This window comes from Pelmatolapia mariae, linkage group LG6, assembly GCF_036321145.2.
Source record: "Pelmatolapia mariae isolate MD_Pm_ZW linkage group LG6, Pm_UMD_F_2, whole genome shotgun sequence".
Taxonomy (NCBI): Eukaryota; Metazoa; Chordata; class Actinopteri; order Cichliformes; family Cichlidae; genus Pelmatolapia; species Pelmatolapia mariae.
This window is the reverse complement of record NC_086232.1, coordinates 31,784,016-32,072,373: the sequence shown is the minus strand read 5'-3', so window position 1 is coordinate 32,072,373 and position 288,358 is coordinate 31,784,016. Positions and strand designations below refer to the sequence as shown.

The window sequence follows — 288,358 nt, the reverse complement described above, 5'->3', positions numbered from 1 at the left end:
TGTAACACAAATATCTTATCAGCAAATTGTATGACAGTAACTCAATGCATTTGAGCATGTAAACATAGTCAAGAAGGCTTGCTGAAGTTCAAACTGAGTTCAAACAGAATTGGGAAGACAGGTAAAATCACTCTGGATGTGGCAGGTTTTTGGCTTAAGACAAGCTGGTCTGATTATTTCAGTAATGGCTGATCTACTGGGATTTTCACAGCCATTTACAGAGAATGCTCTGAAAAACTTCCTTGTTGATGGCTAGGGGACAGACAGACAGAAAGGCAACAGTAACTCAAATAAGTAAAAAATAACTTGTAACAGTAACAACCAAAGTATGCAGAAGAGCATCTCTGAAGGCACAACCTTCAAGCAGATGGGCTACAGCAGCAGAAGGCCATACGTGGTGCAACTGATGTAAGAATAGGAAATAGGCTACAGTTCACACTGACTCATTAAAAATAGACAAAACAAAATTGGAAAAATATTGCCTGGTCCATTGCATCTTGATGTCTGGTGTAGCATTTGGAAGGCAGAGTCAGCTTCTGATGGCTACTTTCAGCGATCAAATCTTAACAAAGCTCAAATGATCTCAAACTAGTTTCTTGAACAGTGACAGTGAGTTCACTGTGCTCAAATGGACTTCACAGTCACCAAACCTGAATCCAGAAGAGCACATTTGGGATGTGGTGGATTTTGTGGAATGGGAGATTCAGATGTGGTGTCGGTAAATCTACAGCAACCAGATCAACCATCATGTCAGTATGGACGTCTGAGATCTCTGGGGAATGTTTCCAGCACCTTGTTGAATCTATGACACAACGAAGGCAGTTGGGAAAAGGTTCCAACCCACTGGTAGTGATGTGTACCTGATGAAATGCTTGTTGAGTGTAAATGGCAACTATCATTCTAGCAGCTGCTAATAAATTGTTAAATACAGTTTGTAGTTTGTAGCCCAGATGCTGTACCAGTAAAAGCTGTACCGCTCATTCAGTAACAAAAATCTTGGTACTAAAAATCTTTTAGAAATACCTCACAACTGACCAATAAAGCATCAATAAACAATGTATTAATCACCATAATGATTATGTGTCTTTTTGTGAGCGTAAATGTGATGCTGCACTTTCATCATATAGTAAAAGTTATCCACGCCATTAAAGTACACTTAACATGGTAAAAGGAAAAATATGAAAGGGACTGGTTTTACAGTACTGAAAGTCCCCAAATATCAGAAATCACTTTGCATGTGTCCACAAACTCTGCCTATATGGCAAAATATTAGGGGAGCATTTTAAGAAACTCTAAGAGCCATGCTTTATTAATTTGAAAATAGCCATTTGGTAATCAGGTAGATGCAGAGCAGATGCATACTTTCTTCATATATATCATATTGGCCTTCTCCTTCTGTTTGTTTCCCTTGTCTATATCTACCTCTGTCTTTCTTTCTCTTCTCAGTTTGTATCTGTTTATCATTTCTAATATATATGTTGTTGTTGTTTTTTTCATTAATTACTAAAATGCATTTATTGTGTTTGCTTGTTTTGTCGTTTCATTTGAACTTTTTTGAAATGTTTTTATTTATGGAAAACTGTTAAAATTGAATTGAAAGTGAAATTTTGTCATTTCAGTACATTTTTACATCTGTTATTTGGTAAGAAATGTTTTTATGATAAATTATAACATTGAACTGATACTTTTCTGTTAAAGTCTGCATTGGAGTTCCTGATATATGATACTGTGTTGTGTAAGAGCAAGTGTTTCTAACTTGTATGTGGGCTCTGTATGTGTGGTGTGACTGTGTGAATGCCTTGAACCTGCACAGTGGAATTTCCTCCAATCACTCCACATTGTTCACACGAACAACGAGTCAAAGCAACAGGGCAGGACAGAAACACTCCACACCCTCAGGGGTGTCTCTGAGGAACCATAAGCACTTCCAGGTCAAAAGTCCAACAGAAACACACACATGGTAGCACACTCTAATTCACCAGGTAATTGTCCAGAAAGTTCACATTTCATTAAACAAGTGGGTCTTCATAGAGAGGGATGCCTTAAGTCTTTGTGTTTCTTATAAATGGCTCAGCAATGCCATATATTAACACTTTTTCTGAAGGCTCACAGCTGCTTGGTTGTCCACTCAAGGACATTCTGACCTCTTAATGACAATAAAATAAGTTGTCAGAGAGCATGAGAAGTCATTCATCTCTATTATCCTCTGTGGTTTCCTGCATCTGACAGTAACAGTGAAGCAGGACTGAGAAAACAGCAGAGCCGGAGAAACAGACACAGGGAGGGATGACACAAATGGAGAATTTACTTTCCTTTTCCTTGTTTTATAATTAAATTTTTAATGATTCATTCAAATGACTGACACTGATGTATAATATTCAGCATCAAAACCTTTTCATTATAACCTCTGCCTTGTAGCTGCTTGGTGACCTTCTCAGTGGGCTATACAGGTGGGCAGAGGTCGAGCTGCAGTGGGCTGAGCTGGTATATCTGTATTTATAAAGCACATATAAAGTAAACCTGAGCTGGGTAGATTTATGTTTGCATGCCCTGCATGTGTGTGTGTGTGTGTGTGTGTGTGTGTGTGTGTGTGTGTGCGCGTGTAGAAGAGAGGCAGTTGGTGTGGGAAAGACTCTTGAGGTGCTGCATTAGAGGAAACAACTGTGATGAGCATTGTGCTGTGCATTTGATTGTAGGCGAGGAAGTAGAAAAAATTAGTGTGTTTATACAGCACAGTACAGCACATGAGTCTGAGCCCTTGCAGTCGCATGACCCTCTGTGTGTGTGAGTGTTACCAAGAGGAAGTGATTACTGTATAACTTGGTCAGAGGGAAACCTCTGACTATTGTTCGGCCCTTCCTGGTCATTACAGAGGAAGACGAGACTCCATCACTGTCACTTTTTCTCTAGCTCGCTTTCTCTGTCAGTGACTTTCATCTCTTTCACTACTTTGATCTATTTATTTTCTCATTTTCCCTGTTTAGCTCTACTTTTTTCTTTTTCTTTTATTCTTCATGCTAAAAATAAACAACTGAATTAAAACCAACTGTTCGATAGACACGAACTAATTAATGATACATTTAAAATCTTATTTTTATTTAGCAGGGACTTTAATTTCGTCACAGTTTTTTTGATCAAATGCAAGCAGTTTGTCTGTTATGTTGTGCTGCCCTCTGCTGTCTAAGATTAATCCTACGCAAAAGCGTCTGCAGCCCCCAAAATTTCCAGTGCGAGGAATTTAGGCTGCTAGCGTTTAATTACTTCTCATAACTGTGTACACACACACACACACACACACACACACACACACGTATATATATATATATATATATATATATATATATATATATATTATTATTATTATTATTATTATTGTTATTATTATTATTATTATGCATGTATCATGTGTATTCCAGAGTGCATTATAGGAAAAAAATATTTAAAAATGGAAATCCCCAGCCTTTAATTTGAGCTATGATCCGTATAAAATTAAAATCTAGTAAAAGGCAGTCTGTAGTGGAATAACATTTATGCTTTTATTTTATTTTATTGTTTTTGCGAATATTTTAAAAAGAAGCAGCGATGCTGTGATATTGATATTGAGTCCATAGCATAAAAGCAAGTTCGTTCTATTCCTGCTATAGACTGAAAGTGACCTTGCGGGAGCCCTAAAGTTCGTTACTTGATTGAAACCTGCACAGCTGTGCTTGAATGAATCAGCACGGCTCCTCCAATAATCACATCTAACTTGATTCACCTGAGGCGGCTTTGACAAATATAATCACACGGCGGTTAGTTTTATTGAGTTTTTATTTCAGGAGCTTGGATTACCGTGCGCTCAAAGACCAACATGCCCACTAAAAACGTTACCGACGAACGGCTCTCCAAATTTAAAAATAAGGGGAAAGATCCAGCAGTAAGTTGACTATGATTTTTTTTTTTAGGTTCTATGTAATGGGTTATTTTATCTGAACTACACCATCTACTCCTGTAGAAACTTCGGGAGAAAAGGATCACGGAGTGCGTGGAGTTGCGCAAAGCTCACAAGAATGAAAATTTCTTGAAAAGAAGAAATTTAACGCTGTCGTCCCTCCCGGACGAGGAGGCCCTGTCTCCAGACTACATCCCCAACGAGTTGGTAAGTTTCCAGAAACCTTTAATAACTCTACTAAAACTAGCAGAGACTCTAACAACATACCTGTAATCTAGGTGACCCACTTATCCATTGAGGACATAATTAAAGACGTGAACAGCGACTGCAGGAAGTCCCAGACCCGAGGCTGTCAGGCAGCCCGGTGAGTGTTCAGGGATGATTATGATCTGTCTGATACTGTCTTCAAATGTAATCCTTGCTCTATGCCATCTCACAGATGATTACCATCTCAGTCTGTCTGTAAAGAAAAACATCAATTTCAGGGATCACATGGGACCTGTGGGGAAACCGTAATGGGCGTTTATACAATGTTAATGACACCCAAGAATTTATTGGGTACAAGTGGAACAAGTGAACTGAGCAAAGTAAAGCCTGTACCTTAATTTTTTTTTTTTTTTTTTAATCATCTCCTCAGGAAGCTGCTTTCTCAAGAGCGTAACCCTCCTCTGAAGGAGATTATAGATGCTGGTTTGCTGTCTAACTTTGTGTCCTTCCTGTCTATGGACGATGAGCCAACTCTGCAGTTTGAAGCAGCTTGGGCTCTAACAAACATTGCCTCCGGGACCTCTTGGCATACACAGCAGGTATTAAAGCTGTCTGATATTAATGTTATGTTGGACAGATTTCACAGTAATCTATCAACATGTTGGATATTGTCAATATCCAACATAGTATAGTGATATGTCACATGTCTGCTTTGGGTTAACCTTGTAACCTCCTCGAGCCATTTTCAGAGCAGACTAAATGTGTGTGTCTACCCTCAGGTGGTGGAACATGGGGCTGTACCAGCTTTCATCTCTTTGCTGTCCTCGCCAATGCTGCACATTAGTGAACAGGCTGTCTGGGCTCTTGGGAACATTGCAGGTTAAATCTTAAATGCAATGTATTGTCATGTCTGGATTTGCTCTAACAAAGGGGGTGTTGAAAATGGGAATCTGAGACGAGTTGCAAAAAGTGCCTCAGTTGCTGAGCAACTCTGAGGTCTTCCCACTAAACAAAGGAATATGGAAAATAAAATCCAGTCCTCTACGTCAGTTTCATTGTTGCTTATGCTTACAATGTAACTACTCCTCAGGTGATGGTGCAACTTATCGCGATGTCCTGATTGAGTGCAATGTCATCCCAGCCTTGTTGTCTCGAATCTCTCCAGACACACCGGTCAGTTTTATGCAAGCTTTGTTTGTGCTTGTCGTTTTTCTCTTTTTCTGATAACTTCTAAATATTCAATATTCTGGATTTGAGATTGTCCTGCACTTGGTAGAGTATAGGTTTAGCTTTGCACTTTAACCACACTGCCAAATCATGACTGGTTTAAATGCATTATGCTGAAAAATATACGATTTTAATTTGTCAAACTGAAGTTCCCACAAAGGAACTTGACTGCCTTTAACTGGTTCTAGTGTATAGTAATTCATGTTGATGACTTTCAATGCCAATGAGTGCATCAAATTGGTCAAATGTGATGTAGTAGTAATAATACTTCAACTAAAAGCCCCAACTAAAATGGAATTATCAGATAACTAGTAAAATGGTGAAAGAAACTTCAAGTCTAAACTGCACTGTAATTGACTCTAACTCCAGGTTGGCTATTTGCGTAACCTGACATGGACTCTGTCCAACCTGTGTCGAAACAAGAATCCATTTCCACCCTTGTCTGCAGTCCAGCAGGTAAGATCAGGAACTGTTGTATTGACACGTGGTCAGATTGCAAATCTTAATTCCAAATCCACCAGTTGATAAGCTACATCTTCCGCTTCTGTAGATGCTTCCTTCACTGGTCCAGCTGCTTCATCTAAGTGACAAGGACATCTTATCTGATGCATGCTGGGCAATCTCCTACCTTTCTGATGGTGACAATGACCGCATTGAAATTGTAGTGAAAACTGGTATTGTTCCTCGACTGGTGGAGCTCATGAGTCACCAGGAGCTTGGTGTCATGGTAGTATTCACACACACAAATTTAACTACTCTGAACTTAAGGGTCTGTCACTTGAGCATAAGTTAAAAATCTGACATGAGATATGAAGATTTAATACTTTCCCCTCCGTCATTACTCAGTGTTGCATTTGAATATGAATGATCACTTCATATAATTTTTTTTTCTTTTTTTTTTTTCTTTTTTTTTTTTTTTTTTTTTTTTTTTTTTTTTTTTTAAAATCTTTGACAACCAGACCCCAGCTCTCCGCTCCATTGGGAACATAGTGAGTGGCTCTGACCTACAGACCCAGACTGCAATTGATGCTGGAGTTCTAAATGTCTTACCCAAGTTAATGAGGCATCCAAAGGCCAGTATTCAGAAGGAGGCAGCATGGGCCTTGTCAAACATTGCTGCAGGTCCATGCAAGCAAATCCAACAGCTGATCACCTGTGGCCTGCTTCCTCCTCTAGTACATCTACTGAGAAATGTGAGTAGCCTTCAATCTGTAGTCGGAATTTAAAGTGTAAAACTGTTTGAGTACATCACCTTTGCGTTTACTGGGTTACTTGATCCAACGTAGTTTTAATGAGCCATTACTCTGTGGATAAAGGCCACAATGAAGTGTAGGAGTTTAATTCTTTTCCAAGTGAAGTTGTGATAAATGGGCTGAAATCAACACTGAAAGTTGGCTTGCAACTTAAACACTAGTGCTGTTCAGATTCTAAGCTAGCCTTCAGTATGTTGTTAGGTTCTGTTTTTTCTTTAATACAGAAAATTGTCCAATTTCACAAGTAACAATGGGCTTATCTGTTCAGCTGCCAAATATTTTGTGTGTTTGTTTTTTGTGGGGTTGTTTTTTTTTTTTTTTTTTTTTTTTTTTTTTTTTTTTTGTGTGTGTAATATTCTTCCTCGTCTCAGGGTGACTTCAAAACTCAGAGGGAAGCTGTTTGGGCTGTAACAAACTTGACTAGTGGGGCTACTGTGGAGCAGGTGGTCCAGTTGGTGCAGAGTGGTGCTCTGGAAGCAATCATCAACCTACTTCAGGTCAAAGATGCTAAAGTCATTCTGGTCATATTGGATGCCATAAACAACATCTTCATGGTGAGGGCAGAAGATGTCGCAGATTATGAAATGCATTAATTTGGGTAACTGAAAATTAAAATGCAGTGAGATTTGAGTCTAAATGATACTATGTTTGGGGTTTTGGCTGTAACTTTTCAGGCTGCAGAAAAGCTTGGTGAGATGGAGAAGCTTAGCCTGTTGATTGAAGAGCTGGGAGGACTGGACCACATTGAGATGCTGCAGAACCATGACAATGAAATGGTGTATCAGGCTGCACATAACATAATTGAGAAGTACTTTAGTGATGTAAGTCTTAGCTGTGTGGATGAACAGTTATAATGTAAGCCTTAAGCTTTGTAATCTGAAGTTGGGAACTTGTACTAATATTTTTTTTTTCTTTTTTTTTTCTTTTTTTTTTTTTGCATTTACAGATTTGAAAGCTGACTAAACTACTTTTTCTTCCCCTCTCTATCTAGAGTGACACTCATGGTGAGAAGGTTGATGCAACAGAGGATGAATTTGTTATTCAAAGCCCTGATGTCCAGAAAGCCTTTGAATTTTAAAACTATGCATGTTTTGAATTCATGTTGAAAATTTAAATAAAGGAATGATCTCAATGGTACTCAACAGTCATGGGTAACTTGGGCAAATCTCATTGCACCTGTGAACCACAGCAAACTAAAATGTTACAAAAGTTTTCCAACATTTAAAATGGTTAAATCCGCAACTTCTCAAGTGTAAACTTGAATAAGGGCTAGATGTCAACTGCGTTCCTGGAATTCGGGTTGCTAGTTTCACTTTACTACTTTCCTGCGCTGTAATTTCATTCTGTGTCACTCTGGGCAAATCATTAGCTTGCAGAAGACTGACAAAAAAATTGGCCCCGGTTAAAGGTGCTTTATTTCTGCCTCTCGAACATTTGTGGCAATCTCTACTTTATCCCGTCCCCACCTGCTTCATCTTTACTACCACCAGTGTCTAAACTGGCAGGATCATGTCCTGCTTCCTACAGTTGGTGGTGACTCTGAAGTTTATTAAAACTGAACATGAGTTGGCAATCCCTTCTTTATTGAAATTTAAACATTCAAGTCTGGCTGACTACACTTTGAACTGGTAATCCAAACAGACACACTAACGTGCGAACAGTATAGTGAAGCACACTTTCCACCCCTCACATGCACTGTTCTCCCTCTTCCATCTGGCAGACGATTTCGCAGCATCAAAACTGTAACGACCAGACACTGCAAGAGCTGCTTTTCCCCCAAGCAGTCAGAGCCCTCTACTCACTACCACCAAAGGACTGATATACACATACACTTTACAATACTGACCAAAGGATTCAAAAACTTCCACAAATCCACTACAAACTGGACCTGGGAACAACAGGCTTATTTGCATACTCAGTCACATAGTTACTGAACACCTAGATTATACTATATTTGCACATTTTGCATCTTGCACATGTCTTCGTGTCTTGTCTACAATATCCTGACAACTTCAACCTGGTATTCAATACCTACTGCACAATCCACTTTGTATTGTCTCTGTCCTGTCTTTGTTTATCATACAGTTAGAAAGGTACTAATAACTACAATACTATCCCTTAATTTTACTGAAATGTAGCATTTTATTTGTAAATCCTAGTTATCTCTTGGAGATATATTTTATATACTTAAATGCACCATGGGGGGCTTGGGGTGAAACAGCATTTTGGTATGCTGTATACTGTTGTATTGACAATAAAACTCTTGAATCTAATTTTCCCCTTTTCAGCCCAAGGAAAGTGCTAGGAGGAAGTAGAAGACTAAGACAAAAGCATGAATTGCCAAAGCCACCTATCCTCTTCACATACCACTGAAATGTAGTCGAGATGTGGCTGCACACTGATCACGAACTACAGCTTTGCTCTGTAGAATAGCATTACAGATGACCTAGCTAACAGAAGTGACCTGAAAATAAAGCATTTTCAGAACTTTACAACTAGAGAATTTTTAATTACATTGTTACAAAGAAATTTACACATTTCCTTAAAGCTAATACAAAATTACATTTATAAAAACCAAGATGTGAAAATTCACAATGGTCAGACCAGGCTGAAGTGTGTGCACTGGTGCATCTGTCCAGTGCTATTTGATAATGTCTTTATCAATTGAAAATTGATACTCTTGGCAGACTGGCACTGGACTGACTCCCAGAATGCCTTGAGCATAAAGCCACGATGAAAACAAAACTACAGCAGGTGATGTGAACTTATAGTCTTAGACATCTGGCAACAGCTGCAGACTTTTTTCATAACTGCCCTCCTAAGATATGACTTTTTCTAAGAAGGCAGCAGCTTTGGAAAATGTCCTATTTGTCACAAGGAAGACCTACAATTCAATATTTTATACAAAAAGTTTCAGTATCATGCTTTCCTTGACTTGCCAAATTTCAAATGATGCAGAACAATGAAAAGCAGTGTGCAAAGGTATGGCTAAAAATACAATTGAGTCAGCAATCAAGCTAAGATGTGCAACAGCCATTAAAAAATGAACTTACTGCTAATGTGTTGAATACAATGGTGATTTTGGCCCCTATTATGTGATCTAGGTGGAGCATTTTATTGCTATTTATTATAAATGGAAAAAGTACAATTAAGAATTTGGAAACTTGTGTTCCTGTCGAAGCACCAGACATCAGTCTTTAACAGTGTTTGTGGATGTGCGTCTCTACATTTTCTCATAGCTAAGCTCATGTCCACAAGTGAGGCACGTTTTCTTGTAGAGGTCTTCCTCTTCATCTACAACCTCTTCTGGTCCGTACTCGTGCTGGTGAGCGGTGGTGTTTTTGGTCCACATACTGCTCCTTACTGCTCTGCGTAGCTCTGACACACGCACAGAGACACACAGCTGATGTTTAACAGTGCTCAGTGTAACCCATTGGGGAGGGGAGAATTTTGGCTCAAAGCAAACACCAACCTTTGACCTTCTTGTTGAAGCGTTTTTGTTTCTGCACCTCTCTGTTCTCTTCTCTTGTTTCTCTGGCTTCTTCTAGAGCTTCCTCTGAACCCCACACCTCCATACATCTTTTCTCCACCTGTAATATACAAAAACCTTTTAGCAGGACCATGGACTGTACAGGTAAGATGGACACTGGCACCATGATGTCCCCCTTGGAAATGTAAAATTCTGCTTTAAAGTTGAAATTTAAGCATTTTGCTGCAGCCATCTTTGGTTTTGGGTTGAAGCTAATATGTGGAAAACCGAGGACTAGTCAGCCACACTGTAGCCAGTAAATTCTACTTTAAAAACTATTTTCTTCTAAACAACCCATTATAAACTATTAAATGTTTAAAAGTGATTAATAAGTTATTAAACCAAGTGGGAACTAAGTTTTTTTTCATAGATCTTTTTGTAACCAAAGGAATCGCCCCCTGCTGTCCATTAGAAAGACTGCAAGTTTAAATCACTTTTACCATCTTCTTCACTTTTAGATTATGTAAAAGAGACTTTTAAATAATCTACAAAACATACACCCTAATACATTTACTGAACATTTAGCAGTACTTTGGTTTACTCACACCTCAGCCTCTCATTTCATGGGTAATAGTCTTTTCACATTATTTATGTTATCACAAATCTAATGACTAACGATTTTTAACACACAGTGATTGATTTAACTGGTAAGCTTGTGTCATAAAACTTGTACATTGTAAACTTAAAAAAACCAAAACAATTATCTCCTTGTTTTTAGTGAAGATTTGCGAACCAATCACTTCACATTTTTTTATATGAATAAAGTTTCACATACATTAAGCTTTTTAAGATAAATATATTATATATATATATTTCTAAGTTCACAATGAGCAGTCTAGCCACACAACACTGAATGCTAAAGAACATTAGCATAACGTGAATATAGGTTAAAAAGTTGTATGAACTGCCCTTCACATATTTTCATACCTGCAGCTGGAGGTAGAGCTTCATATCTCCCCAACGTGGGTTATGGGGGTTTTTCTTCAGTATAAACCTGAGAGGAGGCTCCCTCTTGTCCAGGTCACAGTCCTTCAGTAGGTAGCGCTGCTTAGCCTCAGTCCTGGAGATCAGCTTGTGCTTTTCCTCATTGTCCCTGAAAAGGAAATAGGTTTAAAATAGATCTTTAGTTGTACAACTTTATTTAAAAAAAAGTTGACAGTTATACACAAAAAAGTTTGAGGTAACTAAATGACCAAAAGATTGCACTTTAAAGCCCCTAAATACATAGACTGTGATGGACACCAGCACAAAATGTTTAGGTATCTTAACGCTCAATATAAAATGCACAAGCAAATACAGTAAATGACAGCAAATCATCCTTTTTTTTTTTATTTCTTCATGGTGAAGCCTGAGTTTAGTTTTGTTTAAAAAAAAGGTTCAGTACATGTAACATGTAACATGAGGAGGTGTTAATTCATCCTCCAAATTCTTCCAGATCTCAGATCAACGAGCATCTGTGGTTGAGGTCTAGCGGAGTCCACGCCTTGACGGGCTGGGCTGTTTTGGCAACAAAAGGGAGACCAACACAATATTAGGCAGTGGCCATAATGCTATGCCTGATCACTGTATATTACTGGGACATTGGGTTATGAAATAATTTGTATTTTTTTACAAGATTAAGCTGGGTTGCACCACTGGAATTGTTACACTTCCAAATTACAGGTGAATGCACATGATCATCTGATATTACATTAAAATATAACAAAATATCACTGAATGAAAAGTGGGCTTCATGTCAGTAACCAGCAATGTAAACTGCAGGAAGTCCAGTAAATTAATGTTGAATTTGCATTACAGAAACTTGAAAGTTCAGCCCTTCATCCAAAGAGAGACGTTTATGTGCAAATTAAAAGAACAAGTCAAGGTAGCTTGACGGGTCACCAGTGTTTAAAGTTCTCTGTAGTAAAAAGATGAGCCAATAACAATAATTTTCACTGATTTAACCTTTGTTTTAGTTTTTAGTTTTTCGTAAGAGTGGTTTCTTTCTTATGGCGGGGAGCATGACTGTAAACAGCTGTTAAACACCGGAAATCAGTGAGGCTTGTAGGTGTTTATGGTTCAAAGTTTTAAACTATAAGTCGCCAAATAAATCTAATAAATATAAACGTATTAATTGTGCACATAAACTGCAGCAAACACATCAGGTGTGTGTGTAAGTGTGTACCTGCAGTTGTCGCACACAGACAGGTCAAAGCTGTTGCTCAGGTACGAGTCCATAAAGGGTTTCTGACATTCATCACACATCAGGTACTCTGGTTCAATCACCGGAGCTGAAAACACAACGCAGACCCACAGTGATCAAGAACAAAGGTAAATAATGTAAGTACGAGACGAGCACGTATTTGTCTAACTAAACACACACCTGGCTGATGCACCACTACCTTGATCTTCTGCTCTCCCTCTAAGTCTCCCTCCTCCTCGATAAAGAACCCAGCTCCGGAGTCGATGGTCTTGGAAACTTTGGCCGCTGTTGCACCCTCCACAGCGGACAAAGGACGACTCGCAAGACGGGCTTGTCGGAGCATCAACGCCCGCTGCCGGTTCCTCTCGATTTTAGCCCGCATCGCCGGGGAAAGCTCGAGTTTGGGACTCGAAGCACCACCATCCACTGTCTCGGCCTGTGACGGATCCATGGTGCTCTCTAAACACAGCGATCACGGCAGAGCAATGAATTAAATTACTCTGCAGAACTTGCCCCGGTCTCTCTCGCTCCATGCAAAGTCCAGCACTAGATTGTTGTTACAAAACTGACAGCTGTATGCTTCCGGCTTCTTTTTCTTTTGGGTCTTTTGGTGATTGTCAAACAGCTTCCGGGGGCAATACCGCCACCTTCTGTCTGACCCCGTGTGGACTAAAGCACACCGCTATCGGACTAATAGTAACTGAATTCAAAAACGTCCACATATCTATTTGATTACACTTTATAAAATAAAATATTGCATATTCATTTTGATTATTATGGCTTAGTGATCGTAAAACCAGAAATTCAATATTTCCAATTATTATTATTATTTTCTAAACTCAGTCAAAAAGAAAGGATACAATGTATCCTTAAAAAAAGCTCCCAATGAGCCAGAGTTTCTTAAAAATTTTCAGTTACTCTTTAGTAACAGCTATCCAGACTTTTTCTTCATTCAAAAGAATTGTCAGGCCTGAAACACAATTTAAACTATCTACAGCATACAGTATCTGAAAGTCATGTCTTGAAGAAACAACAGAGACCAGACCCAGGGCCTGACAGGTGCATATGGTCCTTCAGTAGTAACAGGTTTTATGGACCTGATGGTGGATATTAGGAAAGAAGAGCTAAGCAGAGCCTACAGTCATCTGTCAAACACAGGGGAGGCACTGTCATTGTTTGAGGTTACATTTTAGTCAGCGGTCTTGTCAAAATTGATGGATGTACAAACAGAAAAAGTATGGTAAGATTCTGATCCACTGTGTATTATCATCTGGAAAACATCTGATTTGGCTGCTCAGATTGGAAGATCAGATTATCTACTAATCAGAAGATTGGTGTTTTCATTACTAGCTGCTCCATTCTGCATGCCAAAGTATCTTTGTGGAAGATATTGAACCCCGAGTTGTTGTATGAATGGGTTTAAATGGGTCCATGAGTAATGTAAAGTAAAGTGTTTTGAATACTCGAGTAGAACAGTGCTACATAAGAACCAGACCATTTACTATTAACAATGATCCCAAAGACACTGGTAATGCAGCAAAAGCATTCCCAAATAGAAAAACACACATTGGAAGACTATCAGTCATGAATTGGCTTCCCCAGAGCTCAGACCTCAATATTAGTGAAGTTATGTGAGATCATCTTGGCAGAGAATGGAGCAAAACACCGCCAACATCAAAGAAGAGCTTTGTATTTGTAAACTTCTTAAAGATTACCACAAATTACAGCATCAGTGTAGCATGGCCTGGAGACAATCAGCTTGTGCCTCTGCTGAGTTATTATTAATTTATTATTAATTTATCCAACAGTTATAACCAGTCCTGTCATACTAATGTAAGAGTAAAGCATTTTTACTGGAAAGCATCATGGAAATGTGAATGTAATTTTTTTTTAAATTATTTGTAATTTCAAGAAGTATTAGTCAGAGGAATTATGGCTAATATGATATTTCACACCATTCAAAACTATTTTTCCTAAATAATCTTGCTTTCTTTTTTCTTTTTCTTTTTTTAAACGATCTCCAATATGAAAAGGAACCTGCACAAAAGTAAAACCCTAGCACCCTTAATGGCTTCTAAATATAGTATTTCAAATTATAAATCTTTCTTAATCCTGGTTTTGTGAGATTGTAACTTCATTAGCGCTGCACCAGAATGCCACTCATGCTATTACGACTTTCACTGACCTAATGCCCTTGAACCTTTACAGGGCAAAACTCATTAGCTTGTGTGTGTCCACACTCAACATTAGTTATATTCAGTTCAGTTATTCAGTTACTCCCTAACAAGCACATTTTAAATGTCATCATACTTATATCTGTATACAACTTCTGTAGTCCTAAAACAGTTCCACCCCAAAAACGATCATTCTTTTATAGGAATCAATAGCACACTCATTTACTCAGTTACTGACAAAGACACTTGATACATATATTGGAATTTGGCTGGGGTTATTTTGTAGCTTGTTAACTGGCAGACAGGTACTTCAGTTACTCACTACCTAAATTTATAGGTAGTGAGTAAATGTCCTCAGATATCCCCCAAGAACAACCTTTACTGCTGTCCTCAGCTGTCCATTTAATCTTGGTTGCATCTCACTGGTCTTTGCTGCGGGCCATGCCTGCTTTTGTAAGAGGCTTGTGTCTATGTAAAGCAGACCACATCCTGATGGATGACACTGCTAATCTGTGTTATGAGGAAGGTTGAGTGGTAAACTGACCTCCCTATTTGCGTGATTTAAATATGTCAATGCCACATTTTGTTAAGAATCTAGCAGGCAAAGTATTCCAAGATTCATATGATTTTCATTCACAAATTGCAAAAATACTGCAGTTAAATTAGGCTGACAAGGCTGTCGGGTGCATCTATTTCTTAATATTAACTAAAAAAGTTCACTGACATTGATTTTTTTTTAATTTATTTGATCATATAACATTTTATACAGAGATAAATTATATATGTTTTTACAGTATAATACATGTTTCAAGTAGAACATTATAACATTGTTGTTGAAACTGGTCAGAATGAATCTTTCTAAATACACTCATTCACATACATTCCTCACATTCTTATGATCCATCAAAGCACGAAAAATGTAGTAGTGATACTGCATAGACTGGCTAAATCTGAGCTGGAGTCTGAGAACATTGTGCTGAGTTTTATAAGCTGCTGTATGTTATGACTTTGACATACAAACGCTTACAATCACATTAGTCTTAATTAACGATTACAAAAAAGTAGTATACATAAAAATACACAATAAACACACATTTTGACGTTCGGAATAGTTGGTATCAGTTTTATGGAAATAAATTGTACACTTATTTAAAAAAAAATAAGAATAAAGTTAAAGTAAAATGAAAAGAAAAATCAGAAATATATATGTATACATATATGTACCTGAATAAAGCTGATATTTTTCATGACATCTTTTCAATATTAGCATACAGAATAAAAAAAAATCCAAGAATAATTTTAACAATGATGCGCTATATTGTTTCCATTATTTATTTATTTTTTACTTGTTTTAACTGCTAATGTTTGCACTTCCAGGAATTAACAGCAGAGGGAGGTGATAATGGTCTACAGCTCATTTAACTAGCAAGGACCCCAACCCAAATGACAAAGGTTTATTCAAATGAAGCAACAAGGTAGGCCAGAGACAACGGTTTGGGGAAGAATCGGCAGAGGCTGACTAGAGAAAAATGGAAGGGAGTGCAGAAATATATGTGTAGGCATTTATAGGTGTATGACCGAAAGGGCATTGTTTGCGGTGTGGACATGCTCCTGAAATTCAGATAAACTATTTTTCATTCCTTCAAGAGTTATAAATTATTGCCCAGATTAAAGTCTGCTTCAAATTCTCCTGAGAACCGAGGGAAAAATAATTTTTCCTTTAGAACTTTTTTTTTGGTGATTTATTTATTTTGAGTATTTAGGGGCAGGTTAGAAGAGATTTTAAGCCACCTGAGGTCTATGCTGTATAAGAGGACAGGCGGTTGGTAGCAACAGGTGGTGCAAAATGCTCAAGATGGACAATATGGATACTAACTTGCCTTTTTAGCAAGGCCCCATGTTACTAAATGGGCCACAGCAGTTGGATTTTGCTCATGAAACAACAACAATAGAGTAAAAATTTCGCACCATCAGAGAAAATGCCAAAGAAGTAAAAGCCTTTCTTCAGTTTAACATTTCTTTATTGTATTTTTCTGTAAGTATTTAAAATTACAACCTCCTTAAACATTTCCATTCAATCCCGAAGAAATTTTTTTAACATTGTACTGTGTTTTCTTACTACTACTAGGGATGTAAAATTCCATGCTTTTTACTCAGCGTTATGTCACTAACTGCACAATGGCTTACAACCTGTAAGTCTAACAGAAATAACACAAATCTGTGTTATCTTTTACAGTACATTAGTTGTTTTACATCAAAATAATACAGATGAAAAGCAGTGATATCGCTTATATTGAACACTCTTTTTTCAGGAACATATAAGTTGAAAAATAACCTTGAAGTTTAACAAGTAAAATAAAACAACCTCTCTTAATCTTTAGTCCAGCACTCTTTGTCCAAACTGCATCTCTGGGAATCAACCCTTCACTAAAGTCATGCAATGTAAAGGCAGCCAGAACCAAAGAAGTCATGTTCACAAGCTCGTTATAGATAGTTGGGATATACATATTTAGGCAGTACTGACAACCTTAGCCAGTTTTATCCATGTACAGCAACTATTTAGTATTTGATATGTGCTACAATAGATTTCAGTGGATGGGAAGCAATTCTGCCAAATATGACCCCAAATGTCAAAATGTGTTTAAAAACACATAACATTTCTCTGATGTAGCAAAGTACGTGGAGTATTGGACATCGCCCTCATAATGATCTTATATACTAAATATCTGCTTGTAAGAGTAATGATGTCTCATACTTGGTTTGTTTGAAAAAACCAACAAACCAAAAACAAACAGCTGAATTTCTTCTGAGATCTTCAGCTGACATTTCAATCTGGCTTTTCTTTCACAGACCATCAATTATTTTCAGCATGTTTCAGCCAACAACAGAAACTGCTTGCAGTCACGTCGGAGAAAGAGAATATTTCTTATTCGATGGCATGAAATCCATAAAAGAAGCACAGGTCTGTTTTCCACGGATAAAAGCCTGTGATGCACCAGCCTGAATTTGCAAGATTGATTTATGTCACGGCTTCTGCCTAGCTGACATCAACAACCGTGTGTGTGTGTGTGTGTGTCTGTGTGGGTGCAAACTTGTATGTCTGTGTGTGGACAGTGGCTATGCAGACCTCTACTATGTGCATATTAAGTGACAGTGTGTATATGTTTGTTTTATGTAATGGTCAATATGAGCTGTTATGCTTAATTTCTGCTGTTTGACCAGCAGTTGACCAGAGTCCCTCCCTCAGACTGTAACGGGGCAGACAATAATTCTGTCCTCCAGCATGACACTGACAACGAGGAAAACAAAGTACAGCAAAAACATAAGAAAGCCCAGACTCTTGCTCATTCTCCACTTGCAAGCGGCAATGGACATGATGACAAACAGCAGCATGAGGAAGAGAAGGACGATGGCGCAGAACAGGCCATTGCTGCTCACCTCCACTGGCTTTAAGTCATTGATAATGTTGAAAATGAGCCAGGGGAATGGCAGACTGGAGGGAGGACAGAGGCATAGAAAAACAACAGAGAAGAATTGTGTTTTCTTGGCACATTCTTATTTAAAAATAAATGGCTTGTGTGTTCTTGTTTATTGGCAGACTCACCCCACAGTGATGTCAAAGATGTTGGAGCCCACTGAGCTGGACACAGCCATGTCACCGAGACCCTTTCGAGCTACAATCACACTGGTGATCAAGTCAGGAATCGAAGTGCCAGCTGCTAAAATTGTCAAACCCATGATTTCTTCTGTGATCCAGAAAGTTTCTCCAACCTAAAATGAATAATAGGCCAAATCAAATCTTCAGTTCTTTTCAGCCACACAAAACCTAAATCTACTAATGTGACAGCATTCTGTCAAGGAAAACATAGGTTAAAGTTATGATAACTCTGTCATTCAGACGTATGCATGAAAGTGAAAGACAGTGCCCCTACACGTTCACAGTAATTGTGACGTGCAAAAACTACTGCAGTTTATATTTCGTCACTAAGTGTCACTAAGAGCAGGGTTTGTAAGTCTCTGTGTGTGTTGCACACTGTATCAGCTGCTCTTGTCCCTCACACAGAATTTCAGAAATTGAGAAATATCTTCTGTATCAGGAAAAATCACCAAGAAGAAACATTTTAAGTGTATTTCAGATGATAAATGTAGCTGATTAGACATGTCCAGTTCTAGCTTTGTGCAGTTTCATGCATTCAGGCTTGCGTATTACTGAAAATGATGCACAAAACATTACTTTCTTCAACCTAATAACACTTCTAAAAACAACACATATAGACATGAAGTCTATAAAGAAAAGGGTCCCTGGCTGAAAGAGTGATATATTGTCTTATTTCTTTGTATTAATCAGTTTATTTTTTATGGGTTGATTTTCATCTATCTATTAGTTTCTGGTTATCCAGTACAGGGCTGGACTGGTGCTGGAGCCTATCCCAGTTGTCACAGGGCAAGATACGTGGCCCTGGACCACCAGTCTGTTCCAGAGCTAACATAAAAAACAGCATCAGTCACACTCACATTCACAACTACGGCCAATACAGAATAACTAACTAACCTAACATACATGTCTTGGACTCTGGGAAAAACCTGGAGAACACTCACACAGACACAGGTAGAACATCCAACCTTATTTTTTTCATTAATAAATATTTCTGGATAATGCACATTCATCTGCATGCATTGAGTTAAATCTGCTATACAAACAACTAATAATATTTAAATATAATCTAATCCTATTTCAAAAAAATTATTATAATAATTTCATTAAAACAAACCTAAGAGAACAATTATATTTCGTGTATTTTAGAATATAAAAGGAATCAGTCCATGGATGCTGCTTTAAAAACTAAAAATGACATGAGGCTTTCAATATCTGAAAATTTACTCATTTACTCATTACCACTCACAATTTGAATACATGGGACAAGGTGAGAGCATAATGACCAATTCTTATTGCACTTTTTGCAATGCTTTTTCACGTGGCGTGCTGCACCTGTAGAAGCTAAATTAGCAGGTGCACTTTGTCAGTAACCTTGTGCTTTTGTCCTGTTGCTGCACTTGTGCTCTTAAAATAGGGTGCTACAGGTTGATCTGACTGTGGCTCAAGACAGATTAGCCAGGATTAGTTCCCACGGTCACACATTTAACACCCTGACAGCTGCACTCTGACGAGAAAGGCCTCAGATATAGTGTGTATAGACAACAGGGTTGTTGTATGCTGCAAACAATCATACTCTAACATTTGTTTGTGAGTGCGTTGTGTGGGAAATACCTGATGAGCCCACCACACCATCAGGTAGGAAAAGAACGCAATCCAAAGGATGGAGCCGAGGAAAGTGACCGGGAAGAACCTTTCTGAGGTCTAAAAAAATAAAATAAAGCAATGTAGCTTCTTAGTCCATCACTTCTTTTTCGTCTAACTTAACATGTAAAATCAAGCAGTAGAGAGCATTCAAAGCACAGCCCTATACTCCTAAACTAAAGCTGTGTGTAGTATTCAGTAGAGCTGTGGAGCTCTACTCTATTTTCAAATAGGGTTTCAGTTTGTATTTTTATATTTGGTTGTGTGTATATCTACCTCTCTCCTGACATCAGGCAGCGTGAGCCAGAGAGGGAGGATGATTGGCAGGATCAAGAGGTAGGTGATTTGTTTCCTGGGGGTGTCAGGCCATGCCAGGCTCAAAGGCTTGTCTTCATCTTCATCTTCCTCACCACCCTGAGGATTAGTTCATGACCTTACATTGTAATATTGTGCCTATGTTGTACATAAATATATTTGGACATATTTCTTTGGGTAAACATAACTGAGTTAAATTTCCTGTTTGTTTATAGGTCAAACATTTTGCTTTTGAAAAGGAGTGATGCTTCCATACCTCATCTCCTCCTGCAGCACCATTCATTGGTGGTGTAACTTCCACTGCAACATTTGTACTGTTTGTGATCTTTTTATCAGCTGGAGGTAGAAAGTAAGTAAAAAAAAGTAAGTGCATTTTATTTATATAGCACAGTTAAAAACTGTGCTTAAAAAAGCAATAAAAGGTGTGTTGAAACAAAAACAAAAAAAGAAAGAAACAAGAAAGATAGAGGGACAATACTGGCAATAAAAAAAGAGCAATAATATCATGGCAATACTCCAAAAGTTGAATCTGTTCATCTGGACGTAGCAATAATTTATCTTTATTAATTATAATATAGTTTAAAATAACAAATTAGAAATGTAGTCCAATAAATTAATCAAAGATCATATTTAATCTCCTCTACTGAGAAAAAGAAAAGATAATCTCTTTGTTTACTTTTTTTTACAAGTATAAAGCAGTTTGTGCATCTTTGTGCAAAAATTCTTGGATGATAACAGATCAGCTGTTCAACTAAAATGTATTGAATGAAATAAATCAGAGATTAATCCACAACCAGAAAAAACCCTCTAAATTACAGCCTGACACATAAATGTATTAATGCAATCATTGTCTATGAAATATAAAACTTCTATCATTTTAACCATTTCTTTAACATCAGTGAAGCAAGGGACAGTCCCGTGGATACTTACATTAATGAGGGAAAACATTAAAAAAAAAAGATTTAGTCTTCTCGTGAAATGAAAAGGTAGCATTTAGTTTTCTTTTTCAAAGCTTTATTGCCTGAACAATTCTTTCTTGTGTAGTCTGCCCATGATCTATTCCACTATTTCTTAAATTAACATACTGATAAATTTGTGTGCTGTTTCAATCATTCATCTATAAACGAATAAATAATTGCACAACTGATTTGTCACTTTATCGATGGGGGTTGACCAAAAGTACATTGACGTTTCAGTATTCACTGGTACACACCTACTCCGTTGGCAGTGGGACCATCTTCTTTACACTTCTTCTTGGCCATTTTGTGAAGGATTGAAGCCTTCTCTTTAAAATGACCTAAAACAAAAGAAACAGTCCTTAATGCAACATGTCTTAATGCAAGCTCAATCATCCAGTTATGGAAATCCCAAAAAGTTGATTCTGTTCATTTGGACGTAGCGTTTTCAGTGGGGGAGACGTTTCGTCACTCATCCAAGTGACTTCTTTAGTCTCAGCTGACTGCAGGTTTCCCCAACCTTATAAACAGTACATTTGCACAATGACTGAAACTAGCCCACTGAGTGAACAATGTAAATTGTCATGACCATTGATCAGTGGCTATGGTGTCATTATCGAGGCAGATGAAACAATGGTCTTGTATGATGTTACATCTCTCTTAACTTGTGTTGTTTGTAGTTCGTAAGAGATTTCAGGATGGCCCTAACCTCAGCATCAGGACCACTCTCAGCACAAACAGTGTGTTTGTTCTTGGAACTGTGTCTTCATTACGCATATTTCATATACAAGGGTCATTACTACAGGCAGAAATATGGGCATGCCGTGGGTTCCCCTTTTACACCCACTGTGGCCAACTTGTACATGGAAGAAGTGGAAAAGTATCGGTATCGGAGCTGAGACACATTTTTTCTAAACACAGCGCCTCTGTTGTTTTTAAACCCCAAAACAGGCTGCGCCAAAAATCGGTGTTCCCCAAGGATCTGGTCCCCTGTTTGTACTATAGTACTATAGCATAGCGCCAGGAGGATTCCCATGATTTAGACATTGGGGAAACCAAGCAACATCTGTTTCAGCCGATGGCACAACACAGAAGAGCCACCTCGTCAGGTCGGGACTCCTCAGTCTATTTACACATACAGGCCAGTGGACACTGTTTCAGTAAGGAGGACATACACATCCTGGACAGGGAGGAACGCTGGTTTGAGCAAGGGAGTCAAGGAGGCCAAGGGAAGGACCATCTCTGAATCAAGGAGAAGGCCTAAGGGTGCATCTTTATTGCGATGCTGTGATTGCAGCCATTCTGCAACTCTCTTAACTGTCTAGGCTCTTAAGCCTAATCCTAGATATAAACTTTTCATAGGATATCCTTTTGATCTTGGGCTAGGCTTAATCTGTTTCTTGGAAACCTGAAGTTATTAACTTTTATTTAATCTCAAGAAAAATCACATTTGAATTTGTTGTGGTGAAGGAATGTAATCTTTATGTCAGCACATTGTATGTGTCACATTCTGTGTTTATTTGAAACATTTCTAATTTGGGAGGATTATAATGTTTGTGAGGGTGTACGTGATTTGTATCTGCGCATGCTCACTCATACCCTCATTACTGAGGGGATCCAGTGTGTGTATCATGAGCTGGAAGATGCTGTTTCTCATCAGCGAGTTGTGTAGAGAAGCACAGCTGCCTTCCCTCTGCAGCCTGGGTTTAGCCTGTAAAACATAAAAGCACAAATACCAAATGTTTTTATGGATTCAAATTTAAATGCACACTTATTTTAGGCATCATTATTTCTCTCTGTGTCCACTCATGGGCTTATTATAGCCTTAAACCATTGTCAGGTAGTGCCGGTCACATCTTCAGTTCTTTAAATAAATAAAATTAGATTTGCAATGTTCCAAAGGGGAAAAAAAGATAATAAGACGTTAAGCTACTATTTAAAAATTAAATGAAAGCACAAGAAACACATTTTTAAATAAACCTTTTTGAAAGATTTGAAATATACAGTGTATACCGCTATGTATATATACATAGTATACCGCTTGTATATTTATACAAGCGGTATACTATGTTATGCATATAAAACAGTACAAATAAACTTACCGTAAGCTTGTTCTCGTCATCACTTGGGGCATTTACCTTTAGGAAAGAACACAGAGACAATAATATAATAAAAATATAATAATAGACATAATAATAGATTACTGTAATGGAGAATATAATAAACATATTAAATGTGTAGTCAGTATATTCAGTATATTTAATAAAATGCCACAAACACTTTTTGTATTTGGGGCACTGGATTGGATTGCATTTAAACAAATGTTAATTAAAATAAACATGGAAATGGTGATGGAATAGGGAAAGAATAGGACCTCAGCTTGAGTTATTCACAAAGCACTTTGGAAGGCATTTTTAGATCAAGTATATGTAAATTATTTCTAACAGCAGGGAGGGTAAAGACACCATTTATCAAGTAATTATGCAAAAATGAAAAGATTAAAAAATATATTTACTCAAGATTTATCATCACCTTCTTTCTCAGTATCCCAGCTATTTTAGATGTATAACTTCAGTGGAGATTACGTCACGCTGTTCATGTCCAGTATTTATTTAAACTTCCTCATGAAAGTAAACCATTGCACGTTTTAGGCACCTTTCCAACACGAAGACTACACACACAGGAGGATCTCACACTAATCTCAATCCCAGCCATGTTTTTAGATGGCATATACACCACAGCCATGTCACTATATAGCTACATACATACATACATGTCAAAGCTCCCTCAGTCCTAACTCACACTGTGCCACTGAGCTACACCCGTGGTGAAAGAAAACAAAAAAGCTGGATTTTACTGCAGAAAAACTAGCAAGGATAAAACAAAGAAAAGAAAACATGTACACAGACTAAAAGGACAAAGCATGAGTATCTTAACTATATATACAAACTACCAAACCATTTGGCTTTGGGGGGGAAAAAATCACAAATTGGATTCATATTAAAGGCTATAGAAGATTTTTTGCACCATTTCCAAGGTGAAAGGCAAATTAAAATAATATAAATTCTCAGTGTTAACTGTTCCAAAGTTGTCTCCCAAAATATTACTTCTGACAGGTTTGTATAAACATGATAATGCTGTATTTTCACTCACTTTGTTCCAAAGAAGAAAATCTTATTAAAGTTAAAATAGCTTCCAAAGAACCAAAGAACAATATAAACGAGAGGATATAGTTACTATCCTGAGTGCAATTATAGCTCCATTAGCAAAGCAACAGCCAAAAAAAAACCCCAAAAACGATTTAGACGAATATTAGATTAGCATAGATTTTCTGGTCCTTTTACCTATTTGTTGTGCGATTGTGCTTGTCTGTTTTTTATAATCATGACAGTGTGGTCCAGAAACCTGACTGGGTCACAACTGTGCAAGAGGAAGCCATGGTACCATAAAGTAGTGTAAATGATGCAAGTGACATCATAATAAAGTACGGTTTCAATACTGGATGTGGTCCAAGACCTCATTGGTGTCACTGCTGGTGTGATCCTATTGCTAAATGGTCTCCAGTTAATCTAAATGAGGCGTTTTAAAAACACAGAGTGAACATGCTAAACTTAACAACAGAAGGTTTTTTTTAACTCACACAAGTAGAAGAACTATTTTTTTCATAATCATCTCTCATCTGCTCTCTTGTCATGAGGGATTGCCACAGTGGGTAGCTCCACATGTTGGATTTCATCAAGTTTTTGTTTTTTTTGTTTTTTTTTGTTTTTAACAACAGGTAACCTTCCTGCCACAACACCAAAATGGAATTTATGTCTCCAGCTGAAACAAAACCAGCAACATTTCACTTGCCAAGCAAAAGCTTAAACCATTAAACCGGCACACTCTGGAGCCACAAAGTGATCTTATACTCGACAAGTATCTCATGAACAAAGTCGAGCACTAAAGTGGTCTCTGAGAAAGATACAAACACAGACAAAATACCACACCTGGCACGTTTTCATGACTGAGTCTCCAGAGATTGAGCAGATAATCCCTTTAATTAAAACACCTGCCGCTGCTAGGGTTGCTAAACCAAGACACGGGTAGTTAAGTATTGTTTTTTGAAGTCATCACTACCAAATTGCTTTGGTCCACCTGGTTGTTTGGTAATAACAGTTGTGTCTAATCTTGATAGAGATCAGTTTTCAATTTAAATCTAGTAAAACTATGCATCTTATCAGTCAGAGCGTTTTCTTCCTTTTTATATCGTTGTGAGTTCAAACATTGTATCATATTTCTCATTAGACTTATTAAACTCAGCTAAAGAACATAATTTTAGAAAGTTTTGGCCAATCTTTTAAAACCATTTGATGGTTGAAGATGGAAGATGTGAATACTTCACAGCATTCATCTTACCCTTGTAATAAAAAAATGATAAAATGAAATAATAATATGGATGATGATGATGATGATGATAATGGTAATAATAATGATGGTGATGATAGCGAGAAAAACATGGTCAAATGAAGGTCCAAACCTAAAGTTAAGGAAGCTTGCCTTTTGTTGTCACCTGTCTTTCTTGGCCTCGTGATTTCTGAGCACTGTAAGCAGAAGCCAGCTTGGCATTAGGTCATGTTAGCTAATGCTCACATGGCTCATAAGAGTGGCTGGATGACAGAAGACACTCGCAGCCTGCTGTAGAATCTGTTGAGCCTGAAGCTGTTCTTTGGTAATTCCTCTTTGAAAGAAACACTTTTTATTTCAATTTATATTCTGATTGAAGTTATTAATTAGATACTGCAATCTGACAAGTAACTATCATTTATAAAGTTTGGGGTTTTTTTTGCATTTTACGTAACATATTACAATTTTACCAAGCTCCTATTATGTGTCATGATAATAACAAAATCCCTATTGTGTTAGTAATAATACATTTAATAAAATTGTAAATAATGGAGTAATTTTTCTCTTTGCAGCACAGTTTCAGCCCACATGTTGTATTTTGAGATTTCTAAAAATATCTTGCCCAAAAAATGATTGTTGTCATTTTTTAAATTTCTATAAACATTGTGATAATATCACATTAATCATGAAATTCTTCTGCAAGTTGTTTACACGTAAACCTGCCCTGCACAACAACCATCCACCACAGCTTTTTAAAATTTAATGCCAGCAGACTCAAAAATGTATAACTAACCTGTATTTTCCAAGATATGATTTTCAGTAGTGACATTTCCTGTGACTACAGAGTGTTAAATAAAATTTTATGAATTACAGTAATTTTTGTTTTGGTATTTCTAATAATACATTTGTAAAATAGAGAACCAAAGAGAGTACCTAAGAGAGTACAAATGTATGTGTATATGTGTAAAGGTTTTGATTTTGGACTGCTGATATATAAAACAGATGTTAATAACATACTGGTTTCCATATTTGATGCATTTTCTACGGGTTTATTGGGAAATAATACACTCGCCTCCATCTCAGCTATGGTAGAGCTAGTTGAGGTGGAGCTCCTTGCACCAAGGGATGCTATGAGATTAGTTGAAAAACATGTTTTACACATTTTTCTTTTAGATGACTAACTTTGTGATATTTAGTGTTAAGCAGTTCCTTTGTGCTATGTAAAAAATCACCAGCTCAGCACAGGCCAGTTTCTGGATTAACAGCTATAACTTCAGTAAGTGCATATAGTCTTGTTTTTCTTTTCAGGGTCAGCTTTCCTTATGTTGGTATAGCTATTGTTTAGCTATTAAAGCTATAGCTATTAAAAGATTTACTAAACAATTTATTGTACTAAGCTGCTGTTCAAGTTTGGTGATCTCATCTTCTCCGAGCAGGAAACTATAGACACTGGAAGACAGCCAAGATGTAAAGTGCTGACCTCAGATCAGCACGTTTACACATGGATTTCCCATCATTCTACTGACCATCATGTCACTGATGCAAAATCAGATCACCTTTTCATAATTAACATAAAGTACAAATTACATAAAGTACATGTCTCTCTCTCTTCCTCTCTCTCGCTCTCTTCCTGACCATTTGAGCTGTGGGACTTAGCCAGGATTAATCAGCAGAGATCACCACTTTTAGACCGGCAATTTTCAAGCCCTCGTGTGAAGTCTTGCAGAAACCCTCACAGGTCAAAGTGCTGTTAAAGAACTTGCTTCCACTCTCATCTGGGAAATCATCCTCACTGCTTTAAAAATGATTGTAAATAAATAATAAAATATTCACAGCTGCACACTGACTCACTCTAAAAACCTGAAAAGCTCAGCTACAATTTCTATCATAAATAAATCAAATGAAATTTGCATTCTGGGTAACAAGCATTTAAAAAATGTACTTATGAACCACAGCAAAAGTATTAAAAATCTAGGACAACACGATGCAATTCTAAAATATCCTCCTTCTTTACTCATGCACTAATGGAAAGGTGTTTTCTGTTTAATCACACTGCCCTCTGCTGCCTTGTAGTAGATGAGAGAAATGTAATATGAACATTTCTTCAGTGCTCTGCAGACACTGTGTGAAAGTGTGCTTGAATGTATGTTTGCTGTCGTCACTGCAGGTAAGCAGTTGATAAGGGGATTAGAGAGAATTAGCATCTTTAGTCCCATCAGTAAGCAAACCAGCAAGTCTTCTCATCATCTCCTGCTACCCAAATGAAATGCATGCACTGTGCAAACCAACTTGAAAGAGTCCAAAGTACATACAAAATAAAAGCTTCACAACACTATGAGCATAACTGCAGGCAGAGAATGAACTGTGCAGGATTTTTTTCTCTCTGAGATCTGCTGATTCCTGCTCCTCCAGGTACCATCTGACTATTATTAGTGGCTCTAATGGGATTAGAGAGCATTAACCTGAGGGATTATTTAGGAGCTACCGACACATGAGACCAAGACAGCTTGACATCCAGTGCTGGACAGCAAAAGAAGAAAGCTGTTCTTGGGCTCAAGTGAGGCAGCTTGGGGAACAGCTGATTCCCAGAAGGGCACAGATGTCAAACAGAGCTTCTGATATTAAGTTTGATTAGCACACGTGTATGTAATCAAAGGTTTAAATAATTCAGTATGAACTAAAATATAACAACTCTACAATGGAAATTAATTCTTAAGAAATTGTGTTGAAAAAGCTTAAATATATTTATATCATATTTCATATGCCCTTTGCCATTAATGGCAAAAATGCTGAAATAAAACCACTTGGAGTAATATTTGGAGAACATTTTGTCTGGTTTAGACCTACAAGAAAATTTCATGGGAGGAACTTTAAAGCAAAATACAATCACATGAGAGGCCAAGAGCTAATATGCAATGTAAAATGTGAGTATTACTGAAGCAGCATGTATAGCAATGGATTGAATATGACCCTGATGGACTGATAGTGGATGATGGCAGACGAGGTTACAAACATATGATTAAGAAATCGCGGAGCAACAGATTCAACTCCAGCTGTACCCAAACAATAATAGGATAGATGGTGAGTCACTGAACAACTATTTCTGTTTCCATTTGTTTAAATGATTAACGATGTGAATAATGACGGAAACTGATGCTTAAATTAAAAAAACAGGGCCAAACATTACTCTATCATAGATAACAGCTCCCACCCACTTTTTTCTAAAGTAAGGACACAGCTGGGAGAGCTAAATGAGGGACAGGACTTAACAGAGCAGAGAAATGCACACGAAGGTTTGTACTAATAGTACTTTTCCTTCTCACATCATCGCTTCAGTTTTGGCATTTTAGACTATATGGAATACATGCAGGAATTAACAATAAAAGAGTCAAATTGATGGTTAAGTCATCACAAAAAAATCTTAGTGTGGCACTTTGGTGGCAATTTCTGCATGACATGCCTTTTCCTGTTATTATCTGAAATAAATTGTAAAGTGAGTGTATATGTTAAATCTGTTCAAGCAAAACTTTGTGGTTAAGTAGTTTGGACCACCAACTTGGCTGATGCAAGTCTTTGGCAAATGTTCAATAATACCTGTGATGATCTCGATAGATGGGAATACAGTAAAACCCTAATAAAAATACAAAATTTGAATGAAATTAAATGCATGACAGATTAATCTAATCTTTAACTTACTTAAGTTTTCAAACATAAAATATCTTAAGTCTTGTAATCCAGTTTAAATGGGGACATTGACTAGCTCTGTTACATCACTCCTGTTCTAAGAGCCCTGCTGGACTCTGGTCTGAACTCCATTACTAAAAGTATGATTAAAGATGAAGCCTGGTCTAAGTCAGCATGAACATGGTGTAATCTGGCTGTCTATCAAACATCATCTGAAGTACACAGGTGCACAAATGTTTATCCTTTGAAAGTGAAATTAAGGAGATTTACGACAGATGACAGAATGCAGTCTGTTTAGTACTCAGGTCTCTTTTAACACCCTCTCAAATTCTCAAACCATGAATACTATTATTCTAAGGCTCAGCAGTCTATGTAAGTTTTCCCTGTGATGTAATTTACTTGGGAAAAATTTAAAACAACAAAACAACAAGAGCAACAACAACAACAACAAAATAAACCATTTTGAAGCTTATACTTTGTACCACTCCTTTCCAAGTATGCAAATCAAGTGGTATAGAGTTGCTGGAGAAGATTCAGTGTCCTTTTTCTTTGTTTACCTATTTACAGTGCACCTTTGTTGGTTAATTTTATATACATGTTTTTTTGATTGATTGATTTCATGTAAATCAATCAATCTATCTATCAATCAATCAATCAGTTTCTTCATTTCAAATTAGGCATTTTTCTTTCTGAGAAACTCCCTAGTTTTAGTATCCAAGATGTAAGACTCATTCTTTTAATTTAAAGTCTTCATGGTTGTTTGACCCAGTAGATTGAAGGGTGGATGAAATCTTTTGTGAAATTTTTGGCATTTCTATTTTATTTATTTATTTATGTTTTACGTTTTGGAACTTAACCTTGGAAGAATATTTATAGTCTATACAAAGCTGTCGCTTGACAATGATCAAGGGTGTTGTTGAGTAGAAAACATCTGGGTAAGAGTAGGGAGGATAAATGGATGGATGGATGGATGGATGGATGGATGGATGGATGGATGGATGGATGGAGTCAGCTCACCTTCTGTGCATTCTCCAGCTCGTCCACCTGGTTGCTGCCCAAAATGCTTCTGATGATCAATTCGCATTTGGCATTGAACTTCATGAAAGTTACATAGAAGGTGTAGAATAGCAGCAGACTAACACTTTCTTCCAACACAATTTGATTATCCAAAAAGAAATAGATGAGCATGAGCAAGCCAACGATATAGAATGAGACATCTCTGAACAGAGGCCACCAGGTGAGATTCAGCACCTCTTTGGAGAACAAGGCGCACATCCCAATTACAAATAGGATGTTGAAGACAGCCGATCCCACAATGGTACCAATACCCACATTGCTGTGGGAGATGAAGACTCCTATAACAGATGTGAAGAGTTCTGGGGCAGACCCACCTGCAGCCATAAAGGTGGCTCCTGCTACATCATCAGAGATCTCCAGCTTCTCTGTGATGACCGTGAGTGCAGGAACAAAGAACTCATCACAGACAATGGCTAAAGCTATGAACATGTACAACATGCCAAACATATGAAGCGCTACGTAGCCCTGGCGCCTGTCCTCCACACTGAAATAGTCCGTTGGGTAGTCCCCATGATTCATCTCTATACTGGAGGATTTCATGGCCACCGGTGTATCCTCTGGTGCTGCTGAAAGGTTCTGGTACTGCAGAAGAGTTCTTTGGGGCATTGCTCCCTCTGCTGAGCGTTCAGCAGCTGAATCTACCTGAGTGGTCACTGATTTGGCCAGCATCAAGGCACTCCATGAACAGACTGTGCAGACAACCACCAGGCTGATAATAAAGCCCAAAATCCGTCCAGGCCGTAGCTTTCTCTTGACACCATGGTACAAGTGCATGGTACTCCTACTTTGAGGGCCCAGGCGAGGTGGAGAGCTGGAATATGCTATCGGGTCTTGATTTCTTATGGGTAGGATGAAATCCATTCTGTTTGGTGCAGGTTGTCAGAGTGGAAGCGTCTGGAATCCCCCAAAAGCTGGGTTGGTGGTGATATTGGCTATAAGGGTGGGGGTTTGACAGGCCACGGCGGTTTACCAATTGGTTTGCATGCTGCTGCCAGGTTTAAACACAACGGAAGCCCTTCAGTTTGATTCCAGGATCTATGCCATTTAAAGGTTTCCCCATATTACACACTGCAAGACAGAGAAAACAGAAGTTATAATACAAGTGTGCAAATGAAATATAGACATAAAAAGATATGCATAATAATTAACTATTTATCTATCAAATGGAAATCATATGAGCCATTTCCCTCCAATGACAATAATAATCAGCAATCTTAATGAGGATCCTTTTTTTCCTTTTATTTCTTTCCTTTTTTAAAAAAAAACAAACAAAAAAAAACATTTTCACTCCTGCTATCAGCTTTACTGTGGCCTCCTTGGCTCAAGTATGCCCATTCACCTACTTCTTTGCTATTTCTCAGAGAGAAACTTTGTTGGTTTAAGCCTACAACACCGAAATTATCTGGTTTTCATAATTAATGCTTACTGCTACTTGATACTTACTTTGCAGATAAAGGATTTTAGATTTTATAATGACTGTGTAGCAGTATATAATTTCAGTGCAACTTTACTCAAGTGTTTGATGAGTTGTTCCCTTCTGATTCTTTAGTCTTTCAAGCATTCTTGTTTCCTTTCAAGCATCCTGCAAGTATTGTTTTTGTAACAGTGTCACAAACTAAAACCCTTTGTTAAAAAGCAGCTTCAGAAATAGCTATTCTCAAATCTAGAGTAAATCATATTTTATTCAAACACATAAACCTTCAAATATGTTATTTTATTTTGGTAGAACTTAATTTTAAATAACAGTTAAAATCACATATAGCAACATTTTTTTCACTTGTAGTTTTTGTAATTTTGGTGTTGTAATTGGTCCTGAGAAGATGCAGTGAAAGCTTTTCTTTAACTGTAGCTAGAACATCAGTGAAATCGCATTAGAGAGCTTTTTAATCCCCCATAGGATATACTTAGATTAGCCTCACGTCTTGCACACAGGTACCAAAAGGTAGACACCAACAAAATGAACAGAATGAAAAATGAGACCTGATGAGATTATTTTGCACATTAGAGTTATTAAACACTTATTCTATTCTACAAAAGCAACAATAATCTCTGAAATCTTACAATTTTGTGCAGCCTCATTTTTATCATTTAAATGTTTTAAAACAGCAACAATTTGCTGTCAGATGAATACTAAATCTTTTAGGTTATTAGAGTGAAGACAAATTGCAGCTACACACCAAACACACACATTCATCTTTTAGGTTCTCATACCACTCTTGGATATCTCCAGTTCAGTGGAGAAAAGTACAGCAGTCAACAGCTTGTCAGATCCTGAATCGCTGAGTGAATATTCCTGTAAATTGACTCTTAAAACAAAATGATCCCAGGTGTTCAGTGCAGGTCTCAACAGTAAATCCTCAGTGAGATTTTCTTCTCTAAGCACAGAAAGCTTCAGGACAGCATGTCCTGAAGGAGCTCCTCCCTCCTATTCAGTGTTCCTCCCCCATTGACACTGGCCACCTCCTTTTACTTTCTCCTCCTTCCTTGTCCTCTCTGTCGCCAAGTCACTGTTAAAAAATGAGGATCACTATATCTATCAATCGTATCTGCTTCCTCTGGCCACCCTTCCTATCGCCCCACCTCTCCACATCACCTGCATAATTCCTTCCTAGCTCTACAAACAAGCGAACAGATAATGGATTGAGAACAATAAGCTTACAGCTTGATGAGGCTGAAATTATCAGATCACAGTCTTGTGTATAAAGCGCTTGAAAATGATCCTACTTACTCTGTTATGCAATACTCTGATGCATAGTTCACAATAGATGCTGCATGATATTTGTATGCGTTAGAGCTTTATAACCTATAAACAGGATGCCAAACTATTTAAAAAAAATGAAAGTTATAGGATGTCATTTTGCCAATTAGTTTTATTAATTTAAGTACATTTTTTCTTAGAGGGTTAGATACCTTATTAAGCTGCATAAAACGTATTTACATGTGAGAGAGTAGATTCTGAGGTATGTTTATACACTTTGAAAGTACAAAATAAGTCACTGTGATTTCTTACAAAGATGGACAAACCATAAATTTCACATTTCAAATTTGAAATATGATGCAGCTCTGCTTTTTCTTACCTAATCTCCCCTACTCCCACACCCAAAAAAAACTCAATTAACAGAGAAGAAACCTAAATAATTTAACATTTATTTTGTAGTTAGCAAAACCAAAAACAATTTAAGAAAAACATTTAACCTTATGTATAAATACCAAGTTTAAATAGATCAGAATGATTCATGAAACAAGATGCCTTTGGGTGCTTCTTCCCCCAAACTTTAGATTTTATGTTTTTGTAACAAACTTCAGCATATATCTTGTGTACAAATTAGACTGGTTTTCAAAATAAATTAATAAATTAATAAAAAAGGCTCTGATGTATACAAACATATATTTTCCTTTTAGTGGCGAATTCTTGGATTCTTGCTGGACAGTACAAAGCTGCAAAAGCTGTTCAGGAACTGCTTGAGGAACATAACAAAGAGTCCAAATTGATGACCTGACCTCTACACTCCCTAGAGCCCAATCCAATCAAGCATTTGGAAGATCCATCTGATGTAGTGGGATCCAAAGATGTCCCATTCTGCAATCCACTGCTAAGATTTAGCAGTCAAACAAAACTGACTTTTAACCCCTCCCCCTCTCAAAGAATTTACATTAGAGCTGTTTTGGCAGCACAAGAATCATCTGATATTAGGTAAGTCGTTTTGGTGTTGGGATTGATCAGTTATGCTAATGTCATAAATGACAAGTTGTTATGGAAGTGATATCACCATGCTGTCTTTTATTTACTGAATGTATGTAATGGGCTTTGAGTGCCGCACCCACTCTTAGGAAACAGTCCTACACTCTTAATGTCAGGTCAGGGTTAAGCCGAAGCAGCTACCTGAGGGCAAGATCAAATGATGCTGCCATTTCTGTTACATAGCATGTCTCTAAGATAGATGTATGAGGGAGAATAAGCATGGAATAGGCAAATGTATTGTATCAAAAAAACAGATTTAGCGTCGTTATAAAAAATCTCACTCAGAAAATTCTTCTAAAGACATGGTCAAAGGAGCTTGCAAAGAAAAGCGTCTGGACTTCTTTAAGTTGCTTGAAGACGTTTCACCTCTCATCCGAGAAGCTTCTTCTAAAGACATACTCATTTTGAATTGTGTAATCAGAATAACATATAGAATAAGAATAATCCGAATAATGTTGTTTCAGTTCCCTTACAAACCACAAACCCTGCTGGGATTAAATCCAATGGGACCTTTCTCACCTCCGATTGCTCTTATCCAATTAAATGTGAGTATACTTAATGGAGTGGACTGCTTATTTTCCTTTGTAAGCAAAATCTGCATCTTCATTTCTTTGTTTTCTCACCAAACCAAGACTATTTAAAATCTTAATTACCTTTTAATATCATGACTGAAACTTTTGTTAAATTTTCTTGAAAGGATAAGAAAGATATTATTTCTAATGTTTGTCCAGGTGGTTTGCATAATCTCTAAGACAATGTCACATAAAGGAAGGAAGGAAGGAAGGAAGGAAGGAAGGAAGGAAAAAAGAACTTACAAACTATAAAAACTTTGCATTCTCTCTGGTTATATATTTCCACATGGGAAAGCATAGTATTGCCATGTCCTGAAGAGACACTTGGTTTTGTGCAGACAAGTTTGACCTCTGTAGTGACTGTGTATCTATAGCTGAGAGATTAAGAGCTATGTAAAGTCCTAGCAAGGCTAAATGTGTTGCATAATCAGCCAAGCTAACCTAACCTTTGGGGTAGGCGAGGTACACCTAGTATATAATTTGAAATATAAATAATTACAATCACAATGAGCAATAACACAAGCTAGGGAATAACCCTTAAATAGATGTAGATTCCGTGCAAAGGTCTAGCCACATCTGGGTGACTGAATTTGATCAAACCTCAGCAAACATAAATATACCTGCAGAACTTTTGCATGAAAAAGAAGCTGCACAATTAACTGCATATATATTTTTTATATTAGGTTAAGAGCTGAAGTGGGTTTCCTTGGTAGGTCAATGAAAAGAAAGCAAAATGGATGTTCCTCTGTGAAGCTGGGATCAGCAGCAGCTTATTGGCTAAAAGCTCCTGTCTGAAATAGCAGCTAAGTTGGAAAGGGAGGGACATTTTCTCTGTGAGCAGGGACAGCCAGGTAATTGGTGAGATCTATATAATGAGTCTATGAATAGCTGAGTTCACTTACTCTCCAAAAAGTGACCTTTCAATAAGCTCACCCCTTCAGTCACCACACCTGCCAGGCACAAAAGCAATTTACAGTCATAAAAACTCCTAGATATAACACTCATTTAAAAAAGAAAATGTAATTTGTAAGTGCTCTGGATAATTTCTAGTTCGCTGTTAGTCTCTCTCAACTGTTAGTGGCAAATTTATCAGCTTTAGCTGTTAATAGAAATATAGAAATAATTTGACATAAGAATAATTGTTGAAAAACTGAAAGGTTTGAACACAAAATTTGAAAATGACCAGGAAATTCAAATGTATTTTATATTATATGTTGTATATTTATATATATCCAAAAATATGAACTAAAACAATAACAATAATAATAATTCACCAAATATTTATGATGCAGCCTACTGATGATTCAATCAGGAAAAAATGTTTAATTAAAGGGTTACAGTGACCAATTAAAATCAATTTGTATTGATTTGCAGTAATTCTTTTGTCTGACGGGACAAGTAGACCCATGCCAGCAAAATGTCTCACACCACATAACAGCGTAACCAGATCATCCACTGTAGAGTTTACATTTTCAGATTGCAGATAGAGACACTAATGTATAGCAAATTCATGAATGCATGTTTTGAGCAGATAATGATGCTCAGTTCAAACATTTCAATCGTTAGGATCACAGTAAAGTTTGCAGGACTGTCCCTGTTCTGTTCTTCTTTTGTGTCCCACAAAGAAGAACAGAACACATGAGTTTTATACTGGCCTCTGAGCAGGTCAGATACAGTCTTTGTACTTGTCATGAATAAGGCTTCTCACTGTAACGTAAACCCTATAATGCATATAGCTTATAACACTAAGCCTTGAGCTGAGCTGTTACTATTGAGCTTAGTTCCCTATAACAACTAAATGAATTTAAACCATGCAGATTGCGGTTTCTGGAGAAATGCAAAGCTAGAAATATCTCACATTTCTTTGCGGCTGTTAAGCTACAGTGTTCAATCAGAGAAGTAAATATTCAGTCAAATTTATTTAACGTGTCAAATGTGTCTAAATGATTTAACTGTGATGTGGAAAAAGTTCAACTAAAGCAAAGCTGCACACAGGCATAAAAATATTAAACCTTGACAACAGAAATAGTATGAAATATATTTGAATAACAAGTACAATATAAGAGTCTATTAGAGACTTACTTGAAAAAAACCTAATATATACTGCATGTTTTTTGGCATAATCACTTAGCATACAGAATGGGTAAATGTTCCTCTTACTGGAGTGAAACCAACATTTACCACAGGACTGCACCTGCTTCCTCTGCAGCTGACACTTTATTTTAAGATTGTGGAGCAAATGTTTCTCCTCGTATTTCTGTCGACAGCAGTTAGAGATGAATCTTATTTTGTCAACAGGGTATTTCCTCTCAACAGCAAACTGATAAAGTTCTGTTACACGTGAAGATTGTGATTTTAGTAGCTAGGAAGGATGTTAGAAGGGCAGACCAGAGTAGTGATTAGTTTGCATTAACTTCAGTTTAATTTCCAACCCACACCACAAAACCAGAACCTTATATATTTATGATATTGTCAGTGAAATCAGCAGCAAGTTGGTTCAGCTCTGGCTCAGGGGGCTCAATAGGACAAAGGTTTCTTATCTGATATATTTATGTTTCACATTTACTGAAATGGCAGTCACGCTGTGAATGGCGTTATGGGAGGATCCAGAGCAAACATCTCCATCTAGTGGAGAATGAAATTATTTTTTTACAGACCCAATGTAAAACCTTTTCTTTACAAAAAATACTCCATTAACATAAAAACATGTTTCACAGTGACTCACAGATCATGAAGCACTGATTTATGATTAATGATTAAGGTACTAGAGAGTAGTCCTGCTTTCAGGTTAAGGACCTCTACAGTCCTGTCCACCTCCCCTAGAGTAACTGTCTGTGTCCTGGTATCTCCTTGAGACTGAGCTGGTAGACACAGCAAACCTTCTGGCAATGGAACGCATTGATGCGGCATCCTGGAGAAGCTGAACAACTTGTGCAACCTATGTACGATCCAGGTATCGCCTCATGGTATCACAGTGACACTGACCCAAGCCAAACGCAAAGTTAAAAAAAAAGTAGTATATTTGTATTATGTTTGCATTCCCTATAACAACTAAATGAATTTAAACCATGCAGATTGCGGTTTCAGGAGAAATGCAAAGCTAGAAATATCTCACATTTCTTTGCTGCTGTTAAGCTACAGTGTTCAATCAGAGAAGTAAATATTCAGTCAAATTTATTTAATGTATCAAATGTGTCTAAATGATTTAACTGTGATGTGGAAAAAGTTCAACTAAAGCAAAGCTGCACACAGGCATAAAAATATTAAACCTTAACAACAGAAATAGTATGAAATATATTTAAATAACAAGTACAATATAAGAGCGTATTAGAGACTTACTTGAAAAAAACCTCATCTATAAGAATTCACTAAGCATTTTATTTGAAAATAGTATAATTATTCACCTCAGTATTTAAAAACCCAGGTTCTTATTTTTCCATTTCTAAATAATGTGTATTACCCAAGATGTGGAAATTATTATATCTTCATATATGACAACTATAGTAGTAGTAAATGATCCATGACATGAACATTCTCATCCATGAGAATTAGCTCATCTATGTAAAGAACAAAAAGCAAAACAACATCAGTGTTGAGGCAAGATTTTAATTTGAAAAATTTTCATTCTTCCATTACATTACAGACCTCAACAGATATCAAAATGTTGACTTTTACAGGTGTAAACAAACATTTTTAATCTGAAAAGCAGAAGTGCAGTGTGTTATAAATGCCGGAACTAAAATAAGGAATTTTCAATTCATGACCCCCCACCAAAAAAAATAAATAAAATAAATGAATCAATCAGTCAATTATAAGAGTGGGTAAAAGGGCAAATGCATGTGTAATGTGTAAGGTGTCTGATTTAGTTTTGCTTCTCTCTCCCCATTAGTCTCATTTTCCTCTTTCTGAAGAAACTATATAAATACAACTTCTTTCTGGCAAAAGTTGACAACCTCAGCTGGTCAATGAAGTTGTACACAAAGAGCAAATAGGCTCCGTGACCTCACTGCTATGGGATGAGATGACGGGGCCACAGCAGTGCATATTCAACATTTATATAATCACTCAAGTGTAGGCAAAAACGGTAGCACAAAGAACGCAAGGTTAGCGGTAACAACTCTTGTGCCATCTCTCAAAGTGATGGACTTAAACCGGATGCTGAGATCACAGTGTTTGCCAGAAAGTGCATTATGTGAGACCACTTGTAGAAAATGTAAAAACTCTTTGGCTAAAGAGAACTAAAGCAGGGGCCGTGATAACATTAAAACCATCTGATGAACTGTCCAATTATGTAACAAATTACTGATCACCCATGCCTTTCAGCAACACCAAGCAAAATAACCCTTACTCTCATCCACGTTTCAGATTAAGCACCTTCAGAACTAACCTTCAATGAATCAACTACACTTTCTCTAGTGACTTCAGTCTTCCCTGCCATTTTCAGTACTTTGCCTTCTTGGCATAACAATCGACGACCTCAGGCACGATGCTGTCGTCCTCTTCCACGTCATCTTTGACGGTCTTTCCGACCAACTGGAAAATGTCCTCAGCTACCACGCCCATGGGCTCTGCCACCTTCACCGTCAACATGTCCTCAGTCAGAACTGTTCCTTTGGGGATCTTTACTTTGGCTACCACTGACTTACCCAGCTGAAGGAACAGCAAACAAAGCAACATTATTAAAGGAAAAAGTTGGACATTTGCTTGAAAAGCTTGCTAAACAGTAAAGCTGAGTATTTTAAATGATTTTTTTTTTTTAGAGAAAGGCATTCTCACCTTGTCATGGCACGGCTTCTCACAGGGTAACATCCGCTTGATTCCGCTTCCCAGTGCCCTCTCCACCAGTCGGATGGAGCGAACCAGCTCAGCCAGTTCAGTGGGCTCAAGTGATGCTTCGTGGTCACTTCCTTTCCATGTCTTGTCCAAGGTTATGTGGCGCTCAACAATCTTTGCTCCCAGAGCCACAGCCGCCACTGTTATATTGACTCCAGACTCGTGGCCTGAATACCCAATGGGAATATCTGGAAATTCCTTCTGGTATTCCTGCAGCCAACAAATGGGTGACATACATGTTATTCTTAAAAGTTAGTCATTTTACAATTTGCAACATGTACTCATGTTCATGCGTTTTTTTGCCAAGATGCTACAGGCAGCTGCTATTGACATGATATAAAAATGCTGTTCTGCAGATCACCAGTCATTTTAAGTCCAGCTCTTAAAGACAAAATTTATTATTAAAATTAATGGCGATGATCAGTGCTACCCCTAAGCCTCCTGGAACAAAGAACAAGTTATAGAAGACATAAATTTAAGGTCTCAGTAGATCCTAATCAGGTGCATGTGAGCCTTAGTGATTTTATTCACCATATCAATTCAAAAGTAAATGGCTAACTAAGAACCAGGAATAAGAAATGCTAAAAACATAATAAATATAAACCACTGAGAATGCTGTCACTTTCTGTGGTATTATTGTGGTTAGATGTCATTTTCCATAATTCAACCCAATAATATGTTAACATACAAGTATTTATATGTTATATGTCGTGGAAATAACAACGAAAGCCGAGTTACTAGAGTAATTGGATGAGCTATTACATGTATCAGCAAACTCTGAGACACATTTTATCTGTCATAACAGGCCTGTTCATATGAAGGTGAAATATTTTTTTCATGAGATTTTGGCTTGGTGGTCATAAAATGAAAAGACATATTACTGGTATATTAGCTATGTTTTGTTTTTTTGTTTTTTTATATCAAAACATGCAGCATTGTCTGTTTTGTGTTTACAAGATTTTCAGTAAAGTTGACCTCTGCCCACGCTGCCCAACCATCCACCTGGCAGGGTGACAACAATACCCCAAGCCTTTCAGGCTGAGGGATAAAAAATAAGCTTCATAACCCGTAAAACTGGATCATTCTGGACTCTCTGGATTATTTTGCTGATACCCAAAGGAACACACTCTTCGAAATAATCCCCCATGCAGTTTGGATTAGAAGAGAGGAACATTGTACTGCATTCACCATAATCACTCTGAGGTTGACATCTTCAGCTTCCAGAGGATAGGCGCTGGTACACTGCAGGATGGCAAAGTTTTTGTTGTGCTCCTTGACCGTCTTGTAGACCCGACGCATCGTCTCCATGGACTGCATCCCGCTGGACACCACCATGGGGCGTCCTGGCAAATGAAAGACAGCAACACTATAAGAAACCTCATGTTACTGGCAGTAAGCTAAGCGCTACGACACCCCTCAGTATTCTTCTGGAGTTGTTGTACACTGCCTCGTCTTGTACAGTGTAGAGTTCATGTCATCCATATTTATGCAGAATGAAAACAGACACTGACTCTTCGAGGTCCAACTATATTTAAAGTTTAAATTACATTTTAAATATTAAATTGTAATTCTGCGTCACATTTTATAAAATTGTAAATGTATGCTTCCTTTAAGATACATCTTATATATTACATGGTGCATATATTGTGTTGTCTATCATTTTCTCTTTTTTCTTTTTAAGGTGTACTTGCTGTGCTTTTTCTTGATTTCTGTCATATAGTTATCTAATTAAAATGATGGATTGTCAAATTAAACAAAACCAAAGCTTTAAATAATGAGGTATGTATATGCACAGGTAATCTCTGAGCATAAAGTTCAGGTTTTAAACAACTTTAGCTGAACAATTTCACAGTTTTTTCCTAAAAGTCTACTGCTGTATAAGAGCAGCTATTCACAGTATCATAATCTTAGGTATACAGCTCTGGCTCTGATTACAGATGCCCCAATCAGGTGCTGCTCAAATCTTTTATTTGTAAGGGGGAGCCAATCAGAAGAAATCTGACTTAAAGGGACAGTGACCTTAAACAGAGAGGATGAATTAAGTGTTCACTAAGACTCAGCATAATTTAAATAAGGATTTTTAAAAATATATATTATGAAAAGGTACTCAATTAAAAAGATTTTAAATGTGGCACTGGAAACTAGCATAACATAACTGTCATCAAAGTAATATAAATCTCACTACAACTCAGTATTTGATTTATTTAATTATAACTTTTGAACACTGATGCCGATGATTCAGTTTCATACTTGAGCCATTTCTCCACACATGGCATTTCACTCTCACCTTTTTTGGCAGTTTTCACTAGATAGGGGAAGTTGTTGGTGTCTCCAGAACCCACTTTGAAGAAAGGCACATTAAGCTCATGAAGAAACTCCACTGCCATCTGAAGACAGAAAAGCTTATGGTTAAACTTCTCCGCTGAATAAAGTACCATAATATTATGAACAAAACTCTCTCTTACCTCATCCATTCCTGATGCAGTAAAGTAGATCCCCACCTCTTCTGCATATTTCTGCAGTTCCCTGTACTGATCGTGGCTGAACTCCAGATGGCCCTTGTGCTCACCGTAGGTTTTCCCCCAGGAGTGTTTGGAGGTGTATGGGCGGGCCAAGGCCTTCTTGTTGAACTTAAACTCTAATTCACTCTTCTGAAATTTGGCACAGTCTGCACCACAGTCCTGAGGAGGTGGGGAAAAGATTTTTGATTTTTTTTTAATTTATTTATTTTTTTGAATGGTACGAGTTTCTTGAGTTGCTCTCAAGTATCCTTTTAAGATCCTACAAGACACACTTGATAAATACCTGTAACTTGATAGTGTTCTGGAAAAAAATTGTAAGTGTTGTACAAAAAAGATGTGGACATGATAAAACCCGTTCATAACAGGTTTAATGGGCAGACTAACACAGCTAACGAATTTAAGACTCATTTTACCACAATTGAATACAATTCACATCTGCTTTGAATCAAATACAGCAGCAGGCACAAGAGGGCGCTATAAGACAAGCACAGAAACAGAAGCCAAACTCCATTCATAAATCTTGTGATTTAATATTCTGCAACTTATGCCAAAAAAAACGGTTTAAATGGCATAAACTGATTAAATGAAGAATTCAACTTTGTTTTCAGGATTTAATGTCTGAAACGAAAAGTTTATGATTTGCTTAGGTGATGCAGAGGAACGTGTCATATTGCTATCTTATGAATGAAGTTCAGGAAACAGACAATATGTCGTGTACTAGTGCGAGTGCGTGGGTGTGTTTGAGTGTCTGTGCGTAAATATACCTAAAAGACAAACCGATACGTGAGTGCTTTTTTTAAATTACCTTTGCCATTTTGATCATTTTCTTTGCGATCTCAATGTCTCCCTGGTGGTTCTGTCCAATCTCAGCTATGATGAAACACGGATGGTTCCCTCCGATCATACGACCGGGACACAGCTCAAACTCTAACGGCATTTTATCGATAGAAAAGAAAGCAAGTGCAACCAGAGAAAGTAATAAAGACAACTAAAAAGTGTCAATCCGGGTATACAACCGGAACGGTTAACGTCATGCACAATCAGGATGTAACACGACTTCCGCCTTTGTGGATCAACGTAGCAATGGTGGCCGGATTTTCTTTCAAAATAAAAGCATCAATTCTGTTGTGTGTTTATTTGCATCGACAAATTTATAACTATGGAAAATCATATTTATGGATATCTACATTTATATTTATGGATATAAACTTTCCATGAAAGTGGTTGAATAGACATTTTTCCAACCAAAGCTCAAAGCTACAAGCAAGGAATATATTTTTTTTAATTTAGCCAAGTGGCAGGGCTGTACTGGTAATCTGGTAATGAGACATACCGGGCATTTTCCCGGTGGGCCGACTCACTTTTAAGCCGATGGGCCGGCCTGAAGGGCCCGCTGCGCACCGGCCATACAAGCACTGGCAGCAGCCCACTCGTTCATTTTCATTAGTGAAACTGGATTACCCAATCAAATGTCCTAACGCTACCGGCCCCTCCCCTATGGCGTTATTTTTGTGCCACTATTCTGAGCGCACGTAAAAAAAAATTGCAGGTGCAAGTGTTGCATTTTGAGGAGAAATTTATTTTGAGCGAAGAAAAGCTAAATTTGAGTGAACAAAATTCATTGCTGCGTGCAAAAAATGTATTTCATTGTTTGCTATTATCCATACACACACACAATAGCAGCCCCTCTCGCTCAATTTTTGCATTTGCGCTTGCTCGCAGCGTGTTGCTTGCGCTCTCAACATTTCTGACCGTGCGCGCTCAACTCTTTCTGTACACCATTGTAGTTGTGCCACAAAACCAGCCAATCACAGACTTGGATGCAAAAAAAATCTGATTGGCTGTTTTGGTCTCCAATCAGCTCGAAATGACGAAATGCCATATCCCACTAGTGATGGGATTTCCGGCTCTTTTTAGAGAACAGGCTCTTTCAGCTCACCTCACTAAAAAGAGCCGGCTCTTTCGGCTCCAAACCGGCACTTCAGGTTGTTTTGTTGCTTTAATTAATTTATTATTAACAATAATATAAAATTATGCACAAAAGGAATTACTAATGTAAAAAAAAAAGTGGTTTTATTTATATATGTTTATATATAAATATATGCGGTGGCCCCTAGAGACAAAACACGTACAAACTCCAAAAAGCACGTACAAATTCCAAAGCAGTACAAACTCCAAAAAGCACGTACAAACTCCAAAACACATTTCTAGCATTAACTGAACTTCCAAAAAAGAGCTACCTAGATCACTTAAATTACACAATTGAAAGCATGTGTGTATTGTTTGTGTATTTATACACAAGCACTCATATATATTCAAATAATTAAAAAAAATGTTTATTTACCTGTTACTACCACACACCAAATCCGGTCATTGGTACTTGCTGGCTTGTGTAGCCACTAGGTAACAAAGCTCAACACTGCGCCTAGCATCCTGGAGCACTTCTGTTGTCTTTTGAGTTTTTACGTGTTTTGGAGTTTTTACGTGCTTCGGGGTTTGTACGTGCTATGGAGTTTTTACGTGTTTTGGGGTTTTTACGTGTTTTGGAGTTTGTACGTGCTTCAGAGTTCGTACGTGTTTTGAAGTTTGTACGTGCTTTGTCTGTAGGGGCCACCGTAAATATACTTTTATTTATTCACTCCACATAAAATGTAATAAATAAATCATATAATACAAAAACCAACTATTCACATTTCAACTTTTAACTATTTAAATTTTCAGCTTTTTCCTTTTACAAATTTAAAGTGAAACAACACAAAACACTGCAAACCACAACACAATTAAATATAAATTAAAATATGAAAACAAAAAGAACATGCATATTCTCTGTCATATGGGCCTGCATGAATAAACTTTCTGAATCCTTTATCATCCGCAACTGAAAATAGTTGTGGCTGATTACTATACCTTTCTAATGTGACGTTGTTGTCCCTGGCTCTCTTTCTCTCTCTCTCCCTCCCGCTCTGTTCCTGTGCTACTGCGAGTGTAACTACCGCCCCTCCCCCCTCTTCCCAGCGCAAAGCACAAGGCTGGTGTGCGGAGTGAAGCGGAAAAAAAGTGCGAGAGAGAGGGTGAGAGAAAGAAAAAAAAACCCACGGCTCGCGATAAGGAGCCGGCTGGCGTCGTTCACGTCAAAGATGCGGCTCTAAGCGCCATTTCGTTCACAACCGACAGATCACTATATCCCACAATCCATTTCGTCCAAAACTCAAACGAGGGAGTGGTGGAGGAACACAGAGTGGCGGAGTTTGAAATATTACTCTTTCTGGATCGCAAAATGAACTTTTAAGATATTTTCATGCGAGAATGGTGCTGTGTAAACTTCAAATATTTGCTTGATTCATCAAGACATCATATATTTGCATAAGTGCTCTAACGTTTTAAATAAATTCTAACAACAGCTGATCAAGCTTGAACGTGCTGCTGTTGTTTAGCGCAACATCCGTTGGTTTCCTGTTTCTGGCGCAAAGTGGGCGATAAACAAACAAGAGAGACGATCAGCTGATCATTGATTGGTTTCATGATTGAAGTAGCAACAGGAGAGGGAGGGAGAGAGAATGAGGGGAGAAGAGGCAGCTGTGCAACATAAAGACAGAATAACTTCAGCTTTGTCTTTTTTTCATTCTAGCTGAAGTACGGGACTAATCGCGTTCCTTTTCCTCTCAATACGGATGTATTGTAATTGGTCCAGCCCAGAGTTGATCATGACCAATTGGCTAATCCACCACCTTTCATTGTTTATACAAAAACTGAGCGAGAGGGGCTGCTATTGTGTGTGTGTATGGATAATAGCAAACACTGAAATACATTTTTTGCACACAGCAATGAATTTTGTTCACTCAAATTCAGCTTTTCTTCGCTCAAAATAAATTTCTCCTCAAAATGCAACGCGTGCACCTGCAAACTTTTTTTTTTACGTGCGCTCATAATAGTGGCACAAAAATAACGCCATAAAAGACTACCCCACTCCAGTCGAACTCCGTGTAGCTACTTGGCTTGTTGAAGCTACCCGGGTGTTAGCTGGTCTAAAAAGTTCCCTCATCTCACTTTCCACCGTGCTGTGGGTAACAGTGGGTGCAGTTGAGCCCGTCCCATCTCGATCAAGTGACGAGGACAACGATGTGACCGTTTCAGGAGATGATAAAATATTTCTTAACACCCCGATAGCTTGCTGAAGAACTCGAGTTTCTTCTCCCCCCTCCATGCTGTCAGACACTTGAAAGTGACCTGCGCGTGCTTCTCAGCCAATCACAGCGGTACAGACACCCAGCCTTCCGTTTCCATTAAACTCCTTCCGTTTCCACTATACTCTTTCATTCACATACATTATTCTCTTGCATACATATATTTTCTTCTGACATGTATGCATTCTCTTCTTACATACATATATTATTTGTGAGATTAAATGCATATTGAATGCATGTAAATGAGAGCAAAATGTAGGAATGTATAAATGAAAATGCATGTATGTTAGAGTGAAAATTTGTAAATATGTACATTAAAATACTGTATAAGAGAGCACAATATTGCAATGTGTGTGTTAAATATGTGTAAACATGAGAATAAAAATATCTAAATATAAAAATTAAAATAAAACTATGTGAGAGTGAAAGTATATGTATGTGAAAGAAGAATATATGTATGTGAGAGTGAAAATATATGTATGTGAGAGTGAAAGTATATGTGTGTGAAAGAAGAATGTATGTGTGTGAGAGTGAAAGAATGAATTTTGGCTTGTACGGCCCCTCATAAGAACTAGAAGTTAAGCAGGAGGAACCCTGAGATCAGGTGTAGTGGTAAAGTATGGCCAGAAGAGTTTTTTAGAAAAAAGTCACATACTATGTTAATTTGTTTTGTGAGCTCCAGTTGATTTTTCTTTGTCTACAGACTGTAATCAGTTGAGGATTTAGCCAACTCAATTTAACCAAATATAAATAGAATTTTAAAACTTTCCCAAATATATCTAGGGTCTGATTCCCAACTCCATAGATGCCATAACAGACATGGGTGTTACAAGACTGTCTAGCTTCATTAAGATTTCAGCTAAATCCACTAGACACTGTTCAAGTGCAGTTAGTCCCTGCATGCATGTTCTTGTTTCAATCTACAAAGTGTTTTTTTTTCCTTTTATAGTCATTAAAACATTATGTTATGCTGTATCATGTTATAGTTTACACTCAAAATAATGTAACGTTCTCAAGAACCAGACGTTTTGATCTCAGTTTGTCCGTTTATTCCGTAACACAGGCAAACGGGCCGTTAACTCAGGGGAGAGTGCCCTCGTACACAACCTCACTTCAAGCCTGTACACTCACACAACAACAGGCCCCCCTCCCCTTCCTGCACACATTAACTCCCTTTTTCCTGCAACACAACCAAACATGTATCTTAAAGCAATAACAACAGCGTGCAGAGATAACCAACCTGTCACTGTAAAAAAACATTTAACCATCGTTACACTGCCCCCCCAGCAATAAGTTCCTCGTCCCCGAGGGAACAACACAGTCTCTGAGGCGGGGGGGTAGTCTACGTTCCCTCCTTGACCTCCTGAGCCCCTGGGGGGTAGACGGAGCTTTGGGGCTTTGAGGAGAGGAGCCCGAGGGAGGGGAATGCAGCTCCGGCCAGGGGTCCCTCTGTGCAGGGTCATGGGGGCTCTGTAGACGTTCCTCGGGGAGGGACTGTCCTCTATAGGGGGCCATCCGGTCTCTGTGCAGCACCACTTTCCTCCCTCTAGGAGGCAACTGCACCCTGTAAACAACTTCCCCCACTCGTTCCACGACGCTGCAGGGCCCCACCCAGCTGCTATCCAGTTTAGGGCACCGTCCTTTCTTTCTCTTTGGACTGTAGACCCACACCAGCTCCCCAGCACGGAAGTGCCTCCCCTTAGTAGTGATGTCATAATTCCTCTTTTGGCGCAGGCCTGCCTTCGCCAGCTGCTCCCGGGCGTAGGAATGTGCAGAATCCAGCCGTTCCTGCAGCTTCCTTGCGTAGTCCCGGCCTGGTGGCGCCTCTGGCGCGTCTGGGGGCTTCCCAAAAGCCAGCTCGGCAGGAGTTCTCAGCTCTCTCCCTAACATGAGCAGGGCAAGCGTACATTGGGTGGAGTCTTGCACTGCCGACCTGTAGGCCATGAGGGTAAGGGGAAAATGGTAGTCCCAGTCCTGTTGGTGTTCTGAGGTAAGGATGGCTAACTGCTGGGCCAGCGTCCTGTTAAACCTTTCCACCAGTCCATCGCTTTGGGGGTGAAGTGGGGTGGTGCGGGTCTTCTTAACCCCAAGGCGTTCGCACATGGCAGCAAATACCTTGGACTCAAAGTTACGCCCCTGGTCACTGTGGAGGGTCTCTGCTGTTCCAAAGTGGCTGAACATCCCCTCTACTAATGCATCAGCGACAGTCTCAGCCTCCTGATCTGGGATCGCATATGCTTCCGGCCACTTGGTAAAATAGTCCATGGCCACAAGGACATAGCGGTTTCCTCTGTCTGTAAGAGGAAATGGGCCCATGACATCCACAGCTACTCGCTTCATTGGAGCTCCTGGCGGTTGCTGCTGAAGCTGAGCTCAGGACTGGTCCTGTGGCCCTTTGTGCGAGGAACATGCATCACAGCTGCGGCAAAAGTCTTCCACATCCCTCCGCTGCTGACCCCAGTAGTAGCCCTGGCGCAGGCAGCGTAGGGTATTGGAGACCCCAAAGTGGCCGGAGCCAGTGCTCCCATGGCAGGCTTCCAGCACAGCTGACCTCAGCGACCTTGGCACCACAACCTGTCACCTCTCCTCCCCTGTGGCGGGATCCTTCCAGGCACGCTCCAACACCCCCTCCTTCAGCCTGAGAGCATTAAACTTGGCCCACAGCCCCCTGGTACAGGTGGAAAACCCAGTGACCTCATCCCAAAGGGGTCGCTCCTCCCTCTCCAGCCACTGCAGGACTGGCATCAGGTCAGTGTCTTGTTCCTGTCGTGCCCTCCACTCCGCTGCATCCACCACCAGAAGAGCCCTTCAGGCGAGCTGTGTTACTCCGTCCATTGTTGTGAGTTCCTGCTCTGTCTCCTCTCGCTTCTCACAGTAACGGCAGCCAGCTGCAGCACATGGGCGGCGAGAGAGGGCGTCTGCGTTAGAATGGTGCGTCCCTGCTCTGTGCTCCACAGTGAAATTGAAGGCCTGGAGCTCCTCCAGCCAGCGAGCCACCTGTCCCTCTGGCTCCCTGAAAGACATCAGCCACTGGAGGGCGGCATGATCAGTTCTGATAACGAATGATGTGCCACACAGGTAGTACTTAAAGTGTCTTACCCCTGCCACCACGGCCAGCAGCTCTCGTCGAGTGACACAGTAGCGCCGCTCACTCCTGTTCAGGACCCAGCTGAAGTACGCCACCACCTTCTCACCGTCTGGCCCGACCTGCGACAACACAGCTCCCAGCCCCACATTACTTGCGTCAGTGTCCAGGACAAAAGGCAGGGCGGGGTCAGGGGGGGCAAGGACTGGGGACTCTGTCAGCGATCTGCAGAGGGTGTTGAATGCCTGCTGACAGTCCTGGGTCCGGATGAAGTCACAGTCCTTCTGCAGCAGGCGGAAGAGTGGTGCAGCTATAGAGGAAAAGCCCTTCACAAACCTCCTGTAATAAGACGCCAGTCCTAGGAAGCTTTTGAGCTGTTTCTGGTCCGCTGGTGTAGGCCACTCAGTAATGGTGTGAATTTTTTCCTCCAAAGTGCTGATGCCCTCATGACCAAGCTTGTGGCCCAGAAACTCCACCTCCCTCCTCATGAAGTGGCACTTGTCGGGGTGCAGCTTCAGGCCTGCAGCTGCCACCCTCCCCAACACTTGTCTCAGGGCATCCAGGGCAGCATCAAAGGAGCTCCCGTGTACTAGAAGGTCATCCAGGTAGACCAGGCACCGTTGCCGTGGGACACCAGCCAGCACACTGTCCATAAGCCTCTCGAAGGTAGCAGGAGCGTTGCAAAGACCAAAGCTCAGGACTTTGAACTGCCATAGTCCCCTGTTGGTGCAGAAGGCTGTCTTCGGTCTGGAGTCAGGGGACAGTGGCACCTGCCAGTAGCCACTCCGCAGGTCCAGGGTGGAGAACCAGGAGGAACCGTCTACTAAATCGAGAGACTCGTCAATCCTGGGAAGGGGGTAAGAGTCCTTTTTTGTCACTTTGTTGAGTGGTCTGTAGTCCACACAGAAACGCATCCTTGGGCTGTTTTTCTTAGGCACCATCACCACAGCGGAGGCCCACGGGCTATCAGATGGCTCTATGATGCCCGCTTTCATCATTTCACACAACTCTCTGTCAGCAGCCTCCTGATGAGCCAGGGGCAGGCGGCGGGGGCGCACTTTAATAGGCTGGGGATCCCCGGTCTCAATGACGTGCTCTACCAAGTGTGTCAAGCCAACATCACTTTCTTTCAGGACAAAAATGTCTCTAAACTCTTTTAGTACCTGCCATAGACTCTCTTGCTGCTGTGGAGTCAGCCCCTCACAGTTCTTTGACCAGATGCTCCTCATTGCTGAGAGCCTCTCCTCCTCCCCCGCTTGCAGAGCAGTAAGCGGGTATGCGGGGGTCTCCGAGGTAGAGGTGGACGCTGCAGCAGATGCCGGGCAGACCGGGGGAGGAATAAGCTGCACCCTCTTCCCATCAGGGAGTATTAGGAAGCCTTTGCCCAAGTCCAGTACCCCACCAATGGCTCGCAAAAAATCCAGCCCAAGGATGCAGGCGTCCTGCACGTCAGCCACCCAGGCAGCATAAGGGACACCGAGGTCTCCCACCTTAAACTGGAACACTCCCTCCCTCTAATTGGGGCCAGGTCACCGGTCACAGTCTTAAGTCGCACATTAGTGGGTTGCACAGCAGCTCCGGTTGGGACGACATTGGGTCGGACCAGCGTTGCATTGGACCCCGTGTCCAGAAGGGCCGTACAGGACACCCCCGCAATCATCACTGGAACATGGCAAAAGTCGCCAACCTGGGTCCAGCCCACAGCGATGACCGCACCGGGTGGAAATGGCGGTGGTGTGGGGATGTCGTTCTCCCTGGCCCGTGTACTCCCACCTACACGGGCCCGTGGGCGTTTCCTTGAACCGCTGCAAGCTTGGGGCACTGCCTGATGAGGTGTCCAACTTGTCCACATCTCCAGCAGCTCTGTGGTCAGCGGCGTGGGCCAGCCCGAGGGGAGGGCGACTGCAGAGCAGCCGTCTGAACCAAACTGCACAGGCCCGCTGGCATCTCCATCTGCTCCACAGGTGCTGACATAGCCCTCACCACATGTGCGTCCTCAGCGCCCCCAGAGGATCCTGCAAGCATCTCCCTCTCCAACGCTAGCTCCAGGGCTGCACTGAGTGTGGCCAGTCGAGCAAGCTGAGTTTGCATACGGAGCTCTTTAGGGCTCAGGGCCTGCAGGAACTGGTCCCGAGATAACTCCGCCTGCACTGATGGTGGCATGCTGTCATACGCCCTCCGGCAAAGACACTCAACTTCATGGGCCAAAATGCGAAGGGGCTCTCCTGGCAATCTGCGTCTGTTGTGGAACTCCGACCTCAGCAGCACCGGCTGGTTATACTCAAATCAAATCAAATCAAATCAAATCAAATCACTTTTATTGTCACATCACATGTGCAGGTACACTGGTACAGTACATGTGAGTGAAATTCTTGTGTGCGAGCTTCACAAGCAACAGAGTTGTGCAAAATACAATAATGTAAAACAAGCAAAATATAAAAATGGCTAATCTAAAAAGTAATAAATATATGTACAATATGTAAAGGTATATACATTATTTAGTATACACATTCAGTATGTTTTTCTACGTGTGTGTGTTTGAGTGTGTATATAGTATGTATATACATGTTTTACAAATGAAATAAAGTAAACAATAAAGTAAGATATATAAAATATACAGAGGTTGGTATGTGCAAAACAGTGGTATTTATATACAGTATGGAGTGCATAATGTTGAAGTTCCAGTAGTGAGGGTGAGGTGTCTATGAAGTGTTCAGCAGTCTGATGGCCTGATGGGAAAAGCTGTCTCTCAGTCTGCTGGTACGGGACCGGATGCTGCAGAACCTCCTTCCTGATGGAAGTAGTCTGAACAGTTTATGGCTGGGGTGACTGGAGTCCTTGATGATCCTCCCCGCTTTCCTCAGGCACCGCTTCCTGTAGATGTCTTGGAGGGAGGGAAGCTCACCTCCAATTATCCGTTCAGCACACCGCACTACTCTCTGGAGAGCTTTGCGGTTGTGAGCGGTGCTGTTGCCGTACCAGGTGGTGATGCATCCAGTGAGGATGCTCTCAATGGCACAGCGATAGAAGGTCCTGAGGATGCGGGGGCTCATGCCGAATCTTTTCAGTCTCCTGAGAAAGAAGAGGCGCTGCTGCGCCTTCTTCACTGTTTTGTTTATGTGTACTGACCACGTAAGATCCTCAGCCAGATGTACACCAAGGAAGCGGAAGCTGCTCACTCTCTCCACAGCGGCGCCGTTGATGGTGATGGGGGTGTGTACTCCTCTGCACCTCCGGAAGTCCACTATCAACTCCTTTGTCTTTGCGACGTTGAGGGTGAGATGGTTGTCTTGACACCAGTGGGTCAAGGCCGTCTCATCACCGTTGGTAATAAGACCCACCACTGTAGTGTCGTCCGCAAACTTCACAATGATGTTGGAGTTTCTAGTGGCCGTGCAGTCGTAGGTGTAGAGTGAGTACAGGAGAGGGCTCAGTACACACCCCTGTGGAGCACCAGTGTTCAGTGTGATGGGGGATGAGGTGGTGCTGCCCAGTCTGACCACTTGGCGTCTGTCAGACAGGAAGTTAAGGATCCAGCTGCCGAGGGAGCTGCTCAGTCCTAGATCCTGCAGTTTCCTGTCCAGCTTCGAGGGAACGATGGTGTTGAATGCTGAGCTGTAATCTACAAACAGCATTCTCACATACGTGTCTCTCTTCTCCAGGTGTGACAGGGCAGCATGGAGTGTCAGGGCTATGGCATCATCAGTGGACCTGTTGTGGCGGTATGCGAACTGTAGAGGGTCCAGTGAGTCGGGTAGTGCAGAGCAGATGAAGTCCCTGACCAGCTTCTCGAAGCATTTGCTCACGATGGGGGTCAGGGCTACGGGTCGCCAGTCGTTCAATGAGGAGATGGTGGAGGATTTGGGTACAGGGACGATGGTGGCCATTTTGAAGCAGGCTGGGACTACAGACAGAGAGAGGGAAAGGTTGAAGATGTGTGTAAACACTCCAGCCAGCTGAGCCGCGCATGACTTGAGGACGCGGCCGGGAATCCCGTCCGGACCAGTAGCTTTGCGTGCGTTCACCCTCCTGAAGCACTTCCGCACATCCTCCTCAGACACAGTGTGCACACTGACGTCATCCGCGGTGCGCACACTGTCCGGTCTCGTGGTGTTCGCTGTGTCGAATCTAGCGTAGAATACGTTTAGATCCTCACACAGAGAGGCCGTGGTCTGCGGTGTGCTGGTTTTCCCTCTAAAGTCTGTGATTGTGTTTAGTCCCTGCCACATACTCCGAGGGTTGTCAAACTGTTGCTCCACCTTGTCCCTGTACTCACGTTTGGCTGCTTTGATCGTCTTCCGGAGTTGGTAATGTGCGTGTTTGTAGTCCGATGTGTTCGCGGAGGCAAAAGCGGTGCTCCGTGCCGCCAGTGCTGTGCGAACATCTCTGTTAATCCAGGGTTTTTGATTTGGGAAGGATTTAACTGTTCTGGATGGGACGACATCTTCCACGCATTTTCTGATAAATCCGCAGACTGAGTCTGTGTACTCATCAATGTCTTTAGCAGCCACGTGAAACATACTAAATACTGCCCGAAACGTCTCTGAAGTGCCCCAACCAGAGCATTATAATCTCCCCTTTGCTCCTCGGTCAGCAGCAGCAGGCATGCAGCTGCATCCTCACACAGGCACAAAGCCAATTGGGGAACTTTATATTCCTCAGAGCAGCCAGCTGCAACAGCTAACAGCTCAAACTGTGCAATAAACACTTCCCATGGCGTCTTGCCGTTAAAATTAGGCGTTTTTATGTTTGCCGCAGCTTGCTGGGCGCCGTCATGTTTGTTTACATCACGTGACGGCGTGCTTCGGCGCCACCTGCAGCAGCCTCCTCATCAGCTACATTCGCGCCGCCTGCAGCAGCCTCCTCATTTGCTTCAGCGCCGCCTGCATCACCCACGCCGTCGCCTGGTCCAGCTTCAGCTTCACCCACGCCGTCGCCTGGTCCAGCTTCAGCTTCACCCACGCCGTCGCCTGGTCCAGCTTCAGCTTCACCCACGCCGTCGCCTGGTCCAGCTTCAGCTTCACCCACGCCGTCGCCTGGTTTAGCCTCAGCTTCATCTGCGCCGCCGGCATCAGCCGCGGCTTCATCCACGCCTGCAGTAGCCGCAGCCTCTGCCTCAGCTTCATCAGCGTCGCCTAGTCCAGCCTCTGCCTCAGCTTCATCAGCGTCGCCTGGTCCAGCCTCTGCCTCAGCTTCATCAGCGTCGCCTGGTCCAGCCTCTGCCTCAGCTTCATCAGCGTTTCCTGGTCCAGCCTCTGCCTCAGCTTCATCAGCGTCGCCTGGTCCAGCCTCTGCCTCAGCTTCATCAGCGTCGCCTGGTCCAGCCTCCTCATCCGCTTCAGCGTCGCCTGCAGCAGCCTCTGCCTCGTCTGGTCCAGCCTCTGCCTCGGCCTCGTCTGGTGCTGCAGGGATCACGCCACCTTCAGGTCCCAAACTGCCGTCTCGACATCATCGGTCATTTGTCAGGCTGCTTGTTGGGCATCATCACCACCGTGGCCGGCCTCCAGACTTCCGTAGCCGCCCCCGCCTTCCGCGAGGACGACCACCTGAACGCCGCCACTGCCTTCCGCGTGGCCGGCCTCCGGACTTGCTCTGCCGCCGTCGCCGCCATGCGCGCGGTCGGCCCCCGGAACTATTTCTACACTGCCACCGTTGCCGTCCGCACGGCCGCCCCCCGGAACTGTTTGTCCGTCGCCGCCGTTGCCGTCCATGCGGCCGGCCTCCGGACCTGCCCCGCTGCCGCTGCCTTTCGCACGGTCGGCCTCCGGAACTGAACTGTTTTGGCCTGCTGCACTGTCGGCCTCCGGGTCGGCCCCCTGAACTGTTTGTTAGGTCTGTGTTTCTTGACCGTCTGGGTTTTTGGTTTGTGTTTGGACTCTGTCCCTCCGTCCTGGACCCCCGCCGCCCACCCTGGTTGGGTTGTTTTCTGTTTTTTGGCCAGTTTTTGTTTCTGTTGGGCTGTCTGGAGCCAGCCCTTGAGGGGGGGGGGTACTGTCACGGTCCTGGGTCGGTTCGACCCAGCATTTTGGGTTTCTTATGCTTTGGTTTATTTTTGCATTATGGATCATTTCTTATCCTCTGGTGATGTTGTTTTGATTGTAATTGTGTTCTGTTCCTTTGCCAATGATGAGTATTTCTGGTTTGGGTTTTGTTAGCTTGCCCTCATGTTTAGTTTAGGTGGCCTGTGTTTGGTCTTCTCTGTCTGTCCGTGATGTTATTGTGCTTGCTTATGAGTCTGCGTCTGTGTCTCTGTCTGTCGTGTGCTTCCTGTTTTATTCTGAAGGTCCCCGTCTCATGTGAGTGTGTTCAGTTTACGTTTCCCCTGTCCCGTCAGCTCTGATTTCTCCCAGGTGTGTTCCCCTCCTGTCTCTCATCCCTTGATTACTGCCATGTGTATATAAGCCCTGTGTTTCCTTTGTTCTCTGTTGCGTCGTTAACGTCTGTTCTCCCTTGCGTCCTCTGTGTGTTCCGTTTGCCAGCCTGCCTAGTTATTCAGTCCTTCCAGTTTAGTTAGTGTTTTTTCCTGTTCTGTTTCATACCAGCAATAAAGCTGTGTTCTTTGAGTTACTTCCTCCTCTGTGAGTCCTGCATTTTGGGTCCTCTCTTCCTGCCTGCCTACACACAGACATGACAGAACGACGCGACCACAAAATGGATCCAGCGGACTCAGTAAGGAGGCGCCGCTCGGCTTTTGATGGGACCCGGCTGGTTCTTGGGGGTCCTCCGTGTAGCCGGTCTCCTTCGTTTGCCACAAACCCTTCTGCTCCCTCTTCAGTTTCCTCCCCTCTCTCGACGCCTGCAACCCGGACCCGAGGAAAGCGCCCGAGGCGGCACCGGGAGGAATACTACGAACCTGCGAGCAGCCAGCTCACGCCTGCACAGGCGTTTTATAAGATGCTGGGGATTATCATTGTTCCCCCCAGTGTATCCAACATTTCCACACCGCAGCAGGAGCAATCGCAGCAGAGTTTGTCCACACCACCGCAGCAGCCAGGGGCTTTCACATCACCTTCAGCCTGCCCTGCTCCCTCTTCAACAGGGAAGCGTCAGACACCCCGCCAGCTTCCACAGCTCCAGCGGGAGCCTGGATTTCTTTCTGTACAACCGGCTAGGGTGAGTGGTGGGGCTACTCTTTCGGCTCCTGCTGAAATAAAAACTGTTAATTCTGGGCCGGCTTGTTGTGTAAGCGGCACTGGAGATAAAAAGACTGCTTATTATAAGGACAATTATACTGGCTCATTGAGCCATACAAACTGTGTCACTCCTGCTCCCTTTGAGCCTATCAATGAAACCAGGAGGATGGGTGTCCCTGTGCTCAGTCACTTCAAAGATCCAAAGACTGTCTTTGTATCAGATGATTGTGAGCCACTAACTGAAACAAAGGGTACTAAGGGTTCTGTTAAAGATGAACTGTGTGTTTCCCAGTCCATAGCTCAGTCACTACCACAGCCAGACTCACTACATGCTTTGTTACAATCCATGGCCCAATCAGTAGCTCAGTTGGTAGAAGAATCACTAACTTTATCATCAGTTCAGCCTCCATCTTCTCCACCAGCTGTTTCATTCTCACTTCAACCACCACTACAATCTGCAGCTCAGACTTCTCCTGTTCTCCAGTCAGTTCAGACTTCTCCTGTTCTCCAGTCAGTTCAGACTTCTCCTGTTCTCCAGTCAGTTCAGACTTCTCCTGTTCTCCAGTCAGTTCAGACTTCTCCTGTTCTCCAGTCAGTTCAGACTTCTCCTGTTCAGTCGAGTTCAGTGCACCCGCTTGTATTGCCAGCACCTCAGCCATTAGCACCGCCTGCTCCTCAGCCACCATTTCCACCCACTCATTTTCAGGAGGAGAATAGCCCCACACCGACTGTTGTTGCTCCTCCAGACCTGGCTAAATCTGAGACTGTTGCTCTTTCCGGGGCCTCCCCAGAGGTTAAACATCAGCATTCAGTTAACTCTGGCCCCCTGGATATAACGAAGCCAGCTGAGGACTGCACCCGGCTGTCGCTGCCTGAGCTGAGTCAATGCTCTGTGCAGCTGCAGTCTGCTATGTGTTTGCCAGAGGCCCGTGTGTCCGCTGGTTCTGTTCTGTCCCTGCCAGAGGCCCGTGTGCCTGCTGGTTCTGTTCTGTCCCTGCCAGAGGCCGGTGTGCCTGCTGGTCCTGATCCGTTCCTGCCAGAGGCCGGTGTGCCTGCTGGTTCTGATCCGTCCCTGCCAGAGGCCAGTGTGCCTGCTGATCCTGATCCGTTCCTGCCAGGGGCCCCGGTGCCCACTGGTTCTGAGACTGTTTTCGCTGGGGGGCCCAAGGAGCCCGTCCAGCCTTCTGCCTCGTCAGCTGGAGGGCCTGAGGAGCCCGTCCAGCCTTTTGCCTCATCAGCTGGAGGGCCCGAGGAGCCCGTCCAGCCCCAAGACTCGTCAGCTGGAGGTTCAGAAGAACCTAGCCAGCCTTCTGCCTCGTCAGCTGGAGGGCCTGAGGAGCCCGTCCAGCCTTCTGCCTCGTCAGCTGGAGGTTCTGGAGAACCTAGCCAGCTTCCTGCTTCATCATCCTCATCAGCTACATCCACGCCGCCTGCAGCGGCCTCCTCATCTGCTTCAGCGCCGCCTGCAGCGGCCTCCTCATCTGCTTCAGCGCCGCCTGCAGCAGCCTCCTCATCTGCTTCAGCGCCGCCTGCAGCAGCCTCCTCATCTGCTTCAGCGCCGCCTGCAGCAGCCTCCTCATCTGCTTCGGCGCCACCTGCAGCAGCCTCCTCATCAGCTACATTCGCGCCGCCTGCAGCAGCCTCCTCATCTGCTTCAGCGCCGCCTGCATCACCCACGCCGTCGCCTGGTCCAGCTTCAGCTTCACCCACGCCGTCGCCTGGTCCAGCTTCAGCTTCACCCACGCCGTCGCCTGGTCCAGCTTCAGCTTCACCCACGCCGTCGCCCGGTCCAGCTTCAGCTTCACCCACGCCGTCGCCTGGTCCAGCTTCAGCTTCACCCACGCCGTCGCCTGGTTTAGCCTCAGCTTCACCTGCGCCGCCGGCATCAGCCGCGGCTTCATCCACGCCTGCAGTAGCCGCAGCCTCTGCCTCAGCTTCATCAGCGTCGCCTAGTCCAGCCTCTGCCTCAGCTTCATCAGCGTCGCCTGGTCCAGCCTCTGCCTCAGCTTCATCAGCGTCGCCTGGTCCAGCCTCTGCCTCAGCTTCATCAGCGTCGCCTGGTCCAGCCTCTGCCTCAGCTTCATCAGCGTCGCCTGGTCCAGCCTCTGCCTCAGCTTCATCAGCGTCGCCTGGTCCAGCCTCTGCCTCAGCTTCATCAGCGTCGCCTGGTCCAGCCTCCTCATCCGCTTCAGCGTCGCCTGCAGCAGCCTCTGCCTCGTCTGGTCCAGCCTCTGCCTCGTCTGGTCCAGCCTCTGCCTCGGCCTCGTCTGGTGCTGCAGGGATCACGCCACCTTCAGGTCCCAAACTGCCGTCTCGACATCATCGGTCATTTGTCAGGCTGCTTGTTGGGCATCATCACCACCGTGGCCGGCCTCCAGACTTCCGTAGCCGCCCCCGCCTTCCGCGAGGACGACCACCTGAACGCCGCCACTGCCTTCCGCGTGGCCGGCCTCCGGACTTGCTCTGCCGCCGTCGCCGCCATGCGCGCGGTCGGCCCCCGGAACTATTTCTACACCGCCACCGTTGCCGTCCGCACGGCCGCCCCCCGGAACTGTTTGTCCGTCGCCGCCGTTGCCGTCCATGCGGCCGGCCTCCGGACCTGCCCCGCTGCCGCTGCCTTTCGCACGGTCGGCCTCCGGAACTGAACTGTTTTGGCCTGCTGCACTGTCGGCCTCCGGGTCGGCCCCCTGAACTGTTTGTTAGGTCTGTGTTTCTTGACCGTCTGGGTTTTTGGTTTGTGTTTGGACTCTGTCCCTCCGTCCTGGACCCCCGCCGCCCACCCTGGTTGGGTTGTTTTCTGTTTTTTGGCCAGTTTTTGTTTCTGTTGGGCTGTCTGGAGCCAGCCCTTGAGGGGGGGGGGGTACTGTCACGGTCCTGGGTCGGTTCGACCCAGCATTTTGGGTTTCTTATGCTTTGGTTTATTTTTGCATTATGGATCATTTCTTATCCTCTGGTGATGTTGTTTTGATTGTAATTGTGTTCTGTTCCTTTGCCAATGATGAGTATTTCTGGTTTGGGTTTTGTTAGCTTGCCCTCATGTTTAGTTTAGGTGGCCTGTGTTTGGTCTTCTCTGTCTGTCCGTGATGTTATTGTGCTTGCTTATGAGTCTGCGTCTGTGTCTCTGTCTGTCGTGTGCTTCCTGTTTTATTCTGAAGGTCCCCGTCTCATGTGAGTGTGTTCAGTTTACGTTTCCCCTGTCCCGTCAGCTCTGATTTCTCCCAGGTGTGTTCCCCTCCTGTCTCTCATCCCTTGATTACTGCCATGTGTATATAAGCCCTGTGTTTCCTTTGTTCTCTGTCGCGTCGTTAACGTCTGTTCTCCCTTGCGTCCTCTGTGTGTTCCGTTTGCCAGCCTGCCTAGTTATTCAGTCCTTCCAGTTTAGTTAGTGTTTTTTCCTGTTCTGTTTCATACCAGCAATAAAGCTGTGTTCTTTGAGTTACTTCCGCCTCTGTGAGTCTTGCATTTTGGGTCCTCTCTTCCTGCCTGCCTACACACAGACATGACAGAAGCGGGTTAAGGTTGACTCTTGCAATAAAGATTTGCGTGCTGTTTATCACTTTGTGCTTTGCCTGTTCCCATTTTTTTTTTTCTCTTTCGTCATTTCGAAAATAACCGAGACTTTTGTGATACTGCTGGCCTTCTAATTTCATTAACAAATGCTTAAGGGATAAATGATCTTCACTTTTGATGAAGTCACCCAGAGTATTTAACTAACAACTATTAACTGCCTGAATTACCCATGGGTTGCAATAAATGTTTAAAGAACCTGACAAAAATTGTTTTAGTTATAAATGTACATTTAACTATTTTGCATATAAATACTTTGACCATTTTCATGATAGCATGAACCATTAATAGCTCCTAGACAACTGTTTAACTGTTGATTCCACTGTTTATAAAGTATAAAAATATTCAATCATATTTAAACTTATAAACTGTTTATATATGCGTTTGTAAATTACATACTAATGTGTACCTAACACCCAATTATACTCAGTACTGCGTACTTATATCTAATGTTACCAGCTTGGGTATACTAAACTGTGTCTAATTGGTGTGAAGCCTCTTAATATAACAAAATTCACACATTTTGTTATATTTAAATGTTTAGATGGGAAGGGATGAATCACTCCAGAATAAAGATGATGCGAACTAGATGTTTTCAGAACTTTTTTTATTTAAAAGATAATTATTAAAGAAATCCAGGACCGTAATCATGTCTCCAAATGTAAAGCCTGCAAAAATGACAGAGGTGGAAAAGGTGTGTTTGATTGGTGTGGAACCTATATAACCATATATCACCATTTTTCTCAATAATTTGTGCTGGGAAAATAAAGCAGGAAAATATCACTCACAAAATAGTGAAGGTGTTTGTATAATCTTATAAAGTGCATGTGTCAGTTTTGACAAATCTCATATACAGTTGTTTCCTTATCTTGGCGTTTGTATATCAGATATGTTTGCATCTGATGCTGTAAATGTAAACATTTATTCCTAACATGAGAATATGCAGATATTTTTCCTAAAAGGCCTTTGCATACAAACAGTGCATGGAAGCATACAGATAGAGCACCTTAAGCTGCATTCCAATTCTGAAGTACAGACATGTTTACATTTATTTTGCTTTGTTTGTACAAATTATGCAGAGGAATGACAATTCCTCTCTTCCCATTAATTTGATCAGATACCCATTTTATCTTCATTTAAGCCCATATTTTCTTCCCTTATTTGCTGTTTCTCTGTTCACGTCACCTGTCCAATTTCTTTCTACATTTTTCTAATCCTCTCTTTCTGCCTGCCTCTCTTCCAACAGTTTTGAAGGTTCATTCTATCATGTCTGCCAAGATGCTGTCATCTTCCTTCACATCCACTTTGATCTTCTTGCCCACCAGGTTCTGCATGTTCTCTGGAGGGATGCCCTTTGGCTCACCAACCTTCACTGCAAACAAGTCCAGGCGGAGCACTGTACCTTTGGAAATGGCCACCTTAGCTATCACTGACTTGCCCAGCTGTGCAGAAAACAAGGAATACAGAAATCACAGATAGATTAACAACATATAAATACTAAACATTTATCATTTTTATGGGAACAACTTGATCCATCTCACAAATAAGGTATTGCCACGTTGCCAAATGTTGCCAAGGTTTAGTCTTTGTTTGACTAAATCAAATTAATTCCATAAATATATATATGTATTTTATGGTAATTTATAACCTGCTATTACACAACGTGGCACTGAAATTGTTAGCACTATTATAGTATGAAGCTATTTGGTTTGAACAGGAGTGTTTTTGCAAGTTCCCACAGTGAATTTTCTTCGAAAGTGCAAGGACATACTTCTTAGGTTAATGATTGATTTTAAATTGATCGTGGGTGTGACAGTGTATTGTTGTCTCTCTGTTTGTCCAGGCTGTAACCTGTCTCATGCCCAGTGATGGTAGGGAGAGGCACAAGCCCCCTTTGGCAGAATATTCAAAAGGTACTTTAAATGTGATGGATAGACCCTACATGAAATGAGACTTACTATAAACCTTCTTTTATGCAACAGCAACAAAATGTCTAATTTCTGGCACATATGCACTTAAAGGAAAAAGATAAATATATTTGGAACAGAATAACAGAGAAATGTCTTGTAAAAAGACATGTGAAATGTGTGTGGTTGTACAAAAGGGACCCCAGTAATTTTTAGTGCACTTTAATTCAGCTAGGGGGGTCATGCGATTATTGGAGTTTGGTGATATACAAATAAAACTGAATTGAATTAAATTAATGAAGTGGCACTTGTGAGAAATAATAAAAGATCAAGCTTGAAATGCATACTTCCAGTCTCAACATTTAGCTTTTTGCTAAATTTCATCCTAAATTAATCAAACTAACCTTATCATGGCAGGTCTTCTCACATGGCAACATTTGCTTGACTGGTGATCCCATTGCCGTCTCCACCAGTCGGATTGCTCGGACCAGCTCTGCCAGCTCGGAGGGCTCCAGGGATGCCTCATGGTCATTTCCCTTCCAGGTCTTATCTAGGGTCACATGGCGTTCCACAACTTTTGCTCCCATTGCCACAGCAGCCACGGTGATGTAGATGCCTTGCTCATGTCCAGAATAGCCTATTGGAACATCTGGAAATTCCTCCTGGAATGTCTTCCAGAAAAAAATAGAAAAATCAGAGTAAAAAACTTTTGCACTTTTGTTTGCTGCCTGTTTGTGTACCCATCACTGTCATACAATACAGTGGTCACACATACACAATTTAATTTAACATCTAAGCACAGGGTGTATACAAACACTGGTTTCTCAAGTCTTTCATTGGTAGGTTCTTTCTCTCTAGAAAACAGTACCTACAAAACTCTGTGATAGTGTAAGATGACACTGTAATATCATATAACATTTAAAGAATGCATTTGAAGTTAAGTAGCTGTTGAGTTAAATGTTGTGTTAGCTTGTACGTGTTGTTCTTTTGTTGACAAAAAGATGTTAACAGTTGACAACAAGGACTTTCAGTGTTAAAAAAAAATCTAGAATTTCTTCATATCAACTACAATGACCTGCTCTACTAATGTAGTTAATGAGTCTTCATCTTTGGCAATGTGCCATGTATGAAGCAATCCCAATGGAAAAACAATCCCACACCCTGCCTCTCCAGTACATTCCATTTCATATGACTTTTAGTTTCCTTTGGGACTGTTCACCATATTCCAGAGAGAATTTTCTTTATTGTTTAGACCAGGGGTGGGCAATCTCAGTCCACGAGGGCCGGTGTCCCTGCAGGTTTTAGATGTGTCCTCGAACCAACACAGCTTATTTAAATGGCTAAATTAGCTCCTCAACATGTCCTGAAGTTCTCCAGAGGCCTGGTAACGAACTAATCATGTGATTCAGGTGTGTTGACCCAAGGTGAGGTCTAAAACCTGCAGGGACACCGGCCCTCGTGGACTGAGATTGCCCACCCCTGGTTTAGACAGTTTTTTTTTTTTTTTTTTAATTTATTTATTTTTTTGTCTGTCCCATTTGGTTCTTTAGCCGTCAGAATTGTTGTCTGAAGACCAACAAGGATACCAAATGGATTTATTTTGCCAAATGGATCATCATGGCATTGCCGTATTGGTCCATTTGATCAACTTTTGTTGTTATTATTTATTTTATTTTCAGTAGTTACAGATGAGACAGACATGATTGGGGGATAGGAAAGGGAGAAAGAAAGAGAGGAAGGAAAAGAAAAACAGAAGGGAAGAGGGACAGTGAGAAAGGGCACTTACAAAGACAAAGAGAAAAAAAAAATCTCCTGGATCACCTGTTGAGAGAAAAAGAATAGAAAACAAGCAAAAAAAAAACAAAGCAACATACTAAACACAACACCATCATGTTAATCTAGCTAAGTGTAAACAGCAATAAATACTAAATATTAAATGTTGTTGTGCAGCACAGACAGCGCACAATGTGCTTTGAAGTAGCAGCTAAGAAAGGTGTAGTTTATGTCTACGAACAGTGAACATCCGTGTGCACACCCGTGTGGATCAGCGCGCTTGTATACGGAAGGTTTTCCCATGTAACGGTCTGCTAGAGGGTGTGGAGGGCCATAGCCCCGTCCCCCAGGGCATGAAGCAGGCATGGAGGAGATCCAGGCTCCAGACATCCAGGGACCCCAGAGTGCGAGAGCCCAAGGAGTACCACCGGAGGGGCATCCGTGCCACCCTCCTGGGAAGGGCTGAGGAGATCCCCAGACGAGGGGTCACCCAGTAGCCACGGAGCAGAAGCCAGAGGGGGCTGCACTGGCGCGCCCGCCGGCTCTGCCGGCAGCCAGCTGTGCCAGAGTGAACCGAGCTGCAGGCCCCGAGGCCGGAGGTTCGAGGGCCCCCTTTGCCCCGGAAGAGGCCTGACCGAGCGACAGGCACCAGGCCCCGCCAAGTAGCCACCGGGAGTGAGCTGGTGTATACCTGAGCGCCCAGCCCCGGACACCAAGAACCACCAATGCACCGACCCCTGAGTGCATCAGTTACCGGCAGGGAGTGTGGTGAGGGGAGATAGGCCTCCACACTTTGGAGGGCCTGGGTGTTCCCAGGGAGGTGGAGTCTAAGACCTGACCTGACATATAAACACAGACAAACAGGCACACACAGACACAAACATGCATTCCCACCCTCATGCACACATATACAAACACTCAGCACTCATCCAACGTAGGAATAGACATATATGCACATGTACACACAATCGCACTCCCCAAACATACTCTATACCCCGGGTCCAGGTACCCTCACCCCCAGAGGGGGAAACGGCACCCAGACCCAAGAGATGTGACCCTTTCCCCCCGGGGTGGAGGCAAGCAGACCGCCCCAGGCCTCGCAGAAGCAGGGAGGCCAATCTGTCAGCCAACACCTCCTCCCAGCCCCCCGCCCCGATGGCTGGCAGAGAACGGGGGTGTGTGAAGACCCCATACCTCCCTCCTCCCGCTCATGTGTAGTGTTGCTGCGTGTTGTTCTAAAGTGCATTTAAAACAGGGGAGGGCATGGTGCTGCTGCCGGAGAGCAGCAGGTGTTAGCACGGCCCCTCCCGAGAACCCTCAATGTCTACATGGATTTAAAATTGAGAGGTGGGCACCGGCGCCAGAGGTTTAGACAGTTTAAAACCTTCTCAGCATCAACAGTGATGCGATTACTTGAATGGACACAACACTGGTCACTAACTGGTCCATCTGGAAACTGCCAAGGCTCCAAAGAACCCTCGATCCGGATTTCCTCTTTCAGTAAACCAAGGTACATTTACTCTTTGTAAGAGCATTTAATGATCTAATGGCCATTTAAATGATGGTATAGACAGTAGGATATATAATGTGGCATCTGTCTGGCATTAGCAACTTTAAGAAGAAGAAGAAGAACTTCTAACAGGCTAAGCTAGCATATATTTGGGTAGCCTTTTCCTTAATTGCATTAAAATGCAAAATCTGTATTGTTAATGATAGGACCAATTAATGGTATAATTGCAGAAAAAAATAAATCTTTAAAAGGCACTAGAGATTAAACTTTTTGCAAAGAGTCAAGTGCAAAGAGCCTAAATGGCTCATTACCAGAGCAGAACAACATCGAAGTTTATGGAAATGTATAAAATAGGGCAGAGTAAAGAAAACACTGGATTTATTTTATAAACTGTTGCACTGTATCTAGGGATGAGAATTGATTAACAATTCCAATTCCATTATCGATATCACTTATTGATTCTCACTGGCTTCTCAGTGGCTCCGGTTTGAGAGTGACAACCAGTACTAAACAACATATCAGAGACATTACATTCACGCAAATTAATTGTGTGCTGTGGGTCAAATGTTTGTGGATGTTTGAGACATTTCCCATCTTTGTTGTGATCAGTGCTGAGGTCATTACTAAAAAAAAAAAAAAGAAAGTTATAATTACACATATTGCACAGAAAACTTTTCCATGCCCATATCCACACTGTAGACCGTGCTGCTATTTTCCTCCTCTAGTACACAAACTGAAATCAACTGATTCCAGTGCAACTGGAACCGATAAGTACAAACTACAAATAATTACCTTTACTAAATGTCTTTATTATTAATCTCACATTTATTGTGTTTGATCTGTTAAAAGCATTTAGCATATAATTAGTGGTGCGAAGAGTGATTCAGGAAGATTCAGGAAGAAGTGATAACACAAGAGTTATGAGTGTGAGTCCTCCCTGCACTGCTGGAGCAGTTCACCCGAGAGGAGCTATAAGTGAGGTCAAATACCAGGTGGATTCTCAGACGTGTCAGTTACTGTCACAATAAAAAAATAAAAAATAAAATAAGACAAGAGAAAATTTGATCATATATTACAAAACAGAATTGTCTGACAGAATTTTTTAAATTAACATAATGGGCAATGGGAAATCTTTCTATGCTTATGACACTAACTAAACCTAAACTTCATGTGTGCAACAACAGCTAGAGCCGCTGCTAAGGATGGTGGTGGTGAGAGGCAAGAGGGGAGCACAGCCATGGGTAGCTGCCACTGAGGACAATGTTAATCAAAATGGTGAAACTGAAGGTCCTAAGAATTGTCATTTTTACTAAAAGTGTTGGGAAATGTTGACTGAAGGGATTACCTTTTTTGTAACATGAATGTTCCCTTGTTGGCTGCTATGGATTGCAATAAAAGCACATAATCATAGAACATGATGACTGAGTATGAGGAAAATTATTCACCAATATTACCTTGATTACACTGAGGTTGACCTCTTTAGGATCCAAAGGGTAGGCGCTGGTGCATTGCAGGAGGGTGAAGTTCTGCTTGTGCTCCTTTACTGTCTTGTAGACACGGCGTATGGTTTCCATAGACTGCATCCCAGTGGATATCACCATGGGTCGCCCTGACAATGACATATGTATTATGTAATCCAATATACTGTTCAGATGGGCATGAATGCAAGGTGTGTAGTTAAATTTAATAATGAAAATTAGCTCATCATAACAGAGCAGACAAAAAAAAAACTGACAAATTCAGAATAAGAGAGAAAATTCATATTTATAAATAAAATATCAGTTTAGCAGTATTTGTAATTTTTCTGTTGTCATGTTGTTGTACTTTTTAATCCTGCCCACTATTTCAGTGCTCGAATGAAGACAGAGAGCTTTTATTTATTTATTTATTTTTAACTAAGGACTACTCCCACAAGGTGGGGTCAGCTATAAAATGCACTTCACACTGCAGATTTGTTGTTTACCACGACAGTTTAGGTAACAGTGATTTGAGGTTACTCGTGAAATGCCTTGTACCTTTTTTGGCAGTTTTCTCCAGATATGGAAAGTTGTTTGCATCACACGAGGCAACTTTGAAGAAGGGCACATCCAGCTCATGAAGGAACTCCACAGCCATCTATGGATATCAGATACATATATACACTGAAAAATTCAAACATATAACCAAAGAAAGCTGAGATGAGGTATATCTGGCATACTGGCTTTATTGTATCTCCCGAGAGCTACAGGAAGGACGGAACATTATCCTGCAAAAGATATTCCCTTTGGCCATCTTCTCTCATAGGTGTTCAGACAGGTTACGGTGTAATAGGTCATAGCATACAATTCACATAATTTTCTCAAATTATTGAGGGATTCCTTGTGCTGTGTGGAGTGGAGTATTTTTATCTTGGAAGAGACCATGACGACAAGGACAGAGGATAAAGGTAATTATTGACATCAACTTTGTATTGATTTGCATTAAACCTTGATTTTGTGTCCACTTAACCCCTTGATGGGGTTTTACAAAATTTTAATTTCCCCCCACAACACAACAGAACCACTTGATCTCCTGACTGCAATGGCTTAAGTCTATAGGTTTTTTTTCTAGTTTGTAACAGTGGGTAGATAAAAAAAAACATGTTCTTGGACTGCAAGTGTGAGAAATATGCATCAATACTCAGCACATTGTTGAGTACCACACTGTCCCTGTGGATTGAAGTGAAATTCACTGCACACTCATTAATAATTATTTTTTTCTTATACCTCATCCATGCCAGAGGCAGTGAGAAAGATGCCGATGTCTTCTGCATACTTTTTTAGTTCCCTGTATTGATCATGACTGAATTCCAAGTGACGCTTGTGGTCACCGTACGTTTTCCCCCAGGAGTGCTTTGAATTGTAGGGGCGCTCCAAGGCTCGTTTGCTGAATTTGTACTCTAATTCACTTTTCTGGAATTTTGCACAATCGGCACCACAGTCCTAAGAAGAGAAGAGAAATATTTTTTAAATAATATTCTTTAAAAGCTCTTTAAGGACAAAATTTAATTTAATTTACCTTTGCCATCTTGATCATTTTTTTAGCAATCTCAATGTCTCCCTGGTGGTTTTGTCCAATTTCAGCAATGATGAAACACGGATGGGAGCCACCGATCATTCTGCCGGAACATAGTGCAAACTGAAGAGGCATGCTGCTAACAGAGAAATTGAAAAGAGGATTCAAATTCAGAGTGGAATCTTGACTGCAAACGACCAAAGCATCCGAGTTGCGAGAGGACAGGAAGTGGTTACTGCTGTATGTTGTAATTTATACCCCCGAGGTACCGCCTCCACAAACTTTTTTTTTTTTTTTTTTTTTGACACATAGGCAAGAATTAATATTTACTTATCCCTACCTTAACCTTAACCAGATTTTTAACATTTTTCATAACACCAAGTTTGAACACTTTGCAATAAATTATATTTTGGTTCATTTCTGTGTTTATCAGGGATTTTTTAAGCTAAACACCAATCAGATTTATTGTAATTCGTTTAATGTTGCTGACAATTTGCTCTTTATATTTGCTCATGCAAAAATCAATTTTTAAAAATCTGTGTAATTTTACATAAATAAATACTAACGATGTTTTTAATGGCTGTTGGCTTTGTTGTAGCTAACGAGGTTATCAGATGGAAGGTCACATGCTTTTAACCGCTTTTAACTGCTGCTTTTTCTTTCACTGCTCAGTCCAGAGTTGTTATAATCATTTAATTTTAAGCAATTTCATTTTTTAGATAAGTCTTAAATCTCAAACAACCCTTTAAAGTCCAATTGAATCCAAATATTTTCATTTTATTTGAACAAAATATTAAAAAAAAAATTTCAAAAATGAATTTTGCACAAATGATTTTCCATCATTATCAGAGTTTTTTAAGCCACAATATCTACTGAAATGTGTTAATTGCTGCCAGCAATATGCGCTTTAAATGGGAAAGCAAAAATTAATTGTGTTGATGTTTTCAAAAGCTGTGAATGTTATCATAAAATGTCCTCTATAAGTCCTCTTCAGTTAAACATTTTTATCAGACAGACTTCTCACCACCTTAGGTGTACTATCACATAAAATTAAAGAATTACAAATAAGAAAATACATTTAGTAATTCAACAAAATACTGATAATGTTTGATAGATACATTTTATGGTTTATTAGGAAATATGAAACTGAATAAGTTTACCAATAAATGTTGCAGTACTGTATTACTAAATGGTTTTGATTATGGCATATCTAGGCAACACTGTTCTCTTTTTAACACTTCTCTTTTTTGTACTGTAGTTAGTTGGAGACATACATATTTTCCATAATATCAAAAAATTTCAGGTCACAAGATCTCCATCCAGTATAAAGCGCCAAAATGTGCAATTTTTCCAACACTTTTTGGAACCTACAGATCACCAGAAGCAATTACGTTAGAGTACCGACTGCTTTAATAGTCTTTTAGATATTCATCCTCAAACATCTCAGAAAGGCCAGTGGGTCAACTGACCATTTTTCATAAAAATATATCTTAAAGTATTAGATATATGAAGCTAAAATTTCACAGCACTCATACATGTTAAAAATTGAAACCATTATTTGAGACTGTTGAGCAGATGGCATGTGCTGAGATGGAACGCCTTTTTTTTTTTAAACCTTTTTTTACAGCGTATTCACCTCAAACAGACTGTTAAGTGGACAGCTGTATTAGCTTTTGGGTGTAGTAAACATATACCTTAGATAAAGAAAACAGTTTATGATATGCAAATATTTTCCCAGTTTTATAATGGTTGTACCACTTAACATGCAATGTAACTGTCTATAATCTGAATTAAGCTATTTAGATCTATATTTAATCTCCTAACCTCCACATATGTGGACATCACATTTTGGGATGTCTAGATGAAAATACTTAATTTTTCTCTACAAGGGCCTGATATCCACTTACGAGGACATTATACTGCTACTGTTCTATCAAAATTCAAAACCAATGTCCTCATATGTGGAGCTCATTTGTCTCAGAAACAAAAATTAGGTAAAAAAAAAAAAAAAATCTGGTAATTCTTTGTTTTAACATTCATCAGGTCCCAATCAACCCAAGTAGCAAAGAAAAATTTAAAATGCATGCCATGAAAGAGTTCGGGTCTTAGGAGGTGAAGAGAGGTCCAAAACTCAACCAGTAATAAAGAGCCCTCTGGATAATAAAATATACTTTTCACTATTGTTATCTTTTTACTTCATATTAAAAGTCTTATATGGCAACATTAATTTCTTGACAAAATGCTTGCATATTTTAATTATATCAACAGCTTAAAACGGTTGTTGTTTTACATTTATATAAATTATATACATTTATTTATAAATGAAATATTATATATAAAACATAATATAAAAAGAAAAATAAAGTGAACAGCTTAGTATATTTTAAATTTACTATTATTATCACTTAAACACAATTTTAATACTCTCCATTGTCTTACTTTACATGGGCTGTCTCACTGTCTGACATGTTAGGGGATTTAGATATCAAAATCTGAAAGAATTTTATGAATGCACTGAAAAATTATTCAAACTAAAAATGTTTTATAGATTAAACCCCTAGAATCGTTTGCTTGAAGTAAATTAAAAATATTTATACAATTATGCATATAATGTCAGTGACCAACATGACTAGCACTGTGTATTCACCCTGTATTTCTGGAAAACAATAGGGTGGACATTTTAAGTAAGGCTATGCAACACCTATTAGTAAGCTGAGAGAATGTGTCTCTCTGTTTTTCTCCCAGATCATGTACTAGCACACAATATAGCTGAATTGTTTCACTGTAAGAGAGACACACACATGTCTGTTCCCAGGATAACATTGGAAAAGATTTATAAAAAGGCTCAGGAAGATTGCCCTGATAAGCACTCACATAAGATGTTCACTGTGTATGCTATTGCTCCCTTGCAAGTAAAGGGAGTTTATAAGGCAGTTTTTATAACTTTAAGTCAGCCATTACTATTCGTCATGCTCAACTACCACAGAAAGACTACAAAAAGGATTTTTAACATGTTTAAAAAGCATACATTTAAAATTACATGAAATATCAGGTTATGCTGTAAATAACAGTGACAAGGTTGAAATGATATGCTTTAACACCAGTCTAAAACCTGCCACAATTGAAACCATGCCACATGCAACAGTAGCAAACTGTGGCTTTATATTTGCCATTAACCCTTTAAGACCTACCATAGAACCAAATCCGCCAGAGCTTACTTTATATTTTTACATGTTGTAGTGCCATTTTTGGGAGCATTTCAAGTTGCTATACATCAATACAACTGTTATAGCCCAAATTTTAATAATATGTATGCATTAAGTCCATAGTAACTACATAAATTGCAAAAAATTGCAATAAACTACAAAAATATTGAAAATCGTTTTTGTTTTTTTTACATATATTTCTACTTAAAGAAATTTAAGAGGTTTATCCCTCAAAACTTTAAATACAAAAAAGTTGCAAAAAATTGTTTCCAACAACAGGAAATTTATTTTGAGTGTCTTCATAGTTTTATTTTTCAGATACACCAATTTTTGAGATGAGATGAGATGAGATGAGATGACCTTTATTAGTCCCACACGTGGGAAATTTGTTTTGTCACAGCAGGAAGTGGACAGTGCAAAAGTTATGAAGGACAATTAGAATAAAATAAAATAAGAATAAATACAGTACACAACTGTACAGAATAGAATAAAAATAGAATACTATATACAGTAGAATAAAATAGAATAAAATATACAATAGGATAAAAATAGAATACAAATGCTATATACAACAGAGTGAAAAATACAACGGTGCCAGAAAGATTATTGCACATTTGTGTTATTGCACATTTGTGGATGTGTGTGTATGATCAGTTAAAGTCTTTGTTGTGGAGTCTGACAGCAGTGGGGAGGAAAGACCTGCGAAATCTCTCCGTCCCACACCGTGGGTGCCGCAGTCTCCCACTGAAGGAGCTGCTCAGTGCTGTCACAGTCTCATGCATGGGGTGGGAGATGTTGTCCAGCAGGGATGACAGCTTAGCCACTATTCTCCTGTCACTCACAACCTCCACTGGGTCCAGAGGGCATCCTAGAACAGAGCTGGAGCCCTTCGGATCAGCCTGTTCAGTCTCTTCCTGTCCCCAGCAGAGATGCTGCCACCCCAGCAGACCACACCATAAAAGATGGCTGAGGCCACCACAGAGTCATAGAAGGTCTTCAGGAGTGGGCCCTCCACTCCAAACGACCTGAGTCTCCGCAGCAGGTACAGCCTGCTCTGCCCTTTCCTGTAGAGGGCGTCTGAGTTATGAGTCCAGTCCAGTTTGTTGTTCAGATGAACACCAAGGTACCTGTAGCTGTCCACAGTCTCAATGAATTATATAATTCAGAAAAAATGAAAAACAATCCGGTTTCGGGCAGGTAATGGCGGACATGCGATAGTTCGCCCTGACGTCTATTTCAATGTAGGAAGTGTTATGAACAGCTGATCGGATTGGCAAAGCGTGTTTCTTGAATATTATGTTTTTGTTCCCTCAAGCGCTTTTTATGCAATTTTTGCAAAGCTATATGTGGAAGGAAACCGTGACCTAGGACAAGCTGATGGCATGAGATGTAAGTACAACTCCTCCGGTTTCATATGCAAAAAAAATTATTGCGCTAGCTTACGTGGTTCCGGTTCTACGGGGATTTAAAAATAGTTACGCAAAACGGAGCGTGCCCGCGGGGAATCAGTGGGCTAAGGAGTGTCATGTGTATGAACTTAAAATATGTCCTGCAGTAGTGTTCCCTGTGGTTCCTCCATGGTTATTGGAGACCCCTCCTGTGGACTGGTACTTGCTGGATCTGAAGAGAAAATTGAAAGGAAGGGTCGATCTTGTTTCAGCATTTCATTTTCACAGCTCGAATGAATACCCTGAGTGTATTCATGTGTTCATGGATGGTGCTAAAAGTCCAGGTACTGGAATTACAGGGTTTGGAATAGCAGTTCCGTCAAAAAATATTGAAATAAACAGACGAACTTCGGATGGACTGGCAGTGTACACGGTTGAAATGGTAGCAATTTTGGTAGCATTGAAATGGGTAGAGTGTTCAAAACTCAGGCAGGTGGTAGTATGTTCTGACTCAGCAGCTGTTCTTTCAAGTCTACAATCATTTTGTTCGAAGACAAGGCAGGGTATGCTGTATACTATTTTGGAGACTATAAGCAGAATAAGGTGTTGTGGTGGCAATATTCACTTTCTTTGGGTGCCAGCTCATGTAGGAATCAGTGGAAATGAAAAGGTGGATAGGTTGGCAAAAGGAGCGTTGACTAAAAATAGGACTGAGATGGAAATTAAAAGCAGCGGATCTGAAGCAAAAGGTATTGTTTGGAGGCAGGTTGTTCAGGAGTGGCAGAAGTGGTGGGATTCAGGGAGTAAGGGCAGGCAATTGTATCATCTTAAAAAGGAGGTGGCAGGGTGTAGGTTGTATAGGGGTAATAGGAGAGAAGAGGTGGTCATTACCAGGCTTAGACTGGGACATTGTGCATTAAATAAAACACTACAGATGATAGGAGAACATGAGACGGGGCTTTGTGGAGTGTGCCAGGAGGAGGAGGAGACGGTAGAGCATGTTATACTGCGGTGCAAGGGTTATGATGTGGAGAGGACAGTTCTGCAGAATAGATTGAAGGAACGGGGTATTGGGGAATTTAATCTGAAGAGTGTGTTGGAGGGTAGTAGGGCACAGGTGAGGGAACTGGTGGGGTTTCTGAAGGATATAGGTGTTTATGAAAGAGTGTAGGGTTTTTTTTGTTTTTTTTTATTGTATTGTTTTTTTTGGATACAGACTGTAAGCTCACTGTCTGACCCATACTCCGGAACAGTAGGAGGCGGTAATGCTCCTTTACGTTGGTTGCCAACCGCCGTTAAACACAAAGAAGAAGAAGGAGAAAAAGGCGCGTGCCCGCTCCGACCGGCTTTAAAGGGTTAAACCAAACAATAAGATAAGCTTATCTTGTCAAGATTTTTTTATGTGGACCTATAACTCTTGAAATTAGTTTCAGGAAAGAAAGGCTATTCCTGTAAAGGGCTGATGCAACATATGTATATGAATCTATGGCGGGGCATGGTGTGCGGTGCTGCTGGCGGACGCACCTGAGCGACATCGGCAATCATGCCTCGCCGGGTGTTGTGCTAACCGGCTTAAAGTCTGAACTGGGTCCTGCTGCAATTGTTGTTGGTGGTGATGTGTGCAGCTGCAAGCTGCAAAGCTGCAGCCGATTGTAAAAGAGCAACTGTAAGAATAAAGTGTGTGTGAAAAGTGTTGCCATGTAGTCAGGTCTGCCGTGGTATTGTTACAGTGGTGTCAAATCCCAGAAGCGGGGCACGGCAGACCCAGGACCGGGGCAGCCAGGGAAGGAGCTAGCCCGAATGGTGACCGAGCTGGCACCTATACAGAGGGAGCGGGCGTCGGTGTCATGCTCCCAGCATGAAGAACTCCAGGACTGTATCGAGCGCCAGATGCAGAGGATTGAGAATCTGGCAGCTCGGCTTGCGGTCACGATTGCTCCGCCACCGCCGCAGCACACATCACCAACATATTTCCATTCGTGGCACTTCTGTTATTATAGTACATGTGCAGTATGGCAATGTCCAAACTGAAAGGCAGGACGGGAAAGGAAAAATAAAGAAAAAGGAACAGGGGAGAAAAAAGGAAGAATGTATAATAAAACCACAGAGCACAAAATAAAAAAGTGCGCTTTTTTTTTTTTTAAATTAATTATTTTTTTACAGGGATTCATATGCATATGTTGCACTCAGCCCTTTCCTGGAATAGCCTTCCCTTCCTGGAACTAATTTCAAGAGTTACAGGCACACAAAAAAATGTTGCAGAGATTACGCCTATCTCAAGATTCAAGAAGTTTATTGTCATATACACAGCAAAACACAAATGGTTGCGCAGAGCAATGAAAGTCTTACTTTGCAGGTTCCCTTCACACAACTAAACACAAAGTAATAAATAAGTAAAACAAGTGCTTTGTAGCACTTGTAGCTTATGTGTGGGTGTAATAAGAATTTAAAGTGCAAGTAGTTGCAACACTGTCACAGTGATAATATATACAGAGTATGCAATATTAAGATGTTTATGTAAAGATGTGTACAGAATTGCAAATTTACAGTTATGGATACTGATGCTGTTAGGAATCTTGGAGTTTTTATGGATAGTTCCTTCAAACTGGATAAACAGGTGTCTACTGTGGTAAAAAGTAGCTTCCATCAACTATGCCAAAATTCTAAGGCTTAACCCTATATACCACGCAGAGATCTAGAGAAACTTATTCATGCATTCATCACTTTAAGACTAAATTATTGTAACTCTCTTAACTTGGGCCTCCAATCTTCCCTCCTTCAACAATTGCAGTTGGTCCAAAATGCCGCAGCACGTCTCTTAACCGGCACTAGAAGGTATGATTCCATCACCCCTGTTCTAACCAACTTACATTGGCTTAAAATCTTATTGTTTATGTATAAAATCCTTAATAATATGGCACCTGATTACTTAGCGGATCTCCTCTGTCTGTATAGTCCTAAGAGAGCACTAAGATCATCGGGTCAACTGCTCTTAGTGCAACCTAGGTCTCGGCTGAAGACCAGAGGAGACCGTGCCTTTGCCATTGCTGCACCCAAATTATGGAATAATCTTCCTCTTGACATTCGCGCATCAGAATCTATTCAATCTTTTAAATCACGTCTAAAAACATACTTCTTTAACCTGGCTTTTAAGGCTAATTAGTGTGTTTTTTATCTGGCTCTGCATTTATATTATGTAATTATTTTATATCTGTAATTTATATTTTATATTTTAATTATTGCACACTTTCTGTAAATCCAATAAACTTCATTTCACTTCTCAAATATCACTGTGTGTGTCTCCTATATGATATATTTAACTGACATTTTTTATTGTAACAACCAACGATTTATACAGGAAAATAATGACTATTAACAAGGTTGCCCAAACTTTTGCATCTCACTGTAAATACAGCCCAGCCCATGCAGCAGTATATTAATGACTAACCTCGTATTGTGGATTGATTATCCCAGTTCTCCCGACTAAAGTTCGGTCCGTTTACGGCATCCTGCCATGCGATTGCATTTGTGCCTAACCTTCGGGAACCCTCACATTGACTTTTATAGAGTGGGAAAAGGTTAGCGTTCATCCTCCAGCGTCACTATTATGCAAAACTAGCTGTGTTGCTAGCGATCACGTAGCACATCATTATATGCCAGCTAGTTCAACTTCAGTAACCCTACAAAAGTCACTGCTGTTTACTTTCCTGTCTTCATTTATGTCAGAAGTGATAGCTGAGCTGTACGTCTTAATTTTTTCAGAAATCTTTCAATGGTATATTTAGATGGAAACTAGCAAGCTAACTCCCTGCTAATTTTAACTCCCTTAAATTTGATAAATTTGGTTTTCATGGATACCTGGATGTTAAACTTAATTGTTACACCTGGTAGAGCAGTCACACAGATCATCTTATTACAGATGAAAGAATTTAGACAGTTTTTAACTCTCAGTGATGCCGCAGTGTTCGTGTGACTTAGGGACCTGCAGCAGAGTTTGGGCCCGGGCATGGCTAATGATGTCAGACTTAAAGACCGGATTCTCCTCAGTCGCCTAGAAGCCCCGCTGAGGAGAAGTGAGCATACGCTAGTGTTCCCAGTCACAGAGTGATTAAACGCAGTTAAAGTTAACAAAAGTGATTCAAACACTGCTCTTTCCTTTTATGCATTTCGTCTCACAGTTTTGTTAGATGTTTTAGTGTTAACTGTTGTTTCTCTGTCGAGTACAGCACTTTATTGTTACATGCTAATTAGCCCATCTCAGGTTAGGGCACTGAAAGTGTTCATGAAAAAGCCCAGTAATATGAAGTCGCTGTACTGATTTATTTTTATTTTTAAACAGCTATGTGAGCTCCCTCTTTATTTTTGTGTCATGTGTATTGGTTTTATCTTTTGTTGGTTTATAAATATTTTTGTAATTCATGTTCACTGTTTCAACTTATTGTTAAATACTAAACTAAAAACTAAAAAAAATGTGTAAAATTGCCACTGGTGAATAGGGTCTCCCTAAAGTATAATTTTGTTGATGAGGAAATTGTTGCTATATGGTCATGATGCAGTGCATTTTAATTTGTTATATATGCTTACAAGTACATTTGAGCAGTTTGATTTGTTAATTCGATCTGTTGTGATGTTGCACCTCAGTCACCTAGATGGCCCACTGAGGAGAGGTGTTCATAAAGAAGCCCAGTAATAAGAAGTCGCTGTACTTATTTATTTTTATTTTTAAAAAGTTATGGGAGAATAAACCTGCCCCAGCTGACAAAGTGAGAGTCGACTCCTCTCATCATTCGCACAACACAAAGCACAGAACACTGCAATCAGAGTTGGCCTTTGGCTCACCAACCTTCACTGTAAAAATGTCCAGGCGGAGCACTGTACCTTTGGAAATGGCAACCTTGGCTATCACTGACTTGCCCAGCTGTGCAGAAAACAAAGAATATAGAAATCACAGATAGATTCATAACATGTAAATATAAAATATTTATCATTTATATGGACACAACTTGATCCATCTCACAATAAAGGTATTGCCATGTTGCCAAATCCTATTTATGGAAATGTTTGTTGTTGTTTTTTTTTTTTTGACAAAATAAAATTTATATACCATAAGTATTTAAATGGCACTGAAAGGGTTAGCGCTATTATGGTATGAAGGTATTTGGTCTGAACATCAGTGTGTGCTTTTTCTGTGTTTGCAAGTTCCCCCAGTGAGTTTTCTTCCAAAGTGCAACAACATACTTTAATTATTGCTCTTAAATGACCGTGGATGTGACGGTGCGTTGTTGTCTGTCTTTATGTGTCTGTTAATTGTTACTAGTGATGGGAATTCCGGCTCTTTTTAGAGAACCGGCTATTTCGGCTTGGCTCACTATAACAAGCCGGCTCTTTCGGCTCCCAACCGGCTCTTCAGGTTGTTTTGTTTTTTAATTAATTTATTATGAACAACAATATAAAAGTATGCACAAAATGAATTACTAATGTAAAAAAAAAAGATTTTTATTTATATATGTTCATATAAAAATATGCTTCTATTTATCCCTTTAAGACCTACCATAGAGCCAAGTCCACCAGAGCTTATCTTTATGTTTCACATGCTGTAGTGCCACTTTTGGGAGCATTTCAAGTTGCTATACATCAATACAACCGTTATCTCAAATTTTAATAAAATATCTGCATTAAGTCCATAGTAACTACATAAATTCCAAAAAAGTGCAATAAACTACAAGAAAATTGGAAATCGTTTTAGGGATTTTTTTTTTTACATATATTTCTATTTAGAAAAATTTAAGAGGTATATCCCTCAAAACTGTAAATTCAAAAAAGTTGCACAAAATAGTTTCCCACCACAGGAAATATATTTTGAGTGTCTTCATAGTTTTATTTTTGAGATACACCAATTTTTATATACTGCAGGAAAAACGAAAATAAATATTATCATGCAAATTTGCAAAAAAACAGCATGTGCATTAAAATAAACTATTTCCAGCAGTGCAATTTGAGTTCTAAGCATCCCAGAAAATATACAGAAAAACATAAAGTCAAACATGACTTTTAAAACACCAGTATAGGCTTATAAGGCCCTGAAGGTAAAAAGCTAAATTTTCCGCAAAAATGACGTCACTTCCAGTTTCTGGCAGGTAATGACGGGCATGCCACGGTTCGCGCTGACGTCTATTCCAACGTAGGTAGTGTTATGAACAGCTGATCCGATCGGCAAAGCATGGTTCTGGAATATTATGTTTTTGTTGCTGCAAATGCTTTTTACGAAATTTTTTTTGCAAGGCCATATGTGGAAGGAAACCGTGACTTAGGACAAGCTGATGCCATAAAATGTAAGTACGACTCCTCCAGTTTCATATGCAAAAAAAAAATTGTTGCACTAGCTTATGTGGTTGCCGTTCTACAGGGATTTAAAAATAGTTACGCAAAACGGAGCGTGCCTGCTCCGACCAGTCACCAGTGTTGGTCAAGTTACTTGACAAAAGTAATCAGTAACTAATTACTTCCCCCCAAAAGTAATCCCGTTACTTTACTGATTAGTTATTTTCAAAAGTAATTAGTTACTTCGTTACTTTCTTAAAACATGATTTACAACCTGAATAGGTAATAAAGCAATAGATCTTTCAGCCCAATTCTACTTTTACTGCATATTCCATCACATTTTTCTGTTCTCAAACTGTTCTCCCATTAGGAGCTCAGTCTAAGTGGAGTTTTTTTCTCCTCCTCTCACCTCATGTTATGTACTTTCGTTGTTCTTTCCTATCAGCCTACCTCTCTGACATATCTCCCAATGTGATGTTTGTGTAAAGTTTGCTCAGAAGGTTCCTTTGTAAGTGTGCTTGCGCCATTAGCGTGCTGCCTGCTGTAACCTATAATCAGTGTTGGGTAAGTTACTTTAAAAAAGTAATTAATTACTATTACTAATTACTAGAAAAGTAACTTAAGTACTACATAAGTATTTAACTAAATACTTCTTAAAATCCATATAAACCTTGAGTGGACAAACAATAGAAATTAAACTCTTTAAATAATAAATACACTTTTTTAAAGACGGACACTCTACAGTACGCAGTGGTAGCATCTGTTCCACAATGTAACCTGCCAGGGCTGGACTGGGACAAAAAAATCGGCCCTGGCATTTTGACTAGAGACCGGCCCACCAGGTATTATAGGAAAAACCATAAAGCCTTTGAATGAAAACAAACGCTGTTGTCACAGTGATGTACACTGTCTTGTTGGTATATATGTATCAGTCTAATAAACTTAAACCTTCACCATCCTCCCTATTCTGGTATTCTAAACAGTACCCGAAAGTAGACTGCTTGGTCGAGTTAACCTCCTGAACTATCTACAACACATGGTGAAAACCTGAAATTAAGACAGAGAAGACTAGAGGTGAGACATGATCATTACTGATTACTGATGACAGATTTAGGTATATTTTCATAAACCATTCATTTGCCACATCAATAAACAGCATGGCAGGGCAAAATATTTTTTCTAACATGGCAACCTTTAAAAAGTGAAAGGAGATAGCAAGACAGATGAGAAAGAAAAACTTAATTGACTTTTTGATGGCATTTTACACACAGTACTGGTACAGTATCTAGAAAATGTGGGAAAATGCTGGCATCATAAACAGTACTTAGCTACTTCTGAAGAAATTATGATGGGACCCTAAAAAAATACTATGTACAATAATGGATTTCTATACATTTTACATCAGATGAAAACGTTTGTTGTAAGATTCAGAGCGATAAACAAACAAGAGAGAATAGCCGATCAGCTGATCACTGATCAGTTTCATGATTGAAGTAGAAACAGGAGAGGGAGAGAATGAATGGAGAAGAGGCAGCTGTGCAGCAAAGACACAGAATAACTCCAGCTTTGTGTCTTTTTCATTGTAGCTGAAGTCTGGGACAAACTGTGTTCCTTTTCACCTCAATACGAAACACGCAATATTTTCTCTGTATACCAGACGATTCTGTTTTTTACAGGACGGTTGGAAACTCTAATAACTAACCTTATAAATAAGATAAAACAAGTTCAACATCAATAATATCATATCATCCGCCCAGCAGTATAGAAACGAGTTATTGTAACTGACTGTAAAAAGTCAGCATAACGAAAATAAACTCCACCTAAACCTAAACTTGGTTTATATCTGACCCACATAGACTGCAGGTCATAACTTCTTACCTGAAGTTCAGTTCACCGCCTCGGGTCTCTGCTCCTCCTGCCTTTCCGTCATCCACCTGCCAGCGTGTTGCATCTGCTGGCCTCCACCACTTGCTAATGTTGCTGAATCAGTGGAAGCTCCGCAATAGCCATCACCAAACAACTGAGTTATTTTTACACATCTCCCTTCATCTGGCCAATCCACCACCTTTCAGTGTTTATACCGTTACGGAAAAAAAGAAGAAGAAAAAAAAAAACATCGGCCCATAAAAACGAAAAATCACCGGCAAATGCCCGGTATGCCCGATGGCCAGTCCAGCTATGTAGCCTGCAGTCATTTTTTAAGCTCACCTTCAGACGCTTTCTGTGCTGCTGAAGTAAAATCAAGTTTTGCCTGCTTAGCAGGAGTTGCCGCGGTGTTATCCATGGATGATGAACAAGAATCACTCAGAAGTGTTCGTCTATGCTCTGTGTCAGGCGCTTCAGTAGATTACTCGCTCTATTAACAACAGCCGATAGTTTTTTCTCCCCAGCACATAGCTTACATGTTGCTGTAATGTTCTTGTCTGCTTGTTTCAGAAAAGTGAAGAGACGGGAATATGTCCATGTCATAAAACAGCCACTCGCTTCAGCCGAGTCCGACATCTTCCGCTGTAGAATACGACTATGCAGCAAACTGGCGCGAAATGACGTGCAGCTGCACTACAGCGATGTTAAAGCGGCAGAGTTTACTTCTACGTTTAGAAGATAAATTAATGAAATTAAATAATGATATTCAGCGAGTTTAATTATTTTACAATGTAACGCAAGTACATTGTAAGTAACTGTAATTAAAATACCTAAAAATGAACAGTAATTAGTTACTCTACTTTTTCAGTGGAAAAGTATTTTAATTACAGTACACCCAACACTGCCTATAATTTCCTTTGGGATTAATAAAGTATTCTGATTCTGGTAAAATGTAATCAAATGAAAAAGTCTCTAAAACTTGTTTTATTTGTTTTAATCTTTTAACTTTATGCATCGAGCACAAATTAAATTATATACAACATTCTCTGACGGGCAGAAATTTGTTTAACATTTAAACCTATTTTCTGCATATTCCAGCATATAAAATAAAATAGTTTTTTTGTGTTTACACTCACTCTTTCAGATAGATGCAAGTAAAACACAGCAGAAAATAAATAAAATCAAAGACTCAGTGGTCCTGTTGCTTTATTTTCACCTGCTTAGCAGGAGTGGGGCAGGCGGAGGTTTGCCCTGGTGCAGGTGTGCGGCGGCGGTCATGTCAGTGGAAGAATCCAGGAGATTCTCTGTGAATTTCACATTCCTGTGGCAGCGTACTCAGTGCTTGCTTGGAAGTTTAGGGGTTTTTTCACTGTAAAAAGAAGTTTTCTTCCCACGCAGTGAACAGCGGACGCTAATGTTTTTGTCACTTTTTACGGAATCAAACTCAAAGTAAGGTCATTACGTCCAAGCTTTAAACGCTGCACGCTCATACTCTCTCCCTCTCCCTCCTGCTCTGTTCCTGTGCTACTGCGAGTGTAACTACCGCCTCTCCCCACCCTGCTCAGCGAAAACAATGCGGCGTGAAGCAAAAAAAAGTGAAAGAGAGAGGGTGAGAGAGAAAAAAAACCACGCTCCCTTCGTTCACTTCAAAGAAGTCTAAGAGCCGTTTCTTTCGCGAACGACACATCACTAATTGTGACGCACTGGGAACATGTCCATGCTGTAACCTGCCTTTTGGCTGGAAGAGACATAAGAAAATTGGGCCAGAAAATTCAAAAGGTACTTTAAAAATTGATGGATGGACCTGACATTAAATAACACTTACTAGAAACTTTACAGTAAGTCTCATTTCTGGCACATATACACTTAAAGGAAAAAGATAAATGCATTTGCAGCATAACACAAAAACAAAGAAATCTCTTGAAAAAAATGAACTCAAGGAATTTGTATTAACAGAAGTTCATTAAGTTAAAAAGAAAATGTGGTTACATAAATGGGACTTGTAATTTTCAAGTACTCTTTAATGAAGGCAGCAGACCATCAAAGATGATGAAACCCTGTCTTCCAGTCTCTACTCTTCTTCCAAAAATACTTGGCAATACATTCTCTGTGAGGAATATCATTTATTTCTTGTCTATGTATTTCAAATTCAATGCCACCAGTTTCTTATCAAAGTTTTCATGAAAAAAAATGCTACCTTAAGTTCAAACTCTGGGTTATAGCTGCCTCACACTATAAAAAGCTGATTCCAAAGCTTCATGAAAAAAAAATAGATTGGGTAACTATGATTCTTGTAAAAAAAAAACAATTTGGTATTAGTAACTTTAAAATGAACCCTGGTTATTACAGTTTTTTCTGAATGCTTAAACCCTAACTGTGATTCTTATAGCACAATTTCTAAAACTATTAATACTTATAGCAAAACCACTCACTGAGTTTGCAAAACTAAAAGCACAAACACTTCTTTGCACTCAGTTTGCCATTTTGTAACACACACTTTGCAAACCTGTAGCTACAATCCACTGCACAGCACTCTTTTTGCAGAACTGTAAACACAACTCACTGCTTTACACTCAATTTGCAAAGGATCAACACACTCCTAGCAAAACTATACACATTTATGGCCATTATTTACACTATTTTGCCAACTGTCTGGCACACTGTCACATGTGAAAACTTTTTTAGATAATTAGTTCACTTTGCAATCAGCCTAAGCACTATAATACAGGTAAGCTGTGTTTGTGGAGTACAGTGGAGGGAGCAGGAAGAGTGAGAAGTAGAGGAGGCCGAGGAAGAGGACGTGGAGGTGAAGAAGTAGGACGAAGAGGACAACAAGGACAAGGAGGAGCAAGAGGAGGACGAGGAGGGGGGAGAGGAAGGGTAAGAAGAGTAAGAAATAGAATTGCTGATGACATCAGAGCTACAATAGTGGACCATGTAATCAACCATGGAGTGACCCTGAGGGAAGCTGGCCAACGGGTTCAGCCTAACTTGAGCCGCTACACTGTAGCAAGCATCATAAGGACATTTTGAAATGAGAGTCGGTTAGTACAGTCACTTTGCACTAAGATTTGTAGCACTGCCATGCTAATGAGAAACACAACAATACCATAGATGTAAAATTCCAGAAGATATTTTCCCCTGTGCCTTGGACTAGAGCAGCGCTCCCCAACTCCCGGGCCTCGGACCGGTACCGGCCCGTGAGTCGTTTGGTAGAGTTGAGTTGAGGCTCAGGTGTGAAATGTATGGTTTTCAGGGTTTTTATCGGTTTTCAGCGTTATTTTGTTATCGTTTTTATCGTTAACTCGGTTTTCCTGGGTCTTTTCACGTGTGTTATGAATAAATCTTCTTTTTTTTGGTACCGGTACTACTTTTATTTTGTTGTGTTTATCCGCGACACCTTAAAGGCCGGTCCGTGAAAATATTGTCTGGCATAAACCGGTCCGTGGCACAAAAAAGGTTGGGGACCGCTGGACTAGAGGACATTTCATGTGATGTAGACGAAATTTTGTGGCCAGATCCACAGAGATGACACGATGTAGACTGATTTCTTTTTTTTCCTCAGTGAAATTACTATTTCGTTTTGACTTGGAAATAAACACTTGTGTTTGTTTTGATGTGTGTGAATAAACACCAGTACTTGAAGTTTGGATCCCTCTATGCTTACGGATCTATGACAAAAGTATGAGCTCAAACTGACATAGCCTACCTTGTGCACAGAGAAAGCAAAAGCCAGATGTGTTTTTCATTCATACCATCAGTGTGTAGTTGGTGCATTGTGTGCTTATTAATTTGATGGCTTGTGTTTACTGTCTGATACAAAAATACCATTTTTACAAAGGTGTGGTGAGTTAAGCAAAGGTTATTCGCTTTTACAAGAAAACTACAATGTTTTGCTGATTGGGTGAAGAGTTTTCTTATTTGTGTGTAGAGTTTTGCAAAAATAGCCAATAGTTACAAAAAATGTGCTCAAGCCATCAGAAAAAACTGTAAGACATGTTTGCACTAAAATATGTACTGTGCTTTCAATAATATATATGTGGTATTAAAATACGCTAAATGTTTTTTTTACGCACATTTTATATGAAACCGATTTACCAGTAGGCCGCCATTGTTATTTACTTCTCAATGCACTCTGGGTAGTGACGTCATACGGCCGCATCGAGTTCACAGTTGGAAATGGCTTCTGTTCAATCTTTCCAGTTTGAACCAGAGCAAACCGAGAGAGAGGATGAAAATAGTCAACCAGTACTTAGTTTAGATGAAGATAAAAACAATCCATCACAGGAGGACGCGAGAGTGAGGGAAAACTACTGGTGTCTATGCGGCTACTGCATTTCAGTGGCAACGGCGACTGAGAGCGTTTGTTGTAAAGAGCTCAATTTTATGGCAGCAGCTATCCATGGGATCACATAACCGCATGATGAAAACATTAATAGAATTATAATTTTTATTATACAGTGAAATTACGATATCATCATTTTTACAGATTCTCCATGCAACACCAGTGCACCAAAACTTTGAAGCCTTATGTCTTAATCCAGATGTTCTAGTTTTAAACAACAAAGATTTAATGAATAACAAAACAATTTTAGTTATTCTCAAGTATGTTTTTATTTAGTGGAGATAATTTGTAACATATTTAGAGTAACTTGTCATAATAGTTGGGGTTCCTTTTAAGAAGGCATGCTAAGCCAATTGACCTTTATAACAGGCAAAGGTAGCACTCCTTTTGGCTTTCTCTTTTTCAATGCAGAAAACTGAAACATTTTTATTTTTAACACTTACACTTGATGTACACTTGATGTTTTTTTCCTAAATAAAACATTCCCTTGTTTACTACTACATACTACAATAAAAGCACATAATCTGTCATCGTGATGACTGAGCGCACACCTTGATCACGCTGAGGTTGACCGCTTTAGGGTCCAAAGGGTAGGCACTGGTGTACCGCAGGAAGGTGGTGTTCTGCTTGCGCTCCTTGGAGACACAGTGTTTGGTTTCCATGGACTGCATCCCAGTGGATATCACCATAAGTCAAAGGTAAGCAACCTTTAACACCCAAAGAGCCATTTGGACCAGGTTTCTACGGAAAAGAAAACACCGGGAGCCGCAAATACTTGTTGACATCTAAAATAAAAATAACACTGTATATATTGTTTGTTTTTATCTTTATGCTTTGTATAAACAACTATAGTATGCTGCTCATGAAATCCATGAAGTGCTACAGAGAAAATTAAATGTTATTTATGTAATGAACACATTTTGAACTCTTAAAAAAATGATAACAAAAAAGAAAGACACCCAGTTGAAAGTCTCTTTTTAATTAATTAAGAAGCTGAACTTAAATTATCCATGTATCAAACAAAAACTGTTGTAAGCCATCATCATTATATCCCATTTGGGCTTTCGCAGCCTGTAGCGGAGCCTTGACCTAAATTAAAAAATATTTGGAAAAAAGCACTATGCTAGTAAAAAATTAAAAATAAATATTTGCAAAATATCTGCATAAATATTTATTTAACCTGGTTATTGTGTGTGGTGGGGCGTGGCCTGCAGGGGAGGCGGATGCACCTGAGCGGCGGATGCACCTGAGCGGCATCCACAGTCACGCCTCACCAGCTTAAAGTCTGTATGTGTCGGGCTGTGAGCTAGAAAGCTACAGCCAGCTGTGTGTGTACAGCAACCATGTGAGAAAAGTGGTCAATAAAGAGATGCTGCAGAGTGTGTTCATGCAAACATTGTCGGGTCTACCGTGGTATGTTTACAATGGAACTTCTGCCCCTGAACCTCTGCGCACAGCATTTGCAAATCGGGGCTTTTATCTTTACACAGGAATGTAAGCTGTCATCTGTGAGGTCTGAGCGGTGTTTGTTTTTAATATAGTTTATGGTTTATGGTGATGAAAAGCCTTGTACCTTTTTTGGCAGTTTTCTCGAGATATGGAAAGTTGTTTGCATCACACAAGGCAACTTTGAAGAAGGGCACATATAGCTCATGAAGGAACTCCATCTACAGATATCAGATACATGTATACACACTGAATAATTCAAACATATAACAAAAAAAAGCTAAGATGGAGTATATCTGGCATAATGGCTTTATTGTGTCTCGGCACTGAGTGTGTAAATCTCTACTAGTTGTACTTCTAGTTCTACTGGAAGACCTGAACATTATTCTGCAAAACATATTGCCTTTGGCCAATATTTTTCATAGCTGTTTAGATACGTTATGACAGTGGTTCCCAAACTTTTTTTTGCTGGGCCCCCCTTTGTTTCACAAGAAAAATGTTCCCCCCCGCGCGCGCACGCACGCACGCACGCACAAACACATCCTCCAACCACACACACCCGTGTTTTGCTCCATTGCGGTTTATTTCACACCTCACACATTTAGTAAACAATTAAGCAAATACAAGTAAACTGCAATAAATTACAGGTAGTAAGAAAATAAACTACTAACTCTTTTATGCTACATCCGCACCTACACGGGTATTTTTGAAAACGCAGCTGTTTCGTCCACACGTAAACGGCGTTTCGAATCACCGAAAACAGAGATTTTTTAAAACTCCTTTTTTGCGTTTATGTGTGGACGAGGAATACAGAGTTCGTCACGCAACGTCAAAGGTATGTGCCTTTTTTCACGTCACGCTGTGCGCCACGTTATTGTTTACATGAGATGAATTGAATGGCAGATAGTCAGATTAACAGTATTTTGTCTCTATCTGCAGTTTTTACAGCTTACATATACACACGCAGTTACTGTCCCTCCATTTAGAAAGGCAGAGGTGTCACGGTGCAGTTGTTTTTTTCCTGTGTAATAATATTCAACATTGCTATCAATACATTTTTCAAAAAATGCCTCTCTGTGCAAAATGGGTTTAAAAACATAAACAGCTATGGGATACTGTTTGTCCGTGATTTAGACAGGGGGAACAAATCGTGGCAGGATCAGCCTGATGTTATTTGCAGGGTTCGTACGGGTGCTTGAAATCCTTGAAAATGCTTGAATTTTAATATTGTCTTTTCAAGGTTTGAAAAGTGCTTGAATTTCAGATGTGGTGCTTAAAAGTGCTTGAAAGTGTAACTGTATTTCATTCACCACAAATAACTATCTGACTGAATAGTTTTCTTATCAGATAGAGAAATAAAATGAGTTGCAAAATGTAAAAGCAAAATTTCTCCGCCTGGGCTGCCTTGCACCGCTGTCTGTTTTAATGTGTGACCCCTCCCCCGGACAGTCGGGGATAAGTGCGCTAACATACCTGGAGGTTGCTGTTTTAATGAGTGTTTGACAGAAAACGACAATGGCGGAGTTTGCGTTCTCCAGTCGCATGATAGGTGAGTGCTAGTAAATAATTTTCCAATACATGTACGTTACACATGCTATTTTTTAAAATTATGATTATTATTTCGCTAGCTATCAAACCCGTGGGATAAATGATTGAAATGGACTGAGTGTGATGCAATACGGCAGCAGTTAGTTATGGCATGGAGATTTATGGAGCATGCTGTGAACTTAGCTAACATTACTTAGCAGTAGCAGTAATATGAGTTACTTTACTCAAGTGAAAGCTTTAAACATTAGCCCGATACATAGCTAGCCAACTTAAGGCTTTCAACGGACCCAGAGGCTCCATTTCAACTTTTGTCAAAAATACTGACTTCAAACTATATACCAGTTTTTAAACTGTGTTGATAGGCCACGTAAAACCAGAGTTATGATCAAAAGTACACTTGATGTTTTTTTCCTAAATAAAACAGAGGCGTTTACTACAGGAAGAGACGGTAAAAACGGCGTTTTCTAAGGACAGCGCTAGCAAACACTCTCCGCTTGTGAGCAAAAAAAACACCCTTCCCTATTTGTGTCAAACAATCAAAAATATATATGGAAACGTGAGATTTGGTTGTTTAGGAAGAGGGGGAAGTTTTAGGAGTGAGCGAGCGAAAGAAAGGGACAAAGTGAGTTTTCACAGGTGAGAGACTTGTGACGTTTTCCGTGTTTGGAGTCTCAAGTTAGTGTGTTGTCTTGTGTAGTTAGTGTGTAGTGTAGTCGTTGTTTTGTGTGTCAGTTCTACTATTGAATCTCACAGTTGCTGCAAAAAGCCACCAAAGGCAGATTTCAGTGTAAATGCTGTCTCCAGGTGGAAAACGTTAGGAGTGATACACCTGCTGTTGTCATACCTGCAGGGTTTATCCCTGTGCTGGGTGAAATAATGGTAATATGAGGGACCGATCCATATGGTCACAAAGAATAGTCACTTGTTTTTGTGCTACCAAGTTCCCCGGCTTTCATTCAAAATGTGTTTATCGTGAGCACCGACACATTAAACTACTTAAACATTATAAATGGCTTCAAGCTCACACTGAGGCCTGTGGGGCAGCATCAGCCACTGAGGCAGTAGACAAATATATGTCTTTTTGTATATGGATATTTCATACATTAAGGCTGCCTGTTCATTTAAGGGAGATGAACAATACATTATAATTGTACCTAATAATATCACTGATGATAGATTAAATAAGTAGATTTTAGGTAAATGCTTGTGCATTCTTTAAGTCGTATATATTAAACTCAACAGAGTATGTTATCTGTTCAAAGCCTCTCCCAGTCAGTGCTGTTCTTCATTCCTGTCTTACTGTACATGATGTTATTAGCACAAACACTTTAAAGGTGATCATTTAGGACTTCAGCAATAATACAGACAGCAATGTAGTTAAACATCTTACAGTTAGTTTTATTGGGAATTAACTTAAAAAACAAACAAACATCTGTCTCCTATTTTTTGTGTCATACAGGAAAGAAGCATCAATATCTGATGAGAAGACTTAATAATTTCTTTTTTCATTTTTTCAACAGAAGATGAATATCTCTAACAAGTTGATTTGTTCACATTTGCACATATTAATTTTTTAAGTAAAATATGTTTTTTGAGTTTACTATATGTATCTAAGACAACCTTTTCCTTTTGCAGTATTTTTCTATGGTCCGTTTTTCTATGTTATAACAAAAGGGGAACAAAGGTGTTAAGTTCACCAAGGATGATTTGTTTTAATTTTCACATGGTCTTATTGAGGTGATGTGAATTGAGGGGGGGTAAAAAAAAGTTGAAAATAGACCTTGAAAGTGCTTAAAAAGTGCTTGAATTTGACCCTGAAAAAGGTGTACGAACCCTGTATTTGTATCCCGCTATAACTTTACTGTATAAAGAGCTAACATCTCCAACATGTCAGGAGTAGTTCGTCATTACAAGAAGTGTTTGTGAACTAAAAATCAAGAATGTGGGATACTGTTTGTCCGTGATTTGGAGAGCCCAGCGCGTGCTCCCGACGCAGGGAAAACCAATTCTGCAGGGGAGACCTACCTTGGCACTTGTGCAGGTGAAACCAAAGGGCAGATATGCTTCACCATATTTTCTAGTATTTGGTTTAGAATGAAGTTGATTTGGAAACATATTCAGCGATGCTTCATCTCCGGCTTTGCGTTTGTGTAGGCGCCCCGTGCTAGCAGTGTCCAAGCGTTGTTTTTTCTTTTCCCTTTACACACCGCGCCCCCCCTGCAATGGCTCTGCGCCCCCCCTAGGGGGCGGGCCCCACACTTTGGGAAGGTCTGCTCTACACAAAAACACTGCAGATGACAGGCCAGGCAAACATCTATTGCAGGGGTCACTAACAGGCGGACCGGGGTCCGAGTCCGGACCCAGACGCCATCCTATGTGGACCCGGACCTATAGTTAACAAAATATTAAATTATATTTATTTTTGACGGGGCGATTCAATTTTAAGCGGTAACGTTACATTGTATTAGACCAGGGAACATACAAACCAATTGTGTGCTAGTTAAGCCACCCACGTGACACTACTTAGCCAATCAAATCTGTGGATTCAAGGCGATCGCAACGCTGAATACAGACAGACAGAGGAAAGAGACGGTGAGAGGCGAATGACAAGCGAGGCGATTAACGATACAGGGAGACATGACGTGAGTGGGAGTCACAAGAGGTAAAACAACTATGGCGCTGTCAAAAAAGAGAAAAGTAGACACCGAAAATAGAACTTTCAAGACTGAATGGACCGACGCATATATGTTCATTCCGCAAGCAGCAAACCAGTGTGTCTCATATGTTCAGAAACCGTGGCACTGATTAAAAGTAGCAATGTCAAACGCCACTATGAGACAGAGCACAAAGCCTTTGAACAATCATACCCACCCAAGTCTGAACTCAGGTCCCAGAAAATTAGCAGTCTCAGAGCCCAATATGATCAATCCACAAGGATCTTAACCAGTTCTTTCACCGCCCAACAACGTGCTCATGAATGTTCTCTCAGAGATGCTTGGATTTTAGGTCAACACAAAAAGCCCTTTACAGATGCAAGTGTTGTCAAAGAGTGCATGAGTGCAGCAGCAGAAACATTACTTGAGGGTAAACAAAAAGAAGAGCTTTGTGACAAAATAAAGCAAATACCTATGTCAGCATCAACAGCCACAAAGAGAAGTGAAATATTAGCTCAGGATGTGCTATCCCAGCTGGAAGAAGCTATACATAAGACACCATGTGTAGGCTTGGCTGTAGATGAGTCCACTGATGTGTCTGACAATGCTCAGCTGTTAGTTTATGTAAGGTTCTTCAACAACGATAAGAAAGAGTTCTGTGAAGACCTGCTAGGTGTAACTTCCCTTCAGACCACTACAAGAGGAGAGGATATTTACCTGGCCATTAAGGAAATGTTATAAAGCGAGGAATAGAGCCAAACCAAGTGGTTTCAATAACCACAGATGGAGCCCCTGCTATGATGGGGAGAGAGAAAGGAGCTGTAGCAAGAATGAAAGAGGACAATCCTGAGCTAATCTCTTACCATTGCATTATTCATCAGTCTGTCTTATGCTCCACCCTGTCAGATGAGTATGCTGAGGTGATGAAAACAATGATGAAAATGATAAATTTTCTCAGGGCATCTTCTTCTTGTCAGCATCGCATGCTCAGGGAATTTCTCAGAGAAGTTGATGCAGACGCTGATGATCTTCTGCTTCACAACAATGTGAGATGGCTTAGCAAAGGCAGGGCATTGGAGCGATTTTGGTCCATCAGAAGTGAAGTAGCAGCTTTCTTGGAAGAGCTGGAAAGTCAAAAAGCAACAAACTTTTCTCTCTTTTTAAATGATGGGAAAAACATGGATATTGTGGCCTTTTTGGTTGATATCACTTCACACCTGAATGAACTGAATTTGAAGCTGCAGGGCAAGGACAATTCAATTTGTGAACTGATAACAGCTGTCCGCTCCTTTCAGAGGAAACTTGAAGTGTTCAAAGAAGACCTGCAAGGAGACTATGCACACTTCCCAACAGTGAAGGAACAGGTTCAGGGACAGCGAGATGTGTCCTCTTTTGTTGACTTTGTTGATAAGCTGATTGAAAACTTCAGCAAACGTTTTGATAGCTTCAGCTTTGGACAGCAGCTCACCATGTTTATAAAGAACCCATTTCTCATCACTGATGTCAGAGGGTTCTCAAAAGAAGTCATACAGCAGTTCAAGTGGGCAAATGCTGGGCCTCTTCAAATGCAGCTGGTTGATCTCCAAGCAGATGTGGCCCTGAAAGAGCAGTTTGGAAGAACTGAACCTGCCACTTTCTAGCTCCAAATTGTCTCTGAGACAGCTTTCCCAAATCTGAGGAAAGTAGCCCTGTACATCTTGACCATGTTTGGCTCCACATACAGCTGTGAGGCAGCTTTCTCCACAATGAACATAATAAAAACTAAGTATCGTTCCAGGCTCACCAATGAGCACCTACACATGTGTATGAGAATGGCCCTGACACCATTCCAGCCCAGATTTAAAATCCTAGTAGAGCAAACTAAAGCTCAATTCTCTCACTGAACAACAGAAAGTGGGGAAGTGGAATATAAGGGGAAAGAAAGAGAAACTGTAAAATTGTTAAGCTGTTTTGATGTTATCTGTTGAAAATGTATTGAGGCTGTTAAGTCGATTTGTAAAAGGTAAAGAAAAAGGGAAACTCAAGCTGCTGCTATTTCTTTTCTGAAATTAAGCACTTTGTTTTAAGATGCACAACTTTGCCATTTATTTATTTTCTCTAATTAATTTTAAACAGCAGCCCTATATCTAATGTAGGCCTACTGTGTGTTTCAGTGTTAACAATAAATTTTGTTGAAATGTTTTTAACTTGTATTTTCATTGATTTGACAGTCTATTGTTCATACGTTCAGATATTGATTTTTTTTAAAAAGGCTGCTTCTCTATCAAAATCATAACACAAGTTAGACATTATGATGTCCCGGACCTCTGCTTGAGAAGATTTTCTCCAACTGGACCTCCTCAAATTTTAGTTTAATACCCCTGATCTATTGATCTGTTTGAATGCCTCCTCATCATGTGAGCCTTGAAGTTTTTTTTGTAAGAAGACTAAGACCACAGTGAGGGCATTTCATTTTCATGGACTTTCCACAAGCCACAGTTTCATTTAGCACAGAGGGTAGAACACATGAATGTTCTACCAAAGATTCAGAATGTTGCAGATGCTGGAGACAAGACATTAGTGATGTGTCGGTCGCGAACGAAATGGCTCTTAGAGCCGGCTCCTTTTCGTGAGCCGTGGGTTTTTTTTTTTCTTTCTCTCACCCTCTCTCTCGCACTTTTTTTCCGCTTCACTCCGCACGCGAGCCTTGTGCTTTGCGCTGGGAAGAGGGGGGAGGGGCGGTAGTTACACTCGCAGTAGCACAGGAACAGAGCGGGAGGGAGAGAGAGAGAAAGAGAGCCAGGGACAACAACGTCACAGTAGAAAGGTATAGTAATCATCCACAACTATTTTCAGTTGTGGATGATAAAGGATTCAGAAAGTTTATTCATGCAGGCCCATATGACAGAGAATATGCATGTTCTTTTTGTTTTCATATTTTAATTTATATTTAATTGTGTTGTGGTTTGCAGTGTTTTGTGTTGTTTCACTTTAAATTTGTAAAAGGAAAAAGCTGAAAATTTAAATAGTTAAAAGTTGAAATGTGAATAGTTGGTTTTTGTATTATATGATTTATTTATTACATTTTATGTGGAGTGAATAAATAAAAGTATATTTACGGTGGCCCCTACAGACAAAGCACATACAAACTTCAAAACACGTACGAACTCTGAAGCACGTACAAACTCCAAAACACGTAAAAACCCCAAAACACGTAAAAACTCCGAAGCACGTACAAACTCCAAAACACGTAAAAACGCCGAAGCACGTACAAACTTCAAAACACGTAAAAACTCAGAAGCACATAAAAACTCAAAACACGTACAAAACACAACAGAAGTGCTCCAGGATGCTAGGCGCAGTGTTGAGCTTTTGTTACCTAGTGGCTACACAAGCCAGCAAGTACCAACGACCGGATTTGGTGTGTGGTAGCAACAGGTAAATGAACTTTTTTTTTTAAATTATTTGAATATATATGAGTGCTTGTGTATAAATACACAAACAATACACATATGCTTTCAATTGTGTAATTTAAGTGATCTAGGTAGCTCTGTTTTGGAAGTTCAGTTAATGCTAGAAATGTTTTTTGGAGTTTGTACGTGCTTTTTGGAGTTTGTACGTGTTTTGTCTCTAGGGGCCACCGCATATATTTATATATAAACATATATAAATAAAACCACTTTTTTTTTTACATTAGTAATTCCTTTTGTGCATAATTTTATATTATTGTTAATAATAAATTAATTAAAGCAACAAAACAACCTGAAGAGCCGGTTTGGAGCCGAAAGAGCCAGCTCTTTTTAGTGAGGCGAGCTGAAAGAGCCGGTTCTCTAAAAAGAGCCGGAAATCCCATCACTAATATGCAGTCTAACTAGACTTTTTAAAAATTCAGCAAGCAAGTCTGTTTCAGGACAGAAAATTCTGATCAAGACATGAAAATATCCAACTGACACTGGTAAACAGAAATAAGCTTTAATAGGTTATGTGTGGTATGATCACCTCCAATCACTCACCACAAAATACTCAGCACCGTTTTCAGAGAACAAAACAGAACAAACAACTTTTTTTCTTTAAAAAGACTAAAACATTTTTAGCAGATTAAAAGTATAGTTTGCAAACTACACTTAGGCTTTAAAGGTTTTCTTTCTTTGACACTGGCTCAAACGAATGTGACAAGAAGCCAAGGAATGACAGTTTAATGACATAGTAATTAAAATGTCATACGTTAGAAATACAAAAAGTATTTGTATTCACCACCCAATGTGATTCTTGTCATTCTTGTCACACAAAGAAAATGTTTTTTTCTTCTTCCCAGTATTTTTCAAGGTGACTAGCCAGACAGTCTGTTCTACATTATTATTATTATTAATATTATTACTATTATTATTAAATTTTATGTGTACAACTCCGAATCACAACAACAACTGAAGAAGAAGCTCTCAGTCCATCATGGGAAGCCCCCAAAAGCCTACACCTATTGCAGATTAACTAAGGGAGAATTCAGGGTCAATTGCTCCAGTCCCAACTATAAGCTTTGTCAAAAGAAAAGTTTTAACCCTAATCTTAATAGAAGAGAGGGTATCTCTCTTCCAAATTGGGAGCTGGTTCCACAGAAGAGTGGCCTGTAAGCTGAAGGCTTTCCCTCCCATTTCACTTTAAAACACTCTAGGAACCACAAGTAAGTCTGCAGTCTGTAAGTGAAATGCTCTGGGATTCCTCACAGTGATACTGGAGGCCAAGATAATGTCATCCAGAGTAAGAATCTGGGTAGATACTATGTTTGTAAGGGGTATATTTTTAGGGCCGAATACAATAACTTCTTATCTGAATTTAGAAGCAGAACATTAGAGGTCATCCAGGTCGTTATGTCTTTAAGACATTACTGCAGTTTAACTAATTGGTGTGTGTATCATCTGGCTTTTTGGATAGATCAAATTGGGTATCATCTGAATAGCAGTGAACATGTATGCTATGCCTTCTAATGGTACTGCCTAAAGGACACATGTATAATCCAAACAGAATTGGTCGTAACACAGAACCCTGTGGAACTCCAGAATTAACCTCAGTGTGAGAAGAGGAATCTCCATTTACATGAACAAATTAGAGTCTATTATATAAATATGATTCAAACACTACCAATACTTTTAATACAAAACAAACAACAAACAATTTTTCTATTTTTTTTTTTTGTGAGATGCCATTTCCTCTCCAGCTTGCAAGTTATCTGCTTTAAGGTGAGCATTTGACAGTTATACCAGGGACTCAAGTACTTCTGATTTCAGGTTTTCTTTTACAGGGGAGCTACTGTATCCAGTATTATTCATTATTAATTTATTATTAATAATAATGATATTATTAGGGTTAGGGTTAGGATTGGGAGTTACGATTTGATCATGGTTAAGGTTAAGGTTATGGGGCTATAGTTAGGATTATAGTCATGATTATGGGGTTATGGTTAGAGTTATATAACTGTGCCTCAAAATCACACAGTCACAATCACTTAAATTGTGCTGACAGGCTAAGTAAAATTAGACTTGTAATAAATAATTTACCCCACGCTTTTTCCTAAATATTATCGACAGAAAAAAGTTAAAAGTGGATTTTCTAAGGAAAGCTCTTGCAACCAAAAGTACTTGCAAGAAGAAAAAAAAATCAACCATCAACCAATTAACCATGTCAAATTGTATGGTAAAAAAGTGCCATTGGTTGAAGGGAGAAGAAGAAGGGAAAGTTGTGTTAGTGACAGTGGTGATAGAGAGCGATATAAATAGCAAGTTTTTAGATGAGATTTGTGACATTTAGCATGTTTGAAATGTATGGTTAGTGTGCAGTCTAGTCTTTTGTGTGTGTGAGTATGTGTGTCAAAACAATGAGGTGAGGAAGTGGAAAAGACGGATTCTGTTATCCTATCCTAAAACAGCACCAACTTATTGGTTCAGGTATGTGGTGAAAATACACCTCAAGATGTACCACAATTCACTGATCACATTAACCCAGTAAGAAAACACATCACGTTTACCAGGGAGGTTAGGAAAAATAACAGGTTACCTTTCTTAGACTGTGAAATTTCCATCAGTGATGGGGAACATTTAAAAATCGATGTGTAGCGTAAACCAACGGATATAGAGCAGTATTTAAGGTTTGACTCATCCACTGGAGCACAAATTGGGTGTCATCAGGATTAGAAATGGGAACTGATAAGAATTTAGTAATTCTGATTTCATTATCAGTATCACTTAACAATTCAATTCTCTATCTATTGTCTTATCAATTCTCATTGGCTTTTTACTGGTTTTGCTTTGAGTCACCACCCTCTCTAAGCAGCATATCAAAGATATCAAAGCTATAGCAAGAAAGAAATTCTTGCAAATTAACTGCTTTCACACATGTTTGTGCATGTTGGAAGTATTACCATTCTCTTTTGTGCTCAGTGTTAGGGTCATTACTCAACAAAAGTAATTATTACACATATCACACAGAATACCTTTCCTAAAAGCAATGAAGTACATGTTTCTCTAAAAATGACCTGAAATTAATTGTCTCATATTACCAGTTAACAGTATAAATCTATATACAGTCCCACACACCAACAGAAATCCCTATCCTGATGAGTAGATACATATGATTTTTCTCTTAGTATTTAGATATGAACACAAAGTCAACAGCACAAAGCAAAGATGAAAACCAGCACAGAGAGACTTTAAAGCGATCGCCACAGTGATTCTACTTTAGAAACATGAGCAGGTAGAAATGGAGGTTGCAGCCTGAATGCTCATCAGTTTGTTACCAGTTCAGGGTCTGGCCCATGGGCTGTGGTCGGCCTTCACTCAGCTTTAACACCACTCTGGCTTTTTGACTAGCTTAGCGTTAGCATTCTTTCTGTGCAAATGCTTGCAAAGAGCCAAAGTTGTGTTGGCAGCATAATGCAGTTATTTCTGGTCTTAGATGCAGTTTGCCCTTTACCATCACTCCTTTGTCCTTTTTTTGGTAATGAAAAATAAAAGTAATCGGTATCCATGCTGTAGACAGTGCCACTATTTTCCTCCTTTGGCCAACAAACTGAAATCAGCTGATTATATAGCAAGTGTAAATGGAACCAATAAGCAGGATCAATAGGCAGACAGAAGTACAAGTTCTCTTCAAGAACAGGTTCGCAATTCCCATTCCCAGTCAGCACGCCTAACACAAAGTGACCACAGACACAGTGTCCAGAGAAGCAGAAAACATCACATCAAAAAGGCCCGAGTAAATATGGTTAACCCAGCTGTACATTTGTCAAAGCTGGGAAGACACCTAAAGAATGCTCCAGGCAATCCAGGAGAGAAGGACAACTATTGCCTATGTGAAAACCCTTAGTGATCCCTTATGTGTTAGGAGTATTGGAACAGCTGAGGCGCATATTATCAAAACAACGTGTTCATGAGACTTTTAAGCCTCGAAACATGCTACCCCCCAAAAAATAGTCCATTGTGGTCATAAATATTTTGTACTTGTAAATCAGTTTTGTACTTGTAAATCAGGATTTGCATCTGTAAAAAGAATTTGTGTGTAAGAAAGATTTGTGTGTGCACATAGCAAAAAAATACATGTGAAACTCTCCACTCAAGTTTCAACTTACAAGTCTTGTAAGTTTACAAGTCTCTTTTACGCACACACAAATTCTTTTTACACAAACAAATCTTTTTTACAAGTACAAAACTTATTTACAAGTACAAAATATTTATGACCACAATTTGAGCCCATACTTTTCATATTAGTAGTAATATACCTGTACTGTTTATCCCCACCCCACCGTGGGGGTTAATGTGTGTGCATGTACGCGTGCACCTGTCCCCTATACAAGGTACCTTCGCTCGTTCATGTGCATTCAGGTTCATATGAGTTCATATATATTTAACCAGGATTTTAATTTAATCAATCAATTATGTTTTAATTAAACTACTTTTTATTGATTCTGGATGTGTCTCAGCAACCAGTTATGCAGACATATGCGTTCTTTGTTTCATATATCTTTTATTAGAAGCAAGTATCACAATTGTTACAGGTTAATAGGACTTATGCCCTCTTTTTCTCTAAATAAATAAATAAATAAACTGACAAACAAAAAAATCCACCAATCGATCATTTAGATGGTATCTAAAGTAGACTTCAATTCCGTTGAAGTGGGGAAAAAAAAAAAAAAACCACCATGGACCCCAATTCCATGACTGCCAGAAAGTTAAATTTTCCCAAGATACACAAGTAAAGGACGCCAAATTAGTTCAAAATCTTTCACATTGCCATTCATGGTATATCTTATTTTTTCAAGGTGAAGTGTATTTGTAAGCTCTGCGAGCCACATCTTTAATACAGGAGCCTCTTTGCCTTTCCAAAGCTGCAGGATCAGTTTCTTTGCAATGATCAGTGCATATGACATAAGACTTTGAGCATATTGAGTGTCTTTTGACTCCTGACTCTTGGTGGCGCTGTCACTTGGTGTTCGCTCGCTCTGCGGTAGAGTATCACTTCCTGTTCCTGCTCAGACACAGTGGTTTTTCTGAGTAGCTTATCTGCTTAGCAATTTAATTAAAAACTTTTAAATACACTCTTTTTTCATAGTATAATCTTCACGTGCTTCATCCGAAGCACACTTTCTGTGTACTCACTACCTAATTTATAGTCAAAGTATTCACTCACTGTGTCTGTACTGTTTCGCTAGCTTAGCTTAGCTCATAGCCGACTCGTTAGCACCATGACTACTTCACCTGTCCCTCCTGCACTTTCCTGCTCATTGTGTCAGATGTTTAGTTACTCTTCGGCCTCCTTTAGCAGTAATGATACTTGTAACAAATGTAGCATATTTGCAGCTCTGGAGGCCAGGATTACTGAATTGGAGACTCGGCTTCGCACCCTTCATTCACCCGTAGCTAGCCAAGCCCTGTCATGTTTCGGCTGTGTGCAGGCAGGAGAAGGACCCAAACGCAAAACTCACCACGCAGGAATTAAACTCAAAAAGCTGCTTTATTGGAGAATGGCATGAAAACCATAACAAAACTAAACTGGGACATAGATAAACTGACACACAGGAAAACACAGCCATGAGGGAGACTACAACACTGACAAAGAGAAAACACAGGGCTTAAATACACAGAGGGATAACGAGGGAATTAGACACAGAAGGAGAGCACAGCTGGGAGTAATCAGGCTGGACGAGACAAGGGAAGCAAAACTAGAATCACTCACATGAGACACGGACCTTCAAAGTAAAACAGGAAACACTGACTGAACTCTAGACATGCAAACTTAACAGCTACCGAGGAGACAGAACATAGGGACCTGAAACATGGGACAGAAAGGCACAGTAGACACAACATGGACATAACAACGCCACAGGGAAAGAGTAAAACAAAACACAGAACCTCTTAGAAAATAAAATAGGAAACATAATGAAACGCAGACATGACTACATGAACTTGACAACAAAACAGACATGAAACACATGAAGGGCAAGGGAGACTAAACAGGGGTTGGAAGACACAAGGGGAATCTAATAACAAAGAACTATAACAACCTAGGCATGATGAAAAATGAACTGAAAACCTAGAGGGCTTAAACATAAACATGAACATAACCTAAAACTCTAAGACGCTGGGTCAAAAGACCCAGGATCGTGACAGGCCCCTGTAGCTGGTGCAGCCGAAGATAGTGTAGGCCCCGCTAGCTGTTCCCTGGCAGACCCCAAGCGGCTGGGTGACGGTGAGGAGGAAGCATAGTCTTAAACAGAAGCCTCAGGTACACCACCAACCTGTTCATGTGTCTAACCGTTTTTCCCCACTCGGCGACACACCCGCCGGGGGTCAAATTCTGGTAATTGGTGATTCTGTTCTCAGACATGTGAAGCTAGAGACACCGGCAACCATAGTCAATTGTCTTCCAGGGGCCAGAGCAGGCAACATTGAGGGAAATTTAAAACTGCTGGCTAAGGGTAAACGTAAATACTGTAAAATCATAATTCACGTCGGCAGTAATGACACCCGGTTACGCCAATCGGAGGTCACTAAAATCAATATTGAATCGGTGTGTAACTTTGCCAAAACAATGTCGGACTCTGTAGTTTTCTCTGGTCCCCTCCCCAATCAGACCAGGAGTGACATGTTTAGCCGCATGTTCTCCTTAAATTGCTGGCTGTCTGAGTGGTGTCCCAGAAACGATGTGGGCTTCATAGATAATTGGCAAACCTTCTGGAGGAAACCTGGTCTTGTTAGGAGAGACGGCATCCATCCCACTTTGGATGGAGCAGCTCTCATTTCTAGAAATATGGACAAATTCATTAAACCCCCCAAAATATGACTATCCAGAGTTGGGACCAGGAAGCAGAGTCGCAGTCTTACACGCCTCTCTGCAGCTTCTCTCCTCCTGCTACCCCCCCAAAAACCCATCTCCATTGAGACTGTGTCAGCTCCCAAAAAGACAAAAAAACTAATAACCAGCAATAAACTACTTAAACATAAAAAATCACAAAGAAAGAACAATACAGAATCCACATCTGAACCAAAGAGTAAAACAGTGAAATGTGGATTATTAAATATTAGGTCTCTCTCCTCCAAGTCTCTGTTAGTGCATGACTTAATAATTGATCAACAAATCGATTTACTCTGCCTTACAGAAACCTGGTTGCAGCAGGATGATTATGTTAGTTTAAATGAATCAACACCCCCGAGTCATTCTAACTACCAGAAATCTCGAAGCACAGGCCGAGGGGGCGGTGTGGCAGCAAGCAATTTTTCACACCAGCCTATTAATTAACGAAAGACCAAGACAGACTTTTAATTCATTTGAAAGCCTGATGCTTAGCCTTGTCCACCCCAGCTGTAAAACTCAGAAACCAGTCTTACTTGTTATCATATATCGTCCACCTGGGCCTTACACAGAGTTTCTCTCTGATTTCTCAGACTTTTTATCTGATTTAGTTCTCAGCTCAGATAAAAAAATTATTGTGGGTGATTTTAACATCCATGTAGATGCTAAAAATGACAGCCTCAATATGGCATTTAATCTGTTATTAGACTCAATTGGCTTCTCTCAAAATGTAAAAGAACCCACCCACCACTTTAATCACACTCTAGATCTTGTTTTAACATATGGCATAGAAACTGAACATTTAACAGTGTTTCCTGAAAACCCTCTCCTGTCTGATCATTTCCTGATAACATTTACATTTACAATAATTGATTACACAGCAGTGGGGAGTAGACTTTATCACAGTAGATGTCTTTCTGAAAGTGCTGTAACTAAGTTTAAGAATATAATCCACCCACTGTTATCATCTTCAATGCCCTGTACCAACATAGAGCAGAGCAGCTATCTGAACGCTACCCCAACAGAGATCGATTATCTTGTTAATAATTTTACCTCCTCACTACGTACGACTCTGGATACTGTAGCTCCTGTGAAAACTAAGGCCTCAAATCAGAAGTACCTGACTCCCTGGTATAATTCTCAAACACGTAGCCTAAAGCAGATAACTCATAAGCTGGAGAGGAAATGGCATGTCACAAATTTAGAGGATCATCATTTAGCCTGGAGAAATAGTTTGCTGATTTATAAGAAAGCCCTCCGCAAAGCCAGAACATCTTACTATTCATCACTGATTGAAGAAAATAAGAACAACCCCAGGTTTCTCTTCAGCACTGTAGCCAGGGTGACAAAAAGTCAGAGCTCTATTGAGCCAACAATCCCTTTAACATTAACTAGTAATGACTTCATGAACTTCTTCACAAATAAAATTTTTATCATTAGAGAAAAAATTACCAATAATCATCCCACAGATGTAATATTATCTACAGCTACTGTTAGTACCACTGATGTTAAGTTAGACTCTTTTTCTCCAATTGATCTTTCTGAGTTAACTTCAATAATTACTTGCTCCAAACTATCAACGTGTCTTTTAGACCCCATTCCTACAACACTGCTTAAAGAAGTCCTGCCATTAATTAATTCTTCAATCTTAAATATGATCAACCTATCTCTAATAATCGGCTATGTACCACAGGCCTTCAAGCTGGCTGTAGTTAAACCTTTACTCAAAAAGCCATCTCTAGACCCAGCAGTCTTAGCTAATTATAGGCCAATCTCCAACCTTCCTTTCATATCAAAATTCTCAAAAGAGTAGTTGTCAAACAACTAACTGCTCATCTGCAGAGGGATGGGTTATTTTAAGAGTTTCAGAGCTCATCACAGCACAGAAACAGCTTTAGTGAAGGTTACAAATGATCTTCTTATGGCCTCTGACAGTGGACTCATCTCTGTGCTTGTCTTGCTAGACCTTAGTGCAGTGTTCGATGCTGTTGACCATATTATCCTATTAGAGCGATTAGAACATGCTGTAGGTATTACAGGTACTGTGCTGCAGTGGTTCGTATATCTATCTAATAGACTCCAATTTGTACATGTAAATGGAGAGTCCTCTTCACACACTAAGGTCAGTTATGGTGTTCCACAGGGTTCGGTGCTATAGTGATGGGATTTCCGGCTCTTTTTAGAGAACCGGCTCTTTCGGCTCGGCTCACTAAAAAGAGCTGGCTCTTTCGGCTCCGAACCGGCTCTTCAGGTTGTTTTGTTGCTTTAATTAATTTATTATTAACAATAATATAAAATTATGCACAAAAGGAATTACTAATGTAAAAAAAAAAAGTGGTTTTATTTATATATGTTTATATATAAATATATGCGGTGGCCCCTAGAGACAAAACACGTACAAACTCCAAAAAGCACGTTCAAACTCCAAAACACATTTCTAGCATTAACTGAACTTCCAAAACAGAGCTACCTAGATCACTTAAATTACACAATTGAAAGCATATGTGTATTGTTTGTGTATTTATACACAAGCACTCATATATATTCAAATAATTTAAAAAAAAATGTTCATTTACCTGTTACTACCACACACCAAATCCGGTCGTTGGTACTTGCTGGCTTGTGTAGCCACTAGGTAACAAAAGCTCAACACTGCGCCTAGCATCCTGGAGCACTTCTGTTGTGTTTTGTACGTGTTTTGAGTTTTTATGTGCTTCTGAGTTTTTACGTGTTTTGAGTTTTTATGTGCTTCAGAGTTCGTACGTGTTTTGAAGTTTGTACGTGCTTTGTCTGTAGGGGCCACCGTAAATATACTTTTATTTATTCACTCCACATAAAATGTAATAAATAAATCATATAATACAAAAACCAACTATTCACATTTCAACTTTTAACTATTTAAATTTTCAGCTTTTTCCTTTTACAAATTTAAAGTGTAAGAACACAAAACACTGCAAACCACAACACAATTAAATATAAATTAAAATATGAAAACAAAAAGAACATGCATATTCTCTGTCATATGGGCCTGCATGAATAAACTTTCTGAATCCTTTATCATCCGCAACTGAAAATAGTTGTGGCTGATTACTATACCTTTCTACTGTGACGTTGTTGTCCCTGGCTCTCTTTCTCTGTCTCTCCCTCCCGCTCTGTTCCTGTGCTACTGCGAGTGTAACTACCGCCCCTCCCCCCTCTTCCCAGCGCAAAGCACAAGGCTCGCATGCGGAGTGAAGCAGAAAAAAAGTGCGAGAGAGAGGGTGAGAGAAAGAAAAAAAAAAAAAAACCACGGCTTGCGATAAGGAGCCGGCTCGCGTCATTCACGTCAAAGATCCGGCTCTAAGAGCCATTTCGTTCGTGACTGACACATCACTAATATATACATATATGTGAACGCTTCCAGGTTGAAAGAAAGAGGAAGATGCTGTTGGACACATTGCTATTTATAATCCTGGGAAGGCTCGCCTCTGCAACACCTAAATTTGCATGTTATTCAGGTTTGACTTAGGCTACGTTCACACTGCAGGTCTTAATGCTCAATTCCGATTTTTTGATCAAATCCGATTTTTTTGTCTGCCTGTTCACACTACACATAAAATGCGACATCAAACGCTCTCCAGTGTGAACGCTCAAAGCGCCCCGCATGCGCAAAAGAAGATGTCACACAGAACTCGCTCTGTTTAGACCCAGAGCAAACAATATTGTTTGACTGATTGCCCTTAATATAAAGACTTCGGACTTTATGTTTCCAGATTTTTGCTTTATTTTGTTATTTACATAATAATGTAGATGACCTAATAATGATCGTTTTTGCTGTTTTAGAGGAGCGGTGCTTCAAAGGATAGTTGCAGATGTCTGTCAGAATCTGCAGAAAATAGAGTAAAAATAAAATGTTCACATTTCTCCAACATTGTCTTCCCAACAGTTTCGCCGGATGGTAGGAAATCGTTCGCGATGTCCTATCGGGCGCTTCTCCGGCGCTGATAATCGGCATCTGTCTTGTGTCAGTGACGTAAAAGACTCATTTAATGCGACTTGACTGTTCACACAGCAGTCGCTTTCTAAAACATCGGATACGTATCGGATTCAGTACCACATACGAAAGTGACCCAGATCGGATTTGAAAATATCGGATTTGTGCCGTTCACACTGTCATACCAAGATCGGATATGGGTCGCATAGGGGCGAAAAAATCGGATTTGATGCGCTTTCGCCTGCAGTGTGAACGTAGCCTTATACACCTACTGTTTTGTTTGTTTTTTTTTGGGGGGGGGGGGGTTCTATCCATGACAACTAGCAGTGGTCCATTTCTTCTGCCCAGATAGATTGTTGAGGATGACTGGATGATTCTGTATCTAAATAGGTCATTTAACAATTTCTGCCAAATTTCAATCAGGGACCATGTTTCCTCCATAAATGGTGCTGGTCTAGCATAGTTTGGAGTGGTCCTTGTTTGTCATCATTTCTACAGTTCAGGCTTTGTGGCTGTGTATATGTTGCCGCAGTTTGGGATAATCTGTGTAATTGTTACACCACTCCAGGACAACTTGGTGTAGACAGCAAACCGAGTTTATTTGGGTACTCCAGAACCGTGGCTTTTACATACATACAGACCCCAAGAATACTCTCTTCTTTTTTTCTTTCTTTTTTAGAACATTTCTTTTTTCTTTTTTTGCCGTGACTGCCCTCTACTGGTGGAAAACATGTAGCAGCCAAAAACCCAAACATATAGCTGAATAGAAAATACACCAGATTTATGCAATGTTTTAGACATATTTTAGCTTTACACTTTACCAAGTGCTACATTCCTCCCCTGCTAAATAAATGTTGTCCCAACATTGACAAAACATGACAATAAGAAACAAAAATAAACAAATATACTTGTTTTTTCCTTGTGACAATGTAGAGATGGCGTAAGTTGGGATAGGGTATAGCAGTGCTTTAAGATCACTTTCACGATGCACTATTGGACCTCAGGTGACAGAATCACATGTTACTCTCTTACCAGATAAGCATAGGCTTATAACAATGCTGAGTTGTTTCCAATAGTCCACATAGAAATATTACCCTCTAAGACATTACTACCACTTTATCACGTGCTCCGGAGCTTGTCAACTTAGATAGTAACCATTTAATCACAATTAACCTCATCAAACATAACACAATCCAATGTCTTACGCTACCATCTCAAAAGCATCAAATACTTGTGTCACCATACTGGTAAGACCTTGTAAGTACTCATACATTTTTGAAAAATAACATCATTTAAATTCAGAAAAACTCTTTCACAGTTCAATAATAACTAACTGGTACATAAGCTGGATAATAAGGCATTTGTAGAGCTGCCCAAGGTACTCCAAACTGTTCATAGAATGGAGGTGCTGTTGCACTGGCATACAATGAGTTAACACTGTGACCAATTACTCTCTGAACTGGTTGGCCAAATGCATCATAAGTCAATATTTTCCGGGGACATCTCTCCCTTTGAGATCTTCTTGGCTGCGGTTCCGACAGTTCTGGGTTCATTTCACTGGGCTGATCTGGCGAAGCAACAGTGTCTGATGATGCTGAGATGTCATGTTCAGTGTTATCCTGTCCATTCACCATATCTGCTTGAAATTCTTCAGCGTCCACTCTAAGCTCTGTGCTCTTTTGCTGAAGGTCCTGGTCAGGTTCAGTAGCAGGTGCAGACACCATCGAATCCCCTTGAGGCTGACAGTGGTGGTGCCTCACTCTCTGAGACCAATACTGCTCCTCATCATCTGAACTCTCTATATGGTTCAATGCATCTTGTAGGTCTCTTTGTTTTTGTGTCTGTGTAGTGTTTTTGTGTCTGCTTTGTTCAGTTCTTGTTATTTTGGGAAGCGGTAATGCATTACAGGGCATTAACATGTTGCGGTGGAGAATACGACCTCGTCCAGTACCACGCTCCGGCTTGACCTCATAAACAGGGCTATTTTCCCCCTTTTGGGAGATCACTATGTGAACTTGATCCTCCCAATAGGAGCGTAACTTTCCCGGGCCTCCCCTCTCTGACATGTTCCTGACAAGTACCCTGTCCCCAGATGAGAGTACAGCACTTTGTCTCTTCTGGTCATAATGTGATTTTCCTCTTGCCAGAGTCTTAATGTTTCTGGATGCAATGTCATATGCTTCTTCCATCTGTTGTTGCCATTTGTGAGCATAATCCTCATGTGATTTGCATTTGTTTGTCTCACTCAGTCCAAAAATTACATCAATAGGGAGACGTGGATGTCTACCAAAGAGTAAATAAAAGGGCGAGTATCCTGTCGAGTCACTAGTTGTGCAATTATAGGCATGCACAACTTTATTTACATAGTCACTCCAGTTTTCTTTCTTTTCCTCATCCAGGGTCCGCAGCATTGACAGCAAGGTGCGATTAAACCTTTCCACTGGGTTCCCCTGTGGATGGTAGGGTGTAGTCTTTGAATTGGCTATTCCTGTGTACTTCTGCAGCTGTTTGAATAAATGGTTTTCAAATTCTCTGCCTTGATCATGATGTAATTTACCAGGAAAACCAAATTTCAAGGAAAAGTCATTAAAAATTTTATCTGCTGCTGTTTTGCCAGATTTGTTGCGTGTAGGGTAGGCTTGAGCAAACTTGGTGAAGTTGTCCTGTAACACTAAAATATACTCATACCCTCCCCTGCTCTTTTCGAGATGGACATAGTCTATTGAAACCATTTCAAAGGGTGCAGTAGCCGGCACGTGACACATAGGGGCCCTACGCTGAACTGTAGGTTTTTTCTGAATATTACATTTGCACACCTGTGTGATGAAAAACTCAATATCTTTGTACATATTCGGCCAATAAAACCTACTCCTTGCCAAATTCATCACACGGTCCACCCCCAAGTGACCCATTTCGCAGTGAAGGTGTTTGTACACCAGTTCTTTGTAAGAGTCTGGAATCACAATCTGAGTATAAGTCACAGTCTTTCGTATCAGCAACCCATCATCTGAAATAAACAGCTTTTTCCACTCATGTAGTAGCTGTTTTACTTTAGGAGTTTTGGTCGCTGATGTGTTGTCAAAGCTTGCATCTGTACTCTTTAAGTTGAGAACATAAGCAATGGCAGAGTTCTGCTTTTGAGCTTGTAATAGCTCCTGTGTTGTGATTCTCACATCTGGCTGAGTTTCTGTAAGTATTTTATTTACTTCTGGATTGCACGTTATAGCTGATATCCAATCCAGTTGCTTTTCTTCCTGTGTTTCAATGGCATTCAGTACTGCGCTTAACACTTCAGGCGAACACAGCTCAGTACATTCTGACATGTATGAGTCCATACTAGAAGGTGTTCTGGACAAAAAGTCTGCATCCACGTTACTTTTTCCGGGTCGGTATTTCAGTGTTATGTTAAAATCAGCCAGCTCGGAAACCCATCTGTGTCCTGTCGCATTCAGTTTAGCTGTGCCTAAAACATATAGGTTAAAGGGTTGTTGTCATTGTATACTGTCACTGAGGGAGCATAGAACAAATAGTCTCTAAAGCGCTCAGTCACTGCCCATTTTAGTGCCAAAAACTCAAGTTTCCCTGAGTGCCACCTGTAGTTCTTCTCAGCCTGTGTTAATGTTCTTGATCCATATCCAATTACTCTTAATTTACTGTCCTGCCTCTGGTACAAAACTGCACCAAGGCCTTCTTCTGATGCATCGATGTGCAGAATGAAGGGTTCCTCAAACTTAGGATAAGCCATCACAGGTGGATTAGTCAAAACATCCACCAAATAGTCTAGTGCTTTTTGGTGGCTGTCACTCCACATGATTTTTTGGGTGGGTGCAGCATGCCCCGCCTTGGCTGACCGCGCTGGTGTTTGGGTGTGGTCAACTGAGAGTAAATCATATAGGCACTTTGCATGTCTTGAAAAATCTTGTACATAGCTTCGGTAGTATCCTAAAAATCCTAAAAGCTTCCTCAGCTCTTTGATGTTTGTTGGTGGGTTGTCCTTCAAAGCTCGTACTGCTTGTACCTCTTTTTCATCCATTTTGTAACCGTCTGCTGAAATGATTTTGCCCACGTAGCGGACCTCATTTTTAAACAAGTCACATTTATCAGGTCTTAGTTTTACTCCCCAAGCCTGCTGACGCTTGAGAACTGATCTCAAATCTTCAATATGCTGCTCAAATGTTTGACTGTACACTAAAACATCATCTAAATATGGAGTGCATATTTTGTCCCTCAAGCCTTCTAAACTTTCCTCCATACTACGTTGGAAAGCTGAAGGCGCATTGGTGAGTCCAAATGGAATTCTATTCCATTCATACAGCCCCCAGGGTGCTGTGAAGGCGGTATATTTTTTTGAGTCTTCGCTGATTTCACCTTGATAATACGCTTTGCCTTGGTCAAGCACACTAAACCACATATTGCCGCCAAGTCCATCAAGGATTTCCTGTATTCGTGGAATAGGGTGTCTGTCTGGAATGGTCTTTTTATTGAGACCCCTATAATCCACACATAGTCTCAGGCCTCCATCCCGCCTCCTCACACACACTATTGGAGAGGCATATGGTGAGGTTGATTTGCGAATAAAGTCTTTTTTTAACAAGTCCTGAATGTGACTTTTTACTTCATCATAGAGAGCACGTGGAACCGCATTATAGGATTTGGCTACAGGAATCTGATCAGTGAGTTTAATATCCATTTTTAGATTTTTTATGTAACCAACTTCCTCTTTGTGTTTAGCAAATGCGCCTGACTCCTCCCTTAACATTTCCATGACAGCTGCCTGTTGTTCTGTGTTAAGGTGGCCCAAATTGACAGGTGGTTCCCAAGGCTCTTCTGATAAGCTAGGTGAGTTCTGATTGTCTTTTTCTACAACCGAACCTATCTGAGCTTCTTTGAGATTCACAGGATAACTGTGTGTTACCCTCTCTATGTTACCTAGAAGGGTTTTAGGTGGCAACACAATGTCATGTTTGGTAACATTAGTAACATAGATATTGACTTTGCGGGTACTGCCTGATACAGACAGCAACTGGCAGTTAGATTTCAGACCCTCATCTAAAGACAAGTTTTCATCTGGCTCAAAAAGCATTTCACTTTTTACCTTTAAGTCTGTTTTGATGGAACAACTAACGCCGTACATTTGTCCACTCGGTACGACAATAGCTTTGTGTCCTGATCTGACAGGATAAGTAACTATCTCGCTACTGGTGGTGTGGATAAGGTTCAACAGTGCTTCTGCTTTGCTTGATCCTACTCTTAGAGAGTTTCTGAGTAAAGACAAGCTTTCACTGGACTGAGTAGTGTCTTTTTTTATCAGTTCCTCAATAGCATTAAACCCTATTATTGGTTTCTGCATCACATCCTGACTTACTAGGATTGGAACCCGAACCTCATTCTGAGCTACAGCTTTTCCTCTCGGATCACAAAGGCTAAGGCTAACTTCTACCCAACCCTGGAAAGGGACTTCAGATCCATTTACGGCTCTCAAGTCTAAAAGTTCATCCTTACTTAGTAAATCACTGATGGGGTGAACTTCTAAGTGAGGTAAATTGTCTGATTTCCAGCATGCACTCATTATTGAAACTTGGGCTCCCGTGTCCCAGAGTGCCTGTGTTTTGCAGTTGTTCATTCTACACCATACTAGACACTTTTTGCCCACGAGCTGTGCTACTTTTCTTTTTGTGGTACTCAGATTGAACACGTTTGGGGGTTGGTTCCTAGTTTTAGGATTTCCTGAGTCAGTTGGTGATGCATGGGATAAGCTTTGGGCCTTGGGAATGTTATCACATTGGGACATTGGTGCTGAAGCTGTGGCTTGTCCCGCAGTCACAGCCCCGCCCAGTTTCCCTGCTTCTGAGCTCCCCTTACTTTACATCCTTTTGCCCAGTGAGAGTCACTGCCACATTTGAAACAATGGTCACAGTCCCTGTTTTCTTGTTGACATGCAGAGCATCGCCTTTTTGGTCTCTGAGCTGACTTTCTGTACACCCTAGCTTGCCTATCACCGTCACCACTTCTATCCCGTTGGACAGTTTGTACTAGTGAAGCTACCTGTCCTGTAAGTTCCCTGATTGCTGAGTTACTTTCCTCAATTTTTGCAAATAAGGAGTTATCTTTGAGGGGTTTTGCTGGTTTTGTATCAGGCTGGCTTGTGCAGGGATCAGTAAGCGCTACATTCTGCTCAACTACATTTAGTCCTGTTCTAAATGACCTGTGGGCTTTTGCCTTTAACGCTCTCTCGCTTTCATTGTACTGGGCTGTTTGCATTTTCATTAATAAGAGTTCATCGCTACAGTTTTCATCCTGCAAATATACTCTCATTTCTGCTCTGACATTGTCATTTAGAAGACCCGTTCTAATGGACTGAAAACATTGACTTTGAACAAGTTCTTTGTTGTGCTTTAGGCTAGACTGGGCGCGCTCAGATGCAAAAAGAATTTTTTGACGCAAATCCAGCACTCTAATCAGGAACTCGAGTGGTGTTTCATTTGCCCCCTGTGTAGCCTTGGTTAATTGCTGATACAGTACTGTTGCATCCGTTTCTGCATAATGGGCTTTTAGAACTTGTCTCAGGCTGGTCAATGTGAGATCTTCTTTCCCTTCCAAATAGCTCCTTAGTTTTAACCCAGGACTGATGGCACGTATGACAGCCTCCACGATCTCAGCTTCAGAGTAGCCCGTTTTTAAGCCACTTTCCATCTGGTGCTCTAAGCTACTGAAACTCAGCGTGTCTTTAGCTGTTGACTCACCCACATGTCCACTTATCCGGAAGTCTTTTCTGAATCCACCTGATGAAACATTACAGCAGCTGTTGCCAATGCAGTCTCTCCCCCTGCGCTGTGTTTCGCCGTCCAGCGACGTCCTCATGGCCACCTGCCGCTCCGCTGATGTCCCTTGAGCCGCCTGATGCTCCAGCGATGTCATCGGCCCCGTCCGCCGCTCCGGAAGTGCCCGCGCCACTGCGAGTTGCCCCTCGTGCACAGCCTCCGCCGTCATCCCCGCTCTGTCTGAAGATGAAGACCGGGCCGCCGCTCCTGCGCCGACAGCCGCTGACCGCGCCTCCACCAGCAAAACCAGCACATCATTTAGCTCCAGAAGCACCGACATGCCTTCATCCTCTCGTTGCAAAAACTCTTCTCGTTCACAGAACTGGCTAATAAGCTTAACGAGAGCTCTGCGAGATTTGCTTTGTATTTCTTCGCTGTCCTTTTCTGTAATATTACATAGTTCACATACTCTGAGCAGTTCTTCCACAGAAAGTCCACATAACTTCTGCTCCAACTCCAACAAAAAATCTTCACGGTTCTCAGACATGCTTGAAAGATAACTAAGACGAGTGAAGCTCTCTCAGTGTATCTGACCGGAGAAACACAGTTTGCGTCGCATTAGCTAGACTGTTGCAATCCGTTAGCATTAGCCCCTTTGCTCTGTCACGCTTACCGTGTTCCTCTGTGTGAAGTAGTCCCAAAACGATCTCGGTGGAGCCTCCAAAATGTTACACCACTCCAGGACAACTTGGTGTAGACAGCAAACCGAGTTTATTTGGGTACTCCAGAACCGTGGCTTTTACATACATACAGACCCCAAGAATACTCTCTTCTTTTTTCTTTCTTTTTTAGAACATTTCTTTTTTCTTTTTTTGCCGTGACTGCCCTCTACTGGTGGAAAACATGTAGCAGCCAAAAACCCAAACATATAGCTGAATAGAAAATACACCAGATTTATGCAATGTTTTAGACATATTTTAGACTGAAGCATTTTGACACAGTTTGTTACTAGTTTGTTAGCCAAGCTCTGGCTGCTGGGTTGAGATTGACATGCACTAAGCTCTATCATTACTCCGGGTTTCTGGTTCGCTTTGTGTTGTGTTAGAATGCCATCTGTGCAGATGTGTACAAAAAGCTAAAGTTGTATTAGTAGTATGCTGCAGGGATTCCTGTCCTGCATGCATTTTCCATTCTACTATTTCACTCTTGTGCTTTGTGCAATAAAAACAAAAGACATGCATAAGGCATGCATTTTGCTGAAGCAAAAAAGAAGTTTATTTGGCAAAGAATATATTGAAAATGAAGTCATTAAGTGCCAAGTGTTTAAGTTCCAAACAGATAATTCGTTTCAGAAGCTTTCTGGGAAGAGGTGTGGCTTTTTCAAGTCATTCAACAAACCAATAAGCCACATGTACACAAAGAACTTCAAATCTAACTGACATGATAAGACAAACAAATAAATGGAAAATAAAATGGATCAGAACCACTATATAAAAAGTTGTGACACCACACCTACAATTGTCATGCTTGTCATGTTTTATTGAAAAGGATCATTTGTAGTCTCTGTTTCAAAGACATAAGCTGACATAAACTGAGATGCTAAATGAAACACAGTACACAAAGTCAAATAGGGGGTGAGAAGCTAATGCGCATGGAAGACAACAAAAATGAACACAAATCCAAATGTTTAAAGCAGGAATTCAATACTGGCATTTGTCTTTTACTTTTTTAAGGAAGAACATTTTCTATTCATACTCCAACTGAGTCCACAATATTGTTAACAAATATTGTTAAAAGGGGTGCCGGCAGAGACTTGGCGTCCCACTACTTCAATGCTGCAATCCATGCCAACCCTAAAAATATAAAACTGCACAGTATTCAGTATTCTAGTTATAGTTTGCAATTTTGTGCAAGATTAATGAATTATGTGCAAGCTACTTTTTACACTTTAATAATATTTTTAATGAGAACTTTACACATTGATTGGTACCTTACATCAAATGCAAGTATAAAATCTCATCTATAAAATGATGTAAAATATATTTTTTATAACTTAAACATTTTTATTTATAATATTAGATATTGGCAAATATAACTGAAATAATCCTTTGGATATCAGTTTCCAAAGTATAGTCAAGTAAAATATATCTCTGCATCTCAAATACTTTTAAATCTGTTTAAACTTCTCCAAAAATGCCTTGTTTATGTGGGATATAATGAAAATGCATAATTACAAAATAGTGTGTAGAATAAATATTGATTTGCCCAGGGGCCTTCTTCAATAAAATAACTCACCTAAGTCTTCACCTACTACATAATTTACTTAGGGATTATTAAAGCATTCTGATTAGGATTCTTCAGATATCAGTGCAACTGGCAGTCAGAGACTGACTGGATAACCCTGTCCTAGCCCTGTGGTATGCTTTGGATCATGAGCTGTTTCTCTCTTTTTCCAAACCTTCGTCTTCCCTTTCATTCTGATCCAATTTAACTTCGGTTTCATTTGTCAGAAGTGTAAAAGTCAGAAATACCCAGGCTGTTTTACATGTTGGTGCAAAGTCTAACCTGGCCTTCTTGTTCTTGGTTTCGACCTTGTTCTAGACCCTCTGTATAAGGTGTGCCTTGATTATAAAAATTGAAAAAAATGACAGCCCTACCTCCAGAAAAATTGTCTAGATGTTGTAAAGTTGTTTTCTTAACCAAGGAAAGAATTCTCTCTTCCCACAGTTCAGTTATATTCTTTTGGTGTTGCTGAGCTGGCCAATTCATTCTTTCTTTTCAAGAATCACGTCTGCCAGAATGTTGATTTGGCCAGTCTTAAAGTTTGTCATCATACTATTAGGTTTCAACTTGGACAGAATGTGAAAACAAAATGTATCTTCTTCTGTGCTTGTAGAAAATTGTCGATTTGCATAACCCAGGTTAAGATGCAACTTTTGCAGAAACATCTAAATTATAGTGTTTCCTTCCAATCATGTTGTTCAATGAATTCTTAATTAATTCATTAATATGTGAACATTTTCTTCTGCTTATCCAATTTGGTAAGCATGTTATTTTTTTAATACTTCTGCAATATTTATCTTACTCCTTTTAAAAGTCATCATAGTATTGCAACGTTGAAACACCATCACACCACACACAAAACCTGAACCCTATCTCTAGGCCTGTAACCCGGTTACATACTAACCACTAACAGCCTTTAGTTTTTTTCCTGAGTGGAAATTGGTAAACCTATAACATCATAACAAGTGTGACTCACTTGCAATGTTGAACCTGGACAAACCTTATGTTGATTCAGGAACAACACCAATTATATCATACCACTTATATTAGATACACCCTGTGAAAACAGTTTAATCTCCAGTGACTTTTTAGGTGTCTATTTTCATCTTCAGTTGTTCTGTTACTTTAATTCATCTCTATGACTCCCATATAACTTCGAACTTTGAAGCTTCCATTATCATTGTTTTAGAGGACAAAGAAAGAATGCCCCTAGGAAACCAAAAAGGTTTACTTAGTTCGTGAAGTTTCACTTGTATTATTGACCTTATGAAAGGGTCTAATTCAATCTATGTTGATGCCACAATGCCTTTTATGGTATTACATTATTATATTCCACTATAACAAAGCCAAAGGTTCTGTTCTCCAGAGAGTAGGCACCTGCCGTTGCAAACAGCACACCATTTAAAGCATTAGTGATTGTAATAGATGCTCAGCCATCAGATTTGACAGACCTAGTCTGATCAATCCAACTGATGGAAATGGCAATGGTATTACTTGTCAAGCATGGGCATATCAAATGTCTGTAATATAAAAATGTCTGTAATTCCCAAACAACACCTTTTTTTTAAACACCTGAAAGCTGAGTTTTCACTTCAGGCACAACTTACTGTGTGTTTTTTTTTTTTTACTCTGTACATCACATACCAACAAAACTACAGAAATGATGTCTTTGTGTAAACTGTAAACAAAAAGCAAAAAAATCTCCTACACATCTTTTATTTACAATATAGGACGCATAAAACATATCAAATGTTTAAACTTTAAACATTTTATTGGGAAGCCAATGTAGGAGAAATATGCTCTCTCTTTCTAGTCCCTGTCAGTACTCTTGCTGCAGCATTTTGAATTAACTGAAGGCTTTTCAGGGAGTTTTTAGGACATCTTGATAATAATGAATTACAGTAGTCTAGCCTACAAGTAATAAATGCATGAACTAGTTTTTCAGCATCACTCTGAGACAGGATATTTCTAATTTTAGAGATATTGTGCAAATGGAAGAAAACAGTCTTACATATTTGTTTAATATGTGCACTGAAGGACATATCCTGGTCAAAAATGACTCCAAGGTTCCTCACAGTGCCAAGGCCAAGGTAATGCCCTCCAGAGTAAGAATCTAGTTAGATACTATATTTCTTAGATTTTTAGGGCCGAGTACAATAACATCAGTTTTATCTGAATTTAGAAGCAGAACATTATAGGCCATCCAGGTCTTTATGTCTTTAAGACATTCCTGCAGTTTAACTAATTGGTGTGGGTTATCTGGCTTCATGGATAGATAAAGTTTGTGTCATCTGCATAGCAGTGAAAATGTATGCTATGCCTTCTGATGATACTGCCTAAGGGAAGCATGTATAATGTAAACAGAATTGGTCCTACCACTGAACCCTGTGGAACACCATAGTTGACTTGTGAAGAGGACTCTCGATTTACATGAACAAATTGGAGTCTATTAGATAGATATGATACAAACCACTGCAGCGCAGTACCTGTAATATCTACAGCATGTTCTAATTGCTTTAATAGAAAATTATGGTCAACAGTATTGAATGCTGCACTGAGGTCTAGCAGGATAAGCACAGAGATGAGTCCACTGTCAGAGGCCATAAGAAGATCATTTGTAACCTTCACTAAAGTTGTTTCTGTGTTGTGATGAGCTCTGAAACCTGACTGAAACTCTTCAAATAAGCCATTCCTCTGTAGATGATCTGTTAGCTGTATGACAACTACTCTTTTGAGAATTTTGAGATAAAGGGAAGGTTGGAGATTGGCCTATAATTAGCTATTACAGCTGGATCTAGAGATGGCTTTTTAAATAAAGGTTTAACTACTGCCAGCTTGAAGGCCTGTGGTACATAGCCGATTAATAGAGATAGGTTGATCATATTTAAGATTGAAGCATTAATTAATGGCAGGACTTCTTTGAGCAGTTTTGTAGGAATGGGGTCTAAAAGACACGTTGATGGTTTGAAGGAAGTAATTATTGAAGTTAACTCAGAAAGATCAATTGGAGAAAAAGACTAAATGAATATCAGTGGTACTAAAAGTACCCACACATCTTTGAGATGATTATGAGTATTTTTTTTCTCTAATGGCTAAAATTCTATTTGTGAAGACGTTCATGAAGTCATTACTAGTTAACGCTAAAGGAATAGTTGGCTCAACAGTGCTCTGACTTTTTTTTTTAGCCTGGCTACAGTGCTGAAAAGAAACCTAGGGTTGTTCTTATTTCCTTGAATCAGCGATGAATAGTAAGGTGTTCTAGCTTTACAGAGGGCTTTCTTATAAAGCAGCAAACCATTTCTCCAGGCTAAAGGATGATCTTATAAATTTGTCACACCATTTCCTTTCCAGCTTATGAGTTATCTGCTTTACATGTTTGAGAATTATACCAGGGAGTCAAGTACTTTGAGGCTCTATTTTTCACAGGAGCTACAGTATCCAGAGTCATATGTAGTGAGGAGGCAAAATTATTAACAAGATAATCAACCTCCTTTGGAGTAACGTTCAGGTAGCTTCTCTGCTCTATGTTGGTACAGGGTATTGAAGATGATAACAGTGGGTGGATTATATTCTTAAACTCAGTTACAGCACTTTCAGAAAGACATCTACTGTGGTGAAATCTACTCCCCACTGTTTTGTAATCAATTATTGTAAATTTAAATGTTAGCTGGAAATGATCACACAAGAGAGGATTTTCAGGAAACACTATTAAGGGTTCAGTTTCTGTGCCATTTGTTTAATCACACTCTAGATCTTGTTTTAAGTGGTGGGTGGGTTCTTTTACATTTTGCTAAATCTACACAGCATTTAATCTGTTAGTCTGCTAACAGATTAAATGCTGTGTTGAGGCTGTCATTTTTAGCACCTACATGGATGTTAAAATCCCCCTCAATAATGATTTTTATCTGAGCTGAGCACTAAATCAGATGAAAAGTCTGAGAAATCAAGCAAACTCTGTAAGGCTCAGGTGGACAATAGATGATTACAAATAAGACTGGTTTTTGAATCTTACATCCAACTGAGGAGCAATTGCAACCTGCAACTTCCACATATGAACACCCAAACCATTTTGAACAGAGTTCTAATAAGTAAAATCTGTCAGTTGAAACTTATTCATTTTGTGAGTATGAGAATGAGTTTGAGACTTTTACATCATTGTGTTCTGTTAACAGTGTCCCAATAATGGGGGGCTGTGTATAGTTGATAGTGTAATAGTACTTAGGTGTTCATATCATTTAACAGCAGGTAGAATGGGTTGTGACCTTATAAGGTTTTATATGACATCTGCAATATCAAGTTGAAGGACAGCAGAACAACATCTTTAATTTACTTTTTATTGATACTGAAATCAAATGGACAACGAACAAACATGGTCAACCAACATCTGGCTAGGATCTAGTTATCTTTAAAACCACAAATGTCTAATTTCAGTGACATAAATGTTTTATATATTGTATATATATTGCCTTCTGTATATGTACATAGGTACACGCATCAAGTACATACACACACTGCTGAGGTTTAAACACACATACAAATAGGTCACATTTATTGTAATGACTGGACTTCAGTTCAGTTCCTGACTAAGAGGGGGAGAGGCTTTCAAAAGAAATGCATAGTTTAACACAATATGCCACAAGCAGGCTCTACACACAGTTCAAAGTACACACACTGAATTTGGAGTTTTGTCTGAAGAGTTTGGTCCTTCAAATCAAAAAGAAAAAGAAATTTTTACTGGACATGCTGCGGAAAGAAATGTGAATGAAACCATTTAACATCAACCCTCAAAGGTGAAAATATTAATGAGGCTGACAGATTAACAGTGACAACACAGCATCATAGGAATGATATCGGGTTGTTTTTGTTTGTTTGTTGTTTTTTTTTTTTGGGGGGGGGGGGGGGGGGGGGGGGCATTGTAAAGCACTGTAGTGTAGCTGTTGGCCCAAACAAACGTCAGCCCTTCCCTTTTAGTGTCCCAACTCACCACCCTTGCACAACTGTCACGCACACCATGAGACCTTGTGTAGATCTAACTGTCCTTGATTTCATTTTTACTAAACAAGGGAAACAAAGTCTTGACTGATTTATTAAAGAGGTGTATAGGTAAAATCTTTAAGGGGCAGAAAATAGTGAGCAGGTATATCAAGGCTAATCTTTACAGCCCTGCCAGGAGGAAATACATCAGGGTAAGGCAAGTGGCTATACCCTGTGAGGTGGGGAAACAAGGCTGTGCATGACTGACAGATATGGACACATGGGTGTAAGTGCCCCTTGATATCAGAATACAAATGGAGGGGCATGAGTAGTTTGTTTCGTTGACGTGTCATGGAAAAAGATGATATGGAATGATTTCCTGAGCAGCCTTGGGTGCCTAGCGGACTAGTGGGGACTGCTTCAGGGAGATGAGGACCGAACGCATGCGGGACACATCCTTAGCCTGCTTGCTGGACTTGGGATTAAAGTCACAGAGCCGTGCCACCCGCTCCCACTCTGTGCCTGGGTTGTTCTCATCCAGATCTGAAATCATGGCTTCCTCAGCCGCCCTGTAAGCATTAAAGGAGGAAAAGACATGGAAAAGCGAGCCATCAGTGTGTGAAGTCGTAAGATACACAGATGTTCAGCCCTGAAAAAGACCTCTGCTGACTAACACCACATACAAGTTCTTTAGACAAAGTCAGTGGCGCCAACAGTGAAATTTTGACTCAAGTTCTCAGTTTTGGTTACACTGAAACTGAACTTTAAGCCTGGCATTAAAAACTCAGGTTTTTCCATCTGATTTTGTCTGGGTTGGACTTTTTTTTAGTTCAGCAGCGTCTAACTCAGGGCTGGACTGTTCAATCACTGCACACAAACATCCATCTATCTTTACTCCCAAAACTGAGAAATCAACAAGGAACAAGCTTTCCCGGCTTCATTACCTGTGGCATGCCCCCCACTTTACAGAATACAGCAAGTCACCTGTATATTCTACTCTCAACAACATCAGGGGAGATATATACACAACAATGAGAAATCAAGCTCAAGCCAAAAACAACCAACCAACACCCCCAAATAATAATAATAATAATAACAATAACAACAACAATAATAAATTAAGAAAAATGTATTTCTGGCTGGATAAAAGTGCTGTTCATTAAGGAACTCAACAAGAACCAAGTATAGTGATATGTAGTTATCTGTATACTTGTCCTTGATTAATAGGAACAGTAATACATGTTCAGATTTTTAATCAAGCCTAGCCGAACAAAAAAAACAAAACAAAAAAATGCATTAGGCATGCATTGGCAAGCAGAAAAGCGGGGTGTTTCGGCTGTGGCAAGGAATGTGCTGACGTTGAAATTATGTGTCTCAAATGCCAAACAGATAATTAACTTTAAAATATTTAGGCACGGGTGTGGCTTCATTAAATCCATCAAAGACCAAAAAAGTGACATAAATGTTTTATATAATTTGCAGGTTGCAAACAAGAACAAAAATAAATAAATAAAAATAAAAAAATTTAAATGGATCAGTTCCACTATTACAAGACAATTTGAGATGCAAGCCACAGATATGGCTAAACTCTTGTGACACCCCACCCACAAACATGAAACTCCAATGCTGTTCTTTGGTTCTATTTATAAGGATCTTTTGTAGTCTCCACCCCACCTGAGCTAATAACTTAAACACAGTACACAAAGAAAAAATAGGGCAGGTGAGAAACTAATGAGCATTCACTTTCACAACCATCTACAATACACAAGGGACTAGAAGGACCACAACATCACAGGAGGAACATTATACCAAACTCTAGGCTCTGGATCTAACTCTTGTGCTATTCAACTGGGTACCTCTGCAATGCACTATAAACACATACACAGACAGAACTGCATCTAACCCCTGTGAAAATGATCAAGTATTTTGAAATTCTGGGGTTTTATATTTTTACTTAACTGGTCTAGGCGGTAGCAAGGATGGTTAATATGTGTGCTTTAAGGTGCATAGGAAAAGAAAACAGGGAGAAACAGTTTCACAAGTCAGAATTTAGGAGAGAGAGAGAGAAAGAAAGAGAGAGGGGGAGGTGAAATAAAAGACAACAAAAATGAGCTCAAATGCAGATGTTTAAAGTCAGCATGCAAAAGCAACATTTTTCTTTTGACTTTATTTTCCTAAAAATGAAAATGATTAGTGTGCAGCCTTTGGTTTGCTAAACTGAACTGATCTTCTATGTTTTCTATAAATAAAATATCAGCTTCTCAATCTGTAATAAAGTTAATAAGTTTAACCATCTGCATCATCTCAGTAATTTTCTGATCTACAGATGGTCCAACAGCTCACTTCTTCTATATCTATTTTTCATGAATTATAATCACACAATGTTCCTACATTTGTAAATAACACTCCAATTCTCACTTCCTCCAAGTAGTAGGTAGGTAGGTATCATAGAGTGACACCAATCAGATGGAGGAAGAGGAAGTGGAACGATTAAGATTCAGTGTCATTCTGCAATACTAAAATTTCATTCTGTGTTTAGGTGAGTACAAGCTAACAATAAGTTGGAAAACTTCACGAGTGTGCACATTTTGAGAAAAGGACTATTCAAATAAAACAAAGACAGCGGAAATGTGATGCTAATTTTCAGATGAGCAGCTCAACAAGAAAGAAACTAAACACTTTAAAATGCTGGACACAATGTAGGAATAACAAGAGGCCTGGAATTTCTTTACATGAAACCAGGTTTTGCACCAATATAAATTCTTACATTTGGCAACTAAGCTGACAGCAACAAAACGTGCACACCACAATGAAGGCTAATGGATACACCCAAGTAATTTGATAGCAGAACCAAAGGCTGCACAGCTCAAGCTATTCGATAGCTAGCTGGGCGTATCAGCAGGTCATCTTAACATTCTAATAAAGCATGAACACAGCTCAGTTTGAAGCAGTTGTGCATCCACGATTTGATATCTTCACATTTCTTATAGATAAAAAAATAAATAAATCCAATAATTACTACGGCCTGGAAACGAACTCCAGGCTCATTCAGAATTTAAGAAACAAAACCTAGCACGTGTTTCTAAATAATTACTGTTTTCTTAATTATTTATATGCCATCTGATGTTTATATAATACTAAGAAACCTGAAAAGTACCATTGTGAAGTGAAATGATTTACCGTCTACACAAAGTTTGCTGCTTCAGTTTAGCAATTTCCTTCTTTGCCGTGAAAACGAACGAATACGAGAGAAAAAAGCGCTTCAATTCCTTCTCTCAGTTTGAAATCTGAGAGAAGGACAGATTTCCTATCCTGAAACAAACGTAATTCATGGGGAAACGGTATCAAAAAAATTCTTTAACCATGAGTGTCAGGAGTGTCTGGAGTGTCTGAAGGTATATCCGGCCCTTGAGGCCTGGAGTTCAACACTCCTGGCCTATGGCATTCACCCAATAAAGAATGCTACCAATCATCCTGCAGCAGCAACTTCTTCCAACCACCTAAGAACAGTTTGGTGAATAACAATGCCTTTGCCAGAATGATGGAACACCATCCCGTAAGGCCAAAGTGATAACTAAGTGGCTCAGGGAACAAAACATTGAAATTTAAGGTCCATGACCAGGAAACTTCCCAGACCTTAATCCAATTGAGAACGTGTGGTCAATCCTCAAGAGGCGGATGAACAAGCAAAAACCTGCTAACTGTGACAAACTCCAAGCAGTGATTATCAAAGAATGTGTTGCCATCACTCAGGATTTGGCCCAGAAGTCGACTGACAGCATGGCCGGGTGACTGCAGAGGCCTTGAAAAAGAAGGGCCAACACTGCAAATATTGACTCTTTGCATAAAGTTGATGTAATTATCAATAAAAGCCTGTGAAACTTATGAAGTGCTTGTAAATATACTTCTTTACATCACAGAAACAACTGAGAAAAAGATCTAAAAACAATGAAGCAGCAAACTTTGAAAACCAGTAAGTGTGTCATTCTCAAAACTTTTGGCCATGACTATAATATAAAAGATTAAGGAAAAGAAAAACCACACACAATTGCTTCAAACCATCTCTACATATCTTACTTGTAAGTAAAACAAGAAAGCCAACATTAATAAAGTTGTTAAGTGGAAAAACCCCCCAAAACATTTTCATTAATTTTTATGCAGTTGGTGTAAGCAGGTGTTAATTGTTGGAAATTTATGAAATGCATTTGGATAATGAGTAGCTGAAGAGAATCAAAGAGAAATGAATGAGAAATTAACATGGGCACAGTTGTGAAAGTATTAATTTGATTTCCATGGATGTGATGGCATGCGTTACTGAAATATACCGACAGGAATCAACTCACAAATGCCATGCAGATGATATGGAGTTCAAATTATAAATGCAGTTTATATTTGAAAAAAGTTCAAGCTGGATAGGCAAAGTAACGATTATGAATCCAGGCATTTCAAATGTATGACTGAAGGAGAAAGTAACATATGGCAACAAAAAGAAGGTAAACTGATGCTCTAACTAAAGAGATGTGTGATGTCAATGGCTGTTGACAATGGGGAAAAAAACAAAACAAAGTAAACAATAAGAGGAGGATGTTAGTTGGAGCAACATACACATAACCAATGAGCTCAGAGAAGGGTTGCTTGTAGAAGTCTTCATCCAACACCCTGGACAAATATCCACCCAAACGACAGAGCAGCAAGAAGGCAGGAGAAAAGAGAGAAAGTGGTAAAAGGGAGAAGAGGAATGGAAACACAAGCATTGCAAGTTACCATACAACAATATGCTGAGGCATATAATCAAAGGCTCAGGTGTTTGATCAGTGTCAGAGTGATTTAAAGACTGTTTAAAGAAGGTTTTAAATCTTTAATGCCATGGCACCAGTCATGCACAACATACTTTTAGCTCTTCATACCTCTCTCACATTTTTAATACTTGACACATTTTTAACTAATTAGCCAAATAGTGGAATCTCTTAACCCAGTATGTTATAGCTATAACAATAAGCATCGGTGCATGCATGAAGCACAAAAAAGCGTAACCCCACATCGGTGCATGCAACGCTGTAAGAAAAATCATTTGACAGGTGAAACAGCTGCTGTGCTGTACAGCAGTGAGGTGTCTGACACGTAAGCGCAACTTTTGAATCATTCGCATTTGTGCTGAGGAGTAGACGAGACCACTTTAGGTGCCATTTGTGTTTTTAAATTTTTGGCTTGTCATCACCCACTACTCAAAGGGACCATGGAGGAAAAAGAACATTTTTCCAATCTGGGATCATTTAACCCTACCTTCTCCCCCCACATACACAAGAAAGAAAAAAAATACTATATTATATAATTACATTATTTTGTTATAATCAAATTAATTGGACTATATCATCAGCTGGTTACATAAACAGGACCCTTCACTCATTTAGTGTTCAGAACCTAGTTCAGTCTCTCTCCACACTGCCTGCAATGCACTGTTAAATCCAGTAGATGTCGCTATTAATGAACACCTCAACACACCATCGACACAATAGGGGTAATGTGCTACACACTCCATGAGGCACTATCTACCCGTCACTATTGTATAGGTATACCTCTGGAGTATATCGGGTTATAAGACATGCAATCTCAATGTATTCATTTTTTCCTTTCTCATTTTTTAAACCCATTACCCTGTTCTACACTGTATACGTTTCTGAAGCCAGAATACGGTAAAAGGAGCTCTGCAGATTACCTCAAACTGTTAGTCACGCACAGGATGTGTCGTGAGATGTCATGACCTTAACATGGTTTTAGTAAATTGCCTGCATCAAGTCATGAATGCAAAAGTAGAGATGCACCGATCGAGCATTCATAAATTGGAATCAGCTTATTTTCAGTGTTTTGCACCTTGTCTGGTGATCAGTCAGACTCCCACATATCCGATTATAAGCCAGTCCTTTTAATGCACGTATGACTCACATACAGCAGCACAGGCTATTAGTTGCACACCCACCCACATGCTACACTGTTAGCGCAGAAGTGAGATAAGAAACAAGGGTGGCTTAATCAAACAAACAAAAAAAAAAAGTTCAGAACAACAAATCTAAAGCAATATTTAAACATAGACATTTTAAAGAAACTAACAGAGGAAAAGTAGCTAAAGCTATCCAGAGCTCAGAGGCAGCCTCAGGATGAGCAAAGGATCAAAGCGGTTATGAGGAAAATTACAGAGAAAAAGAAGACAATGTCTTGTTATCTGGTGAAGTCATATCAGGTAAATGTGGGTGTACAACAGCTTATTTTCAGTTAATTATTTATGCTGCACTGAAGTAGTTTAAATTTTAAAAAAGATCCTGTAATTGTCAAGTTTATTGACAATTACAGTTTATTTATTTTACACGGAAGAAAGGTGGAGTTTTGTTTGTAACTGTTGTCAGTTAAAAGCCTGCAAAAATCAGTAACGGCAGATCAGAAAAACATCTAAACTGACCAAGAAAATTGCAATCGGTGCATCTCTATACAGAACCTTCCTGTGATAATAAAAGACACAGTAAAAAGTGTTTTTACCTCACAGGAAATATTTGACTCCATTTGTTTTCCTTAAAATATCACACATTAGTTATTAAATTTCCAGAAATAACAGGAAATTGCATAGACTTGTCTTAGGTATAGGTAATTTTAATGACTGAAGACATGCAGTGAACAATAACTCCAGTGTCTTAATACAGTGGAACCCCGACTTACGAAATAAATTCGTTCCAGAGGGTCTTTCGTAAGTCAAAATTTTCTTAAGTCAAAGCACCTTTTTCCATCGCCTTTTGAGTGAGGCGATGCTGGCTGAAGACGAAGTTCTTGGTGGAGGAGGACCTCGCTCATATTTATCAATAATTTATTTGTTTCCATCGAGAGCACTTTATGCTTCTTCTTTTCACTTGAATTACTTGCAGAAAGTTTTTTCGGCCACATTATGAATGAACGATAGGCTAATTGCAAACGAAAAGCACACGAAATAGCGCACTGCAACAACAATACGTCTTTCACGTGGAACAGTGAAACGCAAGTACGAAAGCCAAGGGGTTTCACATGATTCGGAAGGCATTGTGGGCATTAGGTAATAAGGTAAGTGGAGGTCAAATAGCATTTTAACTAAAAAGGTGGTGAAAAGCCACATGAGATTTCCCCTTAGAGAGAATGGATTTTCTTTAAAATATGAACCTGTAGACAACTGAAACAAAAACTGATGCCACACACAAATGGGGACACCAGCATACCGTGTTTCTTGAAATTCAAGGATAGGTTATTCCTATTCTTCCAGAAAAAAACAACATATGGATACAAATTTCAGTAATTATTTGTAAACTTACTCAAGGGCACAGAAGTTGAGTGACCGGATGGCCATCATTTCTTCCCCTGCCACAACTGAGAGATCTACATTCTTTTTAAGCCGGGATAACTCACATATCCCCACAGTCTTCTTTCATTTTTATTGATCTTCCATCCTGTTTCTATGCGTCCAGGACTACAGTACCTGTTATTGGTTTTGGTTTTCTCCAGCTGCTCATTCTGCCTGGCATGCCATTCCTCCAGCTCCACCTTGGCCTTCTCCTTCCATTCCGTCTCCTGCTGGCGAGAGTTAGCATCTGCAGAAGTAAATGCAAAAATACAGAAATCACGCACAAGAGCAGAGACTGATAAAAGAATAAACATCCCCAAAAAGATGATAAACATAATGATGTGAAAGGAAACAGAGAGAACAGGGACAGAAATAATTGGTTAACACTGTATGTGGAATCTCCAGTAAAGGAAGGTCATTTAGGCAGAAAAATTATACAACAATATTTCAATAAAAATCTGTGATAATATTTCTGATGATACTTGCATACAGTGACACAACAAGTCAAGTTGACGTTACAAAAGTGGCTAGTTCAAAAGCGATTAAAAAGGTACTAAATTGTTATAAGGATCTAATGCTTAGCAATCAGAGATGCCTGGGGTTCTCACACTGTCACTCACAGAGAAAGTAAACCCCCTGCATTGCTATAGCAACGGTATTGCAACATGATACTTTATATCATGTAAAAATTGTTACCAATATTATTGTTGACAGCACAGCCCAAATCTCCAGCTTTACTTATCACATCTCACAGATCAGTGTTCTGTCCTACCCTATAATAAAGTGTTCTGCTGGGTGCTTACCTAGCTCCTCCAGCCTCTCTCTTTGCTCCTCCCTCCACTTACGTAGACTTTCTGGTTCAGCCTGCAGTCGGTCTGCATTAGAAATTGCTGCATAGGCATCTGATGGACCATTGCTTTCCTGAGAAAGGAGCAAAATGGTAAGCACAGTTTAAGCAATATTTCCAATGATTTGGCTATTTATCCATTCATGTTCAGTGATTCATTTTTCTAACCCGTATGTGAAAGTTGTAATTTAAGTGGAATTGGCTTCCCCACCCCCACACCCCAATACGCATACCGTACATGTATTCTTAGAAGATTCTCTCGTTGACAGGAAAGAAATGTTGCAATGACAGCACAGGAAAAGGAAGCTGAAGTGACTAACAGACAAATATTCAAAAGCTCGGATACTAAAAATCACTGTTACGGTGTTAAAAGGAAATTAGTATTTTCCACAACGACGCACACAGTGAAAATTCAGCAGAATTTATATATAAACATCTCTTGAGCAAATCTTAATATTTAAGTAAATGAATTTCAAGGATAATTGCTGTTTGTTATATTTATATAACAAACAGCAATTATCCAGGAAATCAAGGAACATAACTAAAATGAAATGTGTCAAGAAGCAAAGAAGTTTAAATCCAAACATGAGAATCTTCAGTGTCATGTTTTTAAACTGATGCTAGTAAGCTGTACAGAGTGAAATGTTTTGTTTTGTTTTAATAAAACCTTTACTGAAGGCCAACTGCCTGCCATCAGCCACTACTTTGAGTCACTGAACTGGTTGCAGGTCATCCATGAGCAGCCAAGGTGCTGAAAGTCTGCAGTCTGACCAATTTCAAATAGGTCTGTACCAGAAAAGGCCCCTCTCATTGTTGTATATCAATGCATCCTTGGGCCCTGTACTATGAAGCAACTTCAACACACTGAGGGTATCTTTTTGTTTTGTAGATTCAAATCCTCCTTTATGGTGCAGGCATTTAGTACAGACCATCCTTCTAATCCCTCTATTTATTCTTCCTTTAACACTATACATTAGTGCATACACAAACCATAATTTCTGTATTAAAAGATTTTAATCCTTTGTGCACTTATACACACAAAACACAGAGGAACAAACACAAGGTGATTTCCAACATGATAACTAAAGAGCAGATGACATTACCCCATGAAGCTCTCCATTGATGGCACCATCTAAAACAGGTAGAGGTGAGACTGCAGTTAGAAATCAAGCAGACAAATAAAGGCATAAACATGACAAAACATCTTGAAATATTAAATGTCCTAAAAGAGATTTTTACCATGCCTTGAACTTGTCTAACGGAGCACCAACTACTATTGCTAAATGCACTCCTGTTTCGTAATAATGGATGTCAGCATTTCTGACCAACAATTCCTACAACTGAGGCCATACTAGATTGGAGGAAATGAGTAAGTCATGAACAAAGGTTGTTAAGCTGTGCCCATTTCCTAAGTGGCTGACACAAACTGCTGTAAATGTAGCCGCAAGCAATCAAGTTAATTGGAAAGCAATGAGTGGCAGTGCCAGCAGCAGTAGCTTATTTCAGCATAAAATAACACGTATTAATAAAGGACTTCAAGTTTCACCTGTACGTGTTCCTTGTGGAGTTCAAAGTAATCTTACACAGGTTAATATCAACGCTAACCATGTCCACTTGGCTAATCTGCTAGCTCAGTTAGCCTTAGCTTTAGTGTCCATTCAGGGCCAAAATAGCGTCTAGATTAACCGCATGTTGAACGTTTAGTTACACATACACAAAACCCTCTATCACTAATAACGCCAAACAGACAACATACAGCGACATTTTCTTCGCTTGAGCATAACAGCCACGCACCGTTAGTGTCTCCTAGCGAAGAGGGGACATCTCCACTGTCCAAGATGCTGAAGCCTTCGTCGTTTTCAATGCCCGCAATTTCGCTCTCCTGCTGGGCCAGGAAAGCGGCAGCGGGGTCCTCCTCCGAGCCGACACCGTTTCCAGCACTGGGCGCATTCAGCATGTCAAAATCGTCCATGTTGTCTGTAGTGATAGAGGGATAAAAGTGTGAAACAACGAGCAGGTGTAGCACCACTGAAACCGATGAGACCAGCAGGAAGAAGGACGAAAAGGGGAAAAACGGTAAAAGCTGGCGTAGCGGAAACAGTAGAGTAACCAATCACAAGCAAGAATGGATTACTGGCAGTAGTCATGGCCAATCATGTAACAACTTTCTCATAACGGGACCAATCAAATATTTGAAAGCGTTTCATGCGGATCCCATGACCTGTTGGGTGCTGCTGTCAGAAATAGAGAAAAATCTGCAGTAATTTTTTTTTAATCTGCTGCACGTTTAACACACAACTGTTTGCATAGTCATGATTGTGAATTCGTCAGATAAGAAAAATAAAACCATCAATTTATTTTTGTGCAAATCCAAAAATACAAACATTTGTTTTTGTTTCTGCAATAAAGAACAAATCAGATTTTGGTTGTTTCTTCACAAATTTCAGCATTTTTTTCTGTTTTATTTCCTCAGGTTGTCCGTTTACCCTCTAACTTTACAATGCCTGTTATTGATTTAAATATTGCTTAACCCTTATATTGGAAAATTGTCTTGAACTGTCCTATTCGATCACAGACCGTTATTCCAATTATTTTAGTCTTAGGACTAAGACTTCTGTCGTCTTCTGTCAAAAAGTTTTCCAGCTTCCTCTTCATAACCCTGGCAGCAGTTGTGTCCAGCCCCAGTATAATTCCGCGCTGGTTAATTATTCACAGTTCTGACAGTATCAAAGGGCTCAGGTGGCAAGCGTTCACCTGACTCAGGTTATATAGCTGGGTGCAACTGCTGTTTTAAAACAGGAATACTATCGGAGTTACTCAGGGAAGACTTAAACTATTAGTTTGTTTATTTTTTATAGTAATTTAAAGATAACATTCAAGAAGTTCAAAAACTCCACCACAACTGGTTTGAATTACTAATACATATGCTGAGTGAACTGTACACTACTGAAATATGAATTACTTTACTGACAAAAGACTATATTATCATGGCCATGACTTCTCCATGAAAAATCGCCCTTTACAATGCTTTTACCAAAATTAATATTATGCTGCAATTTACTGTATCAGCTAAACTCATAGTATTCACAGTTTCACAGGTGATAGCTTTGCACAGTATTTGCAATCTCTTAAACAATACATTTAAGACAGTCAGTTATGTTTGTGGCTACAAGCTGGTATGCCCCAAACACCCCTATTTAACTACTGTTGCAATCTACATTATGGAAGTAGTTGCTAAACTAAGTAAAGATTTTTTTTAAAAAGTCCATCATTATTTTAGACAGGAAGCCTCTTCAAGCACATTCACAAAAATTAACTTCTGCGATGAACCTGGCTTATATGCTACAACTACAAAGCATGAATGCGATGATGGAATTGAATAGTAAAACAATGGGCAATTTATTTACTACAAGGCAATCTAATCCAGTTTGTGTTTAGTGGGAGAAACCATGTTGCTTGGTTCCAAAAAGAAGGCAACAGAGTCATGAACCGCATGACCTGTAGTGCAGCAGATCATCTAGCTTCTCCATTTAGGGGTTGCCACAGCAGCTCACCTCTTTCATCTTCTTCTGTCACACCAACCCCTTGCATGTCTTTGTTCACTACATCCATGAGACTCCCCTGAGGTCTTCCTTTTTTCTCATGACTGGCAGCTCTATATTTAACATCTTTTGCTCAGTCTATCCACTATCCCTCCGTACGTCCAACCCAGACTCAGCCTTGTCTTCCAACTGCTCAACCTGAGCTGCCCTTTTGATGTACTCTTTGTAAATCTTATCCATCCTAGTCACTCGTGATGAAAATCTCAGCCACTGGAATTCTATAGGATCCACCCATGTCTTTTTGCTAATGCCACCTTCACCAAACAGTACATCAAAGCAGATCTGACTACCATGTAAACTTTCTGTTTCACTACTGCTCCCCTGACACTTGTGCCCATCAACTTCACCCTGTCTGTACTCTCTTCTTCACCTCTCTTGCGCATTGTCCATTGCTTTGGATGTTTGACCCAAGGTATTTGAACTCATACACCTTTAGTATCCCCCTTTTATTTGTGCAAATGTATTTGTTTTTCATTCCACTTCTTTCCAGCTCTCTTCCACTTGCTCCCTAAAGATTACAGTGTTGTCTAGAAACATAGTCCACTAAGACTCATGCCTCCTCTGTCCAATATGCTGAAGCCATCATTGTTTGACCTTATCTGTCAACCTGTATATCACAATTGCAAACAAGAAGGGGCTCAGAATTGACCCCATCTGTTACACCTACCACACACCCCACCGGTGTCTCTCTGTCCACAAACATGTCCTGCACCAGCCTCACATACTTCTCTGTCACTCTTGACTTCCTCATGTAGTACCACAACTCCTCTTTTGGCACCCTATCATTTGTGTTCTAAAGAACACAGGGTGGACATCCACTATTTGGTGGTTCTTAGCTGCTCCAGCCTACATGCCAAAGTATCCTTAGGAAAGATACTGAACCCCAATTTGCTCTGCAATGCTTTGATTCAGTAGTGTTTGAGTGTGTACAAATGTTAGGAAGCACTTGGGCATAGAAAAAAAGCACTTGTATGAATGGGTGAATGAAGCATGTTCTATACAGCACTTTGAGTGCATCACTGGAGCAGAAAAGGACTGTATGAGAGACAATCCATTTACCGTTAGATCCACAAAAAATACAGTGAAACTCTTGACCTTCTGTATGTGCCTTCTTTAACACTTTCAAAACAAACATTAAATTTGTAGTGTTCTTTCTTGGCATGATGCTTTACTGCTTCTCACTGATCATTGCCCCTTTTCTCAGACTGTGAGTCAAACCAGAAGAAACCAAAATGGCTTTTGGTCTATCCCCATCAAGGGCCAGGGAATTGGGGGGGGGGGGGGGGGGGAGCAATAATTAAGAACCAATTAGAAAAACAAGCCAAACAGGGTAGTTTGTTTAAATTAAAGGGTTTATATATATACATTATATATGCATGTATATATATAAAGACCCAACACAAAGAGATGCCTACACTACTATAGCAGCAAAGAAAAATACCTCAGCAAACCCGAACTGACACCCAACTAACACTAGTCTCAAGGACAGATGCACAAAGGATACCTGAACACCTCTCCACTTTCAAGGCCAGTTCACACACTAACTAACCAAGTAGCTCCTAGCCAGCATTTATATTGTTGGGGAGCTGATTGGGGACAGGTGGACACTGAAAAATGTGTGGCAGCTGAGTTCAACAGAGAGTCAGAATACACTGAAAACACCCACACAACACAAGGCATGCTAGGGCCGTAAGAGCCTTTATGTCAGTGTCCTTGGATTACCAATGTCTGATAAGACACATTTTTTCTGTCCTTTGAAGTCAGCAGATCTTTCTTGGGGATTCCACCCCAACAACAAGTACTGGCAATAGTGGAAAGAAAAAAACTCCCTTTTAAACAGTTAGAAATCACCATCTAACAGTTAAAAATCTGGTGGCAGTAGCCTTTTACTGCGACCAGTAGGGGGTGAGGGTAGGAAGACTTATTTTTGAGGTCTGGCGGCTTTGAAAGGCATCATAAATGAGATGAAAATTGATAGCTTGATTTTTTTTTTTCATAGACTTACACTCTACTACAAGATGCACTTTCTTTCAAGATACTGCCTGGCAGAATTTTGCATACATTTTTAGTGCAATTCATCTTTATATTTGACACTGGCCGTAGACCTAACTTGTTAGAAGTTATCACCATTGGCTTTTTTTCGATTTATTAATTCTTGCTTTTTCAGTCATTGATTTCATCAATGAGCAAAAAGAACAAAGCAGGTGTAAAAAAACAGCCTCATATTCTCGGCAGTGAAACTTGCAGACGGTGGTAATTAAAAGTTCTTTATTACACAAATATCAACAGCCTTTTAGATTCAAAACTGGCTTAACTGTTGGTAGCACAGATTCAACAAGATAAAATAAACATCTTGGTCCATATTGATAGCCTCACGCAGTTGCTGCAGATTTGTCGGCTAGACATCCATGAAGCCAGTCTTCCCCTTCCACCACATCCCAAAGGTGCTGCGTTGGATTGAGATCTGGTGACTTTGGAGGTTTTTTTGACTACACTGGCGTGTTCATGAAACAAGTTTAAGAAGTTCTGAGCTTTGTGACGTGATTAGATATTTGCGTTAACAAGCAGTGTTCAGTGTTTGTTCGTCAATATTAAAACTGATCTGGTCAATAGATAGGAGAGGAGCCACTATCGAGTGCTCAACATTTGTAGGAATTCCTTCAGGTCCACTGGAAAAGCATTTCAGGTGAAAAACTCCTAAAGACCTCAATGCATGTTTAATGCATAAATTAAACATTTATAAGTTTTAAAACAAAACTGAAGACATCAAAATTTGAAAATTAATTTAAAAAAAAAGAAAAAGAAAAAATTGAATAAATAGGTGTTTCAACATTTTGCCTTCTAAACAGTAAATATTTTAATCTGGTCAAATGACACCTTAGATGTATAATCACTGTAACATTTCAAGGATGCAAAGAAAAAATGTTTGAACTGCTGTGCAGTTTCAATTTTTCTTTGGACACTAACTAAAAAGTTGAATAATAAATACTTAATTAACTTCAGTCTATTTCATACAATTGTCTAAAACTTATTTTCTCAATGAATATTAAACAAACATCCACAGAAATGTATTTAAAACTTACAAATAGCATGTAATGTGCAATGCAGTATATAGGTGTACATAAAAACCACGTTGTACATCTTCAGAAGAATAACGTTTTCATAACAAGCCTGGGAAAAACTTAAATAAAACAAACAAACAACCCCCCAACCTCTTATCATACTATAGCATCCATAGATCCAAAGCAGTTTTAATCATGTTTATTATACACCAAACACCGACAACATTAAAACCACCTGCCTAGTACTCTGCATGTCCCACTTGTCCTCTAAATGGGGCAAAGATTTTTAAACTTTACGAGTGTCATGTGGTATCTGACACCATGTTGTTGATGGTGAATCCTTTAGGTCTTGTGGGTTCCTTTGAATCTTTGTAGTAAGGCAAGGCTGGTGCTGCTGTTGGGGACTACTATCGCATTGTTGGGTGTTCTTCATGTAAGTGAGTTGTTTGTGCCAACAATATCAACAAAGGAACAATTTGATAATTGCTGATACTGACTTCACCTCACAGTAGTTTTAATGTTGTGACAGATTGGTGTATATTTAAAGTTACTTAATACCATTTTAGATTATTTCATTAATAAAAAAGAAGAAGAAGAAGAAGAAGAAGAAGAACAACAACAACACACATACAAAAAAAAAATAAAAATGTAAATTGTGTAATGTTGAAAACAGATACAATTGGAAATGCAACATCCGCACGAAATTGATAGAAAACTAAAGTTACAATAGAAAGAAAGCAACAGAAGCAAGATTCAGCTATAATTTGGTCACAAGGTTTCTATAAATAGACTATTCCATCCATCCACACCACAAGCACAGAAGGAAGGTTCTGGCTTGTACAGATAAGTTTTGGAGATTAATTCAACCTCGATACTATAGGCACTGTATAAAAGAGAATTAGGATTTCTGGCCCGTGCACTAGACCCACTCCCACTTCACATGTGTTTCCAGGTTTTAATCTGACTAACAGACTTCAACTTTGGAGAATAATAACTGTATTTGTATGTTTGTTAGACCACAGGGACAAAACTGCCTTGCAGGTTTTAATGATTTTGTTCTTTAATATATTCTTCTGGTTGCATAGTCTAACACCATGCTGGCTGCTCCAAGTAAAGCTGGTTCTTCCAAGTCTGATGTTACAACCTTGATGTTTTGGACAGAGAAGAGCGCTCTCTGCGAGATGACATGCTGCACTGGCGCCTGGTAGTAAGAGGCCAAGACTCCAGACAGAATCACCTGTGAAGGGTTGACTGTGTGGAGGATGTTGATGATGCCCACACCCAGTGCAGTGGCGGCTAAAAAGGGTAAGAACACATAAGGAAGTTATATTTTATCTTTTTTTAAATATATCTTTAAAACATTACCACATAATCTAAATAACAGGCTGCCTATTTCCATCTGTTTCCATGTGTATGCCAGGTTTTGAGATTTCTTTCATAAAACAAAAGGGGAGATTTTTTTAAAAACGGTAAACCCACAGAAGAACTCCTACTCAAATAATGCCTACTGTAAATGTAAGATGCACAGTAATATGTCCATGAGTAATTTATTTATAGTCTTTACTCTTAAGTTAAATTCAGGCTGTTGTGTACATGTGAAAATAAATCAGATTTAGACCACTGCTGAGGTAGAAATATTACCAACCCCATTTTCAAGCTAGGTGAACCTACTATTATCTACTATTTTCTCTGTGTCCTTTGTGAACTAACCCTTGGTCAGAACAGCGTCGGCTTTGGAGTTTCCCATTTTGGCTGCACTGATAAGATGTGCAGCAGTGATTGGCTCTGAGAGTTTCATATCCATCCCCTCCACCTTCAACAGATCCTCTGTAAAAAACAAACAAACAAACCACATGGATAATGGATAATGAACATGGATAATGATGAATGGAATGAAGCCACTTGAGACATACAACATACAACAAGAAGGGTTATGCTTAATTACTTCCTGACGTCGTTCATTCCTGTGCTGGATTTAAACTGACTTTAAAGCTTAAGAAACAGGAACTAGTATTGCAGGATACAGTTTTATCTAAATAATACCAATCTCACTGTTTACCAGATTATCATGTGATGGATGACTGAGTTGCTAAACAAAAACTCAATAAATATATATTTGTTTAAAAAAGTTATCGAATACCACATAAAACCATAAGAGTTGAGGTACAATTTTCTCTACCCCATCAAGAAAATACATGCCCCAATTTAAAAAACAAAACAAACAAACAAACAAACAAACAAAAAAAAACTCACTCCGGCCTGCTGTGTAAAATGTAAATAAAAACAGAATACAACACTTTCCCAAACCCACATTTTACTCAAAACAGAAAATATAAAATCGTATCAAACATTTTAACAGAGTCATTTTACTATTTAATGAAAAATATTTGCTCATTTTGAACTTGATGCCAGCAATGCATCTCAAAAGTTGGGAACTAATTATACTAATATTAACTGGCAACAGGTCAGAAACATGATTGAGGATAAAAAGTTGACCACTCCATCTATCAATGCAGGTTAAATCTCTATCACTCAAAGAAGGAGCCATGTGTTAGCATCTGCTTAAAATTTCCTGGGTAAACACTACTTAGGCTACTTCTGTGCTTACATTGAACTTATGCTGTTTCAGTACTATTGCACTATAATGCTGATTGCTGCTGCTAGCACCTAGTGTCAATACATTCACACTCTTGGGTAGTCTGTCATCATGACAGCAGCATAACAAGCAACATGGATATGAACCGTGCTCGGACGACACTGACAAAGTATTTTCATTTCGTTAGAGGCGATCCTGCCAATGCTCTATTAAAAAAAAAAGTTGATGGTGTAAAATTTAGTTGCACTTTCTGTTGCTCGGGTATCGTAAGAAAACTTGTAAAAGATTAGCTGCTGGATAAAGATTTATTTTGTGTTTATGTTTTTGTGGAGAGATTTCAATTTTTACATTTTCAAAGGTTTCTAAAGCCAAGTGTTGGTAAGCGCATAGCCAATATCGACTATACAAAAAAACCCAAATCACTCACCATCATGCAGTTTTTTGGCCTCTCTCTGAAGGGCCATCCCGGATGCATAGGCCTCTATGCAGCCACGGCTGCCACACATACACTCTGGGCCTTCCAGCGAAACCATGATGTGACCCAGCTCAGCAGCACAGAAGGTACTACCATGGACCAACTCATTGTGATGGATAATTCCTCCTCCAATACCTGCACACAGAGTCAAAATATTTTTTACTTCCTGAGACTTAAATAACCAGACAATGTAATTTACAAAAAGAATAAGGCAGTAAATATTATTTCAGCTGTAAAAATCATCATCGTAGTTTGTCTGAATTCATACAGGTCTCACAGTTATCATTAGTGGTGCAACGGATCGGATCAATTTTCGGATCAGCAAAAAAAGAAAAAAGACAAAAATTTAACATTTACTTATGGAAGTATTTTTTGCCTGTTAAAAACATTCAACTCAAGACTCATTCCACGCAATTATTAAAAAAAAATTATGGTACAATATAGGGCAGTATAATATAGGCTTTGTATCTACCACTCAATTCAATTCAATTTTATTTATAAAGCGCCACATCACAACAACAGTCGGCTCAAGGCGCTTTATATTGTAAGGTAGACCCTACAATAATACATACCACTCATTATATCACACTCCGCTGTGATATAATGAGCTGTCACGGTCACGTAGCTTTCCATTGACCTGGAGGTCCACCCATTTGTAGTAGTTAGGGCAACAGAAGATGCCTGGGACAGTTCAGCCACAACTTAAATCTTTTCCTGCTCATACATGCTTGGAACGATCTTGCCACTAAAGTGGACGCGAACGGGATATCATAGCGTGGCTCAAGCACGTTCATCATAGTTTAAACCCCTTGTTTCGCACAACGGAATACGGCCTCCCTTCTGCAGCTAAACACCCCAATAGCTTTTGTGATAGCTTTAGCTCGGTCGGATTGGGCAGCAAAGGGCTGCTTAAATACCGAAAACTCCTCTGCTCCTCCACTTGGACCGCTAGCACTGGCCATAGCTATCGCTTGACAGACCCACCACGCGCACCATACACATACTTTTTTTTCTTCTTTTTCGAATCTTCGGATCACGTGCGTGCCGAACAGTGGAGTGGGATCGGTTCACATTACGGATCAACCGTGATCCGCTGCACCACTAGTTATCATGCAAATAGATGAAGATCCTCGTCTGAAAAACTTAAAAAAAAAAAAAAAAAAAAAACCAAAAACTTCTCACCTGTTCCTGTGATGACTGTGACAAAGTTCTCCACTCCTTTGCCGTGACCAAACTTCCTCTCTGCCAGTGCAGCGCAGTTGCCATCATTGTCAACCCAGACGGGTAGGTGTAAAGCATCTGATATGGGCGTTCTTAGGTCCACAGAAGACCACTCCTGAATCAGCTTTGTGGAGTGTAGGACCACACCATCTTGGGGGTTTACACGCCCACCAGTGGACACTCCTGAAGAGCAGAAGTAAGTCTGAAGTTGTTGTGCTGGGTTTTTTTCCCATGTGTAAATGCGTTTTAGTATTAGTGTGTTTTCATACCGACACCAAGTATTCTACAGTTAAGGCCCACAGCATCCCGCATGGCATCATTGCACATCTTTAATATGAGTTCCATTCTGGCCTCGAAAGTCTTTGGATTGGGCTGGCTGTATTTCTTCACTATGGTGCCCTGGAAAAGTTTAAAAAACAAAACAGCAGAACAGACAAAAGCTTTTCAAAGTGAAAATGAAGAAACATTTAAAAAAACATTTAAAGTTTAGTGTTCATCCAGCCTACCCTCATGCAGACAATGGCCACTCTGAGGTTGGTCCCTCCCAGGTCGACGGCCAAAGCACTTTGGGTCTCTAGGATATGATCAATGTCCTGGGAAATCGGGTCTTTCACAGGAGGGAAGCAGAAGGTCTTTTGGAGAGGCTCGTCCAGGTCAATAGAACGGAGAAACTTGAGAATACGAGGCACTGCGTTGCCATCACCATAAATCTTGGAACTGATTTAAACAAACAAACAAATTTGCGTGTTTGCATTATGCTAACATTAAATTTTGTTTTGACTCCAAATACAGTTCAGTGTAACCCATTGTTACATTATTACCTTCTCCTGATTCTCAAACCTTTTTTTTAAAATTATGTCACAGACAGTGACTCTGCCATAACCCCCTTTTTTTTTTTTTAAATAATTTGGATAAAATCTGCCTTATAGATGAACAGTTTGGTAAAGTAACACAGTTTTCTTCTTTCGGAGACTGCACACAATAATCACAGACGTATATAACATTCATCTGCATGTCTATTGTTGGTTAATGAGCCTGACCTGATTCTGTACAAAACATGTTATGTTAAACATACCCTAGGATATACATCTTGCCATTTCCTGCTACTTCTAATATCTTAAAGGGCTTTAACAAATACAATTCATCAACTGACTCATTTGATAGATATGCAAATAAAGTACTGGCTGGCAGAGGTAAAAACAGGTCACACAACTTGAATGTGACAAACTGATAATGACAGACTGTAATTTCCAACATACTTTTGAAATCCTGTTCAACGGGACTTTAAGTGGCACTGTAAGTAAAGTTATTTAAAACATACAGCAGTTCCTTCATTGAAAGAAGGCTTGGTAAATGAAAATACACAGTTAAAAATTTGGTCAAACACCCAGGGGACAAATGAAGATTGTACACTGGCCATACCAGGGGTATCTCTTTCCAAACTGCAGCTCCAGAGCATGGTAGATTTTATTGTGAGTGTCGGCATCTCTGACATGTAAAACATTTTCACCTGGGAGAAAAAGAAATGTCCTCAAGTTAATAAGAAAAACAACCTGAGGCAGATTTAGCAGAACAATACAGCTTTGTAGGTTGAGGAAAATAACCTTGATGTTTTTGTACTATTTTGTCTTCCAGCAGCCTCAATCCTTTAAATATTCAAGGACAATTAATTCATGTCAGGCAACAAGCTGCCTTTATGAAAGACCAATGACATTTTTGCCCTCTTGCCAAATCTTTTGTTGCTTGATCCCAGTAAATGATTCTTTCCAGCTAGGGCTGGGCCATATTATACCGTTCACGGTAATACCGGTACAATGCTAGGCAACGATAAGAAAATGAAATATCGCGATAGAATATGGGTAAAACGCGCATGCGCAGTGCCGAAAAAGCACGGCAGTAATGGAGAACGAGAATGGGGAAAGTCGATTGTTGAGTGAAACGGATGAACCAGAATTGGTTTGTAAAAATGGTGCAACTTAACTGGTTTGGTGTTTGTCTGTCAGATACACAACAAAGCACATTTTTTTTGTAGAGCATGCAAGCGGCCGTCGTTATTGCCATATTTGTCGGACTAAGGTGCTCGTAAATCTGGGAGTAATCTGGGTCCTAAACTCCGTCCTTTAAGGCCCCGAAGTCAAACAAACATCACTGAGAGTTTAAAACTGTCTAAATTCTTTCATCTTTAATAAAACGACCAGCATTGCTGCTTTACCAGGTGTAACTATGATGTTTAACATCCAGGCATCCATGAAAACAGAATTTATTACATTTAATGGAGTTATCAGTTACCGGAAGTTAGCTCGTTAGTTTCGCTAGTTACCTAAGCATGATATAGCATGTTCTGACTGAGAGATTTCTGAAAAAATGCAAACGTAAAGCTCTGCTATCACTTCCAACATAAATGAAGACAGGAAACTAAACAGCAGTGACGTTTGTAGGGTTACTGAAGTTGGGCTAGCTGGTTTATAATGATGTGCTACGTGATCGCTAGCGACACAGCTGTGTTAGCATAACATAAACAGTGAAGCTGGAGGATGAATGCTAACACTTTTCCACTCGATAAAAGTTAACGTGAAGGTTCCTGATGATTAGAGACAAATGCAATCGCATAGCAGGATGCTGTAAACGGACCAAACTTCAGTCAGGAGAACAACTGAGATAATCCATCCACAATACGAGGTTAGTTATTAATATGCTGCAACAACATGGGAATAGAGCAGCTGTGACAGAATACAGCATTAATGAATCAATGGTACAGAAGTGGAGGAAGCAAGAAGAATGAGTTGAATAAAGTTTGATTTATCTGACTGCTATGTTTCACTTAATGTGTTTTATAATCCCGTGCACCTTATGGTCCGAAAAATACATATTTGACTTTTTTATTTGGCACACTGCAGTTTAATGTAGCAAAGCACCTCTTTTTAACTTCAGTGGATATTATACATGGTTATGCTCAGGATATGTCAGCCCATTTCTACTGGAAATGCCTTTTGGTTAAACTTTCAGCAAAGAATTTGCATTTGCACTGTTAAATGTTTATATAGCTTTAATGCACATAAAAAAACAGCTGCTTGTTTAAGTAAAATAAATGGATGGGGTTTTTTTGCACTAGTGAAGTTGTGGAGTTGTATTTTGTTTCGGAGAAATTATATCGTCAGTTATATCGTTATCGCAAATTTTCAAATATATATCGTGATATATATTTTTGGCCATATCGCCCTGCCCTATTTCCAGCTATACCACACATACTGACATTATATTACTCAATCACTAACATATACTAAAAAAATAAATAAAACATGAGACTCAGTGGTGTCTTTTGGACTATGATGACCTGACTGTCTACTAATAGTGCTGGGTGTTTGTCTCCTGGAGATGGGATTGATAGCGTATATTATGGGAATAGTATGAGAAAGTTCATGATGGGATAATCATTCCCGCTGTAACTTGTTTTCACCTTTTCCTCTTGATATTGCGTGACTTAAAAAAAAAAAAGAAAAAAAAAAAAAAAAGAAGAAGAAGAAGAAAAAGTTGCGCCTTTGTTTAGCTCTTGTGAAGCTTTGTATGAGATAAGCTCAGGGCAGTTGACATTCTTGTTACACTTACCTGTTTCTCTGCCTGTTTGTCTTGTTCCCAGGTTAATGACAGGTGTGCCAAAGGCCCCAGCCTCTCGTACCCCGCAGCTGCTGTTTCCAATCATGCAGCCAGCATGCGACACAAGCTGGATGAACTGCTCAAAAGGAATGTGCTTCACTGCTCGGAAGTTAGGGTGTTGCTCAATCCCCTTTCTCCGCATAACACGTACCATCTCCTTACTTCCTGTTTATAGGAGAAATGCTTATGTTATTTTTCTCAACTTTTGTTTGAGTCTCCAAACCTTAATGAAAAGAGGACTTTAAAAACAGTGACCACAGGTGGAGCTAACCGGCATCAATGTTAGGAAAGAGGATGAGAGTCTTCTTGTTGAAGGAAATCAGCGCATCCAGCATCAGCCCATAGATTTTAATAGAGTGCTGGATGTCCGTCGTGACCGGGTGCTGCAATGCTACAATATAGTCACCTTCCTGGACCTTGTCACCTGCAAGATGCAAATATCACATAAAATACAAACGTAGACTCATTTCTCATTAAATAATTTTGTCCTGTGAATATATTTCTGCATACCCAACCAGCTTTTGATGATATCCATGTAGTCCTCTCTGTGATGAGACAATAGCAGCTTGTCATATGAAGGGCAGCCAGCAAGGAGGATACGAGAGTGGTCCTCACACATAGCGATGAGATGCTGCTCTGCCATCCGTGTGCAGCAGGCGTGGTAATGGGCCAGTTTACTGATGGCATGGCGGATTGAGTCATCAATTGTACCACTAACCTGGAACAAGCAGCACAGGATAGAGTTAAAAATAATAATAATAATAATAATAGTAATGATATAACCACCCCCATCCTCCAGTAGCTAGTGCCCCCTATGTTATAAATTCTAGGTGACTCCCTTTTTTTGTTATCACATTAACAAGATTTTCAGAAAACTTGACCTCTGAACTTGATCTCAAGGTCAGTGTCACCAAAATTCAAACTCCTCTGGCATGTTTTTGAAGATGCACCTATTGTATGAATTAGAAAACTCTAGGTGACAACTTTTGAGATACTGTTATGACATAGTTGGGTGTCCAAGCTGTCCACCTGCCCAGCCCATCAGCCTTTTACAGCTGAGGGGTAAAACAAAAAGAAGAAGAAAAGATTCTGCACTGGTAGAATGCATAAAAAAATGTAAGTACTTGTGATGCAATACTGCCCCCATATTTTAATTTTCTTTTCATTGTGTGCTGCTTTCAAGCCTCTAATGAAGGAGAAACTGTTCAACTGGGTTTCCTCACCTCTCCTCCCTCCAGGTGAAGTATTCTAATATTCATTAATGCTGCAGCAGTTGCCAAAGCGAGAGCGTCGAAACGGTCACCGTGTACGACCAGGATGTCAGGTTTCAGTCTCTGTATAACATCAGGTAGTTTTACAAGTGCCAGCCCAACACTTTCCACCATGGCAGCCTCGTCCTCTCCTCTCACAATAGTGTGGAGCTTCGAGCCAATGTCAAAGTCGTCCTGCTCAATCATCCGAAAAGTGTTCCTGCAAAAACAAAACATTTCAGTAAGTTGCAAACAGCACAATGTATACTGAAAAGGTCAAATTATAGGATGGCAACAAAAGGTTTGATGCAATGTTTTTGAGACGCAAGAAAAAAAAGACTGGAAGCTTAATTTTTGGAACTTGGCAATGTGAGATTCAAATTTTAAATGCTGACCAAGTTATCCGAGTTATCTTTTGCACACAAATATTGAGTGAGTATGGAAAATATGACATGTCTCTATGAATATTCTAGGCTTATATACTCTGTCTTGCTTAAAAACACACAGACTATTGTTATACTGTCTGTGCAGTTGTTTGACTCCTTTACAAAAGTTCGAATCCCATCCGTTAGACACCAAAACTGGCTAAATATCACAAATCTCAAAACTCACTATTGATATCAATGTTTTTCGCCGTCACTCCACAACTGTAATCTTTTCCTCAGCAACCAAATCCCATGAGTTGCCATGTAATTCTTTGATTGGTTGAAAGTGCTTGCCTTGGAATATTACTTTTTACACTATATTATGACAGTATTCAGGAAAAAGTATGTTGTAAGTGATTTATCCTAAGTCTGATTTTACTTGGCACACAATTTAAAAACTGTTATAAAGTTTGCACTTTTGACACAAGCTGGAACGGAGGCTTAGCGACGCTGCGTCTTGTTACTCCTAGTAAATCAGTTATGTGGTTTGGATGCGCTGGTGTCCTTCATTTACTTTACAGGTCACAGACAAAATATTGCTGGCTATTTTGTGAGCATTTTCTGATGGTCCACAAGTGAAAAGGAAAAAAAAGTTGGGTCGTCTTACCCGTAGTCATCAATGAGATGTGAACCAAGCACCACAACTTCTAGTTCAAAGTCTTCTGGGTGGGATTTGATCCCAGACATGATGGGGGCCAGCTTGGAATAATCTGCTCTGTTGCATGTTGCCACACACACCCTCAGTTTCCTCTTACACTAAACCAGAAAACAGTGTAACCGCCACATGCACACAGAGAAACACAGACATTTTTTTTCATTTTAATTTAGTATGCAAAACAAAGAAATATATTCCTCTCAGTTATTTCACTGAGGTCTGAAGAAATATTATCATCTCCACACATCATTGTATTTCAACTACATGCTACATATGTATATGCTTCACAACACCTATATACATATTTAAAATGACATTTTTTCTATTGAGACAAGACATAAAATCACACCTGATTTGACTCTCCCATCTTTTCCATTGATTTCTTCTCTTTGTTCCTTTGCATTCTCAGAAAATACTGCTCCTGGGGAAAAAATTCAAATGCTGTAGGTAAGATCAAAATAAGAATGTGTAAAACCTTATCTTATACATTATTTTCTTTATACACAACACCCACAGATCATACTCACTTGGGCCTTCCAAATATTCAGAGGCTGAAGCATGAAAATAAACAAAACTACACTAAAAATGATTCATATTTAACATGAAGAACACACGCTAACACATTCTTTACCAGACAGAAAACATGCTCTACAACAGTGCTTTACTTTACAAGGCCAATGTGACGCACCTAGTAATGTGACGTAAGAAAACCTGTAGCACCAGCTATGCAGCTAATAACACTTTCAGCTTAACAGAAAAACAGAAAGACATATGCAAGAACTTTGGATTGGCAAAGACATAATTTATATTACTTTTTAAATGTAAACTGTCATACTGTCTTCTGTGAAAAAGATCTATTGCTCCTCTTCCGTTCACCCATTATTCTGAATAAATACCAGATCCTGCAATATGTAATTTTAAAGGATTTATAGCTCCTCCAACACAGCTGAAATATAATGTGCTGAATTCCTCATTGATGATAGCTTTGTTTATTCACTAGACAATATTGCTTCTATTTGCTGCAAGGAAGAAACCATATCAGTTGTGTTTTACCAGTCTAAGTGTCTATATATTTAGGCAAATGAGGTATATCACTAGTGCTGGTAACATATAATATTCATAATAAGTTGGGAATGGAATACATAACACATTGTGAAATCATTTTGCGGCTGTAGCCAAAGCAGCTGTCTAACTGTTAAAGGAAATGTGCTGTATGAATGCGTGCTGTATAATTTAGTTGATTAAATCGAGCCTATTAAAGCAAAGAAACAAGCTTGTAAAATGCAAGTTAACACAGTATTACAGCCCCATCCAGAAGACAGACTTTACAGAGCAAGTATTGAAAAATCAAAAAAATCAAAAAATCAAACATAGGCCTAGTTTGGCTGCTTTAGAGTCATGCTCTCTAATCTTGAACATACCAATCTATGGGGCAGTTCAGCTCTGCAGCATATTTTCAGGGGTGATATACTCTAGTAAGTGAAATACCTTTAGTTTTAACTGCTTGTGTTGTTTTTTTTACAACAAAGTTATCTGGATAAGCCAAAACTTTGTATTACATTTAGTTGTTCAAATTACAATGTCTCAAAAAATGTCTAAAAGAATACTTTTTTCAAAAGTCCAGGTTAAAGCGGGGGAGGAGCCGTGGCATGGATGAAGGTATCAAAACCCCGTTTATCCATAATGTGCTTGAGATGTTCTGTGAAAGAGCTTAACAAAGCTACAAGACAAACAATTTGGATGGTGTATAGAATTTAGTCCAAGTTTCTACATAGTAAAAACATATCTAAATTAGAGCTGGGCGATAGAACGATAACGATATGTATTGCGAAATAACTTTTACTCGATAGAAAAATTAAACTATTGCGATAGACCTCATCTCTCTTGTCCTCTTAAAAAAAAGAAAAAAAAGAACAGCCAATCCAAATTAAGTAGCGCAGAGCCGAACCAATCACAGCCGCAGCGTCACGTCACGTGACTTGTTACGTACAGCACAAGTGCCAAGGCGCACATGTGTATTTGTTTTTGCAGCCGGGCTTCCCATGTAATGAAGGAAATGAGTGTGCCAACTAGAGAAAAATCAACCGAGAGCGTGAGCGAAGGTTACCGAAGAAAAAACAGATGCTGGTTCCAATGCTGGAGAGCTTATCGAACGGAAGGGCCATAGAAGTTCCGTAGTGTGAAGGTATTTCGGCTATTTCAAGTCTGACAAAAAACAGAGTAGCGCGCACTGTAAATTGTGCCGAAAGCAAGTCTGGAAATACAATAAACCGGTGCATGCTCAATCTCTGGCTGAAAGCGCTAATTCGGCTTTTGTCAGACTAAAGTAACTGTTAAAACTGTATGAAAAGCTAAGCTATACAACAAGGAGAGATTGAGAATTTCCTTTTAGTTCTCAGTTTATTATTTGATACTGACAAAAGTTAGTCAATTTTGTCTGTTCTTCTGTAAAACAAACTAAGATTTATTTTTAGAATTAATATTTTGTTCCTAAGTGGAATTGACAATTTAGTAGTCTGTTTTGTTTGTTCTATTTTGAAACTTAAACGCTTTAGCGGCTGCCTTTTGTGTAGTTTGCAATATTTGCCTTTATTTATCTGAAACTGAAGTCTCATGTTCCTTAAGTACATCTACCCTGTTGAACTTATTATGGGAAATAAATATTAAAATCAAGACAAGCTGCTGATTATTTCACATTTTACTTGTGAGCAATGGCACATTTAAATCTTACAAATATAGTTATTTGGCTTATATCGTGATATATATCGTTATCGCCTGAAATGAAAAAAACATATCGTGATATGAAAAAAACTTATATCGCCCAGCTCTAATCTAAATCATAATTCTGCAACTCAGAATGACCAACCCTAAAATGTGTCCTGTGTTCAACTGCAACACAAATGCAGCCATAGACAATATAAGTATTGACAGGGGGATTGTCCAGAGGCCTTTATTATGAATCAGGATTTTGGCTTATCCAGATAACCTTATGGTTCTTGCTTGTAGTATTGTCTAAGAAACATCATCTGTGTCTTTCTGTTGCTTAAACAGGTTGTTCCAGATCCTGCTAGTCTTAATGATACAACCTGAATGATGTAATTTAAGGGAAGCAATATGCACATAAACGACACACCTAAAAACACAATAATAAAAGATCTTGACATTCATCTTCCTTTGTCCTAAAGATAAATAAGACCAATTTACATAAGGACATAAGGGGTAAAAGTTCCAGGCTGTCAAATTTGTTCTTAATTTTATCAATTTCTATGATCTCTGGAATTTGTTTAGCACCAAGGGCAACGTATAGTGTATACACACTATATAGTGTATGCGGTATAGTGTGTTAAATTTAAATAAAATCATAAATAGATGTTAGTCAAATTAAACCCATGTTTACATATAAAAATGCAAAATAAATCTTGAAATTGAGAAAGATTTGAATATGAAATTACAATCAAGTTAGCCTATTGTTATACAATAATGTAATTTTTGCAGTGATGCTGTGATGCTTAACATTTTCTTTTCCTTGGCATTTGAGTACACCGGTAAAGATTTAAACATTTCACTTGTTAGCATATAGATCTAAATCAACAGTCTTGCTTTTGTCAGGTGCTAACACCATTTTAAAGCAGAAATTCTAAAACTTTAGCCAATATTTCTTCCACAGAACATACAGCTAGCAACTCACAGATAGTCAGTGTGTTGTTACCATTATACTGCCTCTGTTGCAAACTTTTGAGTTTAATGGAAATAACACAAGAGAAACTAGTAAGCTAAGCATGGCCTTGAAGAAATAACTGCAGCTAGTCTATTGAAACCACATCTGACAATCAAGGTTTGAGACTGAGAAGCTTAAGTATCATAAGGCGGTCCTACCCTGAAGTACAGAGCCATCTAGCCACTGAGCTCCACTGAAAGTGTTTACTGGGGTCACAAATCAAATGGGTAGTAGCGGTATTTTCCATGTATAGCATTCTACACAATCCACTTCCTTCTGCTAAGATAGCAGGTATAAGGTGTATCCACATTGGCTTCACTTTCAGGCCTGGACCTCTACATCTTTCAAATATAGTGTATGTTTTCAGTAGCATTTTGTAGCTTTCCATCATTGCCTCCAAAATCAAGTACCTTGAAAGAAATGTGGATGATGTCTATTGTTAATAGACATCATTCATCCATCTACCGTTAATTAATAGAAAAGCTGGCTTTGTTTTGTTTAGAATGAGGGCTTTGCTGCAGGAAAAGGCACCCTCACTTTAATTATTAAGAATTCAATCAGCTATCACAGCAGTGTGGTGTACCATATTCTTCAACCCAATTTCAACCAAGTATTCATTCCGAGTGTTATATCTGTGATTTAGTTAAAGCAACATTAATTCTGGTGTTACATACACTGGTAAATCCTGTGATTTACCCTAAATTTTATTTAGCATGCGGTTGGTTCCACTCAAGCATCACAAGACAGCATCAGCAGCCAGCATTATGGTATGGGAGGGGGCAGGGATGCATTAAGAACGCAAAGGCAGGAATGACACAGCAATAGGAGGCAGACAGAGATGCTCAACATACAGAAGGGAGAAAATAAAATGAGCAGCAATAATCAGATGATGATTTAAAACAAACTAACAAATATAAATATAAATATATATATATATATATATATATATATATATATATGGAATCATGCTAAATGAGAAAAAGGCCCATCTGACTTACGTGAGGACTTATCTGCACAGAACCCAGATGCTTATCCATGCCACACCTCTACAGATTCTTGGCTAAAAAGCAATCTTTGATTGTTATTATTATATTTTTATTATCCAAGGATTTGTTTTTGCCGTTATCATGGACGCATTAAGGAACGAAGGGAGGGCATGCGCAACCCAGCACACAGCAGGAGAGAAAGGAAGTGAGAGAGGTAGCCCGACACAGACATAGAGCTGGGGGAGGAGCTGTAGGAGACGAGGGTAGGGTTCAATTGAAATAATGCCAATGATTCACCGAGTATGTGACAGCAAACAATGAAGGAGAATGGCTTGGCACTTCATACTCTATATCATATGCCTCTAGCTATTATGACAAAATAACATAATTCCCTATTGTAGTAATAGACATGAAATTGTTAAGTGCTGTTTTTCATGAGCCTGTTTAAAAAAAGAAGAAGGAAAAAAAGTCTATGCAATGTTAAACTAAAACGAAAACACATAGAAATGATTTACTAATAATTTCAAAAAATATTAAAGCAGCTTTAAATAGTGTTTAGCTGCCACTGTACATTTAAAAGGTGCAAGAATTTTACTCCAATTAATTCAGTGATTATCAGACCAAATCTGTTGTCAGCGTTGTTCAGGAAATTCAGTTTGTGCAGTTCAATTCAATTTAACTACATTAATTAAGTCAATTTAAATGAATGACTAAAGGGGTCATAGTAGGGATAGTTACAGGAAAACGTTTATGCACAATATATTGATACAATAACCACTACTACAAATACTGACTTTGAATTTATACATATAAACATATTAACTTTACAAATATATTTTTACTTAAGCAAAATTTTTTTTACAAAGAATAATAATAATAATAATAAAAAACAGACTACAACATTATGTTTAACAAATTATTTGACAACTAATCTTTTAGTCTGTGTCACAGCTTACCTATGTCAGTAGAAGAAAAAAAACAGATTGAAATTTACCGTTAGGCCCTAACGATCCTTTCTCTCTCTCTCTGAATAATTAACGAGGTCATCAGTGCTGGGCCATGTGCCTAAAAACATGCAACATTTGCATTTAAAGCAGCACGCTATTAATCCTATGAAGCTGAAAGTATTTATTAAAGTCAAATAGCTGGATACAAATACAACCTCGACTTGTAACTGACCAGTAGGGAAAGGTTACATTCAGTGGTGGGTCTAATTATTAACCTTTTGTAAGCAGACGTGTGCAACTCAGGCAATTCTTATGTTCAGACAGGTTTTGACCATTCTCCCTATATGGCATGAGACTTGAGAGAGAATCATGAGAGAAGGCAACCGTACTATATTTTTCAATTATGTGGGGATGTCTGAATAAAGTCATGAATGAGGGACATTTCACAACTGACAGAAATGTCACTATGCATTACATCTCTTAAAACGGCTTTAAGGAAGCAATGAAAACAGATATGTTTATGTAGTGAAAAATCACAATATCAGGAAACAGCTCGTCCTGGCAACACTTTAGCATGCAAACACGCAAATATTATACCATTTGTAAAGGATCCTGCTTTGCTTGGGCTCAAGCTGACTGAAGATCAATAGGTGAAGCTGAAAGCTGCATGGTCTTATACAAAAATTTGAACGCATCTTTAAAAAACACGCTAAAGAGGAGTTGGAGAATCTAGCTTGAAATCCGTGTACAGTTCAGAAGTCAGTCATATCAATCACTGAATGTGACAGTGAACTCATCTCCAAATGTTAGAAGATGTACAAAGAGATAACCGCTTATTTCTGAAATATATCAGTCTTTATGCTATTCAATAAATACAAATAATTCTGAATGTAATGTATTTTTCAATAAATATTGAAGCAGGATTTTCTTTTTATGCAAAATCAATAATATGCAAAGGCAGTGCTAAACAGCTAAGCGGGCGATACATGCAACCTATACAACAAGCTTCCCAAGTTCACAACACGTTAAAAGAAAAGGAAGTGTAACACATTGTTAAGTTTCTTTCTTAAAGAGGTTTTTCTTTTTTGAAATATCTCTCACTGCCATTATATTGACCAAAGAAAGCACATATTCTGAAATAAAACTAAAAATAAAACAGTGGTGAACATTCCCAGGAGTGGCCAGCCAACCAAAATAAGACTCTATTGTCAACTCATTCAAGAGCTGTTGACTGTTAACCTATTGATTCAAGAAATCACTTATATAACTTAGCTCAAAAAGTAAGTAATTTGTGTTTGGTCGATTATTTGTTTACTGTAACAATGCCTATTCACAGTATGTTTTACATTTGTAAGGAAAATTGATTTTTTGGTTAAGTAACAGAGTTGTGTTGCACAGATGAAAATCACGCCAAATCTTCTGTGCTAAATAGTGCCAAAAAACTTATTCTGCTACTGCTATGATCTAAAGAGACTCAAGAACAATGTTACTGACATTTATCAGTGTAAAAAGGGCTACAAAGCCATTTTTACACTTTGGGACTGCAACAAGCCATGGTGAGAGCCATTCTCCATAAATGGAGCAAACCTGGAATAGTGGTGAACATTCCCAGGAGTGGCCAGCCAATCAAAATAAGAGTCTATTGTCAACTCATCCAAGAGCTCACAAAAGAATCCCAAACAACTAAAGAACTGTAGGCCTCCCTTGTCTGAGTTACAGTCTGTGTTCATGAGGTAAGAGAAGGGAAGAGAATCTCTCTTGTCAGTATGTGACAAGAGAGATGGACCTAGGCCAATATTTCAGTTTTCTTATCTAGTCATCTGACTTGTAATACAATGGCAGGAACCTTGCAAGTGTTGTCTTATTTCAACTCTTAGACTTTTAAAGCATTTTTATTGTCTGATAAAGACTGGTTTCATGCCAGTGCACACACCCACTTACTGGCACAGACAAACCCTTGGAAAGTTACAGTTGAACTGTTACCTCATGTGTCAAAACCGTCCCAAGTGGCCGCCTACTCCCATAAGACTGAATTACTGTAGGAGTTCAAATTAAGACGGACACAAATATGATGCACCGTACTCCATTCTGCCATACCGGATTGAGAGTCATAGTGCTCACTGACTCTGTAGGACTTTGTTTATTTAAGTAGTTCAGGGACCTGCAGGATCCTGCTTCACTCAATTTGCATAGGAGTTCAAGGTAACTTAGAAAAATTATCTATTTACAGGGAAAAAAAGTGACAGAACACTGAAAAAATAGGAACAGCAGCAGCTAAAATGTTCATTCAGATATATAAAGTCTTCATTAAAAAAAACACAGAGGGAAGTACTTCCTGCTTTGCCTTAAGTAAATATGTTGCAACACAAAGAAATCCACATGAAGAACACTCTTCATCCATGGCAGTAATCTTTGAACTTAAAGTTGATCTAACTGCTTTCCTTTTCAAAGGTACCCAGTTTCTGTAGTTCTGTTGTGCAGTTAAAATGTTTGCAAAGACACAAATAGCCCAAAGTCCACACCAAATATTTATTAAATATGGCTGCCAAAATGCCAACAGCACCTTATTTGCAGTCTAGGCTTTTCTTGTATTACCAATCTATGTAACACAGTGGTATAATGCCAACCAGTATAGCACACCGTCTTCCAAAGAATAGGGAGCAGTCACAACTAAGCCCAGACATAGTCACATGATTGCTTCTCTCCTCCACACTGCTCATAAAAACTGCAAATAAAGCCTGACAAAATGACAGTTGAGGACCTTAAAGACAACTACGATGTAACCTTAGTGACACTTCCATGTAAAGGAAATACTGAGAATATTATTACCAAACTTATGGTACTGTAGCATGGTTATGACACACGATAGCTAAATATTTGACATCAGGGTTTGCACTGCCTCAACAAGCTGTCAATTTTATTAAGAACTATGTAAATACATTACCATCCGCATACAGCTGGAACATCCTGGTATACAAATTATACAGATCAGGTGTGCTGATTGACAAATAACACAAAAATTGCAATACAGAGTCAAAAGCAGCTCCCAGGTAAGACCAAGAGAGTAAAAGGGCATCATGAATAATCAGAATTTTTTCCCATTAAGCTGACCAAGAACTGAATGTAAGGATCTTCTTTGAACATGTTGTACAGAGATTTCCAGCCCACAGCCAATAGCCCACTTGATAGCTCTCTATTTCTCTGTCCACGTAGCTTTCAGCCCAGAAATCCTCCAATCCCTGACAGATTATACCACATCCACTGTTTCAAGATTAGTTTCAATGTAGATGCACACCTACAAAATTAAATAATAAATTAATTAAACTTCTTTAATATTTAAACATAATTTATTCAGCTGTTTTCAGCAGGCCAGTAAAAATATACATGGGCCAGTAAAGCTCAGAGCCACGGACCCAGAGATCTTATGTTGGATTCTGAATTTTTACTAACATAATTTTTAAACATCTAAACCATCAGTACATCTGTTTTCTGCAGCAGTAAACGTGGCATCAAAGCACAGGTCAACTGTCAGCACTGATGATCTTGTTGTACTCGCTTTTCTTCACGCTCTTTAAAAAACACACAGACACACCTACACACATGAACAAAAACACATACAAAAGAACACATACCAAAATCTTCCTCATACCGGAGACCGTCACAACACCTTTTTTTTTTTTTTTAGCTCTTTTAGCTCCTCTTAACACAGAAGTTCCCAAAGTGTGGGGCCCGTCCCCTGGGGGGGGGGGGCGCAGAGCCATTGGGGTGCGGTATGAAAAAAAAAAAAAAAAAAAAAGAACACTTGGACACTGCTAGCATAATGGACAGACTTTTGACGGGGGTCCCACACAAACGCAAAGCAGGAGATGAAGCATCGCTAAATATGTTTCCAAACCAACTTCATTCTAAGCCAAAGACTAGAAAATATGGTGAAGCATATCTTCCCTTTGGCTTCACCTGCACAAGTGCCAAGGTAGGTCTCCCCTGCAGAATTGGTTTTCCCTGCGTCGGGAGCATGCACTGGGCTCTCCAAATCACGGACAAACAGCATCCCACATTCTTGATTTTTAGTTCACAAACACTTCTTGTAATGACTAACTACTCCTGACATTTTGGAGATGTTAGCTCTTTATACAGTAAAGTTACAGTGGGATGCAAATAATATCAGGCTGATCCTGCCACAATTTGTTCCCCCTGTTCAAATCACGGACAAACAGTATCCCACAGCTGTTTATGTTTTTGAACCTATTTTGCACAGAGAGGCATTTTTTGAAAACTGTATTGATAGCAATGTTGAATATTATTACACAGGAAAAAAACAACTACACGTAAAATAATTACACTGTGACGCCTCTGCCTTTCTAAATGGAGGGACAGTAACTGCGTGTGTATATGTAAGCGTGTAAAACCTGAAGATAGTAAGATTAACAGCAACAGTATTTTGTCTCTATCTGCCATTCTGCAATTCATCTCATGTAAACAATAACATGGCGCACAGCGTGACGTGAAAAAAGGCACATACCTTTGACGTTGCGTGACAAACTCTGTATTCCTCGTCCGCACGTAAACGCAAAAAGGGAGTTTTTAAAAATCTCAGTTTTCAGTGATTCAAAACGCCGTTTACATGTGGACAAAAGACCCAAACGCATAGAAACAGCTGCGTTTTCAAAAATACCTGTGTAGGTGTGGACGTAGCGTAAAAGAGTTAGTAGTTTATTTTAGTACTACCTGTAATTTATTGCAGTTTACTTGTATCTGCTTAATTGTTGTTAAAGAAGGGTGTGTGTGTGGTTGGAGGATGTGCCAGGGAGGCCTAGCAAAAAATTTTGGGAACCACTGTCTTAACATATTGAAGCATTCAAACAAGACAGAGTAAGTACTGCTTGTCTATATTTATCTACAAGGGTGGGGTAGTGGTGGTGGAGCTTACATCATAAAACACAATCATAAATGACTCTTAAATATGCAGCAACTATTCCCATACTTTTTCTGAGCAAACAAAGCAATAAATCAGGAAATGTGCACACATCCTGCTTCCATCCTTCTTCCATCCTTCTTTACTGGTTTGCTATGTAATCACACCTGTTTGAATATATGCAGGAATACCTTATAAATGTATTACAATTTTCAGTCCATTACACTCTGATATTTTTATTTCACCTTTACATCACTCATTCATAACCCCGACCGGTTATCGCCAAAGCACTTGCTCATAGGGGGTCATATGACTGTTGGGGTTGTTTTCTGCTGTCTTCTTTGTATTATTGTACGATCTTTACTTTACAATTATGATATTCATTCACTTGTCCTGTAAAGGCTTACACACAACATTCAGACATCTAAAATATGGACAGAGTATTCTATCCAACCAATCATCATCTTCAAGTCATCCAGTTCAGACAAACTGAGACGTTACATTAATACCACACTGCCATCTAATGTCGTTTTTAAGAAAGCAAGCTTTTTAGGACCGTTCTACCACTGGTGTCTTGTAGATGTGGTTACACTACTAACTGGAACTTTCATGCACACCCACCTGCTAAAATTACATCAATGCTCTTGTGTGGATGTTTTATAGGTGGCCGGCGCAATCGGTGCAACATAACACACTTAATGCCAACATTAAACATTATATTTTTTTTCAGGGACACCCAGTGACCAATGTTCCCTCTAAGCTGCGCACGTGCGCAATTGCGCACTGCTGGCACGGTCTCTGCGCACAGAAAATCTGCGTTGCGCACAAAGAAAAAATCTAACCTGAATTAAAATTAAAACTTCAACAATTCTGTTTTGCAGTGTTAGTCAGTAAGTGACTGGCTGCTCCCGTATGGGATTAGAACGCCACCTTATCCCATAGTCCAGCTAATGATGCGATTCACATTCGTATATACGCAGCTAATCAACGTCGTCGACAGGCTATGACAGCGTCCTTATGTGCCGACACTGGTGTTTTAGCTAGCAAAGCGGCGTGGCTGATGTGGAGTGAAGCCACGTTAATGACAGCGTGTACAACCATTGTGTGGACTTTATACCAGTTTTGATTTTGTGTTGATAGGCCACGTAAACCCAGAGTTAAAATATAAAATATATGCAATGTTTGGTTTTCTTACTATCGTTGTTTATATTTACTGCGGGAAGAAACAGTAAAAACAGCGTTTTATAAGGAAAACGCTCGAAAGCGCTCTCCACCTGTGAGCAAAAACAAAACCAAAAACACCCCCACCCTTTCCTATTGTCGACCGATCAAAAAATGATATGGCAAGTTGTTAAGAAACGGGGGGAAGTTTTAGGAGTGACGGCGGTGTTTGATATGTGAGAGATTTGCGACGCTTAGCGCAAATCTTGTGTAGTTAGTGTGTAGTGTAGTCAATAGTTTTGTTGTGTGTGTCAGAACAATGAGGCGACTGCTGAATGTTACAGGTGTTACAGGAGTGATACATCTCATGTTGTCAGGCCTGCAGGTATCAGGCTGTTGTTCTCCTTTATCTTATAGTGGACAGAAATTATTTTTGGAGTGGCACAAATAATTTGTGTGGCATCAAATTTTTGTTTGCCAAACTCAGTTACTTTTTTAAAGAAGTAACTATATAATTAATTGCCCAACATTGGTCTTTATATACTGTATTTTGCAGACAGAGTTTTACAGGACTCTCTCCCAGACCACAGACTCATACTCATAATACAAGTCAGAGCTTTATAATAATAAAAAAAAAAGAAGAAAGTTGTGTTTTTTTCTTTTGAACTTGGAGTTCAAGTTATTTTTTACTTCCAATAGTGTTAACATACTACACAGGTCAATGACTACATTTTTGTTTTACATTTTCATTGTAAGTGGGCTAAAGCAGTTAATTAAAAGTAGTCGAACATAAATGTAAATGCTGTAATTTGATTATTTTAATAAACCATGTAACTTGGATGGATTCAATGCTGGCGTGACCACAGTGCACACGTCTGATGTCCAGTGGCGTGTCCAGCGGGGTGGCCTGGGGGGGCACAGGCCACCCCCCCAAGCAGACTGGCCACCCCAGGTGCCACCCCGAAGCTAAAACAATGAAATTCAATCAAATATGAAATGTACGATTATGTTTTCACAGTGAAGCTCAGATATCCGAGTGCAAGTGAATGCAGCATCGGCTTCTGCACTATGAGCATCACATTAGCAAAGGAAGGAGAGCCAAGCACGAAAGACAGCACCGCAGAAAACAATTTTTCGGCGAAAGAAAATGAGGAGAGAATAAATGTCCCGGTAAGTAATATTAAGTTTGTTGAGTTTAGTAAACTTTGGTGAAATTAGAATACCAAGGAAAAAATAACACTTAAAGAATTATTGCAACCGTCGAATATTTCAGACAGTAGGCTACTGGGGGGAGCTAGCATAAGAGTTATGAGTCATAAGATATAATCCAAGTCGTAACATTGCTGTAAGGAGCTGCAGATTTGGTTGCAGGTTAATACTGGCAGTGTCACCATGCCAGCTGACTGTATTTCATCATCAGCCAGTGTTGTTCTTTATACATCAATATTAACCAAAGTTTACCATAAGGCAGCACTTACACTACACTGTGCGGTCTAGCTAATTTCTCTCATTACTTATCCTATCTGTCAGGTCCATGTTATGAATAGAGTGTAAATCACCCCATGAAATGGCTATGCCATGTTCAATGCAGGGATGTGCAGTTCTGGTTCTCAAGGCTCCTGTCCTCCCGGTTTCAGATGTTTCCATACTTCAACACAGCTGATTTAAAGAATCATTTACAGACTTGTGCACAACTAGGTGTTTGGGGATTATTTGATTTGAATTGGCTATGTTGGTATAGGTAACATCTAAAACGTGCAGGATAGGGGCCCATGAGGGCCAGAATTTGACATCCCTGACTTCTAGTCAAGGTCATACATCAGGAAAGTTGTTGTTTGTGACATACATTTTTGCTTTATTACTTCAGGGCCAACCAGTAGAGATAAAAGAATAGGAAGAATGAAAAGATCTCAAAATATTGAGAATTTCTTCCTTAAGAAGGCTAAAATACAACCAGAAGCAGAGAGCAATGTCAGGGAAAGGTGGACTGAGCAGCAGTCATCATTGTCACCTGTGAGTTCTACAAACGAAGGTATGTGTGTGAGTCTTTTCATTTGTTTCCCCACTTTTTTCCTGTTTCAAAATCAAACACCAGTTTGTGAGAAGATTATCTTCTTTTTTTAATAGGCAGATAAAGTTTTGCATTGGCATTGGCTAATTTGCCAATTGTATGTTAAAAATGTTCGTATTTTAATATTCAAAAATGTTTTGCCCAAAACATATGTGCACTATATGTCAGTAAAAATACTATGCAAATATTGCTGTACTTGAATGCTGAATAAACACTGACAAAGCACTGATTGTATCTCTTGTACATTATCAACGCAGTATCTAAAAACTTTGCACTGTAGTGGTTAAAATCTCATTCTAATAAGAGTTAAAAGCGCATTCGGTTATTAGGTTTATAGGGTTATTGAATTATGGTTAACGGTTGGTAGAATTTGTTTTTTAACATTATCTGCCAATTACATCTGCCACCCTTCTCCAAATCTGTGCCCCTACCTTGCCCCCCCAACAAAAATTTTCTAGACACGCCACTGCTGATGTCGCTCACAGTAGTCCAAGGGATCGCTCAGGGAGTTTGTGTGTTCGCTCAGACACATGAAAAGTTAGAGGGAACATTGCCAGTGACTGACCGTTAACTTAAAAGCCCCTTACATAATGCAAGTTTGCAAATGCATGCCCTGATTTCTATATAAAAATTAATCACCACTACGTATCGCTGAACTCAGTTGCAGAAAGTCATCCTTCTGCAACCAGAAATATTTTTAGACTAGATAAAGATTAAAATGATTGCCTTCGGACTTCTCTAAACGTAAAAAAAATGTTTAAAGAATGTAAGACATGCTCGGGCGGGTACAATCGGACTAATTTCTTATTTTCGCCTTATGTTCAAACGAATAGCTGTCTCAAGGAAGTTTAACTGTTTTAAATGAGGGCGGCTGTCGACTAGTTTAGCCAGAAACTTATGCTAGGTTTAGCGAGCACGTTAGAAATCAATACAGTAAATGAGCTAAGAGTGCTGCTAACACCAGCACACCCATAACGGCGCGGTGTTTCCCAGTTTGAGTGAGTGACACCTTATCCGGACAATCCCCAAAAAGTGAACAAACGTTTCGGAGTGGCCTAACACTCCAAGCTAGCTAAGGTTAGCTGGCGAAATTATACTAAAGTTCCGTGAAGTTTCCATCTGTGTAGCCATCGTTTTAATCATATTGTTGTGGAAATCCACTTACAGACACTCACCATGAATCCTCCAGAAACGCCGTCCTCATCTCACGCTAAAACCATCGATGGCCACACTTTTTTCTATTCCGCTTTTGGGTTTCTGTGGTTACGTCCCCAGTACTGTACATTGGTGCTCTCACACGAGGGGGGTTCAAGCTAACACAAACATGAAGCAAACCGCGACGACACCAGAGGCACATAGTTTGGACATTCAAAATAAAAGCCAGAGCGATCACGATCAACGCCTGGTAAAATACCTTTTACACGGCGGGACTCAACAACACAATCTGTAACAATACCGGTCGTGTGTGTGTGTGTGTGTGTGTGTGTGTGTGTGTGTGTGTGTGTGTGTGTGTGTGTGTGTGTGTGAGTATTATTTTTACCCTTGTAAAATTACTGTCCTATAGTAGCTAAAAACACAATTGTGCATTCTTTTAAGCTTTTATTTTATTGAACCCTACCCGGAAGTGCTATTGGTTGAGTTTTCCCCCTAAGCTTTATCATTACTCTAGGGGAATGCCAAGATACGTCAAGAAACCCGGCAACAACGTAGGATTAAACGAAATTGCGCATATGGATAACGCAGTTAGACTTTACACGTAGTCAAATATGGTGGGGGAAATCGGAATGCTGCACATCTCTTCTGGAAAGATTTGTACACACTGATTATATTGTGTAAATGAAAACTAAACGCACGGTATGGAATTGTTAAAACTGATTTAAAACTATGTTACAGTAAATTAATAAATTACAGTAAATAGTGCAACATGCATGTTGAATCTAGAAATTGTAGCACTAGCAGTTTACAATGATTTAACCTTGAGGAAAACATTGCGACGACATTATTTCTTTGGGCACGAACCTAGTCAGCTAGAGAAACACATAAATGAATGTCTTTCTAAGCAGTACCTTTACACAGCAGTGTTTTCGTCTTGGATGCAGCCCCCACAATGACTGATGCTATTTTATAACTGCTGCATTGCAGAGTTCATTCCCTGACAAGCAGGACTGAAGTAGCATGAACTGACTGCATCATGGTGGTTTGGATAGACCCTTAGAGGAAACTCAGCAGAGGGTGGAAAGAAGTTTGAAAAGCATGAAAAGTGTAGGACTGAGCACTGAACTGGCCTGTGAAGTCAAGGAAGCAAGTAAAGGAGTGAGTGTGTGAAATGCATTAGGAGATGCACTCAGACTGAAATACATGCCCTCCCCCCCTTTGCTCTTTCCTCCTCCCAATTAGCCTTAAGATTGCACAAAACACCCGGCAGTGTTGTACTGTGTATGTGTGAAATTATGTCGACCTGGTTCAAGGACTGTAATGCAACTGTCTATTACATAATGAACAATAAAATAAAAGATGATATTGCACTGTATAAGAACATTACATAAAAACTATACATGACTAAGGTGTGCTCAGCTTTTGTACTATATCCAATTACGATGTGTATTCTGAATTAAACAGCCTGATGGTGGTTGGGTAAAAGCTGTCCCATGTGCTGTCACAACCGACATGGTGCCATCATTTTTAATATATTAAAAAATACTGGCGGTCACCAGTGCTATCCCTTAGCCTCCTAGTAGATGCACCTGTTGTATAAATTTGAAAATCCTGGATGATTTTATGAAAACTTGACATTTGACTTTGACCAAGTCAAGATCACAGTGATTCTAACTTGTCCAAGATTTTTAGATGATGCACCTATAGTATGAATTGAAAATTCCTATGTGGCCTCATTCTCAAGTTATCACGTTCATAAACTTTGGTGTGTACGCTGCCTGCCAACCCACCCGTCCGGCATGGTGAAAACAATACCCCATTAGACTTTTATGGCTGAGGGGTAAAAAATACCTGTTTTCCCAGCTGTACTCAGATGTGCTCTTACTTTCACTTTCATGAGCTGGAATGGGCATTTAATTTTGATACCCTTATTCCTTTTTTGTGTACTTGATTGCATTGTTATCCTGTCCTTCATTAGCTTATCAGCTGAGTTGTTTATTCTACCTTGTGATTGCATAAATTATAAAATAACTGCTTTTGAACATGTTCTATGAATCTGTACAGTGTAATCAACACAAATGATGCATGTCTCACCTCTGCTGTAACTGGTGTAGTTAGTTTCACCAGGAAATGAGCCAAAACAGAAAACAGAAGCTGCATGAGAGTGCTTGCCTGTGTAAAAGAGCAGTCCACTGCATTCAGTGTCAGATTTACTTGTACCATTTGGCAGTTGAAGAGTTGCTGAGGAGCTTGAAAAACATGTAGAAAAATGTATCAAGAGAAAAAACTATATTCATTAAAATCATAAAATTTGTACAGATATATGTTAAATTAATCTCTGATGGAAAAATGTTACCCATTTAAACAAGTTTATACCAGTGTTTATACCATATTAATAAATTGAACACTGGGAAAATGTGTACATTTGGGTATTTTAATCCTGCACAAATGACAGCTTTTGATATCTGACAATGATTTTAAAAAGCCACCGAACATCTGCTGTAAATGGTGGGAGAGAGAGAATGAGGAAAAATAGGCTTGAGTGACACAGTCATGTGGGGAACTTGTGACTGCATCATGTGGATGTGCTTTTGTGCATAGGCATGATTAAAGCTACAGTTCTAGGCATAGTACCATTTCTACAGACCAACTCGCAAAGACAGTGCCTTTCTTTTTACCTGTAAATGTAAAATCTTTATACAGTGAAATTGGTCTGACAAACAATTTGTTGGAGTTTAAAAGATTTTAAAATTATGGTAACAAAGGACCAGCAAAGAAATGAGGGCCGTGAGCCCATTTACACATTACACCTCCTTCCTTATCCAGCTGTGAGCATGTGATCCAGGATACCCACAAAGCATTTCTTTCTTCCTTAATCACACCACCTCTTCCTTTTATATCCATGCCACTGCAGGCTTGAGCATCTCTATGTTGTATTTCTCTTTGTAACTAACCCAGTTGGGGTGCAGAAAGAAGCTTATCACAGCGGCTTTGTGAGATAACAGAGAGTGTCGGATTTCCTGAAGACAAACACCTACACAAGATCAGCAAAACAAACAGCAGACAAACAAAACCCAGATACACATGTTATCAGTTGTTATGGCCCATTGTCACTATCTGCTTTCACTGGTCAATACACCCCTCCAGGTGCATTAGGAATAAATAAAGGAAAAGAATCCAGAATTAAGACTCAGACTTCTTTTGTCTGAAAAAAAATGAATGATGCCTGTTTGTTTTTTTTTAATTTGAGAGCGCTCACAGAAGAACAGGGTAATTTCCTTTTGAGAGCTGCTGACAGATTTGGAGCAGTTTGATATCTGGGTGTGAGCAGCCAGCACAGTATTACACAATATGCTCTGTCAGTAGTGGCTCGTTTTTAATTAGGGTGTTTTTCCCCACAAATTCACAATAAGCCCACATCAATTTTTTTTTTAAACTCACATTGAACCCAAAGTTTTCCCTAAGATGTTTAGTCAGAAATTTGTCATACTAAACCAGAGCTTGGACTCAAGCATCAGAACCCAGAAGCCGACAGCAGTTTTACCAACTCTATTTGAATAGAGAGAGCAGAGTTTAATCAGCAGGTCAGTGGCACTGACAGGTAGTTAATCTGCAGAAGTGTTTGTATGCCAAAGAGGCTAGTGGTGACCAAGATGAGTTTGACAAACTCTTGCAGTTTTTCCCAATTTGATTTGGAGACTTTACTTGTTTGTTTCTTGAGAATGTGATCTGGAGGGGTATATGGGCAGTTGGGATTCCAGGAAAGTGGAGAGAGGTTGGTGGAGAGATGGCAGGTAAGCTTTTAAACTTACAGGTGCAGTGACTAGCTGAAACACTCAGGTTAATGGAGTGGGAAGTGTCAATTAATCTCCCCAAAGCAACAGGACTCCAAGGAAGCTGAGCTATTGCTCTGCCTTCAGGCAGTCTACTGGAGAACAGACAAGAGAACAGGGTTCAAAAGCTTGGAAAAACAAAGAGTAGGTGAAAACATGAAAGGCCTAACTACCACTATAGAGGTTACAACAATCTGGCCAGCACAAGCTGGTCCTTAAGTACCTTGAGCTGACCAGTGAATGCAGAAAAGCTGTGGAAATGAGATCCCAGGAAGAAAGGCTCCTCCAGGGAGGAAAACAAGCCCACAACTCCACCTGAGAGAAAAAGAAGGAAAGGCAGAAAAAGAGGTGGAAAAAGGAAGAGATAAAGATAACGAGTCCTATCTTTACTTGTTCTGGTTTTGTCACACATAAAATTTAACAAAAATGATCCTTATAACACATCTCTCATTTTAATCATCATTATCATAGATGTGGGTAACAGTGCTAGAGGAGCTCAGCTCATTATATTTTGTCATTCAATGGGTTTTCCCCTCTGTACTTACGCTGAAACTATTTGCAGCACATTTTAAAAAAAAAAATAAAAACCTCTGCAGTTGCACTTCTTCATTTTGTCCACAGGGGAGCAGCAGCGCAGCCACATTGCTGCTCCCATAGCCATCATCGTGACTGCAATGCAAGCCAAGGTTTCTTTCAAGGGCACACATCATATCTGCAAAGTCACATGTAAAGCAGGGAGAGGCTGTATGGGCGTTTTCGGCTTATCACACAGACTATGCAGTAGGGCAGAGAATGCTGAAGCTTAGTCTAGACAGTCACTAAATATCTAATCACAAATCACTCACTGACACCTTGTAGTTGTAGTTGCAAATATTCAAGGGCGAAACCTTAATTTCCAGTGAACATAAATTGCAAGCATGTAGGTTTAGCAGATAAAGGATGTTTACTAACATGCTGACATGAAAAAAAAGGACAGATGCATATATAACAAATGCATCTTGTTTTGCAAGAAATTAGATTTTCAATCAAGGTAATGACAGACAGCATCCTTGCTGCGCTGCTTCTAATGAAAATCTATGTGCTATTACACATAGTGATGCATAGTAAGGTAGAAGCTGTGTTGTTCAACCTGAAAGGGCAGGAGAGCCATCATAGCTCTCCCCCAGTCTTACCTTTTTATAGTCATCAAATATGTATGGCCCCTCTGAGTGTGTATATATAATGTATTCACAGATCTCCAGCACACTGGAAACCCTGCATCAGCAGTTTGTGTGTGCATCTTCAGAATAAGACAGAAAACCTAATCAATAAAATGATTCATGGAAGACCCATTCTGGAAGAAAGGTGTAGCGTGAGCGGCTTTGGACTGCTTGTTCTGAATATGTCAACAAGAGTGTAATGTATTTTCCTTTTAATAGAATAGAATATCTTTTTCATTGTAACATGGAACATGTGCAACGAAATTAAATGTTTTTCTCAACAGTATGAAGATCACAACAATCATGAGAAAACCTATATAAAAATATAAACTACATAAAACCATCTACGAGATGAAACCACACCAGGACAAACACAACCCTTCTATATTCTCCCAAACTACACAAATCTCTTATTGCACCAAGCACAATTATATGGATATTGTTATTGCAGCATTTAATGCTTGTACTGCTCTGGGACCAAAATGGTTTTTCAGTCTTTTTATCCTTTTTTAAAAATTGTTCAGTACTATCTAATGATGTCACTGCCCTTTGTTGAGGTAGCCAGACATGTATAGGTCATCCAGAGTAGGGAGAGGGGCAAGAAATAATTTTCCTGGGCTATATTGATAACCTTCTGGAGCTCCTTTATCTGTGCCGCTGTGAACAGGAGAACCACACACAGAAGCAATATGTTAAAATATGGAGCAGCGGTAGAAGGACACCAACAGTCTTTTTTGCTCTTTCTGATGACCCTCAGGAAGTAAAGTCTCAGCTATGCCTTCCCAACCAGCTCTGTGGTGTTTATTTCCCCGAAACCGCCAGAAAATGGAAGTCTGTGACTCTGTCCACATACTCCTTGCTGATAAGTAAAGGCTTAATATTTTTAATGTCTTCCTGAAGCTAATGAGCACTTCTTTAGTATTAGACATGTTAGAGATCAGGTTTCTGCCTCTGCACGACTGAAACAGCTGCTCCACCTCATCTTGGTAAGCAGACTCCTCCCTCAAGAAATAAGCCCCACCACTGCAGTGTCATCTGCAAATTTGGTGAATGTTTTGCTGAAATCGGAGTAATCATATGTGCTCAGCACACAGAACACACAGCTCTGTGGGGCTCTAGTGCTCAGGCTTTTAACCAAATTTCACTAAAAATGCAAACATTTCTGTATATCTAAATGCTTGTGCAACCATCAAAAAGAATAAAAAACAATGCTTTCTCATATATGGGTTACTAACAAAACTGAAATAATAAGTAAACTTAAAAAACTCTCACGTCCTGATTTTTAACTCTATGACTTTATATATTTTCTTATTAAAGCCTATTGAGAAGTGCATCATATTCCATGACTTCACTGTACTTTTGGGTCTCTGACATTTTGTGCAGGATTTGTATGGTTCACTAAGTGGCAATGTTGGCAGCAGAAAGTAAACCTTTTCAAACTTTTAAAATGATACTTAAAAATGTTTGAATGACACTACTGTCAGTACACCCAGGAGGGCTTATACTCAGTAATGATACATGGAAGAAATGCACACACACACACACACACACACACACACACACACACACACACACACTGGACATGAGCCATGGGGTGGTTAATGCAAGATTGCTCTGTCAGCAGAATCTTTATCTTCAAAGGATAGGCGCTGTGGATCAGTGTGTGAGACAGAGAGAAAGAAACAACGCACATTGGTGACTGACACATGAAATAAAAGCAGTAAAAGGACCATAGCTTATATAGCTACTGTGACCCATAGAGAATTGATCACTACAGTCAGGCTACTTTAATCAACATGCACATACCAAAAGACCCACACATCTTTAGATTCACCAATCCACCATATTGCTTAGAGTCCTCCCCTTTGGTGTGGTTAATACTGATTTTGCAGAAACTGCTTCTTAAATGCGACCTTTCAAGCTAATGTCCAGCTCCATTTTTTTATTCTTTAAATCTAATAGAGTATCTTCGCATGACACACTGTTTCAAATGATAATTATTTATCTGAGAGTGTATCTCTCGACACAGCCGTTCAGTTTGGCCACTGTCTAAAAGAAGCTGTTTTAGCTCCTCACTCCGAATTCTTCTGATTGGCTCCCTCTTGAAAATAGAAGATCCGAACAGTGTTTGGAGCTGCTGGGCTTAGAGCCAGAAATGTGGCTGACATGAAGCATTTTATTTTCCTTGACATGAAATGCAAAATGCGCCCATATGTCTACTCTTCTCTTCCTCCCAAGCAACTAACCTTACAACACAAGGAGATTACTTCTGATCGGATCAATTCCAAACTTATCCTGCCTTTCTACCCAACTTAATTAGTTTAGATTGGATGTTGCCTCTCCAATATATTTTCAGTTATGTCAATACATTTTGTAATAGTTTTTGTCCCCATGCCTTAGTTTTTATTTAGTTATCATTTCCTTTTTGTCAGAAAAAGAAAAGTTGTTGACGAAAACTGTTACGGAACTTATTTGTTAACATAATTAGTGCTGCTTATGGTTTGCACTGAAAACATTCATCTACAAAGCAGAAGTTTTGCATCACATTTCAGAAGGCCCAACTTTTCCTTTAAGGCAAATATTCTCCATTTCTGGTTTAAGTGGTACTTTTCAGTTTCACTATCCCTTGGTGATTAGTTTTTGATTGAAGACAAGTTGACAGTTCCATGCGAAATATTGCCAATCAAAGCAATCGCAAGGTTTTGAGCAGATCACTTTATATCTCTTTACGACCAATTTCACACTAGCAACTGCAGGTAACCTCCAGCAGCCAGTCACCTGATGGTCATGGAATACACTTTCACTGGTGGTTACCAGGGAGTCTCTGACTGGTCTCAATGGGGCTTAAGCAATCAATTTCACAGATATTGCCAATAATCACTCAACATCAGTCAGAGAATACACATTATACCCTTGCAACTGATGGTTGGCAGATGGTCACCAACCAGTCTGTAGACCTGTGTAACTGGGGCTGCAATGAAGCATCTATTTAATAGATAGACAGACAGGCAGGCAGACTGAAAGACAGGTATGTCATGAATACAGCTTTGTATTATTTTGTTTAAGAAAGTAAAACATTCAGAAAAGATATTTTACATATCTTTCAGGAACATAGCAGTAATGTGGCTGCTTTATTCTGGCAAGCTGGACACCAGAAAGCTTTTTCTAATTTAAGAATACTGCTTTAAGCCAAACACTTCTATTAATTAGGCTGACTTCACAGACCAGCCAAAAACACACACATACAAACACACTATTCTCAGTCTCTAAAAGGTGGGGGTGGTGCGTCTCATATCCCATGTATCACACTCACATTTTTTCTCTCTCACCTGAATCAAAAGTCTGTTGTGCTCTGCTTTTTGTCCATACTTTCTACCCCCACATCAACACCAGTATCCTGGTGTTGATGTGGGGGTTGGTGTAATTTAAAAACATGTTAAAAAATATCCTGTCTGATTGGTCTCTAAACAAATGAAGCCATGAAAAAGATTAGATTGCTCCTGAAAAACTAAAATCCTATTTCCTTGCTTTTCATGCATTTATCTCTTCAATATTTGTGTGAATGACTGCACTGCAGAATGTCTGACAGCAAGCAGCTCTCTCTGGTATCTAAATGAGAAGCTGGTTAGACTTTCAGACTGTCAGATGTAGTGCACTGAAAAATGCTTCCCCACAAGAAACAAGACACTTTGGACCTGATTCTCTGCGCTTTGTTTTTCATTCCTTTCCAGGGGCTGAGAAGGGGGTGTCACTTTATAAGAACAGGCTAATTTAAGCATTCACAGTAGCTTTTTAGCTAGCTTAAACTTAAACTGCACTTGAACCACAATGTCCCTTATAATTTGTCACGTACAGCCATAAAGCATTTCATCATTCATTTTTAATCACGTGTGTCCATTTTGTATAATGGAAATTGACATATCAGATGTGTATTCAAAAGATTAACAATGATTGAATCCTTAAAACATAATTCCTTAGACCCCCTTCACTGTTAGCCTGTTTCTTAGTAGTGCTTTTTGAGCTGTAGCTCAAATGTCTTCAGAAAAGCCCCAAATCTCTGGGGTTCCCGTCCACTGCACTAGCTGCAGGCTCATATTTGGTACTGTGGTGGGTGTGAATTCAGCTCCAGCCGTCCTGTTGACAGTTCTACTGCACTAGCTTTCTGGGGCATGATGCGTTCACTCTGGATGCTTTCCAAGTGTTTTTGTACAGGAGAGTGGGGGGCCCAGCCTCCTGCAGTATTTTATGCCTTCAGACAGGTACAGGGGAAGATTCAAAAGGATACTGAAGGTTTCAAGAAATTTGCACTGGTAAACAATAGTGTCCAGTGACCTTGCCACCAGAGCACAGTGAAGGAACAAATCAGCTCTGAGTCTTGGCTGTGCTTTCAGTTGGAAATGTCAAGTCCAAATTATGTTTTTTTCACAGACAGATGGAGGAAAAATATTACTGCACTGTAGCTCGGCTATGACTTAATCCTTTCCTTTCCTTTCCTTATATTTTTTCTAAAATCTGTCCGTGTGTTTCTTCAAACTGGAGTGTTTCCAGCTGTCACACTGAGATGCTTCCCTCACCACTCCTTTGCCCTGCTGTCAGGCCTCAGGAAGTGAATGATCTTCTGACACCACAATATGGCAAGCTATGGTGACATCACGCTCGAGTATGAACTTCTCAGCTATGGGGCGTTTACATTGGTGTGTGAAAGCTAAAATAACGAATAACTGAGGAATTTTTTTTTACCTTTGCTCAAAATAAATATATGTGCATCACAAGATATACATTTGCACAACAGAAGCTGAACCACCCTTCATTGACAGGAAGGATGAAATTAAATCAAACACCCTCCTTCTGGGAGAAAAAAAAAAAAAAAGGTAAGCAGCAGTGCAGACTAGACACCGCTGAATGGCTTTCCTGCAATCCTTCACGCCCAGCTTTTGCACTCCTGAACTAAGAGGAAAAATAGCCATTCTCAATCACCTGCTGCACCTTCTCTTCTCTTCTCTTCTCTTCTCTTCTCTTCTCTTCTCTTCTCTTCTCTTCTCTTCTCTTCTCTTCTCTTCTCTTCTCTTAATTTGTAAGTAATGATTTCTATATAAAATTTCATAATTGCCCAGCACTTTCAACTCTCTTCTTTTTACTTTTTTTACTTTTACTTTCTGAGTGTAGTTTTGAAGGGAGAAACCATGTAGTTCATATGAATTTGTGAATATGGGAGAAAAAAAAACAAAGGGTGGATTGGAAGAATGCTTTTTAGTGTTTTTAACATAGTGAAGATCATCACATTAACTCTAGGGCTGACTTAGATTGGTTTGATGAGGAAAGATCAGAAAAATAAAGTAGATTTATCACAAGATGAAGCAGACCAGTGGGTCTGTGATTATGAGATGTGCAAGGTCTGTAAAAGCCTATAAAAGCTATAAAGACAGCTCAGTAGTTAACTATTTTGACAGGTTGTTGTTGTTTTTTTTTCATAAAGAGAACTGTACTGTATGAAACTCTGATCCCATCAGTCAAGCAGTCAGTCATTCAGCATTTCAGTCAGTCACACTCAGTGTCTGCTCACTGCTTGAAGCTGTAATGCCTTTACGCATTGCAGCAGTACACACCTCCCTATGTCTGGGACTTCAGAGGTTGATGGACACACACACACACACACACACATACTCACACACATATAGAGACACACACATAAATTACATGCAATCCCTCAACTGCCCTCCCCTCCTTTTTATCCCTCACTTCACCTCCTCCCTTTCATTCTTTCAGCATCTCTGAGGACCTCAGAGTGCAGCAGGAATGATGGACAGCAGACTAATATCCAAAGAAAACCACCCCTCCCCTCTGACTTCACAGAATAGCCGGAGAGAGGCCAGTATGCCCTTCAGAAAAAATAAATAAATAAATAACATGACCTACCACTGAAGAGAGGAAATGCTGGCAATGATACAGCACTAAGAAAAAAGGGTGGGCTGAGAAGTCATCAATATTGTAATCTGTTCTTTAAAATATGAATACTGAACATCTGCTCTAGAGACATAGACATTTCATTGTCATGCAATTATCACCTTGTGAATGCACTGATTCACTGGGGACTTTAAATATGACTAATGCACACAATGTCCCCAGTGAATCACGCTATTTAACATTTTAAGACTACAATTATGGAAGTAGAATGGATCTTACGTTTTTAACATTGTGAAGATCATTAGAGGCACCTTTGACAACACACAGGAGGTGATGCATGAATCCTCTATGCTATTTTAGGACAGTAACTATGTAGAAACTTGCTTGGGTCTGCAAGGGGATAGAAATGAAAGCAGGGATATCATATGTAATGTGGTAAAAAAAAAATGTAAATAACAATAAAACAGAAATAACTTTTCAACGAAATACATATTTTAATCTTATTCAATTCGGTTCGGTTCATTTTATTTCATTTCATTTTAGTTCAGTTTATTTAGTGTTAAGTCACAAAACCTCAAGGTGTTTATATTCTTAATTTCATAATAACTCTTACTCTTATTCTTCATCATGTGAAAAGGTCACACTTATTTCTGTGGAGGAGGTTTTTAAGTGATGAATGGACCTCCAGTCAAAGGTCATAAAACAGGGGCCTACTGGTTAGTCAATCAGTCTAAGGGGATGGGATTGGTGGATTTGGGCTGTCTAAGAAGATACAATCCACATATTTACTGATGTGTGTAGGCAGCATTTAAACATACAGCTATGAAGAAGAGCTGTCTGCAATGAAATTAACAGCTGGCTTTTTTAAAAAACCTTTCTTTAAGAAATGGCACAGCAGCACTAAGGTTCTTCATGTGCCATAATCCTCCTTATATTCAACAGCAGCAGTGCCACAAGCCAGAAATTTAGCACCCACTGTGTTGTATTTTACTGTCAGCTTCTCTATTTCCTGTGGCACCAGCTTAAGTAGACCAGGTCCAAGTAACAATTTCTACAATGGAAATATACATGGGAGTAAAAAAAATAAATAAAAAATACAGTTTATAAATTGAAGGCCATTGCTGATTATCCTTCATTTATTCTAACATTGCTGGCGTTTTCATTTGTTCCATACTTATACCTATTCTCTGATAAGGATTTTCTAGCCACATACCTTCAAACCTGACAAAATTGCTAAATGGCAGATGTTGACACTGTAAAATAAGATGCTGGATTAGATAACTTTTGAGGCCACATTATGATGTTGTACAGTCATGTAAATAAATAAATATATGAAGTTGTCAATGACTCTATGCTGCAATGAAAAAAAATACGGACACTGTGAGAATTAGAATGGACCATTCAGGTGTGTGTTGATATGACGCCAATGAAAAGACACCAGCAGCGAACCGATTGTTTCTGCTTATCTGAAAAGGATTATAAGACCAAACAGTCCGAAATCCATCATTCTACAGTAGATTATACACAAGTGGAAAACAAAAAAACTGTTGAAAATCTTCACCAGAGTGGACACGCCAGCAAATTAACCCAAAGGTCAAACCACAAAATGCTCAGAGAAATTGCTAAAAAATCCAACTGTCAACTTTCAGACTCTACAGGCCTCAGTTATCATGTTAAACATTAAAGTTCATGCCAGTACAATTAGAAAAATATTGAACATGGAACATGTATGGCTTGTTTGGTAGGGTTGACAGGTACAATTACCTCATCCAGTTGTCCCACACAGTGGTGCAGGGGTGCTGATCTGGGCTTGTTTTTCAGCTACAGGACCTGTGCACCATATATTTAATGAGTTGACCCTGAGCTCCCATTATTCTAGAGCCTAATGTGAGCCCATCAGCCTGACAGCTAAAAATTGACCAAAATTTAGTTATGCAACAGTACAATCATCCTAAACCAGCAAGATCTACAACACAATGGCTGAAAAAGAAAAGAATCGTGGTGTTGGAATAGGCCAGACAAAATCCTGACCTCAACCCAAATAAATGCTGTGATGGGACCTTAATCGAGCTGTGCATAAAGAAATGCCTGAAACCCTAAATGGACTGACTTAACGTTATGAAGACTAGTGGGCCAAATTTCCTTTAGAAGAACAGAGACTGTTAACGCCTTCCAGAAAATGAATACTACAGTTAAAGGTGACTCTACAAGCTACTGAATAATGAGGTGTCTAAGTTGAAGCCTCAACCCAAATTAGAAGAAACACATTGTAGTGATGGAGGACAATCGTGGGACAATGGCGTATCTCCGCGAGTATGCGTGATGCTGTTGTTACTAAATATTTTTAGGTTATAAACTGCATGATGGATGCGTGTGTCAGAGTTTGCTGACTGGACACAGCTTCCTATGTCTTGATTAATTGATGACAGATTCAGCAGTACAAGCTCCCTTTGGTGCATAGTGTTCTCTCTGCCTGTCTGTCTCACCATGTCTGCAAAGTGTGTCAGTGTTGCAATATGGAAAAAAAAGCACAGACATTATAAGTACTTACAAGGGCATTAAAAAAAATCTTCTTTTAGAGCTGGAGGTTCGCTAGGCCTGTAGCATCTGAAACAAGGTTAAGTTCAGGTGATAAATATATACTTTGTCCTTTATGTGGGTCATCTCCTAGGGTGTGTACAGGAGAAAGACTCGCATAAGGACAGACTGGAACAATTAAGAGTTTCTAACCTTAGAAATATACAAATGCCTGCAAACACAAGAGTCCACACAGTAAAACAGCTTGACACCGAGGCATAGACAGACAAACAGCCCCAGGAGGCAGTAAAACTGTGGCACAGAGCATTACAAACCAACGAGGAGAAAGGGCAAATATGGTGGTGGGCTGATAGGCAAACAGGGAACAGGTGAAGATGTGGATTTCAGGTGGAGACAAAACAAGCTATAAGCCTAAAAGAACTGAGAACTGACCTGATCCAGCTGCTGTGATACCGCTATATGCTTTCTGGATGAAAATGTGGATATTTTTTGGCTCCAGACATATTGTTCACACAGACTGTGGCTCAGGAGAAATAGAGCCGGTTGTCCAGCATACATTGGCGGATTGATCTGAACTCATCCAGTCCACAGGTTAAAGAGGGGGAAGATATTCAATCCCCAGTTGACGCAGCCAATACTGTGTGGGTGCGTGTGATAAAAGCACCATGCACACTGTATGTCACAAAGCACTGCATAAGTACGGGTGAATTTGACTTATGAATGGTCAATAAACCTAAAACATACAAGTTCAGACTGTGAACTAAAGTCATGGTACCGGCCTCCCTACTCAATTCCTAGCATTGCAAAGAAACAGATACTAAAATTTATCTCATCAAATCTCATCAAAACTGGAGCATAGACTTCTTGAAGGCCCTGCATGGTTGTGTGTTGGAGTTCCTACAAGAGCCTACACAGAGCGTCATCTGCATGTTGCAGCTATGGAGTGAGACCAGGAGGCAGTGTCAGAAATATGTGGAGCATCTGGCAATATTTGTGTCTGTGCTTTTTGAGCAAGCTTCAAATGGCTATTCTAGGAACTGCAGTTTTTGGTATTTCTATCTTCATTTTTTAATCCCTGAAGGTTGACATTTTTTTTACAACATGTTCTGTTTGTTACTTTACTTGTTATCCTGCTTCTTTAAATCCATAGTACTACATAAACTGGTGTGAACATAGCAGTACAGTGGTTACCACTGTCACCTCACAGTGAGAAAGTTCCTGTTTCAAATTGTATGTTATGTTGTTGTTACCTCCAGGAGCTCCAGCTTCCACAGTCCAAAGACATGCAGTTGGGTTAACTGTTAACCCTAAACTGATTATGGATGAGAAGCAGATAAAATGTTTAAAGTGTATAAGGTCACAAATCAGAATAAGGCACTGTATGAATGCATGTGAAATGTGTCTTAACTCTTTTAGTAGTCAATAAGATCACAAAAGTGTTATATAAATGCTAGTCTGTAAGTACTGTGACACAGTGTATCGAGGAAATAAAATGAGGACTCCTTCGGCATCATGACAGTAAACAACTGATACAAAACATCTGGCTTGACTCACTAAAAACAAAACTTGCAGCAGTCTGATCTCAACAATGACGGAAGACGTCATAATAACGGCAGTCTTCTCAATAATACCTGTTTAGTATCTCGTTATAGCTTTAGTTATTCATTAATTATTATTATTATGATTGTTGTTGTTGTTGTTGTTGTTGCTGTTGTAATGAACTTTGTATAATGTGAATTCATAAATACTAACAAACAAATCTGGAGCATGTTTCTTTTGTGTGTGAACACTGGTCATTTCAATTGAGGTCAGTTTGTGTTTATCTATGTATGAATTATTTATGTTAACCATTTCCTGTGCTGTATTATTTACATTATGATTACGTTCTCTATAAAGAGACGATAAAAATACGGATTTTGAATTGTGAATAATAACGAATCAAGAGCTAATCAGTTAAGAGGTGTGAGAATATCTGAGGTAACGAACCAACGCTGTTATAGCCTACTTCTTGCACGTTGTATCGGGTAATTAAAGCGCTCTTGTTACTTACTGTTACTGTTAGTTTTTAACGTTGTTATAATGAAAAAGAAATGGAGTTTGGAAACTAGATAGAACCTCCAGTTAGCCCGGATTAGATTCATGAGCATCCCTCCTGCCCCCTCCCCTTCCCTCTCCCTCTGCATGTTCTTCCCTCGTCCTGCAGGAATAGTCTCTCTTCCTCCACCGCTGCAGCCCGGCATGTCCGCAAACTGAGAACGTGAGCGGTGAGACACGGAGAAAGACACAAGCCAGCCTTTAAGACACACGGCTTGTATTTCACGTCTTCCCTTTGAAGGAGAGAAGATTTTAACACCGCGACGAAGCTTTTAGAAGGGACTTGGACGAGGATCAAAAACAAGGTAAAGGATGTCCCGAGCAACCACTGGGATGTTGACGTGCGGCTTCACTGTACGGGACAGGGTGCGTGATAGGTCCGGGCACTTGGTACAAGATGCCGCTTCCGTCCACTGAAAAACAACAACAAAAAATAACAAAGAAACAAAAACACTGGCATGTGTGTAAGTTGTGTCCCCTGAAAAGAGTAGGGGATGCATCGCTCTAAGCTTGTAGAGTAGATAGTACATTCTGTGCATGAACTGTGGCGAAATGCTGCAGATAATAATACAGTGTTAACTGCGAGGGTTCATATGGGGAGAAGGAAAAAAGGTGCAGCTAAGGAGACCGATGAAGAGGAAGGAATCCAGGAAATGATTTGAGCATCTGAGCATAAAATCGCTGACGAAAGAGCGATGCCGCAACCGTGCAGCAAGTTCTCAAGTGGATTTTTTTTATTCTGCTATAGTGTGTATTGCAATGTCAGTGGGATGGTGCGAATGCTGCAGAACTTTACATGGTTGTTATGTCCTAAAAAGGGATTTAACACAGGCTTTGAATGCTGTAGAAATGTCTTTGGGACATTATAATCTTTTGAAATGACTACAAAGTATCTTGACGTTTGCACGATCCACTTGTGAGCCCCTTAGCAGCAGCGTAGAGAATCATAGCCTTTTTCTTTTTAAAGTTATAAATGAACTGTTGATTTGTTCTGAATACCTACAAATCCAATGTAAATGATTATTATAGGAAGAAGACATGCAGTAAAACGCCACAGTTACCAATGTACTCACACAAAAGAATCAGACGTACTATAAGAAATCAGCAGAGTGCATATTAAAAGCAGTGTGGTCAAGCTTTCTAAGACCCATGCACTGACACAAATTGTGCCTAGGTTTGCTCATCTTTGACCCCGTGTTTGTTTCCCTCTGCTTCTGGGAGTTATTTCCATGAAGACAAATCGCAGGCAGTCCAGCAGTGTCAGCATAAATTTGCACAAGACAGAGCGCAGTTGTAAATTGAGGGCACAGGTGCCTCAACCAAACTCAGGACACAGTGTTATCCTGAAGGGTAACGATGTTTTAACTGCTCGAAGTTTAACTATTCCCTGTTTTATTCACATTTTGAGATGGTTTCTGTACATTTTTAGCGCAGCTAATGGAAATAAAATTCCAGAGAGCTACTAAATATGAAGATATTCTCTTTAGAGTGACTCCTTTCCAAGCAAGGATCTCCGTCTGAACATCGTGTTGTGTCCGCATTGTGCCTCGTCATCTCTACCCCCACCCCAAACCCATCCCATCAAACTTGTGTAAGAATCACTGGAGTGAAACAGTGGTGTTCCTACAGTCACAGCTTGTGTATTCTGTCTCCCTGGCTGCAGGTCTGTCCCTGTAACGCGACCACTGAAGGAGGAGAACACAGAACTGCTTCATCATGAATTTTGTAATGAAAGCTGCGCTGGGAGGTGAGTAGACTGCCTGGCGTGAGGTTGATTTAACAGCACTGCAGCGTAAAGGATTTAACAGGATGCTTGGCGGCAGTAGCAGCAGTATACTGGTACTGGCCTCATAGTTATGGAGACACTGGACTGCATCCAACATCAAACTACTCTCTATAGCATCATATTTCCTCTTTGTTTTATGCCAACTGTTTTTTAAAACCTCCAAGGCTGCAACATAACTTGTTTCAATAACTGCATCCTGTTGGCCAGTGCTTCATTATTGTCAAGAACTGCTGAGTGTTTTAACCTTGTCTTTATGGCCAGCATATCAGTCTGGAACCAGGTTAAGGACCGCTGCAGATGAAATACGACGGCAGCAGCAGCAGTGATAGATCTAGTCATATACCAATAATACGTCTGTCAAGTGAAAAAGCCGTGTATCTCCAAAATGTCACCTTCTGAGGAATGGGCGCAGCCTTACTGTAGGTTGATTTTAATGCATGAGGTTTTCACATGATTTTAATACCCAAGCAGACTCGGCTTTTCAAGTCCAACCAGTGGCACCTTTTGAGGCGAGAGAGATAGAGAAGGGCGGTTTTGCCAAGAATTATAGCTGACTTTTGTCCTTTAAAGCCTTCAGGTATTATCCCTTAGAATATTATCTCAGCTATTATTTGCCCCCTAATTAATCCTCATTATAGCTCTGTAATTCATCCTTCTCTCGTCAGCTATAGCTTCAAGGTGAAGGGCAGGAAAGTGGTACCAGTAGCTACAATGCAGCGGTTTCACTTATACCTGGTCAGTCGTGCATGATGTTGAGCTGTTGTCCAGGTTACAGAGATGTTAGGCAGTTACAGCTGGAGTTAAAGCATAGCCCCAACTCCTCATTGGGATGCAAAGGATGCAAGCGCTGCCTTGTTCTGCATAGCTCCTGTGCCGTGCAGCTGTGCTGTGAATTCTTAAATCAACTGCACTGCACTGGATGTAGTTTTGCTCTGCATAGGTTGGCTGCACTCCCCCTGCAGACATTGGGAATAGATTTGACAGTGTGGGTGTTTATCTGTGTACACTGCCAGTGCAGGGGCGGGGTAGTGTGTTATATAGATGTGTGCACCTTAAAAAAGATAAATTATAGTGAATGCCAAGGCCTGTCTGCGTGAACAGATCCTTGTTGTATATGTGAGAGAAAGGTGAGAGAGTGAGGATGCAGGATGACCAAAGTTTGACGATTATCAGGATGGGTGTCATATTTAATATTTAATAATTATTCCTTCTGGGATGCATTGCTGTTAATGCCTTTCTATGTTACACAAACTGTAGTTCCAGTCTGGACACAGTGACCTCTTTCCACGAAAATGTCCACAAAGTATTGACACTGCAAAACATCATTAAAGCTCCCTAAGGGGGGGGGGGGGGGGGGGGGGGGGTGAAAGGTTAATGAAGGAGGCAAGCCAGTTAGCCAGTTAATCAATGAGCTCAGCTATCAATCTGATGCTCAGAGCCTCAAAATCAGTAAATCAATATTTGTGAAATATTATTTAATTAATTAAGTTGGATCATTGAGTCTCCCCCATGCTTTAGCAGTCTGAGCTATACAGTGCTTGTGGTTTCATTCCAACCAGTGACCTTTGTTATGTGTCAAACCCCTCTCTCCCTTCTCACATTTCCCTGAGGCTTCAGCGACAGCTATGAAATTAAAAAAAGAAAAGAAACAGAATAACATGTTTTATTAATTAGCAATGTCTTACAGTGGGTGTCTAATTGAGACTGAAATATGTTCAGTAATACTGGGTGGATTTCTATAACATGAGTGTGACTTAGGTACCGGTAACTTTTTTTTCAACATCTCATGATGTTTCATCAAGCACCAACATCAGTTCTAAATTTAATCTGTGCAGCACTGTGCTTAATGAGATATTAGGGAAAGTATCAATCAAAATGCTGACCGTGCCATAAATATCACTGTTCCTGATTTCAATTTTGTCATCCTTTTCAACATTGTCAACTTGTGCAGCAACACACTGCTCCCAGCCTCCCCTGCTATGTGTGGAGCTGTCAAACAATGACTTACAGGCTTAAACATATCCTATTAAATGGTCAGGATGCACAACCTGTAATGTGAAATGGTGTCAATGTAAAACTTCCAACACATGTTTAGGCTAGCCTGCCTAGCATGGGATGTGGCATAGCTTGTCAGGCTAGAAATATCCTGGATGTCAAAATAGAGACTTTGACAAAAGCCTGGTCTGCATAGCACTAGACTAGAGGGAAAATCTTGTGGTGCTGTTGAGGAAATATGCTTACAAGTAACTCATTCACCATGTTGGAAGTTAAAAATGCTTTGAGTAGAACAGTGTTATATAAGAGCCAGTCCATTTACCATTCGTCAGCTGTTTAGGGGCACCATTAGAGATAGGGTTATGGGCTTTGGAAGGGTCTCATAATGGATGTAGCTGAGGTATCTTGGGCATCTGATTAGAACGCCTCAACAATGCTCTCTCAGAGAGGTTGTGTAGTCATGGGCAACCTTAAGGAGACCCAGAAACTCTGGCTTGGAAAAGCTTTGGTGTCCCCTCAGAAGAGCTGGAAAAGCTGGCTAGGGAGTGTTGACCTTGTTAGTGTTGACCCCTACTATCCACACTAGCATGTATACACAGAATAACTCCTGACAGAAACATTTATATGACCTCCATTTATTCCTGTGACTGCTTTTTTTCTCTTTAAGTCAATATTCAGACAACCTCAACGAAACAATTTAAACAATCTGCAGAAAGGTAGCTTGCTGAGAGACAGAAAACAGAATAAATCAAGCAGCATTTTTTCATTTCTACAGCATTCCTTTCCATATAGTGATGATTTTTTTTTTTTACCTGTTTTTGAATTTGCTATCCTGCCACTGAGTGTTTTGCTGAGTATGTTTGGCGATGTGCGGATGAGAGTCTGTGTGACAGAGGATGCTGCCAGTGCATTAAGTAATCCTCCAAGGCTTCTTTAGTTACAGATACTTGAAAGAAAACAGAGCGATGTTTAACTGTGATGATTCAGCAGGACTAAGATCCAAAGCTTGAAGAGTGCTGGGTAGTTTGCTGCATTTGCCACAATTGACACCGCTGGTCACGCGACTCCCAGACATATTATTTTTCCTCACACAACAACTACAAAAAAAAAAATAAATGAAAACCTACCAACGTATTTTTATACTGTTGCTGTGTGCAAGCTGCAGAAAGCTCCTAGATGGGATATACAAACAGTGTAACTGAAAAAATTGTAGGCACCTGCTTGGTGATGCAGACATTTTAAAATACAATAAAACTTCTTTTGTTTTTATAAATTTCCATCTTACTGAGAAGCAAACGAAATACAAAGAAAAGAACAAGATGTAATGAGATGAAACAAGACTCCGTATTTTAATCCAACTTAAGGAACTTCTCAGAGTAAAATGGCATGCACGGATGGGCACATACAGATGAGGGGTGCTTACAACCACTTGAACAGGTATGTTTAGGCATGTTTATATCATTTAAAAAATTCCAGATTATCTCTCAGTGATTAATTTGTTTTATTTTGTTCTTCATAGAAAGAAACTGGTGCAGGAGAGTCTTCAAGAACAGTTCAACAACAAGTTGAACAACAAGTGCAGTAATCTGCACAGATCTTGTCTTTAATAAGTCATTATAAATCCTATCCAACCCACGTAAAGAGAGGCCGAGAATGCTTTTTGCTGATTCAGCTATTTTCATGAAAATATAAACTGCACTTATAGAGAATTATACAGTACCTTGAGCTTCTTGGACTACAGTTTAAAAGCCCACAGCATCCTAAAAATCTCCATTATGGAAACAAAAAATTATGCATTTAGATTAGATTTTATTATTATGATTCATCAGTGAAGATCTGTTGCTAGTTCTGAGCTATGGTACAGAGTAACGCAGCTTTTGCTTTCAATCTTAAAATTCTGGATCCACTTTTGTCTCCTTGTTAAGTGATTGCCTCGACCTCTGAGTGCTTGGGTGCTGACTTGGCACCTTCTGACTCCTAACTAAAAGTTGAAGTTAGTTTGACAGAATGGGAAGCTTTTAAATGCGCTAGTCATTTAGTCCCAAGGTCTGGAGCTCAATCAAACTCTGAAGGCCTCAGGCAATAGCAGTGACACCATGACTGCTGCATCTGCAGAAAAGTCAGAAGTGCAATCATCTAGTCAATAGTCACATTTAATTACTCATTTAACGCACGTTAACGCAAGTTTTATATTTTTTCCATTTGTTCAACAATTTGTTCAGCTATGGGAAGGTTAGATGTGCCAAGAAGATTGTCTTTACACAGAATTTTGCAATTCGTGTACACTAGAGTTTATATGTTTGTCTGTTGGTGGCACCAAATGTGCAAAACACAGTCATAAAACTTTACAGGTGTGAAGTTCAAATACACCTGAAGGCCAGCTTTGAAGATCTGTTTTGGGGGACTTTGCAGTAGGACAGTAGACAACTAATTGAATAGGCACAGTGGAAGTTATCAATATGACACCCAAAGAATAAAAGGCAGGAATTAGAAGTTAAATAGAGCACATGCTTAATATTGAGTATTATGTTTTATTTGTCAGATGTTGTGAATGATATGGAGACTTGCATGTGAAACCAATGAACAGAAAAGCTGACCTTTGTTTGGGTGAAGATCAAAGTTCATGAATGGCAAAAGTACATGAACAGGTGGTAAAACATAATGTAAGACTGACTAGAAACACAGGGGAGGTTAAACAGATGCTCTCACAAAGGAGAACAGAACAGACTGGGCCTATATACTCAAAATGGGGAAAGAGGCAAGGGGAGGTAAAAAAAAAATCGCTAATAGTGATGAAAGATTTTACAATAACCCATGGGGAACTCGGGGGGGGGAATAAACAAGGTAAAACTGAAAAATAAAACCAAATAAAAAAGATATCAAGAACAAAGAAACTAAACATTGAGGCATGACAATAATATGGAAAAACCAGAAGGCTATAGACTAATGAAAACAATGAAAATCAAACTATAACCAAAAGCTGGAGCTAAGAAATCAGACTCAGTCCCAAACTTGAAATGCTTGGTCAAAGACCTGAGACCATGACATGAATAATGTCTCATAATTAAATACACACAGTTCCTTCATCATTAAATTAAAAGATAAGTATGCCAGCATAGCTGAATCGCTCATTTCTGCTGTTGTCTGGAAACCATTAAGGCTAGATACCATCTTCTGACCCATGAGCACCCAGTAATAATTTCTTCATCACATATCTGGTAGTTCCTGCTGCAGTAAAAGACTCCAAGACCACATTTTACCATGATCAAACACGCTTACACACAGACTGCTAACTGTTGGCTAAAAACTACAAAGAATTTACTGCTTCAGCAAATTAGTGTTCTACATATTGTAAACAAAATGGGAACATGCTACTGTTTTTCCTGGTAAAAACATGAACACCCCATCGTTTCTCTGCTTTAATAATATTTAGTTATTTACTCTAACACATAAATGTGATCATAAGACATTTTCATTAGTTAAGTCTGACAAAACTGTGTTATTTGAGGTGGAATGAACAGAAGAGACACCTTGAGATTTTGCTTGCTCACCCCATCGCCTCAAAGTAGAGATAATCACATTTAGCAAGCTTCTAATATGATTTGCAAAGGGAGTGAGGCCTTCATTACTTGATTGGTGTGGAGGTCTACAGCTGACACCCACACATAATTTTCCCATTTTCTTCTTGTGTTAACTCCAAGAAATCAAATCATTTCCAAAAGTGACCTTGAGCTTTTGCTGGAGTGCAAGGTGTGCGTGACTGCATGTCTGTTTGGTACATCCAGATTCAACAACTAAATTATTCAACCATGTAAGGCATGATCAGTGAAAGAGAGAGACGGGGGAGGGGTTCTGAGAGAGAAAGAGAGGCAAATTCAGAGAAAGTATCACTTTTCGAATTCATAGCCTGACGATTGCAATGTTACATGCTGCTGCAGCATTTTTATTACTAATACCATTTTTCCTGTGCTGAAATGGCCATGTACCTTCAGAACGAATCTCAATTCTTGCACAAACTTGCTTAGAAGACAGCTCATAAGCTCAACTGCTTGTTAACGCAGCTATCTAATCAGCCAATCACATGGCAGCAATTCAGTACGCTTAGGCATGTGGAAATTTTCAAGACGACCTGCCAAAGTTGAAATCAAGCACCAGAATAAAAAGAAGAGTGACAGAAAGATAATGAAAGTCTGTGTATTTCAGAAACTGCTGATCTGCTGGGATTTTCCAGCACAACCATCTCTGATTTACAGACAATGGTCTGAAAAAGAAGACAATATCCAGTGAGTGGTAGAGGAGATGTTAGACTGCTTTGAACTGATGGGAGGACAACAGTAACTCAAATAACCACCTTAAAACGTAGGAATGCAGAAGAACACACATGTTGAACAGTGAACAAGATGACACCGAAAACAGGAAACTGAGAGTAGAGTTTGCATGGGCTAACCAAAATTAGAAAATTGAAGATTGGTCTGGTCTGATGAGTCTTGACTTTAGCTGCAACGGTCAGGCTGCTGTTGGTGTAATGGCGTGGAGATGTTTCCTTGGGACACTTTTGGGAGAGGAATATAAGCTGACATTAAAGCTGCTACCAATTAGTAGGCTAAAAAAAATATCAAAATCACAGTCAACATGCTCCCCACCATCTCCTCCACCGTCTCACAAAGCTGTTATTGAGACAATGACTTATATCCCAAAGGCCAAACTTGCTGGAAATCTTTACAGCACACTTGCGAACTTTCTCACCACACACTGGGCTTAGAGGGGATTTGCCCGAGAACTTTGAGTGGGAAAAGAGAGATAAGTACTGTTTATCTGATTCTGTCTAAAGTTGAAACTCTGTGAGAGTTAGCTAAGGTTAGTCTTCTTTGCCACTTTCCCTCAAGACTTTGGATTTAACAAAGATTTACTGAAGAACTTTCAGAAGGAAGGGATTAAAGAAACGACACTTCTTATTAAGCAGGAAATGCCCAAACATGGAGGAAAGAAATCATAGTATATTAATTAAAAAGAGAGGTGATACAGGAAAATGACTTAAAATGTTGTACTTGGATTATCTTGGAATTGTATTTTCGATGTGGTCAGTAGTAGCAAGATTATCTACAATATCCAATGGCACAGCAGGGCATGTCTATGTCTGTTATGGATAAAGTGGCTGATATTACTGATTTTAATTGAAAAACATAGCTCACCACAGCTTTGTGATAAGAGCAAGCTAAATACATTTACTTTGGTTTAAAAGGCGTTAATGTATCTGTGGCAAATGGCTTACAAAACAACACCCAGAGTCATTGCTCAGTTTTAAAGCTATCATCCTTTATTCTATTTGAACAAATATGATCTGAATGCACAAATAGGATTTTGTGAAACCAGACCAAGTTTATTTTGGTTTGATTTAGTGTTGTTAAAATAAGAGCTGAGGGCCCTTTTCACCGTGTTTTCCTAGGGAATTATTTGACAGTGAGGCTCAGCTAGTTGTGAGTCACTGCATTACTGACAGGATTCAGCAGCATTGTTTACACAGCTTCTGTTGGAAATATTCCAGATCTGGGCCATAAGCTGATCTTGAAGTCCATGTTTATCTGGGATTTTCTGACACTGACAGTATCGATTCATGTAAACATTTATTTCAGTTTCCATAGTTTCGCATAGTGCCGTGCCTTTTTCCTGACTAAACCAGTGGTCAAAGAATAGTGGTGTTTCAGTTAGTAGTAATCATTGTCTGGGCTGGTAACATTCAAAATGTCTTAACTTAATACAGCAGGTTCTCTACTAATTGGAAGGTTGGTTGATTGATCCCTAGTTCCTCCAATCTATGTGGTGAAGCATCCTTGGGAAAGATACGGAACCCCGAGTTACCACCAATGCATCCATTTGAGTGTGTGTGTGTGTGTGTGTGTGTGTGAATGTTAGATAAAAGTACTATATATTCTATAACTGCTAGTCCATTTACCATTTAAATGACACCTTTTCTCAGCACATATGAAAACAATACAATGTTTATCATCGTGTGAACATGTGTGCACATTTTAGTATATGAAATGTGCACTTGCATTCAAAGACATATAAAACGAAATTGCATAACCATGCAAAACCTCATGTTTGACCATATATGTTGACAACTAAGGACTTTAGCTGTAACCTCCCTCTCTTTCACTGTCTGATACAGATGCAGACTTGAAAGGAGCAAGTATAGCATGCTCTGCCAGATGTTGCTGTGTTGGCTTCTATGTGCTACTCATCCAATGCTGATGCAGCTAATACCTCACTTTACCTTGTATTTCTTTCCTTCCCTCTGAATTTATTCTCTTTAATAAAGAGATTCTGTCTTTCTCTGTCCTTTTCAGTTTAATACAAGTGGCTCATTAATGCTGTTGATAAATTGCTTTAAATGCTGAAAAATGTGCTGCTATTGCAATGCTTAAAATCTTAGTTGAGGATAAACTCACTGCTGGTTGGGTGTGGATAAGCAGGGAACACAGATGTGGAGTGAAACTAACTTGCATGAACATAATTGTATAGATGGAAAAAGAAAAATGAGTTTCCTGGTGCAGTAAACTAATAGGTCAATGTCACTGAAATTCAGTTTGGATTGTTTTTATTCTCACTGAATGATAGAACTGAAGGAATTTGGAGTATGAACTTTTTCAGCCTCTGCAGTGGGAAAAAAGTCTGAGAACCACTGAGCTTATTAATAATTGTAGCTTTGCTGCTTTACACTTCCCATACAACACCTGTTCAAACTGTCTTGAGATTACAGTCTTCTTTCCTAGCCCCTGGGCTAGAGCTATTACTAGTTCTCCAGTTGTCAATCCCTTATTTTTGCAAGCCTAGCAAAGTATAAGTGGGTGAAACCAGCCGTAGGTGGTGTAGCTCCAGGGTTAGAAAAGTTTTCCTCCCCTGTTATAGATTTTATTTTTATGTTTTTTAACATTTAGAACATTAATGTGTTCCATTTCATACACGAGTTGGAGCTTATTCCGTTGAGTGTACTTTTTTACATAAGCACTGGCACAGTGTGTGTGCAACCTGAGCTGTCAGAGTTTGTTCTGTGCAGATTTACTATTGTTTTAAGTCTTCTTCCTTTGTAACAAAGTCTCTGTGAATCTGTGGAGCCCCAGAGCCTTAGAAATAGCCTTGTAACATTTCTAAGACTGATGTCTTTCAATCGCCCTCTTCCTCATTGTGTCTGGAGAGCTTTTTAGATTTCGATATTGTGTTCTTCTAGGGGATCTTTCAGCATACTTGACATGTTTAATCTGTTGCATTAAATATGACCTTTTTAATTTATTTATTTTTATTGAGGTTATAGATCAAATGAGCTGTAGGGCCTTTCTTACAGTTAGAATTTTTCCCAAAAAATTTATTATTTGGGGGTTAACTAAGAGAGCAAACAAGCCTACTTCTCCACACAAGCCCAGATATCCTATTTTGCTTATGTGCATACGGGCATCCTTTAAAACTTGCGTTTTGTGACTACTCAGGTTGCTTTGTTTATGCTAAATTCTGTTTGAATATTTGATGCAATTTATTTTGAGATGTGAGCAGAAGAACTGGTGTCATTTATGTTTTCTTAATTACCCAACACAAAAATTTGTTTTTCATTTTCTGTCCTTCAGCACCCTTGCGCTCGCCCATTGCCAACTCATCTTTTCTCGTCCTCTCCCGTAAATGTCTTTTATCTCTCTCTACATTTTGCTACAGTTTGTTTTTATTATGCTGATGAATCAGAAAAACTAACAGCACCAGGGGAAGACTGAAGGAGTAGTCAGTCTTGTGTCTTGGTTGCTTGATTTTTCTCGTCCGACGTCCTTGCCCGCCTCTTATCTTGTCAATCCCACTCTTCGTTCTAACCTCACTCTCTCGTTTACTTCACTGTTTTCTAACACAACTTATTCCTTCATCCAGCACTTTCTCCATATTGCTTCCTTTCCAACTTTCCCTCTCTCTGTGTCACACTGTAACTTCACATGAACTGTTGGATAATCCCACTAACTGGAACACTTCAACAAATTGGACTTGATTATTTTTGACAGATTCTCTCCTTCTCATCACACTCTTCGTGCTTCCCTTCTTGTTTTGTCAAAATGTTCGGATGTAGACTGCCTTGACATCCTAGATTCCTTATTCTCCAGTTCTTCTTTCCGCCTCTTCACTACTTACCGCCTCCTGTCTTTGCCAAGATTCTTCAGACCACTGGTTTTTCTCCTAATCTTTTATATCATGATGCTTGATGACAGTAGTCATGTTTGCAGAAGTCAACATTTTCTGTGCTGAAATCAGGAGGTATTATTTTATTAGATGTATAACTCTGACAGGCACAGGAAGCAGATTTGTGTAAAGCATATTCAAAGGCTCATGCCTTGTAGTTTAATATACAGAACTGTGTACTCTCTGAAATCTGTCACCATTCTTTCATCCTGTGTCATACTGATTATACTGTTAGTCTCTTGAGTACGTCTTTTTTTCCTGCTTGCTTCTGATTGTTGCAGAAACAGCATATGCCGTGTCATCTGGCAAATAACTGTATACATCAACAGTGTGCTATGCAAAAACCGTTTGATCCATAGCCTATCTGATATCATCTTTTTTCTTCAAATTCCACATTGATACTTATTAGGACTGCAGCCATTACTGGGGTCACTAACATTTAAACTACTTAGTTAATGCAGAATTCCATTCAGTTCAGTTATATTTACATAGCACCAACTCAGGTTGCTTTATATTGCAAGGTAAGGACTCAACCATCAGGCATTTACCTAGCAGCAACACTCGGCAATAGTGGGACAAAAGAACTCCTTTTCAACATGAAGATTCCCAGCACAGCCAAACTCATTAGGGACAGGTTATGGGATGAGGGGAAAGAGAAGAGAGAAAAAAAGGAGAGCATAGTGACACAAGGACAAAACACAAACTGTGGGAGAAAAGACTACATTTCATATTTTTTTATTTTTAAAATGCTTTTAATGATCTCATCTACAAGGGACTTTCACCTGCAAATGCCTTTACAGCAGTATTAAATAGGGTTGAGCATAAGGTTCTTTTTTGCTGCCTTTTTTGGTATACTTTGCTGTCCATTTCATCAAAATGTGTCTCAGTTTTGTATGAGTCAGACGATTGTCGGGGCCAGATCATCTGCACTGGTCTTTCAAATAGACTTTGCCTGGTATGTTTTGGTTTAATTTCCCAAAATCAAGCAAAATGGGCCATACTGTGAGTTCTGAATTAATAACCAAGTGTTACCAGCAGAGGGTGAACATCATGGTCAATGCAGACATCCATTTCCCTCTATTTTATTGTGACACGACATGTGAGGGCACCAACTATAAACACATATTCCCCAAATGGACTGTGAAACAGTATCTGGTTGGAATTAGAATAGAAGAATTAGAGAGCCAACAAAGAGCAATGACAATAAAGCGAAATTATGGGTGCTCCACGGCAACTGTGCAGGACTAAAAAAAAATACAAATAGTAAAGACATCAGGAATAATTTCAGTCAGTTGTGGGTAACTGAGGACACTACAGTAGAGTACTTGTTTTTATTGGGCGCCCTTATAGTGCAGTGTTTGCATTCAACAAAGTGGATGGCATGCTAGATTAATAAGAAGAACTGTGGTGTCCAAAGCTAATCATGAGTAAAGGTAAGCCCTTGCTTTTGTGGCGTAGCTCGAAGTACCACATTTTAATTTAAACCATGCTTGTAACTAACTCAGGCAGCAAAGGAGCTGTGCTAAAAGAATCTTTGAAATCAGCTTGTAAACATATTAGAGGTGCCATTAATAACTGCTCAGACAGTATCTGTTTAAGAAAATTAAATAGTGAGTGAAAAGGGCCAACAAAAGACCAAAAACTGAAATGTTTTTGCATTTGATGTCAAATAGCATTGGATACTGGCAGATAATAATAGCTCTAAGGTGAAATGCTGAAGGTTGTACCTGTGTTTGTGAAATACATCTGTCTCTATTCCATTCAGTCAGTTTATCTGCTTGTCATCTCGTGTCTCGCAAACTAATTTGACAGCTCAATCTTGAAAGCCTGCTGGAGCAGTCTAATGTGTTTCTTTTTTGTTTCTTGTGTCTCTCAGGAGGCCCTCCTGATGTTGGCAAAATGCTTGGTGGGGAGGAAAAGGAAGAGGACCCTGATGCAGCGAAAAAAGAGGAGGAGAGACAGGAGGCACTGAGGCAGCAGGAGGAGGAGAGGAAGGCCAAATATGCCAAGATGGAGGCTGAGAGGGAATCGATGAGACAAGGCATCAGAGATAAGGTATAATGAAAAAAATGGATTTCGCACTGTGCCTAACTAAGGTAGTCATAAAGTAAAATTTACAGTTATCAACCCAACAAACAGAACTATAGTAAGTCAGTCAGTCTTGTAATGAAAACAACCACCAAAAAAAAGACAATAAAGAAACAGTTAATGCAGAATTAAATAATGTCATACAATGAGCACTGCTTACTGCGCGAGAGATGCATATGGGCAAATTTTGTGACATTCATGTGAGAAACTTGGATTTTTAGAAGCCATTCTCTCTTTTGTTTTTCACGTACCTTCTAAAGGCTTATCATCTTGGTGGCTTGACAGCACAACTGTTTATTTATATATATATAAAAAAAACTTGTTTAAAATAGACTACCGTGACATTGTTGTGCTTGCTTTGTGCTATTTTTAAAGCTCTCGTACCCATGAAATAGATCAGTAGAAGATCAGGAAGGAGCTGTAGAGAAGTAAAAAGCTGTTGAAAAATGAGATGAGCTTGGATTGATTTAGAAACAGTAATGGTAGCCAGGATACAATTGAAGCTACATATACATATATCTTATTAGGCCATTATTTGGACGTTTGTCTTTTTTCCATGATTACACACTGTATTTCTTTTATACAAACTAGTCAGGGCTGTAGAGACGCTGAAACTGCAGTGGCTGCAGTGTAACCACTTCACTGCAGTGTGAAAGGCAGGCAGTCTGTGGGTGGGACAGGTCTGAAGGGAATAGCCCACTGTGAATCAGCGGGTTGAAAAGCAGCACTCCTCCCTTGGCTCGTCACCTCGTCTATACTTCTTAAGTTCTCCCAGAGGAAAACAAAGAGTGAGGAACAGCTCCTAAAGTGCTTGGCACCAAAAGGATACTGTCAGTTTCCTCCACAGCTTCATTCCTTTGTGCCAGATTGTGTGAAAAATGCCCACACTATGTGCATGTCCTTGCTGGAGCATGGCAAAGCTAGCAGTGTCACATGCATAGCTGCTTTATTTTATGATTACCAAATTACTTGACTGACATTTGTCAACCAGAAATGGCATCTTACAAATGTAGTGTGTAGGCGTCTATAAAAATGTGATTCACAAGAAGCACTCACTCTTTAAAAAGCTGGCTGACAGCGCAATAATACTTCTTTTTCCATGATGTTTTGATTGCAACATTTTTTTTTTAAATGGATGCTTTTTTTTCTTTGTGTGCTTTTGTCAAATACAAATTTGCAATGTATTTTTTGTCTGAACTCTTATCAGCATATAAACAAAAAGCAATAACCCACAAATCAGTCATACTTCAAACTTGTGCTTCTGTTTCAACTCTAGTATGGCTTGAAAAAGCGTGAAGAGGCCGAGGCTGAGGCAGCAGCCGCCCAAGAAGAGCCTGCAGCGGGCAGCTTGACTAGACCTAAGAAGGCTGTGCCAGCTGGCTGTGGTGATGAGGAGGAGGAAGAAAGCATCATGGACACAGTGATGAAATACCTGCCAGGCCCACTGCAAGACATGCTCAAGAAGTAAGCTAGGTAGCTAGCTAACACTATCTAGCTTAGTTCACAGGCTACAGTTACTTTAATTTGGTTTTTCTCCTTTTCCAAACACATCTAAACAAATAACATGAAGTTAAATTTTGGCAAGGTGTTATGTTGTTTGGCAAGTCAAGGTTTTGTGATGAAGAAATGCACCAACAGTGTGAACTGCAGCCATTGGACTAAGCTAGGCTGGCTTACCGGCCATGTGAACGTTAGTTATGTTACAAAGCTAACAGCAAGCAGAGGGCAAAGACAAATGTTAGACGGTTTATCCTTCTAGTCTGAGAAGTTTTAAACTCCCTTTTCTGTCCCCTCCAAGGGATGCAAAAGCTTTCTTGCACCACTGGAAAATAATACCCTTGTACACCATATTCATTCAGTTTGTACATAAATAAGTCAGTGCATAACAACCCTCCATGTGGGCAAAAAAACAATCAAAAATATTATATATTAAAAAATATTATTCTGTATGTCTGTCTTTAAAAGAAAAAAGTAATAACTTGATAAGCCATATTTTAAAAAGGAACTTTAAAGACTACTCTTGTGTGCTCCTAAAGCTCGTTTTATGTTCAGCCTTGTCTAAAATAAATGTGAAACCTTTTGCACACAATGTTAAAATCTCTGTAAAATTTCTGTCTACCTTCCTCACACACTCCCACAATGCCCTTCATGTAGTATAGTGTTTAAAATGTTTCTATTCTCACACTCTGTGTCTCTTCACGTCCTGCATGCCATTTGTCTGTAAGAGTTAGTCGTGTGAATATGTGCTCCCATCATCTCGGTCTCCTTTTATCCTCTTTGTTATCATGCAAAAAATAATATGGCAATAACACCTGAGTTTGACTGTGTTTTCATGTCTATATAACCGTTAATATTATTAGTAATTAAAAAAATATATGTATCTATAAATATGTATGCTTTCAGGAAGTTTAATTTACATGTTTGCAGGGTTTTCCTTTTTTTATTTTATTGTTTTGATGAAGAATGACTGCTTGGCTGTTCATATAATAGCCAAAAACCTTAAGCTTTCAGCCATAAAACCAGAATTTACAGCATATATACTATTACCATCAGGATCACTTAAAAGGGAAAGAATAACAACAAAACAGTGTGAATAAAAAATGTGTTTTTGAATAAGCAGCGTTGAGTCGAGAGTGAATTATAAGACCAGGTTTAGCATTATACAATGATTTGTGAGAAAAAGACCGCCTTCCCTCGATACGCACAGACACACAGTGAATACTGCAGTTTGCCTTCTAATTTAGCTACACAGAAAAAAGCTGGTGTGTTTTCAAAGACGATTTAAAGTGATGCTTGATTCAGTTTCTTATTGTTGGCTTAGATGTGATGGTGGTCCAATGAGGGCAATGCAGGTTGCCATGAGCAATAAAGGTTTATCATGTATGTTTCTGCCTGAGATTCAATAAAAACTTAAAACATTGTTCACACATAAAAGCGTGTCGCTGTCTTATTTGTGATATTCCATATTTAAATCATGATGGTAAGTTGCACTTTACAGTCTCAGTATACATGCAGTATTTGTTAGATTGGAACAATTAAGACGTTCTGAACGGTACAATAATAGAATATAAATATGTGTTGGTGTTTGCCGTGTTGAATTTCACTAAATTAACAAAAACTAAAGACCTTCCTTCTTGAATTTTATTTCATTTTAGTTACTTTTGTAATAACAAAATTCCATTTCCATTCCACAATTATCAGGGATTGTAACATCTAGCCCTTTTACTGAATCAGTTTCATTTCAATCTCATCAGTCTCATTTTTATTTTTTATCACGATTAACTAAAATCGTTTTAGTTTAGTCCAGTTAACTGTAATAACCTTGTACTGAAACAAATGATGCATAAAACTGTAATTTTCCCCTCCAATGAAATTAAAATAATTTTTTTCAGATCGTTGCTTACAACCTCCCTGGAATGACAATGAGAACCTGTAATTTTTCATAAATATGACATGTGGATTTTTTCCTTGTTGCTGTATAAAATCAATTGCAACCAAGCGCCACCACTGAGGACAGTGGCCAAGAGAGCCAAGAGGGATGGAAAGCTTCACCAGCTTGGTGTAATTCTTCTCTTTCACCACAGAGTGGCACTGTGGGCCCTGCGGTCTTTGTATCAAATGTGCTGAAGGTGTATAAACAAAGACAATTTTCAAGCTTTATTTAATTCATAAAACAGAACAAAAAATGTGAACTATCTATGAAAAAACCGAGTCAAGCAGTACAATATGAAAAAGCCCTACACAGGAGAAAAGAAGATGACACACAGAGACTGTGAGAGCAGAGTCCTCTTTCACTTTTAGCTTTCAATTCTTCATCTTTATAATGAAGATAACGACCATTCACTGGACATTGGCCTTGACACCGTCAGTAACAAAGTGGTGATAAATAATAACACTGAATGTGTTATTAACCCTTAAACATGCAATCAGAATTTTGAGCAAGAGTTGTTCACATTAGGAAGACATAAACGTTTTCTAAAGCAAATAATTCATCGACAGCTAATAAAAGCTAACAAACCATCCTGTGAATTTTACTGGAACTGTTCTAATTCCTGCTTATATAACAGCTAACTCTACTTTTCCCTCATTGCACTGCTGATTTTTAAAGTTATGAGAAATCCCGCTATCTGCTCCAAAGTATACAGCAGCATAAAATCAACATTTATTCGGGTGTTTTTTTTGGCCTATGATGAGAACCATTTCATTTTGATCTCCAAAGGATTAAGGTGCAATACCATATTTCTGATTTTCAGTACCTGTCATAGCTAGACATGCTTGTAAATAGTCTGTTTTTCATATGAATAAGGGGGATTGTTATAGTCTGAAAGCTGCAAAGACATGAAAGGTTTCCTGCATACAAAAATACAACAAACCTGGATTTAGGGAGTAATGTGAAACCTGTAGTAAAAAAGTCATTTCATACTAAAACACACATTGTAGCTCCAGTAAATACAAATCAACACAAACAATCAACAAACCAGACCTGGCTGAAAGTGTAAAACAAATCCATTCAAATATTCACAAGTTGCTTGGGTTAATATAATCTGCCTTGCACTGGTGACTGTAAGCAAAAACCCTCTTGCCACTCGGCAGCCATGTAACACTTATTCTAAAAAACTGCATGTAAAGAATCTCGTCAAATTTTCTGTTTAAAATTGTTACATTTTTTTTGCAGATTTTGTCCCATCACAAAGTTTTTCAAAAGCTTTTTACTCTCTGGGAGTTTTTTTTCTAACACCATCTTTAGTTTTGGGAATTTCTCTCAGAATTTGTTGAGCTTCTTGTCTCTCTCTCTCTCTCTGTGCTCTTACAATGCCTCTGCTGTAAACACTTCTATATAACAGTGCCGTATTCGCTGGATATTTAAAGGAAAATATAAAGCACATTACACTGGCATTTGAATATTGCACATTAACAGGCAGCGAGTGCTAATATAAACGCTGGATAATGTCACAGTGTAATTTGACAGTACATTTTCTTTTACAGCAACATTTTTACTACTGGTTATTTGATTATCCAGCATAGTCAAACCAAGTCATATGAATGGCTTCTGACTCTTTCCCAGGTCTGTTTCAATAAATACGTATGTAGTGACAAATCTCACAGTTGCCAGGTTTATACAGCTATTTGTAAATTGCTCAAGAATCTGTGTAGCTTAGTATCGAAATGAGTCACTAAATACTTTTTCACACTGAAAAATGAAAAGAGAAAAACATCAGAAGATGGGGGCAAAACCAGATGTATATTTTTTTCTCAATTCAATTTAAATGAATAATTCTGACATGGCAGAAATTCATAGTCTTGTAAGGTGTCCTGGAAGCAACAGCAGTAGTGACAACACCACTCATTTACAGCACAGTAGTAATAATAATAATAATAACTATTAAAATTCAACTCAGCAGACTGCTAAAAGTTGCCCATCACTTTTCATATGGGACCACATTCAAAACCAGACCTTAAGCCCTTCACTGAGCTCTAAACACTCGATGAAGCATTGAAAGACTCAAAATTACAGAGTAGGAGTTGGTTTGTACAAAAAGCTGCAGTTATAGCTGTCCAAGCCTAGAAAATATGTCAAAATGCAAACTTCAGAGCACAAAGTAATAATATTAATGTCACTTTTTTTGTTGTTGCATGCACTGGAAACTCAGAAGGATCTGTTAATTAATCCAAATGGATCATTTAACATTTACTAAGTAAAAGTCTGTAAGTGAAAAAGTTCAGACACTGTCTCTGAAACCAAAACAATTGAACCTGATAGCGGAAGGGGGTGACAGATGGCAGGAGTTGAAGGTAGCCCTGGTTTCTACACATTTGTCCGACACTTTGGGAAAATGGGTCCTCCTTCAAGCCTTCTCTTTCTTACTGTAGACAGAGGGAAAATGGAAGGTTACAGGAGAAAGAAAGATGAAAGACAACATCAACCTCATCATCTTAAGCAACAGCACAGCAAAGCTGACCTCTTTAACTGACAGGAAGCAAGATAGCTGACAAAAAAAGCAAGGCAAAAAGAACATCACAACAAATTGGTGGCTGCAACGTGTAAGAAGAGTTCTTCGTGAATAAATACACAGGACAAACATAAGCAAGTGGAAAGAACAGGACAGCGTCTTCTCAAACGTGACCTTAGGAAATTGTCACTAATTACTTTGTGGTTATTGCGCACAATGAAACAGAATATATGTTCAGCTCTGAAGAAAATTCTGTCTCAAGATCACGTAATAATGAAAGTTTAACAACCAGAAACTAATTACTAAAAAGTGATCAGAGACTCCATGAGAGTCCTGTGGGTCCACTTTTGGGGCTTTGGAAAGGAGTGAAAAAACAGGAGGAACCAAATTCCTCCAAAAATGCAGATGAAAAGAGCAGAAAGACCAAAGACTAATCACTCAAAGTCAGTATAGAAAAATACAGCATAATTTCAAAGTCAAATTCTGTGCTATGAGATTCTTTCTTTTTTCATAGAGGTAGTTATCTCATCTACATGTTTCCAGAATTGCAAGATTTTTGCGCTATTTCAGGAATGCCGTGGGACTAAAGAGCAGTCTCCATAAGCTAGAGATGATTAAAAGAGTGAAGATGTGGACAAGCAACAGAAACTCTCAGAAGAGTATGGCAGGAGGCAGCAGAGCTTCCGGTAGTCCGGAAAAGAACTGGGAGATGTTGGCAGCAGAAAGGCAAGGCTGAGCGGTCATACAGTGTGTGACTGTACTGTACTTTTTTTTTTTTTTACTTAGTCTTAGACTTGAACTTTTTCCCAAAGGCCCTCTCCAGCTCAGGGACAGATAGAGTGAGGGTGAAAGAGCCGTCTGTCTCCGACCTGACGACCCGGGCTTAAAGATGACGTGGGGAAGAGAAAGCATCATAAATGATGTAAAGTGGTTTTGAACATTATATATATACACAAAATACAAGAAGATAGTAAGAGCATTTAAAACAAAACACAAACAAAATCATATCCACATCTAATTTAGTTTTGAAGCTACATTCTGTAGTGTGAATGTTACAGCAATCGAGTCAGAGAGGATTTATTCTGCCCTAGTTTGTTGTACAAAGTAAATATTTTTTGGGAAAAAAAGTTGAAAATCAGGTCAGCAAACACAACAATTACTGGTAAAATTTGTGCATGACAGGAAACACTCCACTCACTCGCTTCATTATGTTCTCTCTCACGCTCACATGCTTTTCTTAGTGCTGAGGTCATAACTCAGGAAGGTACTGTTATGATTGGCTGAGGCTTTTTGGCAGCTCTACTGAGTAACCAACTGATGATATCACTCTCATTCTTCTATTAGCCTCTGATTGAAGTAGAACTCAAGGAGATATAGTGATGATAAAGTGCACTCATGCCCATACTAACGTCTAACTCTGTCAAATGAAGCATTACTAAAAGACATAACTAAAAGAATGAAAATAAACTTTAATTAGAGTATTTACTTGAAGTTTTGTCAGTTGCCACATCCATACAGTGATCATGCAGGTGTGTGTACCCACCCAGGTCATTGTTGTTCATCATGGCATTGGAGCCCCGGAGGCGTGGACCCTGCTGGGTGAAATGATACCCAAACTTCAGCAATGTGGTGTTTTTCTCCAGCATGTTGGCTATTTCCATCTCCACTTTGTTGCCTAAGGGCTGACTCTGGAGTTCACAGAGAGTGCAGGAAAGGATGGTGGAGAGAGGAAGACGAGAGAGGAATAGATGATTAAAGGCAAAAAAAAAAAAAAAAAATCAGTGCTGGGATTGAGGGTTTAAAAAAAAAAAAGTTGATTTCAATCAATAACTGGACTTGAAAAGCAAAAAAGAAAGGGCCAAGAACAAGGAGAGAAACAAAAATAGGCATTAGTGGGCAATGAGTCACAGATGTCCAACTATGGCATATGAGACATTGCAATGCAATCAGCGAGCATTAGACCAAAGTGGCAATGATGAACTGTGTACACTGCATGACACATACATACTGTTCCAGTGTGTTTAAATCTGTCTGTACTCTATGGAGGGTGTGAGCTTTTACCTGATTGTCTATCTTGAGCTCCAATAGTGTGGTGTTATTCTGCAGCGACTCTATGAGGGCCAGGATTCCAGTCCCTGTTATGAAGTTGGACTCAACGTTCAGACTCTTGAGCATCGTGTTAACTTTCAACATCTCTGCCAGGGCCTGAGAAAACACACAGCACTTTGTATTCAGGAACAGCTTTGAAGCCAGGCTGTTCTTGTCAGGCTTTCGTTGTGGTTTGGTCCCCGTTTTGATTTTGATTTGGTTTTTCTTCTGTTCATATTGTACAAGTGTCTCCACTGTTTCCTACTCTTAGTCTCTGTTTTGTCTGTGTTAGTTCCCTCGTCTTGCTTGTTTCCATCTCCTGCTTCATTTTGGTAACTGCTATTCCTTGTGCGTCATCTGTGCCCTCACTTCCTGTCTTTGTTTTTCTTCTCGTTTCCTGCTTGTTTCCATCTGTGTCTTCGCCTATCCGAGTTCCTTCCACTGTGCTATCTGCCACTTGTGTCCACCTATGTCTCATTCTAAAATCTGGCCACTGAGTATATGCAAGTCTTTTCTTTTTCCCTTTGTCTGATCATCTGCTTGACTCCACGTGTACTCCTATTTGCGTCACATTTCTTTTCTGTATTGTTGGGACTAATTTTCCTTGTTGCCTTGAGTTTGGATATCTTGCTCTTGTTCTACAGAGCTTTTTCTTCTTTTTGTTTACGCCCTGCTTTTTTACCCTCTTGGTGTATTTTGATCTGTTTAGGAGGAACTTTGTCAAACCACAACATGTTTATTTTAATCTTCATAGTGGTTGTCAAAATAGTACTCATCCCCATTAATGGTAAAAAGTGCAAAACTGGGAAGCTGTTAAGATAAAAAGGAAAGAGAACTGAAAAAAAAAAAGCAACTTAGGTTGAAAAGCATTAGACTTACAAATGCTACAGGGTCATTGCTCCTTGTTCCTACAATACTGAACCTCTCCACCACTGTGTTCTTCATCAGAGCCTCAGCATATGCCTTCAGAGTTGGGATAGGAATATTCTGGGTACAGAAAAACAAAAAAATTAAATGTTGAAAAACTTATTTCTATGTATTTTTGCATTTTCCCTTGTCATAAACAGTAAAAAATATTAATTGCTGTGATTCGTAAGGAAACAAATGTTTGAAGTTTATGTATAAAACTTGAAACCAAATCCAATATACATCCAAATTTAAATATAATTTTTATAATAAATACAGATTATTAAACCTGCACTGTCTCTCTTTTTTTTAACACAACCCTGCATTCTTACCTTGATGTTATTGAGGTTGACTTCTACCAGGTCAGGATCATTCCTCTTTACTCTCAACAGAGTTTCCTCTACATCAGTGGAGTTGGGCTCCTCATCAGGGACTGGCTTGTACTGGGTACACTGGATCACACCTGGGGTGCAACACACGTATAATATAAAAATATATTTACAAAATCAGACTGCTGATGGATAAATTTGCTTTACTCAGGGTCTGATTGGACTAAATCTCATTTCAAAAGCAGCACAAAAAATAAGCCTCTCCATTAACTAGTTGACCCAATTTCTGAATCTGCTGCTCTAAACACTGTAAACAGCATTTTCTGGATGATTGCTTGAGACTTTGCTTGTGTCAAGCAAAGCGAACACATTTTGTTGGTGAAAGTATAGTTTTCCACATTCAGTGTTGCTTTTGGTCGTGGAGTACTCTGCTGGTTCAGAAATGCTGTTCTTCTTCTCCATGCTTGCCCCCTTTTTTATGGTAATCCAGGCTAAACATCTGTGTAGCTTCACATTTATTTTACTGACAGGGGATTGGTATCAATCTCAAGAAGGTGATTAAGCGTACTTCCAAAGATAGTTTTTTGCAGAGCACAGTACAGGCAGAGTATTAGTATTTGGCCACAATAACCTCAGGAGATTTTCAAAATGATATTTTTTATACTTTGCAAAAGCTGTACAGAGTACCTCGTTGTAAGTGCGCTGCAGCAGAAGATCTAAAATACGGAAAAACTAGAATCCGTTTGGTTTACCAGCACGAGAAATGTGCACCTACTTTAGTAAAGGATTGCAAATCTTTGAGATTCAGTCATTAAGGTTAATATGGACCAATGCTTTTGTAAAAGGGGTTTTTGTGCCCTCCTCTGTATCGCTACTCAAGACAGAGTGACAACTTCAGCAAGAGACTCTGGGTTGCTTTATAAGGTAGTCATATTTGGATGTGAGATGCTCAGTCTCTGTTTAGAGCTGGAAGCGTAACTATAGGATGAGCCACCACACAAGATAAACAATGGCTCATTAACCTGTGAAGGAGAGCTAAAATTAATCCCAGAATTCAATCGTTTACACGATGTAGCATAACATGAAGTGCAAACAGATGAACCAGCGATAGTGTATTCCTGGCAGGATAATAGCAAAATGTATGTGTGCTTATACTCTTTTATCTACCTATCTAGTTTACTTTAACCTGTTTCACATTATTTGTGCATGTATCAAGTGCAAAACAGAAAAAATATGAGCATACACTGTTTTTGGTAAAATAAACATTCTGCAAACATGAGATCACACTTTCTTCCAATCCAACTGCAGCATTTTTCTTAAATGATGCAATTTTTTTGATACTAGTTGAGTGATCTGCTTTATTTTAGAGTACTTTTACTTGTTCCTTGGAAGTCCCTGTAATTCATGTGTACTTGTGTCCAGTAGTATACACTTTGGTAGGTGAGTGCAAGCATGTATGTGTTTCACATACTGTTAAGGCCTTGCTTGTTGACTATAGTGCTGCTGGCCAGGGCTTCATAGTACTGCTGGTTACTCATCAGCGTGTGCATGCCCAGGATGGCTGGAAGAAGAGAAGGAGACTGAAGAATGAACATTTCTTGAGAAAAAAAGGGATCGAGAAAGAGAAAGCAAGAGAGCAGTGCTGACACTGAGTGGACTTATTGATTGGCTTGCAACCTTACACCAGACCACCATGCACCAGTCGCTTTCAGCATCACAATCAAGTCAAGCATGAGAAAAAAAGAAAGAAAAAAACCTGAACACTGTATGGATTCAGCTCCCGTGTACTGGCTTTAACTTCTGCAACCACAGCTGACCTTCTGCTCTTAGCAGGCTGAAGCCAAATCAATGTACAAGATACTTTATTTGTTATAAAAAATAATGAGATATCAGCCAGCCAAGCCAAAAAATCTATGATGTGCTCTGGCAGCAGGAAATCTGAAATATGTTTCCAGCCAAGCAGTTACTCTGAGGACACAATTAACATAGAATCATTGCCTTGTTTCTTTGTCAGAGAGATTGAGAGTATCTGACTGTTTATTTGATTACTGAATACAGTGAAGTGCGTGTATTGCAACAAGCTAAGAGGCTTGTTCACCACGAGCATTTCTCATTTTAAATCTCTGTCTTCTAACAGCAGCAGGGTTGGATAATATTTTTGTCACACATGAAGTGTGCATTGTCTTGTAATTACTCTGACAGTGGTTAAAACTAAATGTGTTTACATGGTATAAGTAAGTATACTTCCCACAAAGTCAACTCACTGTCATCCTTAATATAATAAGTTCAGCACATTGACTGCAATAACTCAGGCAGGCTAAAAACAAACAAACAAAACAGACAGAAAAAACCCCTGAAACATCAGCAACACTGTTTTAATGGCAGCTCGAGTTTCTCCTGATGGTATGGACATTGAAAAAGTTATTATTTTATATTTTAAGGGAAAGAAAAATAACTTCAAACACTATTCAGACAAAATCCAGCAAATGACAATAACTGCAGTGTGTAAAGTAGAGCTGCGTCATATCATATCATACCTGCTATAGCGGTGTCATGCACTTACATTCCCAACTGCCGCCACCTGCAAGCTGCAAGCTGATAAAACACTGGGTGTTTTCTACATCGTCATTAATATCATTTTTACATTTTTTTGTGATGTAGCTTACATCGTCCTCCCCCACGATGCAAAAAAATGTACCAGCAGGTCCAATCGCCGTGCATGAACTAAGTTTTTTGTTAAATACAATGCACATGCAACAATACGCCGACTACAAAGTAAAACAAAAAGCACAAATGTCCCAGAAGACCAGAGTTGTTCCATGCAGGACTATGTGCAGCGTACAGATACCCTGGGCAGTGATGAACTAATAGATAGAAAGATCCAGAAAATGAAGGTACGGATGATGATAATGAAGAGTTGAACGGTAAGAGTGGAATGAAGATGAAAGGAGTGCTAGAGGAAATGAGTGAAAGTTAGATTAACAAGGGCTAGTTAAACCTATGGTAGTCTACTTACATTCATTAGTGAGGGCATGCCTAAAATCTTCATATAGAAATACATAGAAACAACTCTTGAAATGGATTGGAGAAAAGTTACAGTTCAGCTACATGTGCAGACGTAAAATCCAATTAAACTTAAGTACTTTTATTTGTTCATTTTCTTGGAAAAATTAGCCTACAGAGAAAATTAGCCTACAGAGAGATGTTGTGTGATAGTTACCTGCAATATCACAGAGTTCAGCATCGGTAGCACTGGACAGGGCTTCTTCTAACTCCGGCTCCAGAGTCACAGACTCTATGATTGGATCCACTCTTGTTTTAGGCACCCAGGCTTTCCCTGTAATATGAGGGGATATATTTTATGCAAAGTAAGTGACTGCAAGCACTACTATTACAATGACAATTATCAGTAACTTTAATTTAGCATTTAGCTTACAAGTTACATTTGACAGACTCCAGTTTTTTCCTGGATTTTTGTCAATTTAGGGACCTCTATGGCTACAGATTTGCTTAAGTAGCATTTTTTCTCAAAATCACCCAAAATTTCTATACATTCTGTGTGGTGTGACCGCATGCAGTGGAAACGCAGCTTCATAGTATATACACTGAATTTCTCCCTAAGGTTGAATTTGTTGAACTGCTGTGTATTAAGGTTATTAAAGTTAAAACTAAAGTAATAAAAACTGAAACTAGGCATAAACACATATTTTTGTGAACTAAAATGAAAAAACCCCCCAAAAAACTACACCTTCGAAAAAAATAAAACTAATGGAAAAGGTTTTGTGAATTTTGAAAACTAAACTAAAATACAATTACAAATGAAATGTCTTTACTTTTTGTATTTGTTAATATGTTAAAATTTGTCATTTATTACAAACTGCCTGATGAGGATTTGATGAATGCTTCTATTGAGGCCAAAAAGTTTTTATTTATATTGTAATATCTACACTGATTTTTCAAAGTTCTTGCCTCTGGCGTTTGCGGTAAATAAAATAATAAGAAATACAGATTGAAACTAATAAAAGCTAAACATTTTCAAACAATAAAAGCTAAACTGAAACAAGCAAACCCACTCTGGAAACAACCTGAAACTAAACTGAATTAACAAAAAGTCAAAATGAAGTAAAATTAAAAACTAGTAAGAAAAATAAAATTTAAAAAAACTCTGATTTTTTTTTAATTTATTTGTTAAAATAATGGCATAAACAACTTTTTTCCACAAGTGAATTTTCCTCTCACAGCGAGAAGGTGTGTGGCGGGGGTTTCAAATCCACTAGACAGTCGGGGCGTTTCTGTGTGACGTTTGCATGTTCTCTCTGTGCCTGAGTGCATTCTCTTTGGATACTCTGGCTTCCTCCTGCGTTCCTCCCATGTTAGGTTAATTGGTCATTCTAAATTGGGTGTAGGTGTGTATGTGAACATGAATGATTGTCTGTCACTCTCTGTTTCAATTCCTGAAACACAGCAATCATTTTCATTGCTACTACCATTAACCTCCTAGGATGTGGTGTCCACATATGTGGACATCACATTTTAGGTTGTTGTTGGGTCTGTTCCCACAAACCCCGCTAGTTCTAGAGACTTATTCATCATGAAAGAAAACAAGACAGTCGATCGATCGATTACTTGCGCAAGGGAGGCCTCATCTGTGTCCAGCACGAAAATGACCCCAAATCCGGCCTCCTCTCGCTGCCTTTTATTGAGAGACAGTTCACACAAAAAGTAACGCCCACATAGTTCTAAGACAAGGCTTTGTATGTATATGTGTGAACTTCTATATGTAAGAAGGAATGTGTGTGTGTGTGTGTGTGTGTGTGTGTGGTCTCCTGCTGGGCAGGAAGCTTACATCTAAAGACCTTCACAAGGATGTTGCCTGTAATAAAAGACTACAGCCCCCCACCCAGAACCTCGAGAATTTAGGGAGGGGAGGACAGAAAGAATTCCTTTCCTCACACAGTTAAACAATGTAGATGGTAAGCATAAAAATGACAAACATTTAACAATTCACTCTAACAGTTGTCTAGACCAAAATACTAAATTTTGCTCTACAGGGGCCTGATATCCACTTACGAGGACATTATACTGCCTCTATTTTATCAAAATTCAAAACGAATGTCTTCATATGTGGCTCTCATTTTTCTTAGAAACAATAATCAGGTAAAAAAAAAAAAAAAATCTGGTGATTCTTTGTTTTTACATTTATCAGGTCCCAATCAGCCCAAATAGCAAAGAGAAATTAAAAATGCATGCCATGAAAGAGTTCAGGTCTTAGGAGGTTAACAAAGGCTCACTCTTTTGTCATAGAAAGTCATGTATAAAAAAGACAGAACAAAAGCTAAGTAAATGTGAATTACAAAAACAATGAAGACCATCAACCTGTTAGAACCTATAACTAGTACTGAATACAGTACATACAGTAGTATGGAATTCGAATGTAACTGTCAGTCTAAGGTGAGGACATGTAAGACAAGGTCAGTCCAGTTGCCAAAATCAGTTCTGTTACACAAGCTGTGTGAGGTGAGTATGCTTTCATGTCACACCTGACAAGTGGCTGTCACTGACTCTAGAAGCCCAGAGATGTCTTTACCGATAGGTTTGCTATGTCTGTATTTGTGTGGCCTGCTCCTCGAGTTTCAGCCAGACATTTTTTCTGATGCTCATATGAACACATGGCTCTGTGAGAGGAGTTGTGAGAGCAGTTTTTGGAAAGTCACGTGTGACCTGTCTTGGTTAAATGTCATGGCACCGCTGAGGGCACGGCAAAAGCTGTAGCAAGTGGAGTGAGTCCCAAAGCAACAACACCAGCAAATCAGAACGTAACAAAAGTCAGAAAAACAGAAAGAAACTTATAGAGTTTAAAGAGTTTGACATGGCTGAAGTTCTTCACCACCAGTCAAGTCTGTGCCTACGCTGTGGATTTCTGATAAACCGAGTTTTAGTGCTAACACCTGAGCTACAGGTTGGCTGTTTTCACTCATCAATTTGCCTTTTTTAAATCCATCCATGAGTCCAGAGATATTTGTTTAATTATCATAAATGACAAAGTAACACCATCATTTAAATCATATTTAAGGAAGCTTTAAACAGCTTTCATTTATTAATAATAATAATAATAACAATAATATCTTAATAAAAAGATTAATCATGACAAAATATGCCTGATTAACTTGATTTTTATTAAACACACCAGTTCCTACCTCTCTTCTCCCCGGTGTAGGGCACCAGGTCTTCTCTGTCAGGATGCTCTTTGGCCTGTTTCTCCAGATGGGCCAGGAGGTCGTCTCTTTGAAACGTCCCTGTTGGTGCTTTCTTTGTCTGGTCCTTCTGGCGCATCCCAGCAGGCAACAATGCATTCTAGACACGGATTTACATTTACATTATGTTGGTATTGCATGTTGGAAAAATAACCCATACTTTAGCTAATTTGACCAGTCTATGCTTTACACTGTGTGAAGGAATTTTTAGATGCTTTTAGCCAGACTTGCTCCCTGCTTTACAATTCCGATCCAACCTAATGTAACTCAACATTCATTCCCCAGAGAATGAATCCTTGAGTTTCCCAAAGTGCCTTTCTACTCATTCTATCATGTTAAAAAGGTTTTCGTTTTTTTTCCACAGAACTTGGTAGCAGAGACTGTAAACGCTCCAAGAAGCCAATCACATAGCAACAACTTGGTCTCAATCATGCAGACATGGTCAAGACTACCTGGTGAGGTCTAAATCGAGCACCAGAACTGGAGTCAAAGATGATTTGAGCGACTTTGAATGTAACATTGTTGTTTTTGCCAGACAGGCTGGTCTGAATATTTCAGTGAGTGCTCATCGACTGGGATTTTCCCACACAGTCATCTCTGATTTAGAGTACAAGACCACACCTGCTGTCAGCTAAGAACAGATGAGATGATGTGAGATGATGAGATTTTTTGCTGCTGCAACATTAACACTCCATGTCATAAAGCTCAAATCATCTCAGTGACAGTGAGTTCACTGTACACAAATGGCCTCCACAGTCACAAGAGCTTAATTGAGCATCTTCAGGTGCTGATAACAAATCCGAAGCAACTGTGTGATGCTATCGTGTAAACATGAACCAAAATCCCAGAGGAATGTTTCCTGCACCATGTTGAATCTGAGCATTAAAGCATTTCTGAGTGCTAAGTCCAACCAAGTATCTCATATCTCACCTCATAAGGTGTCAAGATGCATGTAGCTTCTGAAAAGTGAAGTGACTTACACCTGCATTCTTTCTAATGGTCAACAGAGGGCAGCTTCTTTGACTGCAAAAGCAGGGCAGTGCAAAGTCTATGATAAAATTACACTAATCAGACTTTTCAATCACATCCTTCAAGCACAGCATAGCATATCTTTCTTTATATTAGGATTAAAGCCAGTAAGTAGCTTTGTTGGCACCGTCTCTGTCAGCAGTTATCTCATGCTAAAGTGGTCTCGAACAGGTGCTTATGTGGCTTTATTTTCTTTATCTTGTTCAAACTTCTCTTTTAGTTAAGTCTTGTAATATTTTGAAGCAAAACATAAAGCTAAGAACAAATGACTTTGATTTTTTTTCTTCTGTAACAAGTTTTATGAGCTGCTGAGTGAACTGTATGATGTCAGGCCTAGACTATGATACTTACTGTAGCATGACACCATATAATTCTCTCTCTCTCTTCTCTAGCTCAACACAGGACCAAGAAATTTCCCAGACCATTAGTGCACACCAAGTTATTTTGAACCTAAAGCAACATTCAAAACCATGCTCTTAGAAGTGCTACTTATAGCTGCATATCTTATCTGCTTCTCAGCACTTAGGGGCCTCCCTTTCTTTATAAGTCTGTTTCTCTTTTTGCTTCTCACTGTTGTTCATCTTCAGTCAGACTCTCTCCTTACATTAGGAGCTTCCAAATAATAATCTGGTTGTACAGCAATTAAAAAAAAAAAAACCCAACCGAACATACCCAACATTTTGCGCAGTCAGCACAATCTAAGATATCACCAACACAAAGCTTATATCAGCTGTAGATTACAGCGCTCAGTCTCAGTATTTTATTTTTAACAGCATGAGTCGGCCTCTGTTTCTCTCAGCAACCATCAACTAACAGTCACATGTACAATACGTGTGTCTATGTGTCTATGAGCCTGAAGTTGAGACGATATCATTTCAAGATATACGACACATCAAGATCCATTTCAGATACCAGTATATTTATAACGCATATAAAAATGACCACCTGCAACAAATACAAACAAACATCAGCACAGATTTCAACTTTCTCACGCTCTAATAAATATATCCAATAATACCTGCCAGCAAAACACCATCTCCACCTCCTCAGGAAAATATCCGTCTATTCTGTAGCTGCAGGCTCTCTACAACTTTCTTAAAATGGGAAGTTGCAGTCTCACAGCCATTTTGATGGTTTAATCTATGCCAAACTTTTCACTTTGATTGGAACTTTTTCTACGTGTGATTTGTATTAATCCACACAATCAAACAACTGAGTATGAAGCAAGCTTGGGTCAGTACACTTGTGAGGCAGTACTGTGTGTTGTAAAACACAAAATGTTCTTGTAATTATTGCTGAATAATCAATAATGGCAGACATGCATGCAAACTTTCAGTCTGTTTACTGGAACTGATGTGGGAAACCGTGCTGGGAATGTTACAGTCAGAGCAAATGGGCACTTTACTGTTGTGTAAGAGGTGACCCTCATAAACAGGCACAAACAAGGTAAGGACATACGCACTGCTTCTCTCTGTTTCCTCTGTTTACGTCAGCGAGTCCCTGCAGTCACTCACTGCTGGCATGAGCCTCGCTAACAAACACACGCACATATCTACTCCACATTATACCCTTCGAGTCATCCCCTTGGCACTGAGGGGGACTCCGGTCTCTTTATGAGGAGTTAGACATTCATCTGGCAGCTATTGCAGCAGCTGTCCACACCTCGACCCCTGATTTATTACTCGGTGGTCTGTCGGTGGACGAGAATCAAATGCAGAAATAAACATATCATAAAAAGCAGCAGCGAATAAACATGAGTGCTGATGTAGTATTATAAGTGCTTTAGCTGTACTTAATACAAAAGGAGAAATACTTTGAATAACAGGGAAGACTAAACAGTAACAAGAGGTTATTAATTTAAAAGTAGTCGGATTTTACTTTTTCACACTTTCACTCTTCATTTTTCTATTGTTTCTCCATTTTTACATGTATTACTGAATCAAACACTGCCACAGACACAAAAGACCTTCATGTTTAGTTGTAATACTTTTACACAGAGAATCTAATCTGCGCTCAGCAACTTCTAATACAGTCGCGGTCCAAAGTTTGCATACGCTCATTATGGTAAATACCCTAAATGATTTATTTGAACTGATATTTTTCCAGGGTGGAATGAATATACAGCATCTATCTTTAATGACTTCAAAACATAAAAATAAAGAATAAAGAATTTATTTCATTTAGGATTTTCTCTAATTCACACAAGGTCAAAAGTGTGGATTACACCCCAACTAATATTTGGTTAAACGTCCCTTAGAAAGTTGCACCTGGAATAGATGTTAAACAAATTTTTCTAAGCAAAATTGGTGGAGCTCATTTATTTTGGCTCATTTTGTGGCACGGAACCAGCTTTACAGGTTATCCCAAACATTTTCAACATGGTTAAGGCTGGAGGTTCGGGAAGGCCATTAAAGAAGCTTAATGCTGACCTGTTTTATTTGGAACACCCAATTCTGCCCATGTTTAGTCTAGTGTGAAGTGAAGTTGAAGAATTCCATCTATTTGAGCAATGTATCAGTACCACTAGCAGCAAAACAGCCCCAGAGCATGATGCAACCACCACCGTGCTTGAGAGTTGGTACAGTGTTCATAGGTTTGAAAGCCTCATCTTTACTTCTCCAAACATGCCTGTTGCCATTGTGGCCAAAGAGCTCAATCTTTGTCAAATCTGACCAAAAGACTTTTACCAAGAGGGATTTTAACTTGTCCATGTGGGACCCTCTCAGTGCATGGCGATATAAAACTGGCTTCCCTGTGGCAGTTGGTATTCCAGTAGTTTCTGGTTTCTGGTAACCTTGAACCTGGGGTTTTTCCTGAACAACCATCCCTCATCTGAGGGTGACAGTTTGGGTTTTCTTCCAGACCCTGGCAAAGTGGTGACACATCCAGACAAGATGTGCTTACGCATAATTGTTTTTAATCATCTTGGAATGTGCACTTGTTTAGAAATGGCTCCAAGAGACCTTCCCAACCTGTGCAAATCTACACTTTTTAATTGCTCCGAGTAGTGACCAATAGACAACTGCTATGAAACAAATCCTTTTTATGCTGGCAAAGAGAAAGTACCAGTTGTAGGCCTTGGCTTTGTCAATGTAAAAGAGACTATGGAACCTTCAGCACCGCTTATGAAAAAAATGTGAGTGTATGTATATTTAATTTTATTTTGTATATACACTTTTGACCGGTGTGGATCAGAGGAAATCCAAAATACATTGCTGCTTGTGCACCCCATTCTTGTTTTTATAGAGATATATGCTGTTATAATCAGGGGTGCACATAAGTGGTCTGCAGGTGCGCATTCGCTGTCAAAATAAAAGACGCGCACTAGATAAGAAGTTGCAACGCGCGTTTGAGTACATAAGACTTTCTGGAGGAGGACAGACATTTGTTTACAACTCTTAAAGATGTCGAAGAAGCAAGCTCCTTTAAGCAATTACTTTGATGTTCCTCCACCTCCAAAGAAATGTCCAAAGGAGTCCGAACCGCAAAAGAACCGCGTATTCTCAGAAAAGTGGTTGCAGGAGGTGAGCTGGCTTCAAACAAATGATGAACGCACAGAGATGTGGTGCAGAATATGCCGTGAAAATCCCACTCTAGCGGACAAAAACAGTGGCTTTTATATGTACGTAAACGCGCGTTGCAACTTCTTATCTGGTGCGCGTCTTTTATTTTGACAGCGAATGCGCACCGGCGGACCACTTATGTGCACCCCTGGTTATAATCAATGCACCCTGGGAAAAAATGTCTCAAAGAAATCATTAAAAGCTCAAAATTATCATGACATTCAAGCCCATGATGAGTTTATGTAAACTCCTGACCATAAATGCCATGGCTTTGTAGACTTTTGTTTTCAGTCCTTTCCTTCAAACATATTTTAACAATTGCTACTGTACTACCACTATAAAAACTAAGATTTATGTTATTTTAAAAACAGAAATTACCAGCTAACAGCAACTCAAACGAAAGCACACTGCAGCTCCAGTGATATACAATGTGATACATTACATCGTGCTGTCTGCTGAGCATGTATGCCCCCATTAATCCCCACTGACACCAACATACTGACATAGCTTCTCCTTATGGACTTCAATGTTATAAACTTACATCAGGATCCAGCTCCTCTAATTCATCCTCTAACCGCTGCAGCTCTTCTTCTGACAGTTTCTTCAGCAGCTCGTCCTCGTCTATGTCTCTGTACTTCTCCATCTCCTTCCTCAGAAGCGCCATTGTGGACAGCACACCTGGGGGGGAGAAAAAAAAGAGTACAATATCTTGGAAAACAACAGAAATAAAATATTTACACATCAATTATGAGCAATGACTGCAATCAATTTTACAATTATACTGTTTGAGGGCATATACGTGGCAATAAAGCATAACAGTATTTATCATTTTCTTGTATTCTCTTTGCTCTTTGTTATTCTTGGGATGTGTTCAACATGTGAGGCATATTCAAACTGTTCTCTCACCTCAGCAACGCCTCCAAATGAAAAAGGCAAACTGTAGGAGATCAGGAGCCTAGATTATATCTATGGATGGAAACAACCAAGAAGCGAGTAATTAAAATGAATGTTGGAATAACAGTGGGTTTGAAGGATCAGAGAAAAGCAAGGCAATGCTTTAACAGTGGAATTCAGAAGACAGACTGACCTTAATGACCCCCACCTCGGGTAAAATAACAGCAAAGGCAGCCAAGTGCCCGTAGACCTCTTGGGAAAGCAATTACACCTGAAAGAGGCACAAGTAAATAGTGTGAAGAGAGATTAATAGCTCGCAGAATTAGAAAACAATACTACGTCATGAACATGGAAAGAAGTGAAACATCATATTTCTCTGCTTGTCATCTCTTCTCTACTACTCCGATTTCTCAGAAAGCAACTGTCCGGAAATACACAAGGCTTGAAAATACGAAATTCTTTGAGTGCAAAAGAAATGTATGAGAATTTGTCAAACATTTTCACTGGTAATGCTTTAAATGTTCTTCTTTTCATTTCTCTTATATCGTCACATAGTTTTTGAGAGCTGTTGGAGTGTTCATTTTCATGCCCTCAAAAGGTTTCCATGTGCCACACTCACATCTTTAGATTAAATATGACGCTACAGCCAGCAGGTTAGTACAACTTAGCACAGAGTGAAAAGATAAAAAGCGCTAACCTAGGCCTTCTCAAAGCTAACAATTCCCATCTACCAGCAAATATACAATTAAACTGTTAACAGAATTGCTAGATGGAACTGCTCCTAGCCAAGACAAGTCTGGTATATAACTGCATCTTTATGCTTTTATGCAGGTTTTTGAATGACTTAATACTCAATATGAATGAGTTTGAAAATACAGACAGGTGGAGAAACTGCACCGTTAATTATTATTTAAGGTGAAATATTTTGAACCCTTCTTAGGTGTTTTGTTATTCTTCTCTGCAAGAATTTTTCCATTTATTTGTCACCATTTCAATTCAGTTAGACAAAAAACAGTTGTCTGATTGAATTGGATTTGCTTACAAGTTTTCACCTATTTGCTTGACACTTGATAATTTTGCACATATCCTGTTGCTGATCATCTGCTTATTTTCTCCAAGTGTTGCCCTGAAAACTTTATAAATGTTGGATAGGTCAAATATGTTGTCCGTAAATGTGTCTCGCTCTTGTTTCTTTCTCAAACAGCTATGAAGACTCATTCCAAATCTTCCTCTCGAACTCTGTCTTGGCTCTGTGACCAGATGACTGAAAACGGATGAGCTGCAGTGGAACATTTGTGGACCAGAGCACCAAACACTGGGCACGCACACGGTCTCTAAGCCCCAAGTTCCTTAAAGCTCTAGTTCAGACTCTGACAAGTGTTGAGCTGCTACCGATGGATGCCCACATAACAACATTAACTATAACTTCACTGAGCTTGTATCAGGCGATGGGAATGATCTCAAATTAGGCAGAAAATATTGAGCTGGAGCTCAAAGTGCAGAAAATGGTGTTTTTGAGGAGCACAAATGTGAAAGAAAGCCTATCTTTTTGATCTTAGGGATGTCACCAAGTGTGCTTTGGCTTTAATCCTAAAAAGCGGGGTCAAGCGTGTTGTTCTTTTGTTCTGCTTTCTCTTTTCACTCCATGTCAAGACAAGTTTCCAAAACCAGAGATGAAGAACTGGGCTGCACTCCAAATAGCACTGCAAGCCTACTGGAAGACTGCAACCTGTTCTGATGATATCGAACAGACACTTGCCTGTATTTATAACATTTCTATAAGCCTCTGCTTCATACAGGACATTCACTGGGCAGAAAGAGCAAAACAACTAAAAATGACCTGAACCAGAATGTACCCTCTGCAGTCATAAACATCTAACTTGCCTCTTGCCCTTGAAAGCAGGCCTATCCAATCCTTAGGCCTCTAAGAATAGCTACACTGATACGGGATAATTAATCAAGTCAGATATGTGTAAAACCTTGGGAGGGCAACTGGTCTTGCATGAGCACAGCCTTTCACTAACTGAGAGCAGAAGATAAAAAGAAGATTTCAGAACTAAAGTCTTTTTAAAACTGCGTGTATACAAGTTAGCTACTCCTGGGTGAAGGCAAGATTTTTTTCAGTCATGAAGTACGCAGACATTTCTGCAATATTCACAAATCCTCTCAGAGTGAAGAAAACTGAAATATTCATCACAGAAATAAGCTCATGCAGCAATATTAAAGTAACTTGATTTTTCTTTTTGCAACTCCTCGTTAACTGCTTTCAAACAGCATACAAACAGGCTGCTGAAATGACCTCCACAACATCTTTGTGCATAACTACTTCACAGATTCACATTCAAATATAAGCATAACTCTACATATCTAAAAAAGTAAATTAAAAGTTATTTTAATTGATTCAATTACCCCTAACATATCTTAGCTGCTCAGTTTGTTCTAGGTCTGATGCTGAAATGGAATAAAACTACAATAATCACACTTAACTCTGCTCATTTTTGGGAAAGTTGAAGAATTAAACCCTAGTTTTGTGCCACACAAGCTAAAGGAAAGATAGCAGTTGTAAAAATTGCACAGATATCTGAAATGTCCCAGCAGACAACAGCTGAGAGACAACTGTTCTCCTTTACTCAGCCACATGTCACAATGCATGTGGCAGAAAATAAGCTCTGGGGAAAGGATGGCGTGTTTTATTACTGCCACTCCAAAGAAAAGCCAGTTTGGTTTGTAGATTTAAACCTGGCATTGAAGTTGTGCATACAACCAAAACCATTAAACGCCACACGTTAAATAAACCTTCAGTTTGCTGAGGATATTGAACACATCTGTGGCCATTTTATTTTTTTGCTTTGGGGCCAGCACAGAGTCATATATCATGATCTGTATACCAGACCAAGTAGCTCACTTGCTGCCTTGGACCTGGGGTCAGGCCATTTGTCCATTCTGAAGAGGTCAAAGTGTCATAATGTTTTTGTCAAGTGTAATATCACCAATGAGTGCTGTTATAATCCAGCTGATAATATAATACACAGCTAAACCAGGAGGTAAACAGCAGACTTCTGAAGCACCATTAAGAGCTGTGCTCATAAAATAAAAATGACTAACAAACAGAAGTTCCACAGCTTAGTTATTTCTAGAGTGGATGTGTGGAGGTCACAAAAAACCAGCAACTTCTGAACTCCTGTTTCTGCAAAGTTGTAATAACTTTAATAATTAAATTAAAAAATGTAATTATGATTGGTCCAAATACAGTCACTATAAAAAAAACAAAAACCACCCAATCTGCATCTTTCAGTTTAATATTTAACCTTCAGCAGCCAAGATAAATGATGAAAAACAGAAACGGGGAACTTATGTTTGGTGTTCATTTTTCCTAGAAAACCACTTTCCCACTTTAAGTAAATGTTAAACTGTAATCCAGTTCACGGTTTTAACACGGAGAAGTGACCTTAACTTATTTGACTGCTTTGCTGCCCGCAGTATAATATATGCATTAATTTCCCTACCTCCTCCAGCGCTATTTATAGCCGACTGGTCCCGCCGGGTGACAGCAACGAATACTTTGACCAGATATGGTTTCCTTCACAGCCGCCTGGAGTCGCAGCAGTGCGAAGTACGGTCCGCTGCAAGCGCGCAACTCCGGGAATCCGCCAAATTTCCCCTAAATCAAACCGTCCATGACCCGCGGACAATCTTGAATCCAGAAGATTTCAGCGCTCACAAAGTTTCCTCCCCCGGCTCTGGTCGATTCTCTGTGGAGCTGTTGGGACTGAATCTCATCTCCAGCAAAGAGCAAACCAAACTTATGGGGAAGAGATCCTCCTCCTCCTTTCCTCGCTCACGGCTGCTGTGTCACTCCTGTGATGTCACGAAGATGCGCTGCCTCTATTATCGGACAATGGTTCACTATGTAGCGTAGCTCACGATAGCTGCAGGAGTCTGGGTAGGATATCGGTTAGTTTGGTGACTGTTAACCGCTTAAGTGCTGGACTCTGGATCCCTATTATTTTACTGTGCAATAAGTTATTGTATTCTTACAAGTACAGTGAGCAAATCAGTTTATGTTGGTTCTGCAATAAGCACCAATTTAAATTTAGGTTGGCTAAAGCGCAGACAGATGACTGTCTGTTAAAAAGAACTTTTATTTAAAACACTGTGTAGAATAATAAGTGGAGTAACAGCAGATGTTTGTTCGGACACGTTACAGTATTCTTCTAATACTGACAACTTAAGTCCACTCAAATCCATTAAAATTGTGAAATTATAATTCAGTCAGATTCAGTTTGTACAGACAGCAAAATAAAACTGTTTAAAATACTCATTTTAACGTAGGTGAAGCTACAGTTCATAATAAGTGTGTGTGTGGGGGGGGGGGAATCTGCAGTTAAAAGGACAGTTTTTTTATTTTCTACTTTGGTGATTAAATACATTCATCATAATAATAATACTAATAATAATGTTAAATATTATGTAGCAAAACTCAAAGCTGTTTAATAAGCACCTGATAAACAAGCAGCACTCTCCCAAGGCAGCTCACTCTGAACATTATTTACTTTAAAGGGAATATTACTGTATTTCATGTATATTAATTTTATTAGTTTTTTTCTTTTTAAAGCTACTTGAAGACGTTTGTAGTGCAGTTAAAGTCAGGTCAGGGTAGCATGACAGATGTTTACTTGATTACACAGACATTATGTAGGACTAAGATCGATACCTGTTATCCGTTACCTATTTTAAATAACTGGACATGAATAATCTGAGCTCCTTTAATATTACAAAACATATTTCTAACTTACTAGACAACTCTTTCGCTTGACAAAGGTGCCTTTAAAGGTTAGAAGAAAGGTAGAAATGTGAAATGTAAAAGTGAAATCAGGGGTTAAATGTGCAAACACTAACTTTACAATGTTAAAACTATATTGGCCAGTATACAAAATGATACTGGAAGGCAGAGGTTAAACTTGAAATCTTTATATGGTACTTACTTTCTATATTTTGAAAATACACATCACACTTGCAAGAATCTGCTTACAAGAAATTGCTGTTTATTTATATATTATATAAATAAACAGCTGCATTCACTGCAATATCAAACTCTGCAAAGTCAGCTCAGCTTAAAGAAAAAGCAAAACATGCAATAAAGAACACATGGCTTAACTAGAACCAAAAGAAAAAAATGCAGGACTTTTTTTTATTAACCTCAAGACTGTGACCCTACCAAATCTCAAAAGTCTTCGTACAGATTGAAGAACACTGAAACAGAACAAATGACATTTATCCCCATGTTGCGTTTCCATTCTAGGAAGTTCAAGAGAGCTCGGCATCAATCGCAGTCATAACTGTGTGGATCCAAAGGTCCTGATCATCCACTGTGGTGTCCACTAGGTAAACTGTCAACCTGCGCTCCCAAGGCTCACCTTTGACCTCCGACACATCTTGCACACTGTCCACCACTGCGACCAGTGCACGATTCTCTACATGATTTCTGAATAACATCGAGGAATCCTCTGACCATTGGTGCTGTGTTACACCTGTGTGATCAGGAAAAGGAAACAACTAGTATGTGTACACCACAGATTTCATATAAAACATGGACATGTCTACTACAACACCCCCCCACGGCCTTTTGCATTTTGGCTTCCACTATATTGAATGTTAGTAGTGACTATGTTTGGATGGATGGATGGATTATCTCCGTCATACCTCTCTAATCTTTCAACTAACAAAACCTCCAAATAGAACTCTCAGTCAGCTAGTAAGTTGCTTCTGGTTTTCCTAGAAGCAGGCTAAAACAGGCCTTTGCAATTGCGGCGCCCAAACTTTGGAACAGTCTGCCTCTTCATACTAAGATCTCTCCAACATTCGACATCTTTAAAACCTGCCTGAAAACACATCTTTACTCACTAGCTTTTAATTTTGACTGAGTTTTTGTTTTGTTCTTTGTGTTTGTTCTACTTTTTACCTTTTTAAAATGTTCAGCACTTTGGTCAAACTGTTGTTTTTAAAAGTGCTTATAAATAAATTGATTGATTGGATACTAAGTTGGGCCGTCAAATTAAGTCATATGCAACAAGATTTGCTTGTTGAACACTTCTTTGCAAGTGGCAAGCAGTCCCATGAAGGACATTCCAGGTTTCAGATGGCAGCTAACCCTCAAACAACAGAATTTTGCTATTCCATGGTAGACATTGTAATTGTACCTAGGGCTGTGCGATATGACCACAATCTCATATCCCGATATAAGACATTTATCATCCCGACAACGAGCGATATATATCAAAAATTTTACATTTTCTGTAAATTCTGTGAGTCTCGGGCAGCTCTACTTGCGTGAAGTGTTTTCAGCTGGGCGTCGTGTACTGGGAGTCGAGAGTTACATAAGTTGAAACTGCCACAATTTTCTTTGTATTTATTACACTGCGTGCTGCAGGGAAAAGCCTGTTCTCCGGTTTATTTTTTAGCACCTGACGGCTCTTTTTAGCTTCTCGTCCGTAAACACTCTGCATACTATTTCACATGATGGTTTTGTTGCTAACGACAACATATAAAAACTGCATTAGATTGCTGCAAAAACTATGAAAATCACAAATACAGTGGTAGGGCTGGACCATATCATACCGTTCACAGTAATACCGGTATAATGTTGGGCAACGATAAGAAAATGAAATATCGCGATAGAATATGGGTACAACGCGCATGCGCAGTGCCTTTGTTTTCATACGCACATGGCGAAAAAAAGCACGGTAGCGACGGAGAACGAGAAGGGCGAAAGCAGATCATTGAATGAAAAAGATTAACCAGAATTGGTTTGTAAAATTGCTGCAACTTCAGTGGTGTGGAACTGGTTTAGCTTTCATCCGTCAGATACACAACAAAGGACTATTTTTGGTAGAGAATGCTAGCGGGCTGTCATTATTACCTTGTTTTTTTAGAAAATACGGCATACTTAAAATCAATCCTTTGATTTTTCTGAAAATCAACAGTGCCCCTTATGTATGAATTCTGGTCGTGTTTACTGACCTCGAAACGATTTTATGTGGTACACGGCGCTCGAAAATCTGTTAAATGTTTTAATACGACTTTGCTAAGCTATGAAGCCGCACCGCTTGATGGATTGTCGGAGCATTACGGCCATCGTAGGCAGGAGCCTCGCGGAGTGATAAGTACTGTGCTTCAACATAATATTACTGTATTGTGTGTGTAGAACCTCTTTAAGTTTTGTGGATATTATACATGGTTATGCTGAGGATATGTCGGCCAATTTCCACTGGAAATGCCTTTTGGTTAAACTGTCAGCAAGGAATTTGCATTTGCACTGTTAATTTTTTTATATAACTTTAATGCACATGAAAAACAGCTGCTTGTTTAAGTGAAAATACACTGATGGGTTTTTTTGCACTAATAAAGTTGTGGAGTTGTAAAGTATTTTGTTTAGTGTCAGTTATATCGTTATCACAAATTTTCAAATGTATATCGTGATAAATATTTTTGGCCATATCGCCCTGCTCTATACAGTGGAGCATTAATTGATGAGTCTTAAATTATATATATTTAAATGCATGTCAACCAGTGAAGCTAAATGAAGAGGATAACTCACCTGCAAGTTGTGCAGTCATAGCCTGAAAGGGCAGCTGTCTGAACTCCTCTATTAAGGGCCTGATGAGCGTACTGTGGACCAGCTCATGCTTACCGTAGTCCAGCTGGTAGACAGACACCAAGCCATTGGAAAGACTCCCCTTCACCTTCACACGGTGCCAACTAGATACAGGTAAGCATCAGTTAAGCCATTGACCCTGACACAATAGCAACTTATTGATTTTAAACTGTGAACCTTGGCATCACACAGTAAAGCAGTTGAAGGTTTTCCTCCTAATATAAACTTATAAAGGAAGAATTCTTTAAGAATATCTTTAATAATTTTGGAGAAGACAACAATGTGTTAGGGAAGGAGAGAGAATAAGTGAAGTAGTTGATTTGTTTTGAAAAAACTGACAGACCTTTAGCAGCCATGTGTCAACTTACTTTTTGTCTATCTTGGCAGCATAGATGTTTCCTTTCTGGATGGTGGTGGTTGGGTTGGTCTTCCCTGTCTGGTTGTAATAAAGCATCATCTCCCCCATCAACACCACCAGCTTATGCAGGTCATGCCAAGCCTGCAGCACAAAGTAACCAGGGTGGCATGCCACTGGTACGAACACATCTATATTCTGACCAGGCTGAAAGAAGAGGACAAGGAAAATGACTTCTTGGTACTCCAGCTGTTTTGGGTCTGGAACAACCCCAAACCCATATTCTTTACAAATTTAATTTGGCCATAATCTGTAAACCAATGTGAGAAATTGCCCACACACACACACACACACACACACACACACACACACACACACACTTTGGACAAATTTGAAAAGCAAGATTATGTTGAACTTTAAACTGGACCAATTCTATTCCTTTTTTAATGCTTCAATGTTACAGTTTTATTGTTGGACTGTAGTAGAGTAACTGCATGTTTCACCATGCAAAACAATCGTTTTATTTTAAACTAAGCCCTGATGAACTTCAGTTTATTCTCTCTGAAACAAACCACTTTGGCTTCACCATGCTCCCTTTTAAACCAACTTTTTTCTGATTGGCTTCCCCTGGGAACAAAAGCATTTAGGGCTGTGTGCTTGAGACTACTATTCTTGCAGCCATCTTTTACTCCAAATAGAAGGTTATCTCATCTTCACGCACCAAGGGGAGATCCAGCAGAGGTGGCAGCTGAAGTAGTTGCGTCTGAGTTTTGGTGGGAGCATCCCCGCCCCCTGCTATGTGACGTAGCTGGGGTGAAGCCTTCACAGTGGGATCTGTAGGATTCGAGACTGAGCTGCTGAGAGACGACCTCTCCATCACAGGAGTGAGACCTACAAGTTTAAACAGCACCCCATTCAAAAAAGCACTGAGCTTTTAACAATTAAATGCCATCACTCTTATATTAGAGATTATGTGCTTAAATAAAAAAAAATAAAATAAAAAAAATAAAAGTTTCAGGTCAAATGTTGACTGCTGGTGGGAAGTATTTCACACCCAGAATGTTTATGATGTGCACCATTACCTGTATTCATGTTGCAACTGGTGATTGTGTTATTGTTCTGCATTGTGAGCTTCTTCCACAACTCTGACTGGGCCAAGTGATGGTTGATGCTCTCGTCCAACTGCTGACCGTCAACGCCAGTGAAAAGATACATATAGACAAGTGTGTCCTTTGTGTCCTGGTTTAGTTTCAAGATCTGAAAATGAAAAGAATTGTTAAAAGAATACATGGACAAAATGTACAAATTGAGAGCTTACATTTATCGTGACTGCTTTACACAGTTGCACTTTGGAGTCAACTGATACTTAACTGCACATCTACTAATGAATCAAAATACGACAACCGTAAGTCTACCACACTGTTAGAACCTACAAGACCTGTGATTTGCCCTGTGATGAACAGCACTAATACAGTGCCAGCAGATCCTTTATTTTGTGCATTTTGAGTGAAAGAGCCAACACAAATCATATTTGGTCCAACACATTCTCAACATCCATTAGAAGTTCATGGTTTGTGGATCCTAGGGGTGGGCGGTATAAACGGTATATGGTAGAAACTATATAAATTTGGCCAACGGTAGAGATTTTGACTATACCACTCTACCGCGATAGCGCATGCTGATGGTGTCATCAAGCTGCGCCTGTTTTGGTCGAAAGCATTGCAGCAGCTGCAAACAACATCATCTGCAAATTATGCCGGGCGACAGTAATAGCAAAGAGACTAAGCACTTTTGGAATATGGGGAAAGCCAAAAACTTCCTCAAGTTCCGTACCATTGATTCATTAATGCTGAATTCTCTCGCAGCTGCTCTATTCCCATGTTGTTGCAGTATATTAATGACTAACTTTGTATTGTGGATGGATTATCTCAGTTGTTCTAACTGAAGTTTGGTCCGTTTATAACATCCTGCCATGCAATTGCATGTGTCCCTAACCACCAGAAACCCTCACGTTAACTTTTATCAAGTGGAAAAAAGTTAGCGTTCATCCTCCAGCTTCACTGTGCTAATGTTATGCTAACGTAGCTGTTTTACTAGCAATCGCATAGGACATCATTATATACCAGCTAGTCTGACTTCAGTAACCCTACAAACGTCACTGCTGTTTAGTTTTCTCTCTTCATATATGTTGGAAGTGACAGCAGAGCTGTACGATTTAATTTTTTCAGAAATCTCTCAGTCAGAACATGGCATATCATGTTTAGGTGGAAACTAGCGAGCTAACTTCCTGCTAACATCTAACTCCGTTGAATTTAATAAATTCTGTTTTCATGGATGCCTGGATGTTAAACTTAACTGCTACACCTGGTAAAGCAGCAACGCTGATCATTTTATTAAAAATGAAAGAATTTAGACAGTTTTTAACTCTCAGTGTGCCGCAGTGTTTGTTTTACTTTGAGACCTCAAGCAGACGGCGTTTTGGACCCAGATTACTTCACGAGGCTCCTGACTACGGCAGCCTTAATGCTTCGACCAGCCATCAAACGGTGTGCATTCATAGCTTACCAAAGTCGTACTAAAACATTTCTTGACAGATTTCTGCGCGCCGTGTACTACATAAAATCAGTTCAAGGTCAGTAAGCACAACCAGAATTCATACATAAGGCGCACTGTCGATTTTTGAGAAAATTAAAGGATTTTAAGTGTGCCTTATAGTGTGTAAAATACGTTATACAGAAAAGAATATATCGCGATATATATCGTTACCGCACATGCTTCAAATTATACCGTGATATGGATTTTAGGCCATATCGCCCAGCCCTAGTGGATCCTTAGACCAATGACAGTAGATGCTGTCCATAGTTCTTCCACTACCAATGCTGGTTATGGTATGTCTCAACAGTCAAATCTTTCCTGTTTAGAGATACTTCATTCCATTAACCTGACAATTTGTCAAAAATCACTCCGGTCTTTCACACTGGCCATTATTCCAGAATGCAATTACAAGTTACTGTGCTTCAAACTGAAGATTTTATTATCAGCAGCATTTACCCAGTCTATTTTTTGATGTAGATATTACCTTCATTTTACAGGCTTCAGAGCCCATAACAGCCTCCTTCACCCACAGAATGGCTTCTTGGCTCCAGTCTCCCTCAGGAACAGGAAGGTCAGCTAGGCGACATTTAATAGCCTGGGGAAGACACAATTACAAACCTTTACATGTGTTACAAGACTCGTGAAGCCTGTCTGACCACTGAGTTCTCCATCACCTAGAACAAACACAAGTAACTAACCTGTGGTGGGATGATGATGAAGTCTTTCAAAAAAAGAGGGGGGATCTCCCGAAGATCAGTGAGTTCTACTGTTGCTGGGACACCAAAGTCAATGAAGGAAATCTCCATCACTCTGTTACCGTACATGTTGGTGATCTAAAAATAAAAGCAACAAAATTTCATTTGGTGCCAAATTTCCAAAAATAATAATAGAAGAAGGAGAAGGAGGAGGAGGAGGAGGAGGAGGAGCAGGAGAAGGAGAAGGAGAAGAAGAAGAAAAAAAACAACTTACTGGTCATGATTTTTGACATCCTCAAAATATTTCTTTAAATTATTTTTAAGTCTTCAAACAAATACATTGCCAATATTTGTTTCCTACCTCCACTCTGGCCCATTTTCCTTTGTAGCGAGCTAGACAGAACTTGCCAATGAAGGGCCTAGACACCAGGAACTCAGATGTCATCTAGTAAGAAGGGGAAAGAAAAAAAATTTTAACATGTAAAAATGTAACAGTGTTAGAAAGCTTCGCCCATTCCACAGGTGAAACGGCAATTGCAAGGAACTCATATCTGAGAGAAGTACAAATAATGAATAAAACCGAGTAAATGACAAAAGTGTCTGAAGTCTGTGGCAGGAATCAAATGCACTGTCAAGGAGATAAAGACAGGCACACAAAAAAAGAAAGGAAGCCATTCGTGCTCAAAGGTCATCCTTAAGGGAAAACCTCCAACAAGAACATTTTTTTAAAGACTAGATGTTTTCTGCATTCATTGTTCTTTGTATTTAAAATAAATGCATGCTTCTGAAAAGAAATTTAAACAGCCAATGTCAGGTACAACAACTGTACAAAAACCTCGTTGTCCCTGAGGCCCAGTATGGGGAATGTATTTTTCCCTCCTTATCTTTATCACTACACTATCAGCTGTTTATAACTTCTCACAAAAACACATGCCGAAAAATACAATCCTGCACACGTAGTATGTGGAAATGGCCTCATTCCACTTTCTTCCACTCTTCCATGAATGTATGTACTATAAAGTGTTATATACCTGGGAAATGAAGTAGGCCTCTGTTTCTTCTAGTAACTTGCTCAGTCTTGCAGTTCCACGGGAAGGGAGCTGGCAGTACAAGGTGCCATCTTGACACACATTTGTGACAGACACATCCTGATAGGTAACATTTACCTACAGGCAACAATATCATATTAGAATCATATTAGAAGTCATCAAAAACTTGTGTGATGCAGCAATGATGATAATGATTAGAGTCTCACACACAAAACAGTCTTTGCATTTTCATATTATTTCTGGCTATTTAATGAGCTAAAATGAGTGCATTACGCTTCAATAAATGAAACCCAGATTCATTTATTGAAGCATAATGAACTCATTTTAAAAAGCAGTTTTATTACTACAATACATAAAAACTACAATAAAGATAATGAAAGTTTTGCTGCACTCCCAAAGTTATTTGTGTACTCTTGCATTTTTAAATTAAGTAACACATGTGTTTCTCAGGAAAAATAACAAGCAGCAAGCTCTGCCTGAGGGCTAACAAATCACTTTGCTCCCAGCTGAATATAAAACTGCAATTTCCAAACCTCCCACACACGCAAACACACACCCCTACTGTAACATAAGACACAATAAAGTACGGGTAACACAGCACCACTTAGTGGTTATGTTGAGTTTATAAGGAAAATATGAAAAGGGGAGGGAAAATAATTACAAATCTAACTCTTCCCCACACGTAAACCTACAGACAGAGGGTTGTTCATGGTCTTGTCCTGTAGAGCCTTCAGGCAGGCGGAGTTGATGTTGAGGTCGTCATCCTGTGAAGTATCATAAAGTACTGCTGTAGGTACTTCACTCTCTTGGCATGGCTCTAATGTTTCCATCAGCAGGATCTTTCCAACTGCCACGTTATCCATAAGTGAGAGCACCAATGGATGGGAGCTGAATCCTTCTAGGCCTGACAGGAGGATAGTAAAGAAATAGAAAAAGATGAAGATGACGGCAAGAGCATCAGGGTAACAGTGACTCCTAAAAACATTTCCTTCTTTATCTAGAGATTGAGTTTGGTCTGTATACAACAGTCAAACAGAATTTCCTAATGTTCTACATACCTGCAAGCTGAACATTAGTGGCTTGAAAGGGCAGGGAAAGAAAGTCCCTGTGTAGTTCCAGCAGATTTTTCATGTTAGTCTCTACAGAGAAGCCATAGTCCATGTAGTAAACCTGACAGACACACAGAGAGGTTCTTTGGTTTCACATGTCTACGTATATACACACACACACACACACACACAAGTTAAATATTATAAGACTTTTGGAGACCTTTTAATAGACACTGTATTGTGATGGAGCTTAAACATCAGTCTCACACATGTTGAGACTGAACTTACAATAAAAAAACAACAACATACAAAGCATTAATTTTCAAAAGTAAGAATGCACTCTTTCTAAGTAAGAGTGTACATAAAGTTGGTTTAGTTTAACATTAGAACCACAGAAGGGGTCATTTTAACCCCTTGGCATTAAAAAAAAAAAAAAAAAAAAAATCCTTTTACCTCTGTGAAAATAAAACCCCATCATCTCATATTCCTACACAGGGCTTATTCATCACATACTGAATTTCTAGGTGTGCTGAATTTTAAACAACTGTTTTGACATGAAGGCTGCTATAACATGAGCCAGAGCTAGACAGATGTTAGTATCTGCATACATATTTAGATAAAAAATAAAATAAAAATTAAAAAAAAATTACTGCCAAGGTGAGCATGGGATTCTGAACTAAAGCAGAGTGGGTAAGAGGTGGGAGTGTGTGCCAGTGGAGAACTGGCCATTTTACTGACTGTACAGAGCAGCGAAGAAACCACAGCTGAACGCAACAGAGTGCACAGTATGGAGAACTAATCAGAGGGAAATACATTTTTTTGTTGCAAGAGAGGTCAAAATGACACTTTCAACAAGTTCGAAATCCTGGAAGTTAGTGTTAAGAACACGACATACAAATGCATGAATCTATGAATGCTTAGGGTCATAAGTGTGCTACAGCATATCACAGCTGTCTTAAGTGTGAGGGATGTGGTACAGTCCATTGCAGGGATAATACAGAGACAAAACCATAAATTAAAATTTCTTTGTATCGTGAGAAACTTGAGAAACCCATGCAAATACAAATATTCCAGTGTGTCAAGGTTAAAACACTTTCAAAGCAAACCATGTTGCATATCTTAATTTGCGTGAGCATGCCACTTTCGTAAGCCACTTGTCCTTAAACTTGCATTTTTTTTTATTTTTTTTTTTATTTACATAGACTAACAGCCACACTATCAAACTTATCTACTTAAACTAATTCTTAAGGGAAACAGTAGTACCATTAGATTTTAATCCACCAACGTGTGGGATCATCTAGACTGAGAATGAAACAAAAAGAAGAGCTTTGAATGACCTTAAATATGCCTGGAGAACTCTTCCTGAGCACCACTTAAAGAAATTCCAAGAAACAGAGTTCAGTCTGTGTTAAAGAGTAACATGTGAGCATAACAATATTGACTTTCCAACTTTATATGCTTTAGCTCTATTCATGTTTCATAAATCACTGCCACCATCTCTGATTTCCCAGCAAAATATAGAGAAATGAGACATGGATCAAGACTTTTGGACAGTTAAATGCTCTTACACTTAAAAACTGCCTGATGGTTTAGCCAAATTAAAAAGCTTGGCTCTATCAATATAATTTACTGAGACACATAAAGGGGATTAAAAAGCAACAACAACAAAAACAGTGACATTGTGTGTCAGAAACTCTCAGGGTGACTCAAATTGTAGTGGGTGCAACTAAATATTTTAAAGATAAAACATTTAGGACTTTAAAGACTTGTAAACACACTAGCACAGAAATACGGTTAAAAATAAATAAATTCAAGAAATTTACCTTGACCTTGTTGGGGCCTGTGACCTCTAAGACCTGTCCTCTGGCCATCTCAGCTCCATCCTCACCTCTGACGGCTACAAGCTGACCAACAATGGGATTAGACACAGGATGCTGAATGGAGCTTTGGCTGTAAAAGGATTGCATGGCATCCTCCATGGCTTCCTGGGCGTTGGAGTAGTTCTCACCTACATACCTGAAGACAGAGAGATTTATCACTTCACATATATTCAATTTGTCATAACTTACTGTGGGGGAAAACATTTTTGTATTTTCAAATTAAATCCAAATAATGAAGGTTGCAAGACATGATTTTAGTCATAATAAATCCCAAACAAACAAACACAAAAAAAGACATGGAGGACAAACTGAATTGATATTATGTAATAATAATAATAATAATAATAATAATAATAATAATAATAATAATAGATTGCATTTATATAGCACTTTTCGAGACCCTCAAAGCACTTTACAATTCCACTATTCATTCACTCTCACATTCACACACTGGTGGAGGCAAGCTACAGTTGTAGCCACAGCTGCCCTGGGGCAGACTGACAGAAGCGAGGCTGCCATATTGCGCCATTGGCCCCTCTGGCCATCACCAGTAGGCGGTAGGTGAAGCGTCTTGCCCAGGGACACAACCAAGACAGACAGAGCTGGGGATCGAACCGGCAACTTTCCAGTTACAAGATGAGCTTCTCAACCCCCTGAACCACGGTATGTTTATACTTTACTATATTATATGTTTGTATGTCCTATACTGGCCACACAAATGCTGTCTGGTGCACTGACTCAAACTTGTATTTACTGGATGAGAAGTTTCTTCTGCAGCATGGAATCCTTGATTAAAATTCATACACTCATTTCACTACTGAACTGCCTGATTAAAAGTCTCTGACTTATGACTACCGGGTATATTTCACATTGAAAGATTTGAACAAAATTATTTTTCAAAGGTTTTACATTTTTCTCTTCCATTTTGTTGACTGAGTTTAAATTATTTTTTAGATTTAATAATGCATTAAGAAGTACAAAAATGTCTGCATTAATAAAGTCTGTCTCACCTTACAGTAACGGCATTGGTGGTCTTGACTTCAGTAACCAGCACTGATGGGTATTGCACTGAGGGAAGAACTAAAGAGGGAGGAACCACAGGACTCAGGACCTTCAGACCAGAAGGAAGAGGATGCCTTATACCCTGCTGGTTTTCTCGACCGTCTGTGGGTTTTATGTCTGCTCTGCTTGATTTGTAGAGGATGGCCTGATCACAGGAAAGAACGAAAACATAACCATTGTTAGAATCATTGTTGTTTTAGCTGCAAACAATCACCATTTTCACCCCTACGGTTTCTGTGTTACCCATCAGAACGCCTACTGCTGTTTACTCAACTTATACGTCACCTACACTGCATCAATCTCTTACCTTCTTCTTGTCATGTGGCAAGGGGTACTCCACATTGCATATATCAAGCAAAAGAGACAAGTTGTCCAGCACATGCTCAGGGAATGGCACCTTGTATGTGTCCATAAAAAGTTTGGGCAAAGCATGGGCCCACAGACCCTGGCTGTATTTGGAAAGGAGCTCCTTTATTTTCTGACGAACATCAGCTGAGACAACAGCACACGGTTTTGATGGAGGACATGGTGTAGAATCAGAAGTGGGACTGAATGTAACTTGTGTACAAGGGCTTTCAGGTGTTGAGGGACATGAAGAAAAATGTGTGCTGGTAGTGCTTAAATTGTTGGGCGATGCTTGTGGAGTGCTGGTGGTGCTCTTTAAAGAACCAGGAGATTTCTTGGTAGGCAGAGGAGGGTAGACCAGCCGGTCGGCTCGGTTGGTGGAAAGTTGCTCCACCTTTGGAAGAAGATAAATGAGACACACAAAAAATAGAAAATCTTAAATAAAGCCGTTAAGCATACAATCAAAGACAGCAACACACCTCCAACTTACCCCATCTCTAACACCCTTCTCTGTCATTCTAACCTTCTCCATGACCTCCTTCATTAAATCCAGGAATCTTAAATGTACTCCTGCCTGGCAGCTCCATTAAAATTCTTTGTCTAATAAATCCACTATACCTCATTTGCACACTTCCAAACCATCTCAACCTTGCCTCAAACTTTGTCTCCTCAAACTTTGACTCATTTTTAATCTTGTCTATCCTGGTCATTCCCAGTGAAATTCGGAGCATCTTAAACTCTGCTACCTCCCTCTCATTTTATACGTGTGTATTCTGTCTCGCTTCCAACTTTCTTCTTCACTCCAGTGCATACCGCCATCTATCCAGACTCTCCTTCACCTGCTCGCTACTTTTACTACAGATTGGTGCTCACAGATGACATTGCAAAGTCCAGGGAAACTCCTACCTGACCTCATCTGTCAACCTGCCCATCACCACCGCAAGCAAGAAGGGACTCAGAGCTGATCCCTGATGTAATCCCATCCCCATCTTGAACCCATCTGTCACTCCCATTACACACCTCACCACCATTTCAGTGTCCGCATACATATCCTACACCACCTCACATGCTTCTCCTTGCCACTCCTGACTTCCTCGTGCAGTACAATAGTTAGTTGGCACCTTATCATATGCTTTCTCTACATCCACAGAGACACGGTGAAGCTCCTTCTAGTGCACTCTTCTGGCATGAAGCCATACTGCTGCTCATTGACTGCCACCTCTCTTAAGCTAGCTTCAACAACTCTGAGGCATAGCATAACTTTTTCCTTTGCTATAGGTCTGAAAACTAGTACTGGTAACGATTTCAACTGAAAATACTATCACTTCCTAAGAGTTTGTTAAAAAAAAAAAAAAAAACTTGACTAAAAGTACTTTTTTTTAAAAAGCATCACGATACCTCCACAACCACCCTTACTAATCCTTTTTTGGCATTTTAAACTACAAGTTTTCAAAATAATTGATTCTGAGACTGCAGAACTGAGTGTGAAATTGAAAACTGTCACTGGGTTTACAACCTAACATAAAACAAGACATTAAAAAGAACAAAAAAACAAAAAACTCAACTTACCATACACACGTGTGTCCACTTTACCATGTCCCTGAGCACCTGAGGATGGAGGTTCTGACTGAACATATCACAATAGAGTTCTGAGAGTTTTGACATCCACAGTCCACTGTAGTACTTCTCCAGGAGCTGACTTATTTGACTCTGCACCAGCTCCACGTCATACTCACTATCCTGCATGGAGGGATTTGAACGATCATGTGTTGTATTGCCACCTATGGGTTAAAACTTTCTACTATACCATATTATCAAAACTATGCAAAAGTTGTTTTCTTAAACAGAAAGCATCTGATGTGCCTTCAGTGATCAAATAGTTTAACTGAAAGAGTATAAATATGGATTCTAAGTGTATTTATTTACTCAGAAGTATTAAGATTGTCCTGACCATCTAAAGAGCACACTTTATATTCTAATATTGACAAAATTAACAGCAACAGACCGTACCTGGGATTGGCTGGGAATAGATACTCGCTGTAGGTTCACTTCTGAAAAATGTTTGAAAAGATAGAAATTAAGTAAATACACTTTGATACAAGCCAGTCTCAAAAGCAGAGCACTGCTGTTTGTTGTTAATCTTTATATATATGCTGTATTAACTTATTAAATCAATCATTAGTACTAGAGCAAAACTTTGTTTCATTTCAGATCCTATGATTATTGTGACCATGCATTGTCCTGAGCACTATAGCTGATAAAAAGTCAAACACTTCAATATGGTGCTGGTTAAACTGTCATCTGTGCAGCTAAATACAAGAATAATGGATTGCATTTATATAGCGCTTTTCGAGACCCTCAAAGCGCTTTACAATTCCACTATTCATTCACTCTCACAGTCACACACTGGTGGAGGCAAGCTACAGTTGTAGCCACAGCTGCCCTGGGGCAGACTGACAGAAGCGAGGCTGCCATATCGCGCCCCTCTGGCCATCACCAGTAGGCAACGGGTGAAGTGTCTTGCCCAAGGACACAACGACTGAGACTGTCCAAGCCGGGGCTCGAACTGGCAACCTTCCGATTACAAGACAAACTGCCAACTCTTCAGCCACGATCGCCCCATATCACAAGAGTGATATATTGTGATGCTGCACAGCCAAATTCACTTTACTAACAAGCTTGGTACTGTTTGTACTTTTCTTTAGTAATACATTACCAAGCCTGACTTGAAAAGATGTAAAAATATGCCCAAAGAGCAGTTTAAAAGCAGATATATGTAAAAGCACTATATTTGTGTAACTCTTGCTATACTTGGATTTAACTTAGAAAGTTGTGCTATCAGAAGAAAAAAAAAAGAAAAGAAAAATCTCAAATACCTTTGGAGTTTTTGGAGTTCATCAAGTTCTTCTCTTTCCTGTTAGCAACATAGATATCTTACAGCACAATGTGACTTCATAACAATAAGCTGTCATTCAACAGTGATATTGTTTTTCATTCAATAGTAAGCTAAATAACTTGGCCTGGTGTCTCACTCAAAAGTTTCTCAATTATTCTTTTCTTGGTTTTGTCACATTTTCAAAGCCATCAAATCTGACTTTAATGCTGATATAAGATTACTTGGGCCATGTTTTAGTTTAAACTAATATCATAACTGGAGTAAGGACACAGAATTTTGCATTCATGTAGCTATGATTCTTAAAGGCTATACATTACTAAAATTACACAGTACATTTTTTTGAGGAGAGCTTAAGTTTAATTTGCCCACAAGTGTATCTTCACCTGTTAGGTGTAACACATGCTGGTTTTAAAGCTGGTTGAGGAGCTGGTTGTCGGTGTTCAACTGGTGTGATGGAGCTTAAACCTTGGTCCAACTTCCTAGCATTTGGGAAGATTTGGGAAGAGTATGACAGAGTGTGACAAAGAATTTCTGCAAAGCTGAAATTACAGTTACATAAAGCTATTGTCTAACTATTGCTTATAATTCCTTAAATAAATAAATAAATAAATAAATAAATAAATAAAGCAGATATTATTTACCTGTAGTCCCCTGAGGCACTGAAACCTCTATAGCCACCATAGGGCCAAGAACGGTTTTTTGGTGAATAACATTTACTATGAGCTGAAGGTTGGCGGAGTGAAGTCCTTGGCCTCACTAAAACCAAGGAAAGAAAAACAAACCATATAAATAATGACCAATGTTTCCCCACAGATACGGTGTATGAAAACCTGCCCAATCATTATGACATTAATCTATTTTTTTTCTCTGTCTAAGACGAGACCATGATTAATTAGTTGTTCCAACTAAGAAACACCTACCATTGAGCATGTATGCGTTGGGAGGCTTGAATCTCATCTTGCAGTTCACAAGCTGGGAGCGACCAGATTTCTTCGAGGTTTTCTGCCTGGCAACCAATTCAGCAATGTTGGCAGTCTCCTCATACACTGCAGCTAAGCACTGTAACTAAGGAAAAGATTAATAAAAATTTGTTTAATAAAAAATTTCTAGCAGTTATAAGTCTCCCAGTTCTTTGATGTTTGATGAGGCAGTAGTGTAGAGGGAAAACATTTTTTAAACAATACACTCACCTGACCCATGCTGTGCTCAAGTTTCACAACGGAGGGAATGCTTCTGAGGTAGTCCTCGAGCTTTGAGAAGCCCAGCTTCTCCAGTGGGATGTTCTCTCCACACAGTGACCGGTACTCTGACTGAAGGTTGTCAATTGACACGCCGTCTTTGCTGGACTGGAGGACAGCCCGCAATATCCTCTTGACGAACTCAGCATCTGCCATCTTGGAAAACTGAGACTTGCTCAGAACTGAGAAAAACAGAAAGCAAAACATGTTCTTTAAAAAAAAAAAAAAAAAAAAAAAAAAAAAAAAAACATAGAACATTGTAACTCCAAAAAAGTGAGCTTCGACAGCACATTTCTTATTTTCAAAGAGCTCTGATATATTTTACAGTTTGGATACTTTAAAAATCGACAAATCTTTGGTCCCTAAGTTAACATACCAACACGTTTGGGGCACACTTATTATGTCCGAAATCTTTTTTTTTTCTCCTCTCCACTCAGGTTCATGAATTTAGCCTGTAAAGGGAGTCACAGGAGTGACCAAAGATTAGGTAGGAGTTTCAGGTGTCGAAAACCTCACCAATAAGTTTGGTGTGTGAGATTTTGGTATACCACGTTTGTATCATTGATGCAAAGAGCAAAATCTCAGTGTGTCATTACTGCACTCCTTTTTAATCCTCATGGAGAAAAATGGCGCAAAACACGGGAGTTGGCTAACGGCTGACTGTTAGCACAAAGTAGCTCGTTCGGAGGTCGGAAATAGTCCTTCATTTCGACCCACAGTTGACATAAACTATAAACCAGCGAAAAAACATCTATATTGCGCAATTAACATCAACTTAAATTTGGTAATTTTATCGACAGGGAGACGGTTAAAATTTAATAGTACCTGCACCTGTTTTGAGTCGATAACCAAACGCCTGGAAACTCTTCTCTCGCGAACTCAAAATCTCGTGCACGCCCACAACTCCCAGTAGTTAATTATCCTGAATAGCGCGATTTTGAACCGCCTCATATACGTTTAAACATTACGTCGCTTTTTTTATTTGTCTCGTAAACATTTAACTAGCTAACACATATTTTCTTACATCACACAAAAAAGGTTCAATCAATTTTTGCGAAAAGCTGCTTTTAAGTGTTGTGGAAAATTTTAAGTTTTATCGCAGAAAAAGACTATTTTCACTATTCTCAAAGCAAATGTTTCTTGTAAATTTATTATTAGCATGCTGTTTTGCATCATTCATACAATATACCAGTAATTTTGCATCTGGTATACATTATCCTTGATTAATTGTTCAAAGTATTAATCCAAATAACATCAACTCTAGGATTTCTGGTATCATTTTATTAATTTGTGTTTTGATTTTATTTTCAGCTGACAACCTACACTGGCCTTTCTATATATGTACTACTATAAAAATTGTATGAATGCTCACTATTAAACACAACCAGACATTTAAGGAAAAGTAGTGTTTATTAGCAGTTAGATTTTATGCTGCCAAGACAAAATAAAAATAACAAGCACAATAGCTGTGTAGTGTAGGTCAAGTAACTGTATGGCCACCTCCAACTCGAGATGTTATAGAGGTTGTGACAATATACAAAGGTTTGTTTATCCCTGCATTTATACATTTATATATTTTTTAATTTGCCTTCACAGCAGATGCATTCATTCTGAGTCAGGGAAAGAGATGGCATGAACTCATGTTTGAATTCTTGTGCCAAGTCTGAGTAAAAACTATGTATTCCTGAAAACAATAAACACACATAATACAGTTTGTGACCCTAGGCCACAGAACATTAAAAAGAAGTACATTCACTAACTAGCAAATTAGTGAAGTTTTTTTTAAACTTATTTATGGCACTCTCAGCTGGTGACATAACAGGTAGTGAGATTATCTAGGTTAGTCAGATGGTAGTGCTGAAAAACTTCCTTCTGCTTTATAACAAGTCTCCATTAAAGGTCTTCGTCATTCATTGGATTTCAGCTTATATTTTTTTAAAGAACCAGAATCAAATGTGTTATTAACAGTCTTCTTCTGGTGGCAATTTGATCTCTGGTGGCAGCTCTGACGATAACTGTTGCCTCTGTGTTTGAGATGCCAAAATCCAAGCCTGCAGCACTGTGTCTGCTGGGGGAGATGATGAGGAGAGGTGGTGCTTTCTTAGCATGATCAGGGGAGGGTTCCTTAGTAATGTGTAAAGCAAAGCCCAACGCCTCCTGGTCCGACTGTTCACAGGGGGTTCTGAACAAACGGAAAGTGATAATAAAACAGAAGTTTAAGAAAGATTAGATGACAGAAAGGTCAAAGCAGTATAAAGGTGTCTATAAATGGAAGAGACACACAGACACACCACTGACCTGACACATTATTGTCGAATGTGGAGTAAGCAGATGAATTGTGTCTCTGCAGCTTACTTGACACCAGCATCTGACAGAAAGATACCATGACTGGGTTGTTGTGATAATGGTCAGCAAAGATCATCCCAATCCATGTAGTGTAGCCTGGATAAAATGGGAAATACAATTATCAGTATTCAGAGATACAAATTCACACACCATCAGACAGGGTATTGCAGTAACATAAGAAAATGAGCACAAAGCTGTCATTTTACATGTTTTTTTGTGAAATAATATATTTTTGTTGTTGTTGTTTTTACTAGCTTTTATCAATATTTGACTGATACCACTTGAAGATTGGAGAAATTATCTCTTCTAGATTTATTTCAGCAATCCTGCCTGCTTTTTAATTCTGCCTTGAGACAAAGTAACTTCTAAAGCAATTCTCATTGAAATGCTGCCATCTCGTGGATGCGTCTGAATGTGGAAGGCAAACGGTCTTCTGGACATCAAACAATATGAATGATAAAATTATTTCTTATTATTACTGCAGTATATTAAAAATACCAAAGAGTTTAGGTTTGGCTGTGATCTTTTTTTCTTAACTATATGTTTTTAGTTGAATCTAAACTTACCAGCATCCATGTTCTCATACCCCCTCTGCATAATAGTTCGGTCTATGCGAGACACCAACCATGTTCCCACCACAATGCTTAAAAGAAGCCTCAGTATGCAGGTGGTCATCCCCATAACCACGTTGTAGAAAAAGAAGAAGTAGTTGAAGCAGTGAAATGCCTTCCTAAAAAGGGAGAAATTGTGATTTCAAGTTAATGTGCTTTGAGTTAAATCCTTTTGTCTTATTACTATTTGAAAAATAATTGTTAAGTGACGTTAGTATTGGAAATCAATATATATCTATTAACTATTAACTATAATTCTTTATGACTCTGGTGGTCATCTGGTTGCTTGTGAATTTGCAAATCTCCTTGAAAAAGTGCCAATAATGCTTTCATACTACTTTAAATATTTTGTATCTGCTATCTAATGAGCCACTTACTGAGTATGTGAGATTTACTAGAGATTTTTGGATTTTTAAAATGTGGGTTAGTGAAATTACATCAGCCTTTTGGCATTTTTCTACCACGACTAATTGCTGCCAAATGAAAGATCTGAGTGTTGGTGTGACTCAAGAACACACTTTATATGAGATACACCTACCTGTTGTTGAGGGCTAGAGGTTTCTCTTTGTCTGTGGCATCTATTTTGTTCTGAAGGAAGAAGATCTGAACCAAAATTATTTGAAGAATCACCAGGCTAATTACAATGCAGATGGTCAGACTAAAAGAGACACGGAAAAAAATTAAAGGTCAGCCAGAGTGCACATTAATTTATATATGTAATCATAGCAACACAGTTATGGAAAGAAAAACAGCCTTACAATATAGTTCCCAGTGTGGAGAGCATGCTAAGCACTTTTCCATTCATTATAGGAAGAACCACCACGTAAGCAATCAGCAAAGCAAACAGGAAGTGGACAAAATGGACAATCAGGTAGCCTAAAAAAAAGCAGAAATAATTAACAACTGTAAAAATATTTTCATTATAATAGCTGCCTGTATAATAAGTCAGACAGCTTTTCTGTGATTAATTTCATCTACTGGCATAGATTACATCTACATAGATTTGCATTTTGATGAAAGCTACTGTATGAAAATGATTCTTAAGATTTGGTTCTCAAGTCCTAATACAGGATGTCCTATTTAGATCAGGGCAGTTGTCCTTGTTTTGAAAGTTTACGGTAAGAAAAGCTTACCCCAAAGTGTGAAAGCGATTTGCCAGCCCGAGTATCTTGCAATGGAAGCCTGGTAAAATTCATGGCACAAACGTTTTTGTGTACTTTGTTAAGAATGCAATAATTTAAAATCACTTCAGCTCTACAGTATGTGTGTTTGCATCCAAGTGTTTTGCTTACCACACTCGTAGCAGATCTAGGCTTATGAAACTTCTCAGGAAGAAAGACTTTCTGTCCTTTCCAGAGCCTCCTTAAGTGTTTCCTAAAGCAACAGTAAGCTCATTAAATTACATTTATCTGTTTGTCTGCTTGCTGGTAGTAGAAATGGTAGTCTTGCTGTAAACTAAATATAGCTAACAGTCATTATACCCGTTTCTTAAATTTCTTACCTGTAACATGCCAAAACATGGAAGGTGTAGGCAACAGAGTTAAGACTGGCAAAGATGGTAGTGGCTAGCCAGGATTCTTAAATAAACAAAGAAACATAAATGCAAACATGCATAACTTTATATTACTGTATATTACTTTGTATTCTTATAAATGGCGATGGCCATTGTGTTCCTAATATTTAACAAAAATATTATTCAATTTTCTAATACAGGTTTATTTGGTAATTCCTACTGGCAATATTAACTCTCGAAACAGCAGGAAATAAAATGTGTCTGATATCCACTTTACACATAATATGTGATATTAATCACAGGGTTCATAAATGCTCCCCCTCTAAAAGTCTGAAGGAACAACTTACTCCTGGCCACGACGATAAATTCTTCCAGCTGTGGTACCATGTATCCCAGGGATTCTGTCTCGTTACATGCAGTAGCCACATCTTTCAGTGTATTTTTCCAAGTTTCAATTTTGTCAAAAGTAGAACTACTGACACTGTAGTCTGCTAGTGTCATCTAAAGAAATGGAAAAGACAAATGAATATAGGAGAAGAAGCATAAATCATTTAAATAACACCAAACAAAGGGAATCAATTAGACGATTCAAGAAAATCATAAAATATACTTTTCCGTACCGTATATAGGCCTATTAGGGATATTACAACAGTGCCAATGATTCTGCTGGGAAACTTGAAGTAGGGGTCCCACTCATAAACTCTCCTTTGGAACCAGGTAAGTGGCATACTGCAACACAAAGATGGATTAAAAGTTTCAATTTGTCCTATTCTTAGGTTCAATAGCAGCTGCAGCATTTTTTTAACAGCACTGAAAATTCTCTACAGAACTGTGACACGTGTGATTTTCAATTAGCTGGATTGTTAACTCTCACATTTTTTATACTAAAACCTTTTAAAATGGCTTGAACACACCAGACTGGACTTTAAATCAGTCTGAAGCTCGGTTTCTATAAAATGCAATCATTAAAACTTAACATCCAATGTTGAGTCACATTTTATATTAGAATGAAACTAGGGTACCCTGAAGATTTGTAAAAATACATAAAAATTCAGGAAATCTCAAATATTTCCCTGCTTGGCTTCTCATGTCTTTGTCTAGTCTAACTCTAACCCTCTGAGAGTCTCTCAGTCTTATTCTCTAAAACTTAAAGAATTATGAATTTGATCAACTGGTCCCTTAACGAAATTGACACCCCACTGAGAAGCTTGTTTCGCAGACCAACTGCGAAACTGGAAGGCAGTTGTTCACACTAACCCAAACAACCATCTTCTTCACTCATGCGGCTCCAGAACAACAAATTCTTCTCCCTGATAACGGGAGCGTGTTTTGACTCTGGTCAAAACATCCTTCAAGGCCACCTGCATCGACTGAAGGACTGTTGACTTTCGGTGTATGGACACTTTCTCTTAGTTAAACACGGGACACACAGACACACACGCACGCATACGCATGTACACTGACACAGACATACAACACCCCCCCCCAGATGCATGCTGTCTATGCAATGAGGGGGGATGTCTATTCTGTTCTCTATTTTGTTCTCAAACTGATCTCACTTTAGGAGCTCAGTTTCAGTATGGGTGGAGTTCTTTTTTCTCCTCCATTGTTCTACCTCTCTGACCTGTCTTCCCCATGTGATGTCTGTGTAATGTCTGTACGGGAGAAACGGTAAGATGGCGCTGGTTGCCGGCAGCCTTAAACCAATTTCATTCGTGTACATGAGTGGGTGTATTTACCTATGTCCGGGTGTCTTTCGCAGCAGTCTCTTAACATGCTGAACCTGGTGTTGCTCAGTTAGCTCTGCAGAGTCCTGGCAACAGATTCAGACATTCATACTCAGACAAAATTCACTATATTCATAAAAAATTGTAACTTTCTAATCTATTATGACATTTTTTTATTAAGATAGCAACTGACATCGACTTCAACCAAGGCAGCTACTATCTGGGTAGTATTCATTTTATTATCTTTGTATTTTTAATGTATCAATTTTGTTTTCTTTGTTCTTTTTTTTTAAATGTAAGGAAGTTTGTACTGCAGGCTATTGTTGTTTGCCCTTCTGAAGCCCATTTCAATAGAGAATACCTGACATAATTTTTATTGTAATTATTTTTAGTAAAATGTGTATGTGTGTTGAAAATACAAACTACACTGGTAAGAATAATAGTTTGTGTGATGAGGTAATGAGACTTTTTGTCCATTTTTAACCAATAGATCATTAAGTTCAACTTGAAGACCTTGGTGAATGTAAGTCAAATTTTAATGTAATGTTAACACATCCCCACTCTACACCCTTACAAAGTTTTATCAGAATCCATTCAAAAATATTTGAGCTATTGTGTTTACAGGCAGAATGGGGCACATGCACACAAATTTGCTACCAACAACATAATATTCTTGATGGCAGTAATGACGTTATGTTGTACACGTATTTAGTAGGAATCATCACAATCCATGTATTGGTATTTCTGACCTCTTGTTCCATGTGCAGGCGTATTCGAATAGCTTTGACCAGGATGTAAATAAATCGCCCGAAGAGGAAGATGAGGGAGAGCATACGGGGCCACTGGGAAATCACCTTCTGGTATTTACCCAGTATCTTTAAAACCATAAACACAGACAATCATAAATGTGTTCTTCAAAGCTTAATGCACTAGGCAACTTCATAGCTAAATGTTCAGCAGAGTTGAATGTTTTTAATTAACATGGGTCAAATATTGTGAAAGCTTGATGGACGGTACATTGCTGGGTTTCCTACCTTACCACTGGGACAAGTGACTGTTTCCCAGGCTGTAATTCCTATCCTACAACATAAAAACACAAATGTGTAATACGGTTGTTAATAAAATTAAATCATCCACACATCAACCAGTTAATCCATCTATTTAATCTCCAACTTTTTTATTTTATTTTGTGTTTTTAGTTCCTTTTTTAAATTAACCATTAGTTTATTTTTGTTTTAGTTTTTGAGAAGCTTTAAATAATGTTGAAAAGATGCATACATAGACTATGTCTGAATATTTACCAAAATAGAGAGTAGAGTATTCCCAGCACTGCCCCTGTCATTCTGAATGGTGTGGACAGACAGGCAAAGAAAGGGAAATACACCAAGCCCACTTCTAAAGCTCCAATCAGGTACACAAAAGCTGAGGATAACAGTCAGAACAGTGTATCTGTCAACACAATTCTTGGAAACTCTACAGTAAAAAAGTAAGAGGATAATAATGTACCTCTGGCCCAGGATGGAACAGTGAACGGGACGTAGCTTTCAGAGAACAGGAGCAAGACGCTGCTTGATACGGCCCCAAAGGCAAAGCCATAAGACCAACGATTACTGAGGCTGCCTACAGTATCCAAAGGGCTGAGGCACAATGATTAATAGAAAAACAACCATAAGTACAGAAAAAGCCATAGTGATGCTGTAGTCATACATTATAGACACAAGTAAATGATTCTTAAAGGATGTCAGTGAAACTTAGTAGGGGATATCCCAAAAAGTTGATTCTGGTCATCTGGACGTAGCGTTTTCTTTTTTTTTTTTTTAAACCTGTCCCGTTTGGTTCTTTTGCCATCAGAATTATTGTCTAAAGGCGAAGAAAGATGCCCAACGGATTTACTTTACCAAATGGACCATCCCAGCCTTGCCGTAATGGTCCATTTGATTTACCTTTTATTGTTTATTTTATTTTATTTTATTTTATTTTTTTTACTTGCTAGATACGGGACAGGGGAAAAGAAAAGGGAGAAAGAAAGAGGGGGGAAAAAACAAAACAAAACAAAACAAAAAAACAGCGGAGAAGAGGGACGGGGATAAAGGGCAAAAAACAAAAACCAACAAAATAAGCAGACAAAAAATACATATATCGATCACCTGGATCACCTGTTGAGAAAGAAAAAAGAAAACAAGCAGAAGAAAACGAGAGTAATAGAATAAACAACATCACAATGATATATGGGAATATAACACTACATACTTAATATTAAACATTATTGTGCAGCACGTAAGATCGACAGCGCACAGTGTGCTTTGAGGTAGGAGCCAAAAAGGGTGTAGTTTGTGTGTGTGATCACCTGTGTGTACACCTGTGAGCATGAGCGCGCTTGTATTTAAAAGGTTCCTTAATGTAATGATCTGCTAGAGGGTGTGGGGGGCCACAGTCCCATCCTCCAGGGCATGAAGCAGGTATGGAGGAGATCAAAACTCCAGACATCCAGAGGCCCCCAGAACACAAGAGACCAAGGAAGACCAACAGAGGGGCAGCCGCGCCACTGTCCCAGAAAGAGCTGAGGAGAGTCCCAGATGAGGGATCACTCAGCAGCCGCGGAGCAGAAGCCAGGGGGGGTTGCAGTGACGTAGCGTTTTCAGTAGGACAACAGTTTCGTCACCCATCCAAGTGACTTCTTCGGTCTCCGCTGAATGCAGGTTTCCCCAACGTTATAAACAGTGGTTCTGCATGATGACTGAAACTAGCACTACTGACAAACAACGGGCTGACGAATAATTGTTACCATTGTTCATCAGTGGTGCTGGTTTCAGTCATGGGAGTGAGAGTGACGAAAACTTTCTCCCACCGAAAACGAAGAACAAAATCAACTTTCTGAGAATTCCTTACCTGGATGATTGCGTAATTAATTACTTTTTACACTAATACATTAGTTTAAAACTACAAACTTATGACTGATATTTACGTCTCGTTTTATTGTATAATAAAAGGTAAGACACTGACTTGAGGACCCATCTGATGTTACTACTCCTGTTGACTTACACAACTATAGCAAAACGTCGATCTAGGAAAGGCAGTCTGTCGTCAATGGCCAGCCTCTGGGCTCGTTTCTGAAGGAATGACAGCACCCCTGCAATCAACACCTGGATGAAAAGATATCACTGTCACGGTTCTGGGTCATTGTGACTCAGCATTTTGAGTTTCTTATGTTTTGGTTTATTTTTGCATTATGGATTGTTTTTTGTTTCTCTGGTGCTTTATTGCTTATTATGATAATCTATGTTTCAGTTATTCTTGTTAAGAGATTAGTTCTTATGTTTGGTATTTCTCTGGATTATGATTTGCTTGGGTTTTTGAGTTGTGCTGGGTTGATTTGGTATTTAGGATTATTCTGGGTTTTGTTCTCTTTACTCTATTCGGTGTTCTGGCCTTTAGTTCTAGTCACTGTCTTCTCTGTTTTGTGTTATATTCTGTCTGTCTCTCAGCGTCGAGTCTGTGTCCTTGTTTAGTGGTTTCTTGTTTCCTGTTTTATTGTGAAAGTCTATGCAGCTTTGCTCCCCCTGTCTCGTTAGCCCTGATCTCTCCCAGCTGTGTCTCCCTCCTGTTGCCCATTCCCTGATTACCACCCTGTGTATATAAGCCCTGTGTTTTCCCGTGCTCGGTGTCGCGTCGTACTATCAGATTATGCCTGTGTGTTTCTGTTCTCCATATTCAGTGGTCACTTCATGTTTTGTTTTCGTACCAGCAATAAAGCTGAGGTTTTGAGTTGTATTCAGTGTCCGAGTCTCGCATTTGGATCCTCCTCTCCATCCGCCTGCACACAGAGCCCTGACAATCACATCATAAATACTATAATAAATAATAATGTCATGTTCGCATCACAACTGTGTGAACAAGGAAATAGGGTGAGCATATGGATCTCTTATAAAGGCTTTATTTGATCCTTATATATTGCTGCACCAGTCAGTGCTGCTCACTTATTGTGGCAGCAGTTTTTTTTGTATGTTGCTATGCTGTTACCCTGCATTCCCAGTAGCACTGCGCTAGTGCTACTCGTAATCCTTGGTTACACAATACTATGCAAAAGTGTAGAGTCACCCCAGTCTTTTATTTTTTTTAATGTTGTCTTCAGTAAAAGTGACTAAAGTTACCATTTAAAGTTAGAGTGCTAAGTTTTTTCTTATGTGCACACACAACACTTGTTCATTTCTTGAGTTAGGTGACATTTTTTGGCTTGTATTTCTGGCCACTGTTGGGTGGAATAGTAAATATAATATATATATATTTTTTGGGGATAACATAGTAATTTAACACATTACTTGTGTTATAAATGTTTTTCAATTCTCTACAAAAAAAGTTAGTGATAACCCCCCCCCCCCCCCCACTACGGATAATAGACATCTTTTAAATAAAATAGGCCTGGCTGAAATTAAGTTGGGACACTACATACTTGAGTTGCTCAAATACAAAACAAATTTCAATTATTAAGGGAGTTTCTGAAACTCTGCATTATTAATATGGTCTTAATATAGGCAGTGTTGTAGTGGATCCCTATTGGTGCTGAGGTAACAGTGCAGAGTGCAAACCATTTTTCCTGAAAATCATTTTGTGCATAACTTTTTCACCATGTCTAAGATGCAGTTTTAATGAAAGAATAGCTTACTGCTGGTATGAGTGAGAGATGCAAGATTAGGTCCACAGACACTCTTTGGTGACAATCCTCATCCGGGGATACCCTGGAGAAACAACGATACTATGAACACAATGTAACATAATGCACTGTAACACATGACAAAATAAGGAACACCTAGTTTGTTCCCTTTTGTTCTGATGAGTACAAATTAACTTGATAGACTAAAAAGACACCAACAGGACAGAGCCTATTTAAACTAAAGTGCTGATCTGAGTGGAATAAGCCTTGCAAAACCTTACCAAAGCTTTACTTACTAAATCAGATAGAGATAAAAGAGCCTTTAATAAAAAGGGTTCATAGAGCACTGATAAAGTCAGTTCAAGTTCTGTCCCTGTGTCTTTGTTTCAAACTCCTAGAATCAGTTTGTAAACTCGAACGGCGACAACAATATACAGCTGATTATAGCAAAGTAAAGATCTGTAATGTAACACATTTAACATTTAGTGTTTAAAGTTTGTACTCACTCATGTTCCAGCAAGTTTCTAATCATCTTTCGATAAGTTGGTTCATTACTGTCCAGAAAGCTTTGTTTCTGCTGTGCTATAAAGATAAAGCAGGCTGTGGAGTGATCCCACTTCTCCTTTTCCTGGTTTTAGTCATGTGACTAATATGAAGTTGACCTTTGACCTCAGGACTCAACACTTTTATAACTCTGCTGTTTTACTGTCCTCTGTGTTTTTTCTTTTTGCGTTTGCTCTCGCTCTTTGTCTGTCCAGTCCTTCCTCTTTCTGTCACTCTTTCTGCCACACACATACACTATCGACCACTGTGTTACTCAGTGAAAGGAGTGTAAACAGTTAGCTCACCCAGTTAGATAACCAAGTGTTCATTCACCTTGTGACTTCACTTTACAAAGGAATGTTACACTGATTCCTGTCTCTAAATAAAAAAAATCTCTTCTTTCTTTCTTCTATTCAGCATTGTCTTCACTGAAACATTTGTTCAATCTTTCCTCTGTTTCGCGCTCCTTATTATTGTCTGCTTTGGTGAAATGTGAATTTGGTGGATAACAAAAGAAAATACCCCAAGCACACTGTTGAATGATATTTATTGATTGCGGTAAGTATTTAAAACAGTTGGAATCTAGTCATCATTTCACTTGATTCTGATTGGGCCCTTGACAGTGACATCACCAGGTGTGGCAGTCAGCAGCTCTGCTCTTTGACAATCATAATGTCCATCTTCGTTGATCTGATAAGAAAACAATAATGACATGACTGGGATGATTTCTGTCAGATGACTTTTAGTTTAACATATGATAAAGAGTGAAAATGAGGTCATGTTAACCACAGGTCATATTTCATCTGTGAACAGAGATAAAATGTGTCAGGAGTTACCGGGTCATGAACAAACAGAAAGAGGGAGAAACAGAGACAGAGATCTTTTTTAAAAGAATGACATCATCCTAAAATAGCATTACTTTCATGTAGCTAAACCTGTCTGTCATTTGAGGAAGATTCAAGCCTATATAAGCTAAGATAATGTTTTATTTAAATCATTATCTGATAAAAAAAAAAAAACCCTCACATTACCGCAGCATTGACTTTATTTATTTTACTCAGACTCACAATATTTCCTATGTAAGGATTGTATCTTATCTTAATCCTATCTTCTATAGTTTTGTCAGTATTTTTGGCAATATTGAATAAGAGCATTGCTGCTAAATTACCTGTTCAAATGTAGAACTTTATAATTTCCCATGATATAACTATTACTTTCCTAAAAAATCACTAACATCTACATGCTTATTACTCGTAAAAATGAATCAAGACTGAACTGGAAAGCTTCATTATTTGATCATGAAGCAATTATTTGTCTAATTTTTTATTTATTTATTTTTTACAACCAGAGGGATGTGCAAGTATTATATCCTCCTTAATGCAGGCTTGGGTGATGTTGAAGTAATGTGTGAATACTGGGAGTGTAGAGCAGCTGTGTGTACTCACTGTCTCTGGGCACACAGCTGACACTCATTTGCGTAAGTGTTTCCATCGCTGCCACATACAGGAGAGAGGTTCAAAGGACACGCCACAATCTCTGCCGTGTCAGGACAAGTAGGCTGGCAGAAAGGTAAACATTTGTCATTTATATTCTATAATAGATACAATTATACTAACAACATTTCAGCAAGAAAGCTGTAGCTTCAATTAAACAAATCCAATCCCTGAAAGTACTCAAATATACCTTCTGGTACAAGTACAGTAAAGGGAGAAGTTTCTATTTAAAAATATGTCACCTTTCGCATGAGTCCAGACCTCTCTTCTGCACCTTAAAAAAACAAAGAAAACTTTAAAAAATTATATTAAAAATAGTTCATATAATAGTCAAGAAATAAAAAAAGGCCAAAAAAATAATTTGGCCTTCAAAGAAGTAACTACACTGATTCAAACTGTGCACTAGAATGAGAAACTACTACTACTGTATTGTTAATATGTAAAATGTTCACTAAGTGTATGAGTGCATAGAATTTAATAACTAAAGTAAAACTGACACACCTGACATAACAGCCCCATATTGCAAAATGTGTATGCATATGTAACTAAGTATTCTGTATTTCCTATTTATAATGAAGTCAACTTAATTATAGTTTACAGAGATATTTTTTCTGTGACTGTTGTTTTTGGTGATCAGTGTTGAAGTGCATAAACCCTTCAACTCAGTGTTGTAAAACAATAAAACTTCATTATGTCAGTGTGCTTCTATAACTGCAGCTGCTCCCCAAACTAACCCCGATCTAACACAAATATAATTTCATTTAATAGCACCCCACATACAGAAGAATGATTGTTTGTTTAGAATAGAGGGTTTTTCTTTGTTACCTGCATTCACACAGATGAGCAGAAGTCCCAGAAAAACAACTCTCCCGGTCATGATGTTGGTGGATGAATAACTCAGAGTGACAGGAACCCGTGAGTATGCTTCTCTTTTTAAAGGCAAATAAAATGTGTGTGTGGTGGGTGTGTATATGTGTGTGGGAACACAGCAGATGAAAATAGACACACAGACGCATGAAATCTCTAGAAACTTAGTCACCAGCACACATTAACCCACACACCCAAACATAAACTGATCTTTTGTTCATCCAGTAGCTACAAACTTCCATGTGACAAGCCCACCCTTTTTTTTCTTTTTTTAATCTAGCACACAGGTACTGTGAAAGCAAAGTCAAAGTAATCACATCGTGAGTCTTTTTTTTTGAAAATGTATGAATTTATTAATGTAAAGAATAACTATACACAATGGGTAACAAACACAAACGGCCATAATACTTAAAAATGTAAACAAATAATAATATTGAGCATGAGAAGAGAAAAATCCCTACCTAGGTACTGTCTCGCTCTCTCGTTAACTTGCTACTATCTCTGCTTTTCACTATTTCACTCATTTCTCTCGATCACATGTAAGCCTTTGTTCTCTATTTCAAGTTTCAAACAAATCCTTTTATGCAGTGGATTAACTTTGTTTTTTAAGGTTTGTTTTTACATGTCTCTTTTGCCATGATTTCCACTTTAAAATAGTTGAAATAAAAGACTATACTAAACCTATAAAGTGCTCAAATTTAAAACAGGGGTTTGGTGGGATGGGGATTAGACCCTTGGTGTTGGTAACAGAGTCAGCCCCAGAGCAGTTATCCCCGAGATATTGGAAACCCCTTCCAAGATTCCGCATGAAACAGAGCACCTGTTATCACTTTAAACCCTGGATTGGACTTCTGAACTATAAAGCATTACAAGCAAAAATATTAATTGACATGGTCCTCGATTTTAGCCTGGCTTACTGACTAGCTCTTATAAACAAAATATCTCAACAGCTTGTCCTATATTAGAGCTACTGACAGCACAGATACCTTCAGTGTGGCAGTTTATGGACGTGGACAGAGTAGAATTTGGCAACATGACCAGAGGATAGAAAGAACTTGCAGTCTAAATAAGACTGAATGAGAGCACAAGTTTGTTTCACGCTGTTGACAATGAGAATAGGAGGATTTTGACTGAGCTGATGGATAAAAGCACAACACAAACTTTAAAAAACATTTGCCTCCTCCAGATTATGCTGGTTGGTTAAGGATACATATTCATCTTCATTTGGCACAGATACTGTTTGTTCACTCCACTGGTAACATCTTTTTTTTCGACTTGACGTCACAAAATTGCTACTGTACATAATATCCACATCGGCACTGGCTCAGGTCTGAAGAGCTTCCGTGGTACCCTCGCACTGATGTTTATAAAAGCATATCCTGGTCACACTCAGATCTGGCGGCATGCTTTGGTACACAGAAAAAAGGCCTGACAGTCCAGGTGTGTGGCCCATTGGAAAGCATGCACTATATATTTCCATTTGACTTTCAAAAATTCTTCAGTAATCCTTAGCCCTCCTTTGTCCGAACAGGACAGAGTGAGTAACAACAAGCCAGCATAGCAGACTGTACATCTTGTGCATATAACAAAGAACCACAAGATTTTTTTTTTTTGTTGTTGTTGTTTTTTCACGATGAAGGACACACTTTAAAACAAAACAGTCAAGTTTCTCTATACACACACAAAAAATTGGGCTTTTTTTGTGCTTTGATGCATGTTGGTATCTGTCTTATACATTCCTTGGCAGCCTACATACATTGTTGTTTTAATGGAGTGCTCAAATTTCTGTCTCCACCAGTTTAGGCACTATGCTGGACAATGTCAAGGACACCAAGTACGACAAATAAAAACAAAACAACTTGGTTAGCAGTTCTTAATTGTTATTCGAAGAAAAGTAACTGTCAAGGTTATGTTTGTCTGGAGGAATTAAATTACCTTTAAAAATGTAATTAGTAAAAATTACTATGCTGATGATTGCACATTTGTGACTGAAAGTGGATTGTAAAAGCTTTTTTTTTTACCATCATTTGCAATAGAAAAAAATCCCCCAAACTGCGCTTGGTAATGAAAAGAAATCTAGAAAGGTTTGACCCTGAATAAAAAAGCAGTCAGTCTGTTTTTAACCAGGTTAAAAAGGTTGAACAGATTTAACAGCTGGCAGTGACTGATCCAAATTTGTTTTTTTATATCATCCTGATTTCTCCATACAGGCAAATGTATAAACACCCTCACTGACCACAGCTAACTACTTTAGGAAAGGGGTTTAAAACTGAGAGATCTTCTGCCGTCCCCTGGGTCTTGCCCATTGAGTGGGTAGCTAGGCTACACATGCTTTCCAGTCTAATACAGCATTAAAATTCTGCTGTCACTTCAAGTGTTCTGAGTCTTTCCTTTCTTTCTGTCAATCTAGTGAAGGAGAAGCACCTGTCTCCTACCCTCACAGAAATATCTCGTCATCTTAAACATAATTATATATATATTTCTTGCATTGATTTGCATTGAGCTTTCATTATTTCAGTGTCTGTCACAATACCTGCAGTCTCTGCCTTTTCAAGAGGCTGTGCATTGAAATGCAGGTCCACTGAGAAATGATGACAATTGAAAAAGACTAAAAAGTAGAAAAAAAAATGAACGCAGTCTGTCTCCCCAGAGTTTAGTGGTCCATCTTTTCTCGGTCGTGGGGAGGGTGGGCGAAGCATTGCAACTCCCACAGATGGTATGTTGTGGAATCAGACACAGCTCTCCCTGGTCTTGTTGTCTGTGAGAAAAGAGTTCAGCTGGGAAATGTCCACTACAACAGCGTCCCGCTTGCTCAGATGGACGTCTTTCAAGTGGTCCTCGTCACTTTGGTCCTTGGCAAAATTTACAAACACCTGGAAAAGGAGGGCGAAGAAGAGGAAAAACAAATGAGACTCTGCTTAAATTGAAGTTGGATGTTCATAATGATTGTTTGTAAGTTTGCTTACTTGGTCTAAAGTAGTCTGAGAAACAGAGTAGTCCTCTATGCTGAGAGCCTCTTTGTTCTTTGAGAGCAGGGAGAAGATTCGGGCGAGAGAGGTGAGGGAGGAGGGAAGCTGGTACTGGAGCATGTTGCGGTGTTTCTCCTTCAACGTGCTCCCTGGTAGCTCCCTTTCTATGAAGTCCATTACTGGCCTAAGGTCTGGGTCTGGTCCCGCCACCCGTAGGATGATTGTGTAGCCATCTCCAAATCTAACAAGTATATTAAATATATATACATTCAGTTTTTTTCCCTGCTATGGGGCTAAAGACCAGTCTTTCCTTCATATGAATCATTACTGCAGCTGACAGAAATACAGAATCAGGATTGCTGCCATATATAGTCATAAACATAAAATAATACCATTAATCTTGCTAAAAGTGTAAAACGACTTTTTGTGAGCTACAATGTTGTGAGAGGTGATTTTTTGTGGTCTCACCTGTTTTTGAGGTGCTGCACGCTGCCCAGACAGCGGAACCTGCCGTTGACCATGATGGCCATCCTGGTGCAAAGAGCTTCACACTCCTCCATACTATTACAAGACACATAAGGAAAATATTCATAAGGGGCGAATTAGAAAAAAAAAAGAAAGAAAGAAAAAGAAAGAATGTCCAGGTAAACAAACACATGGACTGGAAGGGCCTGTCGAACCTGTGAGAGGTCAGGACTACAGATCGCCCCTCTTTGATGATGCTCAGGATGGCGTTCCAGAGAGCACGACGTGCCTTGGGGTCCATGCCTGTAGTTGGTTCATCCTGCGAACATGTAAGAGCAGGTACTCAGCTGCTGCTACACAATCATATTTACCACACAGTTCACTGACTTTAGGAGCTTTAACATTCAGCAATGCTTTATCATTATTATTATTATCATTGTTATTATTACTATGTTCACTGACCAGAAACACAACAGGTGGTCCTCCTATTAGAGCAATAGCAGTAGACAGTTTCCTCATATTTCCTCCACTGTAGCTGCCAGCTGCTTTGTCCACATACTTCATCAAACCCAGTTTACGGATGCCCCAGTCTGCCACCTAGTGGAGGGTTAGAGTTTCGAGTGTGTTAAACTGTCTTCTGGCTGAAACATGACACATCATGGCTGAAAGTGTTATCATTATCAGGTAAAGTGTCTAGTTGAAATACAAAATAGGAAAAAAACCCAAACAAACAACAACACTGCACAAGTAGAATTATAGGTGTAGTTTACGTGTAAAAGGCAAATATGTATCACGTGTGTATGCTCGTTGCTGACCTCACAGACTTCCTTCTCGGGCACTCCTCTCAGGATAGCATAAAACTCGAGATGCTCTCTGCCAGTCAGTAGGTCATTGATAGCATCAAACTGAGGACAGTAGCCCATGTTCTGATGGACTTCATCTATCTCTGTGGTTACACTGGAGTAAGAGAAAATAGATTAAAGTGGGTTTTTTAAGTAATATGAAGAAAGAAAAAGAAACCTGAAATGTAACACCTTTTCATGAATTAAGTAGTGTTGTAATCTACATAGTGTCGTATAATATGACGTCTTTTCTTGTCTCTCACCTCTTGCCAGCCAGGTAGGCCTCGCCACTTGTTACCACAGAATCTCCTGTCAGCATTTTGAAGGTGCTGGTTTTTCCTGCTCCATTCACCCCCAGCAAACCAAAACACTGCAGGAAAGAGGAAGAATATAATCTACTTAATATTTCACATTCAAAATACCATCTGCTAATCCTTAACTGAAAAAGAAATTACTCATCCTCATATGTATAAAAGCTAAAAGACAGCAATACCTCTCCAGGAGGGATGCCAACACACAGCCGGTCCACTGCTGGCTTCTGTTTGCGCTTGTAAATCTTGGTGAGCTGTCTGAGCTCCAGGATGTCTGTCTGTCCTCCACCGCTGAGGATCCGCTGTCGCTCTCTCGCCACATCCTCGTCTTCCTCTCCGATGGGCTTCAGATGACTAGTGGATGACCTGAAAGTTAGGGAGGAAAGGAGTTAAGTCTGAGTGTTGTGATATGGAGAACAAGGTTTAATGCATTTAAAACAGAATAATCACATGTATGTAATAAGTTTCCCCCACCTGGCCTTGAAGCAGAAGCGATACTGAATGAGGACGGTTATACAGAAGAAGACAACACCCTCAATGGCCATTGCAAACAAGTTCTTTCCAACCATGTCCCAGGCCAGAGGAGAGCGGAACCGGTTTTCACCTACAACAGGACATACATTATCAGGAACAAACACTTATTTTTCGTACCTTGTCAAAAACTAATAAGGACACATTTATTGCTGTAGTTAACAACTGCCTGCTGTGTTTACCGAATCTCTCCAGAGCATCAGCCATTGCTTGATTCTTCACCATGTCAATAAGTCCTCTTCCCAAGCAGAAGTGAGGGAAGATGAGGAACACATTCTTCAGGATATCATTAATGCCACCGATCTCCTGAAGGAGGAATGAAGGCAGCATTTAGCCAAGAAAGGTTGAAAATTCAATGTCAGTCATTCAAAAACCTGCAACTCTAGATATTTTTGAGTAATTCCTTATAAATTTACAAGTCTCCTGCTACTAATAACTGCTTACATTGCTTCCAAACAGCTCGAGAACAAATGTGGACACGCTGCCGTTGATTCCTATCAGTATGTTGACGCTAGTAAGAACCACGTAGGCTGTGCTGGGTATTTTAAAGAAAAATGAAGCTGGGTACATCAGAGGGGTGATTGACCATCTGAAAAAAGACACAAACAGAATATTATATGAAAACAGGTTAAAGATAAACAAAAACGGAAAGAGCCAAAGAAATTGTGTTTGTGCCTAATTTACCCATAGAGTAGCAGCAGCAGAGCCAGCACAGGCAGATTGGTGGAGGAGACGTAGGCGTCTTGTTGGAAACACACAAAGATGATGATCACCAGTGTGGCAGGAACGATGTAGTTACACTGCAAATGGGATAAAAAAAATTTAATTTCAATAAGCTAGATGTTCTATCACGATTGTGGTCTGAAATTTTCAAGTCTTTTTTACACGGACTTGAGCCAAATGAACCTTAAGTTTAGAAAAACTAAAATGACTTACCATATCCCAGACAAAGTTGGCCAGCCAGTAGAGGAAGGGTTGTACTCCACTAATGAACTGCATGTGTTTAGCCTTGTTCACTCTCTCTTGGATGAGAAAGACCACAAAACTGGCGGGCACAAAGGACATGGCAAAGATGACGCAAATGGACACGAGCACGTCCACCGATGTTGTCATCCTGGAAAAGAAATAACAAAAGACACAACGGGAGTAAGGAGAGGCCAAAGAGATAGTTAAACCTTTGAATTCAGCACTGTAGTCACTGTAATACTCACAACGCGACTTGTGAGAGCTGCTCCTTGGTGAGGTTGAGTGGATGATTGTAGGCAGTGATGCCAAATTTTGTGGGGTCTTTTCCAGCTGGCAGACTCACCCGTAGAATGGCGTTGTTCATCACATTGAGGAAGGAACCAATGCTGTGCCAGCCTTTGTTGTTAAACCAAATCTGCATTAAGAGAGGCAATTGTGAGAGTTTCACTTGATGTAACGTTAGAGGCTAATAAAATGAGCTTAGACATAAAACAGCAGCTTGGAGATCAGTTAAGTGTTACAAGTCTGTAAGAGTAAAGAATTATTTTTTTAATACCATAAAAGTCTACAGCACTCATTTATTTTACCCCCTCTTGAGCACTTATTATCTTTCCACAGTCAAAGTAGCACTTAAAAAAACCCACTTAGGTTCTAATGTTATAGTGCATTTGCTGTTATTTTGGACACCAAATAGTGCCAGGCACCATTTGCATTTAAAATGTGAAAGTACAAGTACAAGAAAAATACACATTACTTGGTACTTTGTAAGAAAGAAAACATAGGGCAATAAATCTCACCAGTGTGGAGGGGAATCTATGTAATGTTCATTATCTATGACATACTCAACATAAATAGCATGTAGGTTGAGTACTAGACATTTTGTGTGCAAGCTGCAGGTTTAACAATGGCATTGTTGAAGGAATTGATCAAGGAGGCTTAACTGTAATGTCCAGAGCCACGTGCTGTTGTATAACTGCTGTCTTGTGTGTGCATGTGTGCGTGTGTGTGCTAACCTTGACGTTATTCTTGGTGTCCAATCCTTGGATGAAACTGGAAAGACTGTGAAAGAAACGATCTGCTGCAGCTCCCTGGAGAATGGGCGAGGCAGCAAACAGAAGAAGTGAGCCAAGTCTTTTTTAGCACATGTGTAAACTGACACTGTTCAGACTTGTAATAAGATACCATGTTTATCATCAGTACAGCTGTAATTATAACAGCACAGACGGACCCCCTGTAAGAGTCTTATCCCGACAAAATCAAAGCAGGCCATTATGGAACGGTTTATGGATTATGTAGTACATAATGTAATAAAATCTCTTACTCTTTCAAGATGGAAACGTCTCCTCAGCTGAGCAATTGCACGATCAGTTTCATCTGTATGGGCCAGAAATTGTGAACTCCTCGCACCTAATGAGAATCCGCCATATCTGCAATAGATTACAGCCATTTTAATACTTTGAAAGGACACAGCTGAGAAGCACTCACTCAGTATTATTGATTTGTGAAGGAACTAAAGATGCATCATGTCTGTTACTGTACCTGAACTCGTTGACCCAGATCTTGTTCTTCAGGCTGTAAGAAAGGAAAAGAAATTACTCAGTGCTTGATAGTTGCTTGAATGAGAACAATTTGCAAAAAAAAAAAGATCAAGGTAAATAATAATAACATGTCAGAGAAGTGTTACCTCTTGCCAATGATCTGAGCGTAGGTCTTAACCAGATAGTCTGAAATGTTTCTGCCTGTCAAATTCTGCAGAGTGTCTGTCTCACTGATCTTCATCTGGATACAAAAACAGACAAATCAGTTATTTCCTGTTCATTATTCATCTAGTTGGTTGCTCACACTTATTATATGACTTTTGTTTTAACCGATTTTAATTTCAATTTCAATTATTTATTTATGCACAGCCAAATCACAACAACAGTCGCCTCAAGGTAATGTATGTTGTAAAGTAAAGACCCTAGAACAATACAAAGAAAACAGAGAAAATATAATCATATGACCCCCTATGAGCAAGTGCTTTGGTAACAATGAGAAGGAAAGATCTCTAACCTGTGGTGGTGGAAGCCCCCCAGCTCCCGATGGACACTCGGGCAACATCCTCTTGCGCCCTTCGCAGCTGCACTCACACAATGGAGACGGATTCTGCATGGTCCAGTTTCCTTTGTCAAACATGTCCTTCACACTTTGAGAGACTTGAGGGACCGACCACTCATCTTGAACTGCAGTGCAGGGAATGTCCCTGGAGCATAAAGGGGGCGCTCATATTAAAACCTCCAGTTTGTCCATATGCATTGAGCATTCTTCCTGAAATTCTGACTGATTCTTACACGATTTATAATATAGATCTAAATATTTTTCCTAAATGTAAGTTAACTCACGGTATTGGCTGTCCTTCCATGCAGCGTGTTCCAAAGCCAGGTTCTGCTGTCAGAGCTCCAAGCAGATTGTTGGTATGAGGGTCTTCAGGCATGTCGTTACTGCAAAGGCACAAACAAAACCCATTCCTTTTAATAACAAATGACATTTTAAACTATCTCTAAAAGTAGGAGAAATACATGTTAAAAGAACATCATCACAAAATTCTAGTTAGCATTTAGAGCTCTGGTAAGAACACTTAAGAATAGGCGTTAAAACATCAGCACAGTTATGTAACGTTTTACATCTTTAATGGGCTGAGGAAAATGGGCTATTTTGCAAAACAATGGATTAAAGTTCTTTGCAGACAGATTTTATCTTACCTGATGAAGGTAAACTGTTCTCCATACATGCCAGGATCCAGAGCCAGGCTGGGGTACTTTCCAAATGGAGGAACGATCAGGCTGAACACCAAGGCAATACACACAAACACTGCCGGAAGCACAATCTGAAACATAACAGCGCTGATGTTAAAAGAGTCAAATACAGCTATTATTTTATAGAATCAGAATCAGCATCAGAAAGACTTTATTTATCCCCAAGGGGCAATTAAGTTAGTAGTTAGGAAGAGCCTCATGATTGAGCGAGGCATAAACATTCATATAATGGCTAACACTGTGTGTAGAGCCCATATATGTGGGTTTAATGCCAGTATACCTGGGCAAAGAAGCCCTTCCTAGAGCGTCGAGCATAGAGGAATCGTTTCCACAGTAGTGCTACAAACTGCTGTCTCTTCAGACTCCAGCCTTTCACTTGGTATGACCCTTTGCCATCTGTTCCACTAAGCCAGTCGGTCTCACGGGATTCTGGACACAGACAACATGATACCCATCAGCAAAACTGCAGTGTGACAACATGGAAACATAACTTGTGACACATGGATTGTAATAACTTAATGTCTGCAAATTTGTAATTTTGTTTATATGTATATATATGGTAAAATGAAACTTTAGGTACAAGCATAGGCTGAAAGATTTGATGGATGTAGGCAAAAAAGATCTTTGCTATCACTGCACTTCATGCTGGGTAATCCATTTCTACCTGGGTCACCTTCAGAGTCATTGAAGTCAAAGTCATCCTCAGTGAAGGGCTTCAGGCAGCTCTGGTGATCTCCGAACGCATGACGACGACGAGTTCTGGTGGGTACGACTCCATCTGCAGCCACATGAGAATCAGCGAGTTAAGCTAAACTATTTAAATTCCATTGTTTTGTCTTCTCTATGTTCCCTGATGCTTCCTATTTAAGACTCAGTGTACACAGCATTCAATTTCTAATTATTTCATCTAATGTTTACCAACAAATGGTGTTATAATGTAGATTGCATAGGAGACGTTAGGTGTGGAAATGTTGGAAAAAATATCCCAGATTTACCTGAAAGCTCAACTGAATCCACTCCACTGTCCTCAGCCACTTTCAAGAAAATCTGAAGAGTTAGAGGGAAATAAATTAAAATATTGGCTAAAGTGAAAACAGACTGCAAAAAATAATGCAAATGACATATAAATATCAGTTTTATTCTACTCATGACTGTGTTCAGTGTAAAAAAGTTAACTCCAACCAAATGAAAATGTAGTATCTTACTTCTTCTAGGGTGGTATCAGATATTCCATAACTTGAGATTCCCAAGTCAGTCAGTCGGTCATCAAGCTCATGAAAGAGCTCCACAAAGGCGCCATCTTTTGCAGCCTGGTAGGGCAAGACATAGGCGAGTTCATGGCCGAGATCCTCCACCAGGCGAGCCTCAGGGACATGCTTGAAAATCACATTGGAAATGAGGGAGACATCTGTGGGGAAGAATAAGCAGAGAGAGAGAGAAGTTAGTAAACGGACAGAGGTCATTTTACATTACAGCTTTCTTTGTTGGAGCTCAAACTGATAATGTGGGCTTAATTTTATAAGAAAGACAGCCACTTTGTTATTGATTCTTACCAATAGTAGTGGTTTCACTTTCTGGTTCACTGCCAAGACCAGCATCTGAACTGCTTTCTGATACACTGTCCTCCTGTTTAAAAGACAAGACAATGTTGAGAGGGAAGAAAAAGACTAAATCAGTTGTCCTTCATTAGCATTAGGCATATATATTTTCTATATTCCTATAGTAGAGTATATTTCTGTATTAATGATACAGAAAGTTTTTTTTGTTCATTTAAAAACATGTTTAATATTGCTTTTTACATTTCTTGTACCTTTTCTGTCTTCTTGCTATAGGAGACTGTGCTGGCAGAATTCCTGCATGACTGTAGTGTCAAGTCATAGTCTCTCTTGACCAGGGTCAGGTAGTAGCCTGTCCCCAAGTGGGTCTTCAGGAAAAGAGAGGAGCCTACGCAACACAGCTTCCCGTGTGAAATGATGGCAATGCGGTCACCCAGGATGTCAGCCTCGTCCATGTGATGAGTGGACAGGATGATAGTGCGGCCTAAGAATAGTAAAAAACTGAATTTGTCATTTCATTCTTGGGGGTGGATTTCTTGACTCAAATTCTATGTAAAACTACAAAAAGAACAAGCTAAGACAATATCAGTTCTAGTTACCTTGTCTGTATTTGAGCAAGAGATCCCAGATGCCCCTGCGTGCGTAGGGATCAACACCAGCTGTGGGTTCATCCAGAATCACAACCTTTGAACCACCAACAAAAGCCAAGGCCACTGACAGCTTCCTCTGCATCCCACCTTAAAAGACAACAAGAAATAAAAGTCAGAAATAGAGTTTCAGTAAAAATGTTAAACAGGAAATCCCTTTGCACAACCTGCCCAGTGAAATAAATCAAATTTAAACTAACCGGACAGGGTGCTTGTGCGAGACTTTCGTTTGTGAGGCAGTCCAACATCATTCACAATTTGTTCCATTTCCGCCTTCACCTTCTCCTCTGAAAGACCCTTCAGGCGGGCGTAGAACCAGATGTGTTCCTCGACTGTCAACCTGCATTACAGCAAGCAACAGTTCACTTAACAGCCAAAGCACAAGAGACTGAAAGTTTCCACAAAAGTCTGCCCCCAGTACTGCATACGTACATGCTGAAAAGTACGTTGTGTTGAGGGCATACACCCAGATTCTGCCGGATTGTGCTGAGTTCAGAACGAATGTCTTTGCCGAGAATGTAGGCTGTGCCAGAGGTGGGTGGAAACAACCCTGTCAGGATTGACCTTGATCAGAAACAAGAAGAAAACACAAAAATACAGTCAGCACTTCAGCTGTTCAAACTTTAAAATCCTTTATCAAGTGTCAAACTCTCAGCTCAGCAAAACTTGGGAGTACTGTAGACAACATGTGCACTATCTTACATAGTTGTGGTTTTGCCAGCTCCATTGTGTCCGAGGAAGGAGGTGATCTGTCCCTCATAGAATCTCAGGGACAGGCCGTCCACAGCCAGTTTGTTTCCATGGCTGTAGATCTTCACAAGATTCTCAATGTAAACACCTGGCTCTATGTGGCTTGGCTCTTCCTCAATGCAGACAGCTGCAAATCAGACACAAAAAAACAGCATAATTTATCCTGGTATGCCATCCAAATCTCTTTAAGTAGTTTAAAGTGAAGATGTGTTGTATATCTAAAAATTATGATAATAATGATTATGATATGTACCATCAGCGTTACCCTTCTTTGACAGAGGGGTGGAGATGTTCTTGTTCTCTTTTTCTCCACACCAATATGTCCTAGTGAAGGGAAAATACCAGGGCCTAGGGATCCCATACTGACCTGTAATAGAATGTATTGCTAGTCAAATAATTCATATTGCTCGTGTGCAATTTGTCCGCTAAAGGGAAAAATACCCAAACTGCAAAGTTTTTGCACAACTCACCAGGGAACACAGCTTCAATGTACCAGGTCATTATTCCGTACAACACAGCGTCAAACAGCATAAGGCAGATGGAGGTGGTTAGGTTGTAGCTGTCTTCCTCTAGAGGGCTGGCAAGTAGGTTTGACCACTGTATTCCCACTCCTTGCTCTTCAAAGAGGGCAAAGTACTCACATCCAAAACCGAAAGCCACAGGAGAAAGGAGACTCTGTGAAAATGAAAGAGCATTCAAATTTTAGGACAGAAAATTATGCCTGCATACAGCAAGCTTGTTTTTAATCACTATATTCAAACATAGAAGTAATATTTTAAGACAAAGGCATGAGGAAAGAGTACAAAATGCAAAAGAATCATGTTTGTATTCATAAGTATGTAATTAAATCTATTCAACACACCACAACAATTTTTGCTCCAAAGCCCACGTAGTCCTGCCAGGCAACACAAAGCACGTAGGGCAGGTAGAGAGTGAAGTATATAATGCCACCGCAGGCGGCTGCCAAGTTGGCACGAGAAAACAGCGTGCTGATGAGAAAGCACTGCATGATGGTAACTACGCCAAATGATCCCAGGAAGAGAAACACAACGCCGGAGTCACTGTAAGGCAGCAGGTTACCCATCTGAGAAGGACGTCAGACAAAAGAGACAGGGAGAGAAAAGAATGATGTCACTTGTTTTCCACCTTTTAATTAAATTTGGAGACATCATGGAAAAAGAGTCACTTAATTAAGTGCTGAGTATGAACATCTGCAATGATCAGTGTGAGTATGTTCACTTGTTTTCTATAATTTGCTGACATTCCTTCATGGTGACATATTGGGCATACATGTGTGTGTGCCTGTGGCTGCACCAACCTTCAATAACATCACCAACAACCCAGCGCTGATCAGCAGGGGGATTAAACTGCTGATGAACCAGCTAAGCCAAAGGGTGCCGTTGTTCAGTCCCATGATTCTCATGGTCTCTTTGAGGCGCGCCTCTTTCTCGTATACCACTCCCTTGATGATGATAGCTACTGAGTACATCCATGCCAAGGTCATGAAGAGAGGCATTGACCGACTCATCACACGCAGGAATCTGAAAAAGGGCATTGAATGTTACACACATATCCTCTGTAGAACCGAAACACATTCTTTTTTTAACCACAGCATTCACTTACATATCATCAACGTAGCAGGGGTAGGGCATCTGCTGAATGTAGATTCCTGTCTTCTGCTTGGTGCCAGTGACAGCTCTGATAATTCCTTGCTCGATTACATCCTGCAGGTAGGAAAACCCACCCCAGACGTACCGCAGGTCCTCAAAGGGGTCTGCCCTGGGACCAGGGTCCCAATATCTGCAAAACAAGATGAAAATCAAGAGGGTCAAAGGAAAAGGGAAAATAAATAAAAACCGTCTGGTCAACACGGCCACTTACCCGTCTTTAATCTTGTTTGTTCTCTCCACATTATCGATGTCCATACGGATTTTGTAATTGACATTGGGTGGCAGGTCAGTGCTGTTGTTGTGGGCAATGTCAGGAAACACGATTCCAGCCCAAAACCTCTGGTTATCAAGAAGACCCATGGACTTGTTGACCAATCGCTCCTCATTAGCCACTGGCTCCAGCTTGTCCAGGTTCACACACTGAAGAAGAAGGATTTTGATAAAGAATGGTTTTAATTAGAGTTTAGCTAGAAAAAAGGTGCTTTTGCAATAACTTATCTGAAAATTGTTCATATTGAAGATGCCATCAGCCTGCAGACATCCAGTTTGAGTGTTAAATCCTTAACAGCTCCAAAACAAACTACTCAGCTCTTACAAATGCTAAAAAAGTTTCGGCTCAAGTAGTCACACAGTTTCTCATTTATTACATTTATTTAAACTGGAAAACAGCAATGAACTTTACACCCTATTGCACAAACTCAGATGCTTTTGTAACCACACCAGGATTGTTTAGCTGATTTGTTGAGAGCTCCTACAGATTAGCTTCAGACTTTTTTGGTTGACAGAAGCAGACTTGTACCAGATCCTCCCACAGCAAGTCTCTACTATGCCAACAGAAAGCTAGAAAGCATAATGAAATGTGGGCGGATGATAACAATTAAAATACACCATATGCTACATATGTATGCCATTTTTGACTGTGTACGGTTGTCCTCGACACAGTTCACAGTGCAAGAAGCTTCACACATCATATGATCTTAAAGGGTGAAACAGTCAGTAGGTCAGTGAGTTGTTTGTGATTTTGCTGAACAAAGTGATTTGTATTGCATTTGTGCATTTAATAACATTATCCGCAGTGGCTAGAGACAACGGGAAACCAGGTCATGAGATTCACACTAAAATGATCAATTACAGTAATAAAATTATCTGTCTATGGAAAGTAGCTGTGAGGATCTGAAAGCAGTTCAAATGCACTGAACAGTGGAAGATGATGGCAGATTTGTACTGTGATGCCAAAAAATGTGAAATTAGCTGTTATTTTTCTGCATGCATGAAGACCTATTCTACAGACACAACTTCAGACTCACGTTATTATGGCTTTAATCCCAAAATCTCAAAAAACATGGCAGCACATGACAGTTTGTTGTGCACTTTTTGCTAATACATGCTATCTTTTATTAACACTAACCTCCATGAAACGAGAAATGGTCTGTATGGCGTGGTTGGTTTCATTGAAGACATCTCTCCAGGTGTAGACCGATCCTGCGTGTTTTTTGTTAACTGAGGTCTTAGAGAGGAATGCTGCTATATCTGACACGCGCAACTCAGTCCCACTAAGCTGGGTGTTAAGGAACATAGCGCTGGCATTATTCTGGAGCAGGGTCTGCAAAAAGAAAAAGTAACATTTAGTAACAAATAAAATCAAAGTAACAATGCTGGTTTTGATAAAAAAATATCTAAGATGCTGGAAAAGCTGAAAGTTCTTTTTTTTAATTTAAATTGTCTTTTAACCTTCTTCTTTTTGTGATGCAAAATGCCAAACTGTGAAAAAATCCTGCATTCATTCTTGCTTGTTTGGGCAGTTTATCCCTGACAGCAACTTATCATTAAACTCAAAATGCAGCTCATTATCAGCAAGTAACGTCAAAGTATTTTTACAACCCTTCACCACCAGGTGGTGCTTTATGTAATTCCCACATGAAAATGCTGAACAGATTTCTCAGGCACAGCCATGTTATAAACTACATGTCTTCTTATTGAGACGTATTTTTGAGAACATAATAACAAGTAAACTGACTCCAATAGGATGCCTCCAGAACGATGCTCACTAATCTCGGCAGAACAAGTAGTCGGCCAAGCACATGTGTGGTTGGTCCGGCTCTATTCTTATTTGAACGAGAACAAGTGTGGCCTAAATGAGACCAGTTCTTATTTTTGGTTTATGAGCTTTTTTTCCTCAGCTGCCAGATTCTCATTTCGATAGCTTCAAATAAATTCATCAAAAAATCCCAGAACATAAACACTCTTTGCTATTGAGGTCACATCAGATATATAATTATATATAATTACATTTCAGTAAAGGCGATCCTTTCATGTAAACAGGAAGCACACAAAGCAGACAGCTCTGATGTGTGCCAAAGGAAAATGCCCCTCCATGCACTCACCCTGACCAAGTCCATTTCCTCGCTATTCTCCATGAAGTTCCAAAGCTTGGGCTTCACCTCCTCCCACATCCCTCCAAGGTCCCTTAGCACACCCAGCTCCTGGAAGGTCTTATTAACCTGAAAGACCCACCAAAGATAATTTCATTTAATGGTTCATACACACCTCTAATGGGGATTTTATATGTTAAGTGATAACTATACCTCGTGGATGATCCTCTGTGTTGCTGGAGTGTCTGGTGTATAAAGGATCTTCCCCATGAGAAGGGGCTTCAGAGCTCGCCAGATCATTCTGGAAATGGGACTGGACTCCAGGTTCTTCATCAAATTGTTACAATAAGGAGCTGAAAAATAAAAATAGAGACATTTAAATGGTGAACCTTGTATTAGTAACAACAAAATATTTGACTAACAAACTGTACTAATGTGAAACTAAATTGATAGGTGAGCTCTGGACACTTACTGGAGGAGTTATCGTAAGTGGAGATGGGTTCACTGTCACTATCGTTGCCGTGGTTTCCAAAAAGGGCCTTGTAGTTGTTGTCTTCATACCAGTTGAGAGACTTGATTTTGAGGCCCCCTCCCTCAGGATGTCCACAGACGATACGTGACACGGCCTGGTACATCTGATTTGGAGACCCTGTAGCATTTGCGGTAAGATACAGGATCTCCTTTCGCATATCCTTCCAACTCTTCATGCTGGAAAGCTGTAGTAGAGAGAGGCAGACAGAAATGTCAACATATTGATGATTGCTAGGTGGCAGTAGGTCAAATTAGAGTTCTACTTCTCATGTCCTCAAAAAATCGGTTGACAATCTTTGGTTTGTCTACACAAACAGAGATAATGCTCCTGAAAAGACCTATTTAAGACACAAAATATCATCTTAAAATATTAGAACAATTTTTATTTTTCAGGCAGGAGGCATTTCAGGAGGCATTTTTTTTTACAGTAAAGTAACTGCATATATTTAAGACTGTCACTTTTATTTTTTTTAATTATGTAGATCCACATGGTTGAAATTCATCCTGAATGACAACATGAGTGTGTTTAATACACCACTGATCACTTCAAGTGTCATCCCATATGTGTTCAAAGTTGCTCTGCACACATTTCTTCTTCAGGTATTCTCGAATGTCCTGAATGAGTAAACAGATAACGAGCAAACTGAAAATAATATGCCCACATCCTTATTTGAAAAGGGATAGTTTGTGACAACAGTAATATAAAATGTTTGAGTGCCTGTGTGTGACGCTGGAGGTGTGAAGATATTGAAGGTTATCATCTCCTCTATGGTTGGTATTCTGGACGTGTAAGTCAAGTGCTGCACTGAGGGGTGGAGACACTTAGCACTTAGCTGTCTGCCTGCCTCAGATAAATTTAACTGGTGTTCCTGGTCTATCGTTATGCCTGCGTATGTGTGTGCATGAGGAGAGGTCAGATAAAATGTAACACGTATTTCTGCACGTGACTTGCATGCTATTGCTGAGCGTCTTACATAAAAAGCAGCTGTGATGATGATATTTATCATATTGTACATCTCACATGTGTACGTTTTGTAACAAATTTTCTAACAAATAACACAGAACTTGCATTGCATTTCAACAGCAGTTATCTCTGCTAGTTTCTGCTGCTTATGCATGTGTTTTTAATGTGCACATAGATAAAGGGAAATTGACTTTTAAGTTAGATAAACTTTGTGACATTCACTCATCATTCAGTTAAACATTTGTTTGGCACTGGCACAAAATGTAACAAATCTAAAATGACCAAGATTATTTTCTTTTGCATATCCTTCCAGTTTTAATCTCCAGAAAAACTGGAATTATTGTGATGTCAACATACATTTGCATCGTTACATCAAACTGAAGGAAGCAGCGAGTTCATTCTGGTTCACACTGAGGTTACTACAGGTCATCAGACAAGTCCACACTAGTTCACTGTTAAGTTTCCAAACCGGTCATCAGCTACCTACACACGCAATTATGTCACCGACTCGTGACAGAGAAGGATGTCTTTTGTTAAAGTAAAAAAGAAAGAAAAAAGACGATAACTTCAGCAATTCCAGCGTCACACACGCACAAAAAAAATCAAGCATTTCAAGTCCACTCAAAGGGGGACTTTTGTGAAAGGAAGGGGGGTACTAGGGCATACGGTAAGTTTGAGCTTTGTGCTTTAAGCATGGAGGATGAAGAAATCAGACCCTTTCTTGAAAAAATGAGATAAAAATGTGAGAAAGAAAGAAAGCAAGAAAGAAACTGAAGACAAACAAACAAACAAACAAACAAACAAACAAACAAGACAGTGTGTGAGAGGCTGCAGCAGGAGGTAGAAATGAGCACAGAAAGCAGAGGAAGGTACGAGAACAAAGAAAGGTTACTATCGGGCGTTCTCGTAACTGGCAAACATCCGCAGGCTCCACAAGTACAGCCTTATTATTCTGACAACTGTTACTGAGTACATGCTCATTGACACAGAAACACACATGCACACACACACAAACGCATATAAACACATTCAAGCCAGACAAAGTAAAAACGCACACGCCTTTCTGAAATGCCACGCATTCCTGCTTTAGACTGAAAACCACAATTTTCTCTGTCATCTTTGTCACTTAATATCAGCTGTTTCATGTCATTTTTATTCATTTATTTATTCGCTATTTGCCGGGCAAACAAATATTCAATGTAGTTTTCAAACAAAGAGAAACTGAGCCTGAATTTAAAGACCTGTTGCGTCCTACATTTGCACTCGCTGAGCTCGTTTTGTATGCGGTCGCTTTGCAGCTGATCCTGCAGCCACATCAAATGGTCACATGCTTTCCTGCTCTGTCATGTACAAAGAACTGTGGGTGGTGATTTCTGTCAGTATGTCTGTCTGTAGTGCTGACTGGGTGCATATCGGAGTCTTTTAGGAAGTTTTGTTTTGTGACTGTCAAAGTACATTAAAAAGGTATCAGGCTGTGCATATGTGTATGTGTGTGTTTGTATTTAACACTGCATGTAGCCACCAGGCAAAATTTATATATAGGTCTGAATGAGTGCATACTTGCCTTGTGCTGAAAACGCTTTTGTGTGACTAAATTAATGTGTCATTTCCCTAGTGGGTTACTGCCCATGTTATCTTGGGTGACTAGGTGACTAATACACACATCCATGCAGGAACTTGCACAAAAGTACGCACACGCACATCCACACAGACATGGAGGCAGCAGAGAAAGCTCATCCTAGAGTAACCCCACAGCTGAGTCTACACGAGGTTACTAAAGTTCAAGTTTCCGCTCAAGCACACAGCTATTTAGACGAGAACAGACCCTCGGAGGGCAATCCTAAAATAATTGTGAACATTAAGTCACAAGTATAAACTACATTTACAGAACTTTGTGACCCAAATTCTCAGACAACACAATAGAATAGGAGTTGCAGGTGCACACAGTTGTTCTTTCTAATAATGTAAACCTATTAGAAAAACACATAACAATACACTGATCATTATAAAGCAGGAAAGAGTAAATAAGCTAAGAATGTTGCTGTATGCACTGTAAACTGGGCTTCTTTGTGAAAAATTCTAATGAACACTATACAAGTCAAAAAAGTTAAGTTAAAAGCTTTTCTCTTGTTCATCTGGTCATGTCAGAGATTCAGCTGACTTAACAAACTCTAAAAAGAGTTTTAAATCAATTTTTCACAAATAGTCTGCATTTGCCAGGCTTGCCAGAGAAGACAATTCATGACCCCCTTTTCAATAATTGCCACCAATCATAATGAAGGTTTTAGTATAAATTCTAAGGGGGGATTCCAGATTATTAGTGCACAAATGCCTGCCTCCTCAGCAAAACCAAAATAATCTACTTACAAACTGAGAAAAGGGTTCAGATAAAGTACTTAAGTAATTAGAGTTTAACAATACATTAAAAATTTAAACTCATCATGGCTAGCAGAGAAATGAAAGGCAGCGACTTGTCTGATTCAAACAACGACCATTATGTAAGTCTGATGTGGACCATTTCTTTTTGCATAATTTTCCATTTAGTTATGAGATGCCGGTTGATAAGAATAGTTACATCTCATTGCTCCATAATGCCAGGCTCGCTCATACTACTTATCCAGTGTTTAATGAAAAGCCACGAGGTAGCTAAAACCCTGCCCACCTTGCCCAGTTATGTGAATATTTATGTTTTCAATGCAATTCAATTCATACCGCATGCATTTTGCATGCTGTGTTTTTCTTGAAGTACTTTAAAAAGTAGACATTTTTGAAAAAAAAAACAAAAACCCAAACAAACATTAAAAACATTCATATCTGTACTTTTTTTTCATGAGGTTTGTCACAGGGCTGGTAATGTACAAAAGGGCTTTTTCTTTGCTCCTGAAGAGAAATTTTGAAAATGCATTAAGCTCTTTATGCCATTCAATAGTGATAAGCCCTGGCTTGAAACAGGCTGTGAATAATTTTTGGTTGGGAACAAGGGGGTACATGATTGCACGTCTCCATTCTGGCAGCTGCATACCTCATCTATCACCCAGCTAATCAACGTCATATAATCTGCTTCTAACAAAGTAACAGACTGAAAAGAATCATTTATTTGTCTTCATACTCTTTTTTTGGTCATTATGCCACTGCATGATAGCAATTAATTCCCAATTTCAGCAACTTAAAACATAACCAAGTCTCCAGTGACGTGTAAAAGTTTCTAAGCAGCTGTGGTCAAAATGAATATAAGCATGGTGAAATCACAGAGGAAGTTGTGCAAGAATAATTTCAGTTGAAATTCTTTTTTAAAAAAACGTTTTTCATGAGATTATGCTTATCAATCATTTACACAGCACCAAGCAAAAATGTACTTGGTGCGACAGAGATTGGAATAAACAGGTTGCAACATCAGCTGCTAAGAAAAGGGAGAAGAGAGAAGTACATTGATGTTCTTGCAGCTGCTTAGGAGGAACATACACCAACACCTACACACACTTGCATTCACGACTGGATCTTTATGTTTTGCCAACTCACCAAGCAGGAGCCTGAGAGAAAGAGGGTTGCGTTGTTGCTTCTCTTGTTTCTAACTACATTCCAGCAGTGCTAAGATACATTAGCTCAGACGTGGATGCGAGCGTGCATGCACGTGATTCTATACTGCTTGTCTGCGTTGATGTGAGACAGTGAAGACAGTGCACCTGGTTGCCTGAAAGCTTATACAGGAATATTTCACAGCCTGCTTACTTTTATCTAAGCTTCAACAAGATGCAGTACTGCAGTTTTTATGCTTTAGACTATAATTTATTTTCTGCTGTTTGTACAAAAACGTGATCTGTGGTGCAAAATAGCTTAAAAAAAGAGGGACCCTAGTAAATCAGAGCACACTGTGTCATTAGAGGAGATCTGATTTTATATGAGGTGTTATAAAAGACTCATATAAGAACAACCTTTTCGAATCAAACTGCACAGTGTGCTTTCTATTACTTATTACTACCTCGACCCTAACTTTGCTAGCTCAAACTGGTACTAGGTATGTCCTGTATGTGCAATATGTGAAATATCTTTAGTGAGATTTGGTTCTTGGTAAGCATTGATTTTTATAGGGGACTGAACTTTGAACACAAATACCTCAGTAACCTTGTTTGTTCGTGTTATGTTAGCATGGGGGGGTTGCATTATCTGTATACATCTGTGGTGTGTTTACCTCAACGGCCAGTGCTCCCAGGCTTTCCAGAAGATTGTCGGTTGCAGCTGAGACTTCCTGAATGTCTTTCGGATCAGACCTCACATCGCTCTGTGAGATACAAAGAGGACAGTTACTGTGCTGTAGAGATTTTTAAGGTAGCCTGCACAAATAAAAATAGATTGGCTATTTTCTAATTGCTTTTGTTCTTGCATAATATACTGCTAATGACCACAGGAAAAGATTTATCACACAGGCAGAGAAAGGTGAGAAAGTTGTGGGGAAAAGAGGAGGAATAACATTTGGGTCAAAGGTGAATGAAGAGGGACCCAAGAAAGAACAACAGGTCAATGTTAGTTTGACCTCGGTTCCCATTTGTCAGACTGCTGTAAGTATACACGTGCGTGAGAGTGTTCTCATATATCACACTTAGTTGTCAGCTGCTGGAATGTCTGAAATTCGATAAAGCACATGTGCTTCTGAAGACAGAATGGCTTTCTAAGAAGAGAGAAAGACAATTTAACTTTGTAGTAAGTTCTTTCTCTCTAATTTGCTCGCTCGTCTGCCTGACTTTCTCTTGTCTTAACAATTTCTCCACTGTCCCTCTGTTTTACACACACACGCATGCACAAATGGGGAGAAACTGACTTATGCAAGTTCTGGTCTTCATATTATGCAATTCAAATTTTTTCCTGTTGGAAAAATTTCCCAGTCTTGCATCATTGTTTTAAAGACTCAATTAAAAAGACATACACATGATTTTTTGGCTTGATAAAATCACGCTTCTATGAGCCAGAAATGTTCCTTATTTACACGCGAGGGAGCGAGACAACACCAGCAATGGTTATTAACTTTACTGACAATGATGACATTCAGAGATATTCTCCATTTCTCTCCTCCTGTGTTTGTTTCTTGTTTGAACATTCTGTGCTGCATAATGTTGGCTGACCTCTTCCCATCCTTTCAATCATGACTCACATTTCTATCATGGGTTTGGAGGGAAAGGGCAGGCTTTTTGGAAACATGCAGGGAGAACGGAGGTTAAGCTGACCAAGAAATGTAGGAAAGAGAATACGAAAAGAAAAAAAAACCCCAAAGCAAACAAAAAATAAACATGGGAGCACAAAATATAAGAGATTGTGGTTAGAACTATAATTCCTCTTGACCACTGACTGATCAAAAGGTGTTTTTATAAAGAACATTTGTGATTCTCCTTGCAAAAGAAGGCTAGGGACTTCTAAAAAAAAGTACTTTGTTTGACTGAAAAACACTTTGGGGATATCTGAATGAATACATTAGCACTAGTAATAGTTTTACTATAACCATGAAGCGTCACAGGTCCGTGACAATAATGCATATTTTCCATTTTAAACAGGAAGGGCATGTCTTCCTAGTTCAGGGCAGGTACATAAGATACCACATCCTGGTCAAATATGTAAACACAGATTTATAGTGCTGTACTCTGACACACTATTGAGTTACAAGTTTGTTGCTTTTTTTCATGTTTTCTTATGTTTCATTTTATGCCAGGAATACTAAAATAAGACATTATATAGGTATTATTAGCAATATTACATTTGATGTCAAAATTAAGATCCATTCTAAAGCCGTAACTTGTCATTTCATGGATTTCAACTTACCCGAACAGGTTTTAGGAAGTCCAAGTTAGACAGGAAGTGGCTCTGGGCCTTGTTCAGCCAATCACTGGAACTCTTACAGATGATCTCTTGAGTCATGCGGGACACGTTGCGGTCAGCAATGTGGACAAACTCCTCCAGTGGTGTGGTGTTGCAGAGATCTCTGAGATGGAAGCCGAAACCTTTTGTGAGGACCTAAAAAGAGAAGAGGGAAAAAAGACAAAACAGGATTGAGTTAATATAGAGAATAATGAAAAAGAATGCATAGGTGAGATAATGTAACAGGAGAATTTTAATGTCTGTGTGTGTTTTATATATTGAGTTAAGCTACAATGGATTTACAAGTAAAATTGCATCAAAATTTGGTGAATAACAAAGTTTCCTAGGTGACTGTTACTGGCTCTTATATGACTACTATCCAAAAAACACGCACAAACTGACAAATTCCTGAAAGCTGACCATGTAAGCAAAACAATGATGTTCCCAGAAAAAATCTTATTGAGCAATCATGAGGTAAGAAATGTTCTGAATGGCGATGCTGGGTAAGCCAAGAACAAACTGGACAAACGTTAAGAGTACTCCAGCACTCCAAGCAAAACTCAATTCCAAGAAATTAATTTAGTCTTAAAAAATGATCCCTCTTTTTCTCTTTTAAAATCTCACAAAGATAGAAAGAAATTCTTTAAGCAGCTACAGCCACAATTAAGGCCCCTTTTCCTCAAGACTGTAGAAATGTGTGTATTTGTGTCAGTGTCTTGTTTTGTAAATGTCCTTGAACATTTTTTGTTATGCCATCGTGTCGATTAGGCTTCACAATACGCACAGACAAACACAACTTCCAGTCTTTTCACTGGGAAAACATCAGTGCTTACAGCAGACAGGTCGAGGGACTGGGAATCACTCTCACTTTATACAACAAAGGATACAGCAATATATGGCAACACATACTTCCTTGAATTTTCTCTCCTCTCCTTCAATAATGCTCTTTATGAAATTTCTGGCCAAAAGGACATCGCGCTATCTGATCAATAGCTGTCCGGGAGAGAGGAATGAGATGAACAGATGGTAAAACATGATCCCAGAGTGGGAATTTGTCTCTGAGCTTTGGTCTCTGCACGTGAGGAGAAATGTGGGGAAGGGAGGAGTGAAGAGGAGCGGCCATGTGACTTCAGCCCTCCAACTGCTAAGCAAGGATGATGTGATGTGCTGAGGTGGGAGCTGTTGTTGAGGGTAGGCAGATCAGTCAATGTATGTTCTATGGAGTTTGTTTGCATAGAAGAAGAAGTGTTCTGTGTGTTGACCTGCGCATGAGCATGTTCTGAATTATGGAAAATTAAACACAAGACGAGAGGAATCGTTTCAAAGTGAGGGAGGTAACAACAGAAAAGGGAGTTTTGAATGTAAAAATAATGGAAAATAATTAAATTACTGACTTAAAAAAGAAAAAAACAATATATATAAGCATACATGACCTCATTCAAATTGTTTCCATTACACTGGGTTTAAAGAAAAAACAAACTGAACAAAAAGACTAATGATAAGGGGACAACCTCTTCACCCATCTGCCCCTCACCCACTCTGATTTTTCTCTCAGGTATTAAGGGCTTAGCTGTGCCACAGCAGAATCCAGTGGCCCAATAGATGCTATGAAGCCAAGGTCATTGGATTTATTCACAAACACTGTGGCCAGGGGTGGTTATGATTATCTCATAAAAAAGAAAAAAAAAACAAACAAACAGTGATACAAGTATTGGTAGTGGTTCTCAGGTTATTAGAGAAGCTGCACGAAAACATTTAACCCATTAGTGAATGTTACTGAAGAAAGATTTTAAAATAAATAATAATGAGACTAAACTGTCATCATTTACCTTCTCAAGATTGACATCAGCCTCCACTATATGCTTCAGGGCATCACGAGGAAGTGACGCATTGTGATGCAGGAAGTGAGAAAGGGTTTCATCATCACGCAAAAAGTCTTTCAGCTTGAAACCTAAAGGAAAAAAATCCAGATACACTGATTAAAAATAATAATAATACCACTTTCTAGTGGTTGATTCTGACATAAAGACAAATAGCAGATATCCCAGGAGAAGAGGTTTAAACAAACTGCTTTCAAAAAGTTATAAGCTATATCGAAGCACATATCTGCAAAGAGACTGTTTTTATATTGTCAAAATTCAATCCCACAATTATAAAATTGAAAGGCCTTAATTAAAGATTCAGTGATTCGATGATAAATGACCTCCACAACATGTGACACACAGATAATCCGGTTTTTTTTGGAGTGACTAATTCGAAAAAAGATAAAGGAAATGAACAATGATGGCTTTACCCAGAAACACAATGTCTCATCTGCACTCGTTGTACTTTGCTGCATTCCAGTGAAGTCAAACCATTTCGGAAACTGGCTTGAGTAAGCTGTGTGGTTAAACACATGCACGCACACACACTGACTTCTCTCTATTCCTCAGCTCCAGGTTTGGAACTCAGCCGGGGTTACTACAGGGCATTCAACTTTGGACTAAATATTGTGTCTTCTTCTCCTCTATAAGGATTTAGCTCCCCAGATTTTCCCATCTCCCCTTTAACACAGCGTTCTGCACTCTAACTAACATTTTAGACCATTTGAAAGCCATCTATTTACTAGCCGTGAATGAAACTACTAACTAGAATAATCATGTAGCAAGAACAGGAACTCCTTCAGCTTGCAAGAATAGATTGTTGGTGGAACGACATACTTTTATATCAACTTTTTTCCTTTAAAAAAAGGTTTACGCATTCTTTTACCACCCTGCCTGATTACTGGCCGTCTATTCTGTTTTTATCTGCTCTCATCTAGTCTGTTCTCAACTATAAATCAGGAATGCTTGTTTAAAAAACATCTTCCTACAACCCCTCTCATCTTCCATTCCTTTCCATCATCTTAAGTAAATCTTTTTCTGCTCTCTGGTTTTTATAACAAGCACAGATGCAAACGCACACAAACTCATGCAGACAGGAAACACTTGTCTCGACTGAACTGAAAATCCCCCGAGAGGAAATGAAAGAGAACAGTGTGTTTCTGTGTGTTTGAGGGCATATGTGTGGTGTCACATTTTTTACTGCCTGCATATCTACGCACCATAGTGTGTGAATTGTTTGTAAGGGTGAAAGTTTTAACATCTACATCCTTTTAAAGTCCTAAATACCCTTACCAGTCCTTATGGACCTGTGCATGTACAACTAATTGTGTGCCTTTGTGTGTCTTTGTCTATGTGTGACCTCAAGTCCCAGCTGGTAACAGCTAGGGAGTATTAATAAGGTCTAATCAGCGCCCCAGTAGGAAGTCAAAGCTCCCATGGTGCACCGCATCCAAAGACCCTTCGGGACACACCAGTGTGGATGGTGCAACCTTGTTGAAATGGAAAATCTAGCAGTACTTTGTGCAGTCAGGAACTTATCACTTATCAGGAACAGGAACAGTTTTTGAAGTATTTGTTTGTGTGTGTTTTTCCTGCGTTGGTGCCAGCCTGATATGAGGGCGAGCTCCATATTAACATTTGCAAGTCTGTACATGTTCCTGGCATTACCTATCAATCTTGTTTGTAATTAAACAGTACTGACATCACACACCTTAGTGACCGTGGCATCACTGGTCAAACTAGTTCAAAATCAAGCTGTCATTTCTGTCATACCAAATCTGTCTCAAAAACTCATCTAACAGACTTAAGGTGAAATTAACCTCAAGGGAAAAAAACACTGCTGGACTGTCTACGAGTATGTTGGCATGTGAGCCTATTTGTGTTGTAGATCACTCTCCATTAACTGATTGTTGATGTTACATAACAAGAACTATAATCACTGTTCTGAAAGTTTTTGAGTGTCTTTGCAAACTGTTGTTAAAGTCTCTACTTCAAAAGCTCAGGCTCAAAAAACAAAACAACACTCAAATAAAGTCTTTTAAAGCAGTCAGGCAGATTGAAGACGGTGGAAGATTCACTATGCAATTCCAATTAAGCTTTACTTCTGTGAAGATTAGCAATAGGGTTAAGAATCAAAATCAAAATATATTTACCTCTCATCTACTCTTATGATATTAAACACATTTCAAAAACATATTGCATATATAGCAATGGCAATATGCAACATATTGGATATTGCAAATTTCTGCTGAACTGTTTATTTTGATGTATTTGTCCATGTCATCTCACACCACAGATATCTGTTAGATCTGATCAATGAAAATAACATACAGTGTCATCCACTTGTCTTGTTATCTAAAGTTAAAAAGCTTATCCGTGTCCACAACACTTCACAATCCACCTTTATCAGTTAAAGTCTTATTGAAATGACCTCCCTACAAGTGCTGAATTATTAACCAACATGTGAGAGGCTCCACTCTCAGCTCTTTGATCTAGGCTGTTATTCTTATAGCATCACTCTGAAGCAGCACCAGCTCTGTTTGCCCTCTTTGGCATCACACAGCGCTGTCTCTGCTCTATATCAGCTCATTTCCTTTTGTGGATTAAAAGAGATACTGAGTGGAATATGGGATTGACGACTATCAGACCGCTGCGCTTTCACAAAGCAATTATGATGAAGTGCACAGATACAGAGAAACTGTGTTAAAAAGAAACCCCATGGCTCCCTGTTCACTCCATTTAAAATAAAATGTAATAACGCACAGATAGATAAGATATATCACTGGTTTTTAAGGCATTCCAAAGAAATTCTGACAGAAAAAAGGAATACGATATCGCACGCCACACAAGGTGTGGAAACTGAGAAATCTTTACAATTGAAAACTGCCAGTCCATATTTTCTTTGTCTGAGCTGATTTGTTCGCAAACCATGCTTTGCTTTGTAGGAATCATTGCATAATGAACTGTACCTCCAGGCTAACAAAACAGCAAAGTCAGCTAAGGTAGCCAAAATAACAAGAAACTGATTGCCGTGTTTTATTGCATAATTTATAATTGCTTTAGCTTTTCAGTATACCAGAAAATAAATGTACTTATTAGTGCGTGAGTATAAAAGCAAGGAAACACTAATGAGTCAAACAAAAGAGCAGCCAGATTAATTAGACTTCCTCGTTTCACATCACCAATTAAGGGAGGTTAGTAGTTACATCACTGCTGTTTAATGTTGTTATACACTGTCCTGAAATGCCTTCCTTGTGATCCTCCTTTTTATCCTTTAATAATGTTTTTTTTTTCCATAACATCATTATATGTTTCCCCCCTGAATGTGCAAACTTTATCGGTAACAGACAGGAAGAAACAATACTCCAATCCAGACAAAGTAGAAAATCCTTATTATGATTATGCTGTGATTGTCAGAGCAGTTTAGACTTTTCCTGCCTCTTGCTACCACCAGCGACACATAAAAGCGGAGAAGTGCAACACCCACTAGCTGCTCGGAAAACGGGCCCATGACATCTGGTGGACTGAGATAAGGGGCCTCTGAGTACTCAGGGTACCATTAGTTGCACGAGCTGGTACACTGCAAACGTGATCTTAAGTCACTTTATCTACGTTTAGCATATTTTTGTCAGTGTATTGATCTGCAACGACTGAAGTCTATCTCACTGCAGATCACAAGACATTACAGCTCTTACTTGTACCTGGAAATATATTCTTGGGTCTTTTTCAGAGTAAAAAGGGAGGAGGTGGGTTAAAGGGTGATCAATGATCAATCACCTGATCCTCAAACACTTACTAACACAAAAAATACCAAATAATCAAAGGCACAAACTTACGAGCAGTGTTTTTCTGAAGCTTCCTGAGGGCTCTTAGCAGTCCCTTGTAGCCTTCATAGCTCTTATCATTCTGAGTGTACAACAGGATCTTCTTGGCATCAGTGAACAGACGGGAGATTCTGGTGTTTAGAGAAGGATGAGAATTGGATGAAACAAAAAAATGTGTTGTTTGAATTCTGTGAATCAGTGCATAAATTGTTAAATATTAATACATTTGATGGCCAAAGTACTCACATAGAATCATTAAAATTTCCCACCACCCCAGGACTCTCTCCAGGCGTGGGATTACGGAAGCAGGGGTTGTTGGCATTACAGATGATACCTTGTACCCAGGGCAGAGTACCTGCTGAAGGCATAGCCTTGTTTGGGAAGTGACCTGAAAAATATACATACAAATTCAGATATAATTTGATGTAATAATATCAGCTTTTGTTAAATGAAGTCATAAAACAGATGACAGACACTGCAGAAGAAAACCTGATAGTATTAAACTACCAACTGGGAACATATACATCATTGCAATATCAGTATTAAAAAGTGCTGATTTAATCTTTAACATAATTTGAACTCTTATGAGCTAACATTACAGATATAACCACAATTGACAGAGGGGAACCAGTTATTATAATACAAAAGATAAGAAGAGAAAGCGAACCATTGTCAGAAAGTTGACACAGCCATGAATAACTTTCTGTCATGAGTTTATTGGGTTAACTGGGATGCAACTGAATTGAAAATTTAAGGAAATTCTGTTGGAGGTGGCAACTTTCCTTTTCAAAAGTGAAAAAAAAAATCTTTACAAATACTACCAGGATTATTTTGTGCTTTCAATCAATGAGTTCCAATCTTATTGACTTAAATGAGGCCAAAGTTGTGAAACCAGCTGTGTTGACAGCCAGTAATGTAATTCCCCGAGTCTTATCACATGTTCACTCAGTGCAAGCAAATGTTGGCAAGTCCAACAGATTCTTCTATGAATAAAACAAAAATTCCCTGGATGAGTAAAGTAGTGATCTAACCCATTTGGAATAAAGTTTTCCTAAAAAATAATTTAAAAAATGCAGAACAACTGTTAGAAAGTTCAGACCGATGATACCCAGTTCACTTAAAAGTAGGAAAAACTTGCAGAAATTTTTAAGATGATGATTTTAACAACACTTACATTCATGTTGTTCATAGGGCGGATAATGTATTCGGACTGATATCAGGATGAAAAAGATGAACAGGGGCCAGACGATCTCAATCAGCAACTGGATCTAAGACACAATGGATGATGACAAAGCTTAATCAATGAAAAGAAAGCAGGCTTTACAATCTTCATGTGAAAAAATAAGTTAATCATCCCAAAACAATGGGTAATCTATTTTTTACCTTGCTTTTGTGTGTTTGTGTATTTACAGTTCATCTAAGGGTATTTCTACTCCTTTAAGACAGAAAAATATCAAGTGCGTGAGGAAAGGGGCTATCAGCTGTTGCTCTTCAAACATTAATCCCAGCATGACTCTAAAGTAAAGTATATGGGTTAATAAGAGCAGACAGAGTGAGACAGAGAGATCTGCTGGATTTAAGGACTGTGGGTTTGTCCATCTGCTCCATATGGCTTCCTCGCTTCATCTGCTTTTGACACAGGCTTTAACAGCATGCTAGATATACAACGTAGGGATAAAGAACAAAGCCAACGTCTCAGAAAATGTACTGTATCCCATTGTTGCAAATAATTGGACCGAAAGTCACGCAGCTAAGCCGTCACTTTGAGCAGCATTTTCGACTTGATGGACAAATGGCTTAATTGTACACAGAGAAGCCTCTCCATTTATAATGGAATACTATTCAACAGTTGGGAACTGAATTTCATTTACATAACTTTGAGTGTGTAGGCATCAAGCAACACAAGAGTAACTGGATAATGGATCTGACACATAATTGTGTCATCAAGCTGTCTTCAACCGATTCACAGTAAACAGTAGCACTTTTCTTTTCAAGTGGCTCAGAGGACAATTACACTGTTGCCATTGCATTGGGCTATAACCTGTATAAACGAACTTCTGCAATGCTTTTATGACTAGGCATGTGGCATTGGAAGATCACATTCAAAGTAAACCAACTAAAAAGTGAGACAAAGCATTAGTGGGAAATCATAAAGGATGTGTCTGTCTCTTTTGTGATGAACAGCATAACAGCATAGATATCTAAGTACCATGGGCAATAGTAAGGAATTATAGCAACGATAAAACCCAACTGAAAGAAGAAAAATAAAAGGTACACAATTTCCTTGTGGCTATTGAATAAAAGGTATTTAAACCCCCCCCCAAAATGGTTTAGTGAAACACTGATAAATAGGAAAACATTTTAAGAGTCACGACAAACAGATAAAACAAATACACAAATACAGGATTAATCAGTCAATTGAGCTACACTGCTACTTACAGTCTGTCTCCGTCGGTAGGTGAAGTTCTTCCAAAGCAGTAAACCCAGCTGAGTGGAGACTGCCATGTTGCCGTCTTTCCAACCTCACTGAGCACGCTCCTGCTCCTCACTGTGAATCCACACAGACAAGAAAGAGGATCAAACACTGTATACAGGACTCATCAATAACAATCTGCTCTGCGTGAAAAGTCCACTAATTAAACAAAGTCAGCTAACTAATTAACTAACCCTCTATTCCCTGTGGATAAAGACACGGATGACAAAAAATATACCCCACTGACGCACAAAAAAACCAAAAAAAAACAGAACAGAAAGTTGTTACATGTTACATTAGCAAAACCATGATTACCAAGATCACGCATTTGTACCGAATATGGCTGTAAAGTCGGCCTCATCATGTGACAGTAGGCCATGAACAGAAATGTATCACCTTTACGAAAACAATACACTCAAGCAGTTATAATCAGGAGAAAAACAGCATCCTGGAACGCAGCAAGCATCAGCTGATTGGAAACAAGAAACCAAAAAATAATAATGATGGCAAAAACATTCACCTATTGAACAAAGTGTTTAAATCTGAAACTCAGAGCCAAGCCGAAAGTGTCGCTACAGTCGACAAATGAAGCCAACTCTACTGACTGAGGAAGGGTGCTAAACCCTGCAAACTCAGGTCCACTTCATGTAGCCCCGTCTGTACCAAAGTTAAGTGACGCTTCTTCTGGGAGAATGACTGGGTGGGTGGGGGGGAAATTCGTCATGTGGTACGAGTTGTTAACTACCACCCCCCGACACCCCCCCCCCCCCTTCTTTTCTTTAATCACAAAATAAAATTCATCCTGTTAACACTCAGTATCGCACACAATACTGCGTCTCGTTTAAATGTTAAAGTTATCACTGTAAACCAATTTGTTCCTATTATTTAAAACAAAATAATCCACTGATTAAATGGAGTTTCTTTCAAATGCTTGTGAAAATCTGCGTGGGCGGAAACTTTTCCCTGCCTATTTGTTTGCTCTATCTACAGCTCGAAAAGTCCTTGGATATTTGCTCAGATGTGTTTTATGTAACACGATCTAATGAGACTACCTTTACAGTCACCTATAGTTTTAATTTCAGTTTCTGTTTTTTTAATACCAGGAAGAACTGATGATAGAAAATTAATCAACGTGAATAATTAAAACAAGAAAGCCTTGGAAATCTGAAACACGGCATTATCAATTAGTCAGATAAATTTGTTCTCCTGGTGATCAAAAGTTAACATAAAAACTCTTTATGAAAGAACTTATGAGTCACTGCTACTCAAGGCTGATACAGTTATTAATTAAGGTCACTGAAATCTATTTTACTTAATGTTAACTGCAGTTGGAGAGGAAGACGTTGTAGCATGTTCAACCATATCTACTTTCTTCTATATATAAAATGACATATCAAAAATAGTATAAGGGCTCATTCCTGACATCTCAACATTTCACTGAGCTCAAAAACTATTAGCAGTAATGCACTTTATGTATTTTCAGATTTGATGGTTTTATTGGTGATGAAGTTGGATTATTTTTGGTGGGAGAATTAATGCTGTGCTGTTTATTACGCAGAAGTCCTTTATACAGAGAAAAGCTGGCTGGATTTCACAAAGAGCAGGATGACAAAATAACAATGTCAAGGACAGGGTGATGTTGAAACATGATCTTAACTGATCTGCCTGTGGGCTGAAAAACCTTGTCCTTATTAAGCCATTCATGCACTTCTCTATGGTTTAACACCGCATTTTCCCTATTTCAAGCAAATAACATTTTAGTCAATCTAACCACATTCTCAGGTGTTTTGCAGAATGAAGCGAATTGATAAGATTACTGCCAAATGAATAAATTGTTGTATTAGATTTTTTTCCACTCTGTTAACAGAGATACAAGAAAACATTGTATGTAAGAAAATAAAGAAAAAGTCAAAATGAAAAAATATTGTTAAACCTGGCTAAAAGAGCAATTCAATAATTATGACCGCTCATCACTTACTGTCTTTTGATACCAGTCAGTCGGTTCTAAAACACACATTTTCTGCAGCTACTGCTAAGTGGCTGTAATCAGTAAATCCACTTAAATGCATTAAATGTCGCAATAAAAACTAACATGAACTTTGGGAACAGCAAACAATACTCTAACCCCTGTCCTTATTCAGCTGTACTCCTACATCTGTTTTCTCCATGAGTCACTTAATTTAATAACAGAACCCGAGGCGCATATATAACAGTTTCAGAGAAACAATGTAAGATACCTGGAACTGACTTGTTGAGAGCCTCTTCACTGAAAAAACAAAACTAAAAGCAAAACATCAGCTGTCTGATTTTTCGTTATTATTTTTAACGCTGTTGACCATTTCTGATGACCATTCACTGAGGACGTGGGGGAGAATTCTGAAAACCGCGAAGACAAAAAACATCATCAGCACGATCTCGTGTTTTATCACAACTGATGGTGAATGCGGAGAACACCATGTTTATTACCATATCAGAAACAGCAATGGTGCTGTAGCAGATGGTGAACTATGCATACAATGCATTCTTTCTATGCATTTCGTCATTTAACACACACACTGAATCGATGTCACTATTCTTTTCTACTAAATACATGGGATTTAAAAAGAAAAACATATGTTTTGTCTTATTACTGGCAGAATTTATTGTTCTGTAACTGCCCCCCCCCCTTCCCCTCAACTGAACCCCGTGTTTGCGTCCTTATTGCCAATTACAAACCTTTGCATTCATTTACCTTTAATTATATCTATATTTTATCCAATAATACAACCAGCTCAACATGACATCCCGATAAATCATTATCGATCAGTCCACCCTCCGGGATTTGTATGATTCTGAGACACGACGTGGTGGAAATGCGTCGCATACACAGAGACACGAGCGGTTCTGCTTAGTGATGAGAAGCCCGTACAGTGCAGAGCCAATGCGCCTCTAGTGGTAGACACACAAAAAATGTTATTTTTAATACTTGTTTACCATCAATCCTTGCTCACGTGTTGTATCACTCTCACACATGATTTCCCCCCCTTGACTTCATTGTCTTGCTTTGTGTAAAACACCTGACAAATCACTCAGAGCGAGTTTTTAAAGAGAGCGTTTTCGGTATTAAGAAAAAAAGAAATATAAAATCGTCGATGCTTTACTGGAAAGACGCGTTTATGCTTCCCTAAATCACGAATGAAAAAAAAACAACCTACAGTAATGCATCTCGTCATCACTGCGTACATAGGTACACATAGAAAACCTACGGTCTCGTCACCACTGCGCACATACACATAGATTTAAAAGAAAAAGACTTTTCTTCACTGACAAGAAAAAACTAAAATAAAGGAAGAAATTAAAAGCAGCATATAGTTAATAGTCATAGTTGAAATTGGCCACCTTTTGCACTACAACCAAATGTCAACGCTATAACAGACTTCAAATCATCGTCTGACAGAGAGTTTTGTGCTTCTGTTTCATTGTGTTACTGAGCTGAGGTTACTGGCGGTCATCAGCTTTGCGACGCTGACCCACAGCAGCAGCATCAAGTAAGCCAAAGTGAAGGTAGAAGTAAGGTGAGCAAACCTTCAGCATTAAGAGGCAACAAATGGGACGACAAAATATCGATGTAACAAAGACCACCTATACAGACAACTGTTACCATGCAAAGCGCTCTGTCGTGGATTTGCGTTAATTGAGGAAGAATGTAGATATTGGGTTTGTTTTTCTGTTTTTTTGCTTTTACGTCTTTAGTTTTTCTTTAAGGGTTTTCAAATGAGGACACTGCAACAAACTGCCTTTTATTTTTGGTATACCTCAGCGGAAGTCCTGTACTTGACTATGGCTACATTGACATCGCTTTTTAACACCATATAAGACACTTGCGCCACAAAAGAGCAAAAAATAAGGAAAGAAAAAATGCATTCACTTGTACTTTACAAAAAACCCCAACAGTACTGACTTAAACTTAAAGTGTCTATTCAGGCACATTAACGTCACTGGTTAACTCCGCGACGTTAATGCAAAAACATCGACTAATAATTAGCCAATAATTAAAGGATAGAAATTTTCATCTAAGAAGAAAACTACATTTTCACTCATGTCCACTGAGAATATTAAGTTGACAACATCTGCATAAATAGTAATGTGATTTTTTTTCTTTAACAGAGGTATGTTCACACTCTTTGTTAAACAAAGAAACGCACATTTTCTCATAAAAGTCAAAACTGCGCTTCCAAATCACCGACCTGTATCCTGCACGGTGTTTATATCCACTCCTTCTCATAAATTGAAATCCTTCGTTCAAAACAAGTTGTGAAGGGTAAATAAAATGTTCTCCTCAGTTGTTACGGTGCTCCGTTGCTCTTTCTCACACTGGCTGACAAAATGTTTTTTTCTTGTCCGCCAGGGTTTTATAGCGCAGCTCGATGCGGAGCAGAGAAGAGCAGCAGCAGAGGTAACTAACGGTCACCGTTTGTTGCTGCTCCCATATAAGGAAAGCACGTGCGGAGGCAAAACATGTCTTAAAGGGCCAGCGACACCCGCGCGCCTCTGTGCACTGTGCCGCTTTTCAATAACTGGATGATTCATGAAAAAATTCAATTAGCAACAACACTTCTTTTAGACTTAATCAGATTACTGACCATTGTCCTATATCCATTCAATAATAATAATATTAATAATGCGTTATTATCTTTCTCTTGATAATTTAAGTAAAATTATGCACAGTGAATTGAGTTCAAGAAATTTAAAATGAGATTAGGTATACAACATAATCGTAAAAATGTAGAACACAATACACGTGTAAAGTGTATTGAAGTGGCAGGTGGGATTAAAAAGAGGGTATCACATTATGTGCATGCATGTATTGAATTATAAATATGTCTATCTATATTATATGCATGTATTAGATTCTGTAAATATAACATTTACATATCCATATGTTGTGTGGGTAATGGGCATGGATATATTGATAATTTAGAGAATGAATGTTTAAAAGGCCTATACAAACACAGAACAGTTTCTATTTCAAAAGGTCCTGTAGATAAACAAGGGAGTTGCAAAAATACTGGATTTTCAGTCAACAAACTGTACACTTGTATTCTTCCTGAAAAGCAATACTATAGGTGAATATTAATGTGGTTCTATCTGTATATGTGTATTCTGCCTCCTGGCCAATGTGTGCACAGATAGTCTCCAGCCCTCTGTGACCCTGAAAAGGATAAGCGGCTTAGAAAGCGCATGGATGTTAGCTTGTCATTGCTTCATTTCTAATTGCTGCTTTCATCCTTCAAACCTAAACTCAGATCACGGCAGGCTAAGACCACTCCAGGTCACGTGGAGTGATACGGTAATGCACAATAAACAGTAGATGCTGTACAGCAACTATGTGCTGTAGTGATTTGGATAAGAAATGAGATTATCCTCTTTCAGAGCTGCAGCAGTGCTATCACAGTCAGCTGGGATAACATTGCTGGGGTAAGTAAATAGATCCACTTCAAAGGGATGCAATCCAGCAGAATCCCCTTCGAGATGAGTTTGAGTTTTGATGTCTTTCACCAAACTCTGAAACTAGGAAGCTTTTATTTGTAATTCTTTGCTTTGTATTGCACTGTGGTCTCTTGATGTGACACATGTCAGATATGTTTTATGTGGCCTGTTCATAACTTACTGACTGACTGAACAATGTTAATATTTAATAACTTGTGTAACTTGACTAATCTCAAAAGTTTAATTATAGCTGCCACAAGTTGCTGCTGGTCATTCATATGCGTCTATCAGGCCACCACTTTCACTTTGATCAATGACTGTGTCCAAGTTTACAAAAAACAACTTTCACATCATCACTTTTTAAATTTTCTTTTTCTTTGAATGTAAAGAGAAGCAAAAACAGAAATTCTTGTAGATTCTGTTTAATCTTAACAGAATCTGTAAGAATCTGTAAACTCAGGCTCTTTAATGAAATGCTAATAACCAATGCCTTCAAGAATCAAGAAAAATTGTTACAATCTATTCTAATGAGAGAACACTATCTCTATCACTTTGCCTGCTCACTAGCCCCAAAACCTTTGTCAACTTGCTAAGTGTGGTTAAATATGGATAACTGGATAGCTCTGCTGTCCAACAAACTTCCATTCAGGAACAACTCTAAAACCTTTGCATGTCCACAAAGTCAGTGACAACTGGCAACAACTTCTGCTGTCAGAAAAAAAAACATCTTTTGACAAATTAAACACCACTACTGTCAAGTTTTTGCAAGATAAAAGTTTTGACTTTTCTTTATCTCAATCTCTCTCTCTCTCTCTCTCTCTCTTGCTGGTCTATATCAAAGGGATAAGGACCAGCAATCCCCCCCCCCAACACTGATTCTCTTTGTTTACTGGTAAGCCTTTGTTAATGTTTGAGAAAAGCTGCAAGATGGGTGCATGATGTATTACACAGATTCTCTGATGTACAAAGAACATGACAGTCATCTGGCAATGACATGTCCTTTGATATACTGCAATGAATACTGACTAAATGAACTGCAGAATCTGTCCAGGGTCTTATCGTCCTTTGTGACCTTGCAAACTTCAAATTACTCAGCTTTAGAAAATAAAAGAAACATTATAAACCTCAATATAACTAACTATATAACTATAACTGTTCTCTAAACATGGGGTGAAATTAAAGCACCATCTCCTGTCTGTCACAGTAATCAGTTACAGAATCTCCAGAATTTTGTGAATCAGTGAAGATGGATCACAGTTATCTAGGTCATGCAGTAAAAGTAATTCACTGACTGAGTTATACAATAACCTGTTTAGCTGTTTATTTTATCTGAAGACTTTGGACTAACTAGGGAAAATTTAAACTGCTTCTGGGCTACAGAACTCACCCAGCGGGCATTACAGAGATCTAAATGAAAGCTCTCAGAGTACTTAAAGACAAAACGAATGCTTGTCTGACAAAGCCAAGTGGATCCTAAGATGCATGTCTCCTTCTCAGTTTACTGTAACAACTCTGGACAGTTCATTGTTTCATTAGAGTCTGTGTTTACGTTTTGTTAACTCAGTCAGTGCTGAACTGAAGGCAGTGTACACAAACACTAAGGTAATTAGTCTTTCAGCTAGATACATATAATGGTTATTAGCTTTTGACTGAGCTGCACACTTTAAGTTCTCTGGGCAAATCGTTGTTTCTTTTCTCTTTGCAACAAAGGGATCTGAAATAAAATGGAATCTGTGTAATCTCTTTATTGAAAACAGCTTATTTTATCCACAAAAAAGACGCATTGTGACACAGTTCTGTTGTGTAAAAAAATGTAAAAAAATATAGCAAAACCTTGCTCAAGTTTCCATAGTTTTTAAAAACATCTGTCTGCATTAAAAAAGAGAGCCCGACCACAACAAGTGTTTTTCTCAAAACTGATATTTCCAATAATTGTCCATTTTCTTTGGCTATCCAAAGTAATCTTGAGTGAAACAATCAATAATCATTCTATCTTTATTTATTCCATTGAAACAAAACAAATCATACACCACAATGTTTCAGACACCCAAATCACCTTCCTACAAAGAGACAATTATACCAGTGTTTCCACAATGAAGACTGATATGGTGCCAAACCTTAGATCCATTAACCTCCACACTGATCTCATTCTTAATAATGCTTCAAATGTACTGACTCCAGCAGTTACAAATGTCTCACATGCACTGAGTCAGCTGGTTTCCTCAGTAATGTGAGCCTCGTTATAAACTAAATGGTAACTGGTTCTTATATAGTTTTTCTGATTTACCTGAGCATTCAAAGTTCTTCATACTTCATAAGCTACATGAACTTTCTGTAAACTCATTCTCCTATAATTCATTCACAGATGAGCCATATAGAGCAATCTTCACTCTGTCTGTACATGCATTAAATTTATGTAAGAGGATGTTTGCTCATGTATACATCATCCGACATTGCTTTTAAATATCATCATTGTTGGTCATTTGATCTGCAGAAAGATGTCTAAGATATTTAACCTTATTACAGACAGTAAGATTATTATCTGATTATTTAAACTTGAAAATCTTTGATATCCATCCTCCTTGGTTCTACAAATCATAGTGCAGTGCTCTTTCGTTGTGTCTGTTTCTCTATATTTCTATACTGTTTTCCACACCATAAGCAGAACATGTGTGAAGAATTAGAGACTACTAGGACTAAATACCATAAGATCATCTGCATACATAATATTACCAACTATGCACTTAGTTTTATAGGCTCTGAATGCCTTTGATAATTCATAAACATGCAGATTAAAATCTATTGGGGACAAATTTGCTCCTTGTTGAACTCTGTAGCCCACCGAGGGGCCAAAATGATACCCCCCCCCCTCTCACACATAAAGACTAATGAATTTCTAATGTTCAAAAACAGTTTAATAAATGCACTGTCAAGAAAAGTAAGGGTTAATGATACAGCATTTGTAGAGGAATGTGTCTTGAAATTACAATAGTATACATTGGTGAGCTGGCAACCCAATAATGTATATATATCATCAGTACAAAGGTAACTAACTAACTATTTATTTACCAATAAAGAACATTTGAATGATCCAAGCCAACGGTCATATCTTCATGTGGTCACAAGTCTGAATTAGAAGAGAATCCAAAAGCACATTAATTTCCTAAGAGCTTGTAGTGTTGTGATCAAGTAAGCGAACTCACACTGTGCCAGCCATGGCAAACTATTGTTCTCCAGTCAGTGGTAATAAAGACACCAACCCTTTACATATAATTGCAATAAATGAACTGAAGAACACTTCACAGGAATGACAGATATTCTGATCAGTTTTCATGAAACTAACTTTACATCACACAGTTTCTCAATCCTCCTAGCTCACACTAATGAAAACAGGCATCTCCAACTATCCTTCTGGACTGAACAGAGCTGAGAATTTTATACTTGTGTGCACCATTTAGATTTTGCTGTGTGATTTGTGAGTCAGTTTTATTCCTCTGATTCTTGCTGTCTTAAAATACTCTGAAACCAGACACTGTGACTTCTTGTTTTTCCTAAATGTCATTGTCATAGCATTTTTGTACTTCCCACTGAAAATGTGAAAAAGTAATGGAAGGGAAATATGCCAGAAAATACTTTTTCTTATTGTGACTCATCGTGACTAAGAAATCAAGCCACTGTTAGCAGCCTTGTTTGTGCTAAGGCGCAATTTGCACAGATAATGTGATGTAAACTCTGAGATATTAATAAGGGTCCACAGTTATGGTGCACGTCTAGTCAGTCTCTTTAGAAAAGGCATTGAAAATGATTAATTTAATTAACTGGTTAAGTCCTTGAAACCACTGAGAAAGACCATAGTTATTATTACATGGGACTAAAGCCTTCTTTGAAAAACAAACATATCAGTGTCACTGGTGTAGTTTGCTGTTTCAAAAAACACAACACAACACAATCATCTTATAAAGCTTGTTATCTGAGACACTTACTTGTGTCTAAAATGTGAAAAACACAAAGAGAAGCATATGGGCTTAACAAGGGAACAAGGCTCCCATGTCAAGGTTGACCTGAGTGATGAGGTGAAGAAGCCATAATCTCTTCTCAAGAATTTCTTGCAGGCAGTTTTTATTCTGGGTTTCTGAATGTGGGTTTCCATTAAAATACAGCTTGTTGATTCTCTCCCTTATGCAACTGAAAGCATATCTACTGATCTTTTCATCTCCTATTTCTGTGAGTAAATATTTTAATGTGTCTTTATCTCAGTTAATGAATCGTTTCTTTGTTTCGTTTTTGAATAAGGGACCAAAAGTGTCTCAGCTTCCTCGTTTTCGGGTTGACCGATAGTAACCCCGGTCTCTCTCTTTTTGCAGGATTTAATTACCATGCAACATGTTTCACTTTCAGCCGTGCAGCTCGTAAATTGTCCTCCTTGGAGAAACATATTATATTTTTTTAAGGAGTACCTATGCTTGAAAAATATGCGGGAGCAGAAAAACAGGAATAAAACAGGTCAGGATGAAAATGAAGAAGAACAGGAGGAGGAGGAGAAGGAGGATGATTTTGTCCGATAGTAACCCCGGCAGTGGAGGAAGGGAGGTTTGTCCGATAGTAACCCCGGCAGAGAGAACGATGGAAAAAAGCAGAGTAGGAGGGGGGTGGTGTACATATCACCTAAATTTAACTCCGCATCGCAAAAATGTGTCACATCTGTTTGCTGTGCTTTAAAGAAATTACTGCCCTAAAACTGCATGGTTTTTAAAACCGTGTCAGTGCCACATGCCACCCGTGGTCTTTTGCACTAAGCAATGCGGCGAGATAAACACGACATGGGAGTTTATGATTTTTTTCTTATATGTGCATATATTTATCTAATGATTGTCACAGAAAACATGGAATGAGTCTAACAACAATAGGACACCTTTCTCCTAACTGTCATGAAAGCAGCAGGCTACAAAAATGACTCCCGTATTCAGGAGTTCTGTTATATCGACTCCCTGCATGCAACGTAGACATCTTATGTAACATTCAGGAGCTGTGGGAAATTTGATTTAAAAATTACTGAGAAATGACAAAAACATTTGATAGTAAGATAAAATAATAATGAGGTTCTTGTTCTAAACTCCTATAACGGACTACTGTGTTTTATTGTCTGGCATTCGTGTAGGGCAGTATCATTTATGATTATGGCAGCAAGTGTCACTGTTCCGTAAGTGCTCCACAGAATGTAGTTTACCTTCCTCTCTTCTCAGGAAGTGAAAAATGCAGAATGGCCTAAAGACACATGCATAACACAATCAGCCTAGTCTTTAAATTCATATTTGTCAGATGTCAGCAGATATACATATTTAGCCTATCTGGAAAAATGAGCCCATGTTAAACATAGACTAGATGAAGGTACTAACAATTCATCTGTGAACATCATTAATGGAATAAAACATCAGTGTGGAAGTCATTGCCTTTAGTCATTGCCTAAAGCAGGAGCATGACTGGAATCATTAAAAAAACACAAAACAAAACAAACAAAAAAAACATTGGTACGTTATTCTACTGCAGCCTGTGCTCTGTGATATTTTGTTGTGTTTGACTTTTGTCTTACAATATGTATATTTATCATATTTATTGTGTATGTTATTCTTTTAAATATTTTTAAAGGCCCAACAAGGGACAGACATATTTCTTTTTCTATTTCTTTTTCTATCCTTGTTCTTTCGGTTTTCGGAAGTTAAGAACGGCATTTGAATGCATCGCGGTTTGACCGCAAGTTACCTCGCACTGCAGCCGCCGGAGAACTGGGTGAAAGGGGAATGATGTCACTGCTTAGCCGACGAAGGAGAACAATAAAGACGCCGAGACTACTGGAAATGGTTACTGGGCATAAATACAGCAGCGAAGACGCTTGAATGATTTATCACTTAAAGCATGTTTTAAATCTGAACATGACACAGATACTAAGTTTACATTTCTTAAACTTACAGTATCATTTAACGTGGAGTCAGTTATACTGGATAGTTTTAAAACAGTTTTGTTTACCTTTTCTTTTTCCTGTTACATAATCATAAACAAAGAGGCTTTTCATCTGTCAGCTAATGACTTGTTAATAGTTCACTTAACATGTTTGTTTTTATTTTCATTGCCACACTTCAACACTTATATAAAGATCCATAGCTGCAGATAATTTCAGATGAAATCTCAGAATCGTTGTTTTTTGTTTCCTTTTTAAACAATTTGTGTGTTGTGGATCCAACCAGGTCACATCAACAGCAGAAACTGACACAAGCTCAGCTCAGAATGAACTATATATGTTGCAAGGTCAATCCGTGCTTCACTGGATAAGTAAAAATCTGATTTAATTGGCTCTGATGTGGCAAGAAGTTCTAAGAGGACCGGGGCATTTAAATCACAAGAAAGGGTCAAAAAAGGATCACAGCTTTGAATCCATGACCTATGACAGAGTCAAAGGAATAAATAGACATACAATATTATTATTACTTTTCTGTATTGTAATTTACAGATCTGAAGAAACAAAATAACCAGGAAGGCACATAAGTAACCTTTGGGTGACCGTACAAATTTTGTGTTGAGTACAGTGTGGTCACTGAGCTGCTTTCTTGTGTGTATGTAAGGTGTATATGCGTATGTTGTTGTTTTTTTGATCATGTGGGCTATTATCAGTTGCTATTAATTATCTCCAGATCTTAGCGACAAAAATGCAAACTGCATTTTGTCATGTTGTCCTTTATTTTGTCTCTTTGTTGATTTATTGCATAAATTCATGACCAGTAACTCACACACTGAATAATGATTTTGCATGTAGCTGCAATGAAGCTCTTTCACTCCACTGGGGACGACCTACAATTTGCAGTTGTTGAATGAGCCTGTTGTTGTTGTTGTTGTTGTTCCACTGGGTTTCAGATTTTTTATTTTTTCTTTCTTTTTCTGGGAACCATCTGAAAGAATGTATTCTCACAAGTCATGACCCAAACTAATTTGTATGCTGTTATGTGCCCTATGTCCTGCTTTATTTTGCATTTC

At 39.2% G+C, this 288,358-nt stretch overlaps 14 protein-coding genes and 1 long non-coding RNA gene across 26 annotated transcripts; 3 read left to right on the top strand and 12 right to left on the bottom strand.

Moving 5' to 3' along the window:
- Positions 1-3,850: 3,850 nt before the first annotated feature.
- On the top strand, positions 3,851-7,762 carry kpna7 (karyopherin alpha 7 (importin alpha 8)). Of its 3 annotated transcripts, none has more exons than XM_063476591.1 (12): positions 3,851-3,916; positions 3,995-4,138; positions 4,210-4,295; positions 4,569-4,737; positions 4,918-5,017; positions 5,229-5,311; positions 5,735-5,821; positions 5,916-6,092; positions 6,325-6,558; positions 6,990-7,172; positions 7,293-7,439; positions 7,610-7,762. In XM_063476591.1, the coding sequence occupies exons 1-12, from the start codon at positions 3,851-3,853 to the stop codon at positions 7,694-7,696; spliced, it is 1,563 nt and encodes a 520-aa protein (XP_063332661.1). In that variant the 3' UTR covers positions 7,697-7,762. The 3 variants fall into 3 exon arrangements, with proteins under 3 accessions (XP_063332661.1, XP_063332662.1, XP_063332663.1); XM_063476592.1 differs by having other exon boundaries at positions 3,995-4,150; positions 4,225-4,295; XM_063476593.1 differs by lacking the exon at positions 7,610-7,762 and having other exon boundaries at positions 5,229-5,335; positions 7,293-7,521.
- A 1,386-nt stretch (positions 7,763-9,148) lies between these two features.
- On the bottom strand, positions 9,149-13,082 carry xpa (xeroderma pigmentosum, complementation group A). The gene is made up of 5 exons (XM_063476594.1): positions 12,510-13,082; positions 12,312-12,417; positions 11,075-11,240; positions 10,091-10,208; positions 9,149-9,996 (listed from the first exon to the last, which is right to left on the bottom strand). Exons 1-5 carry the CDS (start codon positions 12,778-12,780, stop codon positions 9,842-9,844), a joined length of 816 nt encoding a protein of 271 aa, XP_063332664.1. The 5' UTR covers positions 12,781-13,082; the 3' UTR covers positions 9,149-9,841.
- A 2,146-nt stretch (positions 13,083-15,228) lies between these two features.
- LOC134629334 (sodium/potassium/calcium exchanger 2-like) lies at positions 15,229-32,670 on the bottom strand. 2 transcript variants are annotated; one of them, XM_063476589.1, is made up of 10 exons: positions 32,432-32,670; positions 30,161-31,288; positions 23,176-23,211; positions 22,667-22,784; positions 21,331-21,414; positions 20,374-20,453; positions 20,079-20,216; positions 19,773-19,862; positions 18,108-18,274; positions 15,229-17,996 (listed from the first exon to the last, which is right to left on the bottom strand). In XM_063476589.1, the coding sequence occupies exons 2-10, from the start codon at positions 31,079-31,081 to the stop codon at positions 17,747-17,749; spliced, it is 1,884 nt and encodes a 627-aa protein (XP_063332659.1). In that variant the 5' UTR covers positions 31,082-31,288; positions 32,432-32,670; the 3' UTR covers positions 15,229-17,746. The 2 variants fall into 2 exon arrangements, with proteins under 2 accessions (XP_063332659.1, XP_063332660.1); XM_063476590.1 differs by having other exon boundaries at positions 22,673-22,784; positions 32,432-32,668.
- A 5,470-nt stretch (positions 32,671-38,140) lies between these two features.
- LOC134628669 (sialic acid synthase-like) lies at positions 38,141-42,946 on the bottom strand. The gene is made up of 6 exons (XM_063475411.1): positions 42,695-42,946; positions 41,833-42,048; positions 41,655-41,754; positions 40,556-40,710; positions 39,311-39,577; positions 38,141-39,184 (listed from the first exon to the last, which is right to left on the bottom strand). The coding sequence occupies exons 1-6, from the start codon at positions 42,824-42,826 to the stop codon at positions 38,975-38,977; spliced, it is 1,080 nt and encodes a 359-aa protein (XP_063331481.1). The 5' UTR covers positions 42,827-42,946; the 3' UTR covers positions 38,141-38,974.
- A 4,387-nt stretch (positions 42,947-47,333) lies between these two features.
- LOC134629763 (uncharacterized) lies at positions 47,334-51,010 on the bottom strand. Its single transcript, XM_063477283.1, has 3 exons — positions 50,714-51,010; positions 48,900-50,672; positions 47,334-48,440 (listed from the first exon to the last, which is right to left on the bottom strand). The coding sequence occupies exons 1-3, from the start codon at positions 51,008-51,010 to the stop codon at positions 47,334-47,336; spliced, it is 3,177 nt and encodes a 1,058-aa protein (XP_063333353.1).
- Positions 51,011-61,114: 10,104 nt separating this feature from the next.
- Positions 61,115-68,219, bottom strand: LOC134628667 (sialic acid synthase-like). Its single transcript, XM_063475410.1, has 6 exons — positions 68,085-68,219; positions 67,793-68,008; positions 67,064-67,163; positions 66,503-66,657; positions 62,170-62,436; positions 61,115-61,300 (listed from the first exon to the last, which is right to left on the bottom strand). Exons 1-6 carry the CDS (start codon positions 68,214-68,216, stop codon positions 61,115-61,117), a joined length of 1,056 nt encoding a protein of 351 aa, XP_063331480.1. The 5' UTR covers positions 68,217-68,219.
- A 50,871-nt stretch (positions 68,220-119,090) lies between these two features.
- On the bottom strand, positions 119,091-129,456 carry clta (clathrin, light chain A). 2 transcript variants are annotated; one of them, XM_063476587.1, is made up of 7 exons: positions 129,162-129,455; positions 128,471-128,499; positions 127,324-127,441; positions 126,656-126,767; positions 123,769-123,822; positions 121,123-121,158; positions 119,091-119,732 (listed from the first exon to the last, which is right to left on the bottom strand). In XM_063476587.1, the coding sequence occupies exons 1-7, from the start codon at positions 129,337-129,339 to the stop codon at positions 119,561-119,563; spliced, it is 699 nt and encodes a 232-aa protein (XP_063332657.1). In that variant the 5' UTR covers positions 129,340-129,455; the 3' UTR covers positions 119,091-119,560. The 2 variants fall into 2 exon arrangements, with proteins under 2 accessions (XP_063332657.1, XP_063332658.1); XM_063476588.1 differs by lacking the exons at positions 121,123-121,158; positions 123,769-123,822 and having other exon boundaries at positions 129,162-129,456.
- Positions 129,457-133,234: 3,778 nt separating this feature from the next.
- gne (glucosamine (UDP-N-acetyl)-2-epimerase/N-acetylmannosamine kinase) lies at positions 133,235-159,434 on the bottom strand. Of its 5 annotated transcripts, none has more exons than XM_063476585.1 (15): positions 159,271-159,434; positions 144,835-144,858; positions 144,657-144,728; positions 144,260-144,408; positions 143,201-143,447; positions 142,488-142,695; positions 142,249-142,401; positions 141,930-142,142; positions 139,746-139,833; positions 138,830-139,040; positions 138,593-138,722; positions 138,285-138,506; positions 137,055-137,237; positions 135,742-135,858; positions 133,235-135,327 (listed from the first exon to the last, which is right to left on the bottom strand). In XM_063476585.1, exons 3-15 carry the CDS (start codon positions 144,708-144,710, stop codon positions 135,092-135,094), a joined length of 2,211 nt encoding a protein of 736 aa, XP_063332655.1. In that variant the 5' UTR covers positions 144,711-144,728; positions 144,835-144,858; positions 159,271-159,434; the 3' UTR covers positions 133,235-135,091. The 5 variants fall into 5 exon arrangements, with proteins under 5 accessions (XP_063332655.1, XP_063332653.1, XP_063332651.1 ...); XM_063476583.1 differs by having other exon boundaries at positions 159,281-159,434; XM_063476581.1 differs by lacking the exon at positions 159,271-159,434 and adding an exon at positions 149,024-149,281.
- Positions 159,435-174,924: 15,490 nt separating this feature from the next.
- cplx2a (complexin 2a) lies at positions 174,925-191,831 on the top strand. The gene is made up of 4 exons (XM_063475409.1): positions 174,925-175,133; positions 176,492-176,575; positions 188,697-188,875; positions 190,185-191,831. Exons 2-4 carry the CDS (start codon positions 176,545-176,547, stop codon positions 190,374-190,376), a joined length of 402 nt encoding a protein of 133 aa, XP_063331479.1. The 5' UTR covers positions 174,925-175,133; positions 176,492-176,544; the 3' UTR covers positions 190,377-191,831.
- A 733-nt stretch (positions 191,832-192,564) lies between these two features.
- tmod1 (tropomodulin 1) lies at positions 192,565-213,679 on the bottom strand. Of its 3 annotated transcripts, XM_063475406.1 has the most exons (13): positions 213,429-213,679; positions 210,116-210,193; positions 209,935-209,994; positions 209,570-209,706; positions 204,380-204,536; positions 201,403-201,519; positions 199,654-199,743; positions 198,186-198,316; positions 197,827-197,934; positions 196,921-197,064; positions 196,403-196,547; positions 195,642-195,741; positions 192,565-194,773 (listed from the first exon to the last, which is right to left on the bottom strand). In XM_063475406.1, exons 4-13 carry the CDS (start codon positions 209,690-209,692, stop codon positions 194,755-194,757), a joined length of 1,134 nt encoding a protein of 377 aa, XP_063331476.1. In that variant the 5' UTR covers positions 209,693-209,706; positions 209,935-209,994; positions 210,116-210,193; positions 213,429-213,679; the 3' UTR covers positions 192,565-194,754. The 3 variants fall into 3 exon arrangements, with proteins under 3 accessions (XP_063331476.1, XP_063331477.1, XP_063331478.1); XM_063475407.1 differs by lacking the exon at positions 195,642-195,741; XM_063475408.1 differs by lacking the exon at positions 199,654-199,743.
- A 1,541-nt stretch (positions 213,680-215,220) lies between these two features.
- tdrd7a (tudor domain containing 7 a) lies at positions 215,221-230,896 on the bottom strand. Its single transcript, XM_065471229.1, is given in 21 exon segments — positions 215,221-215,453; positions 217,520-217,680; positions 217,945-218,138; positions 218,653-218,822; positions 219,008-219,188; positions 221,011-221,121; positions 221,225-221,359; positions 221,583-221,666; positions 222,253-222,387; positions 222,963-223,174; positions 223,329-223,440; positions 225,143-225,335; positions 226,210-226,406; positions 226,569-227,000; positions 228,176-228,346; positions 228,617-228,657; positions 229,483-229,520; positions 229,886-229,981; positions 230,144-230,258; positions 230,423-230,567; positions 230,693-230,896. Coding segments are annotated over 21 exon segments (3,360 nt in total).
- Positions 230,897-232,566: 1,670 nt separating this feature from the next.
- Positions 232,567-242,120, bottom strand: stra6l (STRA6-like). The gene is made up of 18 exons (XM_063477280.1): positions 242,095-242,120; positions 241,601-241,673; positions 239,980-240,080; positions 238,444-238,574; positions 238,239-238,359; positions 237,972-238,017; positions 237,687-237,812; positions 236,950-237,023; positions 235,831-235,939; positions 235,558-235,711; positions 235,199-235,274; positions 234,990-235,071; positions 234,831-234,879; positions 234,456-234,573; positions 234,236-234,355; positions 233,653-233,816; positions 233,039-233,182; positions 232,567-232,922 (listed from the first exon to the last, which is right to left on the bottom strand). Exons 1-18 carry the CDS (start codon positions 242,118-242,120, stop codon positions 232,702-232,704), a joined length of 1,935 nt encoding a protein of 644 aa, XP_063333350.1. The 3' UTR covers positions 232,567-232,701.
- Positions 242,121-242,687: 567 nt separating this feature from the next.
- spink4 (serine peptidase inhibitor, Kazal type 4) lies at positions 242,688-244,513 on the bottom strand. The gene is made up of 4 exons (XM_063475405.1): positions 244,450-244,513; positions 243,867-243,898; positions 243,577-243,689; positions 242,688-242,821 (listed from the first exon to the last, which is right to left on the bottom strand). The coding sequence occupies exons 1-4, from the start codon at positions 244,499-244,501 to the stop codon at positions 242,776-242,778; spliced, it is 243 nt and encodes an 80-aa protein (XP_063331475.1). The 5' UTR covers positions 244,502-244,513; the 3' UTR covers positions 242,688-242,775.
- A 305-nt stretch (positions 244,514-244,818) lies between these two features.
- On the bottom strand, positions 244,819-280,301 carry LOC134629331 (phospholipid-transporting ATPase ABCA1-like). 2 transcript variants are annotated; one of them, XM_063476579.1, is made up of 49 exons: positions 280,090-280,301; positions 275,830-275,938; positions 274,565-274,658; positions 273,637-273,778; positions 273,403-273,521; positions 269,534-269,655; positions 267,669-267,860; positions 266,050-266,139; positions 260,838-261,081; positions 260,579-260,718; positions 260,378-260,494; positions 259,402-259,596; positions 258,205-258,413; positions 257,947-258,123; positions 257,642-257,864; positions 257,186-257,407; positions 256,794-256,998; positions 256,577-256,690; positions 256,276-256,450; positions 256,006-256,137; positions 255,774-255,913; positions 255,526-255,663; positions 255,181-255,410; positions 254,924-254,996; positions 254,576-254,778; positions 254,366-254,417; positions 254,035-254,148; positions 253,651-253,799; positions 253,317-253,441; positions 252,957-253,055; positions 252,628-252,817; positions 252,260-252,354; positions 252,115-252,147; positions 251,897-252,002; positions 251,589-251,663; positions 250,821-250,990; positions 250,546-250,723; positions 250,294-250,409; positions 250,054-250,198; positions 249,792-249,915; positions 249,553-249,682; positions 249,261-249,444; positions 249,031-249,137; positions 248,741-248,882; positions 248,388-248,522; positions 248,141-248,244; positions 247,929-248,021; positions 247,458-247,701; positions 244,819-247,364 (listed from the first exon to the last, which is right to left on the bottom strand). In XM_063476579.1, exons 2-49 carry the CDS (start codon positions 275,893-275,895, stop codon positions 247,221-247,223), a joined length of 6,816 nt encoding a protein of 2,271 aa, XP_063332649.1. In that variant the 5' UTR covers positions 275,896-275,938; positions 280,090-280,301; the 3' UTR covers positions 244,819-247,220. The 2 variants fall into 2 exon arrangements, with proteins under 2 accessions (XP_063332649.1, XP_063332650.1); XM_063476580.1 differs by having other exon boundaries at positions 254,044-254,148.
- A 789-nt stretch (positions 280,302-281,090) lies between these two features.
- On the top strand, positions 281,091-282,197 carry LOC134628663 (uncharacterized). Its single transcript, XR_010094000.1, has 3 exons — positions 281,091-281,192; positions 281,276-281,320; positions 282,174-282,197. It is a non-coding gene; the product is annotated as an uncharacterized LOC134628663 (long non-coding RNA).
- The last annotated feature ends 6,161 nt before the right edge of the window (positions 282,198-288,358 follow it).

Excerpts from the sequence above, each read along its gene's own strand:
- kpna7 (XM_063476591.1), top strand. The coding sequence starts at position 3,851 with ATGCCCACTAAAAACGTTACCGACGAACGGCTCTCCAAATTTAAAAAT. Across the intron at positions 4,296-4,568 it reads CGAGGCTGTCAGGCAGCCCG|GAAGCTGCTTTCTCAAGAGC; the intron begins GTGAGTGTTCAG and ends TCATCTCCTCAG. Across the intron at positions 5,312-5,734 it reads GAATCTCTCCAGACACACCG|GTTGGCTATTTGCGTAACCT; the intron begins GTCAGTTTTATG and ends CTCTAACTCCAG.
- xpa (XM_063476594.1), bottom strand. The coding sequence starts at position 12,780 with ATGGATCCGTCACAGGCCGAGACAGTGGATGGTGGTGCTTCGAGTCCC. Across the intron at positions 12,418-12,509 it reads GGTAGTGGTGCATCAGCCAG|CTCCGGTGATTGAACCAGAG; the intron begins GTGTGTGTTTAG and ends TTGTGTTTTCAG. Across the intron at positions 9,997-10,090 it reads CTTCAACAAGAAGGTCAAAG|AGCTACGCAGAGCAGTAAGG; the intron begins GTTGGTGTTTGC and ends TGCGTGTGTCAG.
- LOC134629334 (XM_063476589.1), bottom strand. The coding sequence starts at position 31,081 with ATGGATTTCATCCTACCCATAAGAAATCAAGACCCGATAGCATATTCC. Across the intron at positions 23,212-30,160 it reads AGCTGGAGAATGCACAGAAG|GTAAATGCCCCAAGTGATGA; the intron begins GTGAGCTGACTC and ends TCTTTCCTAAAG. Across the intron at positions 21,415-22,666 it reads CCTCAGTAATGAGGGTATGA|GTCATTTTAAAGAGAAGGCT; the intron begins GTGAGCATGCGC and ends CTTTTGTTTTAG.
- LOC134628669 (XM_063475411.1), bottom strand. The coding sequence starts at position 42,826 with ATGCCGTTAGAGTTTGAGCTGTGTCCCGGTCGTATGATCGGAGGGAAC. Across the intron at positions 40,711-41,654 it reads AGTGAAAACTGCCAAAAAAG|GACGCCCCATGGTGGTGTCC; the intron begins GTGAGAGTGAAA and ends TTCATTTGCCAG. Across the intron at positions 39,578-40,555 it reads TCAACCTCAGAGTGATTATG|GAATACCAGAAGGAATTTCC; the intron begins GTGAATGCAGTA and ends TGTTGGCTGCAG.
- LOC134629763 (XM_063477283.1), bottom strand. The coding sequence starts at position 51,010 with ATGTGGACAAGTTGGACACCTCATCAGGCAGTGCCCCAAGCTTGCAGC. Across the intron at positions 50,673-50,713 it reads CTGCTGTGCAACCCACTAAT|AGGGAGGGAGTGTTCCAGTT; the intron begins GTGCGACTTAAG and ends GGCCCCAATTAG. Across the intron at positions 48,441-48,899 it reads AACTCACAACAATGGACGGA|CTTCAGCAGCAACCGCCAGG; the intron begins GTAACACAGCTC and ends TCCTGAGCTCAG.
- LOC134628667 (XM_063475410.1), bottom strand. The coding sequence starts at position 68,216 with ATGCCTCTTCAGTTTGCACTATGTTCCGGCAGAATGATCGGTGGCTCC. Across the intron at positions 66,658-67,063 it reads GGAGAAAACTGCCAAAAAAG|GGCGACCCATGGTGATATCC; the intron begins GTACAAGGCATT and ends TGTCATTGTCAG. Across the intron at positions 62,437-66,502 it reads TCAACCTCAGTGTAATCAAG|ACATTCCAGGAGGAATTTCC; the intron begins GTAATATTGGTG and ends TTTTTCTGGAAG.
- clta (XM_063476587.1), bottom strand. The coding sequence starts at position 129,339 with ATGGACGATTTTGACATGCTGAATGCGCCCAGTGCTGGAAACGGTGTC. Across the intron at positions 128,500-129,161 it reads TTCGCTAGGAGACACTAACG|ATGGTGCCATCAATGGAGAG; the intron begins GTGCGTGGCTGT and ends TACCTGTTTTAG. Across the intron at positions 123,823-126,655 it reads AAAACCAAAACCAATAACAG|GGTGTTGGATGAAGACTTCT; the intron begins GTACTGTAGTCC and ends ATATTTGTCCAG.
- gne (XM_063476581.1), bottom strand. The coding sequence starts at position 149,062 with ATGGATAAGCATCTGGGTTCTGTGCAGATAAGTCCTCAC. Across the intron at positions 143,448-144,259 it reads CATCTCATTGATGACTACGG|GAACACTTTTCGGATGATTG; the intron begins GTAAGACGACCC and ends TTGTTTTTGCAG. Across the intron at positions 137,238-138,284 it reads CACAGTCATCACAGGAACAG|GTATTGGAGGAGGAATTATC; the intron begins GTGAGAAGTTTT and ends CTCTGTGTGCAG.
- cplx2a (XM_063475409.1), top strand. The coding sequence starts at position 176,545 with ATGAATTTTGTAATGAAAGCTGCGCTGGGAG. Across the intron at positions 176,576-188,696 it reads AATGAAAGCTGCGCTGGGAG|GAGGCCCTCCTGATGTTGGC; the intron begins GTGAGTAGACTG and ends TGTGTCTCTCAG. Across the intron at positions 188,876-190,184 it reads GACAAGGCATCAGAGATAAG|TATGGCTTGAAAAAGCGTGA; the intron begins GTATAATGAAAA and ends TTTCAACTCTAG.
- tmod1 (XM_063475406.1), bottom strand. The coding sequence starts at position 209,692 with ATGGCGCTTCTGAGGAAGGAGATGGAGAAGTACAGAGACATAGACGAG. Across the intron at positions 201,520-204,379 it reads CTACACCGGGGAGAAGAGAG|GGAAAGCCTGGGTGCCTAAA; the intron begins GTAGGAACTGGT and ends CTCATATTACAG. Across the intron at positions 196,548-196,920 it reads AGCTCAAGATAGACAATCAG|AGTCAGCCCTTAGGCAACAA; the intron begins GTAAAAGCTCAC and ends TGTGAACTCCAG.
- stra6l (XM_063477280.1), bottom strand. The coding sequence starts at position 242,120 with ATGATTAGAAACTTGCTGGAACATGA. Across the intron at positions 234,356-234,455 it reads TCCACACTGGGAACTATATT|TCTGACCATCTGCATTGTAA; the intron begins GTAAGGCTGTTT and ends TGTCTCTTTTAG. Across the intron at positions 233,817-234,235 it reads CCTCTAGCCCTCAACAACAG|GAAGGCATTTCACTGCTTCA; the intron begins GTAGGTGTATCT and ends CTCCCTTTTTAG.
- spink4 (XM_063475405.1), bottom strand. The coding sequence starts at position 244,501 with ATGACCGGGAGAGTTGTTTTTCTGGGACTTCTGCTCATCTGTGTGAAT. Across the intron at positions 243,899-244,449 it reads GCTCATCTGTGTGAATGCAG|GTGCAGAAGAGAGGTCTGGA; the intron begins GTAACAAAGAAA and ends TGTTTTTTTAAG. Across the intron at positions 243,690-243,866 it reads GGTCTGGACTCATGCGAAAG|CCTACTTGTCCTGACACGGC; the intron begins GTGACATATTTT and ends CCTTTCTGCCAG.
- LOC134629331 (XM_063476579.1), bottom strand. The coding sequence starts at position 275,895 with ATGGCAGTCTCCACTCAGCTGGGTTTACTGCTTTGGAAGAACTTCACC. Across the intron at positions 255,914-256,005 it reads CACAACGTACTTTTCAGCAT|GTTGACAGTCGAGGAACACA; the intron begins GTACGTATGCAG and ends GCTGTAATGCAG. Across the intron at positions 249,916-250,053 it reads TCGAGCTGTTTGGAAGCAAT|GAGATCGGTGGCATTAATGA; the intron begins GTAAGCAGTTAT and ends TTCCTCCTTCAG.